Source organism: Amblyomma mixtum, chromosome 3, assembly GCF_055824585.1.
Source record: "Amblyomma mixtum isolate Tamu chromosome 3, ASM5582458v1, whole genome shotgun sequence".
In the NCBI taxonomy this organism is placed as follows: domain Eukaryota; kingdom Metazoa; phylum Arthropoda; class Arachnida; order Ixodida; family Ixodidae; genus Amblyomma; species Amblyomma mixtum.
This window is the reverse complement of record NC_143014.1, coordinates 120433733-120705640: the sequence shown is the minus strand read 5'-3', so window position 1 is coordinate 120705640 and position 271908 is coordinate 120433733. Positions and strand designations below refer to the sequence as shown.

Sequence of the window (271908 nt, the reverse complement as noted above, 5' to 3'; positions counted from 1 at the left end):
GCAATCTTGGCTCAACTAGCCCTTAAGAGCGGTCGCCGTAAAGCAACAGCAGCTGCAACAACGACGACATAAATAACAAAGAAAATGAGCTTTCAACTATTTACAGTGCGTATACCTTAGCCGTATATAGATCGGGTATATGCGGCCAGCTGAGCCGTTGGTTTGCCGTCACCTTCGCGGCCCTTCCAGTAGGAAACCCTGCTCCGTATGTCGCCAAACGATACCACGAAACTCTAATTTGACAAAAAAAAAAGAAAAAAAAAGTAACACAGTATATGCGGTTTAACGTCCCAAAGCCACTCAGGCTATGAGGGACGACGTAGGGGAGGCTTCCGGATAGTTTCTACCACCTGAGATTCCTTAACGTGCGCTGACATCGCACAGTACACGGGGCTCTAAAATTTCGCCTCCATCGAAATGCGACGGCCGTGGCTGGGATCGAACCCGCATCTTCCGGGACAGCAGCCGAGCACCGTAACGACTGAGCTACCGTGGCGGCTTTGAAACAGGGAGTTGAAGGAGAGCGACAACCTTGTCGCGAAGTGTTGCATCCCTATGTTCCTACTTTACCGCCATGGCGATTGGTGGCAATATGCAGGTCTTAACCTGTGAATCTGTTTTGCTTTGCCGTGTCTGAAGCAGCTGTATACTATTTTTCGGGCCTTTATTATTGACTCTGCATGCCATGCGGCTTTCCAGTGAGCGCGAACATTTTTTTTCTTCAAATGGAAGAAAATTGGTAAAAATACCTGATTAGCATTGCATAAAAGTTGGCTTCCCGAATGATGTTCGACAACCTGTTGCATCCATGATGAAAAGGAGAACCGAAACTTCCCTCGTGCATAATCAATTGTAGAAGAGAGAGAGTGTGAAAACTTCGCTCGTGTCCGTCGCCACGCGCCTGCAACGTGTAACGTGCACCATTCCGTTGAGTGTATGACACAGAGCGCGAGCCCTCGTGCGCACAGGCAGCGGAGCCCACCAAATGCCCAATGGGATATATAGGATGAGGGAAGTCGCGCTGTCGGTAGTGGGAGGGCATACGAGCGCCATCTGCGGCAGGTGCTGGCGAGAGAGACGAAGATGACAGAGCGCCAAGTCATCACCACTGCAGCCGGCGGCGGGCTCTTCCGCGCCCGCGTCGCGCGACCACCGCAAAGACAGCGCCGAGCAGTGCACAGATCTTCAGCCCCCGTATCGAGTTGCCGCCGGGACGAGCGCTTGCCGCATGAGTCGCGCGCTGCGTGTCGCCGCTTCGCACGTGTGTTCTTCGCAGTGACACGAGCGACGGCCCTTTTGGCTCCCCCTTGAAGCTCGTATCGTCCCGGCTCGTGTGAGGGAGCGCCACGGCGCTGATTTTCGTAAGGTCCCCTCCTTAGGTTGTCGTGGCGGCGAGCTACGCCTTGCGATTCGCGACGGCGAATTGGCTATTCACAGCACAGCGTTGAGTATGCGCTCTCGGACGCCACTGCGAGTGGCGCCTCCGCAATGCGCCTCTCCATAAACCGACATTGCTGTTTTTACGGCCGAATGCACACCGGAAGAATGGATGACGTAGTACATACGCGCTTGACAGTCAGCTAGCTCGCTTGACGTAAAATATCGCGTTGGCTTTCAAAAGGAACAACTGACATGGACGAGCGCACCGACTTTTCTGAGGTCGTTTCGTCATGTAAGACGGAACCTTCTGCAGCTAACATTTTTCATTTAGGTGGTAGGTCACAGTGACCGTGTAATAACTCGAACAAGGCGTTATTCGTACATGTAGCAGTCTGTAAAACTTGGCCTATTTTGACCGACCGACCGACCGACCGACCGACCGACCGACCGACCGACCGACCGACCGACCGACCGACCGACCGACCGACCGACCGACCGACCGACCGACCGACCGACCGACCGACCGACCGACCGACCGACCGACCGACCGACCGACCGACCGACCGACCGACTGACTGACTGACTGACTGACTGACTGACTGACTGACTGATTGACTGACTGACAACTTTGAAGTAACCATGCACTTAAACTATGCGTAAAACTAGGCATGCTAGTGTGTGCACCTGCGTTACCTGGGGCAACACGACGCAAGAGTAAGATATCCTATCTACACGGTGCGCTACAAATAAACGCACACACTTGCTTAATTTGGCGATAATTACTTCTTGTCGGACTAGAAGACGAAAGGAATATAAGAAGTACAGATTCGCTTACGTCACTGCACAGTACAAGTTGTTAATGTAGACTGTTCGACTGCCGTGCAGCGCCTCTATATGCTTTCATTCAGTTAACCGGCATTGCCTGCCTCTCTATCCTTTTACTGTCGTTACTGGCTCCCTCTTTGAAAACCTAAGATTTATTAGAAGCGCTCACAACACGACGGTGCGACTCAGCGAAATGTTCTTTTTGCATAAAGTAATCAAATTCAATTAGTTACCTCAGGATTTGATCGTCTGCTGAAGCCATGTGTTGCCGTTTGTGATTCAGATAGTGAGTTTATGCCGGCGTTGACAACAGCGACTGCCTCACCTAGATATGGTTTCAGGCAGCATAACTTATCTTTTTTTTTCATTTATTAAAAACAATTCTTGTGATGCAGTATGTTTTTCAGAAGGGTGCGGGGAGGGGCTAGTTGGCACGACATTATTAGAACAATAAAAAACTGTGCAAAACTGCGCTTGTCCCGTGTGCTTCTTCTGTCTCGTCCCGTCCTTTTTGCGCAGTTTTTTATTGTTCTTATAATGTTTTTTAGCTAAGATTATTATGGGGTCAATCCATCTCATGCCTAATGACCGATGTGGGGTGCTTGACTATCTCGCAGTAGTGTAAAAAAATTGGCGGTGGCTTAGCTATGCCATGATATAGAGCGGCCAAGTGCCAGGCGACGACTTCGGGGCCCGAAGAATTGATCTCCTCCTCACGATACCGCCGCAAAGCGGCGGCTGGAGTCTCCTTTTCGTCACCCATACGAAGCGATTGTGATACACCGAGCCGTATCACCTCAGCTTTTATACTCACAGCCGCACATACACAGTTTGTCCACACGACCCCACACGCGGCCGCGGCGGCGGCCGAGCTCTGACGTCATGCTCCGTGCACCTGTTGTCCTGTCTGGTTTCGCGCATGCGCACTATCGGCCTCCCAGGCTCACAGCGAAATTCTCGACTGGGTAGCGTAGTGTAGCTCTCGCTACAAAAAACTCATGTTCTTCTGTTCTCATGTTCTGTTCTTCGCACATGGATTTGAGAGCATCTAGCAAAAAAAAAGAGACAGCTTGATTATATTTCAAAATTTACGGCTTTACGCAAAACAAGGGGTTGGTAAAAAAAACTCTTAAAATCAAGTGTTTGCCACATGATTTCGATTTCTTTTTTTTTTCATATGTACACAAGTTTGGCTATGTGCAATGAGACACAAAGCTAAGTTTCATTTTATGATATTTATTTTATTACTGCAGAATATCTGTTCTTTTCAGAAATTTCTAAACAAATGTCCCGCGGCCCCCGTTTCTACGATTACTTTTCAGCGTTGGCAAGACGTCGTAATGCTCGAGCCCGGTATTTGGTCACATTCGCGACAGAAATTAATAAATACGCCGAAAATACCCCTAATGTTTCTTATACATAAATATACAGGGTGTTTCACCTAAGACTTTCTGCAATTTTTAAAAATAAGCTATTTGAATTAGATGCGCGCTTTTTCTGGCATAGCATTGTCAGTGGTGTAGTACATAATAATTCACCTAAGACGTGCTAACTAGCAGGCTTGTTAACCAATATTTAATAGTTAACTTTCAAACTATTACCGTTGGGCTCCTTAATTATTGAGAGGCATGCAGCCCACCGTAAGTAATGTCCATATCCGTTTTTAGAATTTCGAGAACGCGATGATCCTCGGCGCTGTGGCCCAACAAAGTTCGCCTAAATCGCGCCAAAATGCATGCGGTTTGAGAAGCTTGCAGGCAAAGCAACCTCTCCAGTGAAGCTAACTCGTCGAAATAGCCAAAAAAAGCTTGAGCCCCACATCTCCAACCCCCAACTTCATCTGAACAAAGGTTCCTGGCTATAAGCCACTGGGTCAGGACGTGTTTTCACACATGCACGAACCTGAAGAGCAGCCGCTCGTCCAATACGTAATAGCAGAGTCCTTCAATAACTTGAATACTCTGATAATAGACAGTTTCAGCTGTGCGCCAGCAAAAGCTTTGCGAACGCAACGGGCGCACCTTAGGCGCACTGCCGCCTCTCCTGGAAACGACAGTCTTAGTTGACAGTGGCTAGCGTAGCGCCCGATGAGCGTTTCATACTGTGGTGCAGTTTAGTGGCACCAAGTTAAAGCTCCTGAACTGTGCCGAATTTTTTTTTCTGTTTTATTGATGGTAGTAATAAATGCATTCAAAGACTTCGTTGTTTTTAAATGAGTAAACCTATTGAATCAAATGCATATGCAAATTCCAGACAAAGTTCGAGGACTACTTTGCCTGGTGTCGTTGCTATGACGACGGGGTACGCCATACATAGTTAGGCTTAACAATAAGAAATTCATCAATTTATATTTAAAAACAAACAAGGACCATTTCTCGTCTATATCATTACCATTGGAGGGGAGGGTCGTGCGCATGACTACAGGTTTTGGAAATTGAAAGCGAATGCAACCATTTAGACCCAGTTATCGCGTCGAAAAATGCAGCGGCGACGCAATATTTGCCCCGAAGCGGGCGGGGAGGGCGCCGCCATGTTGTCAACGCTAACCACGCAAGCATCCCAACGCAACGGCCGCTGGCCTGCGTAAGTCCGCAAGACTCGGGGCCCGCAAGCTCCTTGCGTAGGCTAAGCCTTTGCGGACGCACAACTAAAACTGTCGAATAAGTTCCCACCAAACAAGTGACTGCCTATCACAACTGGCTTTGCTTACTTTGCTCAGCGGCCTTAAGTTTTATTGCTTCATCATCCCTGATGACGAAATAACTAAGGAAGGTTAGAAACTAGACATATAGCTAAAGTCACGTCCAAAGTGTATACCCTCCATGTTGATTGCTACGCGCTCTTCAGTGAATAGGCTACGCAGTTAAGTTACATGCTCCATTCGCTTCATTCGAGATTCTGCAAAGATGCGCACAATGGACGTCTTCACGCCTGGTTGCGTGCGGAGAGCACCGCTAGCTCGCACCAGGTTGCATGCAAGCGTCAGCGGCAGGCGACGCGACAGACTACGTCAGCAGAGATGCGCATTTGCTCGAAGCCTAAGCTCCTGTCCCCTCAATCTGCTCGTAGTTCAAGCATGCTGTAAAGCATCTGTGCCATTTGCAGTTCTGCACTAGCCTTCGAAGAGAATTACTGGCGACCGACGGCCCGTGATCAACATACCATTCATCTCACCGTCCAGAACTGTCTGTAATACGCGATATAATCTATTATGATAGTTCTTCTTATCCGGCAAACAGAGCAAACAGGATGTTCAACATTAATTTTTTTAGACTATATCTCACCGCCTTAGCAAAAGTCGTGTCGAATCTATTTGAGGCTTAATCCGATCCAGCGGCGACGACCAAGCCCTTGCCCAGCTTGCCGAGGCGACGACATGCTCCACCACAATAGAGGGGGAGCGCAGCCGCGCAGGAACCCCAAAGTGGGAAACTGAAATGATCCGCTTCCGTGTCGGCGTTGCTTGTCAACAGCTTGGCAAGCGCCCAGCCCGTAGCTTTGTCTTCTCGCGAAAGTTAGCGTACATTGAGTTTCAACACTCGCGAGTTCTAGGGTAGCGCGAGCCGAACGGCCTCCATTCAGCCGTAGTCCCACGTGAGCAAGATACGGTGCGCACTCAACTTCGACTAGAGAACACAGCTCGCCACAAGGAAAGCCCCTGCGTTCATAAGGTGAACTTCAGCTCACAGGAGAAAATAGCATATGTTCCCCGTGTTTGCAAGAAATAGACCGGACTAATTCTGCATTTCCATTCCACTAAGCCCAAAAAATATGCCAGTCCACACCATCGCGTCAGCGAATGCTCTGTAGCGTATTGCGGACTCGCCTTCCAGCGCGGACACAACCACTGCGCCCGTCTGCGAGCAGTAGGCTCGGCGGTTCTTTTACATGAGTAACCAAAAAGTATACGAAAGGGAAATTCAGCTTGCCCTACTTTTTTGTCACCTTGCTTCTTTCTTACGCGGTACGCTTCGCCAAACGCCGATCAGTTCTCCACAGGGCGAGCTCCCCGGTGCCGCTGCGTTCGGAACGACAAGCTGATGCAGGGGCCGGAATCTCGCGAGGTTGGTTTCGGCTCGCGCGATTGGCCGGTGCGCCGCCTGCATGACGACAGCCGGCGCGCCGGCCAATCACGCGAGCTAAACCCCAAGCTAGAACCCGGCCCCTGGCAGATCTCATCTTTAACGCACACAACACGCTAAAGCAGGTTTCAAAGGTTTGAAATAGCCTTAAGAGACAATCGTGAACGCGAGGAAAGTTAAGGGCTTCGTGACTGCGGTAGCGAGGCCGTGGCACAATTTAAAAGTTAGCACGATGTAACTAAACACACGACGCTTGCCGCTCCTACGGCGGCGTCCGCGACGGCAAGGGAATAGCGCGTCAGCACTCGTCCTGTTCCTTTTTTAGCTACGTGTCAACGCTGCACCTTCAGCACGAACAATTTATGGAGCACAGGCAGCTTGAAACCACAAGGGGGAGGATGAAAGAAAGTTACCTAATTCCAACGCGCACCTTTTTTCGGGGAAAGTAAGTCTTAAAATCGAATGCGCGTTGGATTCGGGTAAAAACCGAAACTGCCCCATAGCTGCCCATCGTAATCGCCAATATACGATGTGGGACAGTGGGAGCTCATTAATTGATGGCAACCATGGGAGCACGTTTGCTCGTCGTTTTCTGCGTCGCAGGATCCTTTTTGAACCGGTGTGGTGCTTGTCATTTCTGTCAGCGAGCGTGGCACAAAAGAATTCACGGGACGAACCACCTCGCCTCGCTTTTGCTGCGTTTACGACGTGAATAGCAAGCTATAGTCGTCCGTAGCGAGACAGTGGTGTTCTCGGGCGGGCTCTCCGTTCGATATCGTTTTTGAGAATGGATGCTGCGGCCACGAAGAGCCGTCGTGTCCGCCACGAGAATAGCTTTAAGCGCAAAGTTACTCTGCACGCAGAACAGAGCGGCAATAGGCATACTGCCCGTCATTTTGGTGTGCCGGAGACTTGTGTTCGCGACTGGCGAAGCTTGGCTTGGAATTCCATCAGTTATGGTTGTGAAGGCATTCAAGAAATGCGGAATTTCTAATGTGTCATGGACGGCACTGAAGACGAGATGTTGTGGTCGGAGAGTGAGAACAAGCTGCCCGAGAGTGACAGTGAATGAAGTTCAGGTGAATAAACAGCCTGTTCTCTCCTGAAAATATAAAAACGGTTGCAAATTGTTTTCGTTCGCGGAAATCACATGCACGTTAGAAGCGGGGCTTGTTTTTTTTCGTCACCCAAATCGGGCGCGCGTTAGAATCGGGGCTTGAATTATTTTTATTTTTTTTGGTGCCGTAAATTGGGTGCGCGTTGGAATCGGGAGCGCGTTGGAATTGGGTAAATACCGTATATAATACTCGGGCTTTCCCGCCATTTTCGTGAGATGCGAGTTCTGTGCCCCAATCCATCTCCTTCGCACGCAACATCTACAATACAGTTAAAAGACCACCTTAGGTGACACAAAGCGGTAGAGAATGTTTTTTCACTCACCTGTCCAAAAAAGCGATCCAGTAAACAGCAACAAATCCACCGCAACACCGCTATTCACTCGGAAGCCATCTTACGAAGTGCAGCTCCGCATCAAATGGAGGACCGCAGAGTACTCGTCGTGCGGGAAATTTAAGCCCGTCGTACGATCGTTTTTTGGGCGGATTCCGCCAGCAAGCGGACCGCACTTTTCAGCCTCCGCCCGGGAGTGGGACGGAAAGGCGTTGTAAAATCTCTTGCGGACGAGCCGGATGGTTCGAGCGTTCCGATTGGCGCTCCCGGGATGATGATGATGAAGAAACTTTATTTCCGCCAAAAGAAGACCCGTGCCCCTCCGGGTCCGCACGCAGTCGTCCGGGGAGGGGCAGTGTTGCAGCTGGAAGACTAGCAACGATATAGTCGCGCAGCGTGCATCCCGTCTAATCGCGGTCGGCGGTACAGGCAGGTGTTTGTAGCGAAACACGCAGATATCTTGCGGTAGAAATTACCCTTATTAATTGCGGCGTATTCAAGACATATTCGTTGCGTCAACATTTCTTTTGCTGCGGGATTTTCGTCGAAGGTAAAATCGTGGTCGGCTGTGATAGGCACGGTTCTCGGTTCAGCCGACGCTGACGGCGGCGAACCAATTCGCTACAAAACTTTGCAACATCGAAGGCGAGTCTGATCACCTGAAGCGATGTCGTGGGAACCGATACATATTTTAACCATTTCTACCCAAGAACACGATCGTTGGAGACAAATCTAGTGTGCGGAAGAGTATTCGCAAGCGTTAGTTCCTTGATAGCGAAAAGGGCACGGCGAGGCTTGTCGACGGCCTGAGAGCAACATAGCGACATCAGGCACCGTCATGCAGGTTGTGCGGTTGAGGTTAATAGCATTTTTCTATGAATGGCCAAGTGTCCGATTCCAATCAAGTACTTCGACGATTCGTAACATGGTGAACAGTGACGATTGCGGTGGGCCGCCTTCACATTGGAGAGACGAAGTGGAGACGTAGGGGTTTTTTTTCGGAATGCTTCGCTGAGGACGCTGCATTGATATCACAGTTCATGACGTACTACACTGCGCCTTACGGAGGCCCTGTGAATCAGTGAAAAAAGAAAGCGCGTACAGAATGAAATGGCCGCTGTGTTTGCGCATTATTTATACGGGTCTGAATTCCGACTAATAAGGCCACATTTGTAGACTTAGTTGTGAACTGTGCATTGCTTCACGTATAAAAACCTGACAAAGCTACGTTAACAACACCAGCTGTCTGAATACCAGGCGAAAGACAGCTATCGCACTGGCCGGAGAAGTTGTAATTACCCAAACAGAGCTCCTTCTACTTGACCACGTGAAACAGTCGATTATGACACAAGGTAGCGTGGGATGGTTTTTTAATGCCCTTTTTTTCTTGGGACTCATTATAATTTTTTATTATTGAAACAGTTACGGGGTTCCACATGGACTTTTTACTTGTGTTCGCCACATCAAGGTCTGTGCCGACTAGGACAAGATAGTGATTTTATTCGCCTGAACGCGGCTACGATATTGCAATCTGTGTTCTTAATATTCAGTACCATGCCGTTACTTTACGGCTTACTGGCCTGTTGTTGAATAATGTCCAAGACAACAACACGTAAAATTAGAAATTATTTCATAAAGAAACATGCTCCTCATTATTCGATATTCGACACTATATACGAAGCCCGCTATTTGTATGCAAAATTGCATAAAAATGGCTAGTTTTCGCACACCTCTAGTAAAGAAAGAAAAGAAATCAAAGTGGTGCGCCAAGCAGCCGATTAAATTTTTTTTTTACTGAAAATATTTTGGCACGGTATTACTCCCACGCGCCAAAAGGGCGTTAATTTTTTTTCACGCAAATCCGAAATGGCAGAGCGCCATTCTGGCACGTTGGAGGTGGTACGTACAACTAATCTCAACCTGGTACCTTGAGATGGGTCATCTCAACCACGCCTGAAACGTGTGACCCATTTAACATTGTTCTTTCCTTATGCCACCCTGAAATCGTTTTTCTTGCGACCATCTGCGGTTCCTGAACGTGCACCGATATATCATACTACGGGCGTTCTTGTATTTCACCTCCGCCGAAATGGTTTCTCGGCGGCCGGAATCGAATCGGAATCAGTGCGGCTGTGGGAGAATGCCGTACACACTAGGTGATCGAGGCATATTTATGTGCCACCTTTATTGGCGCATATCTGTGAAGATAACTGATAGTTGTGAGCAGGACTTGAACGTCAAGAGAACAAGTGACCACACTGTTCATTCTTTCTCAGCATGAAAAGGAACGTTGGACTCCTACAAACCCTCTTATTCCTCGGAGACCAAGGCGAAAAAAAAAAAGCGAAGCATCCAGTGCACAAGAAGAACGGAATCATACAAGTGAGTAGTGGGGGTCAGTGTCCAAAACGCTTTTCGTGAGCTGCAGATAAAAGGCACAAGTAGCCAGCAGAAATGTGTCCGAAACATGCAGTGCAGTATGCTTCAGCGCTCCTTTACGCACAGGGGCATATAAGCAATCTTTGTTAAAGTTGTTCCCCGGATCTGGTACCAAAATAGGAAATAGCCAATGGCAAATAAAGAAAGGGATGGGTCCGGTAGAGAATCCTCATCAAGTACTGCGTCAAAATCGTTGCGATAGCCTGACCCAGGTATAAATATCTCTATTGCAGTTTCACGAAGTCAATGGCGGCTCAGCCAAAAGCTCAAAAATGCTTACACAACTTGGACAAACACACTGGGCGGTCCCATGAAATAACAGTCCTGGAAGTAAAATTTCTGTCCAAGAGTCACGCTTTGTGCCATACCTGTCTCACATGGCTTTTCATTTCCCTTGTTCCAGCACATTGCGTTTTCTTCGGCCTTCCGGTGTCATCAACGGCTATTACGTGTGCCACACGCCAGCAGCTACCGGTCGGTACGAGGCGGCGTTTAGCCAAAACTGTTGCCTCTTCTTTGTTTGTTTCTTTTTTTTTTGCGTCGCCCTTCCCTTCTCCTGCTCTGCCCAAACGTTTGTTTTAGGGACCCACTCGTTGCCCCCCCTCCCCGCACGGTGTGCATCGAGTCTTCTTCTCCGAGAAAAGAAACGGAGGGAAAAACGAAGCAACAACGGGACGATAGCTTTAATGCTGGAGGTGCCACTTCCGGTGCCACTTCCGGAAAGCCGCCGCCGGAATCGTCGTCTCCGACAGCGCTCGTCCAACTGTCATTCGTCTGCTCTCTAATGTAGTCAACGCATCGAGGGTGATTTATCATCTCTGCCCGCGCCAGGTTTTGAGCCGGACATTCGCGGAAGCGACGTCGCCTTCCATTCTCGCGCACCGTTTCAGCGGCCCTGGACGAGAGAGCTTCGCACTCCAGATGTTCTCCCTCCCCCTGGTCCCGACAGCCTCCTCTTCGGAGGAGGAGAATGGCACGCGGGGATGATTTATTCCCTGGCGGGCTTGGACGATATCGTTACGTTTTCTTCGTTCCTCTGTTGCAGCTTGGCACTTGTGAAGGGTCAAACGGCATTTGCCGATTTTCAGCTAGAGTGCCACAAATCATAAGTTATTCGAGTCAGTGATGTTCCATGCCGTGACCCGAAAATTCCCTAATTTAGACCTGAAAATCCCTATTTCAGGCCCTTTTTAGCTGCAGCAGCTTGAAACATTCGTCAATTTGAAAAACATGACAAAATATCGGTTTTTCAGGTTCCCTCAAAAAGGAAAAATTCCCCGAATGGAACATCACTGATTCTAGTACGCGTCTCTCGAGACCAGATGCTCAGAGCCAGGAAGAATCAACGAAAGTATAAGTCTCTCGATGAACAAGATTTGCGTCGCAAATTCTCTGCGCACTCCTTCGCTGATTCTTTTTTTCTAAGTTCTCCATTCTTCTCTTCCCAGGGCATAATTATAAAGACTGTTTAAAAGCAACAGCCCAGCAGTACGAATATTACCGTTCATAATATTGCGACTGCTGCTGTTATTGCGTTTTTTTTTTTCAGATGACCTTTGTGCATAAGTACAAGTGGGACTGCATCCTTTTTCTTCCAACAACAACAAAAAAATATTTCGCGCAAAGGCTGCAGTCTCAGCGGCCGCTATTTTTCCGCAGCCCAAAATCTGGATGGCAAATGCAATGCCAGATGGAAATACTCCCTGCGCCTTACAAAGCCAAGTATAGAGGGTGCGATAAAGGGTTGAACTTTGAGATCAAGCTTTGCAGCTGGCACGGAAGTGACGTCAGGTGGCGCATTAAGTATTCCGAGGCGAGCAGAGCACTGCAATCAGCGCGAGGAGCGGCCGGGACGGAAGCGCGCCGATGGCCCATGTGCCGGCGCCGCACGTGAGCTGCGCTTGCGAAAGGGCGGGCGGTGGGGAACGGAGGAGGGGGGGGGGATTGAGCCGCGGCGCCAGCAGCTTGGCGACCCGAGGCCCAGTCCGGGCCCACCCTCGCCCGAGGAGATTTCAGACGATCCGGCGGCGGGCAGGGACAGAAAACTCGCGGAACCGAAACCCAAGGTTCCATCGAAAAGCGGGCAGGCGAAATAAATAAAAGGCCTCTGCTCCCGCCACTAGTAGCAGGGGCGAATAAAATGGCGGGGACAAGCTTGGTGAGTCAAGACAAGCAAAGACAGACAGCGTAGGGGGCACGCCGCTATACGGCGAAATAAATATACGCGCCCCTCACCGGGGTACGAGCGGGCCTAAAAGTAGCCCGTCTCCCCCGTCCACCGGCCGGCGCCGGAAGCCCCTGGAAATGGCGCATCACACGCGGCGGCGAGGGGGTGGCACGCGCTCGGCACGCGCCGGGCTCGCGCGCGGGGGTCACGGTTGCGACCCCGCCGCAGGGCCCTCCTCGCCCGCCCAGCTTGGCCGACGCGGCCACGTGCCGATGGCCGATGGCGGCCGACTTCTAAGCGCTGGTGTCTGCGCCGCATGCCTAATCTGGCCGCGCACGACGACAGCGGCTGGGGCCCCGCGAACCACCCCGGCGCGTATGGCCGCCGACGTAGTGTTCCTCGAGGTCTTCTTCTTGCATCCTTTCCTAACGAGGCGAATGCCCGTGAACAGAACGACCGGCCGCGTGTTTCTTTTTTCTTCCGTTTTGGCCGCTTTCTGGCCTCTCGGCGAAACCCAGCTGCGGGCTGAAGGATTATGTCGGGGCTATTCGAGGCCCCCCTGACACGCCTCAGGGCACTGCCCTTGCAACGTGTTCGACGGCCGCGGCCCTTGGCTCGCCGCGCCAGTGCGGATGAGATATGTATCTCGACCATCAGTGGCTGCTTTCTGAGAAGGGAGGACCCGCCATAATAGGCACCGCTGCTGCGAACGTGAAAGTGGCGTAAAAAAAATGTTAGCTATAGTTACACATAGCACAGTCTCATTTGATTCTGTTGAAAACCTTGAAATTACGAAAGCAAGGGAATTGATAGGCGTTGTTCTCTACACACACGAGCCAACAGACAGATAAAAGGTTTTCTTGTCAGCGATGAGGCTTAAATTCGGTTCATTTATCCATCTACTAGCTTACGGGGCTTACGGCGAACGTTCCTGACTGACCACGCAGGAAAATAATGTAAACGGAAGGTAAAAAAGTCGCGGCTCTTATCTGGCTTCCCTTCTTTGTAAAAGCTCCCGATGGCACTTCCATCATAAATTTTTTTCGGGAAGAAATACGCACGTAAATATCCGGTTGGTAATAGAACATGTTAGCCCGAAGGACGTTAGTTTATTACGTCTTTTACTATAGTCGCTTGCAGCGAGAGACAGTTGGCTTATAGCCTAAAACAGAAACTTTTAGTTCGTCAGTTTGTATACCGTAGTATAAAAAAATAACTGTACAGTTATGGCGTAATTGTCAGCGGGGTACGTGTGTTCGGCAGATCTCTAATGTCTATCGTTACACGTTCGTGTGGGCATACCGTCACTAATAATTCGTACAAATAACTCGACCTTTACGCCCACGCTTTCTTTTTATCTTTGATGGTTTCAATCAAGTGAAAGCTGCCAGCAGAATGCTTTCCTTCCCCCTCTCGCCCAGGGAGAGCGCCCATTTCTTGGCCCACCTGGATCACGTGACCATACGCGACGCACTGCACTCTCTCCCCGGCGCACCTGGCAGCATTCCCATTGGTCGGCCGGCAAATCCTGCAGTTTTCTTCTGCGACATTCTGCGGCGGCAGCGTTTACTTCGGGGGAAAAAAGATGTAACCTACACAACCTGTGGTGCCGAAATAATAAAATGCCGTTCATATTCTTCATTAGTCTAGTTCCAAGTGGATTTGCAGGAACGTTAGCGTAGGATACTTGTGTCTTTTAATCTACGATGTCATCGGTATAGCGCGCTGCCTACTAGAACTCTAGAACTAAACAATATGTCAAAGTGACCTCCTTGTCTTAGTGGCAATTAGTCATGTCCTCTGGGAAGCTCAAAAGAACCTGGTGAAATTTTAAATCTCTCTCTGAAATATACTGAACCAAGGCGGGCGTGGGTTCGCACCCCAGGGATCCTAAATAGCTTGCCGCCAGTCGTTTCTATGTAGGTTAGTAGCGCCAGCCCGTCGAAAGCATTGGCCTTGGCATTGTTTAAGTTTCATTCTGTCCCCCTGGAAGTTGAGTGCGCTGAGTGGAAGTTGAGTGTGAACTTGAGTGCGAATGTGACGACGTCACTTTTCGGGCGTAGTTGACTTATCGGCGTGCATGGTATCGAGATTCGATATCGCAGGTGCCGTTGCAGACTTACACCTGCGTGCAATCTCAGTGCAATCGACCGGATCTAGCTACGTGGTCAGGAAATACGCGAATGACTCATGGAGGTCCGTGTTGATATCTCGAGGACACGATGAAACAGCAGATGACAGAACAGCACAGCGAAAAAAGTTGGAGGGGACTCTTAAGCTCCCCCTTAAGGCTATGACGCGGTTGCGTAATGGGTTAATCCCCACATAGGCAGAAGGTCATTCTCCATAGTTTGCCTTCATAGAGCCCTGGGATTTCTCATGCCCGTCCTGGCGCAGTGATGTAGCGGTTAAGGGATGCGCCACTGCCCTGCGATGGCAGGTGCTCCCAGCGATGGGCACTATGCGACCCAGATTGCTCTTCCCGAGCGACCAATCATTATAATTTAACTGCCACATGTCATGGTGGGCAGTGTGCTCACACTCCGGTGGGCAGGTTGTGATGAAGCCTCAAGGTCACGTGACATAGGTGGCCCAATTGCTTCCTAGGTTGGTCTCTGGGGACCACCTGCAAGAGCCATGCCCGTGATTTTCCGTTCACAACGTAAACGCCGACACTGGATATTCTGGTGAACAGGGCCTTTAACGCTTTTGCGTTAAAACTGCACAACTTAACGGGAAACGTGTACAACGTAAAAACTCTTTGAAGACCCTCGGCGGATCGTTTGAATACGTTAGCAGCCAAAAGTTCGTTTCGTTATGTGCGAGGTTGGCACACTAAAGTTCTTTTAATATATAAGTGGCATACTTAGGTGCGCTGTATCTGAGGTCAACATACTAAGTTTGTTGCATTCTAGTCCAGACACGAAAGTTCGCTATATCCGAGGTGGCATACCTATAGGCTCGGTATATTAGAGGTGACACACTAAGGTTCTTTATATTAGAGGTGGCACTAAGGTTTTGTTGTATCCGAGGTAGTATACTAATTTCGTTCGTAGCCTAGTGGACAGGTTTCCACCTGCTCACCATGACAGGTGGATCACCTGCCACTGGCTACTGACTGAGGCGGTCGCCATTTACGCTTGCACACACCCTTCTAATGCTAAGGCATTAATAAATGCGTATTGGGAAAACCTAACGAGTATCTCCGAGGCGTTCAGCAAGGTAGAACGTTGGGCCAGTTGGTACTGGACTTTTTCCATCGTCAAACAGCGCGCAAAAAGCACCGGGACACTAAGAAAGCGCTCTTGTCCGTGTCGTTCTTTCTAGTGTCCTGGTGTTTTTTGTGCGCTGTTTGACGATGGCTCCGAGGGGAAGGAGCCACAAGACGGCATGTCTTCCTTTTCCTAACAGGACGCATTTATTTATTTATTTATTTATTTATTTATTTATTTATTTATTTATTTATTACTAATACCTAAAAGATTCCGAGGGAGCAGGGTTTTATATGAGAGGTTGGCTAGACAGGGTCAACGTTTTTAGATCCCTTTCAGTTTGCAAGCTCCCCAGCGCCGCGCCCGAGAAAGCGGCCCCCGTCCGCTTCCACTCACCACGCGGCGCTGCTGTCGCTGTCGGCCCGGAGGCGCCGAAGCGCTCGCGCTTGGCAGTTGCTGTGACAGCCTGTTCTCATCCGCCATAATATTGGGAGCGAACACGTCGAACTCAAATTTGCTGTACTTTTGGAGCTGTCACGTTGAAACTTCAGCCTCATGGTTAAAGAAATGTTTCACCTGGCTAGTAAGGGTGAGATAAAGAGCAGGCTGATGCCAGTTCGCAAAAAAAACCAATCGTTTGCATTGCGCTTTATCGCATCACGTTTGCGACCTTTAGCGCTGATGATATGCGTATGTTGGAGTAGAGCTATCAATATTTCTTCGGGAGAATGCACGAAACATTAATGAAAGGATAAAACTAGCGATGTTCCGCTTCTAGATCAGTCACGAAATTCCGCGCTATATTATCAACGAAGCACCGCACATGCGAGCAGCATTTTGCACGTTCTTTAGAATTCCAATTTTAGAGAACACAAGTATAAATGCAGACACACTTAGCTGGATGCAGGGAGGGAATAACTATAGAAGAGCTTTTTATTTGCAATGATAGCACAGACAGGAGCAGCGTACTGCACTTTCATTTTTAGAATGTTAATTTCATTGAACACAGACAAGCATTAAATGCAGACACACTAAGTCGGAAGCACGGAGGGAACGGCTACTTGAAGGCGAGCTTTTTTATTTGCAATGACAATATTTCTCTGTTCTCTAGCCGACGGTTCACGTCTCTCGCCTAGAAGTGGATGCGTGTCACTATGACAAAATGCAGCACTTGGCATGTAAAAGTGGCCATATTCTCTGCACATCCAAGCCGAACAAGGTTTTGCAATTCAAGCTCGTCTAGCAGCTCCCAAGAAACGTCCCTTTCAAAAACGGGACCTTCCTTCAAAGAAATCGGGATTGCTTTGTTTACAATGTTCGTAAACTCGAGCATCTTTTTGGTGGGATGCTTTAAGCACCCTCGCTTGAAGCTTTTGTATACTGTAAGATAAGCGTCACTGCCAACAACTGGCACAGGACAGCTGATATCTTCCATGCTGATATCTGCTGGCTGCTCCAAATCAGGCGGCGGTGACCATGGCGTAGACGCGAAGGGCCACGCTGGTCGGGCAAACAGCGTGGCGAGCGCCACCGCACGGAAGGAAACGGAAAGGCGACAATCCGCGCACCGCAGCTTTCAAACTGAAAGGGATCTAAAAACGTTGGACAGGGTTAACTGAAAAGTTGTTCGATGGCGTAGTGAAGTGGCCGGAATGAGAGTGAAGGACGACGTTTGCGCGAAGATCGTTCCAGTCTATGGCTGTCCCAGCAATAAGGTGTACAGATGAGTCGTTGTTATGGCATGTGGCAGTGCGGCTGCTGTGGCTCGAGGTCCGATGAATTGCAGTAATGACTAGACTGCTGCGTTACAAGGCACGATATAATTTATGATACAAGCAGTGTATAGATATTTTGCGGTGCGCTTGTGGGCTTGTAAAATCAGCTTTAACTTTTAGATTAGTAACGCTTGTATTGCGGCAGTAGCCAGATGACAAATCTTGCTGCGTGGTTTTGAAACGATGCAATGGTAGCGATTACGTTATGATGATGATGCGGGTCCCATAACGCGAAGGTGTACTCCTGTTTAGGCCGTTACATGCGCTAGTTGCTTTACGACAGAATATGCCTGACCTAGGGTACGTGGAAGGAAGGGAAGCCATGGGTGCGATTCGCATCGTTAGCAACATTTATTTAGTAACACCGTGATACGAGGGGGCACCCAAAAGAAACCGGACTTATTTTTGTTTGAACTTATTTGTTCACATTTTAAGCACAGACCTTCAATCTCCTTCAAAGTATTCCCCACTTGCAATGATACGCTTGTCGAATCTTTCATTCCATTTTTCGAAACATTGTTTAAATTCATCTTTTGTGATGCTTGACAGTGCCTCCATCGTTTTTTTCTTCACCTCAGCAACATCAGCGAAACGCTTTCCATTCACATTTTTTTTTCATTCTTGGAAACAAAGAAAGTAGCACGGGGCAAGATCGGGAGAGTATGAGGGTTGAGGAATAGGGGTCGTGCCATTTTTGGTCCAAAATTGTCGTAGAGACAGGGCTGTGTGAGCAGGGGCATTGCCATGATGGAAAAACCAGTCACCCGACCGCCACAAATCTGGCCGCTTCCACCGCACACTGTTGCCCAATCTTTTCAAAACATCCAAGTAGAAAGCCTGGCTAACTGTCTGACCCTGCGGAACAAATTCTCAATGGACGACTCCTCTCACGTCGAAAAAACAAATCAGCATTGTTTTGAGGTTTGGTTTCACCTGACGAGCTTTCTTGAGGCGAGGTGAATTTGAAGTTTTCCATTGGCATGATTGTTGCTTTGATTCAGGATTCGATTCAGGAACACTTGAGTTTTCCCCATAGCATCGTCCTTGTACGTCTTTCTTAATATTTCAAGAGTTTCCATTCAACTTTTTCCGAGCAAAAATCAGAATTTCACCGGCGCACGCTATTCACGAAAATCAGCCATTGCAAAAACGACATTCACACAAAACAGTCGTCACTATAAAACTCTGCCTAAACTAGTCTGACCTCCTTCAACGACGGCACTCGGCTTACTGACTCTGGAATGTTCGTTCTATGCGCTCCTAGTGGCAAAACGCGGTACCATAGAAGCTTTGCCGACCAAAAAATTTAGTCTGGTTTCTTTTGGGTACCCCCTCGTATTTAGTTATAGTAGGATAGAACATAAAAAAAACAGCAGTTGTTAACACTGGGACATGGTCCGCGACGTCCTGTATTAGTCCGCTGGCCAGCTACAACAGTAAACGAAATTACTTGTTTAGTGTTCAACTATATTGAAGAAGCCGGGTATCAAAAATCAAGAAATCGTAATTTTTTTATTGGGGTTAGCCTCTTGGTTAGGTAACAAGAAAAGTATTGACTACGGACTAATTTTTTGTCGTGGAGAAATCCTGTGCGCCGCTCGTGAATGTGGGCAGAGCTTCTCTGCGGGCTTAGGTTGTATCCGACTATAGTAACATTTAGTAACAGTAGTCAGGCTGCTGACGATGATAATATGCTGCAACACACCGTGGCGAACCACACTCATAAAAGCTATGAGAATGACGCCTAAGCGGTGGCTCTAACCGGGTGGAAGCGCCAACAAATGAAAATCAGGTATGGTTGGAGCATACTGGAGGCTTCAGAGGAGTAATTAAATGTAACTTATTGTAGCGTAAAACGGCGACAATCCGACATCTTGTACCGCGGCAGGCGCCCGTGAAGCACAAGAACGAGCAGCGATCCAGCGGCGATGGTAACGGAGGGCACGTCGCTCACTGCCAGCATCACACAACTAACCAGAAGCAGACGAGAAACTAGGTGGCAGTGCTGACAGCGCAAAATGGTGTTTTTATAGTCCACTGGTGAATTGGAGAGTGCTGAGACCAAGACAGTCCACTTAAAAATGGTAGTTAAAGAGAGGAGAATTCTCTTTTATGCTCAATTATTCAGTAAAGAGAATAAAATAGGCAATTTACCACAATTTAGCTCTACACTCTTAACAAAACGCCCAAATAAGAGTAAATAGCCTGTGCTCTAGTGCACACCCAAAAGGAGGTTTCATTTACTCCATGTAAACAGAGTATATTATTTACCCCCTGTACAACGGAGTTGTTTAGAGTACAAGGAGCAAATTATTTTTACACACAGAAATGAAAAATAAAAATGGCTTCATCTTCATTCATTCCAATTCGGGCGCATTGTTACAGCATTGCCAGCGGCAGAAACAGGCAGGGACCCAGTTGGGCAGCTGCATGCGCTGCTCTAAAGTGATTGCGCACCACACGTTCTTTTCGCCGTCTGCAAGCCCATCGGCGGTGTTGGCGCAGGCGGCAGGAGCCGTCTGCGTGTCGTCTTCTTAAGCTTTGCGAGCTCGTTTGGTTGCCTGTTATCGTAGATAAAACCATGGAACATTAGAATCAAGAGCTTAGAGCTGAAAAAAGATCTAAGAGTAGTTTTCATGCCATGTATACCGCACTATAGTGGATTTAAAACCGGAGTAGAGTTGAAAGACCCGTGTACTGTGCAATGTCAGTGCACGTTAAAGAACCCCAGGTGGTCGAAATTATCCAGAGCCCTCCACTACAGCGTCCCTCATAGCCTAAGTCGATTTGGGACGTGAAATCCCATAAACTTGTTCAGTCCAGCTTTATTTACTTATTTCATCTTGCTCGCTTTTGTCATACTTATAGTCGCATGTCTGTTTTTTTTTTCTTCCTTCTACATTGTCGAGGCAGAACGACTGAGCGGCTGCTTTCTGCCTCCTGTCGCATGTCATCCGGGATGGTATATCTGGTTTGTAGACGCAGTGGTTTACATAAGTATTATCGGACCAGTTTAGGCGCTCGCCATAAAATGGAAACACGCATGCGTACTGCGGCAACAAACGTCCCTGCGGATGCCTTATCAGCGACATTTGTGCGCATCGCCAGAAAGATCCCGGCGCATCTTGAATACCGACGACAGCGTCCATCCAAGAGCAGGGCTCCAAACTGATAAGCGTCCCATAGACGTGAGGAGGGGCACGGATCCGCGATCACGTATATCAAGGCTTGGTGCGGACAGCTCGGGAGTGCAAGGGTGCCAGTGAAGTGTGTATCAACACTCATGGTTGCACCCGATAATGCAAGCTGGCCGCTTGAGTCACCTCTCGGTTCGCGTCGTGGTTACGAGAGTTCAAGTAAGCGTCAAGCTCAAAGCAGTGGTTTTTAGCTGTTGCTTCATATCTTTGCAGCAGCACTTTGCACCAGTCGTTTTGCACCAGCATGGGCAGTGGGCTCTTTCGTTCTTATTAAATGTTCAAGAAAAACGACACGAGAAGGTTTCAGAGTGATCTGCTCGTGCGCGAAATTGTTTCAGAAAGTTCGGAGGAGCTCGTTGCTTTCATTTCCTCCCCATTACCAGGAATTAGGGACAAGCGCTGATAGCTTCCTTCGCTACCACCACATGGCGCTTTGCTTTGAACATTCGGAAAAAGCTCGCTGAAATCCGTAGCGTGAGAAAGCGAATGAATGAGTGGCGGCAGAACAGAACGCGATAGGCCGGTATGCTTAGCGGCGCTGGCTTGGCGCTGTCCAGAATTCCTGTTAAAGTTCCTCTTATCAGGTCAAGAAAATACGGTAAGAAATATGGCCTGTCCGCTATCTGAGCCCCTGGCCTTCGTGCCTAAACTCGGAGAAGCTTCTCATTGGTCGCTATAGCTTGGTAGGTCCTCAGCCATAAATTTGCTATCAACGACCGCGATCCTGGGAGAAATCCCGGACTACATCTATGCTATATTTAGCTTTCATTTTTATTAGTACCATGTATTTTGTTGCAGGCACGTTCATCACAGACATTTTACCACAGTCGCACCGCTTGCGCAGTAAAACACTGAAGCGTTCGAAGCATACTGACTCGGGTTCAACGTGGGGGTTTGTGTGAGCAAATTTTTTTAAGGAAGTCCTTTACTACACCCTTGGCGAAGCGAGACCAGCAAACGCGGTAGGCGACAACGAAAGACGCAGGAAGCTTTCGCTGTGACCCTGGTTGCAGCGTTGTTTGCAGCAATGATATAGGCTAGGACATGAGCTGAGAAATAAAAGTTATCTCTCTCTCTTGCAGCAATGCACCGCCGCATGGTGACAATCCCGAGGAGACTGCGCCTAGTCTTGTGTGGTCGTACTATCACGAGCCCGCTCTTCTCTTATTCGCAGCTATAGTATTCCCTCATGTGTCGTCGAACGGCGAGGTGTAAGGAATGTGCAGCGAACAAGGACTTGCTGCGCGTCGACTTCTTTCTAAATAATTTCACGTGTTCCTTCTTTCCATCCCCGTCGCCACAACCACGGCCGCTAGATACAAAGCTCTAATACAAAGCGCTTTGCGCTTTGCATCAAGAGGCCGTGCCACAACTGTGGGAAGTGGATGTGCCGTGAACTAATAACAGGAGGTAGTATGAATTATAAAAGGTTTCGGCAACTCCACGGAATAGCCGTTTTCCGGAACCATGCATATTCCTGCCACAGAAGGCCACCGCCGCTTGATGTTGGGTTAACACACTGATAATAATTTACTACTTGAATTCATGAAATGACATTTGGGATTCCTCAAGGCTAAAAGGAAACTCATCATTAATGAAACTGAGGTATAGATAGATAGATAGATAGATAGATAGATAGATAGATAGATAGATAGATAGATAGATAGATAGATAGATAGATAGATAGATAGATAGATAGATAGATAGATAGATAGATAGATAGATAGATAGATAGATAGATAGATAGATAGATAGAACTTTTATCTATCTATCTATCTATCTATCTATCTATCTATCTATCTATCTATCTATCTATCTATCTATCTATCTATCTATCTATCTATCTATCTATCTATCTATCTATCTATCTATCTATCTATCTATCTATCTATCTATCTATCTATCTATCTATCTATCTATCTATCTCTCTATCTATCTATCTATCTATCTATCTATCTATCTATCTATCTATCTATCTATCTATCTATCTATCTATCTATCTATCTATCTATCTATCTATCTATCTATCTATCTATCTATCTATCTATCTATCTATCTATCTATACCTCAGTTTCATTAATGATTGTAGTACAGCTCGCAGGTTCAACGGTGCAAGCCGGTGTAGGTGGCAATAAGCAGACAAGTTCGGCGGCCTTTCGCAGTGCTCCGATACAAGATGACTGCCACGGTGACGTCGGTGAATACTCCCTATAACGCCTCCCAGATTTTTCCCAAAGAAAGTATCTAAATCAGCAGATAAACAGCTACTTCAGTTTTGCACCCATCAATCGTTCGGATATCGAAGGATGCCAGCGGGGAAGGGGGGGCACTCGGCCAGCGCCGCGAGGCGAGGAGTCATCATCGAGCGCGGATCCATTCAGCAGGCCCGGCACGCGCGCGCTGGCCGGGTCCGCTTTCTGCGGCTCCTGGAGACCGTCGTTTGTCGGCGCTGTCGGGACGCCGATCTGACAGGCCACCGAGAGAGGCACTCGTGGCTGTTTGCCTTCGGCTGTGTATACACAGCGTGTATCCGCTCGGCTCAGCGGCGAAGAGGGCCCACAGGAACCGCCAGCGATGGATGACCCGCGGCGGCATGCCTTTGCAGCGCGCTCTTGCGTCCCCTGTCGTCCTAGGCTTGGGCCTGCGTGCATGCATGGAGCGCTGGTGCACACTACTCGCGGCCATCAGCCAGCTACCAGAAACGGCGCCGGGCGGAACGTAGTTCTTTGTTTGCATTAGTATTAATAGAAAGCATGCGCCCCACCTGTGTCATTGGGAAGCGACAAAGCTTTGTCAAAAGTAACCAGGCTCCATGGTTTGCTTTTCACTCGTATAACAGAGCCCTCACGGCTTCCTTAAAGATCAAAAAGTTCTTTGAAGGTGAGAACAGCGGTTCTTCTTACCATACAGAGATTTAGAGCTTGGGGGTTGGCATAATAGCTTTAATATACGACTGATAAGAAAAACGTGCAGCCCGGTTACTTTTGACAAAGGCTGTACTTGTGTGACTCGTATGTGGAGTCATCATGTGTAAATTGGATTTTCCGTATAACTCGTGGGCATGGGCGGATTTAAGGGGGCGGCGCGAAGAGGGTCGACCGCTCCCCCCGAGCAAAAACGTATATGCAGAAAAAATAGCTGCCTTCATTTTGTCTTTTTTTTTTTAACGAGGAAAATCATTGCCTACGCGGTATACCATCCATCACCACAGCACCGCATTCGCCGAGAGTTGCCTGTAAATTCGGTTATGCTTTTTGGATTTGCCTATAGGTACGGGGCACTCGTCGTAACAAACGCACAGCATAAATGGGTTGGCATAGAGGTGGCTTCCGAGCAGCAAATAAATATCTATGATATATAGCGCAGCAAATGTTCTCTGTGCAACGACGTTTGTTTCTCCCTGTCCGCGGCATTCGCTGTCTCGCCATTTTTTGTTGCGATTTTAATGAATACATGTTAGAATACTCAGGGCATTCTTCGGCCTTAAATAATGTTTAAGCGTCGTAAATGCTTTAACGCACCCTTCTTTCAAGTACTGTTTTGATATAGCCAGGACAAATGACTGTTAAATAGTTTTAGCTCGTTCAGTTTCAAGGGCCTGCAAACCCCATCTGCCAGTTTCAGCTGATCTTGTAACTATTAAGGCATTTCTGACCAAGCTGGTGCCGAATGATTTTTGTAACGGGAACTTAAAATTATCCGTATACTCTGCCAGGTAGCGAAAATTTTCAGCCGATTTTCAGATAAGGACGATAAATGCATCTATGTTCAACATAGTCGTCAACTTTTCCGACATACTTGCCCGTCTGTATGCACGCTGTTTCAATTCCGTTGTCAGAAAAAAAAAAGGAACAAAGAGCTTTCGCGGCTGACCCGCCCCAGTGCTCCAATGGATTTCGCGTTCGGCTGCTGAGCTCAGGGTCGCGGGATCAAATCCCGGCCGCGGCGGCAGCATTTCGACGGAAACGGAATGCCAGCTTACCTGGTTTCGCTTGAGCTACGAGCCGAGAGTGCATCCCCGGTCGCTTCTTCTTCACCAGCCGTAAACCTTCGTTCTTGTAGGGCTCCCTTTAGAAGTTTGAACGGTTGGTAGTCCGGTGGGATGAGGTCAGGACGAGGCTCCAACACTTCTAAAAAGTTTTCTGGCTGGGTCAAAAGAATTGGGAAGTCGTGTGTGGACGTGAACTGCGGTGTAACTGACGACGCAAAACCCGTGGATATAGCAGTCCTCTATGTCTTGTTGGAAGTGCAAGTGGTACAGGCTTCAGGTATTCAGTTTGCACCATGCTGTAAGGTGCGTCCATGGACTAGTGTTCGTGTATGGCATCCACCGTGCGCCCTGAGCATCGTGCACACAAATACACTGTAGTATCAGTATAGGGATCAGCAGCACCATGAATCGAAGCATAAAATTTATTTAGCAAACACTAGACGTTAGCGACTCCTGGCCTGAAGAGACATGTGTTGCAATGTATCTGTCTTTGCTGGCATGGGCTTGGGCAGGACATGTAATGCGAAGGCAAGGTAACCACTGGTCCTTAAGGGTAACGGAGTGGATTCCAAGAGAAGGCAAACGTAGCAGGGGACGGCAGAAAGTTAGGTGGGCGGATGAGATTAGAAGTCTGCAAGGATACAGTGGCCGCAGCTGGCAAAGGACAGGGTTAAATGGAGAGACACGGGAGAGGCCTTTGCCCTGCAGTGGGTGTATTCAGGCTGATGATGATGATGATGATGATGTCCTTGCTGAACCATAGAAATGAAGTCAAGAGGAAATTTTTCTAGTTTTTAAACTTTTTTTCTTCATTCAGAAAGTGAGCTTTAGTTAATGCTTAAGCGACACTCAAAATTTCTCTTTGTGTAGTATTCTTCAAAGGTCACTTTAATATAAAAAGACCTTTGAAGAATATAAACAAAGGTCTGAGGGTACAAAAGAGAAATTCTAAACGTGGGGAAAAATTGCAGTAATGTGCTTAAGGTGCAAAGCTGGTTACCTTGAAGGAACGCTCAGGACAACGCGATCTAATTTTTGTCTTAGTATAAATCGATTTGGCCCTTTCTGGCTAGTTGATGTTTGTCCGGCAGCAAAAGACGCATTTATTGATAAGAAAATTGGATTTAAAAATTTTCCCGCCGCTGGATTAAAGCTCATGACTTCCGAGCCAACAAAAAAAAATTCGTGTTGAGGTGATTGGGGATGTACTATGTAGCCAAGCCTCATGGGTACGCGGGAAATAAAATTGCCTGAACACATCGCGCTTTGCTTTGCGGAAACGGCCGGTACTGGCAACACCTGTATTTCATTTTTTACGTTTGCAGCGACAGTAGCGTCCTAGTCATAAGAACAACGTAATCTATCGATGCAGTCCAACTGCAATTCGTTCTCAGCAACCTTTAGCAGAGCCGTGAAATTTATGCGAATTATAAAGGTTTTCATTGGTAATTTACCAACGTTGTGCAAATGTTCGGCAATTATAAATCATCTTCTTTATTTTTCTTGATTTATCGGGGCTTCGGTTAGCACAGGCGGCATGTGATTGTTTTTTCATCTACTTTCTAATCAATTACCTTTCAGGCAAATAATGTTTACGCTACTAATTTTTTCATTAACATCACAAATTAAAAAAAAAAACTGAAAATCTACTATGTGTCTTTGGTTTCAGTGAGTCTTTGCTTTCTTTATCTGTTCTTTACTGAAGAGATATTTTTACCAATTAGTCTTAAAAAAATGGAGAGCACACTTAAGCTCCGCCTTAAGAATATGACGCTACAGAGTTGATGGGTCAATGCCCATATATGCGGAATTGGTAATTCTAGTCTTTACATTCATGGATCCCTGGGAGTCCTCATACGACTCCTGGCGCAGTGGTGCGGCGGTTAAGCGATGCGCCTCTGCCCTGCGATGGCAGGTGCTGCCACCGGTGGGGTTTGTGCGAACCAGGTTGCTAATCATTAGCTTAACTGCCACCTGTCATGGTGGTCAGCCTGCTCACAATCCGGTGGGCAGGTTGTGATGACGCCGCAAGGTAACGAAACCTGGGTGGCTCACCTAGATTGTTTCTCCGGGGATGTTTCGCTCTCTATGCCGACGTCCGATTTTCAGCAGAACGGCAGCCTCTGACCAGCGCGGTGGCCCAGTCGTTTGAGCATCCGTCTCACATGCGGCGGAAGTGCGGGGTTCGACCCTCAGTGCCACCGAGTACCCACCGGTGATGCAATGGGTGCAAGCTTTCACCTGGCCTGGTGCTCGGCTTCTTTAGGGTGGAAAGCTTGGGAAATGGGTCTTTGACCCCACCTTGAGTAAAAAAACCTTGTGCCATGGCTCTCTTTGGCCACAGATCCCTTTGCGCCATAAAAAATTCATCATCAAAACAAAGTTTCATTGTTGGCTTATGTGACGTGTGTCGCCTCTTCTCAAGCCATGGTGTCTGGCATTTATTTTAGTGTACTTTTTTTGCCAGAAACGGGAATGATATGTATACCACTTGTGTTCCAACGTCCCGCAGGACTTACAGACGTCCCATGACGATAGACACCTTAATTGTTGCCGTTTCTTCGAAATTCTTCCATGCAGCGAGTTCCGTTGTGTCATACAGGCAGAGGATGGCGCCGCATCATCGTTGGTTGAATGAGGAGGGAAATGTCAGCCCTCAGTTCCTTGGCCCCATCGTCATTGGTCAACAACGAAGCCGTGGCATTAAAGGCGACACAAAAGTTTCCTGCGCAATATTTCATGAATATTCGTTTGTCGCATAAATATTGTTACGGGGCGGCAAGCCGAAATGGACGTGAACATATGGCATCTTATGTTACTAAAGACACACACACTTCCCATCGGAGTAACAATACTTGTCCAGGGACACTGGAAATTTTTTGAGAGAGAGGGCGAGACTTCGGGCTTGTTTTGTTATTTTTTATTTTATTGTTAAAACTATTATGCTTTGGTTTTTATTTGTTCTTATTTTGCAGTGGTCTAAAACATATTGTGAATCCGTATAAAACCTAAATTGAAATGTGCACCACTATACAGATGTACACACAAGGACTGATCTACTGCATTAAAATGAACGACATACGGTCTGTTTCAATTCTGCTAATCATGTTCATGAACTGAAGTCAGTCAGTCCGTCAGTCAGTCAGACAGACAGACAGACAGACAGACAGACAGACAGACAGACAGACAGACAGACAGACAGACAGACAGACAGACAGACAGACAGACAGACAGACAGACAGACAGACAGACAGACAGACAGACAGACAGACAGACAGACAGACAGACAGACAGACAGACAGACAGACAGACAGACAGACAGACAGACAGACAGACAGACAGACAGACAGACAGACAGACAGACACAGACAGACACAGACAGACACAGACAGACAGACACAGACACATACACAGACACAGACAGACAGACAGACAGACAGACAGACAGACAGACAGACAGACAGACAGACAGACAGACAGACAGACAGACAGACAGACAGACAGACAGTAACTTTTGTTTGGACATGATTGGTTTAGCTTACTACTTATGACTGGCTACGAAACCAACTAGCTCAGCCTCACTGTGTTTACATTAATATCCTCCTACAGTTGAAGCGTTTGTTAGAAATCTGGTCCAAGTGCCCGAAATTTTCTGAGTACTGCATCCCCATTCCCCCTCCTTCCGGCATTTTTCCCCATGCTACTTAAACACAACATCGTTATATTAAAATGTAAATCCAAAAATAAATGTGTCGGTTTATTGTCCAAAAGATTGATGTACTTTGTCGCGGCTACATAATAGGAAGCGGACGTTATTGTAGAAAAGTCACTCTTCTTCGCCATCGAACGACGTATGACATTCATTTTAATTGTGGCCATAGTTCATCCAATTGAACATAACTTTTCACGTTAGCCTTCATCGTTTGCATTGTTGCGAAAATATCGCGAAAATAAAAAGTACTTTTTTTTAAAGCGCCTCTGCGGACGGGCGCAAGTGCACATGCATGCGGTAGAAGTTTTGACAAATTCCATTAGTCTGCAGTTGCTGACTTTGTTGCAGAGCAGAAGCTTTTGTTGTTGTATATAATGTGAAAATATTGTAAATAGCCGCGATTTTTAGTGCGAGTGTTTTTTGTGTGAAAATAAATGCTCTTTACGAATTAAGTCCTCGGAGTCCTGTGTTTGGTTTATTGGGGTTTAACGTCCCGAAGCGACTCAGGCTATGAGGGACGCCGTAGTGAAGGGCTCCGGAAATTTCGACCACCTGGGGTTCTTTAACGTGCACTGACATCGCACAGTACACGGGCGTCTAGAATTTCGCCTCCATCGAAATTCGGCCGCCGCGGCCGGGATCGAACCCGCGTCTTTCGGGCCAGAAGCCGAGCGCCGTAACCACTGAGCCACCGCGGCGGGGTGGAGTCGTGTGTGCACTTGTGTGTTTATATATATATATATATATATATATATATATATATATATATAGAGAGAGAGAGAGAGAGAGAACAGCTAACCCTTCGGCATTTTTAAAGCAGAAAAATTACTAAAGTACTGTTTGGGCGCAGACTCTGTCTATTTTTTTTCCGGAGGCATATAACACCCCCCGAAAAATATACTGGTCTGGGGTGCAACAACCAAGCAAAATCAACTGAAGGTACTGCTGGCACAAAAACGAGAAAGGAGATTAATAGCGGATGTACCATGGTGTACTCATTAAGATCCCCACTTCATTCAGTTCAATATCACAAAGATCACAGAGTTGCTTTCCTTCAAGTTAACTTTTTTGTATAAAAATGCCGTTTCAACCAAGAATGAAGTTTTATTATCCGGTTTAAACCTTACTCGCTCTGTTCCTATCTACAATATACATCACCAAATCCCTTGGTGCGGACCTTTCTGCCGCACTACATATCGTGGCACGTTGCCACAGTATCCTCGAAAAGAATAACGTTATTCTAGAAGAGGCTTCAAGGAGTAAATTAAATACGTTACTTCACCTTTTTGACTGTCCAGAACAATCGCACCGTCCTTACATTAAATATGTACTTTTATTTTGTATGCAGTGTATGCGTGTTTCTTGTAAATGCGTCTTTTGAGTGTAGCACTGTGAAATGTTTTGTTATGATTTTATGAAATTGTACATTAGGAATTGCAGAAAGCCCTGTTAAACGCAGATATGTTGTGGCTATCTTTCTCTATTTTGTTTTTACTTTTTGTAGGTGCTTTCTACCAATGCTTTATGTGATCAGCTGCTGTGATTGTATAATCCAGCAGAGGGGCGTAGGGTGTATTTCAAGGTGCATGAACGCAGCTTTTTGCATTGCGTCCCCTCTCCTTTGCTATTCGTGTGAACTCTCGAGTCTTAATAAACGACTTCATTCATTCATTCAACATGACTGAAGGTGAAAGAATGATTTATTGACTGCAGGCCTGACGAGTGTGCTCCACCTTGCTCTGCTGCCCTCTTCATTGTTTTCTCCTGTGGCAGTATGACACACGCGATGGTTCTAAGAGAGCGCCATGAAACGTCATTGTACAGCCACACACGAAAACTAGACATGTAGTCTTGCAAACGTTTCTAGCCAGACCAGCGTATCCTCACTCCAGGGCAGTGTGGCTCCATCTATCGACGGGGGCGGAGAAAGGTTACCCCGTATGTCGACCGGCACGGAAATAAGGATGACGACGCTCGAGGTAGCAAAAGATGCAGAATCTTGGCATATCTTGGTGCTTTTACTTCGTATACTATTAGTGCGCCACCTTTTCTTAGCCAAATATACAGTAATCTTTCTCGGAAACAGTAGTATGATAGTGTCTCGATGCAACGCTCTATCGAGGCGCCCTAGGCCTACCCACCTGTCCCGCTTATTCCAATAAATTATACGCTAGCTTCTGCTTAAGTAAACATTCGCCAGCTGCCTAGCAGGCGTACAGCAGCCAAGCATAATGATATGCCACCGAATGACGAAGAATTTGAAAGACTGCACAATCGAAGCGCTGAACGGGAAGCTTTCCGTACAAAGTACACTGAAGACCTTTGCGCTTATCGGCAGGCTCAAGAAGACATAAGGCACCACTCAACTAAACTCAACCGACAACGGCGGCGTTTGTGCTAAGACGTTTGTGCAAAGCTGGTCATTAGTAAACCGCTAAAGAAAATGCGGCTCATGATTAGAGGCATCCGCAAGGAGCCGGAACAGCTGTCTGCATGGGCAGACGTCACTGAAATAACTTTCTAAAGAATTCTGCAAGCTCTCTGCCCGGAGGATTGGAAAACACGAACACTTCCCGCCAGTAATAGGGAAGCGCACCTGAAGTTTGCTCCCACTGCACCAGCGCCACTTCTCCCCTGCCGGTCATTTTGGCGTTCCTGTCCGGGCACGTCGCGGGCGGAGCGCATTGAGCCAGCAGCCTGTCGACTGGTACGCGCGTGCTGCTCGCGCCGCTGACACTATCTCTTTCATTGTGAGCACGTGCCGTCCTGCTCGCGGGCGCACAAAAGTGTTGTTGCCGCTCGCTGTGAATTCCGCGACGTTCTAAGAGTGGAGAAACTTGTTGTGTCTGGGGCTGTCAAAATAGTTCTCTGAACATCGACGGCCAAGGACTGCCCGTGGAGTTCTACAGATTTCCTGGACATGTCCTACATTCTTGGGGAAAAAAAATAATTTAATATTGGAAAATTGTAACGTACAGTAACGGAAATATTGAAGGTAATGGTCCACCCTTTGTATATGCAGCAAAATCTTAAATATTTTTCATCGCTCGTATCGAGCAGTTGACAATAGGAAAAACGCTAATACGAAAAAAAAATGCAAGCCTATCGATGGGCGATTGCTATAGTGAAATCTTCCAGTATATGAAAAAAAAATGCGTTCATACACTTGTTCCTACTAAAAAATGTTTTTGTCCGGAATTGTTGGGTATGAAGTGGATGAGAACGAGAAACGGCAGGCCTCGATAACTGCTGTGGGCAGGGTGAAGTAAGCTTTTTACTGTTGCTAAACACGTTTGGCATGTTGCACGCGTAATATTATTTCTGAGCAGTTTTGGCTGTAATTCACTAAGCATGCAGTGTTTAGTAAAGCTCGCGCTAACGAAACTCATTTCTTTTGCCATTTTTTATTTTGGAGACTGACCACAGCTAGCGGCACTATGCAGACGCGTGTGAGGCAAGGTCAGTGATCGCCTCAATGTTCCGACTTGTGACGCCTGGCTCAATTTTCGAAGCTGCTTTACATGTACAAAATTTCTAAAAACAAAAATAATCAAAATGTTTGCTTGCACATGAATGAGCGTTTGCATATGAGCGATGGCTCTGCAAATAAATTGTTTTGGGGATGCGCGTGCGCTGTAATCGGCATTAAAATAAATATACCAACCGCTTATCTTCGTTGTAGCGATTGACCAAACTAGAGCATTTTTTCTCTTTGCCGTACATAACAAGAAGCTGGTAGGCGCTTTTAGTGAGTGTTTTCGTTTTTCTCCTCTGCCTCGCGTGTCGCCTTAAGGCCACTTTATTTTAAGTTAAAATAAAAACTGTCTCCATTATTATTCAGTGAAACACGTAACAAAATCCTTATTATTTGGCCAACAAACCTGCATGCACCTAACTGCTCAGCCACCCATCGAAATTAAGCATCTTGCGAAGATGGCCGCGCCAAAAAAAAAATGGTATTTACCTCAAATACCTCGTCTTAAATGACCTCGTCATTTACTTGCGATACACATTTCGCCGTTACGGTAACGGCTTTTTCGTCAACAATCTGCTTCACGTAGTGGGCCTGATCCACTAGCAGTTCATTTTTCAAGTTTGCGCAGCGAAAAAAAAAATTACTGTCCACTATTTCTTTTAACCTACATCTCAGAGCGTACTGCCGCGACAGAAAGAAATGCGAACAGCGCAGTGCCTAGGCGCTCCGCTGTTGAATTTTATAATACACAAATACGCTAGAGACATCTGTGATACAATAAGGTACCACTCCAGCGTCTTTTTGTTACTACCGAGATAAAAACGCATTGAAGATAAATTCCGACTGCGCAGCGCGTGGGCGCCGTGCTGTCCGCATTTTTTTCTAGCGCCCCTGTACATTTTGCTAATCCTCTGAAGCTCGTCAGCGTTCAAGCACGAGGGAAAAAGCTCGCGTCTGCACAAAGAGATTTGCAGGCTGGCCAACACGTGCAAGGTACGTGTAGAACTGGCTTTTTTTCAGGAGAAAGCGCGCTGCTCGCGCAGCTACTCAATGGGAGGGAGACCGGTTTGCCCGGACAAAACTGCGGAGTCGCCCGGAGAGGGCGCTTTTCAGTGGCGTCCGCAGCGCCCCCCTGCGAAGCTGCGGTCCCCTATAAGCCTAGCCTTCTACATGTTGTTATGCAAGTTCTACATATGCCTTTCACGCTGAAACTGCTGTCCATACACAATGCAAACAATAAAGCACTCATCGCTAGAACCTGACGGGATGAGCTTATGAGGTTATCACACGGCTATCCCGCAAATCTCGCTTTAATTTTCTAGAATTACACATTTCTTCCTAGACAAACGGCGATGTTCAGTAGAGCTGAAGGTGGCAAAGATCGTCCAAGTTCTCAAATCTGGCAAGCAACCGATGTGCTACACATCTTTCAGGTCTATAGCCCTATTGAGCTCTGTAGGAAAGCTAACAGAAAATGTGGTTCATAATACAGTCGAGCCCTGATATATCGAACCCGGATATTGCGAATTTTTGGCTATATCGAACACACAGATCGTCACTTTGAATATCCTGACAGGTCTAAAAGTATAGAAAAGTCCCGCACTATATCGAACTCCAGTTTCGCCGGTCACTCAATGTATCGAACTCTGGGTCACTTCCCTGCAAGTGGCGTTTCTCCTAACGGCGCTCTTCAATTACTTTTTGCGCAAGGAGACGGGTCAGCTGCGCGGCCTTGGGCACCTGCTGGCTGTGCTAGCGCTGTGAAACCATATGACGAGATAAACATGTGCAATGCTTTAGCGTGGCCTTCGGTCTCTTATACTCATTTTCCACGCCGCATCGCTGTCATGCGGACCACACCTGGTATGCTTCGCTCACTTCGCTGCCCAAAGCTTTGCGGAAACCAACTGTACCTTAATTTTTAAGAGATATTATTCTGTTTATAGTGCACTGGTGACAGGATTAGTTATATTATTATAAGCAGTGACTAGTTCCAAACAACTGTCCTCTGCGGCTTCGATGCGAAACATGTCAGCTATAGCAACACCTAGCGAGTGGTGCGCTGCCATCACGCTGACAGGAGCACCTCGCTACAAGAAGCGCGTCACTAGTGGGTACACTGTACTCTAGCTTTCAGGTTACAGATTAGTGCATCTATGTGATGGCAGAAGTTGAAAAACATCTAACGATTTTCCAGATGGGTACGAGAACAGAGCGTGCTTAAAATTAAAAAAAAAACAGAAGCTCAGCACCAAAAAAACTAAAATCATGGGAACAGACAACGTCACTCTAAGGCTGATAGATGGGGAAGAAGTAGAAGCACTGTCTGATTTTTTTTATTCTTGAGATCAAAAATGACGATTGCAGAAGTCAAAATAAGAGGCGCTTGTTGCTTGTGGGAAGGCCTATGATAAACCTGTACAGCATACTGAAAAACATAAATAATACATTATCAGCGAAGTTTCATGTAGTAAAAGGTATATGGTCGCCCAGTTGAAAGCCGAATGAAGGCCGAGAGACAAAAGAACCAGTGCTTTTAAAATGTGGTGTTGGAAAAGACTCTAGAATCCTGGCCTCCAAAGAGACCAAGTCAGTCAATCCTAAATGAAATCAACTCTTTTGAAAGGTGAAATCCTGAAGCTGAAGCTCCAAGTACTTTGGCCGCATGACAAGCGCGCAGAATTTATTAGAAAAGAAAGATGGAAGGCAACAGGAGACTAGGAAGGCAGAGGCTGCGATGGACAGCAAGCTTCGGATCGCAAGCTTCTGAGCCTGGAGAGCTTTTAGTCAATGCGGTCGCGAAGAGTCGGACAGGACTGCGTGAACAAAATGAAACGCCAAAACAAACAAACAAAAAGAACGAACGAAGGCAGCTCTGCAAAACCTTTATAGCATGTTCAGAACATTTAATCCCCAACAAATCTCCCGTGACAATGTATCCTTGCATCACATGGCCCGCGTCGCTGATGCAGTTGAATTCCGATGGGTCCCAGCACACTGCGGCATTTCATTCATTTCAGTCAGTTTGTTTATTTGCACAAAGGAGGCTGAGAAAAATGACACTAAAATTTTGGGAAAAGAAAAGGCAGGTAAATCGACGGAAACGACCATTACCGGAATTATAAAAAGAAAAAAAAAATGCTTTACAAGGACTGGCGCATCGAAAATGGCAGAGATGTAAGCGTATGAACAACGAGATTTTGTGGAGCTCACCTACCCAAAAAACGCATTCCAACACTCCACTGACCCACAATTAAAAGCAGTTTCCATACCGACTACCTCGAAAATCTTTACTATACCGGCTTCGTCTGAATGCTGCCTTCACAAAGACAGTGCTGCCTTGGTCAAGCAGTCAGTCCGCACTGCAAGAACTGTAAATCAAGTGAAACTCTGGAACACTCTTTTGGAATGCCTGGCATATTAGCGGGCGTCCCAGCTGAAAGTAACAAAGATTAAAAAAAAAAAAGACGCAGTATCCTAAGAGAGTGAAACCAAATGGGCGCTGTTGAGGGTCGAATTGCCTATAGTGATCAGTGTTTTTTTTTCCGTTTTGGAAACTTAATTTACTGTCGATTATAATTTGGTATAAGCTTCTTTTAGCGCTTCCGACGGAAATTGGCCCAGGCAGCTTGTTTCACAGCAGTTGCTGGCATATTGAGTTGCGTCTTATTCTCACGTTTCACACGAGTAACCAGCCTGGATCTCGCAGATGAATGTGCAAATGTGACCGGCGTGTTTATCGCCGAACTTGTGGGCTGTCGTGAGAAATTATTAGGACACGTATAAATTCATCATAGGGTACTTCTAAAGCACCCCTCTTATTAGCGACATGAGCTATGGAAAATCTGTATATTGTTTCAGGAATGTAGAAATCAGGCACCAAACATCCTTCGCAAGTAATACATCGTGTACAAAGCCTATAACTCCGCGAATAACTTTCTTCGGGCACCGGTACGCTTTTCGTACCGCTTCGGCACCGTCTCCGCACCGAGTGCGTTCAGCCACGCCCTATGACACGCGGAAAAGACTATAAACACCGAGAAGTTCGCTCACGCGCTACCACGGACTACTTCGCTTTTCCTTACAGCGCCTCGCGACGATACGTGAGGCAGCGCCGCTCTGAAGGCGCATCGGTTAACCCATATAGTATGCGTCTGGCAGGCGTAGGGCTGGGACAGCCAAGATAAGTTTTGAGCAAATAAGAGCACGAGCACGGTAATTCACGGGACATGTATGTGCCTCCGTGAAATAGGATTAACCGCGACGTCACGGCAATGAGTTGACTCCATTGGCCGGAGGACCTCCTTTGAGGAATATCTGCCGCCACATGCTTGGCTTGTATCACGTATCTGTTTCTCCGCTCTGCAAGCCGCACAATGCACCAAAATGCCGTCGCAAACCGAAGGCGAGGAAACGAAACTGCTCTGCGAGACGGAGTACGTGGGTCACGCTGTGCGAGGCACAGTAGCGTACAGGCTGGCTCCGAAGCTTTTGTCTCTGTCATCCCTGTGGAATAAAATACGAAGATTCTTGATTATAACGAACGAATATTGTGTCGGCTGAAAGCGTTCAGCACAAACCGACCGCAGGCGTACACGCTTGGCGCAGCGTCGTTCGTTCCTCTAACCTTGAAGCCCCGTTTCTGTGTGCCCGCATCTCTTATGGAAGTGATCGAAAATGATACAGTCGGATACAACCAAACACTACTCAAGAACAAGCGGTGAATGCCGCTCAAATGAGGCCCTCGAGCTAATGGCATCGACCAGTCAGCGTGACGTCACTGTTAACCCACCTAAACCGTGGTTAAGTCGGTCGGTCGGTCGGTCGGTCGATCGGTCGGTTTATGGAGTTTAACGTCCCAAAGCGACTCAGGCTATGAAGGACGTTGTAGTGGTTGGTTCTGGGAATTTCGACGACCTAGGGTTCTTTAACGTGCACTGACACCGCACAGTACACGGGCCTCTTGCATTTCACCTTCATCAAAATCGACCGCCGCGGCCGGGATCGGACCCGCGTCTTTCAGGTCAGCAGCCGAGCACCATGCGTAAGCACTGAGCCACCAAGACGGCTACGTAGTTCAAGTGAATTCCCCAGCGGTGTTACGCTAGAGCGGGTGCAAGGTAACGGTAAGCACGACGTCAAGACTGCATGGACGGACTCCTTTGGGGGGCATTTGCCGCTTCGTTCTTGAGCTGTATCCAACTATAGCAGCATTCATGCTCGTTCGCATTCTTCGTCAACGCGTTCATTACCACTTGTCGGATGCGCTATGGCCCGACTCAGCTATAGGTGCCACAGCAGCAGCACCAGAGCGCAGAGCAGCAGCACTAGAGGCAACCGGACATCAACAGCCATCAACGCATTGGTTTTATATACAATGCCTAATCTCCGCACATGCGCTTTTGGAGCGTGCTGGCAGTCGATTCGATGAGGAAAGAGCGCGTTAACTGATGTAACAATTGTGCGAGATTTTGTTAAAAGTGAGCGCCATTTGAAAACGCCGCGACGATTGGCCGATTGGCCGCAAGTTGAAATAAACAGGAAATCTTGTAATTTGCGAATATTAAAAAAACAGGTCGATTAAGTCGAATAATAGAAATACGGTACGAATTGAATCGAATAGCAATCACAATGCGCAAACTATTAGAAATTTCGAATATTCCGCCCACCCCTACGAGAACCAGAAAGCCGCACCATACTGGGCAAAATGTATTGGCGTGCCTGGCCTTCGGCGCTGCTTCGCGCAATTTCGCCCAATTTAGCGCTTTTGGCGCTGCAAGGCGACGGAGATCGCGTTTGTATCAAAATGACCCAAATGGCGCAGCGGTCCCACCCCATGCAGGCTGCCTAAATTTTTCTGCTATCCAAGCATGCGACCGGTATATGGCAAGCATGATTAAGCAAGGAACTAAGCTCCTGCATGGCGTGCGCTTTGAGCCAAACGTCTAATGCAAAAAAGCGAGAGGTTTCGCAAGTTGCCACTTCGTACAGGCGAACGATACTTTACGAACAATTCTCAGTGTGAACAGAATTATTTTGGAGAGAAATAATACAACCGCCCCTGCTTTGGATTTTCCTCCACCACATAAGCCACCGGAAGGCCGTCTATCACATAGCTGCGAACGGCAGCTTATCTTGATCGAGCTCCTGCTTTTTCAAAATAATTTGTGCTTCTGTGGCCTTCAAGGCAACCTCGCCGTCCCAGGCGATGGCGGATGACCCGCCGCCTCTGCTGCCTTCTGTGGTTAGCAGTGTGAACCGCACAGATCAACCTGGATGCAGTATGGATCTCCCCTCAGAGCTCCCGGGGTCGTCTAGTTTCTCCGACTCGGATGACATGGAGTTCGACGGTGGCTACACCGAGATTGTGAGTCGGCGCCTGAAGAGGAAGCTTTCCAAAACCCCGACTGAGTGTGGGCCCAGTGTGCGTACGAAGCGGGCTAACAAGTCCATTGTGACCACGAAGATGCCTAACCAACACAGTGTGAGCAAGAAGACTGCTAACGAGGCCAATGTAAGTGAGCAATCTCTCACTTACACAATTTCATAGATGCCTGTTGAGGATTTAGAGAATCTCAACTCCATCAACAGGCAGACTTTGACTCTTCTTCTTGAACGACTGGTTCCGGGCCAAGTCAAAGAAGTGCGTATTAATGCAAGAAGGAATATCCTCTCTGTTGATGTCTCTAGCCAGGCCACCCTGGAGAAGTTGAAGACCGTGTCTGTCCTTGGCAACATACGAGTCCGCTCGTTCTTCGCTCATGGAATTAACACTACTGCTGGTGTGATTTCTGACGTGGACATAGAGATCAAGGATATGGACTTGGTGCAACTGCTATCAAGTTCTGTTCGCATAACTGACATCCACCGTTTCGGCCAATCACGGTGTGTCAAACTAGTGTTTGAGGGTACTACTTTACCATCCCATGTGAAAGTGGGTTTTGTGAGGCACCCAGTGCGTCCTTATGTGCCCCGACCGGTGCAGTGCCGAAAATGCCAGAAGATTGGACATGTAAGTGCTGCGTGTACGAGCACTAAAGCATGTCCGCGTTGTGGTGGCGTGCACGAGGGACCTACATGTGCGATTGAGCCTCCAGTTTGTGCCAACTGCAAAGGTCCTCATGAGGCAACGTCTAGGGAATGTCCGAAGGTGAAAACAGAGATGAAGATCTTGAAGAAAATGGTGAGAGACCATTCTACTCACCGGGAAGCAGCAATCGCGGTACGTCGCTCCAGGAGGAGGACACGAAACCGGCAGAAGAAATTGAGCTCAGTAAATGACGTGTCAATACATCAGGAGGACCGAGACCACTCTGCCGCGCAGAAGCCACCGCCTCCAGCTCCGCAAGAGCCAAGACTGTCAACCACCCAGGAGGACTCCGCAGAGTGGCCACCTCTACCATCGCGTACTGTAAGCTCTGTGACACGTCCGCCTGTGCGTCCGCCGGATGTGTCTACAACAGATGATCAAATCAGGGCGATGCTGAAACAGCTGATAGGCACCTTACGGCTGATAATTGCTGGAGTGGACACGCCAATTGCTAAGGCTGCTGTCCAAATTTTAGACGCTATTGAACCGGTGCTTGCCACCCTTTAATAGCAGTCAAAAATTATGGCTCTACCGTCGTCAGCACCCTCACTACAGGAGAGAATCTCTCGATCGGCAGTATTACAATGGAATGCTCGAGGTCTGCGAGGCCGCCTAGCAGATTTCAGGCAGAGGATTTTCAAGTACCGATTTCCAGTGCTTGTAATATGTGAGCCTAATATCACATCTCCTTTTCGACTGTCTGGTTATGAAAGTTTCCTCTCTGAAGCGGCTGGGCATTTGAGCAAGGTACTACTATGCGTCCGTCGTGACCTCACTTACATTCGGCATCAAATTCCTGGGGGCAGTAGCAACGAGTATGTTGCAATCACTGTGACTGAATGGGCGCACAATCTCTATTATAGGTGGCTACATACCACCAAGGGGTCGATTTGATGCCCTACGACTACAATCGCTACTCGACAGCGTTTCAGAGCCCCATATAATAGTAGGAGATTTCAATGCGCATCACCACGGCTGGGGAAGCGCCATTACGAACGTTCGAGGACGGGATATCGCCACGTTCATGGACAATGCAGGTCTTGTTTTGCTCAATGATGGCGCGCCGACATTTCTACGAGGGACTACCTACAGCAGCTGCCTGGACCTTGCATTTGTATCCAGGCGCCTCTCATCGTTCGCAACGTGGTGTGCTGATATTGAAACTTATGGAAGTGACCACACACCAACGTATGTGCAGCTACGGTGGTTTCACCGTCTTCCAAATGCCAAAATACGTTGCACCGACTGGAGTGCTTTCCGCATTGCTCTAGAAGAAACCTGTGGTAACCTCGCTGATCCAACAGATGTGGAACAGCGTATTATTTCGGCCATGCAAGATACAACGCGCAACATCTCAGCGCCCAATTCCACAGCTCCAGTGGATGTGATCTACGCGCAGCTTCGGGCGATTCGTCGGCGCGCAGAAAGAAAATACCGGAGGACAAAGGATGTCTCGGATCTCCGGGCCTCTCGACGTGCCCAGAAGCAAATACAGCGCTATTTGGAGAACCTAGGCAAACAACGGTGGCGGTCATTTTGCAGCAGATTGGATCCCCGCAAACCACTCTCCAAAATCTGGCACGTCGTTCGAGCACTGCCGACATTTCCCCAGCAGAAACACCCTTTCCGTGCATTGGCACTTTATGAAAGACGGCAAGAACTAGAGGTGGCAGAGGATTTCTGTTCGAGAATTGCCGGAAGCGCTTCTTCACCTCGGCAGCATCGATCTGCTCCCCCCCACGATGGACGATCGACTGGACATCCCCTTCACAATTCAAGAACTGAAAGCGGCTCTTTCTGCTTGTACACATCCTTCGTCCCCAGGACCTGATGGAATAACATACAATGCGCTTCGTCATCTAGGCCCACAGGTAATGGAAGCCCTCTTCACATTGTTCAACCACTCTTGGGCCTCTGCCACTGTTCCACAGCAGTGGAAAAGAAGCCGCATTGTGGCCTTGCTCAAACCAGGGAAATCGCCACTCGACTTAGCATCCTACAGACCAGTAGCTCTGGCAAGTTGTATTGGCAAGACGATGGAGCGTATGGTGCTAACCCGTCTAGAATGGTTCCTTGAAAAACGTGAACTGTACCCTTCCACAATGACGGGTTTCCGCAAAGGCCGGTCTGCCATCGACAGTGTAATTGATCTCGTGTCAACGGTAGAACATGAAAAACGCCGTCACAGGTTGACTGCTGCTCTTTTCCTCGACATCAAGGGCGCATTCGATAATGTTCAGCATGATGCAGTACTAAATGCACTCGATGAATGTGGCATAGGCGGACGTCAATTGGATTGCAAGCTATTTGACAAACCGGACAGTCTACACGGAGACTCTTGAAGGAGACACAGCAGATCATCATGTTGCTTGTGGTGTTCCTCAGGGAGGAGTGCTTAGTCCAACGTTGTTCAATCTCGTGCTCATTGGCCTTTTCAAACAACTGCCGAAGACTGTTTCGATATCCGCCTACGCAGACGATATTTGCATATGGACATCAAGTGTCACGCGTCCCCAAGTGCAAGCAAGATTGCAGCGTTCGGTTTCCATTACGTCTGCGTACTTGCGCCGTCAGGGGCTTGAACTTTCGCCAACTAAAAGCGTAGCATTGGCTTTCACACGCAAGTTAATGGCGTGGTATCCGGTCACAATCGACGGGCAAATTGTTCCATACGTAACACATCACAAATTCTTAGGTGTTACGATAGACCGTGACCTGTCTTGGACGAAGCACATTTCTGTGCTCAAGAAAAAGCTCGACAGCTTTGCAAGCATTGTGCGGTGTATGGCAGGAAAATGTTGGGGTCCCTCTGAGCGATCTTTACTACATGTGTACCAGGCGCTGGTAGTCGGTCTTCTCAGATACAGTGCACCCGTTCTCTCGGGAGTCAGACTATCAGGCCTGCATGTGCTTGAAAGCGCGCAGGCTCGTGCTTTAAGAGTATGCTTCGGTTTGCCATGTAAAACTTCTACATGGGGCACATTTTATGAGGCCCGAGCCTGCCCAGCACGAATTTATTTTCAACAGGAGCCACTTCGTGTGCATTTGCGGCATCTGACCAGGCATCGTCATCACCCCCTGACCAACATTAGTGCGGCGCGTCCAGATGCAGCCTTTTCCAGAGCCCTTAGGATGCAGCGCAATGCGGTGCCTTCGAACTACGCGCCACACCAGATTGCGGAGGTGCCACTTTGGGCAGTACCAAAACCATCTATACGGACAACAAACCCAGGGATAACAAAGAAGACGCACATTCCAACAGTCGGACTGAAACAGCTGGCGCTGTCATACATTACATCTATGTATACTAACACCCAGCATGTTTTCGTGGACGGATCCGTGACGACCACTTCTTCAGCTGCAGCGGTGATAGTGCCAGGAAATGCCTCATGTCACCGTTTCAGGCTCATGCACAAAACGTCCTCTACGGCAACCGAATTGGCAGCCATACGAGAAGCCGTCCTTTATATTGGTCACCAGCCAGCGCAGCAATGGACTATATTCTGCGACTCGAGATCGGCATTGCAGGTCGTACAAACTTATCTAAAACCAAGGGCATGCGAGCAGCTGGTTCAACAAATTGTGGTTTTGTTAGCCGAAGCTTTCCACCGCGGCCATATCATAAAGTTTCAATGGATACCGAGCCATTGCGGCTTAGCGGGAAACGAGCGTGCTGACGCCGAGGCTCGGATGGCACATAGTGATGGTGCTTTCATTGAGATAGCCTTTTCTAGATCAGACATTGGAGCCTTGTTGGCGCATTTAATGCAAGCGGCAATGCAGTCGCACTGGCATGATTCGAGTCATCAACAGGACCGCGTCTGTAAGCTTGACGCTGGCTCACGATTACATTTGCCATCTATGGTGGTGCGACGTCATGGGACTTTACTCCACCGGCTACGGCTTGGCGTTGCCTACACCAAACACTATCTTCACAAGATCGGCATCGAAAGTAACCCAAATTGCGCACAGTGCCACACTCCAGAGACTATTGGACACCTTCTTTGCGAGTGCCCGAACTATACTGCTGAAAGAACAACATTGGAGGCGACCGTGAAACGACTGAACTCTCTCCCTCTCTCTGAGGAAACTCTTCTGGACGCCAGGACGAGACGTTCTGATTGGTGCCGTGTGACAAAGGCCCCGCTCAACTTTTTGTGTGAAACAGGCCTGGATACTCGTCTGTGACCGCCTGTGCACAACCTACATGGTTAATGACATGTGTCGGTGTTTGTATTGCTGACACCAGTTTTATGAGTTTTATGTGCGTCTACTCACCGCGATGCGAGTGCCAGCCAGTGTGGTGTGTGTGGTGTGTGTGTGTGTAGACATCACCCGAGAAACTCATTGTATTATGCCATCATCAGCCTTCATTCGCACTTTCCTTTTCCTCCTCTTCCCTCTCCCCTGTGTGGAGTAGCAGGCCAGGGCCATGTTACCACCGGCCGACCTCTCCACCTTTCCCTGATTAAAATTCCTTTCTCTCTCTCTCTCTACTATATCGCACGATCATCCTTTGACAAACGTACCAGCCCTCAAAGGTCCCATATCCGAGACATTTGAGAAAACAATAAACAAAAAAATTAGCTGTGGTTCAACTACTGCTGAACCTGGCTAGAGAGCGAAAGATATGCCGTATCGGGCAACTATAAGCGGCTTGTACGTATATATGGTTTCGGTACTGCCCAAAGTGGCACCTCAGCAATCTGGTGTGGCATATAGTTCGAAGGCACCACATTGTACTGCATCCAGAGGGCTTTGGAAAGGGCTGAATGTGGACGCACAGCAGTGATATTGGGGTGATGACGATGCTTGGTCAGATGTCGTAAATGTACACGAAGTGGCTCTTGCTGAAAATAAATTCGTGCTGGGCAGGCGGGCCTCGTAAAATGTGCCCCATGTAGAACTTCTGCGTGTCAAACCCAAGCCACGGCCGGTCTCGACGCGCTCGCTCGCTCTCTCTTACGGCCTGCGCATAAGGGGCAGTTGCTACCCATCACCGCAGTTCTCCGGGGGCGCTGCGAGCCAACCCTCGCTAGAGTTACTGTTAACCCTCGCTACCCTCGCTAGCACATGAAGGCTCCCTAACCCTCGCAGCTCGTAGTTAGCCGCTGAAATGTACCCTCGAGGTAGCCTCGGCACGCGCTGGTTCGGATACTTTGCACATGTTGCTCAACGGCTGCTCCGAGCACTCAGCAAGAACTTGACAACCATATCTTATGCCGCCACCGCTATCGACACGCAAAGCAGGGAACTAGTAGATTGATCTCAAAACATTGAAGTTGGCATGCAGTGATGGCGCATATAGTATTAGCGGGTAGGGCTGTATCATTTGCGACTGAGAGGAATAAAAGTGAGGCAAGATATTTCACTGAGAAATCAGGGTTATGAAAAATTTATGTTCATCTTCAAGGCTTGCACACTCTGTCAGCGGTGGGGCAGCGCAGAAAAAAATGCTTTATCCTCTCGGCGCCTGCTCAGGCCGTAAGGAGAGAGCGAGAGAGCGCGCGTCGAGACCGGCCGTGCCCAAGCATATAGCCTGCGCGCTTTCAAGCGCACGCAGCCTGATAGTCTGACCCCTGAGAGAAAGGGGGCACTGTATCTGAGAAGACCGACTACCAGCGCCTGGTACACGTGAAGTAAAGATCGCTCAGAGGGACCCCAGGCTTTCCCTGTCATACACCGCACAATGCTTGCAAAGCTGTCGAGCTTTTTTCGAGCAAAGAAATGTGCCTCGTCCAGGACAGGTCACGGTCTATCGTAACACCAAAGAATTTGTGATGTGTTGCGTATTTTGTCCGCCTTGTGACCGGATACCACGCCATTAACTTCCGTGTGAAAGCCAAAATTACGTTTTTAGTTGGTGAAAGTTCAAGCAACTGACGGCACAAGTACGCAGACGTAATGGAAACCGAACGCTGCAACCTTGCTTTTACTTGGGGACGCGTGACACTTGATGTCCATATGCAAATATCGTCTGCGTAGGCGGATATCGAAACAGTGTTCGGTTGTATGAAAAGGCCGATAAGCACGAGATTAAACAACGTTGGACTGAGCACTCCTCCCTGAGGAACACCACGAGCAACATGATGATCTGCTGTGTCTCCTTCAAGAGTCTCCATATAGACTGTCCGATTGCCCAAATAGCTTGCTATCCAATTGTGCAGACATCCGCCTATTCCACATTCATCGAGAGCATTTAATACTGCATCGTGCTGAACATTATCGAATGCGCCCTTGATGTCTAGGAAAAGAGCAACAGTCAACATGTGACGGCGTTTTTCATGTTCCAGGGATAACAAAGAAGTCTCACATCCCAACAGTCGGTCTGAAACAGCTGGTGCTGTCATACATTTCATCTATGTATGGCGGCTCCCAGCATGTTTTTGCGGACGGATCCGTGACGACCACCTCTTCAGCTGCAGCGGTGATAGTGCCACGAAATGCCTTATGTCACCGTTTCAGGCTAATGCATAAAACGTCATCTACGGCAACTGAATTGGCAGCCATACGAAAGGCCGTCCGTATGGCGGCCCAATGGACCAGCGCACCAATGGACTATATTCTGCGACTCGAGATCGGCATTACAGGTCATACAAACTTGTGCTAAACCAAGGAGATGCGAGCAGCTGGTTCAACAAATTGTGTTTTTGTTAACCAAGGCTTTTCACCACGGCCATATCATAAAGCTTCAGTGGATACCGAGTCATTGCGGCATAGCGGGAAACGAGCGTGCTGATGCCGAGGCTCGGCTGGTACATGATGATGATGCTTTTATTGAAATAGCCTTTTCCATATCTCACATTGGAGCCTTGCTGGAGCATATAATGCAAGCCGCAATGCAGTTGCATTGGAACAAATCGAGCCATCAAAAGAACCGCATCTCTAAGTTTGACGCCGGCTCACGATTTCATCTGCCATCTAGGGTAATGCGACATCAGGGGACTTTATTCCACCGGTTACGGCTTATCGTTGCCTGCACCAAACACTATACCTTCACAAGATCGGAATAGAAACTAACCCAAATTGCGTACAGTGCCACACTCCAGAGACTATTGGACACTTTCTTTGCGAGAGCCCGAACTACACTGATAAGAGAAGAACATTGGAAGCGACCGTGAGACAACTGGACTATCGCCCTCTCTCTGAAGAAACTCTCTATGCGCCAGGGCGAAACGTGCTGATTTGTGGCGTGTGACGAGGGCCGTGCTCAAGTTTTTATGTGAAACAGGCCTGGATACCCGTCTGTAACCGCCTGTGAACTACCTACGGTTTACATTTACACGGTTTAAATTTGCGTCTTATGAATCCCCTACTCCAGTATGTGTTAATGATATGTGTTGGTGTGTGTGTTCAAGACATGAGCTTCAGGTACGTCTACTAACCGCGATGAGAGTGCCAGTGTGTGTGTGTGTGTGTGTGTGTGTGTGTGTGTGTGTGTGTGTGTGTGTGTGTGTGTGTGTGTGGACATCAACCATGAAACTCATTGTATTATGCCATCATCAACCTTCATTCACACTTTCCCTTTCACCCCTTCCCTTTCCCCAATGTGGAGTAGCAGACCAAGACTAGGGCCATATGTTACCACCGCCCGACCTCTCCTCCTTTTCCTCTCATTAATATTCATTTCTCTCTCTCTATAAGCAAACCCGCTGGGCTCCAAACTTTTGACAAAGGCTGTACGTTCCCCTTTAGTGATCAATTAAGCCAGAGAAAGCATTGAAAAGCTGATACCAGAGAAAGCACTGAAGGGACTGAAGGACTTGACGGCAATCACGCCACGACCATTTTCATTACCGCGCTCCGATACTACTACTACTGCTACCGCTGCTACTCTACCGCAGTTGCTCTAACTGCACCCAACCAACGTTTATAGACATACTTGGTACCAACTGTGACGTCAAGAGTCGACGTCACATCGTTTCGTCATTTTGACGTCACTGCCAATAACTTTTGACAGAATTTTGACAGAATTCTGTAATACGGTCCCTGTACTGCTACAATTACTGCCTGCTTAGTACCGCCATCTATAAAAATATTGCTTTAGTAAAACTTCACCAAGTCGTGATTTAACAAAATGTTGTCACAATAATAAATAAAATAATTATTATTTGTTGTTTAATAATAAATTTTGTTGACATAATTTTTATATTTTAAGAGCGCTACAACGGCATTTTATGGAAAGAATGGGCAGGGCTGGTCGTTATCTATGCCCATCCATACAAGCGGTAGTGTTTCGGTTCCCGTGTATTTCGATATTATGCGTCTTTCCCATTGTGATGTGAATCTTTTGAGGGTCCTCTATTTATTCGGTAGCTATGAAACCTTCTATTAGGATAGCAGATTACCGGCGAACATTTGTATCTTAGGCTAAGGTCACCGTATACATCGTTGATACACCCACCGTGGGATTGACCACTTATCATTTTCAGTAGACATTTCGAACTAAGCTTCTTCGCTGGCTGTATGAATAATGTACTGAAGCTAGTCCTGTTATGCCTTAAAAATGGTAAGTACTCTTGCAGTATCTACTGATGACGAGCGCCGTACTTGAGACCTAACGACTGTGAGCAGGCTTGAACCGTTCGGGAGTTTCGTTTTCGTGGTAACCTTGTGCCAAGTAGGCACTATATGCAAAATCTGTCGCTTGTGTTGTGCATTCTGTAATAAGAAGCTTCAGACCTTGTTTTGATCTGCGTGTTTTTCTGCTGATAGCGCCTAGCAACGGTAGTGGTGCTTACGACATGCGAGTTAGTGTAGCGGCCTTTTCTCGTGTTCCTGAAAGAGCGCTTCGATTATAACGCATGCCGAAAGTTGCTTCGGCACAAAGTGATTGCACATGAGGTGCCGTCGCTTACCCTGCAAACTTGGGCACGTTGAACACTGCAGAAGTTCGTCAGATGTGACGTGTGTTGTTTGCAATTGTGACCTTTGGAATGCATCATACTTAGCTTTGCCACATTTCAAGCTTTACATGTTGGTGAGAAAAAAAAGAAGGAAAGAAATGCTTGCTGTGTTAGACGGGCAGCAATCGTACTGCGTTCCGGAGTCATTTTATTATTTTTTTTGGAATGCATTTCATCCGGTGCAGTGTTCGCAGCCAGGGATAATGAAGGCGGCGATTGTTGAGTCAACGCACTGCAGGACGAGGATGTAGGTTCCTAAAGTTACGCGATTGTCGTATCACGTGTCTAGATCCGCGTGTGTTTCCTGTTGCGCTTTCGCAAACTTGAGTGCGATGCCAGAGCTGCCTATTATGCTTCTCCAATTACATGGGTTTAACAAGAAGGCTTGTTTTCTAGTATTCGTTATGAACATGAAGCGGCCTGTCAGTTTCTACTGGTCGCATGTAGCAAGGGTGGCCTGAAAGTTTATAATGTTTACAAAAGGGCAGGCCTTAATGTTCTGAAAAAGGTGCTAAAACTACTGTGTAAGCTTCTATGTCATTTTATCCTAGTTGTTAACATGTAGTTGTCAATTTATTATGAACTTAAATGATATTGCACTTGTTAGAATTAGTGCTCCAGTTTTTTTATGCTGAATATTTCTATCTTCAGAAAAGTCGCATTTAATAAGTGTGCCTTGTTAATGTGGTTTTCATGGGTTAGTACTGTCAGCTTCTCATAATTTGTACTCGAAGGTGGCCAAAATTTGTTCATATTGAGAGGAGCCTGGTTCATGTACAGTCGTCAGCACGCTTAACACGAACGCTCGATTGAGCGTCCTGCACAGATATTACAGCTCCTGAGAGCTGGGCGCTGAATCCCAGACCATGCTGATCGGTGTGTTTGCGGCGATTGGAGACAGCTTGTGCCCTGCTTCCAGCCTAAAATTGACTTAGACCCAGCGGCCGACCCCCAGCGCTTCTAAAGTCAGTGAAAGACGCACGCTCGAGCGTTCGTGTTAAGCGTGCTGACGGTGGTATTTGCTGTTGACTGGACCAAATTGTCTGATAGGAAGTGCAAGCTAAGGGAGATCAAATTAACGAGTCCACTGTATTTTGATGAACCAGAAAAAGTTTTTTTGAGCATAAAGTGCTTGCTCACTTAACAGGGCATTTTGGTTTGTTTGCTGCAGTGCAGCTCTCCCGTGTATCTTTCTGTATATAATGAGACAGTTTACTGAATGCAATCTTTAATTACCATTGTTCTTTTAATTTACCAATTGGACTGTGAGGAGTATTCTTGCCAAGTCTTACTGGGGCTGCTTGAAAATATTTTACGTTTCTGTGTGAGATGTGACCAGCTCGTTATTTTGCTTGATATTGAGCTGTTTATTCTTAAAACAGTCGTGTGAAATCAGATTTCTCATTCTTGTGGAAAGAGGCACATGTCAGGTGCTTTCCACAGGCCACATACGTGCTTTGTGCCTTTTGATGTTTTGGCCTTGTTCTTCACGTTTTGCTTGGCATGGCCTTCCAGTGGAGTAGTGCTATAACAGGCTTCCAAACTGTAAGAAATGTTTTTTTTGTGCGTGTACATAGTAGAAAGATATTACCCATATGCCAATACCAGCATTTCTTTGTTGACCAGCCATGACACATTACTTAGTTGCAGGCTTGTACACAATGCATTGATTTTCGCTGAAGGTACTTCAGATGTTAGTCCTGGGAGTAATTTAGTATTTTACGTTTGCTTTCAGTGCTCAATGTTTTGTCCTTGAATTTTTTTTAGAGCTAATCACTATTTAAGGTGTAAGGAATGGTGAGTGGAGTTGAGGATGTTAAATAAATGATTAAGCTATGTTTATAAACCAGCAGTTTTTTCTTGCTAGCAAGGGACTGATGTGCCCGGCCCTTGGGGCAGAGTGTAAAATGATGGAAAACTAGATCAGGTCGAGCTGGCCACATTTCACTGGAGGTTGCGGCCTAACCAAGCCTTTCTTCCTGCGCTGAGTCAGACGTTTAGAGAAAAATTAATTGGAGTGAGCATAGCCATCAGTGTTAACATGGCTTGTAGGTATTAATTTGCTTAGCTAGCATTTAGCACTGTGTCACTCATTACTAATGCTAGGTGTACTGTTGGATGTTGGTAGATCATGTTACCACTCTGTTCTCTCAAAGGTCAGGCTACTACATTGCTTCCTTCTGTAATTTGTAATAATAAATATGTGCTTTTTATTATGCTTGATGCTTTCTAGATTTAGTACAAGCACATTTAACTGCATTTTTGTATGAACTGTGTGGTGAGAACAAAGATGTAAAGTCACAGTGATTTTGGTTTCTGGCACCTATTTGCGTAAATAAATGACCATAGCTGTTTTGTGTAGGTGGTGCTCTTTTTGTTCTGACTGTTTTTCTGAGGTGCATCCTGATATTCTATTCACAGTCAATGGTGACTGTGAGGGGAATTGCTCATGAACAAGGAGAACAAGTCATGAAAAAGGCAATGTTACTTAGAAAATTTTCAAAATAGTGTTTGATTTCTGCATAGTGTTTGCATAAAAAATTTGCATTGCTTGCTTGGAAATTTGCTTATCTGAGTATACTGCAATCAGGTGTATGCTTTCAGTCCTCCTTAGCTTAATTTTAATGTTCACACATTTGAACTAAATGTTTGACTAGCCGTCATCTACTTATATCACTCCTATATTGGGTGTTTGTTGGAAGACTAAGTAATTTTTAAAAATAGGCTTTTTGCGATAAAATGATCTTGCACTGTCATAGCAAACACATTGGTAGACTTCATAAGACATACGAGATAAATTGATTCGTATGGTGCTTAATTAAAATGTGCTAAGTACTTTAAAAGTTTAGCAGTTAGGCACTTGGTTGCCATTGGAGAATTTTAGTGGCTATTAGGGCAGCCAGCATCAATTATTAGATGTGGAGAAATATTATTGCCTATAGCACTGTGGGGAAAGAAGTTTCCGCTGTTAAGATGCATAGGAGAGCCGTGCAGCAGCCACAAAAAGCACATAAGCACGCCCCCTTTTTCCCTTCGGCTCGAGTGGCACATCACATCCTGGCACTTGAGCCAGGCGGATTAAGCAAAAGCCTTACACGCCTCCGTTCCGAGCTGCGTCAGCCTGGCGGTGTGCCTAGGCCCATTCTACAGCCACCACGCACCTCTTCCATGCTTTACTTTGAAATGTTCTTGCGACAACATGGTATGTTACTGAAAACAATCAATCTTGGAAATAAGAATTTATCATAATTTAAGCACTGTAGCATATGAGCATGAGACATGGACAAGGATTGTGTTCCAACAGTACTATTGTGTGTATAAGCATATAGTGAAGTATGCACTGTGTATGGCTTTGCTTTTTTGTCTCAAGGGAGTCCACAAAAAAAAGGCCTTTAATATCGCATATTGGTGAATCATTTTGATACAGAAATTCTGCTAAGATTACACTGTACTAGGATGCACACGAAGAAAACCTAAAGCTACTGAAACCAAGGAAAGCATAGGGGAACGTTTCAGTTTTTTTTCTAGTTTGTAGTCTTTAAAGATAGGTAATTAGTACTGTAACCACTTTTAACCTCAAAGATAACTAGGGAGGTTAAACAGGGAATTCTATCACACGTTGTCTGTGGCACTTGAGGTATTAACATGATGCTCATGTGTCTGCTCGTACGGTCGAAGATGGCACTGGTAGACACTTTGAAGGTTAGGTTACATGCCGCGTAAATACCCTCTAACAGCTGCTGTAGACAGCTGCCATTTTAGCTCAGTTGGTAGAGCACTGCATGTGACATACGGAGGTCATGGGTTTGGATCCCACCAGTGGCATGTGGTTGTTATTTCTTCTGCTTTCTAATCAATTATCTTTCAGTTAAGAAGTGGTTACAGTACTAATTTCTCATTCATCAACACAACACAAAAAAGAAAAAAAATGAAATAGAAACATTTCCATATGCTTTCCTTGGTTTCAGTGGCTGTTGGCTTTATATGTGTCGTAAGGTGCAGACCTTAGGTTATTAATTATTTGTTAATCTCCCATGCACATCACCAACCAGGAAGATATATGACTCAACAAGTTTCTGGCCCAAGGTTCCCGCTAAGCCTTGTATACTTGTCGTTATAATCACAGCTCCATTGATGAGTTTCAAGACTATGCTTTGTACATGGACCTATTCATTTAAATAAGTACTCACGCTGTCTGGCATGCTGCTTATTTTAAATTCTGACATTTTATGTTAGTCTGTTTCCCTGAACTGCTGACTATTATTCTTACATATTTTCAGCATCCCCACTTAAAACAAGGAATGCTGCAGGTTGTCTGAGGAATTGAACATTGGATAAGTTTATTCGTTGTGGCACACATGAAGGGTATTTAGTTCAGCAAGACATGAAGGGTGTTGTAAAAAAATGGCTTTCTTTTATGATGGGTTACTGTGTCTGCAAACATGATATATATTTATTTATTTATTTATTCATTCAAAATACCCCCAAAGGCCCTCATTTGAGGGTATTACTTGGGGGGGGGGTAAGTACAAAGCATTGTTATAAGGTTAAAAATATTGCACTAAAATAAAATAGAAATCACAAAATATTAATCATAAATAGGCATCCACAGAAAGGGTCGCAACAATGCACATAGCAGCAAAATTTGAGAATAAATAACAGCACCGCTAGAAAAAGAACAAGACGACACTGGAAAAAGTACGCTGAAGTACAAAACAAAAAATATAAAATAAAAAGAAGACAAGGTGGAAGAAAGAATGCTGAAAAAAATACCTTTTTAGTTGTTGAAACATGAGTGAATAAGGTGTTGGAATTTATTTAGATCATATTCTGTGGCAATTTCTGATGGCAAAGCATTCTATTCGATTATTGTTCATGGTAAAAAAGAATAGGCATGATGGAATGACTGGCAGTTAATGCGTTTAACTTTGTACATGTGTCGCGGCCTCTTTTAAATTATGTTTGAGAAGTCCGAAAGTATGGTTAGCTTGATTGTTACTTGTGTTTTTTTTGCTATCTTACTTATTGTGTTTTTGAAGACCTGTTGCATCGGCCATTTCTCCTGCAGATTTTGATTGTTTTTGAGGGGGCCCCTGGCACAGCCCCGGTGCAAAGCAAGAGCGCCCAATGGCCACTGGAACGGAGTTTGAGACTGCGGACCTAGACTCCGTCATCAATGTCATTGGACTCACACCCAGTGATCCCCTTGACACCTTTGTTGGTACGTGAGCCTTCCATGCAACCCTGCAGCTAGTTGTGTGTTATCATTTGCTCTTGGGCCGTCGCAGTGGCTCAGTGGTTATGGGACTTGGCTGCTGACCTGAAAGACATGGGTTCGACCTCGGCCACAATGGTTGCATTTTAATGGAGGCAAAATGCTAGATGCTCATGTGCTGTGCGATGTCAGTGCACGTTAAAGAACCCCAGGTGGTCGAAATATATCCCGAACCTTCCACTATGGCATCCCTTATAGCCCGAGTCACTTTTGGACGATAAGCCCCATAAAACCAATCAGCTCTTGATGGGATATGGAGGTGAATTTCAGTTGAGGCTACATTTTGTGGAATAAGTTGCATAAGACACTCTTGGTGCATTCTGCCACACTTGAGAGCTTTAATTTATTTATCAAGTGCAGAAGCTCAAAAATTTCTTATGACTCCATTGGTTCCCGAATGAAATAAAAAGAGATCATGTGTCATTTTCATTTCCACCGTGTTGGCTTTACCAGCGTCAATGCCATTATCTCAACCCAAGTTGGGCTGAATAGGTGGCTTCTGTCAGAAGTATGGGCCAAATCTTAACCATCATGGGCATTACAGAGATGTCATTGTAAAGCTGAATGAATTTTTGTGATAAAAAAATGCATCTAAATTTCTGTAAAGGCTCAACAATGTGTGGATTTTCCTTTTGCGTCCTTTTAAACACAATGGGTTTGAGCCAAAACTTTTTCTTTTTTGCATTTTGCAAGGTTTTGCAAACCTTGTGCAAAATTAGTCATTCTTTTTAAAAATTTCCTGCCTACTGGGTTGCTTCTGAGGTGCTTCTGGGATGCAGTGCAGCTTGTATAGCATCCCCAGTACCAGATATCTACAGAGGGTGAATAGCAATTTCCTTCTCATACCATCGGAGCTTTGAAGTGGAAGAGATGTTACAAATTCCTTGCTACATGGCTCAGCAGCAAACCCCATGGCCCTGTCGAACTCTTGGAATTAATAGCACACATTTCTGCACAGCATGACCATGTTTTATTGTGAGGCATTTATGCTGCATGCGCCATATCATAGATCTAAGATTGTTGATGTCGTTACTGGTACTCTCCATACCAGAGATTTTATTACACGCTGCAATTGTCTTCAGGCTTTTTCTTTTCCATGCAACTTGGCCCCATTGACAATGTGCTTAAGATTGAGTGAGTGCACTTGTCTGAACTGTCTGAACTGTTAATAATTAGCCTTACTGGGGTTACAATGATCATGTTTTCAGTGAATGGCATTGTTTTCAGGAATAGCTGTTGTTCGGTATGCCTGTTAAGTTTTACTTGTTGTAGAAAAGAGGCATGGAGGAAATGTGCGAGAGAGTAGTGCATAGCAGCTCAACTCTTACAAATAGTCTGGCTTTCAAGAATTGTGGAAAATGTGCGTGCTACAACTCTTTGTGGTGCATTCCAGTTGGCGAACAGGAGCAGAGGCGTCAGGCAGGGAGGGGTAGAGCAGTAACATGCTGACGGAGGGAGTACTTGATCTTCCACTTGAACAGTGACTGTCCAGAACACAGTATGCCTCATGACCACGCTTGTTTTCCCACCATTCTTCATATGCGCTAGCTACAGCATGACCATCAACAACGTTTTTCAGGTCCGCGACTGCTGGAAGTGGCAATCGTGCACATGCATTTTGTCTCTTCGCCTATCTCCTCACCTTTTTCCTGTTGAAAGGCTAAACGTGAACCTGTGTACAAGATGCAATTCAAACTGCCAAGCTGAACTTCATACCCATCTGTAGGCCCATGCATGACGCTTCGCTGCTGTCATTGCTGGTATCACTGGCATTGGTCACCAGTGCATGAAGGAAGGAAAGAACTTCCTTCTTTCATGTGCCGGTAGAACAAAAGAAAAAAAAATAACTCAGATATGACAATATGGCATGACTTCCTCCACACTCCATTTTTCTCTAGGGAGCAGCCTGGACTGCTCTTGAGTGCTCTTGGTGCAGCGGAACTATACCTCCTCTGCCACTGAATGAGAGTGTTCCCTCTCCTGCTTGCCTGCTGGAAGGCGCCTGCTCTCGAGAGAACACTTTTGGAAGTGCGGTTAAGTGCTCCTGTTCGCCCACTGGAAGGAGTCATTAGTGTTGCGTGTTGCCAGTTTATAATGTTTCAGGTGGACACATTCTATTACCGTTACATAACACCTGAGCAGAAAGGCTAAGGGTTGTAAGCATGCCATGAATGGCGTTTTCCAGGGAGGCTGCAAGAAACTTGAGGAAATGACGTTCCTTATGTTTCCGTCCATTGTGCGAGAAGTCTGGATTAAGCTGTTACTGCTTTTGTTGCAGTGCTAAGAAGATTCCTTACATCCTTTCAAGAGGATGCAAGGTATCATTTGTGCTGTATTCAAAAATGTGAAGAAGTGCCCATAAGAAGCAATTACTAGTTTTCATTTGGCAGTGATTTGTGACATATGGCATTTCATTCACTTGCTACACCCTGGAAGAAGTTTTATAATTCTCGCAAAAGCTTCTGTATACAGGGTGTTTCACTTAAGTCTTTACTTAATTTTGAAAAATAGGCTTTTTGAGTTAGAAGAGCATTTTTTTCGGCATAGCATTGTCAGTGGTGTGGTAAATCAGGGTAGAGCTAACACTTGCTAACTAACAGTCTGGCTAACTGGTTAACTTTTTGACTATTACTGTTGGACTCCTCAATTATTCAGTAGTGTGTAGCCCACCGTAAGTAATATCCACATCAGTTTTTAGAATTTCTATAACATGGTTATCCTCATCGCTGTGGCCTAACAAATTTTGGATACATCGCACAAAAATACATGTGCTTTCAAGAAGCTTGCAGGCAAAGCAACCTCTCCCGTGCACTTAACTCGTCGAAATAGCCAAAATTTGTTGGGCTACAGTGCCAAGGGTAACCACATTTTCGAAATTCTAAAAATTGATATGGATATTACTGATGGTGAGCTACATGCCTCTGAGTAATTAAGGAACCTAGCAGTAAGTCTTAAAAAGTTAACTACTGAATATTAGTTGCATCTTAGCTGCATTCTGATGTAGCAGCAGAATACAGCTGCTCGTATAGCTGCAGCTGCCTTCCAATGGAGGTGGAATGCAAAATGGTGCCCGTGTGCTGTGGCGGTGTGATTGCACGTTAGAGATGCCCGAGTGGTTGAAGTTATACTGGAGCCCTCCACACTATGGAAACTCTTCCTCCCTTCTCTCATGGTGAGGTTGAGGTGTCCACTGAGTAGTGAGGCATTTACTACGCCTTTCATTTCCCCAAATCAAAAACCAATTTTTACACCTTTGGTCCACCAGGTTTGGAAAATTTATTACTGATGAGAGACACCTTACAGTGAGTGAAAATAATGGCATTGACATTCTCATGGATATTGCTACTCATAGCAAAGAATGCACAAGCATGAACAATCTCTTATTCATTCTTCTTTACAAACTATAGCCTCATTGCACATTACAAGACTGTCCTCTTATCAAGGTATATAGGGCTGATTTGGCATCCGAGACAAGCTGTTTGTTAATCTTGTTGAAACTTGCGTGTGATGAGAGTCGAAGGGTCAAAACTGTTGATAGCAGCGGGTCTGAAAGTAGCGAATAAAAACATATTCGTTTTGAAAGTGTTTAGACTGAGTACACAGTACACTGTTTAGCTATGCAGCACCCTTGAGGGAAGTGCAAATCACAGGGTTGTAAAAGTCGTGTGGTGTTCACTTCAAGTTAAACATGCACCCAATTTTAGTCAATGCAAGCCTTAAATAATCTGAATGGTAAAAGTTGCCAAAAAATTATGTCAAGTAAGAATAGCTGTTCTTTAATCCTTATTGCTCTTTTGGACTGGCGTTAGCTTTTCACAAATGTGGAGGCTGCAGACAAATCCGTGCCATAGCATGCTTCGTACCTACGGCATCTGAATGCAATTTGAAAATCCATGGAAGTAGGTGTAGAAGGTGGCACAGACATTTGAATGGTGCTTTCTTTGGGGCTTTCAGCATATTTCTATCTTAAAGGTTCGCCGCCGCGGTGGCTCAGCGATTATGGTGCTCGGCTGCTGACCCAAAAGACGCGGGTTCGATCCCGGCCGCGGCGGCTAGAATTTCTTTGGAGGAGAAATTCTAGAGGCTCATGTACTGTGCGATGTCAGTGCACGTTAAAGAACCCCAGGTGGTCGAAATTTCCGGAGCCCTCCACTACGGCGTCTCTCATAGCCTTAGTCGCTTTGGGACGTTAAACCCCATAAAACCATAAAAACCAAGCTTATGGGGATAAGGGAATAACTGGTCACCAGTGTGCATGCACAGAAATAAATTAGTAATAAAAAAAACCCCTGTGTCCCTTGGTTTCTGCGGCTGTTGGCTTCTCTCACATTTAGCCATTTAAAACTGTACATTCAAGCGATGCATCTTTTTTTATGTAAAGAATTAGGTGGGTAACCATTTATTTTTTTTTTTTCCTCTAATACAGGCATCCTCCAGCCAATGCTTTGCTTTCGCACAGGTGGATTGTTTGGAAAAGGGCACGCTGATCTCTGACTAAATTGTTAGCCTCTGACTGCACTGTGGCACTCATGTTTCAAAAATGTTGCTACAGTTACTGCGAGAGGTGGATTTATGTTGCTTGATGTTTGATTGAATCACAGACCCGTCAATGCAGCTGTGCAGTCTTGGACTGGGTGACACCTTTTCCAAACGTTTAACACTTGGGAAAGCTGATGGGCTGCCGGTGGTACCAAGGATTTAAAGTACCTCCTTCGTGCAAGGCAAAAATCCTTCCACCAGAGTATTGTTGGGGCACACCACATTGGCAGTGGGCAATTTTGTGTTTCTCCCATGCTGCAGAGATCTGGTACCAGGTGTTCCTGTGGGCACTGTTCTCGTCTGTCTTTGTTCACCTGGTGGCTGCAGTGGTGGCTTTCAGCATGCTGAGGAAGCAGCATATTGGCCGCTTCAGCCCGCTGGTCATCTTGCTCATGGGTCTAGTAGCACCTTTGACTGGAGGGGCCCTCACAAGTGAGCCTGTCCTCCTCCTCCTCTTTCCTGTGCAGAATTTGTGCCTTCACCTAGACCAGCCAGTTATGGAACCTCTGAATATTGCCTATTTCCTGGACTCCCTTTGACTTGTCCAAATGTACGGGCTCTTTAATAGGGACACTTCGATTACGCCTAAAAGTCTCTGCTCAATTAATTCAAATTGCATAGCAGTCTTACTTTAATGCTATGAAGAGACTTAAAGTTGTTGTTGTACATGAAGGACACTTTTGTGCAGTGTAGCTTGCAACAATTGTACATGCTTTTAACCAAACATGAACCGCGCTGTAATGATATCATCATTAATTTGATGCAAGAATGATACCCGAGTGGCATTTTTAGTATTCACTCACAGCTTCCCTATGTGTTGTTTATTTGTTAATTAACCAATCATTGAACCGGTAGCAATTAACATTTATTTAACATGGCTGCAGTCTCTTCATAGAGATTGCGGGCAGCCCATGATTATCACATACACTTCTTGAATCAATGGACAAAAATACAATTGAAACTTTCAATTTGTTTTTTGTTTTTGTGGGTCCATCCCTATCTCAGAAGCTACAGGACTTAAAGGGGGATGCGATTCTTGAGATTTGCAAAAAAATTGCAAAGACGTTGTCTTTTTGAAGAACAGCTTTTCATACTAAATGTGCTTCAAACTATTTCTTCGAAAAATATCTACGCTCGAAATGATCCCATAGTATGAAAAAAATGAATACATAGAGAGTCGTGCGGCTGAAAAACGAAGAGGCGAGCTTTGAAATGACGTTCTGCTTCACGCGATTGCAATTTCAAACTGTTCTCTAATCACCACCATTTTTCTGCCCTTTGAAAGCTCATTTCCCACCCTTTCGTTTGAAACCTCTCACAATGCCATCAAGTCAGCACAGCCAATGCTACAGGCATTTTCCTGTGACTCTATTTCTTGCGGCCCAATGAGTCCACACGGACTTCAAGCCTCTTTATCTCCATTCCTGATTTTACAGTCTCTGCCTTACAGACCTTTTCTCTGGTTCGCCTTGGGCAATAGAAATGAGCTTGATATTAATTTATTTGGGAAGAATAGAGCTATGCAGCGACGCCACTTTTACTGGTTTTTATATTGTCACGGCTTGACGTACAGGCCGGCGGCGAGAACGGGTGAAGACAGAGAGCACAGAACAAACAGGCAGGTCCGCCAGCAGCAACGTCGTCGTCGGCGCGCCGCAATCGCTACTCGTCTTTTTCTTCCACTCGCGACACTACCTCCCCCTATAAAGAAGCATCGTCCCGATGCTAACGGAAGCAAGAGCACACGAAGGAAAACCACACACGCGCCCAGCAACTCCTGCTGGCCAGTGTAAAAGGGAGTGGTAAAATCAGTTCGGGTCCAGGCGATCATCGCGCGTAATACGGTTTAAGCCGCACTACGTGCACTATTTCAGGGCGGGGTGAACGACGTGATGACGGTCGGGTTCCTTCGGGCAGCACCTCGTAATTAAGTTCACCGAGGCGGCGAACAACTGTATACGGGCCGAAGTAGCGCTTCATGAGTTTTTCGGAGAGACCTCGACGGCGCACCGGCGTCCACAACCAGACCTTGTCTCCAGGGTAAAAATGGACGTCGCGTCGACGGAGATTGTACCGACGAGCGTCGGCATGTTGTTGATGTTGGGTACGGAGTCTGGCGAGTTGCCGAGCTTCTTCTGCGCGCTCGCAGACTAGTCGGGCATCATCGGCGACGTCGACAGGTGGCTCGTGCGGTAGCATAGCGTCAAGCATCGTGGTGACCTGTCTTCCATGGACCAGCTGGAAAGGGGACATACCTGTCGTCTCCTGGACAGCGGTATTATAAGCGAATGTAACGTAGGGCAGTACCGCGTCCCAACTGCGGTGGGCGACATCCACGTACATGGCGATCATGTCGGCCATGGTCTTGTTCAGCCGCTCCGTCAGCCCATTCGTTTGCGGATGGTACGCAGTAGTTCGGCGGTGGCTGGTGCAGCTGAGACGGAGGATCCCCTGTGTGAGCTTGGCCAGAAACGCGGCACCCCGGTCAGTGATCAAAACGGCAGGGGCACCGTGACGGAGCACAATGCACTAAGTAAAGAATTGGGCTGCCTCAACAGCTGTCGCCGACGCAAGTGCTCGGGACTCCGCGTATCATGTTAGGTAGTCTGTCGCTATGATAACGTACCTGTTGCCCGACTGTGACGTTGGAAATGGACCAAGAAAATCCATTCCGACAGTGTGGAACGGAACAGGCGGTGGTTCGAGTGGTTGGAGAAGGCCAGCTGGTCGTATGGGCGGTGTTTTGCGCCTTTGACACTCTCGACAAGTTCTTATGTAGTGATGGACGTACTTAGGAAGTGTCGGCCAGTAGTACCATTCTCGAATACGTGAAATGAAAATGTCCGGCTGTAGCCAAGGTGACCAGCTGTAGGATCGTCATGGCAAGCTTGGGCGACCTCGGCGCGCAGGTCTTCCGGCACAACAAGGAGCCACGACCTCGGGCTGCTGTCGAAGTTCTGCTTGTACAATACACCATGCATTATCTTGAACGTCGGCAGTATGCGCTGAAAAATGCGAGGCACCGCAGCTTCGTGGCCTTCCAAGTGCGCCATCAGCTGATCAAGCTGAGGATCACTGCGTTGCCGAGCAGCCATATCTGCCATGTCCAATGCCCCAAGGAAGCCGTCCTCTTCGTCATTTTCGCCTCCCGGTGCCGGCTCCACGGGGGCTCGAGACAAGCAGTCAGCATCATGATGTTTGCGGCCGGACTTGTAGGTGATGGTGACGTCGTACTCCTGTAGCCGAAGGCTCCACCGAGCAAGGCGGCCTGCTGGATCCTTAATACTGGCGAGCCAGCACAGCGAATGGTGATCGGTGACGACACGAAAAGGGCGACCGTACAGATACGGCCGGAATTTGGTGATGGCCCAGATGACAGCGAGGCACTCTTTTTCAGTTGTCGAGTAATTGCCCTCCGCCTGCGAAAGAGCTCGGCTGGCATACGCAATAACCCTCTCAGCGCCGTCCTGGAATTGCACAAGCACTGCCCCAAGTCCTTTGTTGCTAGCGTCTGTGTGGAGTTCAGTGTTGGCGTCTTGATCAAAATGGCCTAGTATCGGGGATGTTGCAAGGGCGTGTTTTAATTGGCGGAACGCTGATTGCTGCTCCTCGGTCCACTCAAAGGCAACGTTATCCTTCGTCAGGCGGTAAAGTGGCGCCGCGATCTGGGCAAAGTTCCGTACGAAACGTCGGAAGTATGCGCAGAGACCAAGAAAGCTTCTGACGGTCTTCTTGTCCGACGGTGCAGGGAAGGATGCGACGGCAGCCGTTTTCTCGGGGTCTGGCTTCACACCCACTTGGCTGACGATGTGACCAAGGAACTTGAGTTCACTGTATGCGAACCGGCACTTCGAAGGCTTGAGCGTGAGTCCGGCGTTCAGAAGAGCTTGAAGAACCGCTTCAAGACGCACCAGATGGTCTGCGAAAGTGCTTGAGAAGATGACGTCATCCAGATACACGAGACATGTCTGTCACTTTAGACCGGCGAGCACAGTATCCATGACTCGTTGAAATGTCGCGGGCGCTGTACACAGGCCAAACGGCATCACCTTAAACTCTTAGAGGCCATCCGGGGTTATAAATGCAGTCTTTTCGCGGTCGCGCTCATCCACTTCAATTTGCCAGTATCCACTCTTCAAGTCGATGGACGAAAAATAGCGGGCATGACGAAGACGGTCTAGGGTGTCGTCGATGCGTGGTAGTGGATACACGTCCTTCTTGGTCACCTTGTTGAGTCGCCGGTAGTCGACGCAAAATCGTAGGGTCCCGTCTTTTTTCTTCACTAGTACTACAGGTGCGGACCACGGACTGTTGGATGGTTGGATGACGTCGTCCTTTATCATTTCGCGCACTTGCTCCTGTATGGTTTCCCTTTCCTTCAAGGAAACGCGGTACGGCGGCTGACGAATCGGGTGCGTTGCGGTGTCGACAATAATTCGATGCTTGGCGACGGGTGTCTGTCGAACTCGGGATGTCGTCGCGAAACAGTTATTGTACCGATGCAAAAGAGAGAGTAGTTCACGTGTTTGGGAAGGCTCAAGTTTGAGGTCGATATCCAGGGGCAACGTTGTAGGGTCTCGAGACTCGGGCGGGGCTGCCTCTGTAGGCAGCGCAACAGCTTCACGAACGCCGCTAAGTTCTTCCATTTGGGCTATAACTGACCCTTTTGTCAGGTGCTGCGGCTCGTTCCTGAAGTTGGTCACGAAGATGTTGGCACACCCTCGTTGAACATTTGCGACCCCTCGTGCAACACCAATGCCACGCGTAAGTAACATCTGGACACTGCCTTCCAGAACGCCTTCTCCACATGCTGTTGTATCGGCTCGGACCGGCAGGAAAACTGTTGACAACGGTGGCAAGTGGACATGGTTGGCATCAACTTTCATCGCAAAGCCTGTGGCCCGGGGCGGTACTGGCGATGAAGAACGTGCGCGGAGGGTCAACCTGTTCTGCTCTATGTCGATTACGGCGCCATATTCACGGAAAAAATCCATGCCCAGAATAACATCTTTAGAGCAATTCTCCAATATCACGAATGTGGTGGGGCACGTCTCACCATGGATCTCGACGCGGGCAGTGCACTTGCCAACAGGATTTACGATTGCATTAAATTTTAATTAGTTGCATTCCTAAATTACCAGCCAATCCGTTTTCTGCATTCTATTCATAGATTTTTTACCAATGTATTTTCACTGAGGCAGGCAAAAAAACAGTATCACCGCACAAAGTGCACCTGTTTGATTCAATTTTGTAAATACTTCAAATAATTTTTAAGCATTTTTGGCTGTTTCCTGCAATGAAGAGCCCCATTAAAAATTTACAAGACTGCTTATAACTCAAATAATTCTGGTATTCAAACTCTAATTGAATATTTGGACTCTGTATAAAAGAACACACTTAAAGAGTGATTTTAATAACCGTACCATAAATTAAAAATATAGTATTAAGACCCATGTCCCCCAGTAATCCTTCATAGGACAATGGGACACATGCGTCCCACTTTATTTTCCATACTGAAGAGCTCATGTAACAAGTGAAGGCGGGCTAGTTGGTGGTTGACAATGGAGTGCATATTGCAACCGCGCAAAACGACGCAGGACGAAGTGAGGAAAGCACAGGACAAGACTCGTCTTGTCCTGTGCTTTCCTCTCTTCGTCCTGCGTCGTTTTGCGCGGTTGAAATATGCACTCCATTGTCTAAAGAGCTCGTAAGAGACAGTGGGATGAAGGAGTCCCACTTATGCTGTTCTGCCATCTGTCGTAAGGTTTCAGTGCTTTATTTAAAAATAGTTTCAGCTGTGTCCACTACATAAGGTAGCAGTTGAGACCTTGAAACTTCGTTCTTTTCTTCGGGCGCATTGCAAGTTTTTGGCTATATTCGATCTGGCAAAAAAACAATAAAAATGCCCGGTGAGTGATTCTTTTTTTTTTGCATAGGGAGGATCAACTCTAGATCGCAATGTGCACCTGTTCCGAAGATTTGAGATGACAAGTAATAAGAAGAAATCACTTTTTTTACCGTGCTGAAAATAGTTGGATGTTTAACAACTGAATATCGAATGGTAATTTTCAAACACCATATGTAGAGCTTGTTTTTGGGCACCTGATCATCAATAGCCAACCATTCAGAGCCGCCAGCAGCAAGAAGCCCTTCCGAACATAGAGGGTAAAAAAAAATGGCCAAAAATAGTTGGCGCCTTGGGTGAAGTTCGGCTCATCGACAAATAGCATAACCCTGTGAAACTTTAACAAAGTCATAGATGCCAGTGGTGTTCCATGATGCGAAAAGTAGTGCGAACAAGTTCAACAACAAGCGAACAACTGCAAACAATTTCAAGTACAAACTCAGTGACGAAACCCATGTAGGTCAGTGGGACAAATACATCCTATTTTCTTTATCACCATTTAGTGGCAATGAAACAAATGCATCTCACTTTTTTTCTCTGAACTATTTGTACTAAAATAGTGAAATTTTCTGAGAACTATTTCTGTGCACCTCATCTGCTTGTGCAATCAAATTTTTCATCAATTTTACAAAAAAATATATGCTATCCCACCAATCTTGCATCTAGCATCCCTAAGAGCTTTGTTATGTTCAAAAATCTCTATGAATTAAGCAGCAGGTCTAGGTGACGTAAGCCTAAGTTTGATTTTAGAGGAGTTTGACGTTCTTGGTCCCATTTTGTGCTCCCTTTTCCAAATATCCAATCCAATGTTTTCAAATATCGGTGAGTACTGAAGACAAAAAAAGGTTATACCAGTATGTTTGGATGGTGATCGTGACAACCTCAGTAGTTAGGGGCCAGTATCTCTTCTTAGCATAATAACATTTTCGAAAAAGTTTTTGCAAACAGATTTAATAAGTTTACTGATAAATGCAGTATCCTCAGGGCATAGCAATATGGATTTAGGCCGTATCATTCAGCTTTTGCGGTATTGGCTGCGGATGTTTGTCTGTCCGAAGCCTAGAGCAGGTGGCCCATCTGCCATGGTAGGCACATGGCAACCTGCCCATCGGGTTGTGGGCAGCCTGCCAGTAGGCTTTATTGCCAACTATGCAAAACACTTTATGGCAAAACACTCTATGGCCATGAGTGGGTTTCGAACCCACGGCACCACAAACAGATCAGCTTTGCTGGCCACTGCATTAGAACACTACGTTATCCTGAACACCCTGCATATGTCCTCAGTTCGAATCCTTCTCGCAAGCTAGCCTCCAACTTGACTAGCACATGTAAGCGATATTCAGCGTGAAATTGTATGTCACCACCCCGAATGCTGTATGACAGATGGTTGCATCACAGCTTTGGTACGAATGTTGTCGGGAAAACTGCCACCATATTGAGGTCGGCCAGTGTGGAGTGTACATAGACGAACGATATGTATATGATTGTCTGAAGTGGCGGTACACGACTTGCTGTGTGCGTCATATGGCCACTTGATGACATCACCCTATTTTTCTTGCCATCGCTGGGATTTTCTGTACCGTCTGCGAGTACGCACTCTAATACCCCTGCTACACGGGCATTTCGAATGCCTTCCAACCGAATGTCATCTGACTCAACTGCCGAACTAATGCTGCTACACGAAGTTTTTCAATGGCATTCAGTTCAGATGACATTCGAGTCGACGAAGCTTCACGGAAACATTCCAGATTTGGGAATGCCTTCGAAACGCGAACACAGCCCGAACCGACCAATAGCCATCGCCGCTGCCGTCGCTGCGCTCCGCCCACAGCCGTGCTGCTGCTTTCGGCTCTGTGGCTGTTCATTTCGATACCCACTGCTCACTTTTTTCTGCTGTCCAGGAGTCCCTCGAGTCCGAATGTCATTCCAATTCTCAAATGTCATTCGGCTCGGATGTCATTGGAACGTTCCCGTGTAGCACAGGTATTACACACACACGCCGCTGGCTTATCTCGTAATGGGACTATAGTAATGCTATCGCATTAAAGTACAACTGCAGGGACCTTATGCAGCTTATGCAGGGTGTCCAAAATTAGACTTCACAGATTTAAAAAAATATCAAGAGCAGTACACAAAATTCATTTTGGTAAATAGGTGATGTGGCCAGGCGGCCACAAACAGTAAGAAAAATTGTCATTGTAGCCTGAGTAATTATCTAAAATTCATTAACTTTTATTCACTGCAATTAGCATGCATGTGTTTCCTGAAATTTTAGAGGCAGTGCCATTTAAAGACTATTCTATTTTGTACAATTTGGTAATGTGCTTGTGTCCCAAGATCTGTGTGTAAAATTTCAGGCCAAATCGTCATCATCATCAGCCTGACTACGCCCCCTGTAGGGCAAAGGCCTCTCCTATGTCTCTCCAATTAACCCTGTCCTTTGCCAACTGCGTCCACTATGTTGTAGCAAACTTCTTAATCTCATCCGCCCACCGAACTTTCTGCTGCCTCCTACTACATGGTTATCTTGATTTCACATTACATGCCCGGCCCAAGCCCATTGCTTCCTCCTGATTTAGACTAGGATGTCATTAACCCATGTTTGTTCCCTCACCCACTCCACCCGCTTTTGAACATTACACCTATCCTTTTTCTTTCCATAGCTCGCTGCGTTTTCCTTAACTTAAGCTGAACCCTTTTCGTTAGCCTCTACGTTTTTGCCTCATAGGTGAGTACCGGTAAGATACAGCTGTTGTTTACTTTTCTCTTGAGGGATGTTGGTAAACTTGCATTAGCATAGTATGTGCCCGCCCTTTAATACTGTATATGCCTCACCTGTCCTCCTAACTTCACTAATATCCACTAGTTCCTCAAACAGCACACTTAGGCTAGCCGCACTGGATAAGGTTCTAGCGTTAAACGTTGCGAGGTTCAGATTCTAATGGTGGCCTGTCCGATGCCAGTGATTCTGAGCACTCTCCGCTGCGTCACAGGTCTGGCCGTCACCTTGGCCAATTGCTCCGCAGCCGCTGGGTACTGAGGGCCGAGGGTTAATGGGTTTGTTCATAGAAGGTTGTGACCAAGTACTACACCTGGGTGGCCGAATCTTGCTCTGGTGAGGGAGTGCATTGTCGGTTCTGGTCACCGAGTTCAGGCCGCATCCCTCTCCTGGTTATGCAATTCCATCTACACGCTTAGTTTTTTTTTTAAACCCGGTGGAGAATTGCGCCACACTGGGATCCAAACCCCAGTTCTCTTGCATGCGAGCCGGATTGCTTTACCTCAACGCCATCACTGCAAAGCCAATCCATGTAACTAAGCACGTGAGATCGCAGTGCTCAGCATGAAGCTCCCCCCTGATGTGACGCAGCTGTTGCATATGGTGCTTCGCCTGGCAAGAATGTGGAGTTCCAGGTGCCAGTTATAAATTTTCACTCTTGGCCAACAGTGTGGTATTGCCACGCCTGACCACATGCGAAATCTAAAGTGGCACCATGTCTTATAATCCACTCTAGAAGTAATTGCTTAAGGAAACAGCACTCGCCCCACGCCGCCGGTACATTGATTCTTCGTTTTCCATACCCAAGAACACAAAGTTGTCCCTTCTGCCTGCAACTCCTCATTCTTGTCAGGTGGAGTGCCATATGTGGCAGTTTCATCACACTAGAGAGGAGGCTTATGCTGAGTGCCACAGTCTTGCATGTGTAATTACACTGTTGTGGCTGAAATTTTAGACATGCGTATCTCAGGACACAGGTGTGTTACTGAAATTTTACAAAATAGAATAGTCTTTGAATGCCATTGCTTCTAAATAGTCAGTATAAACAGGCACTAACTGCAGTGAATGAAAAGTTAATGAATTTCAGTTTATTAGGTTATGATTACAAATTTTCTCACTGTTTGGGTCCATCTGGCCGCATAACTCATTTACAATGATTTGTGTAGTGCTCTTGGTTTTTTTTTAATCTGTAATGCCTATTTTTGAACATCCTGTATTTTGTTTGCATGCCGTCCCTGGTCATTCTGGCTTTGATTTTCTGTGTTTGTTGACTGACCTTTTCTTACGTTCATGTTGAAGTACTGTTGAAAAATCTAGCTCATGTTGCTTTTGTTCATCTAGCTGGTATTTGTTAAGCCACCTACTTTTTCAGGCAGAACAAATAAAACAGGCACAGATATTTATATTTTTCCTGAACTCAATTGTTCAGCAACACGTTTTTTTTTTGCATGGGAATGTCTACATCTATAACATGGAACCCGATCAAACCCGATCATTTGTAGCATGAAAGAAAGAAGGGATAGGAGAAGATAATTTCACTTTTAAGATGCTGGTAATAATGGGTTCAATGTGCTAGTCCCAGGAGGCCCAAGAAAACCGGAGCAGCAAACCTAATTTCATTATGGCTTGCAACTGAAAAAACAGTAAGAAGCCGAATTTGCAGCTAGCAAGCAGTTCCACTCACTACTTGTTGGACGTCAGTTGCTTGCATGACAGGTTCGCATAAATTGCTTGCAGAAGAAAACAGTGTGCCCCATAGTAAAGGACGAAATTATAGAATAGGGTTATCCTATCGCTTATGGGGATAAGCCGCCGCGGTGGATCAGCGGTTATGGTACTCGGCTGCTGACCCAAAAGACGCGGGTTCGATCCCGGCCGCGGCGGCTAGAATTTCTTTGAAAGAGAAATTCTAGAGGCCCGTGTACTGTGCGATGTCAGTGCACGTTAAAGAACCCCAGGTGGTCGAAATTTCCGGAGCCCTCCACTACGGCGTGTCTCATAGCCTTAGTCGCTTTGGGACGTTAAACCCCATAAAACCATAAAAACCAAGCTTATGGGGATAAGGGAATAACTGGTCACCAGTGTGCATGCACAGAACCCAAAGGCCTTTTGTGTTTGAGTTGGTGGACGATGCTAACCCAAAACTGGTGCAATGCCGTGGCCCCCCAACGTTGGATAGGATCAGGCAACATAGTGCCGTCAGTTGAAGTGAGGGCTGCTCATCTTGCTACCAATTCGTCTTTGCTGCTTCACCATGTCTCACATTTGTGACACATGAATGGTGCAGGATGTTGTTTGCCTCAAAATGCCCGCACCGCATAAGTCTAGCAATCAAGCGCGACAAAATTTTAACATTTTCTATGGCCTTGTTCAGCTGCTAGGCTTGGAGAATAGACTCTGATTTCCATGGAGATAATGACGTTAGAAAGCACAGGATGCTTGAACAGGGTGGTATTTCTTACTATATAAGAGGGGTTACCAGCTAGTGAATTTTACACAATAAGTTGCTTTTATTATCTGTTAATGATTTTTGTTCATGTTGACATAAATGAAAGGGTAAATCAAATTTAAATTTTCAGTATTTACAATTTAGTCCTTCACTTTTCAGCCAAAATGGTGCTGCAAGCAGCTAAGGCCATACAGATGTGGCGGGCCCCCTATTCTAAAGTTGTTGCAAGTACACACCGCAAAGTGACCATACGCAGTTCGAACAGGGGCCTCTAAGCTTGTATTCCCTATTCTAAAGATCTCTAATGTGGCCAAAATAACACCAGCAGTCCTGAGCTCAAGTGCTTGAGAATATGTTTGTTTGTTTATGGGGTTTAACGTCCCAAAGCGACTAAGGCTATGAGAGACGCCGTAGTGGAGGGCTCCGGAAATTTCGACCACCTGGGGTTCTTTAAGTGCTTGAGAATAGTAGAATCTGTCTTTCGCTTCTTGGAAGTACTTTGATAAATGTTGTTGATGGCTTTGTTGTGTGTTGAAGTACACAAAAACACTCTTGACTTTGGTTAATTCAGAATGCGTGTATGGGAATTGGCAGTCATGGCCGTTTATACGACCCCCATTATTCACTTCACTTCACCTTATTACCTTAAAGGCCCCCGGGATTGGAGGTATTACATAATGGGCGGGTTACGTGTATAAAGCAGATTAAATAAACAAAGAAAATGCGTAAGGTACATAAATTATTCGCTGTTAAAAATAGTAGCTAAACAGTTCGTAAATGTTGATGGGTAGGTGATTGCGACGATGTCACATGGCAGGCTGTTCCAGTCCGTGGATGTGTGTGGAAAGAATGACGATGTGAATGTAGTGGTGCATGTACGTGGCCGGGCAACTTGAAGGGGATGACCAATACAGAGGGAAATGCATGCCGGCGGATTGATGTAGGGCGGATGACGAAGTGAACTGAAATGAAATTTGTGAAACAAGCACATACTAGTAATACGACGTCTACAAACCAGGGATGTTAAGCCTGCCTCTGCTTTTATTATTATTTATTTGAACATACTGCTAGCCTCACATTTGAGGCCGTTGCAGGAGTGGGACATCACATACACTAAAATAACACAGGTCAAGTAAGTGTAAACACAAAAGCGATCGTAGTCCAATAAGGCAATATGCAATATACAAAAGGTAACAGAAAATAGCAAAACAGGAGCAAGTAGCATATTTGAGGACTTCGGCATGGTAAAGAAAAAAAAACTAAACAAGAAAAAAAAACACAGTAACAAAAATGCAGACAAGTTTTTAGGGAGCAAGAAATGAAATGAATAGCGCGTATATATGAATCTTGCGGCTCGATTTTGTACTGATTCTAGGGAATTTGTTAGGTAATTTTGGTTAGGGCTTCCAATAGCAGACACGTATCTTAATTTATAACGGACTAGTGATTTCTATGTGACTCGAATTTTGTAACTCAAATTGTAACTTGTAACTCGAATTCTGGACAATTTTTCTGGGGTCCAGACTTTTTCAAAGGTGTTAATATGCAGACTAGCTGTCCGGATGATGGACAGAGCTGATATGTGAATATGCGTGGAGCTTATTGGAGCCCATGTATTTTTGTCCCGTTAATATGGATAGCGATGAGGACAAAATCTCGGCTGCATCTTTCAGATATTCCACCCTTTGTATTTTAAGTGTAGAGCACTAGTAATAGACAGTGTGAAAGTGCAAATGCTGTAGTGGTGGCCTTTTTGCACACATGTTTGGTTTCATGCTTTACAAGGGTAAGGTGCCTGGTTTACATGCATTCACTTTTGAGGCATTGCATGAATGGCTGCGAATAAAATTCTCTCTATGCATCTTGTGCTACATTATTACAGAGTGATTTGAACAGTTGTATTAGAAGATACTTCATTGCACCATGAGGTGCTGTCACAAGTCTTATGGACCACTAGGCACTTCAAACGTGCTTCAGCCTACACCGCACGGTTTCAAAGATCCTGGAGCTTCCAAGATTGCCCGATATGCACTTCATTGCCTGCCACTGCACACAGAAGCACTCCATAACCATAAACATTTTTTCATTCTTTGTTTTTTCTTCACAACTCATTACTACGGGTGGCTCGCTTTATGGACACTTTAGCTCGGACTTAAAGTGTCCATATTAATGAGGCGCAACTGTAGATGCAGTTGGTGACCCGGACTAGAGGTGGAATGACCAAGTATCTGCCACAGGCTATGAAAAAGGGGAAAGATTAAATGTAAAACTACTGGCGCTTGCAACTTGAATTTTTCTTTTATCACATTCTTGAAAAGTGTAAATGCACATTTACTTCTTTTGTCAGCATTGCACTCCTGCTACAAAACAAGAAAGTCAGTGCAACATTTTTGCCTCCTACACAGCTGCACCAAAACATTGATTATCATTCTGACTCCTGCAAATGCGACATCAAAAAAGGTGTAATTATTAAGGTCGAGTTTCGTCATCAAGTTATCAAGTTATGTTTTGATGAAATAATGAGCATCTGTTTTTCATTTTGGGCTGCTCTAGTTCATGCTGTGCTGTTACATTTTCCTGCCTTGCAATGCAGGTTACAATGCAGGTTTCATTTTTTTACAGAAACTTTAGCTAGGCTTTTGTCTTGGCAAATGCTGTTGTAGCAATTGTTAAGCATAAAATTGGGACAATTGAGGCATTGTGTTGAAGATGTTGTAGTCACAAGTTTCTTTCACAGCTGTCGTTACGTGTTTTTCATCCTCATTTAGCTGCAGAATTGATGCCACCTTTGTAATTTCCAATCAAACCCTGTTGGCTTGTAAACAAGAGAAGCCCCTTGTCTTCAGTGTATGCTTTTTGCACTGGGAGTCAGAGAAGAACATTCGATTGCATCTTGTGCATGCTAGTTGCCATCGTGCAAAACGAGTTGACTATTGATGAACAGTGAGTGACTGAGTAAATGGGGCTGGTGCACAGGTTTCAGCTTACATAGACACTCTTATTGGAGAGCTTGGCTGAGACGTATTAGCACACGTGTATATCTGATAACTGGATGCCTCCTGCACATGCACAGTAGTCCCACTTGACCCCACCCTTGCCACTGCACATGCACAGGAGGTGTCAGGTATTCCCGTACACATGTACGCAATACGTATCCGCTGTGCTAAAAATCTCTGTTGTTCACAAGATGCGCTATTTTGAATCACTTTTCAGTCTGACATGGCAAACTGCTTTGTCATACTAACTTTATTAAGGACAGTTCAGCTCTAACTTGCTGCTACATGTCATGAACTTTTCCTGTTCATTTTTGCTCAACATCCCCATTACATTATAGGATGTATTAAAATCTGACTGTCTAGATCTGTTGCCAAACTTTGTTGGTTGAGGCCTTGGGGTGCTTGGAAGAAAATCTTTTCTAAAACTGAAATATTTGATAGGCAAAGAAAGCAGTCAAAAATATGTGTGCCCCGTCGCGGTGGCTCGGTGGTTACGGCGCTCGGCTACTGACCCAAATGACGTGGGTTCAATCCCGGCCGTGGCGGCCGAATTTCGATGGAGGCGAAATTCTATAGGCCCGTGTACTGTGCGATGTCAGTGCATGTTAAAAAACCCCAGGTGGTCGAAATTTCCGGAGCCTCTCACTACGACGTCTCTCGTAGCCTGAGTTGCTTTGGGACGTTAAACCCCAATAAACCAAACCAAAAATATGTGCCTTTGTGAGAGAAGATCTTCATGGCAAGTGCAGCTATTTTTCAACAAAATTTAAAGCAGCTGCAGGTGTTTCAAGGCTCTTTCAGGTCTTGCGGTATCCAGCACGCTGAGATGCATTGCCAGCAAAACTTTCACTGCATGGAAATCGTGCCGCTACCAGGCTTCCCCTATGGAGGCAGTTACCATTGCATAGTGTGCATGCATATGCAGGGTCTGACATAGATAGTTGCAACGATGTCAGCCTGGTAAAAGTATCTTGAAACTTATATCAACCGTGAAAGGTTGCAGTTTGAAGCTTCTTATGAAGATGTGATTCTCTTCTTTTCATGCATGTGGAACTCTGTCGGGGATTTGCACACAGTTACAAGCACACAATGCATACATGCACGCATTTATGCGCACAAGGACACACGCAGTATCAGTGTATGTAGGTCTCTTCTTTGCTGGTTTCATATGGGTTTTTCACCCCAACCAGATTTCTTAAAAAACCTGATTTCTAACAAAAAAAAAATGCGCTTTGTAGTCTGCTTGTCACCAAAGCTCAAGGCAGAGCATGTAAGCTAGTCGTTGTACGGGGTTCTCACGCAATCATTATAATTTTTATGCTTTTTAATCCTTGCTATCCATGGCAGAAAATACACTTAGGATAAGTTTGAAAGTTATATTGCAGAAGTTCAGGCCGGAATGCAGGTATTACCACACTATTATTGACATCATTGTTTGAAGCTACCCACGCTAATGATGTCTTGCTCCAAGGCAGTTGTAAGTTCTTAATGACTGCTATGAAGTTAATTGTTTTTTACAGTGTACAAACAGAGGCAGATAATTGCAGCAGAGATGCAGCAGTGCACCAAATAGGATTGGTAATGTATGCAACAAAATAATTGTAAGAAATTAAGGATATCTTTTTTTCTTACAATTATTTTATAAAAATACAAAAATTACAAAAATCTTTTTTGGTAAACAGTTTTTTTGTGCAGTCTGCTGTTTCTAGATTGTTTATGAAAATATTGACCAAGAAATAGACCATTGTATGTCCTGCACAAAGTAAATATTGTCAATAGTGAATTAATTTGTCTACAAAAAAACACTGAAAAAGAAAATCATAATTATAGAAATATTTTTGATTCACCCAACTTGTACCTGAATCTGAGCCAAAAAAATAATGCCCGATTTTTACCACCGAATTCTGCTAAAGAAAGCTTTTGCAATCCTCGGTGGATTGTTTGAATGCATTTTAGAAGCCAAATGTTTGTTACATTCGAGGTTGACATTCTAAAGTTCGTTATATCCGAGTTGGCACACTTGCATTCATTATATCCGAGGTCAGCACAGCAAGTTCGTTACATCCGAGGACCTGACCCGAAAGGTTATATCTGGGGTGGCATATTAAGGTTCATTATATCTGAGGTAACACACAAAACCTTTTTACATTATTGAGGTGTCATACAAAGGTTCACTATATTCGAGGTAGTATGCTAAGTTCTTATAGGTAGTATAGTACTAAGCCTAAGCTCATTCATAGCTCACCGTGGCAGGCGGGCCAGCTACCACTGGGTACTGACTGAAGGTGGTCGCCATTTCCGCGTGCACAGACCCCTCTAATGCTGACGCATTAATAAAACTCGAAAACAAAGAGTTCTGTGTATATATCAGCCTTTTAGGCTCACCACTAATGAGAACAGCTATATGGTGACAGGTATACAGTGCAAAATTTGAGAATAGAACTTTGTAAATGTGTATGTCTTCAGCTGATTCCTTCATCCTGGTGGTATTTGGGTACATAATATTACATACATACATAGAAGTATATGTATGATGGCAAGAAAACGAAAAGAAGCATGAGTTTCTAGCAAGAATTTGCTAACATTTGCTTTATATTGCTTTGCCTTGAGTGTTGTAGTGCTCTATCTTAAAGTGGGTTATTAAATATACTCAATTCTGCCGGTGTGAGCAGTCGAGTTATCTCATTGCTCCATGCTGTTTTCAGTGGACCTCCCTGATCGATGCTCATTTGTGTGTTACATGCCCCCATGCAGGTGCAGTGATAGCTGGTGTGTACCGGGCAGCTCGGTTTCACATGATGCCCTTCTACGCACTGTTGTGGGGCTGTGGGCAGACAGTGTTTGCGGTCGTCATGTCCTACACCCGAGTCCTGGCTACCCTCTGACCTTATTGCCAGACAGCCAGCTGGAAATGCCAACCCTGGGTGCCAGTGTTGTGCAGTGCAGAGTAGACTGCTGCAGCATTTGCCCCTCATGCAGCCAATTCCTTGGCTCGGCTATGCAGCTCCACATTTTGCCTGACCAAAGCCTCGAGCTGCTTGCACTGTTATCTGTTTGCGTGTCCTCTTACAATTTGTGTTGTTCAAAGAAAGGGCTGTGTCACTGTTTGCGATTGCGAACTGACACAGCCCTGCGGCGGTTGATTCTTGGCGTGATGTTTTTGGTCGCTTGACCGTGGTGTTCTATTCATGGAATGTCACTTTTTACAGAACATTTTTTAACGAGCTAAAAGCAGTTTTTTTACTTTTGTTTTAGCGCATTAGCCCATATCTTGCCATGTCAAAGGCAGGGCTTGAGCACCTGCAAGAGTACGCAGCCAGAAAAATCTTGTGCAGGGGCTGGTGTGCAGTTTTAACTATGCCAGTTAAACTACATGTCATGATATAACCTTTGCTAACCATTCTAATGACCTGAATGCGATATTGGATGTGGACAGCTGTTCCTGTTGCTTGGTGCATTGTGGTTGACACTTTAGTGGGAACACTCTAGTGGGAACGCCACTCTAAAAGCTCATTCCCTTTACTAGAGAATGGCTTTATTAGTCAATTTTTTGTGAGCGTTTAGACGGACAGTATTACTTTGTACGGCCAGGTCTGCACCAACATGGTGTAATGCTACAGCAAACAATAGCAAAGGGTTGCTGGAGCATGAACTTGCCATGTTGGTGTCTGTGGCTGCATTCAGTGGAAGCACTTGTGGACTTAACTGCAGAGTCCACATGAGGCTTGTGTTAGTCTTATTCTTGCGACTGTGGATACAGAAAATATGAACCATTGCAAGATGTATTGCTGCTCATTTGTCCGTTATCCTTGCTGTCCATAGGTGCATCAGGGGTGGTAATCTCCCCGTGTCGCCTTTTGCGACAGGTTGCATTAGGGCGGGCCCTAAAAAAATGCGTACAGTTGCTCGAAGAAACGGAAAACGCCCTGGGTCAGTGGTGCTTTCATTCACTCCGAGAAGCGACAGTTTATCATTACTGATTCACTAGCAGCAGTAGTTTCGTATCTTTGATTAGTAGTTGTTAATTATAGGAGAGATGTTCATTTTTTATTTCAAGCAGCATAATGTACGTACTACAGTCAATGGGTATTTACAAAGCAAGACTGATGGTACTTATTTAAATTTATCATTTGTTTTATGAGTGCGATTGCGGTTTAAGCCGTGAAGAAAATGGCGCTTTTTATGTCAGTGTCTGAGACATATGAACGACAACACGAAGGTGTTTAATGTTCAGTTGTATGTTTGTAAAAGTCATCACATTGCTTTAAATCCTCTTTGGCTCGTACGGACACTGTCTCATGGTGGTAACGTGCATTAAAACGCCTTGAAAGGTCATGTAGCCGCTAGCGCAAACGCTGCCAAGGCCATCCCATCGCAGCGGGCAACGTCTGTTTTGTCGTCTGTTTACGCCGGTGCAAAGTCAGTTCGCATGGCGAGTGGCAGGCAAGCTCAGCAGACGGTAGCCGCAGTGCTGTGCTCTTCGGCAGCCGGTAATGCCGCCGAAAAGCTTCGTCGGTCAAGCCTAACGGGTCGCGATGTCCGCGGACACTGCACTCTTCTTTGCGGCTCAAAAACCAGGCAAGGAAAGAGGGATCCATGGAGCCTAGTATCAATTTCCTAGCCTGTCGCCCGCGCGAACCGCTTCAGCGCATTCTGTTGTTAGACAAAGCGTAGTAAACGGAGGCGACGTCACGATGACGTACTAGGAAGGCAGATCCGCTGTCGTCATGCCGCCGTCGCCGTGTCTCGAGCCAATCAGCGAAGAGCGAAGTGGACATGTCGCAACAGGCAACAGCGGGAGAATACTACCCCAGGTTCTCTCTTTTGACCATTAGATTTTTTACCATAATTTCATTTGTCTCTGGTGGATGAAAAGTGTTGATAGCTTTTGTCTGCATGATCTCCATCAATTTTTTTCATGACATTTTTTCTTTTGATAAAGCATTTTGTGATGGAAGTTTTAACTGCCGTTAAGAGGCATAAGGTCTTTGAATTGCAAAATGGTGGTGTGGTGCAGGGTGCATAAGAACAAAATATTATGTCTACTTTCACAAGTCCTGTTATATGTATGCTCACTGTCGTGCAAGAAAAAACAACTTTCTGGTCATTCTGGCCTCATAAATCTTTGTATAAAATGCTATAGAGGACATGGCTTTTGGGATTGTTCTGGCTTGTCTTGGAAATTGGCATTTCCTCAAGCATGTCACACGGCATAATGTTTTAAAGGGACACTAAAGTGAATTGCATGTTTTGGCTCTTGTGGACCGAGACTACATATGAGCTGCAGCCGTACTCCACTGCTTGGGTTCATTTTTGAAGTGCAGATAAAAGGTGCCTAGGAACTTCATCAGGCATCATTTTAACTATTGCCCATTGTCTGATATGTTCGTTTGGTCATGCCAAGTTGCTCTTTTTTTTACTTTGTCAGCCACCAATACTGCTAGCTAGGCAACAACACCAAGCTGAGTCAATTATACAACCTTGCTGGGTGCAGTGTTTTCATGCTGATGTCATAGATATATCATTAGTTGTGCTATGCTGGGGAGGTACAAACAGCCTCAGTGCATTTGCTCTCCTTGTGTTAATTGTTTGTCTGGTTGCAGGTAAAAAGTGAGCATGGCCTGGAGAGACTGAACTGCAGTATCTGGATGCAAATGAACAGCGCATGAAATTGTCTTTAGTGTCCTTTTAAAGTTCTCAGCAGTTTGTCACAGGGGTGAATGGTCTTATTTTCAAGGTTTTTATCTTTCCTATGCAAGATATATGTAAAAAAGAGTGGGAACCATGATGTGTCAGTGATAGGAAAGGCTGCATAATGGCAAGGTATAATTTTTGCAGTTACTGTGGTTGCCAGAAAATGGGTGTACAGGGCTGAACATTTGCAAGTTTGGCTGCAGCAACTTTGTGCTGCTAATGAAATACTGATCCCTCTGCCTCACTGAGTTTGATATCTGTTCAATGACAGCTTCACTCGTAGAATGTGTCCTTCTTTAGGTTCTGATAACATGTGAACATAGAGATAAAAATTAAATACTTGCTTGAGCAAATTCTAAGTTTACTAGTACGTAAGCTTACTATCTAATACAGACAAAACAATTACAAAAGCCATGTCCCATTCAGAGTCAATTTCTTTTTTTTTGGTGCTGTGCGAATTGACCAAAATTCAAAATCATTCTGAAGTTAATGTCTTAATCTTGGTGCAGAAGTGGCATTTGCGCTAAAAGTCTTATTTTAAGACAAGCAGCTTGATGTTTCTAATAATTTGTTGTTTGTTTCTCTGTCATTTGTAAAATATTTTGTAGCTCTGAATTAGTTACATGCAAGTATGAAAGGCTGTATTGCGCCTGCTAGCATGGTACATAACGACGTATTGTGCTGTGCACATGTGTTTAAAAGCTACTGTGATGAGTGACTCTTTCTGACTAGAATTTACTTTCGCAATCCTCCTTGCTAGGCATCTTTTTGTGTGTTCTTAAAAGTCATAGTGCAGTCAGTTGTAGCACACTGTCTTTACAAGCTTGTATGGGGCTGCTATGCCTTTTTATTCCCTGCTTTGGGGAAGTCTGCTATGTGTTTTGTCCTTTGTTCATGTTCCAAGTGAAGGCCTGTGCAGCTTCTGTAGTGACAGCAGCTGAAAACCGTGTGCTGCACTCTTTGCTTTTGTGCTTGTGGCTTGCATAGTAACTTAAGGGTTTACGGGTAACATGTGGAAAGAAGCCCAAAGTTAAAGGGAAGAAATGTAGTCGAGTATAACTTCAAAATCTTTTTCTAGGAAGTCATTTTATTTGTAGGGCCATCTTGGTTCTGTTTGTTTTTTACATCTTTCGGCGTAAATGAATTCAAAGTTGAGTTTTGTTGTGTGCATTTTTTTTAACCTCTGGCAGAAATTGTTGCCCAAGGCAAAATGTGGCTTTAGGAAAGGGATTGTTATGGGTGCCAATTATTTAATACTCAAAAGAAGTTGCAGTCATGTATTGAGGCAACAGTGGCTAGCACCAACTGCCATATCTCAAATTACATGCTTGTCTGTTTTTCACCAAGTGTCTGCCTTCCGTGTTAGAGGGCTGAGTACCATTGCAATAAGCATTTCAGCTCCTGTGTTTGTACCTTCAGACTGACCTGCATTAGGCTGTACTAAATTTACTGTCAGTGGTACTGAGTTCCTTTTGTGAGTAGTGTGGTTGAATATGGGACCTCGTGGGAATAGTTATTGTGGAAAGGGGCAGCACAGTCTTGATGCTATAGCACAAGACAATGTGAGCAGTGAACTACGAGGCAGAAGAGGTCACAAAGATTACTTGTATTAAAGTGTACAGTGCGTCTCTGTCTTGGGACAAGGCCGTTGTGTAAATATTGTACATAGCATTCATAGGCAGAGCTCTTCTACCAGGAACACCTAACTTGGTCAGGATGCTGTGTGAAATGTATTTGTTGTGAATATTGTAAATAGCTGTTATGAAGGTCAGTGGTGCCATGAGAAGCGATCTGTGACTCTGCAATGGATGGACAAGAAAATGGTACAGACTGCCGAGGCATCACGCTTTATTTTTGTCGAATAAAAGAACCCAAGAAGAGAAAAAGCTGAAAAAAAGAAACCTGTCGTCTCACTGCTGTGCAGAGTAAAAAATCTCGCAGTTTTGTCCTTGCTGTTCACTTCTTCCTCATTAGTCATCGTGAAGGTGAGGTCAATCTTTCTGTCCTTGACGTTGTAACCAAGCTGTCAGTATGGCTGGGTTCACTTTGCTAAACCAGTCGAACTGAAGCCAAAAGCCTTGCATTAGTTACCTGCAAGGAAAGCTTATGTGTGCATTGTGTGTCGCACTTGCGTAGAACACTCATGGAGCTCACTGCCCTGCAAACAAAGCTGCTGCTGTTATGTTCCATGGGGCAACATTTCCATGGAAGCTGTGCCATGGAGACCAATAAGACATGTAGACAAAAGCACTTAACCCAAAAACAATTAGCTGCTGTCTTGTTTAAGTTTTTTCTGTTTGTGTTGCACACTGAGAACTATACACTAAAGTGATGCCAGGTGTACCTCTGAAATTTTCATTATGTATAAATGGTGTACTACAGCAACCAGCCCTCATGGTGGCTCAGTGGTTATAGTGCTTAGCTGCTGACGCAAATGACGCGGGGTCGATCCGGTCGTGGCAGTCTCATTTCGGTGGAGGCGAAATGCTAGAGGCCAGTGTATCGCGTGTTGTCTGCTTGTCGGCACACATTAGAGAACCCTAGGTCGTCGAAATTCCCGGAGCCTTCCACTACAGCGTCACTCATAGCCTGAGTCTCTTTCAGATGTTAAACTTCGTAAAACCAAACCAAACTATAGCAACCAATGCTCTAAGTTTCATGAGAATTGTGGCAAAGATGGCTTTGAATGGCTGGTCAGTTCCAATTAATCCACCTTTAACAGTGGGAGCAGGACATGAAAGTGTAGTGCATTTTTGTTCTATCAAGAAGTTTGGAACTGACCTTTGATAATGTTGCTATTTAGGTAATTGGTTTGTAAAATTCACTGTGTTAAATACCATTCAACAGATGTCACTACTGCTGCAGTGATTGGAGTGTGACAGGCCTAGTGAACTTCCGCTGGAGTGCACATTGAGGAGGAGGAGGAGAAAACATTTATTGCAGCACTGTACTGAATTGGGAAAGGGAGGTGTGGATGGTCGTTGACCTGGGGGGCAGTCCCTATTCCGTGACGCCATTGGCCACCGCCGCTGCCCGTGCTCTCTGGACCAGGGCCCGTTGGGCCTCCAGATCCGAGCTGGACAGGGCCGCCTCCCAGCCCTCCCTAGTTGGCTGACTTATAACGGCTATATCTGTATTATACTGGCAGGCCCACACCATGTGGTATAGGTCAGCATACTGCCTGCAGAATTTGCACCTGCCCGTGAATGTCGGGTCCATGTATTTTAGTACGGCGGGATTTAAGAAATACCCGGTTTGGAGCTGTCTAAGGTTTGCACTCCTCGGTTCTGTCGAGACCCTTGGCGGGTCCCGGGAGTACCCTCCAGCAGAGGCGTAAATGGTTTGTAATATACGCGTAAGAGATTAGCGGAATCGGTATGATTGCTGCGGCAGAACCAGGGGATTGAGCGGAACCCGGGGGAAGGAACGCTCCGGCAGCCGCGTGAGCGGCGATCGTTTCCCTCAACCCCCTGGTGACCGGGCACCCATACTGTTTTTTACTCGTAGGCGAATCCAAGCTGCTCTCAAATGCCAATAGTATTCTGTGGGCAAGTGGCGCTATCCTACCCCGGACGTAATTTGGGCAGGCCTGCTGCGAGTCCGACATTATGCACGCTGCGTCGGAGTAGGTGGCGGCCAGTGCAATCGCCACTTCTTCCAACATTAGCGCGTCGCTACTTTTTACCGAGAGCCCATTCACCTGCTTTCTCTTGTGCACCACCGCAATGGTGCAGATGCCCTCCTCGGTTGGACCCGTTGCATCCACATATAGTATATGCGCCTCTTATTCCTGTAATAATTCTGAATAAATTTTGCCCTGGTTTCACGCCTCCTCTGATTATACTCCCAATTCATATTTTTGGGGAGTGGCTTAACAGACAAAGTATTTTTCCATGCCTCCGGGATGTCGACTCTTGTTCGGTGGTGGGGAGCAGCGCGAGATTGAGGTCCCGAAGGACTTGTCTGCCGGCTCTGGACACCGACAGCCTGGCAATTTCGCTTGTTCTGTGGGCCTCAGTCAGCTCCTCCACCGAATTGTGGACACCAAGTTGGAGCACGCGCTCAATGGTCGCTTTGCCAGGGAGTCCTAGCGCCTTTTTAACCGCCGCCCGAATCATCGCGTCGAGGTTCCCATGAGGGCAACGTTAAAAAGCAGCGGAGAGATTGTTCGCAGGTGGACTTTATTTTTTGCAAGGCCGTCGCATTGCTACCCCGGTTATTAATTTGTAATTGCAATCTCAGAAGCGTCTCCACCACTGGTATCTGGGTGTCGTTAACGTAAATTTGCATGTTCTTATCTAAGTTTTTATCCGTTTAATGTGTAGGAGTTCTGATTTGTTCGGAGCGCATTCCAGTACCACACTCCCGAGCTTAATCTTGCACTACCGAGGCGGTCTCTTGGAGGGCCCCCTCCATCTGCCCCGGGACGACCAGATTAATATGTCGTCTGCGTAGATGGCATGGCGTACACCATCCACGTAGGGAGCCTTCATTTGCTATGAAGGCTCCTTACATCCACGGCATTGAGCCTCTCGGGGAGGCCCATGAGGGCAACGTTAAAAATTTGGCTGTGGCTTAGCTAAGGTTAAGCCTGGATATCTCGAAGCGAAAAGCTGCGGCAAGGCAGAGGAGGAGCCGCGCGTGTAGTGAATACGGTGCTGTCTTAGAAGGTTGCTTTAGAGACATGTACTGTGGCGTGCATTCCTCTCGGGTGTGCACCAAGATACGAGAGACAGGCATTTGCTTTCCTTAAAAGCAATTTTCATTTCATTTTCCTTAAGGCCCTTACGGCGCGGTTGAAGGTATCCACCGAGATATGAGAGAGACAGGCGTCGTTTCCTTTCCTTAAAACCAATTTTCATTTTCCTTCCCTTACGGCGCGGTTCGGGTGTCCACCGTGACGTCACGCAGTTCGCGCATGCGCACCTGTGGCTTTTTCTGATGACGGGGCTCACGCTAGCCTTGGTGTTGACTAGCCTAGTGAAGCTTTTCGCTTCAAAAGCAGCGGAGAGATGACTGCTCCTTGAGGCGTCCCTCGGGTTCCCATCTTGATGGGCCCGAATTTTTCATTGCCAAGTCTGATATAAGCTTTCCTATTCTCTAAAAAGTTTTGTACATATCTGAATGTTTTCGAATTCTCGAGAATTTTGCTATGTTTAACGTTGTCAAAAGCCGCGGCTTCAGGTCAAGGGCCAAAATAGCCCTGTCCGCCGGATTCCCGAAGGGGGGGGGGAGGATGACTTCGAATCCCTATTGATTTGGAGCAGCACGTCCTGCGCTGACAAATGTGGCCGGAAGCCGAGCATGGAGTGCGGCAGTAGCTCATGCTGTTCCAAATAATTGGAGAGCCTTTGCCTCACTGCCGCCTCCATGAGCTTAATTGCGCAGGACGTGAGAGATATTGGTCTCAAATTTTCTATGTTTATCTTTTTACTGGCCTTGGGGATGAATAATTTGTTGCGTGGTAAGCTGCCGCACATGGGCGATCTTGGTCTCGCAAGGCAAACTTAGGTTTTAGCTTGCACGACGGCGAGACTGCAGCTTTCGCCGCCATGTTGGCGTACCGGTAGGTACCGGTAGCTTGGTGAAAATAGTTTTTTTTTAACTCCGCCTCGAAGTAGCGGCTTCTAGACCTGCTCGTGTATCGTGAGTGCGATGCCTAATTAACAGCTTTGGCTGCACTGCATGGTTACGGTAGAAAGGAGTATGCTGAGGGGGATGGTATATGCTTGTAATTTTTTATTATTGCATGAAATTTTCAAGGAATTTTTATTTCGGGACAGCTTGCGTTGTCGGTACATGTATCATTTTCTTCACCTCTCCTTCCCCAGCCCTGTCCTATTGGCCACTGTGTGCTCCATGGATGCCTGTCTCCTAAGTTCTACTGCCTCTTTTAATCTCCGCCCTCCACCAGCTTGAAGGTTTTTCGCTGCCTCTCCAGTGGTTGTTTTAACTTTCCCATTTATTTTCCGATCAAGTCAGCAAATTCACAGCCGCATCCTTCTGTTGGCGATTCTGCAACTTCTTTCTTCACTAATTCCACAATGCCCACCACTTCTTCAAAAAGCTTCTGTCATTATTTCGTTATATGTGCGTTGCCTCAGTAGATGGTAGTCCGTTTAGGGTCACTCCCTAAGCTGTATCGACCCTTTTTATCTGTTTACATTTTCCTTGCCTTTTGATAAATATATTCGGTGAAAATGCTGTAGTCGGTGCTTGACTGTCAGTTTCCCATTTCCTCGTTGCCTGCCCCTCACACTTGCCTTCCCTATTAAGTACGAATCATATGTTGCTCATGCAGTTCTAATAGCAGTGTGCAGTTGTAGACCGTGTGCCCATATCAGGATGATCTGCCCATTCTTTTTAACTCTTCTGTCCTGGCTTAAGCAGCTGACAAACTCTTTATTGCTCTATCTTTGCTCCCTGCTTGTCCAGAAAAAAACTCCTCCTATCCACCTGCTCTCTCCCGCAATTGTGCATTGGATTGATAAATGTTCTTAACGCGCTTCTTTTACCTGCAGCCAATTTGTGCCGTGTTGAGAAAGTACGTCTATTCCTCCCACTTTCCTGGCCCTGTGCTTCTGCTACACCCACCCTAGAGGTGATTCTTTTATTATGGCATTTCCTTGATATTTCGAAAGTGTGTTTCCGTAAAAGCGTAAGTACCAGTTTCCACTTTGATCTCTGTTTAGAATGGCTTCTGCTGCCCTGCATATATTTGTAGCTAAGAATGAAATTGGGACTTTTTCTCTTTTTTTTCGTTCTTTAGGCGCTCATGTAAGGTTCTTTACCGGTTTTGGTTTGCCGTCCTGCACTGCGGGGGATTCGCTATCCTCACTGTATTTATTTCACATTGCTCAACTCACGAAAAAAAGCCGCCACTCTTCTCGCGAGCAGCCATTCCATCGACTGCCCAAGCTGTCGTTGGAAATGGATTCCGTCGCGTGCGAAAACATATCCTTATGACCATAGGTCAGCACAGTCACTCATGAGTGCACTCATATCGCCTCACTCGCACTCACGTCTGTGTGTGGTCACGAGTGTGAGTGTGAGTGAGTGGTTGCGAGTGTGGTGGACGTGAGTGTTAGTGCTAGTCAGTGGATGTCAGCATGGGTGGCCATGAGTGTGAGTGAGTCTAAGAGTACGAGTGAGTGGATGTGAGTGTGGGTAGTGGTGAGTGGACATGATTGATAAGTGCATGTGAGTGGCCATCAATGAGTGGTTGTGAGTGGCAATGAGTGGATGTGAGTGGTGGGTGGACGCGACAGCAAAGTCAGTCGCGTCAATTGTTTCGCGACGACGATACCCGCTTAGCTATTTTCATGTTTTTAACAGCTGAGGCCTGAGGGAAGTAAATATTCACTAGTGAGGGCGCTCGAGGCAGCATAAGGCATCATGCCAGTGTCTTTGGACAACCGAAGCGAAGGATTCCACTGGCACGGGAACGGCAATCTTTTTTTGCTTTTGTAGTTCACCATTGGCACGGGTGCAGGCTCTTCGCCGAGGCAATGAGCCGCTACGATTTTTGTGAGATCCTTTAGCGAATTTCGCATTGCCAGTCCTGAAAATATAGATGTCTCTCGCCACGCTCCCCGCACGGTTCGATCTCGTATACACAGAGTTGCAATGCTTTCTGCTGAAACAACGACTGTCCGCTTCTCGGCAATAACTACCGTAAGATGGAATCTCGAGTGCTGCAGTGGACTCTGGTTTTTTCTGTGCCCAGGTGTGCGCATTACAGAGTACTGCTCTGGCCGTAATTTGTTGATTAGGCTGGACCCGCGCGAAAACCTGAGCTACTTAGCCAGTTCTTGTACTGCACAAGCCCGGCTCAAGCCCGGAAACGACGCGAAAACCAAGTGCGCTTTTCCGTAACGCCAGGGATTTTTGTTTGTATCACGCACTTGAAGGAGCCCAGCATCGCGAATCAAGCATGTGGTTTTTATTTTTTTGTATGCATAGCATCAGACACGGTGATGCCTTTGATTCCCAAGGAGATATCCAAAATGGTAATGTTTTATGTTTTAATTTGCACCACAAATGATTGTTTCATGCCGATGGTGATAGTGAAGTTCGCGGTGCTGTGCATTGTTTGCCGCGTCCGGGTTCGCGATAAAGGAATGTCCACTGAGTTTTTTTTTTCTACCCTCCGCACAACCGCAGAGAAGGGGGTGAGTCACTCTCGCTACCCAGTGGGATAAGGGGAGCCGGAGAGCAGAGGATTCCAAGAATACGGGAAAGGTCGAACCCCCTCCGGAATCCTCCGGGAATGTATATATCTAGGTCGCATCCCACTGTGCACATTATTGCGGCACAGTGGGATGCGTTCGTGTGCACGTTCTTGCGGCATCCGCGTCGTGTCGCGTGGCTTTTGTCCCATGTCTATGGCGGCGCGCGTTGACAGCTTGAGGCGCAGTCAACACGGCACTGCCGCGCTAGATGCAGGCATGAAGACGGTTTGTAAGTGACAGCATTGAACAGATGGGCCTTGAGGTGACTTTCCTCGAACCTGGGTTTTCCAGAGGTTGAAATAACCAGCACCGTGGGAAAGCTGGAATGTTCGCGAAGCTCGCGGGAAGAAGGGAGAATCCTCCGAAATCTTGATGGTGGAATGTGCACGTGGGGACATGAGGTTTAAAACCAGCTGTTTCGGCGGGACCGAGAGCTGGTTTCGTCCCGTAAAACTACGAGTCAGTCAAATGTAAATAAGTTTTCTTATAGTTTAGAAGAACTCCTATTTGGGCTAGATGGTTCATTGTACTCGAAAATGGAAAAACAGTAGCGCCGAAAAACACACACACACAGTTCAAGAACGACGTAGGACAAGCGCTCGTAGGAAGAGCGCTTGTCCTACGTCGTTCTTGAACTGTGTGTATGTGTTTTTCAGCGCTACTGTTTTTTCCATTTTCGAGTATAAGTTTTCTTGTTGCTTGTATCTTAATTTCTTTGTTGTATTCATTGTTAATAAAAAGTTAGCCTCACCAGAAGTATCCTCTAGCAACGTGATTGAGCAATATCGAACCCGCAAGATATCAAGCATCCTTAAATAATCATCATCAACACAATTACATTTACAATATTGAGAGGGAAATTCAACTGTGATGAAACGTTGCGGCGATTTTCGGCGTGGATATGAGGTGGCAACCAAATTGGCTGCACTCTCTTTGGTTGGACGTACAGTTCGAACTTAATTTTTATGTACTCAGGAAAGGGATATAAAATAGAATGTCTGTGAGTATTGTCACCGTTTCGGTCGAGAAAAAAACAACTACAAAAAAAAAGCAGTACCAGCGAATGAAAGCTAATAAAAATCAAACTAGGGCGACAGTTTTCGTTTCACCTAAAATTTTGGTGCAAGCAAGTGCTGCTGTTCGAACTGCCAATGCCGAGAAGGCAGCGAAGAAAAAAACCTCCGATGGACGCCTCAGCCAAAAATCTGACCAGAAGAGAACAGAAAAGGCGGAAGGGGGGCCAGGAGCTTTTCATAAACAGGTCGAAGGGTGCCGGCATATCCGACACTGGGCTGTGCTCGTAGAACAGGAAAGAGTTGAAAATGAAGCTCCCCCACGCTCTCTCGGAGTCCAATTTTTTTTTGTGTGTGGTGATGAAAAGGCTTCCGCCAGCATCATGTACGCGGAGCTACGCTGAGCAGCTGGGGGCTGCCCTGGCAAGTCAACAACTGCATGCAAGCTTCCGCTGTATGTAAGCAAGGCGTGGTTCTGATTTGTGGCCCCTGATCATTGACACTGGGCGAGTGAAATCGAAATGAGCTTGTGAAATGCGATTTTGTTTGTTTTTCATATTTTCAGTACAGTAAGTGGATTAACTTCTGTTTGCACGCACCGATTTCAGCAATCCTACCGCACTGATATCTGGAAAGCATGAGGTATCCTTTAAACCGGATACTACGATTTCCTCGAACTTCTGAATAGCTCTTTTTCCCAATAAAGGGGTGTCTTTTCAGAAGGGCATAGGCTGCAAAATGTCTCACAAGTTAGCTGCATACGCATGCTTCCGCGAACGACGTTGGAGAATAATCTGGTGAAATTAAGCAGCCCCTATTGTCATGCGGATGCGCACGTGGCCTCCGCACGCTCTGGCCTCATAAACACCGCTCTGGTTTGTAAAACCTTCATCAGACAGGGATTGTGTCCAATGCAGAAAAAGTACTGCACTGCAGACATGCCCACAGATCGGTCACACATAGTAAGCTTAGGAGGTTTTGTAAATGGATTGATAATGGCAACTCCCCCTAGCATCATTACGCGGGCAGATCCTCTACCTGCGGCCCATTCCAGCCATTTCCCTTTCCGTGAGGAAATCACTCGATCGTTTGAAAAACACGCTCCATTTCCCATGCCGCGAAAAGTCGACTGCAATGTGTTCATGCTGAGTCACGGACACGTCATTGTCAAAGAAGAGCAAATATTGGTAATTAGACACCATCCGGGACTATTGTCAAGGCAAACTCATTATTGTTACTTAGACACCGTCATATAGGTGCGCACACAAGGGAGGGGGGTGTGCCCTCCTTAATCGCCAAGTCTGCCCCATACATTTACTCTGTCGGACCTGTTCCGTCATTGTTTACAGTGCATTGCAATGGCCAAGCAGGTTTTTTAGACCCATGAAGTTGTATTCCAAGAACTGTTGACTTTGAGGCACTCTTTTCGGGTTCCTTTTTGCAGTGACAGTAACCAAAAAACAAATCTGTCACATTTTCTGGGGTCTAGAGAGAATGGAAATTACTCCGGAAGCGCGATGTTACATTGATGCTCCAGCGACGCAGTGACTGCCTTCCGCTGCCGGTACTCACGTGGTGAACAAGGAAGGAGAAAACCTCAGGGTGCTTGCGAACGTTTCAAAAGAGTACTCTCTTTGTCTGGGTGAAGACAAGACCTCTTTTTGAAACGCTGGCAAGCACTCTGAGGCTTCACCCCTCCCTTGTTCATCCATCCCTGTCCACCCATTGCCCTCGACTTACCTGGCATAGTGCAGACCTCAGACTGCACGCCGCGAGAGGTTGCCATGAGGTCCTTTCCTCCCTTTGCTGTTTGCTGTTCGATACTTCGAACTTCTGCTCAGTACGTCATTCAACCCACCGGCTACCACTATTGGGTTTCTTCCCTGTTTCGTCACCTCCAACTTCTGTTTCGACTCTTGTATCACATCCTTCAACGTGTGGCCTGGAAACATGCCCACCTGCACTCTTTTATCCTGCTTTGCCCTTTCAGAAATTGGTGCCTTGCTACTGCCCATGTTCGAGTTACCAGCGATTATGACCTTGGCTTCCCATATCCCCTCTGTCGCGACTAGAACCTCTGCGCTCTAGTGCACCTTATTTCGCTGCACTAACTCCGCCGGGTTGCTTCTGTCCTCCTCCTCGCGCAGCACATGAGTGTGTGATATATTTCTTTATGGCCCATACTCACGTGCTCAACATTGAGCGGTGCCGCTGACCTTTATGCCGCTCATAACTTATCTTCCATCACCTTCCGCCTCTCCCTATCCTACTGCAGTTGTTTTCTAGCTCCTCGACCCGGGACATGAGCTTGCTGCCACCTGCTAGCATTCTAGCTACCCTGGCGCCGATTACGTGCACCCGACACAGGAACAATTAAGTCTCCTGCTTGTGCCTCTTCCTAGGTTTCGAATCTTGTCCCCGCTCATTTGTACCAGTGTTCGCACTCTTGGCACTGTTATGGCCGTCAGGTTTATGGCCGTCAGGTGACGACAACACTCGATGCCATGCTGCGCATGAAGACGACCACCCAAATGACAACGTTGCATCCTTCTTACAACGCGCCGAAGCTGCACGCTAACTCGCACTCGCACGGCCTCGCATTCAGGACCAAGAGGGCCAGGACGCGCAACGCTACAACCTACGAAGGCGGCTTGTAGAATACCTCCCGGGTGATCTTGTCTGGGTTTGGTCCCCAATCCGACGACGCGGCCTAAGTGAAAAGCTCTTGCGCCGCTATTTCGGTCCTTACCGAATTGTGCAACAGCCCTGAATTATGAAGTCGTCCCTCACGAGACTCAACAATCTCGACGCCACCCCCGCTCCGAGGTGGTCCACGTGGTTCTCCAGAAGCCCTACTACGAAAGGGCGCACTAACTCTTCTCGAGCCCAATCCTGCGTTCGTAATGGCATCGGGTCGGTGCCTTCGGAGGAGGGGGCTAATGACGCCAGCGCTCGTGCAGACGAAAGCGCCTTTGAAGAAGAGGAGGAAGTGTGTGTGTGAAAGTGTTCTGGAAGCGCACGTCCTTGGCTACGCCGCTGTTGACCCTCGGCCGCTTATTACCAACGTGACAATATAACTTGCCAGCGATGCTATTGTTCCTTAAAAGTTCGACAATGTTTTGTGAAAGCATTGAAAGATGAGTGTAGTGCATCTTCATTGGCATATATTTGGGTGATGCAGGGAACGCTAAACGAGACGTGTATTGAAGCATACATACAATGTCGCAAATGTCAACTTTGCATGTATTTTTCTGCTGCATAAATTGCGGCCACAGCAAGCATGATTTTATAACCTAGGCACTTTTTTTTAAAAGACCGGTTTTTGGTCTTTCCAGAAATGTATATCTTCAGCATCTGTCATGCCAATATCAGCACAGTCTCAATCTTCCTCAAGCATGCTGCCTTGCATAAAAATATTAGCCAGTTCAACATCAAGCGCCCATATCAGCATTGCTGCACGATGTTCCGCAAGATGGGCTCACTTTATAGCCACTTAGCCCGTGAGCATAAGAGAATAAGGGATTTGGGGGAACCCGCTGGCATTGCTGTTGCAACACAGAAGGTTGACCTTGTTTGCACTGTGGATAATTGCATTCAAGTTTGCAAGGATTACAAGTCGATTGTAGCCCATTTAAGGTAGCACATTCTTCAAGGCATGAAAGTGAAGTGCCCTTTTCCCAGATGCCGAAGAACATACAAGAACAAATCATCCTTTTCCTCGCATATTTCTTGTTTGCATGGGCGAAACATTCAATGCATGTCGCTTCCTCTTGCACAAACGTCGAGCCTTCCATCAGCTGCAGTTGCACACGACATGTGTCTCAGTTGTACTTGCCAACAGTAGAAATGGCGTCAGCCATCCCAGTCAAAAAAAACCATTGGAACCAATTGGATTTCCAATGGGTTCCAATTGGACGAGTTCAGTTTCCAGTTGGTTCCAATTGGAATGGTGTTCCAATTGGATGGTCCAAATGGACTAACCAATTGAACCATTTGGGTTTCCAATTGGTTCCAATCGGAATGGTGTTCCAATTGGATGGTCCAAATGGACTAACCAATTGAACCATTTGGGTTTCCAATTGGTGAGCCCAATTGGTCTTACCCATTGCATCAATTGGTCCGCCGAACTGCACCCAATTTATCCAATGAATGTTTGCATGTTTGACGAAAAAGGTAGAACTAATATGGTACTTACAATAACAGCTATCAACAGCTTATCCTAATAAATTGTACTCATCACCTATGCCACCACTGGAGCTGAAATTAAATTAAATATCTGCGCTCAGTGGGCAAGCGCCACCGGCCCCAGCATGAGAGCCTAATAAACTGGGTATATAAGTTGGAGTAGAAGTGTGTTCTCTGGATGTACATATTGAGCTAATGTATGCTACTAGTGCCTGAATGTGCAGTGTTGCTTGTGTGTGATGCATGTGTGTCTGTTGGCTTTGATTTCCATAAAAGCATGTTAATTTCAATTCCGTAGAAAAATGTTGATTGGTACTAGGCACAGTGTCTCCTTGCAGTCCTCGTATATCAGTTTTTCTTTTGCACATTTTAATATGTTAAGTTGTAGAAATATTCATCCAAGATCCTAGAGCATATTATTCAAACATTTAGCTACCTTTCTCAATGAACGTAGCATATTTGTGAATATTTTCTGGGTCAAATAACTGCCTGGCCTAATGGGTCCAATTGGCTAGTCCAGTTGGATCCAATTGGTCGGGGGCTAAAAACACAACTGGAACCAATTGGTTCCAATTGGGAAATCCAATTGGAAGCAATGGGAATGTCCATTTAGTTCCAATTGGAATGTCCAATTGGTTCCAATGGTTTTTTTTTGACTGGGATATAGAAGGGGAGATATTAGATGGTCAAGCAGCTTGCTCCGAAGACGACGCAGGAAGCAGTAAGAAGGGTGTGAAGGAAGCATTTGCAAACTTGTACATCAGGCTACTCTCTGAATGTCATGGCCTTCGTGCACTGTCCAGATTATTGCAGAAACTATACATGATATTCAGAGTGCTAATCTCTGTGCAACTGCCTCCTGTTTGAAAGACAAACTCAAGAGGGCAGGTGTAGGTGACGAGGAAATTAACAAGATTGGGGATGATGTCGTTAAAGCAGATATAACCTCTAATCTGCACAAGGCACCTGATGGAACGGTTCGTTCCCAACATAGTCGCGCATCATATTTTGAGGAAGAACTGCACTATGTAGCGCCAGTTGCAATGAACCTAGGCAAGAACAGAAAGGGGAGCAGTGCAGCCTTTCACTATGTGCCTTTGCTAAAAACCATTGAAGCTATGCTAGAGAACAATTCTGTAAGAGCAGAATGTGACAATCCACTACCTGCCACAAATGGTGCACTGGCGGATTTCACCGATGGCTCGGCTTTTCAGAATAATTCTCTTTTTCGTGACCACCCTGAAGCTCTAAAAATAATACTTTTTCAAGATGCATTTGAAGTTGTTAACCCCCTTGGGTCTGCAAAAAAGAAGCACAAATTGTTGGCTGTTTATTTTTTGCTCGGCAACCTTTATCCTTGAAGACGGTGTTCAATGGAAACCATCAAGCTTTTCTTACTCTGCAAAGAAGGCGACTTTGTGTACTTTTTCACCACTGCTAGATGATTTGAAGGAGTTGGAAGCTGGACAGTTCTGCACTGAAAAAGTAGTCTGTCTGATTGGAACAGTGGTTGCAATTCTTGGTGATAACGTGGGTAATCATGGAGTAGGCAGATTTGTCGAAAACTTCAGCACAGCACAGCACATTTGTCGATATTGTCTGGCGGGAAGGGACAACCTTTTTTCGGCAGCAGCTCTGTCAGGCGTCTGAGATACGGACAAAAGCCAGTTATGAAAGTTCTCTTCAGACGTTGCACTAAGAACATGGGTGCTGAAAATGGGATAAAGTTCGACTCATTATTCAATGAGCTTAAGTACGAGGTCTGTTAGAAAAGTATCCGACTTTATTTTTTTTTTTTGCGAACACCTGATGGATATGAATCAAGCGCGCTTGCATCAGCCGACCTTGAACCTTCGTGCGCATGCACGAATTTTTTCCCGCCTGCCGATAGCGTCAGTCGCTGGGACGCAGCGTTTTAGTGAGGTAGTGCGCAGTGCTCTCGTCGGTTTTTATTGCAAGGAAAATGGCGGATTTACAGGAGCAGTGCTGCTGCATCAAATTTTGCCAGAAACTGGGCGACAGCCAAGTGGAATCCATTCGGAATATTCAGACGGCTTTCGGTGACGATGCTATGAGCAGCACACAGATTAAGCAGGGGTACAATTGGTTTAAAGACGGCCGCACATCGGTGGAGAGAGAGCCACGCTCCGGTCGGCCATCAACATGCCGAAATGGCCAGGTCATTGCCGAAGTGAACGCTGTGGTGATGTGGGACCGTCGTGTGACTATCCGAGAAATTGCGGAAGAGGTGGACATCAGCAATTTTTCTGCACATTCCATTATCACCGAAGATTTGGCCATGGAGAGAGTTGCGGCGAAATCCGTGCAGCTGCTCATGGTGGAGCAAGATCAGCTTCGTGTTGAAGTCTCACAGGACATGCTGGATTCTACAAACAGTGATCCCGACTTCATCAACACCATAATCACTGGTGACGAGTCTTGGGTGTACGGGTACAACCCGGAAACCGAATCCCAGTAGTCACAGTGGAAGCAGTCCACGTCACCAAGACCAAAGAAGGCCCGCCAAGTGCGCAGCAATGTCAAAGTGATGCTGACTGCTTTCTTTGACTCCCTCTGTGTGGCACACCAAGAGTACGCACCCCACAGGGTAAAAAAAAAAAAAATGACCAAAGAGTACTGCAGGGATGTTCTCCGTCGCCCTATGTGGTGTGTGCGGAGCAAGAGACCGGAGTTGAAGTCAACAGGAAATTGGCGCATCCATCACGACAATGCTCCTGCACATTCCTCGCACTTGATTCAGACTTTTTTGGCGAAAAACCAGGCTCCTGTAGTTCAACAGACTCCTTACTCTCCTGATATGGCCCCCTGCGACTTCTGGCTGTTTCCTAAAATCAAGAGGCCATTGAAAAGAGCGCGATTTCAAACAAGAGAGGACATTATGGCTGCAACGACAGCTGAGCTAAACTCCATTCCGAAAGGGGCCTTTTCGAAATACTTCCAACAGTGACCGCTGGGAGATGTGTGTGGAGTCCCAAGGGGACTACTTTGAAGGTGATTAGGTTTACAACACTCGAGTTATGCCAGTTTTTTTTCTTCAGCCAAAGGTCGGATACTTTTCTAATAGACCTCGTATTTTCACGTCTGTGCCCCTGGCCTTCCACCATCTTTAACGCATGATCTCTTTGAAGGTGTTGTTTCTTTAGACCTTGCTTTGTATCTAAGCCATTTGGTTACTGTATGCAAATGGGTTTCAGTGAAAGATTTGAACCAACGAATATCCCGCTTCCCATTTCAATACAGTGACCTGAACGACAGATCATGTGAATTTCATTTAAAAAAGACACTCAGTGGTCACGCCGTCCAAAACTGGAACATGCTGCACTTTGTTCCATTGTTTTTTTTTTGGAAACGTAGAGTCCACAGAGAACGAAGTATGGCAACAGGTTTTACTCCTTTCCGATATAGTGCAGCTCATTACAGCGCCTACAATTACCCGTGCTATGGTGATGAGACTTGAAGACGTTATTGAAGACTACATAACAGGCAGAGCAGCTCACTTTCCTGACATTCCCATGAAGCCAAAGCACCACTACTTGCTACACTATCCTTATCTAGTGCTGCAGTTTGGACCTCTTGTCAAAATGTGGACGTTACGTTGTGAAAACAAACACAGCTACTTTAGAAAGTGTGCAAGAAGTTGTCAGAATTATAAGAATCTTACACTCGCGTTGTCTACACGCCATCAGCTCTTCGAAGCATATAAAGGTTCTGATGCTTTCGATAATGCATCTGCATATGTGCCTGAACTTTATGATCCCGAAGTAAGAAGCCTTATAAGTGGGGCTTTTTTCGGTCAAGAGGTCATATTCACAGCCTTCCAAGCTACTATTCGGAGTGTTTTGTATAGGACGAAAATGGTTGTCTTAATTTCCCGAAATGAAGGTGTACTCGTCTTTGGTGAAGTTGTGCTCATTCTTTCCCAATGCAAAGAACATTTTTTTCCTTTTGAAAACTCTCAGGACATCTTATGAGCATGCAATGATGTATTTCAATATTTTGAGCACCGACGGTCCAATGAGGTGTATCAATGTGAATTCTTTCCTGAGCTATGTGCCACTATTTCCGTACAAGCCTGCATGCAGCAAATATGCCGTTTTCGTTCTGAAACATGCTCCACTGGATGCACTTTAATTTGAGCCTCTACTGTCACTCCACATTGATTAGTCTTTCCATCTCTGTTCGTTTTTTACTGGCAGGTTAATGGCAATGGACCTGGAAAGGCTTATTGCTGAATGGATGCCCACTTCGGGCGAAGAAGACGTCGATCAACTGGCTGCAAAACTGCGGGAATGTGGTGTGCAGTGCTTAGAGCATCTTCAGTACATCGAAGAGAATGACTTGGTGTTTCTCAACCCTGTGAACAGGAGAATTCTGCTCCAGAGGAGGAAGGCAATAACGTCTGCCCCACAAGCTCCAAGTTCATCAATGGACAATGAAGCTTGCAGTGCTGCTGTTCCGGAAAAAATGATGATTCCATGGAATGCGCTTCCAGCCCAGCTGATCAAGTCGTGCGAAGAAGGTAAAAGGCCACAAAAGCAAGATTTAAATGAAATGGTAAGAATCATGAGCAGCAAGATACTTGAGATCACACCGAAACCTGGACGGAAAGTACTAAGAAGTGTCGCAAGTGAAATTATTGGGAGATGCCCGAACAGCTTTCAGGATTCGCTTAACGAAACAGTGATCGCAAGTGGATTAGAAAGCTTACTCTGGAAATTGGAAAATTGTATCAATAACAAAAAAGAGAGCAAGCTGCAGGCGCACTCGTTCTCCAAGTCCAGATGACTTGGAAGGAATACAACCGAAGAAGACAAACGTGCAGAGAGACTCGTATGGATGCGTGTCTTGGGCGCCCAAGTTACCTGATGGTGAAACTGCTGAACGGCAGGAAAAAAGAAAGCTTCCTTACTGGAGCAGTTCGCCGCCGCAGTGGCTCAGTGGTTATGGTGCTCGACTGCTGACCCAAAAGACGCGGGTTCGATCCTGGCCGCGGCGGCTGGAATTTCTTTGGAGGAGAAATTCTAGAGGCCCTTGTACTGTGCGATGTCAGTGCACGTTAAAGAACCCCAGGTGGTCGAAATTTCCGGAGCCCTTCACTACGGCGTCTCATAGCCTTAGCCGCTTTGGGACGTTAAACCCCATACACCATAAACCTTACTGGAGCAGTTCAGGCTTTCATTTCGCAATGAAATGCTTATCACTCGGCTGATGTCGGAAACCTACGCTTCACAGCGACTGCTGATCAAGATATCAAGAAGCGTAATAGATATCAAACAAAACTGGCCATTTCTGTTTGAAGAGCGGCATCCGAATTCTCACGCCAGCGTCCTACTGGGCTTTAATATGTCAGACGCTTTCGACAAGAGCCTGCAAACTGTTGGAAAGCAACTTTTTTGGTATGCTCACAGCCAGGTAAAAAGGGAAAACGCCAAAAAGTGCTTGAATGCAATAGAGGCATGCAAGACCGAGAGAAGTTCGGCTGCAGCTGAATATGAAGGCACCCCGCTGTTGTTACTTGCTTTACTGGATGAAGAGGAAGACCTCTGCTACAAAGTTTTGGAGGTAAGCGTTATGATTAGTTGAGCTCTTGCATAAATGTTTGCAGTAACAAGCCTCTATTAATTGTAATAATAAAGCCACAAAGATGAATGTCATAACAGTTCTTTTGGTACTGCCATCCACGTTATTCAGCCGGGCCGCTCGACTTTTCTGAGTGTCATAATCAAAGTATGTTCGCATTTTGAGCCGCTTTTTTCTAGTCGACAGTGGATGTTGTTACGGAACTTCAGTAGCTAGAGAAGTAACAGATTAAAATTGTGCAGTAAACTACGTGATGTTTTCCAGTTTTTAGGCTTTCTCAGTGCTTCTATTCAGGCATTAACTTCCATATTAACAATGTCTACCTACATTGTGCGTTTACCATAAATTTAAATCAGCTGTTATGCAGGCTACTGCTGTTAACACATACTATGCCCTTACCATCAAGGAGATGGCTGCCGATGATGACCTGGGAGACCTACCCTGCTCGCCATTCATCTGTGCTAAAGGTAGTGCTGTTAATTTGTATAATGACAGTCACGTCATAACAGTACTATATTTGTGCAGGATGCAGCTTTCTCACTGTGGCGTCCTTTACCATCACCATTGACGGCCAGCCAGTTTTTGAGGCGTCCACTCCAGCGAAGGCCTTCAAGATGATGTTCGTGTCTCACTTTGCCTTCAACATTGAATACCAATTCGGTACGAGCCGGACCATGGACTTCAACCAAAGGTAAGAACAGGCTCTGTTCTTTTGTCAATAGCTTTTTGGGGTACTTTAGCTAAAGTGAAGCATCTATTTTGTAGAACTGTGTGCTTCTTCCCAGCAACAATTCACTGAGCTGAAGAAGAGTGCGCCATAAAGAGCAACATTCTTGTGGCCGGCCAAACGTAGGCTGATATTATTTGACTGCATTTAGCTTTATTTTGACTTTGGGGAAGAAAAGGGACTCCTTTTACCAACATGATTTCCGGTTCCAGAGAGCCAAGTATTGTTCGTGCAGAACCATATTTTACATTACAACAAATACCTTCCTTTTCTCTTGCCAAGGAATGCTTGTTTGAAGAACAACTCTGTCCTGCTTACCTGAGCCGCCCTCCTAAAATGTTAGGTAAAATATGAATTATTGTTCAAACACGTTTGTGAGAAAAATAATGTTTGAAAAATGGCCAGATAATAGCGTCATGTTGATGGCACATTGAAAGCCTGATATTTAACCACAGGTTAAAGTGGTTTGGGAAATGGTGAAACTGCAGATTGGGCTGAGAACCAAAGCACTGAAATTATTTTAAAGTGATTGTGTTTTGAAATACCAGTGAGGTGAATAATTTCTTTTTAAATCGTTCTAAAGTGAACTGAAGTTATTATGCGCTCTTGACTAGTTTTAAAGTTAACGAGGGAGCTAAAGGAAAGTCTTAGGCTGGCAGCTGACGTTTCAAAGGACGACTTTCAAGGTGAAAGTCTTGTATGCCCCATTAGGAAAATAACCCAGCGTCCATGTCGGCTAACAGAAGTGGTCTAGAAAAGATCAGATTGGCCAGGCAGGTCTGTCCCATGTTATCCCCCCTGAGACCACTCAGCAACCGGTGCCAAACTGGAAAGGGCGAAATTCCCAGGAAGCTCCGCGTACACAAAGGAATTAATGTGAGCTGAAAAGAAAATGTTTAATTCAGAGAGGGTGGGAATCGAACGCTGGACCTTCGGATTGCAAATCGGGCACGCTACCCTCAGGCCACGAAGGCTTGTGGACCCAGTGAATGCACGATGCATTTAGTATACTGTGACCGTTAGAGATAAAAGACAAAACAGGAAAAAACAAAAGGTAAAATTAAAGGAATAAAAATCAAAGAAATCAAATACAGATATAAAAAATAAAGCAGATCAAACAAACAAAACCCTAAAAGAGATAATATATGGTTTCGTCTTAACAGCATGTAAACAAGTTTAAGGGCCCTTTATAATTTTTATGTTTAAAGGGAAGCTGAAACGGTTTTTTGAGAATTCAAGGTTATTCAAGAATTCGAATCTATCTAGCTTCTAGATAAACCATGCAATGTATTTTTTCACTAGCATTTAAAATGGTGACATAATCGTCGATTAAAACCGTGACGATGTTTAGGCTTCTCCTCACTACGTTGGAGGAGTGTGAGGAAACTCGGCAGTGACGTCATTGTTGCCGAAATTTCGATGTCCGCTACTTACGTCTGCATGCTGCTGTACGTCGTCAGATGGCGCCAAACAATGCATTGTGAGCTTCACCTTCGATGGCGTCGGTTTTCTTCCATGGAATGACCGTTTCTTTGCTGGAAACGTTGTCCCGTCATACGTGACGTCATTATCGGGGCCTCTGCCCGTCGCTGTGCACTTCAAAGCCTGAACGCCGAAGACCACTTTATTCGGCGATTACGCCACCATTTCAAATGTTAGAGCAAAACGATTTCGCAGGCTTTACCTGCACATTTCGCACATTCGGCAGCCTTAAACTCATCGAATTCGAAAACCGCTTCACTTGCTCTTTAAGTTCAGTCTTCCATCCTGACCCCTGCATATTTCGCGTGTTTGGTAATTTTGTCTTTCCACCTCTTCCCTCTGTGGATATAATGTTTCAAAGAGGCGTGGCAGTGAAGGCCGCTGAATGCAGCAGAAAACCTGTCTCAAAATTAAAGTTGTATGATATAATTGTGGTCTTGTAAGTAAAGCCAAAACTGATTTGTTTTCCAGGGCCATCGCTGGAATAAACCCTGCCAGGGGCACGAAAACTGAGAAAACAGAGAAGAAACAGCACTCTCTGACCAAAGGTCGCCGCACTCACTAGGGCACTTGCCAAGAATGACTTTTAGTAACATTTTATTAGTTCGCTTGCTGAATAAGACATTTAGCTGCATTTTAATCAACCACGAATGGAAATATGGCACTCTAAACACTATGGCACTCTAAGATGTCTCCACAAAAAAACAATGATGGTAACGGGTTTCTACGCCGCAAGGGCATCTTTGACTAATGAGCGCCGAACACTAGGCAATCGGTCATCCCTGGTCAGACGGTACAAAGCACATTTGAGTTCTTAAAGGCAGTAATGACCTACAAAAGGATTTGTTCCTGAGCAATTTGGTCGTTCTAGATGCAAACTTCGTACACAGCCTCGTGACCTGTCTTTACTGTGTGGCGTTCATTTGCTGGCTGTAGTTTTATTGCATCAATATTGGCCTAGCATGGTCCAAGGTGAATTGAGGGTCCGCTACAAGAACAATGTAAACTAAGCAAAGCGAGAGTTGTACCACCAATTTATTTGTTCTCTGCAGCAAGTATGTGATCAGTAAATCAGTTTTGTGGACATCAAAGAAGGTACAGAAAACAACAACTGATATTTCCAGCTTTTTCATTGAATGTATCTGTGAAACACCAAAAAGATAATTCCAACACTGCAGGAAAAATATATATGGAGAATAGAAAATGATATATATTTTCTGCATTTTTATTTATTTATTTTATTTATTTAAAAATACTGCAGGCCAGCTTTGGTCCAAGCAGGAGGGGCATGAGAAAACACAAATCACAACACCACGTGAAAAAATTTCATGTGACACACAGCAAAAATGGCACTTAAAAGATGAACATAGCAACGACAAAAAGAAATACATGCTGTTCCTTTTTAGTGAAGTAAAAATGTTTTTAGCGCCTGTCCTACGTCAGGAGAGTTAAAAATCGATTCAGGGAGTGCGTTCCAATCTGTTGTTGTTTGAGGGAAGAAACTGTGCTTAAATGAGTTTGTTTTAGCGAAAAGAGGCTGTAAGGAGTGCTCTCTAGTATGGCGGGTCCTTCGAGAAGTGGAGTGCTTGATGAATGAAGGGGGAGAAATGCTCAGCTTGCCTGAGATAATTTTATGAAAAAGAAATACGGTTAAGTTTTCTGCGCGTACGAAGCAACGGAATGCTATTGTCTTTCATGAGCTGTGTTGGGGAGGCACACCTTCTATATTTATTAAAAATGAAACGTGCTGCCTTCTTCTGGATGAGCTCTAGTTGAAGATATCTTTGTTGGTGTGCGAGTCCCAAATTTATTTCTTTTTTTTTCTTTCTTTATTTTCACATCAGATATACAAAACGTTTGGAAAAACTGCTGGGACAATAGCCGAAGATAGTATAGGCCCAATGTACACATTTGTTATAACAGCAACAGAAGATACCAACATGAAACTCGGTCATAAATGATTAGTGAACAAAGTAACAGCGAGCAACATTCAACAGCAGACATAAAAATATTAACAAACATAACCCTCAATCTTCGAAAAGTAGAAGCGCTTAACTGAAAACAGGAAATTGTTAGCCATTTTAATTTCAAGTGGTACACTATTCCATACTTTCGCCCCGCAATATTGAATTAGGCGCTGACCGTAGGCGTTTCGGGTTACAGGGTAATTAAAATTAATATTGCTTGCATTTCTAGTACTCCTATTAGGCAATATAAAAATATTAATTGAAAGCGGGTAATTATTTTGTATAATGTTATTTACTACCATCGCGATTCTCATTTCATATAACAAAGGAAACTGCAAAATCTGTAACCTATTGAACAAAGGAGCACTAGACTGATACCTGTCCGAGTATGTTGTTATTCGCAGTGCTCTTTTCTGCAAAGAGATAACTTGATGAACGTAAGATCTGTATGTACTAGCCCATGACTCGCAGCAGTACGTCAAATGACAATGAAAAAGAGAAAAATAAATGATCTTCAGCACAGATATGTCCAGCAACCCCTTTGTTCTGTGTAGAAGGTAACAAGCTGAAGCAAGCTTGGAGCACAGGGTATCAATATGTTTGTGCCAATTAAGGTTCGTATCTAAGGTTACGCCGAGGTATTTAATGATGTCAACTTGCTCAATTAAAACGTTATCGAGGCAAATATGTAATCGTGTATCTGTGATATGTTTGGGCCTTGACCTAAACAGGATGTACTTTGTTTTCACAGCATTTAATGTCAATTTATTAGCCTTAAACCATGCAGAGATGTTACTTAACTCGCGTGTCTTAGTCTCAATTTCAGTTAGAGTTTTGCCTGTAAAAACTATTGCAGTGCCATCAGCGTACATCACCGTTTTTGAATTCTGCATACAGAGAAGAAAATCGTTAACATAAATATAAAACAGCACAGGGCCTACAGGCAGCATGCCTGTAACCATGCCTGAAGAGTATTCAGGTTTGGATCTGACAAAAGTTTTGTAAGCCAAAAGCTTAATACTTCTAGGAGTATGTTTTAATTTACGTCTCAAGAAACAAAGCTGAGAGAAAGCGGCTGAATAGATCTCAGAAATATGAGTGCCCCACGTTAATTGGTTGTTAAGAGTAATTCCTAGATATTTGAATTTAATTGAATTGAAATTTATTTCCTTTCTTTTCAACAGAAAGAGGGAGCCGGGGCAAAAGGCCAATTGGCCTGACGAGGTCCCGGCACCTGAAGCAGGGGCAGCGGTGCGCAGCACATACCATAGATATGCAAGCATGACAACATCGCGGCAACAAAATACAAAGAATTGGTGATATTATGTACACAAAACGAGATGGAGAAGCACTGTATTAGAAAGTGTGGCCACGGTATATAACACACAGGAGATATAATCTACGGGTGTCCCAGCTAACTTGGACCCAAAGCTAAGCGTTCTTCAGAACTGAAATCGCGTGGATGTTATTGAGGTTTATCTAAATTTACAGTACCATTTTATCGCTCCTCCTATTTGAATAATTAGTCGAGATAAATAAATTAACTTTTTAAATATAGCTTGAAACGTTCAGGCGTCAATAGGAAGGTTGTGGAGCTCCACAAATATCGTCCAACCCAGGCACTTCCAACGAGATAGACCTAGCGTGGCCACTTTTATTCGGGAAAAACGAAAGCCCGCGGAGTTTAAAATATACCACGTGACAGCACGCTCTGTGCGCCCGGATGCGCCGCGATTACAGCGCTCTCATCCGTGCTTCGTTAGAAACATCACCCGCTTCGGACCTTTCGTGCTGCCCAAGACAGGGCTTCGCGATGTGCTTGGTTCCAAGATAAGCGCCAGTGGGTACGGGCGGCAGCGGAAAGAAAGCGCGGCTCCTGTTTTTCAGCGTAATTCACACGACGTTATCAGGCTTGTTAAATGCGTCTCTGCTTGTTGGGATCTTGCTCCCAAATTCAAACTCATGAGATTGTCATCGTTCTTCCGCATGCATTCTGCTAACGTGAGTGTGCAGTTATTGCCCTTAGAAACGGGAGCCGCGCTTTCTTTCAACTCCCGCCCGAACTCACTGGCGCTTATCTTGGAACCAAGCACATCGCGAAGCCCTGTCTTGTGCAGCACGAAAGGGCCGAAGCGGGTGATGTTTCTTACAAAGCACGGATGAGAGCGCTGTAATCGCGGCGCATCCGGGCGCACGGAGCGCTCTGTCACGTGGTATTTTTTAAACTCCGCGGGCTTTCGTTTTTCCCGAATAAAAACGGCCACGCTAAGTCTGTCTCGTTGGAAGTGCCTGAGTTGGACGATATTTGTGGAGCTCCACAACTTTCCTATTGACGCCTGAACGTTTCAAGCTATATTTAAAAAGTTAATTTATTTATCTCGACTAATTATTCAAATAGGAGAACCAAAAAAATGCTACTGTAACTTTGGATAAACCTCAACATCCACGCGATTTCAGTTCTGAAGAACGCTTAGTTTCTTTATAAACCTTGGTCCAAGTTAGCTGGGACATCCTGTATATAAATGCAATGGCATAAGAAAAATGCAAGTAAAGAAGCACTGCATGCATTACAGGCAATGTCAATAGAACACACACATAAATTTGTTCATACAAAATTTATTCACACAAACATAAATTTGTTATTTCACACAAAGTATTTACAGTGCTGTTGGGGTATAAACTGTTGTTTTCTGTACAAAAATTTACTTATATACAACAAGTTGAGGGCACAACTGGAACTGGCAAACATTAAGGGAGGCCCCTACTCGGCAAGATGCGTTATACAGGGTCTGTTCTGAAAGTAGTAGGACTGGTTTTTTCCTGGGCGAACGGGCGGAAGAGAGGTGGTCTGCGCGTGCAGGATCGTTGAAGGGGGATATTGGGAATGCTGGGGAAAATCGGCAGTAGGCTCTCGGCCGTTGAAGAGAGGAGGTCGCTTGTACTGTGAACCCCTGTCGAAACGCCTCGTCACGCAGAATCGTCGAGCGTTTACTGGATCAGCGTTACGCGATCAAATTTTGAATATATCTTGGTAAAACGGGCAAAGAGACTCACAACATGATTAAGGAGGCCTACGGTGACGCTTCCATGGGTAGATCAGGTGTTTTTTGAGTGGCACAAGCTTTTCCGAGAAGGTAAGGAAAGAGTGGAGGAATACGACCGCTCCAGACGCCCTTCGACCAGCAAGAACAACGAAAATGTGTAGCGAGTGAAACATTTACTTAACAGTGATCGTAGAATGAGTATCAGAGTGATTGCTGATGACTTGAGCATTCCTCAAACTCAAGTTTTTGAGATCGTGACAGAAAACTTATCCATGAATCCGTGCTTATCCGTGCGCGAAGTTGGTGCCGAGAGTGTTGTCAGAGGAGGAAAAGGCCAACCGGTAGGATCTTCTTCATCATGTGAATGAGGACCCCGATTTTTTATCCAGCACAAGGCGGCAACGCTGCCTCAGCCCCCCCTACAGCCTCTACTTGGCCCCGCCAGACTTTTTTCTATTCCCGAGAATAAAATCGACGCTCGAGGGGAAACATCACGGGTCGGTAGAGGTGGTTCAACAGGCCGTGACGAGGGAGCTAAACAGCATTCCGATCCAGGCGTTCCTGGAGGCGTACGAAAACTGTAAAACTCATTGGCAGCAGCGTGTAGGTGCGGAAGGGTGCTACCTTGAAAAATTTTAATCGTTTGTACTATTCTCTTGAATAAATTTTGTTTAAAAAAATGAGTCCTACTACTTTCAGAACAGACCATGTATATATGCATAGATGCATTATATATAGCAACAGTCCATACCCCAACAGTTTATAGTCCCTTCTCGCTCGTCTCTCCTGTCGTCGGCGGCTTCGTTCATGGCGCTGGACCTCTGTGGCGCTGGACCCCTGTGGCGCTGCCTCCGCTGCTCCTCCAGCAGAGCTAGGCCCTACTCGCGAGGTCCAGGCTTTTGGGCGTAATTGTGCGAAAGAAAGAAGAAAGTCCGTCGTCAGTTTGCCACCCTCGTAAACGCATGCAACTTTTCGCATAAACCAAGCCTGAGCTGGGGCTATAGCCGAGGTTTTATTTTTTAAATTATATTCCATGTGTTTCAAATTATTTAATACGGATTTTTCCTTGATAAGGCGTGAGAGATATGACAATGCAGTTTGCGCAGGTGGATTCTACAGCATGGCGCACATTATGTACCTGATACATAGCAGTAATGAAAAGAGGAATTAACTAAATTTAACTAATCCAGTGAGGCTAGCCTAGCAGTGTTGTTGAAGGAACGAGTAGGTATGAAATGGGATGTCATAGGGCTTAGTGAGGTTAGGAGGACGGATGAGGCGTACACAGTACTAAGGGGCGGGAACGTACTGGGCTAATGACAGTTTACCGATATCCCTCAAGAGAAAAGTATACAACAGCTGTGTCTTACCGGTACTCGCCTATGGGGCAGAAAAGTGGAGGCTAACGAAAAGTGTTCAGCATAAGATAAGGGCAACTCAGCGAGCTATGGAAAGAAAAATTATAGGTGTAACGTTAAAAGACTGGAAGCGGGCAGTGAGGAAGCAAACACGGGTTAACGACATCCTTGTCGAAATCAAAAGGAAGAAATGTGCTTGTGCAGGGCATATAATGCGAAGGCAAGATAACCGCTGGTCCTTAAAGGTAACCGAGCTGATTCCTAAGAAGGCAAGAGTAGCAGTGGGCGGCAGAAAGTTAGGTGGGCGGATGAGATTAAGAAGTTTGCGGGGATACGGTGGCCGCAACTTGCAAAGGACAGGGTTAATTGGAGAGACATGGCAGAGACCTTTGTCCTGCAGTGAGCGTAGTCAGGCTGATGACGATGATGAACTGCACAACTTTTTAAATTTTATTTTAGGGATCGAAATTATATGGCGAAATTGAAGGCTTGCAAGATTAAAGTTGAGCTCAGTTTTGAAATTTTCTTAATCAGCAGTGTGGTTCAAAATACCGAACTTCAAAAATACGCATTTTAAAGCTTGTTGAGATGACTTTCATGCATTACAAATTTATTAAATGTCGTCGTTCGCATTTCTTATGCAGCGAATAAAGAAGCCGTTTGTGCATTTTTGGACGTAAAATCAGTTAAAGCAATTTCCGCGACAAAACAACGCGCAGCGACACCATTTTATACATACGCGAGGCAGAAAGCGAGCTTTAAAATGCGTATTTTTGACGTTCAATATTTCGAACGTACCACATTGGCGATTAAGAAAGTTTCAAAAATGTGTTCACCATCGATCTTGCCAGCTTTAAATTTCACCATATAATCTTGGCTCCTGAAATCAAAAATAAAAAACTGATTATTTATAAATTTATTAAATTAATTCTATAACTAGAGAGCTGTATCAGGTACATAACGTCCGCGATGCTGTAGAATTGACCTGCACAAACCGCATTGTCGTATCTCTCACGTCGTTTCAAAGAAAATCTGTATTGTTTTTTTAATAATAATAATAATAATAATAATAATAATAATAATAATAATAATAATAATAATAATAATAATAATAATACTTTATTCAAAACATGCCAAAGCCACAATTGGGCTTGTAGGGCGCCGTCCAGCAGCAGCAACAACCTATGCTACTGTCGCACTTAGTTTTTGTTGAGAAATTACAATATGTATTCACAATTCTTCAAACTTGGCAATGGCATCACGTAGCTGATTGCGAGTGTTCAAGTGAAAAAGATAATCAAGTTAGACTGAAACCAATCATACAGCTTATTAGCGTCATGTTGAAGTTCCTGGAGTGCACATGAAAAATCGGCATTAGTGGAGATGAGCTTATTGAATATATATGGTACATAGTATGATCTTATGGATTCGCACTCTAGGGACAACAAATCGAAGAATTTTTCGCATTGGGACTGTTTTAACATTTTCCAACTTAAAATCACATTTCCAGAAATACCGCAGTACAGTAATTTATTTGAACAAGGTGTCAAAGGAAGGCAGACCAGAGGATAGGAATAAACTTTGTGATTTGTTGAGTGTTGAATATATGACACTTGTAGCCATGTTTTTAAGAATAAGATTTATCCTTGTTTTCAATTTAACAAAACAGTTAAAGAAACAGCACATGCCATACCTAAGCAGAGCATATCCCAGAGAGTGGTCCATTAAATGTCTAATGGCAAATGGCAGGTAGGCTTTCAGAGCATACAACAAGCATGCCATGCCTTCAAGTTTCTTGCTCAGGTATGCCAGGTGTGTATTCCACGACAAATCGCCGTCTATGTATATACCGAGATATTTTACATTGGAAACACAGATAATGGGGTAGCAAGAACGCGATGTGCAGCTGGAGTTGAGCAATAAAACAGATCCATCATTGGGGACAAGTTCTTGTGGAGACTAGCTGAGTTTTCAGGGGTTAATTTCAATCAAGTTAGACTGGAACCAATCATACAGCTTAGAAGCGTCATGTTGAAATTCCCTGGGTGCACATGAAAAATCGGCATTAGTTGAGATGACCAGGGTGTCGTCCGCGTATTGATAAATCTGTGACGAAGTTTAACACCGGGAAGGTTTTTAACATAAATGTTAAATAAGAGAGGTGGTAAGATGGATCCATGCGGAAAACAGAGCTTGAAACACCCGGTATATGAAACTTCGAATGTTTACTTGTGTGATAGAGTAGTTCTGTACAAAAAAATTATTAAATATTTGCCTGCCGATTGCTGTTCTTTACCAGGAATTCGGGACAGAGGTCTAGTTCGCTTGTTTTGCCACAACGTGGCACATAAGGCAATAACTAACGGCTGTATTTCTTTTTTTTTTCCGGAAAAAATAAAAGTACCGAGCAGTAGCGAAGGTTCAATCTACGATCCTCTTTGTCTGCGTTGTGTAGCGTTAGGCCATTCAGCTACGCCGCGTCTATTTGCGCGTGGACGCATTGGCGTACAGCGCTTCAGCATGAGATGGGGCGACTGAATTGTGAGAATGTAAATTTTGGGGAATTTTTCTGTTTGTTTCGACAAACACAGCAAATGATATTGGAAACCACAGTCTCTGTTTAATCTGAAGCCGCTGGAAGAGAGCCATTGGGGCTATGAATTCTTCAAAGACCGTGTTTTTGTCGCCCAAAAAGGGCTCTAAATTTGTATCGTTTCCATTACGCCCATTACTTAAAATTTGAATTGTTTTGGGACAAACGTTAGGTGAGACAGCGAGATGCCGTTGACGTGTGCGGGAGGCCATCTGTAACATAAATCACGGCGAGAAACCATGTCCGTTATCTGTACAATTAGTCATACCAAAAAAAACCGACTCCGCCCATTGGACAGCTATAGGCCGCAATGCTTAGCGGTGCTAGCTGTAGGTGCCGTCCCAAATTCCTGATAACGACAATGACAACAGGCTTTTAACGCGACAGCGTTCCTGTTCAGCGGAGAACTCTGCGGCGCCGGAGAAAATGCGGATTGGTCGAAAAGGTAGTGACGTCACACGTGGAGCGGCGATTTGAGAAGTGATTAAAACATCACATAAATTGTGACGGTCAGGTCGCAAGACGACTCAAGCGTCATTATGACATGCAAGAATCCAAATTAAGTGCACTGGAAAGAAAATAAGATGAGGTGGGAATCGGACCCGCGCCCCTTGGATCCCTAGTCGGACACGCTAACCCCAGGCCACCGAGGCATGTTTGTTCGACTTGTTTAAAGGGAGGCCTTGCATGTCTTGTCCGGCAGTCTTCGAAGTGACATGCAATGACGACCACCCCTGGCAGCTGAAGGAAGTCATATTGACGCTCCCGTGTCATACATAAGGCGGAGATTAAGGGGAAAATACGGCTTTCAGCAGGAAAGAAAAAAAGAATTCTTTCTTGATGTATTTGCGTGAAAATTTTTTAGCCTAGTAGAAATACTTTTATGACAACCCTGGCGAAATTTCACTGTTGTATCTCCATAAGATTTTTTTTTTCTAAAATATACGGGGTGTTTCTCAGCGGTTATGGTGCTCGGCTGCTGACCCGAAAGACGCGGGTTCGATCCCGGCCGCGGCGGCTGGAATTTCTTTGGAGGAGAAATTCTAGAGGCCCGTGTACTGTGCGATGTCAGTGCACGTTAAAAAAACCCCAGGTGGTCGAAATTTCCGGAGCCCTCCACTACGGCGTCTCTCATAGCCTCAGTCGCTTTGGGACGTTAAACCCCATAAACCAAACCAAACCAAACCATTTAAAAAAAAAAGTGGATCACCGGACCTGGGCGAAACCAACTACATATTGTTTCTAGTCATGTGGCGCTCCTCAGTGTATTTTTTAATTCCACTTAATTAATTAGCTCAGCTTAATTATGCATTTTTTTTGTTATTCACTTTACGGCAACGTGCGTTTCATTAGTTGGTGAGGGGGTTAAAAAAGGACCGATCCAGTTTTTTGTGGCAACGTACCTCCTACGTGGTCCTTTTTTTCCGGAATTTAAAGAAAGCCCGCGAAATATGAAAAAAAAAAACACCACGTGACTGCGCTCATGCGCTACCATATTCCAGCGCTCCCAACCGTGTTTCGAGCGAACGAAACGTGCGCGCTGACCGTGCTCAAGTGAGCGGCCGCCTCGCGGTTCGACAAAAAAAAAAAAAAAAACGGAGTCTACCGTGAAATACGCGACTTCACTGCTTTTCCTTCGTTCTTTGTTTTGGCTCAATAGTTCCGTCTGAATTGATAGTCAATGGCCTGCTTATTATCGCAGATCACGGCGCGCGCTTTCCATGTTCAGGAAGAATGTGCTGAGAGCAGAGTCGGCCGCTCACGTCGGGACGGTGAGCACGCACGCTTCGCTCACACAATACAGTAGCGCGAAAGCGCAATCACGTGTTTTTTTTTTTCATATTTCAGGGGATTTCTTTAAATGCTGGAAAAAAAAGGACCAAGTAGAAGAAACTTTGATACAAAAAACTGGATGGGCCGTTTTATAATCCCCTCTACAACGTAACGAAACGCACGTGACTCTAAAGTGAATATTAAAGATTTTCGATAAATAATCTAAGCTATTTAACTAATTAAGCGGAATTTTAAAGATACTCTGAGGAGCGCCACACGACAGGAAACAATATGTATTTGGTTTCACCCAACTCCGATGCGCCACTTTTTTTAAATTCGTGGTTCAAGTTACGTGAAACACCCTATATATGTTTCCTCTGAATATCGTGAAAATGCTGCAGAGTTAAGAAAATGCGGCAGAACGCTGGTTCAACATTCATTGCGTTCCTACTGGCATGAAGACACTCGTAATTTTTTTTTTTCGCAAAGCACAAATTTTGATTTTCAGTTTTTACGATGCAGTGTCCGCTGACTTACCTAGACTGAGAAGAAAATTTTATTCAACAAATTTAAAATTCACAAATTTGAAAAACAGTCTCGACCTGCACTGTGGTCCTAGGAGTGCAACAAAATAGACGGGGTCGGGATAGATAAAACAGTCGTGAAGAAATCTCCTCCGCAAGGTGAATATCTAGGCAGGAAAGCATAATTCGGAGAAAAACTCCCATTGCCAGAGTGTTTCCCCGCAATGCACAACCGCCAAGGCTCACAAAACAATTTTTGAAGTACTTCTCGGTCGATGTCAGCGATGAAACTTCGGGACAGCTTAAAAAACGAGGTATACATTGAGCGTACACAACAATTTGAAAAAAAAAAAATCGTTTTTTAATGCATTTTTGGATGTCAAAGCCGCGTTGGCTGCGTCGGGCGCGCCCCTCCTTAAGTGTCCCCCGAAGTTTTGTTTCTGTTCCCATTGGCTCGCCAATCGTGCGTGAAATACTTTGTTGCATATGTCTGTTCTATCCCTAAGTCCGTTCTACAGGTTTGTGGGGATGCAGAAACTAATCCAGGCTCTTCTGAAAAATACACTGGAGTAGACACTTAAGCTCCGCCTTAAGGGTATGACGCCTAATGGTTTAATGCCCACACGGGCGGAATTAGCCATTCTCTTTTTTTTTTTTTTGCAATCATGTATTTCTAAGAGTCCTCATACTCCTCCTGGCGCAGTGGAGCAGCGGTCAAGCGATGTGTGCTACCACCGGTGAGGATTGTGCCACTCAGGTTGCTCTTCCCGCGCAGCCAATCATTTTAGGTGTCATGCTGGTCAGTTTGCTCACAACCCGGTGGGCAGCGTGTGATGACTCGTCACGTGACCTAGGTGGCCCGCCGACGTTGCTTCTCCGAGGATTTTTCGCTCACAGCGCGGACGCCACCGACGCAGATGAGGACGCTGGATTTTCTACAAAGCGGTAGCCTTAATGATATCGTGTAAGAATGCTGGCAGAGCTACTTGCTTGTCAGACCACAATGAGACAGTCATTCGAGATATACAGACCACTCAGAAAGACATTGCAAATAAAACAACTTATTTAACCGAGTGTTTTGGTGGCGTTGAGTGCCAGACAAATAAATTCAGCCTATTGAAGCGAAGGACGCGAAATGTATTCACATTCCCCACCTTCACGCATTCTGCATCTCGGGATCTCCAAAGCCAAGCTCACCACTTTGCCATTCGGAATGATCTGCTCTACCGTATACCTCTCGGTGGGCGCAAATAGCTCCTGGTCATTGCTAGTCGCCTCCGCTCTGGCATCTTCGCAGGTTTCCACGCTGACCCACAGTGTGCTAGCGCATGCCGGTGTATGGAAAACATATGCACGTCGGCGTCGGCGGTACTTCGACGTGGCATGTACCGCTTTGTGCGTCAGTATGCCCGATCTTGCTCAGCCTGCCACCGCTGGAAGACACCACCTCGCCGTTCCATCTCTCCGACGCAGCTGCTGATATTGTAGTGAGCTTGCACAAACGCCGGTGGCGCTATGTATTCTGGGTAATCCGCCATCTTGCCGTCCCAGACAGCAGTCGACGCCGCACAGGCAGGCTGCAGTGAACTGTCCGAGAGCCGCTTCGTCTTCGACAGTCAACCAAACAAACACGGGGTTGCTCGTGTGCCACCCTGACGCGCATGGAAGATGTCAGCAGTTTCTGTTCCCGATTGTTGTGTGCAGCTGTGCCCAAAAGATCGGGCGCGCTACGAGGAAAAGGCAAAGCAATGCAGCGTGGACCCATTCACACTACGAGCCGACGAGTGCACTATGGATCACTATGGATTTGGACACGTGGCCGCCCGTCGACGTCATCCGCAGTCATGAATTTTTAGTTAAGGACAACTTAAGGACAAGGAAGCTTTGGAAGGCCATAGTATTCTCACCAGTGGATGCGTGTGCAAGCCATGCATCAAAACGGTCACAGCCGAGACCGTGGTCCCCAAAAGACAGGCAAGGATACTATTGACTGAGATACAAATCCCTTTGGTTGCCTTTGCGATTTAAGCCCAGGTGAACCACTCACAAAGTCTGAACAAGCAGCTCGTGTGCGTGTGGGTCCTCGCGAAAGAGACGGCGACATTTCCTCTACACACTGTATCTGCATGGACGGCAACGGCGAAGCCTGCTTGCATGTTGCTACCTTGCTGTTTTATGTAGAGTACGGCTTGCACACACGTCAATAACAGTCGTTCATAGACAGCACTAACACTGGCTGCTGGCCAGCGATGGGATCGTGCTTTGCAACAATGATAGCGCGCCTGATCTGCCTTCTCGCACTCGTGCAGGCGTATCTTCGGTATCCTGAAGATCCCGCAGTCTGCCCGTCCTTTCTTAATTTCTGCGCTTTGCTTTGGGTTCGGCTGTTAAAGCTCATGACACAACAGTACACCATCATGCCAGCACCGTTTGCACGCACTACACGACCGTATAAACTTGGCTGCGTTGCACGTGCGGAGGCTGCGTCGACTGCAGCTGCCTAGGATGACAAGATGGCGGTCTACCCAGAATGCATAGCGTCGCCAGCGTTCATGCAAACTCCCTATACCCTCTCCGGCCATTCTAACGCGTTTGGATCGATGTTTACGGCCCCCTTCCAACGGCTGGTGCAGGTCATCCTTGGGTAATCGTACTCATGCGTTACTATACGTCTCTGCATGAAGATGTTGCACCCTTCATCCACCATCACCCCATTCTACGGGCACGGGGCTCACAAAGACTAAGGACTGCAAGCTGGGCTATAGTTTGTTCGTTGATCTACTCAAGCTCCCAAAGAAGTTCTAAGTGATAGCGACTGCGTATTGTTTTCGGACGCAGCGTTATTCATCGCGCCGCCACAGCACACTACCCCACACCAAAGGTTTAGCTAAGCGTTTCAATCGCACCCTCAGTGACATACTAGCCATGTATGTTGACTGCCACGAATTGCCACCTACGCCATAATAACGCTACGCAAGCTGGCACGGCGTTCTCGCCCTTCTTCCTACTATCTTGTATCATGGACATTATTATTCCTGCCACCCCAACAGCTCCGTTCTACCTAACAGACCCACACTCTTAGCTCTAGGTATACGTTGTACCAGCCCCGGTCTATCCTCGAAACTTCCGTCCCAGTATATATATAACAGATCCTACCGAGTCATTTAACCTACTTAGCAGGTCAATTACATCATCGAGCCGCTCACCTCCTCATCGGATCTGCGGCGTCGCGGGCGCGAAATTGCCCACGTCGAGCGCCTAAAGCCATATAACGACCCCGAAGTTTTGCGTTCTCCCTGAGTCACCAGGATGGCTCCTTTTTCGCCGGAGGTTTTTCGTTGCAGCAGACCCGCGCGACTCCAGCCCGGGCCTCCGCCGAAGAGGAGAGGGACGATCGTTCGCGGTGCGCGAGACCCGCTTGCTGGACCATGGGTGTGCCATCGCTTCAGAGGCAACAACAGCTTGTTGCATGGCAAAGCATTGCGAATGAGAGTTCCTCGATGTCCTTCTGAGTGCATTTGCAGCCAACTGAGTTCCTGAGGAGGCACAATTAAAAGCAGAGAGAGAAAGAGAAGCTGGTTGAGGCCTCCTGTATGGCCGGTCTGTGTCAACGCGCCTTCGCCGATATAAAGAGTTCTTTTAGCAGATTTTTTTATAACTTGACGGCATGTCTCGCCCATTGTCAGTAGCGCATCTGATACAACTAACTGACGCCCGTCTGCTGCGGAAAAAAAAATAAAGAAGTGGTTTAACGCTGTATGGAATATGGTTGGGAGCAGCGCTTGTATGTCTCATAATAAGCGTATGTCCGTTTATGGTCCCGACCACTTACCGCCGTCTTTTTTTTTTTTTTTCAATCGAGCCTTTAGAATTCAGTCATATATGATTTGCAGGCGACAATAAGTGTACCGTCCGCTTGAAACACCAGTGAACAGTGAACCTAATTAAGTGTTCACACTGTCCTTTACGACGGTGCTGTAGCCGCCACACGCAATCCTGCACTCACTTGGGAGTCCCCAACCGTGAGTAGCAGCTACTGCTCTTGGGACTGGTCGACGAGCTGGGCCCTCACCTGTCTGACGAGGCTATTAAAAGCCTGGTCTATGATGCTGCTCACAGTCCTGACGAAGTCGGCCACGACATTGTTGGTGTCGGCTCCTTCGATGACCGACAACTGCCGGCGCCGCACGCACACGATGGGCACTGTGTGCGTGCGGTGGCTTCTCCGGGACCGCAGTTGCACGGAGAGCATACCTTCGTCGGTGGCGGGCAGACGGTAGCCGTACTGCGCAGTGTAAACGTCAATTTGCTTGTGAGATATGCGCTCTGAACTCTTTCGTGAATGGCAATGGTACACTGGAGGTCGCACGGTTGTACATTGCAGGCATGAGCGGCCAGGAACGGAAACTTACGCTCGAATTATTTACACAAAGGCAATTGCATGTCCTGGTTGGTTGACACCACTTTCGGATACCTTCTGAGGCTTCGTTCTGAGACTACGGAGGGCAGGACCTCCTCGAGTAAAACAGCAGAAAACTTGGAGGCTTTACCCGTTATAACTTTATTTTTCATACTTTAAAATGGTCGCTAGGCACACGTCTCTCATTCTTCCTTTGCTTGAAAATGTCACGTAAATGGTCTTTCTTTTATGTATTTGCTTCCTTCACTTCCTTACTGCAAAAGAGCTGACCAGCTTTTTTTTTTTTGCCTGGCCACTTTTCTCCTCTATCAAACCTAGTCAAGCTTTTTTTTTCTCATCGTTTTTCTTTATTGTGAAGTCTCTGTACTAGGAGATTTGCGAGAATATTGGTACCCGCTCATTGAGGCGCTTTTAGTCTTAAAGCACGCAGAAGAGAGGTTTCTGCACGTTTAGCAAATTAACGGGGCGATGGATCTGAGAGGGATTTGCCTAACGTAAACACATCGCGCCAATCCCTTGGAACATGTTTTGAGCAGTGCAGGGATACACCACTCATGACGGATCGTGGCACTGGTTCGCAAAAGAAAAATGTTAACTGCTTGCCCTCATAATATCGTCAGCTGAAATTGAGTTTTTATCTCCCGCAAGTGCCGCGCGTTGCGATGACCGGCTGACGAGTTTCTTTTTTCTTATTGTTATGAGTGGGCGTGCTGCAGCTGAGCGTTTCTCCGCGTGCCAGTGCTCTCCTCACGAGCAGGGTCAGAGAGAGTTGCTTACGTTGGCCCTCCAGTACTGTCGAACACTCCGCCAGTTTCGGAAGCGGTCGTACTGGAGCCTGGACACCGCCACCGCTTCGGCCTCTTCCGTGCTGTAATAAAAGCAGCCACGGCATTTTTGGAAAATAACAACTTTTGACAAGCCGCGTTCTGTGAAACGTGAAATGAGCTGCGCCTAATTTATCAGCGGAACCATGCTCCTGACGTGGCTTCCACCTTAGGTGCGAGAAAAACTGTTAACACCCCTTACAAGAATGAATTTTGAGCTTCAGTCGACGCCTTGTTGAGCTCTTGATGAATCAACTATAAACCAACATTAACCTATTGTATGTTGAGCCTACTCAACATGTGCTAAAAATTTCTGCTGAAAGTAGTCAACACATTAATTGTTGAGTAATTTCTGTTGAATTTACATTGAATCGAGTCTCATGGCAGCCGCGTCTATGCCTAACTAAATGAAATAAGTTCGACATGCGTCGTGTGAACAGAACCTTATCACATTATACATTTAAGAACGCATGCAGCACCTGTTAAGACTCTCGTACCCTGCTCAGTCATTTTCTTTCATAGAAAAAAGTGCTAGTGGTGATATATGCTCTTTCAGGCATACCTACTTCAGCGGATTCGTATGTGCGCTCAGAAAAAAGGGGCGCTTAATTAGTGCTTTATTTCTGTTGTTTATGAATGAATCAAGGTCTTCAACTAACAGAACGTCGCATGTGAACTTGATTACTTCTACTACACATAAAATAAATAAATATTAATAGTAACAATAGACATAACTTCGCTGATCAGCAGGCCACAACCTGCGCAGATCTGGACACCACTGTGTAGGACTATATAAGGGTTAATGTGAGATCGCGCTAAAGATGGAAAAGCTATGAACTCTTGGTCACTCCGTGCTATAGCTTCGTGTGCAATACTGTTTCATTATCTTCATTCGATGGTTGTATAAGGCGGTGTGATTGTGCGTATGTGTGGAGCACTACACGACTGGAGATGTGAGTTCACCAGCCTGCTCGTTAGCACGTCTTATCTGCATATATATATATATCTGACTCTAAGACAAGAACGTAGAAAACTACAGCCTCAAGACAAACTTTTCACCGCATTCGCGCACTCCACCGACTGAGCTGTGCACAAAATTACGTGACGCACGTATATATACATATACCTGTGTTTGTGCATATTTGTGGAGCACTACACGACTGGGGATGTGATTTCACCAGCCTGCTCGTTAGCACGTCTTATCTGCATACTGGCGTACTACACTGCTGACAATACTAAGCCGAAAAAAGGGGCCTTCTAACTCAAAAAGCATATTTTTAAAATTGTCTAAAGTCTTAGGTGAAACACCCGCTATAAAGGGGCATTTGTTGCATGCGTCGCCAGAACTGGCGCAACCGACTGAATGTGTATTGTTTTCAAAAGAAGAAAAATACGTGTAATAACGTCATGAGGTAATTATTTAGCGACTACTCTGAGGAACAAAAATTACTCCGGCAGTCTTCCTATACGAGAGTCGAGTTAGTAGCTCCAATGTGACTGACAAACGTGCCTCCTGTTAGAAGAGTTACTAGAAAGGTGTCGTTTGGACTTGATGGAGTAGGAGGATACTTTGCAGATCAAACCAGAGTAAACAGAGAAGACTAGACAAGAGGTTCTCAAACTTTTTTGCCCCATTAAACTCCCTTCTCACATATCTAATTCCAAGACAAGAACGTAGAAAACTACAGTCTCAAGACAAACTTTCCACCGCATTCGCGTGCTCCACCGACTGAGCTGTGCACAAAATTACGTGACGATTCGCCCGACTTTCACTGGCTATCTGCCAGCAGTCCTCCGTTGCGTTACCTCTGGGAGAAAGTGTGTGGACAATGGCAACAGTACGAATACAAGTACTGAGAGAGGGAGAGAGGCAACTTTATTGAAGCGCCAGTCAATCAACGCCAGGAGATAAGTCCACCTCCCCCGTCACCCCTAGCCGTCGGCTGGAATCACTTAGGACACAGCAGCAGCAAGGGCTTTACCGATGATGTCCTGCTGGACGTTAGGGTCCGGGATGCAGAGCAGAGCCTCGCAGGATTCTAGAGTGCGCGAGCTATCGTACTTAGTCGGACATGCCCACCTCATGTGGACCAGAGTTTCTGCCTCGTCGCAAAATTTGCACTTTGACCTGTAGACTACAGGATGCCACAGCTGTAGACGGGAAAAACTCCCGTCTGTAATTTTCTCCACATAATCTCCTCTTTCTTATTGAGCATTCTGTCTGTTGGCGGATAAATTTGCCGATTAGGGCCTGCAATACAGTATGATTTCCTGACATGCGCGTATAACCACTCTGCTGTTTATATAGTTTCGGTGACTTGGGAGGCTCCAGGGGTTGACCGGTAAGTGAGACCTCGGGCGACCGAATGAGCCTCCTCGTTTTCTCTAAGTCCCTGGTGAGTGACAACTGATAGCCCAGCAAAGAAAACCTTACTTCAGTACTTTTAGGATCCTCCATTACGAATCAGGAAAGGGGGACCCCAGAAGTACTGAAGTAAAATTTTTTTTGCTGGGCTATCAGTTGTCACTAGCACTACTTTCTGCCTGTCTCATCTGTGAATGTTTTTATGTTGCTCTACGTTATTGACCAAGAGAATAAATGTAGCTGGCGCTGTCATCATTTCAACCGCGTTTGGGCAAGAGCGAAAGCTAAGATTCGTTCAGTACACCCTGCGGAGCAAGCAGCGCGCGTGGCGTCTGGTGTACGCCCATGGCATAGATAGAAAAGGGGAATCGCTTAGCGGGTGGCAACTAAGCTCGAATTCCTTTAGGGAGTCAACCAGCCGTTCTTCCCAACGACAGTCATCGTGAAGCGGGAGGGTCGTGCATCGCCTGCTTGTGGCAGCCGCGCGACAGTGGCGAATCGAGAAATTTTATGGGCAGCCGAAAGGGAAAGTCAGTGGAGGCAAGATGAGGCGCGTTACTCCCATCGAGTTAACATAGAGCATAAAACGAGGGCCGCGCTCCGATGCACTCTGATTACACATTGCCTCTAACCTTGCTGGCAGACATTATGGTAACGCCTTTATACGGCGTACCGCTCTTACGCGCATCAAATGCTGGCCGTACTGGTGTGGCAAAAACTATTCGTTCATATCCCCAGGATCTGGCCCATATGGCCACTATTCCCATTAAATAGACAGCACAGCTTCGAAGGGCAAAAATGTCATAATAAAAAAACATTTTGACTGTTGCTGAAGCGTCGTTAATCTCCGCGAACATTGCTGGCACTACCATCCACGGTGACGCCGCAGAGCACAGCGCACAGCCTACTCTCCGCGCTCTACCCTCCTGCCCTCCCTCTGATGGCTCAGAACCTTCGATGAGAGTGCAAGGGTCGCGGAAATAAGCTAAGCATGTCTCTTGCGTTAAACGATGACCGCCGAAATAAATCAATGTCAAAAATTAATCATTATTGTGAGGGAGGTGGGCTGAGGTTATGTGTTAAGAAAGGCGCGGCGGCTCACCCCGAGTGGGCATCATCTAGACATCGCCATGAGGGAATGGATGAAGACAGTGAGCAAGGGGAAGGGACTACGAGAAAGCGAAACATAAAAAAAAACAATCGAACGTGCGGCCACAATGCCCCTAGTCATTTGTGAGGAGCGTCGACCGATGCCGAATTGTTGGTACCAGTTACAAATTCAATTGCAGCGCGTTTCGACTCCGGATCCCAACCACGGCTCGAGAAAGCGTCGGCGCTTGCACTGCGCAACGTCGACTCGTGTACGGAGGCCATCCTGGAAGACGATATCATACCGTGGGAGAATGCAGCACGGCACGTTGTTGGTGGGCACGCATATCTCCCTCTGGAGCCTTGAGGTGGCATCTTGTCCCGGAAGAAGGTCTTCAAGCTGCGAGCGCAGATACGCGTCCGCAATGACTGTCGTGGCTCGGGCTGATATGGAACCACATTATACTGTTTCACTAACAGCGAAATACGTGACGCATGATTTTTCTTTTTTTCTTTTTTGCAACAATTAACTTCATTTCACTTGGTCTTGATGTTTGTCGCGACCGAAAGCAACAGCAGGTGGAGTAGTGAACGACCAATCACAGGCAAGGCCGGTATGGTCGCTGCCAAACTGTGCGATGCCATCGCGTCGAGTCCGACCAAGTGACAGAGACCATGCTCTGCCAGTTGGTCACGCGACCCAGCTTCTTTCCCGAGTCGGGATTAGCGCCTATAAAGCTCATCAGGCATATCGTTGTCGTTCATTCTTTTGTGTCGGCGCCTGTCCACCAATGCGGCATGGGCGTGGGGCGGGTCTATGCAAGTAGGTGACATCACGGGCGTTTTCGCCGCGACGTCACCACCAGCAGCGAGAAATGGCACAGGACCAAATGGAACAAAAAAGAACGAAATGGAAACGCTACAAAATACGGCCTCAGGGTTATTTTTGACAATGGCGCTAATAGAAAAATGCGTCGTCCTTTCCTTTCTTACGTCACACAGCCATATCGCTCCGAAGCAGTGGTATGACACTTCGAAGCCACTTCTTAAAGCACCGGTGCCCTTACTTATAAGTAGCTCCCATCGTTTTCAGCTAAAGCCTGGTTTTACCCGGTTCTTCCACTCCGAGCGTATTTCTTTTTCTACCCCACAATACTCTTCTAAACAATGTATCTTCGCGGTGTACAAAGCTGAAGATATCGAACGAAAATTAGCAGACATCTCGTGTTTATTCCAGAGGGGTGTTTTAGTTAACTGATGATTTTAAACCCATTTTAGCCCTTGTAATTCATGACCCCGCTTATTTTGAGGCCAAGGACGAAAAGCACAGACGATAGCAAGCCTGTCTATAGGGCGCTCGAGCTCTACGAAGCAAGTGAATCAAAATTTCTAAGCATGTACCTGATTTCAGTGACACGAAAAATTTTTTATGAATATGTATACCACGTGACCCAGATTTCAACTCTACTTCAGTGACACTGCTTGCACTTAAGCGAAGCGGCGCAGGCATGCGAGAGACGAAAGCCCGAGCATCGTGCCCGTATGGGAGCAGCTGCTTGTTATACACGTATTTCACTTTCTTTGTTCCGCAGCACACCGCTCTAGGCAAGACTGCTCGTGAGTCTACGTTTCAGAAAGGAAATGCTAAAACACGGGTTTTGATCAGACGTCTTACTGGTGTCATTGTATCATACGCCACGCATGCTAACGACGTCCTATTAGAAGGATTTTGTCGTGGTTCGCCGGTCATTTGATATATCGAGCGACACGCCCCTGCAAGAGGCGCTTCTCCTAACGGATCTATTCGTGGTGGCCCTGGGCACCTGCTGACAGAAAACGCGGGACGGAGAGAAAATAAGATTTAGGTCTCTTGTACTCACTTTCCACATCTCATCGCTGCCCTGCAGTGAAGCGAACCTTATTAATCAAAGCGGCCCTAGCCGGGTGTGCTTCGTTGCCGAAGGCGCTGCGGGAACCAACAGTACCTTTAATGATAGTTTTCTATTTACGGATTAGACATCTTATGATATGCGCCGGCTAGTTTGAAAGCATCATCCGCTGCGGCTTCAATGCGAAGCAGGTCAGGCCTAGTGACTCCCAGCGAGCTGTGCGCTGCCAGCGCGGGCACACGGCTACAAGGAGCGCGTCGCTAGCGTGCGTGCAATGTAGTCTTGCTTCTAGGCTGCAGATAAGATCGCCATTTTTATACATCAAATCGAATGCGATGCATACGTTTTATACACCGAAAGAGATCCCCCTTTGAGTTCGATAAATCCGGGTTCGACAGTAGTAGGATACAACTTACAGAGTAAACTAAACCTACAGGAGTAAACTAAAGTAGCATTTTAATGTTGAACTATAATAAATAAACAACTCAAAGGCGTCAAATTCCGTGTAAGTGGCACGACAGCTTTAAACATGTCATATGGACTGCATGAAGTATTGGTTGTTTAAAATTATTCATTACAGATATTTTTTGTTCAAAATGCATGAGTGATACGACAATGCGGTTTGTGCAGGTGGATTCTACAGCATGAGAGAAATTGTGTACTTGACAGAGTTCTATAAAAAACAATTAGTGAACTAAATCTAGCCAATGAACTTTTTATTCTTGGTTTTAGGGGGCAAAATTATGTTGCGAAATTGAAGGCCTTCAACATCGAAGGCGAACCCAGGTTTTAACTTTCTTAACCGGCGATGTGGTTCGAAGCTTGTTGAGTTGGCTTTCCTGCTTAGCATATTAAAGCGAAAGGTTTACTACGGCATGTTCCGCCAGTTTCGCCGCCCGCGTCGCTTTGACCGAGATGTGGGCTGCATGTGTTATTAGCGCTGACAACGTTGTGGCAGACAGGCGGCACTGCAGCAATAGGCCGCAGTGTTCATTGCGTGAGCAAATTGTAGCGATCAACCATTAATTTAACTGCCACCTGCCAGGGTGGCAGGGTGGGCGCGCTGCCTATCCACTGTCCGGAACGCACTCAACGTTACAGACGCGAAGCCGCGTATAGCTGCTTGGCGTAGTTTAACAGTAGTTAAACCGCAGCTAATTTTCTTTAATGATGTCGCTGTGCGTGTTATCGTCGCGGAAACCACATTCACTATTTTTACATCGTAAAAAAGACTAACGGCGTTCTTATCTGCTGCATTAAAAATGCGAGCGACGGCATTTTATATCTGTGCAACGTAGGAAAGTCAACTCAACGAGCTTTGAAGTGCATATTCTTGACATTCAGTATTTCGAACCACATTGCCAGTTTAGGGAATTTAAAAACTAAGCTCGCCTTAGATTTTGACGGCCTCCAATTTCACAAAATAATGTTGCCCCTAAAATAAAAATAAAAGAGTTCATCAGTTAAATTTAGGTACTTTGTTAAGTGTAGGTAAATTTAGGTGCTGTTTTACTGCATACACTGTACCAGAAATTGTTCTCTTGTGTTGTGCAAATGATCGCTTTCATGTGTTGCTGCTCCTGAGTATTATTGAATGATTATATCATATCCGTGATCTGTAACCTACTTTCTTTTTTTGCTGCGTGCCTGCTACCTTTTTATACTGCGCGTATCTTATCTGGTGCCGAAGGACCAGTCACCAGTCAGGCGACTTGTACGTCACCCCTTGCCTCGGTTCCAGGGCAAGCAGCTGTATTTGCCGAAATTTCAAATAATTCATCATTTAATTACAGAACTATATCAGGTACACAACACCCGCTATGCTATAGGATCCACGTGCGCAAACCGCATTGTCATATCTCTCATGGCTTTCCAAAGAAATATCTCTATTGAATGATTTGAAACACATGCTATAGGAAATGCTCAACTAACAATCAAGGCGGAAAGCTGGGCTAGTTGGTGGGTCATCGTTAATTAAAAGACTAGCGCATGAAACTAGGACAACTGGGTCCTGTCTCCTTTTATGTCTTTGTCCTAGTTTTATGCGCTAGTCTTTTAATTAACTAACAACCAAGTGGAAAATGCACCTCAAAGAAGGCCCTCCGAGCAGTGGAGTCGAGTAGCTGCCAAACACCTGCTAGCGTGTACCTGCTGGCGAGCATTGCCTTAGCAGGTGCAGTGCGGTTTGCCGTTATGCCATGACATAGTTCGACGCCATTGGTTGCCCCTTATAAAAATGGTCTGTAGACAGTCCATAGACTGCTTGTAGACTCTATTGCCTTCCTATAGATATTTTTTGTCAATTCATAGTCTATAGACAAATCCTAGAGAACAGTATATAGGCCGTACAAATGCTATAGATTATCTATAGACGTGTACAGACTGTCTATAGCATTTGTACTGCCTATAGACTGTTCTCTAGGATTTGTCTATGTAGAGTCTATAGACTTTGTAGACAGAAGTCTATAGACTAAAAATTTTTTTGTAAGGGCATGCACCGGCTCCTTCAGGGGGCATTGTATGTTGCTACGTGAAAGCACACTGGGTGAAACGCTCATGCGCTTGACTCCGTGTGCATGCAGAGCGACGCCTGTTCTCTCAAGTGTCGAGCGCAGGGAACGTCGAACGAGAGCGAAAGGAGCGGCCTTACCGTCAGCGGTGGCTGTTTGATGTAGTGGCCCGACACCGACAGCCTGATCTCCCGGTCCGTGCAGAAAATCTGCCATTCTTCGGGCGGAAGAGAGCGAGAACAATTAAGACCACACAGACTGCTGGCTCAAGACATATATGCGCGACTGGGATTACTTGTTCTTTTTTTCTAACTTATACTTAAAGAAATGTGTGCCACATGCCATGACATGCAGGGTATTCCCTGGAAGAAAATAGGCAATTTTCTTAACTGGCTTTTTGAGATAAAATGGTGATTCTATCGTGATCATAGCGACGGCATAGGCGGACGTCATAAAACGTGTCACAGAACTTGATTACTAGGGTAATACACTAAAATATGCTAATTAACTTTTTATTTTAGCAGCTAGGAGACTGGCTGCAATAGCCGCCGCGGTGGCTCAGTGATTATGGTGCTCGGCTGCTGACCCGAAGGACGCGGATTCGATCCGGCCGCGGCGGCTGGAATTTCTTTGGAGGAGAAATTCTAGAGGCCCGTGTACTGTGCGATGTCAGTGCACGTTAAAGAACCCCAGGTGGCCGAAATTTCCGGAGCCCTCCACTACGGCGTCTCTCATAGCCTTAGTCGCTTTGGGACGTTGAACAGCATAAAAACAAGCAAGCTTGGTTGCAATTACAATTGCAGCGGGACATCAGGGCAGCCTACGTCACTTATTAGATGTGTAAAAATGCAATGGCGGCTGCGAAGCTCGCATAGTCCCGCCTAGGGAGTGACGTAGCTCGGCAATTACATTCCTGCGCATTTAATAATTCATATTGGATGAACTCATGGCCCGCTATAATTTTCTAATTGCAAACAAGAACCTAAGTGGCAAAGTTTAAAAGTTAATCAATAGAGGTTAGTTAACTACAGCAGGAATTGACTTATTCCACGCGTTTTATTATGTCCGCCAATGCCGTCGCTATGATCGCGAAACAATCACCACTTTGCCTCAAAAAACCCGTTTCTTCCCGAGAAAACCCTGCATATAGACCACGGGATGTCACAGACTAGCTTTATAAGCGCTGAACAATGTTGGAAAGCCAGGACTGTAATTACTGGTAGCTCTGCAGAACACGTCCTGCGTCAGGAAATGGTCACCTGAAAGAGAAAGGGAAGCAAAGCATGAATATTACAAATGACACCTACCGCAGGAGTTTTTTGACGTGCTGCGTTTCTCTCAGGGTGTCGAACCGGAATTTTTTCGGGTTAGGTTGGGGTTCAGGTACACGTCTTTCGGGTTCGGGTTCGGTTTCGGCTCCGGAGACACATTCCGCTCCGGTTCGTGACCGGTTCGACCCGGCCCGAACCGGTTCAAACGGGTTCAAAAGGGTTCGCAAAAGAAACAAACTTTGGGTGGTTTTTCTACTGCACTTTTTAATACTCTTTTGTTTCACATTCCGTTCTCTTATAAAAGTTAAATATTCATAAAGTAGTCTGCCTATTCTTTTTTTGCAGTGAGATGCGATGGGGCCCACCTGATGGTACAGACCGCAGCAAAACGTTTATAATGAGTGACCGACAATTACTGCAGGATGGGAAACATATAATTGTGATTATTTTCATTGGCACACAACCGACTAAAGTTGTCACGTGATGCGACAGCTTTCATGCTGTCACAGCTGTCACGTGATGCGCTGTGTAGGAATTTCCGCCAAGTGGTCGTTGCCAGTCGGCCTTGTAAACTGCCACTGCACCGCGCATCACCAAGGTGAAACACCAAATGCCATAGAAATGTCCCTTTGAGTAATGCAGCCATGATTAAAAGTAACCACTGCATTCACCCTGGATATGTTGAGCGTCTCAATGCAAATAAGCGCATTTTGCATCATGCGCGCTCCCAAACAAAAGTGCGGGATACTCATTTGCGTTTTTTTTTCTTCCCATGGAGGCATTTCTTCTTTCTCAAGCAGTGTATAGCCGAGATCAGACAGCAACTTTATTTCATGTGTGTGTGTTGCTGACAGCGAGAGTTTTAAAGAACAAGAATTCATAGTAGAGTCTATAACTAGGCGCCACACAGACGCTGGGCCCTGCCCTGGGCGGCGCTGCCAGAATTCAACAGCATGGTGGTAAACATGGGCTGCCTAGTCAGATTCAATGCTTCTAGCACAAATTATTCGGCGTTAGTAATTGCAGAAACTGTTAAATTCGAGGCTCAGAGCCAAAAAGATATCTATACTGTTCGTGAAACCGCATCGAATCAAATCGAGTAAGTGTACTTCAGGGAAGTCGCATAGCGTCTAGAGATAAATTTTGCCCAAAACAAAACGCTAGGCACCTTTTACCTGGTTCCAGATGAGCAGTAATCATCATTCTAAGACTGAAGAAAATCAGCGTACCTGTTTTATAATTTTTTTCAACATAGAATAAATCTAAATGTACCTACATACATTAACTCTAGAATAACTCTATATCGCACATGTGTGCAAAATGGAGCATGGTTCGCGACCGCCTATGTTTATAAAAATCTCATTTTCTGTATAAAAAAGTTGTTCTCACACAAGTGAGACAGTGGATCTTGTTCAGAAAAAGCGGCAATTTCGTATGATAAAACAACAAAAAAATCCAATTAAAAATTTTAGCTTACCCTGTTTCTTTAAAATTTCACATAAATTTAATTTTTTCCTTCCATTTTAGTTCCTCCCACAATGTTCCATTATAGGACCTTCCTCGTGTTAATCTTTTGATTAATGCAAGAATAGTATTATACAAATAATTAGTACCAGTGTCGGACGTTGGATGAAGAAAGCAGCGCAATCCATGCCGGAAGGATATCTTTTTTTTTGTTCGGACGTCTTTTCCGAGCAGGAAACAATTGGGTTACTTTTTATTGCAGATTTTTTCCTGAGATTTCTTTTAGTAATCAGTTGGTTTACACACAGGGAGACCCCGTGAACAGCTTAAAACATTCCTAACTGTGCGAAACTTCAAAACAAAAAGAAAAGCTGATGAGGACCACATTGTTCGAGAGTTCGACGTTTCCTATAGAAATATTCTTAATCAGGTGGCTAGTTGTCCCAGATTTATTAACTGGCACTTTAGTTATCACAGCCATGTGTTGAGTGGCAAGGGGGATAGAATCCATGCTCAAGGTGATGACAGGTTGGTTTCTCAGGCGGCGAATGAGTCCTTTCCTGAAGTTCTGGAGCGTGAGGAAATGCGGCCCTTTTTCCTCACAAAATCAAAGCCGAGCGCACACGCGACACGCAGGGAGCTCGGTGCAAATAGGATATTCGCTGACGACGTGCTACAGCAATTGTGGCGCAGGCATCCAATAAACCCATTTCCGTTGTATCACCACATCCAGATTCGTTTCCCTCCGTTGCTATCAGAAATGAAGACACGCAGGAAGCCTTGAGTATTCTCTTTCTCGCACAGAGCGTCGATGCTAAAAAAAAAAATGTGCAATCGTGGTGCAATTGCGCAGGCAGTTTTAATTGGGCGTCTTGGGCGCCTAAATACATCATCAGCGACCGCTGCTTTTGCACAAAAGTTCTTGCGTTCTCCTGTACTCTCTCCCGTTTTTCGTCAGGAGAAAATAACTTAATTTCTTCGCGCTTCACAGCTTTAGAGAAAAACATTTCCTTCATTTCAAAAACCGGAATTGCACCATCTTTTCATGGCTACCTCGTTTAGAGATACAAAATATTGCTTTTCCACTGCAAGGGCTTTCAGAATACTCATCCCTATGCCTGCAAACATCTTGACCTTTTAATATTCGCACGCCTGTTGTCTATTTTGATTGCACACCCTTTTTGCCGTTTTTTTTTTGCCGTTTTGTTTCGGCTGCGGAGGGCTTAACTACCACACTGGCAGGTATATTTTTTCTAGTTTATTTTGTAAGATGGACGGGCACTCTCTCAAATACACCCTATTTACTGCAAGCTTTGGCGGGTGGCAGGAGACTCATGCGTGGGAAATCTGTACCCCAGCTCTTGCGAGGCTCGAAACTCCAAAAGACGCTGCACAAAGGGAGGTCGGGAGAGGACAGCTCTGATAGGTGTGTCGAAAGGCGCTGAAAAAAATACCCTCCGTCACGTCTTCTGGTGCGGGTCATTGCCGCATTTGCCGGACAACAGGACTGTCTCGCTCCTGCGGCCGCGACGTGATGCGACCGTCGTCTTGCTGCGCGCCATGAGTACCTGCATAGGCGCGCCCTATACCTTCTCCTGGAACAAACTTGAGGCTAGGACAACTCTGTGAAGCATTATCAACCAGGTACCGTCGAGATCACCCGCTGTTGTTCCGTTTGTAGTCCAACAGTGGCTTTGTTGGACTACAAACGGAGCTCATATTCGTTGCTAAAATAGTCGTCGCAGTATTCGTGAAGTTCCAGCAGCCGCTTAAACATGGCACTTGTCGAGGTCCAGCGAGTTGAGCAATTTAATATCGGTTCCTTCAAATTTAACTTGTGACGAAGGGACAGCACCGCTGGCGTAGGCACCACAGGACATCACCTTTGTAGACTGTCTTCGGTTTACCCATCATCAGTGACTCGAATACCTTTGAAAAAAAAAATTATTTTTTTCGACGCCGTAACTAATAAGGGCGGACACTATAGCTCACCAAACAGAGTTTGTGATTTAATACTCCCGTCATCAATTCCACTCAGTTCCTTGCTCCACCCAGCATTCACACTTGAACACCGGAGTTTAACTCCTGGCAAAATTTAACCTGCCAAAGGAAACTAAAGAAGCGTGCATCCCTATAGGGACAAAAAAAATAGAATACGAAGTGGGAAGTCGACTCAAGGAGTTATCTTCCAGCTATAGGTTCAGATACAACTCAGGAACGGAGAGCCGAATTGCTGCCCGAGGCGGCTTTCCCACCATAAGCGTCGATTAACACTGTGACGGCTCGGTCGAACAAATTGCATCTGCTGGCGTCACACTCGTATATGGCTGTCATGCAAGGGCAATGTGACTCATTACGACGCCGTCGAACAGTAGGGAAGCGAAATTGATTTGCGTGACATTTTTTGGAGCGGATTTATCATTTCGTTTTTTATTTGCACATGAACCATAAGCCATAAACCATAAACCATGGGTTTGTGGTTTAGGGGGGTTTAATGTTCCAAAGCGTCTCTGACTATGAGGGACGCCGTAGTGGAGGGCTCCGGAAATTTCGACCACCTGAGGTTCTCTAACGTGCACTGACATCGCTCAAGTACATGGGCCTCTAGAATTTCGCCTCCATCGAAATTCGGCCGCCACGGCCTAGACCGAACCCGCGTCTTTCGGGTCGGCAGCCGAGCGCCGTAACCACTGAGCCACCGCAGCGGCGCAGAGTGTAATATTTATTTACTTATTTATTCAACTTCCGGATTAGACGCTGTGATTTCGCTGCCTAGGAGAGCATTCAAATGCTGCGACTTTCTCCATGGGCGGCGTCATTGTGCAGCGCAGAGGGCACCCGTGTTCGCGATGAAACGATAGCCCAACATCGAGGATTAGTGCGATGCGTGAGGCAATATATTTTCCTTTGTTCTTTTCATTTTTTTTGCGAGAGACAATTTTGCTAAATGGTTCTAATGTTTGCGGTGTGCAGTGGTGCTTTTGAAATGAGCCAGAACAGCGCGTTACACGCAGTGGTTAAAAAAGAAGAAAGCAATCTTGGTAAGTTGGCAGCAAACGTGGGCCGGAACCTTGCCCGAACCGGTTCGGAACGGTTCCTCCGATTCGTTCCGGTTCAGGTTCAGTACCAAGATGGCGGAAAAAATTTGGGTTTGGTTCGGCTCCGGTTCCGGTTCGACACCCTGGTTTCTCTATCTCGTTTGCACGAAGCGCGGTCGAGAGCGGCCGCTCCCTACTTTACTCCGGCCACGTTTCCCCCCCCCCCCCCCCCCCCACACACACACACACACTTTGAAAAAAAAATACAGTGCCACGATGTTCTGTTATCTTAAATGGTGTTTAAAACTGAAGTCTGAACCTCTTGGCCATTTGTGTATAGCGGAGTTCAGTCACTAAAACCCTGTTCCATCCCGCACAATAATATTTCGGTGGTTTTAAGAATTTCGAAGAGGCGGAGCTCCATTGAAAGGCAAGGAGTTGAGCGCGCGTCAGGCGACCGCAGCTAGGCAGGAAAACGTCGCCGCTGTTGAAGAAACTTCGAACGCGAAAGCGGTTCGGTAACATTTAAGGAGATTGACTAACAAGAAAACAAACAAATAAACAAATGCCGCACAATATATCGTGTTTCCGGCAATAAAACAATTTGTCGAGAGCAATTTCAAGTCGAATTTCAGGGCCGAGGGCAACTGTGTTTTAGAAATTCTAAAAACAGATATAGCTATTACCAATAGTAAGGTACAAATTTCTAATTGCAACCAAGTGCCCGTCTGTAGTTGCTAAAAAGTTAATTATTAAAATTCAGCTAACCAGCCGAGTTAACGTGGTTCACCCGTTTCCCGCCAGCACTGGTGTTACTTTGCCGAAAAAGCCGTCTGTTTACCTCAAAAAGCTTATTTTTAACGATTGAACTTTAACTTGCCGACATTCAAAAATTAGACCTAGGAAACTCATTTTTTAATTCTTTTTTCAGAATACAATATTCTTCGAAATTTTAGGTTTCGCATACTTATGAAGACAGTGGAAAATATCGCAAGTATACAAATTATTACCTTAAAGTCATTCAATTATTACTGGTAAAAGGACATACTTTTAGTCTTAGAGCCGAGAGTTTGTAAAGTTGGCATGAACAAAACGTAACAAAAGCAGTCACAAATAGTAGCTAATTTCGTGAATGAAAAAGAACTAAAACCTGTCACTTTCACTTCACTTTGCACTCAGGTCAGATTATGACGAAGCATTTGTAAACAGAATGACTGAGGATGTAAGTTCACGACGAAGGCGCTCTTGAGTGGAGTGTGTCGAAACCGCCGAACGGGTATATCATGAGCCGCGGTAGGACTACTGTGCAGGCTCCCCACCAATGTGAGCCCTTAGAAAGAGAAAAAAATATTGTCGGTAAATGCATGTGATGCGACAAATCTGTGTTTGCAGTTTTCGTAGTACGCTTCGCTTTTACATAGAAAGCCTTCCCATCTCGTCTTTGAATTCGATTTCGAGGTCACTTTTTCGCTCCGCTGCTGCGTGGGCTTCTGGAGAATGGAGGTACACTGTAAACAGAAAGGAGTAGAAAGGGCCTGAGCTGCACTCTAGAGCATTCCTTTTCGCAAAACGGAGTGCGCTAGAAGACAGCTTACTCCATTTTTATCCCCATACAGGAGTATTCGGGTTCAGAGCGTAGTGCTAAATGTATCTAACGATACTCAGATATATGTGCTTCATGGCGTGTCTGAGCTTATTTGCGTGGAGCCACATTTATGATGTACGCATCATGTTTGGTTTGTCGGAAACCCGTCTGGACAGGGAAGGACATGAAGATAAAGGGGAAACACCGAGCACTGCAGAAGTGCTTGACATTTCGGCTGCCACGCTGAAGCCGGCTCCTGTGCCGGCTTGAACAAGGCTCCCGTTCGGAAACATCACACATTACTTTAAAGGTCGGTGTTTCCCCATCTTTTTCACCCGCATAATGTTCACGGTGTGTTTCTTAGAAAAAAAAAAAAGAAGCTCCTCTAAGGCGGACAACCTTCAGTAAATCCGCTCGCACAGCAACACGATGCTAGCATGTGCCAAAAAATTCGAAGGAACACAGGCAAACTCGTCATGTAAATGAGTCGTACAACGTTGCTGAGGTGATAGAGCTCAACGTAGAACCGAGCCACAGCCGCGCGCCCTATACTTGCCCATAGTGGGCGTACTTTCTCCTCATTTATACACCCCTTTTCCCATTCGGAGTAAGTGGCGCTGAGCAGTTGAGCTAAGATAATTCAGTTATAATAAGGGAGTAATTACTCATTGACATCCACCCGAGCGCAGCCATACGGCTACAAAGGAAATGTTTAGGGGAATCCCCCAAGGTGGAGTAGATTTGTAATAGGGGAGTATTAAGGGAGTAATTTGACCAACACAGTTCCCACTTCGAGTTATTGATCAATTCGCTCTCACCCTACAATAAGCTTACCGTCCCGGTTAGCTCAATTGGTAGAGCGACTGCTAAGGTGAAGCAGTGGTCCCGGGTTCAAACCTCGGACCGGGGCGAATTTTTCTTTAACTACAAAGTTTCTGAGAAAGCTGTATAGCTTTCCTTTGTAGCCGTATGGCTGCGCTCGGGTGGATGTCAATGAGTAATTACTCCCTTATTATAAATCTACTCCACCTTGGGGGATTCCGCTAAACATTTGACCGCAATTCGGTTAATTTTCAAATTGTGATGGTGCAAATCGCAATCCTAGTTGTACGCATCAAACCTGCAGCTATCCTTCAATGGAAAGCTCGATTAACTCGCGTCGTATTAGATGCACTCATGATCAACAACAGCAAAGTTCTTCAGAAAGTCTAAGAGCGACCGTGCATCCTTATGAGCACCAATGCACGTCATGAAGCTGCAACACCCCTGCACCTGTACATTCGCAAAGGACATAGTTCTAAGATGATAGTACGGCTGCACTGATGTTGATAGAAGAGAGCTGTAAATCCCCCTCTTCCTGGCTTCGCTTTACGGAGATAGAATTCCTCGAGAAGCTCCAAAGAGAAGTTTTGCTGGTGGCAAGTTAAAATAACTTCAAGCATGAGTGTTCGCTCAGCGCACTTGAAAACCCTGCAAGTTTCGTTCCTATTGGTGGTATAATGAAATAGCCATCGCTGTTTGAAAATGAATACTTAAGATGTGCCTTCTAGTACAATGAGTTCTGCGGGAAGCGCATAAATGTGGTGTTTGGCTCGCGCGTTGAGCGGGCAGGCAGCCTTTTGTACTGTGCCTGTCATATATCTTGCCTCTCACGCTCGCCTCGCCTGTCTCGCGTTCTCAGTCCAGAAGTGACGCTCAAATAAACTGGTTGACTTTATATCGCGGTGGGTCATAAAACAATAACTGCAGAAAAGAGCTGAAACTGCCATTTTAACTCCTCCATTCTGAAAAAAAAAATGCACCATGTTTGGCCGCTAGAAATATTCGAAAACTGTGCACAATTTCATCAGGTCGGCATGTTCGAAGTGCCTTTGATTGCAGTTTGAAAACGATGCCCGTTTTGCGATGCTCATTTTGCGATACCACCACCGCCTAGAATTACTGGAGATTTTACTGCCTTGGCAGTATAGCCCTCATTCGGCGAAAATGCCGCTGTCTGCGTGTACGAAGCCTCAGCCCACCAGCCAACCACCTACACGCTTACTGCGCGCCGCTACGGCGCATGCGGAGGTCGCACTGAGGGCGCCAGGTAACGCTGGGTACTGACCAGCTTTAAGGCTCATTCACACTTGCGAGTCGCAAAGGGCGTGCGACTCGCAGTCGCTTGCGACCGAGCAGCAGCTCGACAACACCGTTGTTCACACTTGCAAGCGCGACCAGCGGGTCGCCTTCTCGTTAGATTCTCGTTTGAAGCGAAAACTCTCGGGAATGACGTTGTTCGCGCGCTTTCGAGAGTTTCGCCTGTTTTGGCCGCGCCTCCTGTACTCGCGCTCGATAGTCTAAACTGCTATTCGCAATGTAATACAACTACCCGAGCGAAGATTAGGTTGTCGTGATGGTTTTGATGTGCACCGAGGTCGTACAAGCGTCACGATGACAGAGGCGCGCTTCTCTGTAGGGCCGGCCTACCAGCCTGCAGTATTCCGGCCGCCGCGGCTTCACAAAAATGCGCAAATATTGCATATTGTTCGCGTTCATACCAAGCCCTTGGGTACAGGAATGTAAAAAATGAATCATTTTTGAAGATCGCTGGCCAGTACCGAGTTGCTGGTAGAAGGGATAACAGCGACAAAAGCAAATTTCTTCCCGGAGCCGCTTTGCTGCTGCTGCTCCATGCGGCTCGACTGTTGTCTGCTAGCTCCGCTGCTGAAGGCGTCGCGGAAGGCGAGCATGTCTTGATATTATTATGATAGAAGGTTCACAATAAAGTGGTTACGAAAGCACCATCTTAATTACTAGCGCTGGCCAGGATCCGAAGCGCCCTCAGTTGCGACATCGATATGAAACCGGCTAGGCTTAGCGACGACTACGGCAGCCCGCTGGGAGCAGCGCAGGTCGTCGCCCGGCGCGCCCGCGAGCGGTGTCGTTGCCGGAAGCTTGGCTCGCTCGCTGATTGGTTCAGAGGTTTGCGACTCGCAGTCGCGAGGCTGAAAAATCGAGCACCGAGCGACTGGCCCGCGACTGTCGCTTTTCGACCAGGGCGACCGTTTGCGACTGTCGCTTTTCGACCAAAACAGTCGCGCGACCTCTGCGACTCGCAAGTGTGAACGGGCCTTTAGAGTTGTAGAGTAGCTATAGCTAGCTGCGGGCACGCCTGCCTTATTGAGACCATCTGCACCGCATGCGTCAGGGTGGCGGTACGCAAAATACTAAAAGTCTATGGAATATTAAGGTGGGGGTAACGTAATTCTAATGCATAATTTGAGACAGGTCGTCGGCAGATTTCGTAAGGACTGTTCAGCTTTCCTCGAAGAGTGCACGCACCAAAAGAATTACGAGCGTTTTTTAAAGCTGTCAAGAATTCAATAGTAAAATAATCAGGACTTGTAAAGCTTCAAAGCAGTCGGCAAAAAGGTGCAACTATCACACCCAGTGCATGAATGTGGCAGCCATCTTCGTACCCCTTCTGCGCGCATGCAAAGGTGCGAGTTACGGATGCAAAAATTACGGGGGCGCTTAATTAACATTATGCCATGACAGTGCAATAGCAGGAGGTTTTTTCTAGTGTTTAATTGCTTCTTAGTTATCATTTTCATCTTTGTTGCGTCAGTCTTAACCGTTTTCTTTTTTGCTGACATATTCTTAGTCATTATTCGTCACCAATTTTTCCAAGTTACAGTTGAGGGTTCTTCCCATGGCAGCCACCTTACGGCCTTCACTCCTCTCCCCTACCAGTGGGTAAGGAGAGTTCTTCCCGTGGCAGCCACCTTCTGGCCCTCACTCCTCTCCCCTACAAATGGGGAGGGAGAGTTCTTCCCATGGCAGTCAACTTACGGCCTTTTGCTCACCCCTACCAGTCGGGAGGGAGAGTTCTTCCCATGGCAGCCACCTTACAGCCTCTCACTGCCCTCCCCTACCAGTGGGGAGGGAGAGTTCTTCCCATGGCAGCCACCTTGCGGCCTTTCACTCCGCTCCCCTACAAGTGGGGAGGGAGAGTTCTTCCCATGGCAGCCACCTTCCAGCCTCACACTCCTCTCTCCTACAAGTGGGGAAGAGAGTTTTTCCCATGGCAGCCACCTTGCGGCCTTTCACAACTCTCCCCTACAAGTGGGGAGGGAGACTTCTTCCCATGGCAGCCACTTTCCGGCCTCACACTCCTCTCCTCTACAAGTGAAGAAGAGTTTTTCCCATGGCAGCCACCTTGCGGCCTCGCACTCCTCTTCCCTACAAGTGGGGAAGAGAGTTTTTCCCATGGCAGCCACCTTGCGGCCTTTCACTCCTCTCCCCTACAAGTGGGGAGGGAGAGTTCTTCCCATGGCAGCCACCTTCCGGCCTCACACTCCTCTCCCCTACAAGTGGGGAAGAGAGTTCTCCCCATGAAAGCCAACTTACGGCCTCTCACTCCTCTCCCCTACAAGTTGGTAGGGAGACTTCTTCCCATGGCAGCCACCTTCCGGCCTCACACTCCTCTCCCCTACAAGTGGGGAAGAGAGTTCTTCCCATGGCAGCCACCTTGCGGCCTTTCACTCCACTCCCCTACAAGTGGGGAGGGAGAGTTCTTCCCATGGCAGCCACCTTCCAGCCTCACACTCCTCTCCCCTACAAGTGGGGAAGAGAGTTTTTCCCATGGCAGCCACCTTGCGGCCTCGCACTCCTCTTCCCTACAAGTGGGGAAGAGAGTTTTTCCCATGGCAGCCACCTTGCGGCCTTTCACTCCTCTCCCCTACAAGTGGGGAGGGAGAGTTCTTCCCATGGCAGCCACCTTCCGGCCTCACACTCCTCTCCCCTACAAGTGGGGAAGAGAGTTCTCCCCATGAAAGCCAACTTACGGCCTCTCACTCCTCTCCCCTACAAGTTGGTAGGGAGACTTCTTCCCATGGCAGCCACCTTCCGGCCTCACACTCCTCTCCCCTACAAGTGGGGAAGAGAGTTCTTCCCATGGCAGCCACCTTGCGGCCTTTCACTCCACTCCCCTACAAGTGGGGAGGGAGAGTTCTTCCCATGGCAGCCACCTTCCAGCCTCACACTCCTCTCCCCTACAAGTGGGGAAGAGAGTTTTTCCCATGGCAGCCACCTTGCGGCCTCGCACTCCTCTTCCCTACAAGTGGGGAAGAGAGTTTTTCCCATGGCAGCCACCTTGCGGCCTTTCACTCCTCTCCCCTACAAGTGGGGAGGGAGAGTTCTTCCCATGGCAGCCACCTTCCGGCCTCACACTCCTCTCCCCTACAAGTGGGGAAGAGAGTTCTCCCCATGAAAGCCAACTTACGGCCTCTCACTCCTCTCCCCTACAAGTTGGTAGGGAGACTTCTTCCCATGGCAGCCACCTTCCGGCCTCACACTCCTCTCCCCTACAAGTGGGGAAGAGAGTTCTTCCCATGGCAGCCACCTTGCGGCCTTTCACTCCACTCCCCTACAAGTGGGGAGGGAGAGTTCTTCCCATGGCAGCCACCTTCCAGCCTCACACTCCTCTCCCCTACAAGTGGGGAAGAGAGTTTTTCCCATGGCAGCCACCTTGCGGTCTTTCACTCCTCTCCCCTACAAGTGGGGAGGGAGACTTCTTCCCATGGCAGCCACTTTCCGGCCTCACACTCCTCTCCCCTACAAGTGAAGAAGAGTTTTTCCCATGGCAGCCACCTTGCGGCCTCACACTCCTCTTCCCTACAAGTGGGGAAGAGAGTTATTCCCATGGCAGCCACCTTGCGGCCTTTCACTCCTCTCCCCTACGGGGGGGAGAGTTCTTCCCATGGCAGCCACCTTCCGGCCTCACACTCCTCTCCCCTACAAGTGGGGAAGCGAGTTTTTCCCATGGCAGCCACCTTGCGGCCTTTCACTCCTCTCCCCTACAAGTGGGGAGGGAGAGTTCTTCCCATGGCAGCCACCTTCCGGTCTCACACTCCTCTCCCCTAAAAGTGGGGAAGAGAGTTTTTCCCAAGGCAGCCACCTTGCGGCCTTTCACTCCTCTCCCCTACAAGTGGGGAGGGAGAGTTCTTCCCATGGCAGCCACCTTCCGGCCTCACACTCCTCTCCCCTACAAGTGGGGAAGAGTTTTTCCCATCGCAGCCACCTTGCGGCCTTCAGAAGAGTGCGGTGAGGGGCTAGTTGGTATGACATTATGAGAACAAAAATAACTGCGCAAAAGAACGGGACAAGAGAAAGAGAACCACACGGGACAAACGCAGACTGACAACTGATTTATTCCACCAACTCCTCTTTCCTTCAGCAGCAAAGCGCATGCGCACCAACCCCAAAAACAAACAAAAGCCACGCTCATCTTGTGGAATCAAGGAACTCGAACTCCTTGCGGTACAGGTGTACTGATGCATCGCTAACACACTTATCAGGCCCTAATCTCGCGATTTCGAAGGCCTCGATAATTTCCCATTCTTTCTTATCCCTCGAGCGTCCGATAATCTTAGTCCTATCGAAAAGCGGATTACAATTTTTGTCATCAGGCCTGCAAGTGTGACAATGCTTAGGCAGATGCTGCCCCCTTGAATCATCTAAGGAATTTGCATGCTCTAATAAACTAATGTTGACGCAGCGGCCAGTTTGCCCTATGTAGAACGTACCACAACTCAGGGGAATGTGATAAATTACATTGCATGTACACTGTACGAAGTTATTCCTGTGGTTAATGCCACACACGACCTTCTTTTGCTTATCTTTTCTCGCCAAATTGCACAAACGCGACAACTTGCAAGGTGCAGAAATAATGACCTCAACGCCGAATTTTCCGGCGACCCTCTTCAGGCCGTGCGAGACCCTGTGAACATAGGGCATAACTTCATACTTCCGCCTCTCCTGTGCATCCGCCCCCCGAGGTTTTGAGTTTGGGCGGAAGGACTTCAACAGGGACTCAGCGACAGCCTGAAGAAGGGCCAGCGGAAAACCAGCAGACCTAAGGCGATCAGCCTGAGCCTCAAAGCTAACCGGAACCTTATGTGGACAGGACTTGGCTAATGAAGCCCTGAGGCAAGTTGATATAATACCCCTCTCGACCAGCTTCGAATGGCACGAGTTAAAGGGCAGGAGTGCCTTTTTCGACCTAGGCATGTACGCCCAGCAGAGGTGGTCAGGATCATTAAAAAATAATTTTGCAAACAAGAGTTTTCAGGAAGTTCAATGGTAAAATTAAAACTCGGGAAGGCTGACTTAAAAGATGCTAAAACATCCAACGCCACCTGGGCCAAGTCGTCGTTTTGGTCAATATTTAAAAGGATTATTAGACCATTAGATTATTAGAGCATGCAAATTCCTTAGATGATTCAAGGGGGCAGCATCTGCCGAAGCATTGTCACACTTGCAAGCATGATGACAAAAATTGTAATCCGCTTTTCGATAGGACTAAGATTATCGGACGCTCGAGGGATAAGAAAGAACGGGAAATTATCAAGGCCTTCGAAATCGCGAGATTGAGGCTGACAAGTGTGTTAGCGATGCATCAGTACACCTGTACCGCAAGGAGTTCGAGTTCCTTGATTCCACGAGACGAGCGTGGCTTTTGTTTGTTTTTGGGGTTGGTGCGCATGCGCTTTGCTGCTGAAGGAAAGAGGAGTTGGTGGAATAAATCAGTTGTCAGTCTGCGTTTGTCCCGTGTGGTTCTCTTTCTCTTGTTCCGTCCTTTTGCGCAGTTATTTTTGTTCTCATATTGCGGCCTTTGACTCCTTTCCCCTACAAGTGGGGAGGGAGAGATCTTCCCATGGCAGCCACGTTTGGGCCTCTCACTCCTCTCCCCTACAAGTGTGGAGGGAGGGATCTTCCCATGGCAGCCCCCTTCGGGCCTCTCACTCCTCTCCCCTACAAGTGGGGAGGGTGAGTTCTTCTCATGACAGCCACCTTGGGGCCTCTCACTCCTCTCCCCTACAAGTGCGGAGGGTGAGTTCTTCCCATGGCAGCCACCTTCCGGCCTCTCACTCCTCTTCCCTACAAGTGGGGAGGGTGAGTTCTTCTCATGACAGCCACCTTCGGGCCTCTCACTCTTCTCCCCTACAAGTGGGGAGGGTGAGTTCTTCCCATGGCAGCCACCTTCCGGCCTCTCACTCCTCTTCCCTACAAGTGGGGAGGGTGAGTTCTTCTCATGACAGCCACCTTCGGGCCTCTCACTCCTCTCCCCTACAAGTGGGGAGGGTGAGTTCTCATGACAGCCACCTTCGGGCCTCTCACTCCTCTCCCCTACAAGTGGGGAGGGTGAGTTCTTCCCATGGCAGCCACCTTCCGGCCTCTCACTCCTCTCCCCTACAAGTGGGAAGGGTGAGTTCTTCCCATGGCAGCCACCTTCGGGCCTCTCACTCCTCTCCCCTACAAGTGGGGAGGGTGAGTTCTTCTCATGACAGCCACGTTTGGGCCTCTCACTCATCTCCCCTACAAGTGTGGAGGGAGGGATCTTCCCATGGCAGCCACCTTCGGGCCTCTCGCTCCTCTCCCCTACAAGTGGGGAGGGTGAGTTCTTCTCATGACAGCCACCTTCGGGCCTCTCTCTTCTCTCCTACAAGTGGGGAGGCTGAGTTCTTCCCATGGCAGCCACCTTCCGGCCTCTCACTCCTCTTCCCTACAAGTGCGGAGGGAGATTTCTCTTTGCCACCTGCCAAACGTGGCATGTGGCTGCTTTTTTTTTCAGAATGGCGCTTCTAATGCTAACGCATTAAAAAAGCGCGAAAATTTCTTTCCATTGTAGGGCGAAGCTAGCACGAGGTGTTTCTTAGCCTGCTAAAGATGCAAGTTTAATATTGTTACCGGCGCAAAACTTTTTCTGAAGGCCGGATCACGCAAGGCGTACCAGGCGTACTGAGTCAGTTCCCAATAGCGTCCAACCAATCCAACTTCCACCACGTTCGCACTTCTACTCCTTCGTCTAAGCTCGACCGTGGCATTTGGCCCCGGCGCAGACGAAGCCCGCCGGGCGAGTTATGTTGTGTCCCGAGAGTGGCATGGCTTCAGACGAGAGACATGTGAGAGTTCAGTTTTCGCGGAAAGTTTACCAGTTGCAGTGAGGCGCGCAATCTGATATGTGATAATTCTGGACACAACCACGTAGGGTCACTGTAGTGGGCCAGTAGCTTTTGGTGCAATCCGCGGCGCCTGACTGGGCGTCAAAGCCAGACAATATCGTCCGGAGCGTAGACAATGTGCCGGCGGCTGTCGTAGCTGTCCTTGAAGCGCTCTTCAGATTCAACGGATCGCAGGTGGGCAATCCGACGAGCTTCTTCAGCTAAAGACAGCGTGTCGGCGATACACAGGTTGTCACTGGTAGAAAATGGGAGCATGGTGTACAGAGTGTAGCGAGGCGGGTGAGCGTACAAGAGGTAGAATTCATGATGAAGTTAGCGCCAAAAACGAGGACCAAAGAGGTAGAATGGACTGCATTCGTCTGTTTCATGAGTGGCGGTATTGAAGGTGTATGTGATGAAGGGCAGTATTGTGTCCCAGCTCTTATGGTCAGTGTGCACATACATGGCAAGTATGTTAATAAGTGTTCTGTTTATGCGTTCCGTCAAACAGTTGGTCTGTGGGTGATATGGCGTTGAGTGCCTGTAGGTAACCGCGCACGAACGTAGCAGCTCTTCAATGATATCGGCCGTGAATTGGCGGCCGTGGCCACTGATTACCACTCGCGGTGGCCCATGCCGTAAGAGGACAGAGTTCAGAAGAAATAGCGACACTTGATGACCGGTTGCCGATGGTTGAGCAGCCGTTCCACAATAACGTGTAAGGTAGTCCGCACATACCACGATCCAACGATTGCCATTTGTAGGTTTGGGAAAAGGTCCAAACAGATCAATTCCAACCTGCTCGAACGGACTGCTGGGAGGCGTCACATGGTGAAGTAGGCCAGGTGGAGCGAAGGTAAGGAGTTTGTGGCGCTGACACCGTGCGTGCAACTGGCCACATATTATTCTGTCGTGGTACGCATTTTCGTCCAGTAAAGCCGATCTTGAGCGTGATGGAGCGTGCGAGTCGATCCCAGATGTCCGTAGGCAGGGTCGTCATGCATAACACACAAAATGGAGGAGCACAGAGCTGTTGAAACAACGAGCAGGTATCGTGGGCCCGCAAGGGAATAGTTCTTTTTCTATATCAGACCGTCGCGGTTGCGCGCGGAGGCAAAGAGTGGTTGTAGAGTCGGATCTTCGCGCTGCTCAGTTTTAAACACCTGAATGTCAGGAAACTCTGGAACGATAGCTGAAATGTAATGGTCGAAACTGTCAGTGTTACAATCGGTTGAGGGAAGCGGCATTCGCGAAAGAAAGTCTGCATTGGCGTGTCGCCGCTCGCTCTTGAATACGACATTGAAGTCACACTCCTGTAGACGTAGCTAGGGGCCAGCGCGCGTGGTAACTGCATGGATCTCGGAGACTGACGAGCCAATAAAGGATCAGTCACAATGATGAATGGGTGGCCATACAGGTACCATCAAAACCTCTGCACGGCGAAGATCACAGCAAGGTATTCTTGTTCCTTAACAGTACACTGTAGTTGCGCTCTGGCTTGCTGAGGGAGCGGCTCGCGTATGCAACAACGTGCTCCTGATCATCGTGGCGTTGAACCAGAACAGCCGGTGCCAACACCACTAGCATCAGTATAAACTTCTGTTGGTGCGGTGGGCTCGAAATGCCAATGCCGGAGGACGGGATGAGAGGTCAAGAGGAACTTCAGCTGGCGGCAGGAGGCATCGCACTCGGGAGTCCGTTCAAACGAAGCTCCTTCATGGAGAAGGATAGGCAATGTCGGCAAAGCAGTGAATAAAACGCCGGAAATAAGAACATAGCCCCAAGAAACTACGAACCCCTTTGACTGTCCATGCATCGTGCTTGAAATAACTCCATAGCTGCTGTTTCTGAGAATCTGGCCTCAAGCCCTGCCCGATGGCCGAGCACCAACGCTTGACACTCGACAAAGCGGCACTTCTTCGAATTGAGGACCAGGCCGGCTTCATGTAAGCAGTCAACACACGAGCTAAGCGGTCGTTATTCTCGTCGAACGTTTTACCGAAAATGCCAACGTCATCAAGATAACATAGACAAATGTCCCATTTCATGCCACGCAATACCGTGTCCATAAATCTAGAAATTCGCAGGGGCATTGAAAAGTCCAAACAGCATCACATTAAATTCAAAGCGTAAAGGTACAGTAAAGGTGCGGCCAGAATAATACGGAGCACGCGAAAGGCGTCCAAGCTAGCAGAAACTGCATCTAAGCGCCACCTGTCAGCACAACAAAGACACCCCCGGCTATCCGCGCGCAACGAGAGTGCCTGCCGCCGAGCCCCCCTCTTTGCTGCAACCCTGCCGTTATCCCTGTTCGAAAGATGCTAAGCTGGTTCGGTCAACACCGCCAGGTGCTGCCTTCATCCAGGCGTGCTCACTTCAGCCTCGGTGTCACGCGCCGTCGACTAAACTGCAAGGCGGTGGCCGCGCGGACTGAAGGGCCGAGATAACACGTAATGCCAAAACGGCCGTCTTGCGCCCGTTTACAGCGCGCGCCGCTCCTCGATGCGAGAAACGGGGCGCTGTCAGCAGGGTATCAGTCGATCATAGAGCAAGGGATTGCATGCTATATGCTGTGATGTTGATAGCCCTGCGGAAAAAGTGGGTCCGTGCTACCGGCGCCATCACGCCGCGTCCAAATTAAGATAGTTCCTGTCGCCACTGCTAGGCAGCGCGCATAAGCACGTTTCCTCTGCCCCGCAACCCTTCCTGTGCTCCGTATTACTCTGGCCGCACCTGTACATCCAGCGTTATAAACGCAGTTTTTTCTTTGTCTGCCGGATGCACCGGAATCTGCCGGTAACCTGATCGCAGATCTACACAGGAAAAGTAATAAAATTGGCAGTGCCTTAGCTCTGCTATGCCAGGATATAAGTCGCGTGAGGTGAGGGCGAGGCGTCCACATCTTGGTGGACACCTGAACCAGAGGGAAGGCGCATAACTGTCCTCTGGGAACAGTGGACACCTCAACCATGCTTTAAGCTAAGTGGCGGTAGTGACAGGTGCGCGTTGCATGCGTTGGAATTGATAGCGTTGTGCCAGAAACGCGGCGCTGAAGCCATAGGCCGTCGGCATTGACTGTGTTCATTGGCGTTGGCGTTATCAACGTTTTACACTCCGATCATTTTAAGGAAAGGAAGGAGAGCGCGCGCGGTGAGGCACGCCAGCTGTGCGTAGTGACGTCACTTGCTCCTCGCGCATGCGCAGTACGGCCGTGCAAGAGCACGCGAAACGGCGAGACTGTGGGCAATGCAGCTCACGCAACAATATATGGCAACGCGCAGATGTTGCTTTCGCAATCCTCCAGGTTTGGGCCTGTGAGCACTCCTCAGATGAAGCTTTTAGTTTCAACAAACCTTGCAACAGTATAGCGGCTGGGGTACAAGTTCTCTATGCATGAGTCTCCTGCCACCCGCTAAAGCTGACAGTACAAAGGGTCTATATTAAAAGAGTGCTCTTCCAGCTTACAAAATAAACTTGGAAAAAAAAATATACCTGCTAGTGAGGTAGCCAAGCCCTCCAGAGAGAAAAAAAGAACGGCAGAAAAGGTATAAAAGGGTGTGCAATCGAACTAGACGAAAGGCGTGCGAATGATAAAAGGTCAAGAGCTTAGCAGGCATAGGAATGAGTATTCTGCACGCCGTTGGAGTGGAAGAGCAATAGTTTGTAAGTATCTCTGAAAGAGGTAGCCTGGTATAAGACAGTGCAATACCAGTTTTTGAAAAGAAGGAAATGTCATTCTCTAAAGCTATGAAGAGCGATGAAATTACGTAATTTTTTACAGAGAAAAATCGGGACAGAGTAAATGAGTGCGCAAGAACCTTCGTGCAAAAGCAACGTTCGCTAATTTTGTATTTAGGCACCCATGGCGCCAAATTAAAACTGCCTGCGCAAGTGTACCACGGTATGCACAATTTTTAGCGTCGGAGCTTGGTGCAAGCAAAAGAATAAACGCCTGCTACGTGTCTTTATTCTTGTTAGCGACGGAGGGAAACGAAACTGGATGTGATACAACGGAATACAGGGTCTGTTCTGAAAGTAGTAGGACTGGTTTTTTCCTGGGCGAACGGGCGGACGAGAGGTGGTCTGCGCGTGCAAGATCGTTGAAGGGGGATATTGGGAATGCTGGGAAAAATCGGTAGTCGGCTCTCGGCCGTTGATGAGAGGAGGTCGCTTGTACTATTAACCCCTGTTGAAACGTCTCGTCACGAAGAATCATCGAACGTTTACTGGATCAGCGATACGCGATCAAATTTTAAGTAAATCTTGGTAAAACGGGCAAAGGGACTCACAACATGATTAAGGAGGCCTACGGTGACGCTTCCATGGGTAGATCAAGTGTTTTTTGAGTGGCACAAGCTGTTCCGAGAAGGTAAGGAAAGAGTGGAGGAAGACGACCGCTCCAGACGCCCTTCGACCAGCAAGACCAACGAAAATGTGTAGCGAGTGAAACATTTACTTAACAGTGATCGTAGAATGAGTATCAGAATGATTGCTGATGACTTCAGCATTCCTCAAACCCAAGTTTTTGAGATCGTTACAGAAAACTTATCCATGAGGAAAGCGTGCGCGAAGTTGGTGCCGGGAGTGTTGTTAGAGGAGGAAAAGGCCAACTGGTAGGATCTTCTTCATCATGTGAGTGAGGACCCCGATTTTTTGCCCAGAACAAGGCGGCAACGCTGCCTCAGCCCCCTACAGTCTCGACTTGGCCCGGCCAGACTTTTTTCTATTCCCGAGAATAAAATCGACGCTCAAGGGGAAACATCACGGATCGGTAGAGGTGGTTCAACAGGCCGTGACGAGGGAGTTAAAAAGCATTGCGGTCCAGGCGTTCCTGGAGGCGTACGAAAACTGTGAAACTCATTGGCAGCAGCGTGTAGGTACGGAAGGGTGCTACCTTGAAAAATTGTTATCGTTTGTACTATTCTGTTGAATAAATTTTGTTTAAAAAAATTAGTCCTACTACTTTCAGAACAGACCATGTAGGTTGATTGGATTCCTGCGCAGCAGTTACTGTAGCACGCCGTCACCGAATATTCTATTTGCACCGATCTCCCTGCAGAGGCGGTCCCAGAGATTGGTTTCAGAAGGGGCGGACAGACTTCCTATAAAAAAAACGAAAGAAAATACAAACAACGATTTTTTATTTCAATTTTATTCGTACAGCAATTTTTGTGCGCTTTGTTGTTCAAAAATAAACGGCGAACGACAAAGATGTTATACCATAACTCATGCTTTGAATGTTAACAGCTACGAAAGCAATATTCATTTCGATACCGGGGGAAAACAGGTTGTCGGCTCAGATATCCCACCACGACGTGTCCAGGAAGGTCAAAGCACCTGCCGAGAATTTCACGAGCGGGGTTAGCAGCCTTCATTACTCAGCTCGCGAAAAAGGCTTTGTTCTGCCCTCGGTCCCCTCCAACAAGGTGGCTGGTCGGCGCTCCTTGTGAAGTCAACAAAAGGGATGATCCCCTAGCTGGCGTCGCTATGTCCCATGGTGGGATAAAGACATGAACGGGTGGCTACTTGCCGCCCCGACGAGGTTTCTGGCCACCGCAACCTCAGGTGAATGGCACCGCCACCGCTGTCGTCGCCGCGCCGGGCGCCAAGGCAAGACAACGATGGGGACACGGCAGGACCACGATACCTCTACAATCACTATGAATTGTACTCGTATAACTACCAACTAGTAGAACCTAGAATTTTGTGAATAAGACTGCCGCTGACACCGTGAACGTACAAAGTAGGGCATACTTGACGCATCACAGGCGAAAAAGCTTTTCAGTCCTTCGTAAAAAATCACATATCACCCTATGAAAGCCGGAAAACAGACGTTCAGGAAGACGTGCGAAAGCCTCCACCCCACCCCCCACCCTCCCACCCCTAGGACCGCCACTGGCTCCCTGCGTCTCTCGTGCGTTCGGTTTTGATTTTGTGAGGAAAAAAGGGCCGCATTTCGTCACGCTCCAGAACTTCAGGAATGACATATTCGCCGCTTGAGAAACCAGCCTGGCACCGCCTTGAGCATGGCTTTCTCTCCCTTGTCACTAAACGCATGAATGTGTTAACTAACATACTAATTAATAAATCTGGGACAACTAGCCACCTGATTAAGAATATTTTATAGGAAGCGACGTCCAACTCGCGAACAGCTTGGTCGTCAATTTTTTTTTCTTTTGTAGCGAGAGCTGCACTACGCCAGCCGCTTCGCCAGGTCAGCGTGGTTGCGCGCTGAGCCGTGGCACCACGCTCCGCCAGCTGTGCGCATGCGCGGAATGACGTCAGAACACGCAGCTGGTTGCGCGCCGCGCGCCTCGCCGCGGCGCCGACGGCGGAGCAGACGCCGCCCGCCTCGTCACTTGTGCGCATGTGCGAAGTGACGTCAGAGCACGCTGCTGGTGTGCGCCCCGCGCGCTTCGCCGCGTTGGTAGAGGTCAGTTCCGAGAGTGATAAGTCTTCTCCCTCTACTACAATGGCTTCCATGCCGCCGTCGAGGCGCCGACACGCCGGTGCTCCGAGCGCGAAGCTGCGTCTCTAGCGGCGTTCGGTATCGGTAGCTGCTGCGTCGCGAGGCTTAGCCACTTAGCGCAGCGCTGTGAGCAAAAGATATGGACTTGCCTATTGATGTGGTAGTCCAAACCGGGAAAGGTTGGTATCGGCAGGATTCTGACGAGAAGCGGAGGCTGATAATACTAGCTTCAGAGAGCTGGGATGAGGTAATCCGGGCGTAAAGGATAAGGTTTGCGGAGCGCATGTGAAGTGCGTCCGCTCACACGGCCTCCGAACGCTGCGTCGTGTGTCTTAGCGAAACCTAAGCGTAGCCAGGGGTATGTACCTGTCGCTACTCTACTAGGTTTAACCAGAGCTAAACCACAGCCAATTTTTTTAATTTAAAGCGTCGCATATTTAGTAATTATTAAAGCTGATTACTGGGTCTCCCTGTGTGTAAGCCTATTTATCATTCAAATCGATCTCAGAAAAAAAACATCCGCTATAAAAAAGTAACCCTTGTTTCCTGCTCGGAAAGGACATGGGAACAAATAAATAACATCTTTCCTGCACGGATTGCGCTGTTTTCTTGAACCAGCTTCCTACATTAGTACTAATTATTCATCTAATACTCGTCTTGTATTAATCCAAAGGTTTTCGTGAGGAACTGTCCCATAAAAGAATATCGTTGGAGCAACTAAAATGAAAGGAAAAATTTTAATTCATGCAAAACTGTAAGGACACAGGGTAAGCTAAAATTTTTTTAGTTGGATTTTTTGGTTTTTCAGCATAAGAAATTGCCGGTTTTTTTCTGAAAAAGATCCACTGTCTCACTGGTGTGAGAACAATTTTTTTATACAAAAAATTACACATTTATAAACATAGGTGGTTGAGAACCGTGCCCCATTTTCACATATGTGCGATACGGAGGTCTTCTATGTTGAAAAAAAAAACCCAGAAAACAGGTACACTGATTTTCTTCAGTCCCAGAATAATTATAACTGCTCACCTGGCACCAGCTAAAATATACCTATCATTTTGTTTTGGGCAAAATTTATCTCTAGACGCTATGCGACCACCCTGAAGTGCACATACTCGATTTGATTCGGTGCGATTTCACGAGCAGTATAGATTTCTTTTTGCTTCTGGGCCCAGAATTGAACAGCTTCTGCAATGACTAACACCGAAGAATTTGTGCTAGAAGCATTGAATGTGCATTGAATACTATGCTTACCATCATGCTGTAGAATTCTGGCAGTGCCGCCCAGGGCAGGGCCCAGCGTCTGTGTGGCGGCTAGCTAGAGCCTACTACGAATTCTTGTTCTTTAAAACTCTCGCTCTCAGTAGCACACACAGACGAGATGAAGGTGCTTACTGATCGCAGCTATACACTGGTTGGGGAGAAAAAAGAAAGGCCTCCATGGGAAAAAAGAAGACGCAAATGAGTATCCAGCAGTTGTGTTTGGGAGCGTGCTACAAAACGCGCTTATTTGCATTTAGACGCTGAAAATATCTAGGATAAATGTAGTGGTTACTTTTAATCATGGATGCATTACCCAAAGGGACATTGTTCTGCCATTTGGTGTTTCACCTAAATGATGCACGGTGCAGTGGCAGTTTACAAGGCCGACTAGCAACGACCACTTCGCGGAAAGTTTTATACAGCAGATCACAAAAACGGCTCAGAAAGAAAGGCAGCAAGTAAATGAAAAAAGTAATAACTTTTGGGATGACTGGCTGGCTGATGGCTATTGAAATATATAAAGGTACATTTGTTGAGGACAATTTTGAAATGGAACTCTTTTTTTTCACTTAAAGCCAATTATCTCAAAACAAATTTCGCAGCATTTTACACTTTCTCTCAGGAACCGGAAGCTCTAGAATAATTATTTTTGCCTAGTATATAAGAAAGACAAGGGAAAGTCTACTGACCCAAAATTATGTAAATTAATGCAGGGAATTTTGTTTCACAGGATCTTTATTGTCGATTTTGGCTGAAAGATCGCTAGGATCCAGTATAAAACGAGCCAAAAATGTAAAGAGCTATTACACATTTATTCTGGTTCAGCAAAGAGTAATAAAAAGCTAATTACAATGATACCAGTCTCACTTGCTGGCGCATGACAGCTTTGGTCTGTTATGTGCCAATGAAAATAATCACAATTATATGTTTGCCACCACGCTATAATTGTCGGTCACTCATTACAAACGGTGTGCTGCGGTCTGTACAGTCAAGCTGGCCCCGTCACATCTGTTTGGAAAAAACAATAGACAGACTATTTTATGAATATTTGATTTTTATATTAGACTGCAACGAGAAATAAAACGCAGTATTTTTTTTAAGTGCCGTAAAAAAGCACCTTAAGTTTTTTTGTTTTTTTTTTTCGAACCCGTTTGAACCAGTTCCGGCCGGGTCGAACCGGTTCGAACCGGAACGGAAGATATCTCAGGAGCCGAACCCGAAAGGCGTCAATCCGAACCCGAACCAAACCCGAAAAAATTCCGGTTCGACACCCTGGATATGGGGGTCGCCGTGTCGCAGCAGCCGGGTCGCAGCAGCCGCGTGACTGGCTGCACAACGGCGCCAGCCGCATAGTATATAAATAGGGGCGCACCTTGCACGCAGTAGGGGCCCATGTTGTACCACCTGTGGAGGACGAGGCGGCAGTCAATGGTGTAACCAAGGGCCGCGGTGAAGGCTTTTACTGTCACTTCTTCCACCCTGACGATGACAAGGCCTGTCTCACTCAGTAACTGACTGAAAAAGGGGTCCTCCAGATGGCATACCTGCGACGGGGCGGGCACCCTCCGTGAGTATGCGATTCCTTCGCACAGTCACGGCGCATGCCAAACCAGTGCGCAGCAGCTCGCGCCGAGGAGTAGCGACTGCAGCATGACTCTTCTTGCAAGTAAGGCACAGGTATCAGCGCGTCGCCAAAGCTGCGGTGACAAGGTGCATGCAATACAAGCGGCAACTGCAGGTGCATTCTGCGCGTGGCAAACAGCTGTCCAGTCAGCATTTGTCTGCCTCCTGGTTAACTGAGGTTTTAATCAGTGTAGCAGGTCTGCAACGCATTTAGGACACTTTTATCCGCGACCACCCGGCGGCACAGGCAAGCGATATGAAAAATAGCGCCTAATCTGCGCTCGATTGCACTCAGTTTATTGTTGCATGTAGTTGAGGGGGGGATTTAAAGAAAAATATACAAGCTGATTTTTCTTCTAACTTTACATATTTTTATTTTAAAAGCAGTGTCAAATACGTCTCTTCGGTCGGTGCAGATGGATTTACAGCAACGTGGATATTATGTACGCGATAGCAGTCATCTAAAAGACGATTAACTAACTAAAATCAACTAATCAACTTTTTAATTTTGGCTTTAGGGCGCAAGATTATATTGACAGGCTGAAGGCGGTCCGCACCGAGGGAGAGCCGCTTTTAAATTTTCTGAACCGGCATCGTGGTACGAAATATCGAATTGTATCGAACGTCAAGAACACCCCTTTTAAAGCTTGTTGAGCTGGCTTTGCCGCTTCGCTGCAGAGTGTATTAACGACAAAATCACTGTAACTTCTTCTACATAATAACATACACGAACTGCGTCTATATTTTCTGCGTAGTCGAGACCGCATATATCGAACCCGAATATTTCGAATTATTGGCTGCATCGAACACAGATATTATCTCCTTGAAAAATCGCTCAGCTTCGACCCTTAGAACTGCGCGCCGCGCCACAACAGGTAGCGCTCATCCCGAAGGCACTCTCGATCCCTTTTAAAGTGCAGAGACGGGTCGACAGAATGGCCTGACGGTACCACCAGCGCTATGAAAACACGCGATGATCTGAACGCAGGGGCGTAGCAAGGGGGGGGGGGGGGGGGGGGGGGTGCTCATGGTGCTTCAGCCCCCCCCCCCCCCCCCGAAATTTTTTCGAATTGACACGCACCGCTGACCAAAACAATCACCGGCGCCGGAAGACATTCGGGATTTTGTCACATACAATGTCTTTTTCAGACTAGAAAAGACATTTTGGCGCGAACATTGCTAACTCGGGTCGGATTTCGTGACAACGCCTATGCACCTGGAGTCACGTAACGCAAACATCAGTTAGCATCATGATCAAAATTACCATGCGAATACGAAAATTTTGAGGACATCCATTACCGATCTTGACTGACCTTGCTTATTGTAAGCCCTGCCCACGCGGCGTTTCCCAACATACACACTTGGATATTGGTTATTCCAACTTGCGGCATCATTCGTGGCTTTCGTTTGTCCTTCTCTTTCCTTTTTATCTAACTGCTCAAAGAAATATCCTTCTGTAATTATTGGTGCAGAATAATTGTCGCCGTGCAGGCAGTTAAAAAAAACGTACTTTCGTATTAATTTCTTCATTGTTCCTCTATTATTCTAACATATGGTGCTGTCGCGACCGCAGCATGGCCCAAGTACATATCGGGACTTCTGCTATCATAGTTTTGTACTTGCCTAGAGCGTCTGTCTTTCCGTGTGTAAAGTTTACGATCTGTGATTGCGCAAGATGGTTATTTGCCTTATTTGACGCATTATATAGAGTGACTCTTGCTTAGATACGTAGCTTTAATGGAGACATACGTGTATTTAAATATCTTGTTGTGAGGTTTTGTGTATACATACAGTGACTTTGTTTCCGTTGACACTTTTTTGTCCTTTATCAAGTTGTATCTTCACATTTCTAATAATAATGCGCCCTTCTAACGCATATTTTGCAGAACTCCTAGTTGTTGCGACTAAAATTTCGGTGCAATTACTCGCAATACATGACCGGTGACAGCTGCTGCGCAGTAGACTGGAACGAAGGACAGCGTCGTTGAGATTTTTTCCTGGCCGTTGCATATGTACAAAAATGTGAAGGTTCTTGAACGAAAAAGATTCATTAAAATATTTGTCCTCTATATTTGCTAATTCCATGGCCTTTACGTTTTTCATATCAGGGGCATGCACTGCTTTGCTGTTTTCGGACGGATATTTTATTTATTTATTTAATACTGCGGAGTCGCTTGACTCCAAGCGGGAGTGAGCACAGATACAAGTAAAAAACAAGATATGCACGAGCGTCATGAAAGAACAAACAGATGATGCGAAAAAAGAAGCCAAAAAGACAAGGGCTTCACATACAAAAGGCTCTCAAATTATCAACAAACGTTTCTACATTGGGGCTGTTCACTACACACTTCGGCAATTCATTCCACTCTGTAATCGATTTGACAAAAAATGAGTGTTTAACTGTATTAGAGTATGCACGAAATGTTGCAGCTTTTTTCCATGGTTGTAACGCGTACTTGCTCGTGAAAAAGGAGTAATGGGTGTTTATTCTAATCAGATTATTATATATTAGGTACAAAAATTTCTACCTTGTTTCAGTGTGTCTTGTCTGAAGAGATTCTAGGCCAATAAAATTGATCATAGTTCTAGACTTCGTGTGATATTTTCTTTACTTATTAAATACGCAAAAGCAAGGAAGTATTGGCACCAGTTATGTCTGGCACGGTTTTTACGACATACGAATACATTCTTTTATTTAAAAAAATAAATATTTCACTTGTCCAGACAGGGCGTAGTGTTATCTAATACATAATGACATTGCCAATATGGCACTGCAGTTATTATTCTTGCGTTTGATCCCTCCACAAATTCTATGAGGAGGCCTCGCTGCAACCTAAGCTTCCCCCCCCCCCCCCCCCCCCCCCCCCCCCCCCCGCCAAAAAAAGAAATAAAAAATTCTGGCTACGCCACTGTGTGAACGTATAGAGTGTACTTTCGGAGGGTGATCTTCGGTCCATTGTACAGTCGAAGCCGGACACATCGAACTCAAAGGGAATCGCAAGATAGTTCGATATACCAGTAACTCAATATAAAAAATGACAAGGTTATCTGTAACCGAGCACGCCTCTTGCAGCGACGCTTGGCCTGCCGGCGTGGTGGCCAACGCGCCACGGCCTAACCTGCTTCGCATCGAAGCAGCAGCGGACGGTACTGTCGAACTAGCCACAGCTTATCATAAGGTGTCTAATCCTGTTGCCACTACACTATAGAATAGTGGCTCATTACAATTAACGCGATATATAGTTGTTTTCCGCAAGCGTCAGGCAAGGGCAAGTACATGACAGCGATGTGGCGTGGAAAGTGAGTGCAAGGCCACCCTCAAGCACACCCCACGTTGACCTTCTCATGTGGTTCCACAGCGGTAGTGCTGCCAGCAAGTGTCCAAGGCCGCGTCTCCGCGCGCGAAAAGTGGTTGAAGAGCGCCGTTAAGACAAGCGCCACTTGCAGAGGGGTGGCACGCAGTTCTATATATCGAACAGCCGGCTCAATTACAGCTCGATATACTGCGAGACGTTCCTATATTTTTACGCGGAATTTTGAAGGGAATAGTCCGTGTTCTATGTAGCCAATAATTCGAAATATCCGGATTCCGGCTCGACTGTAGGTACTCATTTTCCGCGTTGCATGGCTTTTACGCGGTAACGCCATCCTAACTAAAGCCTACATCCTTATGCCAAAAGGTCGGAGGATTCACTACAGTCGGGTGCAACTCAAGAAGGCAGCGGCTTTGCCCCGTCAGAGGGGACCCCCTTCCAGCCAATGGCGTCGGCCGATCCTCATGACCCTGCTAGGGTGACAATGCAGGGAGCGGCTCCACGGTAGTCCCCGACCATGGAGGGAGGGGACGGGGATCAGCATGGTTCCTCGATAGACAGCTGCTCGCTCAGGCGGTGCCAAAAGGAGCACCTCCATTAAGTTCTTTTGCACAGTTAAGAGCGATTCTACAGCACTTTCTGGTTATGTTGATGTTTGTTCGACGGCATGCGAGACATTATTTACTGCTCAGAAATGTGAATTGGAAAATATAATTTTTTTTTTCGTTACATCGAGTCCGCCATGTTGCGAGACGGAAAATGACTCCGTGATAAGCGTTTTGAAGTTAATGGCGGTGAAACCAGGCCACAGGAACGCGCGAGAAAAAAAAAAATTCTCGGCGTCATCGCAGTCTGTGTACCTTTTCTAGCTAATAAAAGCTCCATTTTAAGTGAAACTGTCCTCTTTTTCATTAGGATGCGGTAGTATATCTGTCTTCAGTCTCTGCAACGTGACTGCGGTACACATACCTTCAGCGATCGTGCGCCCATTTGATCGCGTGAAATGTGGAGGCAACTGCAGTCGCAATGAATTTTAATTCTTATTGCACGTTCATTCTCACCACTAGAGTATACGTATACTCTAGTGGTGATTAGATAAGATTTGCTAGGGAATTAATTTCAAGCCAATCGGCGTCGCCGTTGGCGCAGGATGGCCTAACTGAAAATTATCGCGCTCATTTGCTCTCGAGCCTTTAAAGGTGACTTTAAACAATACCAAAGTGCAAGGCAGAAAACACTGAACTAGGGCAGCTTTTTTTTTTGGGGGGGGGGGGGGGGGGGGGAGCGCGCCCAGCAAATGATAGCATCGTAGTTTAGCTAACACTTATTTGAGACTGATTCTTAATATTTCAACAATGCATGAAATACTTATTTGAGCTTTCGCGTTTTTTTTTCTAACTTACGTGCAATTCGGACTCACCTGCATAATTGCCATGATGAGCCGGTATGGCTCCGTTGTAGGAGTAGCAAGGAGGTGCCGATCTTTCTCAATCAGTTCCCTTCAGTGAAAAAAGAAGTCAAAATACATTGTCACTGTGTGTCTCAGTACTTCTGCATCGCGCTGTCACATCGTCGTCATTGTCTCATGGTGTACACTTCACTCAAGATTGGAAAATAAAATTTTTTTTCCGTTACATTTGATTTGATTTATTGGTGTTTAACGTCCCAAAGTGACTCAGGCTATGAGGGACGCCGTAGTGAGGGGCTCCAGAAATGTCGACCACCTGGGGTTCTTTAACGTGCACTGACATCGCACAGCACACGGGCCTCTAGAATTTCGCCTCCATCGAAATTCGACCGCCGCGGCCGGGATCGAACCCGCGCCTTTCGGGCCAGCAGCCGAGTGCCTTAACCACTGAGCCACCGCGGCGGGTAATAAAACCGAGTAGGAAATTGTTCGAGTTGGAGAATTGAACCAGGGTCTCCGGAGTGCGAGACGAGCACGCTGACCACTCCGCCATGCTAGCTCGCTGGGCTCTCCTAATGTCAACGTGCAAAGACGGATTTGATTACAAATTTATCTTCCCGAACATACAGGGCGTTTCAGTGAAGCCCGCTGGTAATTAAAAAAAAAGTTTTTTTTTTGTATAAATATGTCTCTTGAGCCATATATAGTACACCTGTGGTGACGGACATCTGCAAAACAATTGAGTCATGTTAACTGGATTCCAATACGTAAATTTTGTACTATTCCAGTTATTCGTCTAGTTGTAATTAGAGATATATAGCTACTACAATAGCGTGTTCAGAATTTTCAAATCGCGATTATGTTCAACGCTGTGGCGCAGTGAATCGTGGCCATCCCGCGCACCGTCGAAAACCGCATGGAGCGGACACATGGGTGACTCCTGGAGGGGCTGTTAGGGGGGGAGGAGTGGTTTCCATTTGAAGTATGTATTTCTAGGACTTGTTCTTCCCAGAAATTGGGCTCTGCGTGGTTTTCCTATGCAAAACTTCTCGCTTGCAGGACGCGATCCCGCCTCCTTTAAAGGGACACTAGAGGAAAGTACCAAAATACGCAAGACAGATAGATTATTTCTCGGGATCACTACCGGCGTTTTTTGTTCCTCCGAAAAAGAGTCAGAATTGCGCCATTGCCATGGCGCATTTGCAGTGAGTGGAGCTCTCCGAGTAATCGGAGGCTCCACTTCGAGAGAGCGGTCGGAAAACGGCAAGTACAGGCCGCCTCAGCCCTCCCACTATACCCCATCCCCACCGAATGGCAGGTGATCTCTGCTACATCGCGTGCGGCTACGCCTCGTTGCGCACGCGTACGGTAGAAATAGACTCCGTGGGAGCGAAAGGAACTGCGTGGGGCAGACGTAGACTGCAAAGCAAACTGCTGATCGCGCTCACGCACGTTTATATCGACGACGCGAGCAGGTGGTCTTCGATGCGTTATGTGGGGCTGTGGTTTCGTGAAGTGCACACATAAGCTTGGAGGTATCCTCAAAAGCACGCGAACAGCAGTCGCGCTCTAACGTATTTCATCTGAGTGGAAAATAGGACGCGCTCTGCTCATCAGACGGCACGCTGCGCTGTCGATTATAGCGCGCACTACGCAGTCGATTGACTTTGCTGTGGTCGTTGTGATTTCTACGTTCGCGAATTGCTTCCTGTGAGCTGTAAGCGGAAAATTATCAGGTACGTTCCGCCCAGCTGTAAAGTCTTCGGCCTGATGGCTATAGCCGTCGGCAGGGAATGCACGCTTAAACTTAACGCACGGCAGCTGGTTGTGTTTTTCTCCCTAAATAATGAATTTAGCTGCATATCGTAGCACCCGAATGAAAGGCGCTAAAATCTGACCTTGTGCCGGCACCTCAGGCACTGCGTGCATGACAGCCCGCGCTGGAAACTCTTATTTAATTGACTAAATGAGAGTTGATGGTGAACACATGTGGTATTTGTCAGGTATTTTTCAGCTTGTCTCTTCATATCCGACTTTCCACTGCGCAGAAAACATGCACTCGCATCTCGCGCCTCACCCGTTAACAACGCGCATGTACGCACGTCTGCATGAGCGCGAACTTAAAAAAAAAAATCTCTGGGGACGCCTAAGACACCTTAAAGGTACTTTGGAAGGAGCTCTAATAAAGTTGCAGTATGCCTGGGATGTTAAAAGACACCGCTTCACGAATATCCTCAGGCAAGAGTTTTTTCAATGCGCTTCGGAGAAGCTCAGTTATCTGTAGTCAAAATTTGAATTTCAGCGTCTCCGCGCCTTTTCCACTCCTCTCGTCACTTTTTGCATGCTGAAAGGTACCTTTCAGCAAAGTTTAAAGCCATATTTAAAAAGTTAATTTATTTATTTCAACTAATTATTCAAATAGGACGAGCGAAAAAATGGTGCTGCAACTTTAGATAAACCCTAACAGCATCCACGCGATTTCAGTTCTGAAGAACGCTTAGGTTTTTTTTTTAAATCCTGGTCCAGGTTAGCTGGGACACCCTGTACCCCCCCCCCCACACACACACACGCACGCACGCACGCACGCACGCACGCACGCACGCACGCACGCACGCACACACACACACACACACACACACACACACACACACACACACACACACACACACACACACACACACTGCCGCCGCGGTGGCTCAGCGGTTATGGTGCTCGGCTGCTGACCCAAAAGACGCGGGTTCGATCCCGGCCGCGGCGGCTAGAATTTCTTTGGAGGAGAAATCCTAGAGGCCCGTGTACTGTGCGATGTCAGTGCACGTTAAAGAACCCCAGGTGGTCGAAATTTCCGGAGCCCTCCACTACGGCGTCTCTCATAGCCTTAGTCGCTTTGGGACGTTAAACCCCACAAACCAACCCCCCCCCCCACACACACACGCACGCGCACACACACACACACACACACACACACGCACGCACGCGCACGCACACACGCGCGCGCACACACACACACACACGCACGCGCACGCACACACACACACGCGCGCGCACACACACACACACACACACACACACACACACACACACACACACACACACACACACACACACACACAGAGGATGTCCCAGCTAACTTGGACCAAGATTTTCAAAAACCAAGCGTTCTTCAGAAATGAAATTGCGTGGATGTTGTTAAAGTTCATGTAAAGTTACAGTACCATTCTTCTGCTCGACCTACTCGAATAATTAGTCGAGATAAATTAATTAATTTTTTTAAATATAGCTTGAAACATTCAGGCGTCAATAGGAAAGTTGTGGAGGTCCACAATATTGTCCAACCCAAACACTTCCAACGAGATAGACTTAGCATGGTCGTTTTTATTCGGGAAAAACGAATCACCGCGGAGTTTAAAAAATACCACGTGAAAGCGCACTCCATGTGCCCGAATGCCCCGCAATTACAGCGCCCCCATTCGTGCTTTGTGAAAAACATCGCTCGCTTCTCTCCTTTCGTGCTGCCCACGATATGCCTTCGAAGCCGCCCGGTCCCAAGGGATCTTGGCCGTCTGACAAGGACGGGATGGCGAGGCGGCCGTCCTGATTATCTAAGTTTGTCTAAGTCTAAGTGTAAGCTGCGCGTAGCGCTTGGTTCCAAGATAAGCACCAGTTGGTTTGAGCGGCAATTGCAAGAAAGCGCGGCTCGAGGTTTGTGCGGGCTGAAGAAGCGCTTTTTTGGAGCGCCGTCGCCAGCCGCTGCCGGTAATGTCAGAGCCAAGCAAAGGTTGAAGCCCTGTCTCGTAAGCGAAGCGAAGGCACGGCGCGGGCGATGTTTTTACAAGCATGGATGAGGACGCTTGAATTGCTGCGCACTCCCAAAGCATCGCCGGGTGGCGCTGCTGCGCCTGCTGCTTTCACCACGCTTCTTTGCACGCGCGCTTTCTTGCACGTGCACGCGCCCGCGCTGTCGCGATGTGTCGCCTGCATTGCGGCTCCAAGAAGATCGTTCAGACTGACGCGCAGTTCCGCAATGCAAACTTAATTAAAGGGGGAAACTGATTAGTCGCGTCTACTAGCTGTGTGGAGCAGACGATCGACGACGAGGAGGCCCATTTGACTGTAAAATCCGTTTCTCGAGTGAGTAATAATGTCGTACTGTATGACATGCAACAATAGGTAAGTCCACTGTATAATTATATGCTCGAAATATGCGAAGTACTATCAGCTCCGCGTAATAAAGCGAGACACGTTGATCGTTGTTGTCAGTTGTTGCATGCGATGCGCAGGGCGATCCACTTATTACTTGCGAGTCGAAAGGACATGCGACCAGGCAACAGTTAGTCAACATTCTACTCCACCTTGGGGGATTCCCCTAAACATTTGACCACCATTGTTCACACTTGCAAGTGCGACCTGCCGGTCGCCTTCTCGCTTGAAGCGAAAACTCTCCGGAATAACATAGCTTGCGCGCTTTCGAGAATTTTGTATGCTTTGACCGCGTCTCCTGCACTCGCACTCGGTGCGATTCGAAATGCACTACGGCGACCAGGAGGATGTCGTGACGGTATTGATGTATGTACACCGCAGTCGTACAAGCGTCATGGTGACAGCGGCAGCGGCGCGCTTCTCAGGGCCGGCCTGTTTTGCTTGCCGCCGCCGTCAGAAAAACACGCTAATATTTGCTCGCGTCATACCAAGCCCTGGAGTACAGCAACGTCAAAAATGGATCATTTTTGAGGATCGTTGGCCAATACCGTGTTGCTGGTCTGCGATACAAGCATATTTCTTTCCCAAATCGGCTTTGCTGATGCCCGTGCGGCTCGCCTGTTGTCACCAGGCTCCGCTGTTAAAGGCATCACGGAAATCGATCACGTCTTTGTTTAATTATGTGACGAGGAACACAGTAAAACGGTGACGCAAGTAGCACCTTTATTACAGCGCTGGCCTTTTCCGAAGTGCCCTCAGCTGCAACATCGATGCGAAATGGTTAGGCTTAGCGACGACTACGGCAGCAAGGGAGCAGCGCAGTTCGTCGCCCGGCGTGTCCGCGGGCGACGTCGTTGCCGAAAGCTCGACTGTCCGCGGGCGGCGTCATTGCCAAAAGCTCGACTGTCTCACCGATTGGTTCAGCGGCTTGCGACTCGCAGTCGCAAGGCTGGAAAATCGAGCAGCGAGCGGTTTGCCTGCGCGTCGTCTGCCACTTTTTTCGTGCACGGTAGGGACAGACTCACTGGCTCTGCGACGAGCGCGGCCGCATACTCGCGTGTTCGCGGTAAGAGTGGATCACCCTGTCCATACGCGTTGGTTTTTACATTACGGTCTTCGTACTACCTCCTTTTTGCTTCGCCGAGACCGCGTCTATCAGCGCGAAGATTGCGCCCCGCGTGACTCTCCCGTCGCACGTGCACACAAAGCTATAGCAGGGCGTCTGCTCCGGCGGCGACCCGAGTTTCCGCGGCTCGCCGCTGCGGCGCTGGCGTCGCGCTCCCAAACTTTAGCTTGGGTTTGTGCCTTCAGCGTGGCGCGGCGGTAGTTACCATTGATATTTAGCTTGACCTCTGTTGTGACGTCACACCCGCTGCGAAAAACCAGGGCACCAGCTCGCGCCTTCACTGTGGAGCGACGGTAGCCACCAACAGCGGTGAGCCTCGCGCTCCTCCGCTAGGGGCGCTACAGCCGGAGTGACGTCACACCAGCTGTTAAAAACCAGGGCCTCAGTTCGCGCCGTCAGTGTGGAGCGGCGGTAGCTACCAACGGCGGATCTGCCGTACCGTCTACGATGCCGTCTACTGCCAAGCTTAAGGAGAAGGCGGCTCGCCAGTGTGAAAACGGGAAGAAACAACGAGCTACGGAGACAAGAAGAACGACTTTCCAGACGACGTGCTCAATATGGAGCTCGGCGACTACGTACAAACTCTGAAGAAGATTCGGGTGTAACGAATGGCTAACTTTGATAACATAAAAGAGCACCACCAAGACACACCACCAGCCAACCTTATAGGCGCAGCCAGGGGAAATTGCTTTCGCAATTACCGGGCTTAACCAAGCTAAGCCTCAGCCAATTTTTTAAACTCCACAGGCTTTTGTTTTTCCTGAATAACAACGACCACGCTCAGTGTACTTCGTTGGAAGTGCCTGGTTTGGACAACATTTGTGGAACTCCACAGCTTTCCTATTGGCGCTTGAACGTTTCAAGCTATATTTAAAAAATTAATTAATTTATCTCGACTAATTATTCAAGTAGGTCGAGCGAAAAAATGGTACTCTAACTTTAGATAAACCCGAACAACGTCCACGCAATTTCAGTTCTGAGGTTTCCTATGTACAATTTCTTGCGGGGGGGACCATCTACGTGCAGGTGCGACAGGCTCTTGCATGCCTCTCCACAGCGCTGCTGCTGTAGCTCTCTAGGCGATAATTCCATGCATACCCAACAATTCTGGACAAAAGCATATTTGAGCTGGAAACCGTTTATGAACGCAATTTTTTCATATAATGACTTCGCTATAATAATAAATTTATTCGCAGATCACCCGACGGCAGTCCTGCATTTTTTTCTATATACTTTTTTGTATAATCAAGATAATCAAAACTTTAAAAGATTTTGCTGCATATTAGAATGGGCGACTGCCTTCAATATTTCCATAAGAGTAACTTACAATTTTCCAAATTTTTTTCCGAGCATGTTGAACACAGATAAACTTAACAACCAAGCAGCGAATGCGTCTAAAAGGATGGTTCGGTTTGGTTTATGGGGTTTAACGTCCCAAAGCGACTAAGGCTATGAGAGACGCCGTAGTGGAGGGCTCCGGAAATTTCGACCACCTGGGGTTCTTTAACGTGCACCGACATCGCACAGTACACGGGCGTCTAAAAGGAGGACCTCCAAATGGTGCCGACCAGTTGTGGAGACCTTGCTGTTAATGCCCTGGCACCTGAAAGCTCACCAAAATCGAAATGGTCTTTTAATCATTCATTAGCTAAATTGTTGTATACCCCAGTCAGTTACTAGGCCATTAAAACATTTCGATTTCGACACGAAATGGGCCCGCCATTTTGCTCAGATGAGGTCGGAAAAATAAACATCCCAAATGCCCAAAAGACGCAATACTCACCTGCATTTCAGCCAGTGCATCTTGGCTCCGTCAATTCCGGTATAATACGCTCCTACATACACCAATGTAACAAGTTTAATACTTGCTGTACAGGGATTTGAAAAAAGCGTATCCATAGTTCTCTCCGCCATTTTGTTGTTGTTGTTCACCTTCTAGAATGGCACATACCCACACAAGTTTCTGCGCTGCTTTCAGCAATCGTCTGCTTCCACATTCTTGATACAAGTGTCATTAAAAAAAAACGTTTTATAAATTGATTGTAAAACATTTTATTCGTCTTATATGCTTATAAATTGATTGTAAAACATTTTATTCGCCGGAAAGGGCTTGGTAAGAGGTCGCTATAAATATAGCCAGCGCGTTGTCAAATTCAAACACGCCGCTTTAGCGGCGTTCGAATGTAAGTACGTTTATTTGAGTGTTCGTTTTTATCGCGATGTTGAGTTGTAAACTCTTTCCTTAGCAAATAATATTTTTGTAACGGTTACGTAACTGAATCAAGCAATAAAAATTAAAAAAATTCAAGTACGTTTTCTGAAATTTTGTTCGCCCGATTGTGGCGCCACTTGCATGAAACACCTGTGTGCACTCTGCGCCCCCTGCTCACCCAGCGCAGCCGAGCCAGCTGTGCTGGATGTCGAAGTGCGCTTGGCCGGTGCAGAGGGGCTCTCGGGAAAGGGTGCCGAGACGCGTGCATACGCTGCAATTAGTGACTTGTTCTTGTCAGTCCGCTTTGCTATTTTTTTTTAAGTATAGCATATTGAAATTCGACCAATTTCACCATGGCTCTCGAAGATCAGTCGTCGGCAGAGCTTTCCAAGGGGTGAGTTTCTACGCTCTTAGTAATGAATGACAATTGCTATTTGCGCGGTTCGCCTGCCGTGAGGTGTTTGAGGTGGAAGTTGCCTAGCTCTGTTAATTTATTTCACGGCAGCCAAAAGAGAAGTAGCATATTTGTTTACTTGTTAACTTTTTTTTCTCTTTTTTTTTTGTACAGAGGCGAGGCGGAATGAATTCAGGGTACTTTCGCAGTCTCTTAGGGGAAAGGCCCGAGTGATTGAGCTTTCAAGGCCGGTTTCGTAATCCCTTAGATAGGTTTTTCCGGCGAACAAAATGACGTCTCGTGTTTATTTAGCGGCATTCTCTGTTGGAGTTGAAGTGAACGGCACGGTCAGTAGATATTGATTTCGTCTCGCCGGATGTCATTCTTGTTAATGTTCCAAGCCGACTGATGTATCTTCGTACGCAGTGGTTATCAGCAGGTATTTCGTTCATTTCAACTGCATTACGTGTGATCAGGTGTGTCGTTTCCGGTGGTTGACAAGTTGGGAACATACACTTGTCTGTAATCGCTATGGTTGAGTTTTCGTTTTATCAGGCACAACTTATCTAATATTTTTTTTTTTTCACTTCATTTCTACGAATATACTCAGCGTTTTGTCAGTGGCATGAATGAAGTGATGTCAGGAGCAGCTGTGGTCAGTAACATGAATGAAGCGTTAGACTGCTTGTGTGTGTGATGTGTGTATGAATACACTGCAACTGGCGCACCCTTCATATTCACGAGGCGAAACATTTGGATGTACTTTGAACGAGTTGTTGCACGTTTTTGCGGCTCACCTGCTTGTAATCCTTGCGCCAAGAATGCAGAGCCAGGAAAATGCTTGCGAAAATGCGCGCTAGTGTTGTGTCATTGGGCAGTGCAGTCCTCAAACTCCTATGTTTGCCTATTATTTAATTTTTTTAAAATATGTGAGGTCGTGCACTTGTTTCACCATAAGGTTATCTTGCTTCGTGGTGCACACACAGCACAGATGGTTTTTGTTAACATACTGCTTGAGTTGGTTTCTTGTGTTACAGCTGATGCCTGAAACGTTGCTCATTGAGGATACCAAATTTGAATCTGCAATAAAGCCAAAAACAGTAATGGTCCACTTCATGAAATGAAATTATTTCCACTGCACTGAAACTTCTTCTTGAGTGCAGGAGATCAGTCTTTCACCTAAGCTTCTCACAGTTTTTTTCCTCTGTTGGTTCAGTTATTTTTAACTTTAATGTACGCTTCAGGCAGTTTGTCTTTTTCATTGATCATGACTCTGGGGTGCACATTATGTGTTGCCGATAGACCTTTTCACAGCTCTTGAGGAATGTGTTTTTTGGAGTATGAGGACACTGGGTAAGCATATGTGGCCGTATTGCGCCAAAATACATGTCCTCTCAAGAAGCTTGCAGGCAAAGCCCCCGCAGGGGCATCCGCTACATGCATGTTGGTGAGTTGCGACACCATGGGTTCCTGAGCATCCGCAGGGACATCCCCGTCACGACGGACCCGCGCTTAGCCGTGCGTGGCTCAGCCATGCCAGGGGAAAAGGAGATCCTGGTGGTTGAGCGGATGCTGAGTGTTTGGACCTTTAACGCTCACTCTCCTTTTTTGGGGAAGCGAACACTGACTCTAGGGGCCAAATAATCGAAGCTTTTATCCCCACAAATAATGTATGTCTTTTAAACAAAGAAAAGGCCATATACTGCTCCCTAACCTTGGGGAAAATGAGCTGTTTAGATTTGTCTTTTAGTTCAGTCTGTTTTTAATGATTTTTAATGGGACGTCATCGACAAACCATATGGTAGCGATCACCTCCCCGTACTAACCAGTTTAACATCTCTGCCAGAAGTTATTCAAACAAAACCGTGGCATTGGAAGCTTCATTTAGCAGACTGACTTCTTTTTAGAGCAAAAGCCACTTCAGAATATAGTTTTAGAAAATGTCACCATCGATCAGATAAATGAAAAGTTCACGAATTGTATCATAACTGCCGCACACACAGCTATTCCTCAGTCTTCAGGGTGCGACAAAATCACAAAGTGTGGTGGGCAAAAGACTGCAAGGAAGCAAAAAAACAACAAAATAGAGCTTGGGGTAAATTTCGCAGTTACCGGGATCAGGAGGAGCTCATAAACTTTAAAAAGGCAAAAGCTAAAGCTCGGTACGTCCGTGGCAGTGCCGAGAAAGCATCATGGCTGAGTTGTCTCATCTATAAACAGTCAAATCATATCTAAAAATATGTGGGAGCAGGTTTGAAAATTAAATGGCAACTTCTCACTGTTGACAGTTCCTCTTTTGACAACACCTGGCACACAAACAAGCATAAGGAAACAGGCAGACATTTTGGGGGAACACTTTGCTGCAGTTTCCAGTTTGTCACACTATACACAGTCATTTCTGAAATATAAAAACATAGCTGAAAAACAAAGACCTCCTACAAGTGTAGGTACAAACCAACAATACAACAATTTATTTACCCTCCAGGAAATCAATACAGTACTGTCTGCCGGCAAAAAAACTGCTCCAGGACCCGACCAGATACACTATGAAATGCTTGCCCATCTTTCCCAGCCTGCCATAGAGGCACTCTTGAATTTATTTAACAGAATATTGATAGAAGGAAGAATACCTGAGGAATGGGAAAGAGCCGTCATAGTGCCATTCCTGAAACCAGTAAAATCACCAACTTCCCCTAGTAGCTATAGGCCAGTAGCCCTTACAAGCTGTCTCGTCAAATTTTGGAAAGTGTCCTCAATATGAGACGAACTTTTGTCCTTGCATCCCGTGAACTTCTTGACATCCATCAGTGTGATTTTAAAAAGGTATGCTCAACAACTGACCGTCTAGTTTGCCTCGAAAACACAATCAGAGAACCTTTTATATGCAAACAGCACTGTCTTGCAGTCTTCTTCGATATGGAGAAAGCGTATGATACAACCTGGAGGTTTGGGATCCTCTGTGACCTAGGGGACCTAGGCATCCGCGATAGGATGTTGAACTACCTGGATGACATCCTTTCCAACTGTTCTTTTCTAGTACAACTGTGCTCAACCCTCTCAAGGAACTTCATATATACCTCAAGGCTGTATATTAAGCACGACCTTATTTATTGTAAAAATGAATTCTATAACTAAAATAATCCCCCATCATGTATTCTGTCTACGTTGATGATCTTCAAATAGCCTGCACATCCTCAAACGTAGTAACACGTGAAAGACAAATACAACTGACAGTAAACAAACTAACGACATGGGCAGATAAAAATGGTTTCAGGTTTTCCATGCAAAAGTCAGTAGCTATTCTCTTCTCGCTTAGAAGAGGTCTGCACACTGATGCCAGCCTTTTCTTGAACAAGGTCACATTACAGTAAAAGACGAGCACAAATTTTTAGGAATAGCTTTTGATGAAAAACTTACATTCCTGCCACACAAACACCCTCAAAAAGAAACCTTCTCGATCCCTGAATATACTAAAAATACTCTCAAGAAACCTCTGGGGCTCTCATAGGACATCTCTTACAAATTTATCGCTCTGTAGTACGCTCTTAGTTATGGATGCATAGTTTATGGGTCAGCGAGACCATCGTACCTTAAATGACTGGATCCAGTACATAATTTAGGTTTATGCCTTTCTGCTGGTGCATACAGGACGTCGCCTATAAACAGTCTGTATGTAGAAACCAACAAACCATGACTTACAGACAGAAGAGCCATGCTCACATGCTCGTACATTCAAAAAATCCGTTCACTGCAGAAGCATCTGTGTTACCCCATCGCTACAACATGCCCATCTAGAAAGAACACCCTTTAACAACAAACCGCGAGCTATCCGGCCACTGCTCTTGTGATTTCAAGAGATGTGCCAAAACCTCGGCGTACTGGACACATTGCTAAGCATTGCTCGGAGACGAAATCCACTGCCGCCATGGTACAATTTTCCTGCAACTCTTGCACAGTTCCACAAAAAACAAATTCCACAACAAGCTATAATACAAGAATTTGGTACACTTGAGGAAAAGTACAGTACTTTCGCAGCTGTTAATACAGATGGTTCAAAAACAGAAGATTATGTTGGAAGCGCAGTGGTACAAGGGAATTTTAATAAAACAGTAAGACTTCCAAAGTGTGCATCCATCTCCACTGCCGACTGTTGCGCCATCTGTGTAGCACTAGAAAAAATATTAAGCGAGAATGTCACAAACAGTATTATTTGCACAAACTCTCTGAGTGTGCTTGCAGCCCTTCACTCTGGAAATGCGATCACTCTGATGTTTGGCGACATTATACACAACATAACAGCCATAGCTCAAGGACGAAACATAGGGCTCTGCTGGGTACCATGTCATGTCGGCATAAAAGGCAACAAAAGAGCAGATTTGTGCGCTGCTTAAGCTCGTGGCAAGCAAATTAGAAATGTAAATATGCCATATAAAGATTGCATGAACTTGGTACATCTTAAAGCAAGACAAAAACGCAATCCACTTGGAACAATCCGCTTGAAGTCATGTGTCCGCCAGGAACATTTCAAGGAAGTGATTATCTGCCATCTCCATATAGGTCACACACACCTTACACACAACTTTCTGCTGATGAAATAAGACGAACCGGTTTGTACATGTGGAGATGAACTTACAGTAAATCATTTTATTTTCATGCTTGAAACTTGAAAAGCGAAGGAAAAAATGCTTTTCTTCGTTTTATAATCAATGCATCCCTTTTCAAACCCCAGCGCTGCTTTTAGGCGATAATGCAATTGTGGACATGTCATGTGTGTTTAGATATTTAACAGAAGCAGGTTTTCTTAAAAAATTGTAAATCATGATCCAGCGCATCATGTGATTCACCTCAGCCATTTTCTCATTCCTGAGAAAAAGGCTGAGGTTTTTATTTGATTGGTTGGGAGCCTTGAGGTGTTTGCCCAGCCAAGGATAGCCGCTGAGGCTACCTGACCTTCTTTAAGGTTCTTATCATTAGCCAGTTCTAAATTTCTTTTACTGTCTTATTCCTAGGTAGTACTAACTTTTTAGGCCCTCTACACAACTGATCACATTCCACATTTTTTTTTAAATTCCGTAGGAAACTTTTCCTACACCTTGTGCCTGGCACATGATGGCCTTAGCTGCCTATGTCACATTAAACACAACACAACGCTTGCAGGCAAAGCAATGCCTCCAGTGCACGTAACTCATCGAAATATCTAAAAAATGTTTGGCCACAGCACCGAGGGTACCTGTGTTTTCGAAATTCTAAAAACTGATATGTATATTACTTGAGTTGGGCTACACGCCTCTCAGAAAGTAAGGAGTCTAACGGTATTAGTTAAAAAGTTTACTAAGTATTAGTTAACCAGTCTACTGGTTAGCACATCTTAGCTGTAGGCTCATGTGCTACACTGTGGTGGATAGTGCTATGCTGAAAAAAAAGCTCTTCTAACTCAAAAAGCCTGTTTTTAAAAATTCCAGAACATTTTAGGTGAAACACCCGGTACATGGGTGGGTTCAGGTAAGGACCGTAATTTAGGTCCCATAGCAGTTTTTTATTTTGAATGAAATTTTTATATGTGATAGGCAAATGTGCCTTCACAAAAGAATGGTACTTAGTTTTTCAAGAAACGCTGTAGCTTTGGAAAAAAAATTATATCACCAGAAGTGGAAGTAGCTGCTTTTGCAATTTTGCAAATCGCAAGTTTAGATCTCCAAAGAAAGAAAAATAGAATCTTGTGCAACCTGAATATTTTTTCACAATTATATGCAAACATTTCCGTTGGAAACAGCGCAAAAACATTTTTTGGCTCTCAAAATTTCACAGCAAAAAAATTTGCAAGCATTGTCACAAAAGTAATGCATTCTAAGAAGGGCAGTTTTTAGAACAGCAATGGGACAAGAAGTGGTTAGAACTTCAAGCTGAAATTTTTTGTGAGTGTTAATCAGCCCTTCCTGCTATTGTTGTACAGAATTTGTACTTCTGGGCCAGCCCAATTTTTTTTAATTGGGCTCTGAAATCATTTGGACATCTAAAATTTCGGAAAATGGCAAACTTTGACTGGGCTTTAAAAAACTATTGTCACCAATTTTCTTTAAAGTTTCCTTGAAAGACCTTTGCTACCTGGCAATTCTAGATCAACAAAAAAAAATGTGCTGCATTATGATTTTAAATCGAAAAATTAAAGGTCCTGTATACTGTGCGATGGCAGTGCGCATTAAAAAACCCCAGATAGTCGAGCCCTTCAGTACGGTGTTCCTCATAGCCTAAGTCGCTTTGGGACGTTAAACCTCATAAACCAAATGCATTGTAACGGCCTTTATTGACAGTTGTGAAGGCCGGTTAGAGCGGGCAAGGACAGGTCCGGTCCCAGAACAGTTCTCGCTCTCGTCTCGCGCCACGTGTCGGCTCTGCTGCTCCGACGCCTGATCATCTTCCTCTATACATTTGGCCCCGGAGGAAAAAGAGCCATCCGGGCGATTTAGGGGGTCAACACGACGCAAGGGTCTTAGTGCGGCTTCAAACGCGAAACGTGGACGGTCTCGCGCCCACGTCGTTGGAGATCGGGTGATGGCGTCACGGGCTCAACTATATAAGTGATGGGAGAAGTGCGCTCGAGGATGCGGTAGAGTCCGTGGTAGTTTGGCAGCAGCTTGCTAGAGAGACCTGGTGCAGCAGAAGGCACACGGAGCCAAACAAGGCATTGCGTCTGAAAAGTGTCGGTGCCATGGGAGTGGTCGAAGCGGTATTTCTGGCACCCTTGGTTGTCGGACGTGAATGACCGGGTGAGCTGGCGGCACTCTCAGCGTGTCTGGAGGCTTCAGATACGGTTGTGGATTCCGACGAATCAGGATGATAAGGAAGAATAGTGTCGAGCGGCGAGGATGGTTCACGGCCGTACAGAAGGAAGAATGGTGAGAAACCAGTAGTGCTCTGCGTAGCGGTGTTGTAGGCATATGTGACGAAGGGGAGGACGACGTCCCAGTTGGAATGGTCGGCTGCCACGTACATTGACAGCATGTCACCTAATGTTCGATTGAAAGGTTCAGTCAAGGCGTTCGTCTGGGGATGATAGGCAGTAGTGGTGCGGTGAGTGATGTTGCATTGCTGCAGGAGAGATGAAACGACGTCTGACAAAAACACCCGCCCACGATTGCTCAACAGTTAATGCAGTGCGCCGTGCTGAAGTATGAAATGGTGCAAGAGGAAGGCTGCAACATTCCGCGCTGTAGCAGCTGGGAGGGCGGCTGTTTTGGCGTACCGTGTCAGGTGGTCTACAGTGACGATGACCCAGCGGTTTCCTGCAGCAGTGTAGGGAAGTGGTCCATGCAGGTCAATGCCAACTCGGTCAAATGGCCTAGATGGGCAAGGCAAAGGCTGCATAGGGCCGTTCGAATGATGAGGACTGAGCTTGCGGCGCTTGCAATCGGGGCAGGAACAGACGAATTTTCGAACGTAGTTGTACATGCCGCTCCAGTAATAGCAGAGGCGAAGCCGGTTGTAGGTCTTGAAAGCACCGCCGTGACCCGCTTTCAGGTCGCTATGAAAGCCTGCGCATATTTCGGAGTGTAAATGTCCAGGGATCACTAGGAGCCATTTGCGGCCATCAGGGAGATAATTTCGGCAGTACAAAATCCCATCATGAATAGTGAAGTGGGCAGCCTGACGGCGGATTGCATGCGGCACCGACACGACAGAACGGTCTGAAAGATAGCGTACAAGAGAAGTGATCCAAGGGTCCTTGGACTGCTCGTTGGGCATATCGTCCAATGAAAAGGGAGCGCAGTCGATGGCGGGGGGAGAGGCATATTCATTGGCTAGAGGTGAACGAGACAAAGCGTCGGCGTCGTTATGCTTCCTGCCAGAGCGATAGATCACACGAATATCGTACTTTTGCAGGCGTAAGGCCCATCGGGCGAGGCGGCCATTTGGGTCTTTTAGGGAGGACAGCCAACATAGGGAATGATGGTCCTTGACGACCTTGAAAGGCCGGCCGTATACGTAAGGCCGAAATTTCCCGATCGCCCAAACGATTGCCAAGCACTCTTTTTCAGTGACTGAGTAGTTTTGCTCTGGTTTCATCAGGGTGCGGCTCGCGTATGCAACAACATACTCCGCATACCCCGGTTTCCGTTAAGCAAGAACAGCACCGATACCAACGCCACTGGCATCTGTGTGGATTTCAGTTGGAGAAGCAGGGTCAAAGTGGCGCAGTATGGGTGGAGAGGTAAGTAGACGGTGCAATGTAATGAACGCTTCTTCACAGGCAGGACTCCAGCTTGATAGGTCGCTACTGCCACGAAGAAGGGAAGTCAGAGGTGCGATGATAGAAGCGAAATTTCGGATAATGCGTCGAAAGTAAGAGCGTAAGCCGATGAAACTGCGAAGTTCCTTCATTGTAGAGGGCTTCGGGAACTCGGAGACAGCACGAAGCTTTGCTGGGTCAGGAAGGACACCCTGTTTTGACACGACGTGGCCCAAAATCGTCAACTGGAGAGTGACGAAGCAACATTTCTTTAAATTGAGTTGAAGCCCGGCTGCTGCGAGGCATCTCAAGACGTGCTCCAGGCGAACGAGGTGTGTCTGGAAATCTGGGGAGAAAACAACGATATCGTCCAAGTAACATAAGCAGGTTTTCCATTTCAGCCCGCGCAGTATGGTGTCCATCATTCGCTCTTCAGTGTCCATCATTCGGCTGGTTGGCGTTGGCAGGCATGGGGGTAGTGATGGTCCGGTTACGTTGCTCCAGGACGGAATCCCGCACCTCCACCAAGATGTAACGGCCTTTATTGACAGTTGTGAAGGCTGGTTAGAGCGGCCAAGGACAGGTCCGGTCCCAGAACAGTTCACGCTCTCGTCTCGCACCGTGCGTCGGCTCTGCTGCTTCAGCTGCCGATCGTCGTCTTCTCGTCTCGTGCCTCGCGTCAGTTTTGCTGCTCCAACGGCTGATCATCTTCCTCATTACAGTATAAAATAAAAGGCCTAATGCACACAATATTTCTTTCAGTAACTATTTCTGGATATTGTCTGGTAAAAAGAGTAAAAGTCACGAATTCAACTTCGAACTGAATGCATAAGATTGCATTTTAGTATATTAGCTTGATATACTGTTGATATATTAGCATGATATACTTATATATAGCCTGTTTTTATTGTGTTCAGCATTGAAAAGTCCCCTATTTTGCGTAATCTCTCCAGGTCTAGCTAATTCCAGCAGAAAACATAATTTGTCCTTCCTAACTTGAATGTTGTAATGTTAGTTTCTTGTTTAGTTATTGTTAGTATTGCATAATTAAATCATTTCTTAATTTTTTAATGAGTTAAGGTGTTTAATGAATGCTGTTGTTGCGGCTCATAACAGAACAGCCTGTATCACAACTTCTACAGCATCTTTCAAAGGCACGCTGTAGAAGGTGCTCATGAAATGAAGTGACAGTCTTTGACTGCAAGATGTTCTCATACATGTACCTTCTTCGTAGATAAGAGTAGGGCAGAATGACATAGCATTGCTTAGTGGGCAACTCAGAAGGGTTTTGAACGCTTTGAGTTGATGATGGCATTACATTCCTTGCAGTCCCTAACAAATTGTATTTAAAAATACCAAGTAAAGTGATATTAAAGCAAAAACTGAAACCAAAAGTTAGCCGCCTCATTGGAGGTGGTGCTTCATGTAATGCAGGGATGTTACAAATGTTATTTGAAATACACCTGTATGCACACTGAATGAATGAAACAGCTACTGTAAACAATCTAAAGTGACTGAATAGTAGTCTGAAAGTTTTTATTCAGCAAGCAGGGGGGGGTTCAGGTAAAAATGTATGGGTAATATTTGTGATGTCACAAAACCATTGTTAAATGCAGAACTTGAGCTGAGGTCCTGAAAATGGCAAACTTTGAAATCAATTAGCATAGAAATGAAGCACTGCATGGTTGCCGAACTTGGCGGCAGTGATTAACATGGAGATGAGAGTCTACAGGAAAGTTTTATGAAAGTTCATGACCCTCAGAAAATTGCCAAAGTTCGCTTTTAAGCCATTCACCAAATGTCGTCAGGTTGCTAAGATGTGAAAACAATGTGAAGACGGGACATGAGGACACTAACATTTACATCCATCCTATGAATGTCTATCTAGTCTTCATGCTGTTTTAGTATGTGCTGTTGTTTAACCTGCCAGTCTGCAAAAAGGCATTATTTTATGTCTGCATAGTACTCTTAAGGATCAAGGTTTGTTTCTCAAGCATTCAGTGACTATGGGTGTGTGTATGAAGACATCAACTTAGGGCAGTGTAAAATTTCACTACCTGCGGCCCTTTAATGTGCACTGAAAATCTTAATACTCTGGCACTTTTGCATTTCACCTCCATTGAAATTGGGTTGCTGAAGCAAGAATCAACCCCTTGATTCTGTCTGGATAATCACAGCTTTACTGCTCCAAAGAAATGCCGTAGCCACAGGTACACTGCAATGAGCAAATCAACTTAAAAAGGGTGTCGGAAAGCTGTTGGTTCCTTTTTCTTCATTTCAACATTTTCACTCTTGGCACTTTGTCTTGTGTCACCTTTGTTGTGTCCTTCACTTTAGTGAAATTTTTGGGTAAGTGTAATATATTTTGTGTCCCGTCATCAGAGTTCCTTTAGAGAGGGTTTCATAACTTGTGGAAGCCTGCCGTGTGTACATAAATTTTTAAACCTATATTGTAAACAACTTTGGGCAAATGCTGGTATTGTTTTCTTGGGATGGCGTTGCGCACACGAAAAAACATACACAGGAAAGAGCAGAAGACAGATAGAGCGCTGGTATTGTTAGTGTGCTCAAATAATCAGTAACTGAAAATGTACCAAAAAGGGATGTCTATAACCTTTCTATTTGTTGTGTTCTTTGAAAAGCTCATATTGTGGAATTGTTCCTTCAGAAGTTTCGTACAGTTATTAGAGTGACAAAGTTGCAAGTTTTATAGAACTGTGTTGGCTGGCCTTCACTGACATTGACATACTGCCTCACAGTGTCAGCTGCACAGGTGACTTTCTCATGATATTGGCGTGATGTGTTGTAACCTAAGGCTTTTTGTGTTCACGTGTTAGCCCATGAGTAAGTCGTCCAGGTGGACTAAGGAGTGGGCAGTGTTGAAATTGCACCCTATGTGGGCATGCGATTGAGGTTTTCCTGGCTGATGTGACCCATGAAGCGGGTCCTTCATTGTGTGGGTTAGGAGATGTGCAGCTCTCATCCTCCCAATGCTGCAGATGGGGTAGAAAAGCCCAGAAAACCCTGCAAAAATTACCTCATCTGAAGATTTAAGATGGATTTATTCATTATTTATGGGAGCACTTTCTGTATAAAAATAAAGAAACTGCCGTCCAGGATAACAATGGGCATCACTGCTAGGCGGCACCTCCTGTTGGCACACAATGCTCTTTCCTTGGCTTGCCGACCACTTTCTTGGTAGATGTACCAAAATTATTTTTCAGCTAAAGATTACCGCTGAGCCATTTCGAGTCAGCCTAGGGCCATGGGAGTTGGCACAAAACTTGTCTTCTACTACACAGGTGGTGATGAGAGCCACACACTTCTGCCATTGTTTTTTTGTGCAGCTATGAGATCCCCTTTGGTAGAAATGCTTGATGGTCTCCCTATTAACTTGCTTGGCATAGCCACGAACAGTGCCTCTGAGATATAGCTTTGCATATGAAAAGAGATGGAAAACAGATTGTGCAAGGTCAATGTAATGAGGATGGTAATAATTTTGTAGCCATAGGAGGCACGCTTCCATCCATGCTGCTTGCAAGTGGGGAACAGGAACATTATCTTGGAAGATAGCCCTATCCAGCACATTGCATAGGCTGAGACTTAATTGTCATTCCTTATGACATCGCCCCGTAGTGATAATTTTAGTGAGACAAAAGCCTAATAGATTTTCCTTATTGCACTGCCTTTTGGAAATGAAGTTTTTATCGTCATGGCTCACTGGTTCCAAAAGACTGTGAGCTCCAGGACATGAACTGGGTGTTAATTATGCTTTTTTGTGGATGGTCCAGCTTTCGTTCTGTGAACTCTGCTCTAGTGTAAGTCGTGAGGAGTGGCATGTGGCTTAAAGGGGCACTGAGGATAGCTTGATGTAATTATTGTTCTCTTTGTTAATTTATTCTCTTGCTCTTTCTTGCTGTGTTGGCATTTGACCGGCAGCAAAATACGCATTAATTGGAGAGAAAATTAGGTTTAAAAATCTTCCCGCCGGTCAATTCAGACTTGTGATGCCTTTGTCAACAAGGGCGGGTTGGTACTGTTTTGTAGCAACTGGCCAGGAAATGTAGCCTCTGGGGTCCGAGCCAAAAAATTGGCATTGATGCATGCATTTCATTTGTGAGATCGCCTGTAGTGGCAACACCTGTATTTAATTTTCGGTATATTCTGTCTTATAAAAGCTCAGTTTTCGGTGAAAGTGGTCTTTTTGTGGTTAGAGCATGGTACCCTCTCAGTACAAGCAGACTTCTATTTGTCCTCAGTGTATCTTTAAATGGACTTTCGACTGACCAGAACGCGTCATGGGATTATGGTGGAAGTTAAAAAATCTTGTCTCATACTGGAAAAAAAACCGAGCACTGTAATGTAAATGAAATAATTGTTTATAATCTGAACTTGGCATTGAAAGTTGCACAAAACAAGCTGATGCAGCATTTCAAGGTAAAGCTTTGCCATTAGCGTGTATCTTACCACATGACCACATCTCGGTAAGATACAGCTCACATGCTGTTTAATACATATTTTTTTTTTTCAGAAGTGTTCATTATATTTGATTCTTCATCATCATCTTTTATTACCCTTAATGGTACCGTATGGACATTACATAAAGGGGGGGGGGGGGGAATAAAAGCGTGTCCAGCAGCCATACATACATGACCTTTGCACTGGCTTCAGTTCATTGTTTGATGAAAAATGATGATCCCTGCACATCCCTGATGAAGTGATGAAGTGCGTCAAGGTGTTGCAAGATAGTGATTTGTTACACGCATGTGACTGGCTTGTTCTGTGAAGTGTAGTATTTCTTCCTCTCACAATTGCAGTGACCATTACTGTGATGGTCTCTGCCTCTAATCTAGTCGTTGGGACTTTGAAATATGCAGGTTATAACTTACTTCTGATAATCAGTGTTTAGGGGCAAAGTGTGATTTGGTCTGTTTGTCCAATAGCATTGCTACTGTCAACTTGCATGTGAGCCTTATTGCTTGTTTTCTTTTTTTCTGATTTAGGGCAAATATTTTTCAGTGTATTGTGGCTCATTGCCCTGTCGGTTGTACTGTTATGTGTAAACATACTAGGTTGACTTCTTGTTTGCCGACCTGTGGCCTATCCTTCTCAGCCACAGAGGGTGCTGTAAAGAAAACTTCCTCTTTCCTTTGAAATGTGCCACCATAAGTGCAATACTTTGGTTTCAGCTCTGCTTTGCATAGTATATGAGGAATTTGATATTAGTTGATCATACTGCTCAATAGCTCTGTAGTTATTTCAGAGTTACAGGGCTCCGTTTATCTTGAGAATCTAGTTGTCTCTGTTCCAGCATTTCATTCTGCACTGACACAAGTGACCATATACAACCAATATCAGCTCATTTCTGCACGTCACAGAAAAAGATGGGTCACTGATATTTCTTGCTTGAGAGGCACACTTTTCGACATTTCACTCTTTTGGCAATAAGTTCACCAGGTACTTTGCAAACAAGCTGCAGAACTGCATTCCTAGCCTGTCAGGCAAGCTAGTCATTGATGAGTCCTCCTTAGAATGCATTCCACATGTGTGCATGTTATGTAGCAGTTGATAGAGAAGGAGCACCATGTGATTCTTGTGTGTGTGTGTGGGGTGCACAGGTTGCGCCTGCTGAAGCACACATGCCTGCTGGCGGACACCTTGTTGAGCAGCTTGATTGACCTTGTTCCCAGTTGGATCTCCAGCTACATCCGATGGTGCCCCACTTCAGCAGAGCACCTTGAAGAGGCCGAGCAAAAGCTACTTTCCTGTGAGTTGCTGCGCTTGCTTGAAGCATTCATTACCTGAGTGGAGCTGTCACTTGCTTTCTTTCTTTTTTATTGCAGATGATGTGTTCCTGCAGGAAAATTTGGTTTGCTTTTTAAAGGTGTATGATGTAATTCCACGCAGATCGGTACTCTATTTTAGCTGACCCCCCCCAGAAATGCAGCCATAACTATAACTAAAGGTTTTGAAGCGAAAGCTTTACTACGGGACCTCATGCTTCGATCGCCCGTTCCTAGTTTTGAACTTCAGCTGAATTAGAGGTCAAAGCAAGAAAAAGAGAGAAATTGAACCAATATCCATGACTGGGAGTTGAACCTGTGGCTGCGTGAACAGATCTCCTTTAAGGGCCGCTCAGCGAGACCACCAGGCTATCGCTTCAGCCAACACGCCTCGTGTTAAACTGCACCCCACTCTCGCGCTGTGTTGGAGGCTCATTGAGGCCAGTTCAAATGCACTGGCTATAAAAACCCTTTTGGCATTCCACATTTTACACATGTCCACAAAGGTTTTCTTAATGTGGAAATTACAAAAAATCTTTATTGCTTGGTACCCCATCGTGGTGGCTTAGTGGTTAGGGCGTTGGGCTGCTGAGCCCGAGGATGCAGATTCGATTCTGGCCGTGGCGACCACATTCTGGTGGTGAAACGCAAAGCGCCCATGTACTGTCTCATTAACCCTTACATGCCTAGCGTCCTACATGTAGGGCACCGCTGTTCTATGAAGTAACTCTAAAAGTTTATTGTGTAAAAGTTTACACCCACTAGCGTAGGTTCAAGAGGGTATAAAATATTCCTGTGCAAGGGTTGTGTTGTGTGTGTTCAGTTTTGGTCATTGTGTGCATTCAGAAAGATCCTCCACCTTCTGTGGACGGTATTTTTTGGATCCGACCACATTGACTACATTGTGATTCTTTAAGAAAAACAAACAATCCTTGCGCATTGTTATAAGAAAATTATCGTGTGTGGTGGTTTTCTTAAGTGAAGTGAACATTTTATGTAAAAAATATTAAAATTTTTTCAAGTTCCTGAAGTTTCGGCATATATGAATTAAAGGAACCAACCCAGGTGGTTGCAGTTAATTTGGAACCCTCCGCTACGGCATCCCTCATAACCCATGTCACTTTGAGATATTCATCATCAGCCTGACTACACCCACTGCAGGGCAAAGGCCTCTCCCATGTCTCTCCAATTAACCCTGTCCTTTGTCAGTTGTCGCTACTGTATCCCCGCAAACTTCTTAATCTCATCCGCCCACCTAACTTTCTGCCGTCCCTTGCTACGTTTGCCTTCTCTTGGAATCCACTCCGTTACACTTAAGGACCAGCGGTTATCTTGCCTTCGCATTACATGCCCTGCCCAAGCCCATTTGTTCAACTTGATTTCAACTGGGATATTAAACCTCATATACCAAACCTTAATTTCTTAGCAGTTTAAGCATGCAACCATGAAGTTAAGGCTGCCCCACCGCGGTGACTCAGTGGTTATGGCACTTGGCTGCTGACCCGAAAGACGCGGATTTGATCCCGGCCGCGGTGGTTGAATTTCGATAGAGGCGAAATTCTAGAGGCCCGTGTACTGTGCGATGTCAGTGCACGTTGAAGAGCCCCAGGCGGTCGAAATTTCCGAAGCCCTTCACTACGGTATCCCTCATAGCCTGAGTTGCTTTGGGACGTTAACTCTTTCCTGTCCGCGGGGAAAATGGTGGTTTTCAGGTCATATCATTAATATTTTTTTTTCTTTAACAACACTTGCTTGGTACAGGAGTGTATGGTACCGAATTGTAGAGGAGGAAATTCTCTTCACATTGTTATTAGTCACAGTCAACATGTTAATTGAGTAAGAGATGAAAAAAAAAATTATCAGAAAGAAAATTGTAGTTACAAAGAAAAAACACACAAAAACATCAAAGTTTCGTCACAAAAGTAAAACATAAAAAAATTTCAAAATATAAATTTTTTACAGCAGGGATCGATGCAACATTGCAGCAAATTTTAGTTTGCTGCGAACAGTTTTAGCTGGGCTAGGAAAGGAAACAGTAGTCCTAGTGACTATCGTGCCACCGCGCGAAACAGTTCCTTGTTGCCGTGAAGCAGTAGTTGGCCGCACATGTCTCACAGAAAACATTTGTTTTTTCTTCCACCTATTTTTCCTCGTAGCACAATTTGCAGCTCCGGTACTTTGCATTTTCTGCGGCTTGTGCTGCAGCCCCTGAGGTGAATCACGAGGCGGAAACAGAGGGTGAACATTGGGGTCCTCAGAATGTGGCTCATCAAATCCGAGGAGTTGCTCGATCAATTCAAGCCTGAACGCGAACTGATCAAATCTTGATATCCTCGACAATTCTGGCGCTTCGGGATGCTCCTGGCGATGCGCGTCAAAAAGTATGAAGCTGTTGACGACCGCGCCGCCGAGCGCCGTGCGACACTCCGGCGTGCAACGGCGGTCGACCCCTGGCTGTCTTTGAGCCGAAAACACGACTCTCTGCGCTGCCAGCGGCAAGTAATCCCGCCCGAAAGACGTTGACACCCTGCAGATAAGAGTTATGACCTTCAGAACACTCTGATCTTTTCCGATAAGCGCGCAGCAAAAGCGGAACATTTCGGGGGAGAAAGCGAAACTTACCGAGGCATGGCTGTTAACGTTCCGGGTCGGTCTGACGCAGTTTCGCTGTCGGTGCTGAAGTCTGAAGAGCCGAAGTCGTCTTCTGAATCCTCACTGCTGCTGTTCTCATCCAAAAACGAACTCTCAGGAGCATCAATTTCTGTGGAAACGCGCGGTTTTGGCGCAGCAGCAGCGCGCGACGTCAACGCCATGGTGGAAACAAGGAGCGCCGATCAGCTGACTCCGGAGCGGCTTCAAAAATCACCGCTTGGCGGAAAAAGTCAAACCAAAAGCGAAACTGAAAGAAGAGTTCCTTTATTTCACACTGGATGGCGCAAGTTGTCCAGGAACGCTTCAAAAAGCAGGAAAATACGAACTTGAAACCTTCGATAGCGGGCTATCGATGGGAATAGGCGCGGAGAGGAAAGAGTTAAACCCCCATACACCATACACCATACCACCACGAAGTTAAGGGTGTGTTGTGCACTCCCCTGTGCGGTCTGCACAGCGCATTCTTCAATACCAGGCAGCACTTCCTGGCTTCAACTTTTGGTGGCTTCCATATTTTGGAAACCTTTGTGGGCACCTGTGCATATCAGATGATTCATGTGGTGCTTGCATTGCCGGGGTTAATGTTAAGCCTGAATTTTCTGCGCTTGCTTCAGAGTATTTTAGCTAGAAAGAATGTGTTGCCTTTTGGCTGTTTGGGTGGGACCAATCATGACACAGGTAGACTTGTATACTGGAATGTCACCTGCTTGGTTTGCCTTAGTAGGGTCTTTATGGTGTTGTGCCGGTGGGAAAATGTTTTTACAACAGGAGCCGGTAGCCTCGAGACTGAAAAAGGAAAAGCACTGTGCACGAGCGAATGTTTATGAACGTTCTGTCTAATATTTGCTTCATGAAAAGCATTAGATGCATAACAACTTGTTTATTTATAAAAAAACTTAAATTTTATGATGCACTTTGTAAAGAGAACACATTATTGCTATTACTGGCTGAACGCAGTCTTGTTATTTTCCTAAAAGCATAGTGCAATTAATCTCAAGCAGGTTTCTCCTAGTGTCACATCTGTTACATCTGAGAGGTCATGATGGAAAAGAATTTTATTTGTGGCGGGCTGTGATGAGCAGCAGGACATGTTCACCAGTATCGGCTGAGCCATATCTAAACAAAGGTTTCTCTCATTGATCTCCAATTAACCCTGTCCTGTGCCAGCTGCAGCCACCTTATGCCCAAAAATGGCCATTATCTGTTCTTTTCACATCGTGCCTTGGTGGTGGTACTGCTCATGTCCATTTTCTCTTCCTAATTTCAACTATTATTTATTTATTTATACATACTGCAGCGCAATTTATATGCGCTATGGCAGGAGTGGGAAAACACAAAATGCAGCAAAATGTACAAAGTGAGAAATACAAAAGGTTAAAATCACAAATGAAATATCAAACAAGAAAGGAACTGTTAACAACAGGGTAAGAATACACAGCTATTATGCGTCTTCAACGGCAGTTACAAAGTTTTGAAATGGACGAGAACGAATGGACCCAGGTAAAGAACTCCAGGCTTCTATTGAACGGGGAAAAAAACTGAATTTGAAAAAATTAGCATGCGCAAAATACGGTATCAAATTAAGCTCGTGATGACTTCTTGTAGATGATAATGGTGCAAAGTTAATGTTGTGGTTAGTTGAGAGCCTTACTGAGGAATTGACATTGAGTAAGAATTTTAATGATTCAGTGTGGCGACGGGCAGACAGCGTGGTTAAATTCAATGAGAGAAGTGTAGAAGAGGGTGAGAAATCGCGATCATAACGATGACATATAAAACGAACAGCTTTCTTTTGGACTGCTTCTAACATGTTAATTTCAAATTGCTTGTACGGGTTCCACACTACAGCTACGTAATCAAGAACAGGGCGGATTAGAGATTTATACAACAGTAGATTTGTGTCTTTTGGTGAATTGGGTAGCGTGCGTCGTAGATAACCTAGTTTTTTTAGTGCTTTATTGCATACGTAATCAATGTGTTTAGACCAAGACATGTACCAGACATGACCAAGACATGATGCCATTAAATCATGCTTGCTTGCGAACTAACTCTGCTTTCTTCCTGTTTCTTAATGTCACCCATATTTTCGTTTCCATAGCTCACTGTGTGGAAAGGACTGGCTTGCTTCACTGGACTTCAGGAATCAGCGCACAAAAATCAGCGCACAAAGAGATGGGGCACAAGAACAAGGACAGGATGTAGTGCTCTGTCCTGTCATCCTTCTTGTTCTTGTGCCCCATTTCTTTGTGTGCTGGTTCTTGTAGACATGAAAAATAACCAACCAACCCAACAGCAAGTGTTACTTCCCTTGCTGCATATCGCATGTGATTGCACAGTAATATGAAAAAAAAAAAATGCAGCTAGTGGGTGTTCCTTGTAAGAAGTAATAAAGGCAAGGATCGAAATCTCTTTGAATGCACTGTGCAAACAACTGTAAATACAGAGATCAGCAGATCTTGTGTTAAAATGAAGCATCTGTTTGTGGTTCATACAGATGTGAAACTACCCATCCGCTCCATGTTTGTGGGTGTTGACTCAATCCTGGGCTGCAAGGGTGAACACCAGGTCCGCACTCTTCAGCTGGGCCCTGGTGGGAGTGCAGCTGCACATGAGGAACGGGTGCCGTTGGTGCTGGTGCATGGCTTTGCCTCAGGTGTGGCCCTCTGGCTGCTTAACCTGGACCACTTGGCACAGGACCGCACCACGTACTGTTTCGACTTGTTGGGCTTTGGCCGTAGCTCTCGACCACGCCTCTCGAGAGACCCTCTGGAGGCTGAATACCAGTTTGTGCAGAGTAAGCACACCTTTGGCAACCTTGCCTTCTTGTAGTGTCAGGTGGCCTTCGTGAAGGAATCCTCCATATCAAAAGTTTGGTCTCTGCATTCGTACAAAGCCTAAGTTTGTTCGTGCTCATCATCATGTTCATGTTCATGCTCATTAGTGGCTGGGCTCTCTCACTATTAAATTTTAATGGTGGCATGTGTGTGGCAACCTATAAGAAAATTAATAATGATGCAAAAATGTACTGCACTGCATTTGCACTTGTGTACTAAATCACATCTGCCTAAATCACATTTGCCTTTTTCATTTAACAGCATATACTTAATTCTGGTGTAGTGCAACTATTACTGCGCAGATCTTTAAATGCCCAAATGCCTTGGTATTTGCCTTGCCTGCTAACAAGATCAGGATCAACACTTGCTAATGTGATTGAAAACGGTTGACCAGCTACAGTGCGTCAGTGGCTTTGGCGTTCAGCTGCTATTCCCTAGGTCTTGGGTTCGATCCTGGCCACAGTGGTCATATTTCAATGGAGGCAAAATACAAAAATGCTCGTGTGCTCTTCGATGTCGGTGCATGTTGAAGAACTCCAAGTGATCTATAGAGCTGCCTCAGTAGTTTAGTGGTTATGGTGCTCGACTGCTGACCCGAAAAACGTGGGTTCAATCTTGGCTGCGGCGGTAAAATTTCGATGGAGGCTAAATTTGAGAGGCCCGTGTACTGTGCGATGTCAGTGCATGTTAAAGAACCCCAGGTGGTCAAAATTTCTGGAGCCCTTCACTATGGCGTCCCCCATAGCCTGAGTCGCTTTAGGTAACCCCATAAACCAAACCATCCAGGTGATCTGCCTTAATCCAGAGCCCTCCACTACAGTGCCCCTCGCAGCCCTATTGCTTTGGGGTGTTAACTTTAAAAATGTGTTGAGTAGAAGCTATACTTATGTATAGACTAATGGCAGCCAACAACTGATCAGACAACCACAAATCTTCCTGTTTTTGCTCAGCAGGCTTATTTCAAATTTACGGATATTGAAGGGACGCCAGTGCGTGCACCATGCTGAGTGCTGAGTATGGGGAACGTCTTAAGGATTTCTCTGATCTGTCTTCTTTCTGGTCTTGCAAGAGTCATAGTGTGGTAAAACTGTGGTGCACACATGAATGTCTTACAGTGATCTGGGCATTGAACAGGAGTGTATTTAAAGGAACCTCCCCTCCTAAGCAGGAAAATTTCTACACAGAAACTGCATTGACCTCAATTTTGTGACAAAAAAAAAAGTTTAAGATATGCACTGTGCACATTGAACCCCCTGCCACACCCTCCAGGAGTTGCCCATAAAGCTGTTCCTGACCTTGAAGCTATACAAAGGGATAGCCGTGCTCCCTGGGGTATTCCTTCAAGCACCTGCCTGTTCTTTTAACATGCATGGCATCACAAGTCAGCGCTATCTTTCATAATTTATTTTGTTGTTGTTTTGAGGGAGGACACAGCTTTCAGCACCAACTTTCTTACCTTTTCATGAGTTCTGATTAAGCTTTTTATGCATATTAGTAATGCTTTCAAATATAGGTGCACAAAATTTCAGTATTATATCCGAGAACTTTTTATACAAATTTTTTCCTACACCTTGTGAAATGCCTGCAGGCTAGTCAAATGGTGGTAGAAGACTGGTTCAATGTTCACTGCATTTCTGAATGCATGCGACGCGTGATGATATTCTTAGATTTTTTTTTCGTAGCACATTTTTAAAAAATTTTTTTACAAAGCTTTGTATAGACTAGTCTGAACTGTCAACAAGATGCCACACCAAAAGTGTACAATTGATCAGAATGAAAAGCAAGAATGTCGTAGCATGAAACGGAGTTCAGTAAGTGCAACAAAAGATATGAGGTCAGAATAGACAAAAGATTCATGAAGATTTCTGCTGCATAAGGTGAGCATTTAATTAGAAAATCGTAACGAAGAAAAACAACTATTTTTCAAGGATTTCCCTGATAGGCAGTGCCATTGCAGTGCAAGTAACAGTTTTCGTAAGTGTACTTACCAGTGGATTTCAGGAGTGAAACTTCAGGACAGCATAGAAAACAAGGCCAGCGAGCGGATAAAATAATAATAAAAAAAATTGGGGCCCTTTATTGTGGTTTGAAAGCCACGTCCCCCCTTAAGTTCTTGTCGTCTACTTATCAATTTGGTCTTTTGCAAGCCATGAGTAGAAACGTTTAATTATTCACTAAAAATTGACATGGGTAGCTAAATAAAGCATTTGTGAAACTGAATATGTAGTGGTGTCATTGCCTTGTGATGTTTGAGGCAGTTGCAAACTCTTCTTCTCTAGCAGTGCAGTGCAATGTCCCTGTTTTCTGTTCCCAGGCATTGAAGAGTGGCGAGCTCAGGTGGGCCTTGACCGCTTTGTGTTGCTGGGACACAGCATGGGTGGCTTCCTGGCTGCTTCGTACGCGTTGCGCTTTCCCGAGCGTGTGGCCCACCTTGTCCTTGCTGACCCATGGGGTTTTCCTGAAAGAAACACTCCACGGCCGGCACTGCAGCTGCCAAGTTGGGTCCGCGTGGTCTCTACCTTGCTCAGCCCTTTCAATCCTTTGGCAGCTGTGCGGATTGTAGGACCGTGGGGTCAGTTTGCAGTTTCTCCGGAGCTCTCATTCTCTTCTTGATTGGTGCAAAATAGAGCAAGGTGAAAGGCCTGACTCAGTGTAGTGTGGTACACAGCACCTTTCTTGCCTACATTGTGAATGTTATAGAGGTGATAACGTTGGGATGACTTCTTGGAGATATGGTTGTGGGAGGACCTTGTATCAAGCTAGCCTTTTTTTTCATTGATAGTATAGAAGTAAGGCTGAGAGAGGATGTGCTGGAGTTGGCTAATGTTAATGTGTAATGCAGATTTCAAAGTGTGTTCATCCTCACACTCATCTCAGATCTTACACTCAGATCTGTCAACTGGAATCATTGCTGCTTGCAGAAGGACTAAAACAAAGAAAAAAAAATGACCCAGTTTAAGTAGTAGCTAAAAGTGTTTTTGCTAAATGGATCTCCAGACAAATGAGTGACAGTGGTGAGGCTAAGGATGCAAATAAATAAAAAAATTTGATGGCAGTTGAAGTTTTTCAAACGGTAATGCGTGAGCATTACTTTTTAAAAATGTTTTTGTTCACTTTTGATGATTCATTTTATCATTAATTATCACATAAATCATTAGTTATTGTACCAACCAACCATACTCATTAATTACTGCTTGATAACTAGCCATTAACATGTTCAATAATTACACATTAATTAAGATCAGTCATTATAAATTATCACACCAAGTGAGCACATCTTTCATTAAATCCTTGTTTGCCGTTACAATCTTTTCATTACAATTAACCATTCACATTTCCTCTTTTCCACTCCTTACACTATATCCAATACCTAGATCTGGCTTTGGATGACACCAGATGGTCGAGAATTTTCACAGTGGCAGTTCTAATGCTCACGAATTAATAAATGCATGCCTGTGCCTGTTCAAGTCATTGCCATGCCTGTTCATATCGTTCAGTTTGAACAATGGCCCGAAATCACCCATTCTCAGCAATCCAGGCCACTTCTGGCCAAATATTGCTATTCAGTATGTTGCAGAGGAACTGTACTTGTTTCTGAATCGTTTTTTTTTTTTTGTCGGCCTTATGAGCGAGTTTTTTTTTTTTTTCAACTTTGCACGAAACCTGCTAACACGGAGCGATGGCGGCAAGAATGGGGCCTGAGGTGGCGTACTCGTCTTGCAACTGACTCTGCTCAGCAATGACAGTGTTCTCACGATTTTGCAACATAGACACGACTTAGTAGGATTTTGCAACATAGACACATGACTTAGTAGTTGCAAGTGACAGCTTTTTGCAAAAAGACGGCTTCCATTTGCCTTATTTTACTTCAAACAGAGATGATCGCTCTGCCCAGCCTGGCCTATTGACAGGTGCTCATCTGTAGCTTTCTTCTGTCGTTGCCAAGGGGATTCACTGCTTTCTGGGCCTCTATGAATGTACCGGGCATGTTCTGAACGATCCCAGGCCACCACCAGTATAGTCGACACAGCTTTCTACAAGACAGCCCGGGGTCGACTTTGGCACTGCACTGCAGATTAGCTGATAGCTTGTGCTCAAGCAATAATTTTTTTTTTTTTTGCTGGCTGGAAAGTTTAGAATGAAGAGTTCTGCAAATTTGGGTAGCTGCTTCTGACATAGTAGCACAAAAAACTTATGTTCTATATCTTTTATTCTTCTATTTTCTGACTGGGTTTATTTAATGTTTTTGTGAATTTTTTTTATGATTTGCTGAAATTTTTTCACTTGGTTTTTTCTTTTGTAAGCAATATATATATATATATATATATATATATAGTTTTTTCTTTCTGTTATTGAAAAGAAAGTTTTATTAGCTATACTACGATGTTCTGCATCATGGGACATTGAAAATTCTTGGGTGGCCTCGGTTATGCAGTGGCTGCATTTTGTTGGATATAAAATGCAAGAACACCCTGGGAATGAGACTCTGGGGAATGTTAAAGAGCCCAAGGTGGTCAAAATTATCTACTGTCCTCATCTGTGGTGTGCCTTATATCCTGCGATCCAGCTCTGGGATGTTAAAAATTCACCAACATCCATCCTTCACATACACACATGCCTTTACGCACCCATCAATATGCAGTGTTTAATTGTGTAGTTCATATATGTATATGCAGTGCATAGAGCACTACATCGATGCTAAAAAATCCTACTAGCATGTGCTTGTCTTGTCTAATTTTTGTTGTTAACTCTGTTAGTGAAAAGCACTGCCTTGAGTGCATGCAGTCTCTCTGCATGGTGTGCAACAATGGAATTTTCTTGATTGAAATAGGGATAAACAGGTTTTCATGGCCCCAGTTGTAGTATGTCAAGGGATTACTGCTTTTCTGTAAGGTTCAGAGCACCGATCTTGCATGTTTGGCATCTGTGGCTTAACGCAGTGTTATGGGCTAACCTTTCCCGCTATCTTTCCTTTTTTTCTTTGCCCACCAGGTCCACGGCTGGTAGAAAAAATCAGGCCGGATATCGGAAAGAAGTATGGACACATAGTGAATGATGATCAAGCAGTCCCACATTACATATACCACTGCAATGCTCAAACACCCAGGTTAGTGGCTCCTTAGTTGTGGTGATTTTTGTCAGAACTTCCACCTGCATAGTCGAGCTTCTACATGGACATTGTCTGAAAATTCCAGCTCTCCGCAAATGATATGTGGAGTTCTTTTATCCTTGATTTGCTTCTTTATGTCTGCTAACTTCATTAGATCTTTGCACATCAATTTTCTGTTTTAATTTTATTCCAGAAATGTGTTAAATAACTTAATTTAAATTAATTTAAAAACCTTTCACTCCCTTCTCCCCCTTGATGTGTTTGGTAGTTTGTTTGGTAACCTTTTTATGACATTGTTGCGAGGAGGTCTTGTTGTGAGAAGTTTATCGTTAACTACATGAAAGTTAATACTGGAAACGTGTCTGGTATGATTACATTGGTCTTGGCGTTATATTAAATGCGAAATATGTTGTGACACCTGGGCTTGGCATCATATGATTATGGGTTGGACTTTTCAGTTTTTATTTTTTAAGAATTTGATGGTTTTTCAGTGTTTATTTAAGAATGCAATTTTGTTGTTTTTCATTTTCTGGCTATCTGTGTGACATGCCTGTGCACTTAATACTCGCATGTAGTTTATCTTAGTTCATTTATCAAGAACAGTCAGCTTATATACGAGTAATTACAAAGAAATGGTTGTCTTTAGAGTAGTAGTTACAGTATAAAATACTATCACTTAAAGTGAACAGTGTAGAATTTAAGTGATCTGGCAGTAAGACCAAAATGTATGGTTTGGTTTGGTTTATTGGGGTTTAACGTCCGAAAGCAACTGAGGCTATAGCCTCTTATTTTTAAGAACGGTTGTGCAAGAACCGAAATGAACAAGAAAAGAACAGTTGAAAGCAACAGGGGAGTAACACACACATACAATTTCTTACTTGGGCTAGTAAAATCAGGCCTTTCTGCCAAGTTGCCTTCATGTCAGAATAGCTTCATCTGATAGTGATAAGTGCAAGTTTATTTTTTGCTTGCAAACACATCGCTCACTCCTTCAATCCTTCACTCACTGCACAAACTGCGAAAGTAGCAAACGCGTCATAAGGGCAAAGTTGAGGCTTGGAAAAAAAGAGAAAGTGACTACAGTCTAAATACAGAAACCAGAAAATCATGTTAACCATTATGACATAGATGAGGAGCACGCTTATGAAGCAAGTTGCATCATGGGTGAGATGTCACCACAACCAGCATGATGACTTCTCGCACAGGCTTTGTCACTTGGAGCAGTGGCCTACAGCAGAGGACCAAATGAATGGAAAATGAAATGTATCGTTTGGAAATGCAGCTCCAGGACTATTTGTCCCAAAGTTCCTGCTTTCTCATCGCGCTCCTAGCTTGCGCACTGTTGATTCTCTCTCTTGACCGATTCTAACTTGTGTTCAGTAGCCTGCAAGCTATGGCATACTTTGTAAGAATACTGATGTTTTTCAGTTACAGCTGAATTAAAAAAAAAAAATTAAGTTGATGCATGTTTATTATAGTTTTTTTTTTCCAGTTTAAACTGGAAACTCTAACCCCTACATACAATAAAGAGCTCCTTCAGTAGGTTGCCACTTTGCCACATATGTGGCCACATTGTTTGCTTAGCTTTGTATGAATGTTGCAGATAGCACAGTGTAGTGGCTTAAGCTGTTCAGCTTGCCGTGCGATGTAACAAGCATCTCTCAAAATATTTTCATGTGAATATTCTTGGGTGAGATTTGTTGTGCTGTGATAGTTGGAGGGAATTGAGCTTCACATGCAGCGAAAGTGCAGGTAATTATTATTAGCTGAAAATGAGTGAGGGCTCATTTGTTTAGGCCTGGAGATGTTATAGTGAAAAATAAAAATGGAGTTAAGAAAGATATCTACTAGGAGGCTGTGGTAGCTTGTCAGTATATTACTTTTCACAAGTTTTTGGTCTTAACTTCATATTCAAAGAAAAGCTAAACAGAATGCAGCCAATAGGATAAGAATTTTGTGGGCTAATGATTGCCCTGTTCATGTGGTTTGTTGTTTTTCCTGTCTTATGGCTGGTTGTTGTTTCTTTTATCTGCACTGACCATCACAGTGTTGTGCATTGCTGTAGCAAGTTTTCATGTAACTTTCAGTGGGGAATCGGCGTTTAAAGCCATGATGACACAGTATGGGTGGGCCCGACATCCGATGATTAGCCGTATTGGAGAGCTGCATCAAGGTGTGCCTATGACATTCATCTATGGCTCAAGGTCAGTGACAACCTTGATTATGGCCACGTTTTGTAATGCTAGCTGGCCCCCTTTTTTTTTTCTGTCATAACATTTGACTTCCTTGCATGAAAAGGTGAAAACTGCAAGGTGACTGCTGCTGGGATTTGTAATGAGTGGCATCAGAGAATGCAGTCTCCACATGCACTGTATATCTGCATAGTAGGAGGGATATTTGCTGGAGCATATCTTTAGCATACCTGGATGTACAGCTTTTGTTTTGAACATTCATTGCTGGAGGGGAAGAGTGTCCCCCCTTAAGGAAGGCTTTGCTCGTCTTGCTTGTGCACCTCCCGCACTTTTCCGACGGTGTAGTAATGCATTTTGTTTACTTTTTTCGTGTCTTAGTAATTTAGTCCACAAATGCCACAGCAGGTTTGCATGTCAGTCCTTAGGTTTTATTTTTTTTATTTCACTGAATGACATGTGCCAGCAAAAAAATGCATGGTTTTCACTGAATCTGAGGTAGAAATAAGTGCAAATTTCTGGAATTGAGTCTGATTGTGTCTAGATTTGGTTGTAGGTAGCTTTGTGAATTGAGGTGGGATAGCTAGGCTAGCTTGTGTCATGTTTAACAGTCTAACATTATTGTAGTGAAAATACGATTGTTGTATCCAATATTTATCTTAGAAGTAGGGGCTGAAATTCGTGTGAATAAATATGCAGGCGAGCCCAAGCAAAGGGCACCCAAATATAGAGAGCACAAAGTACAAAAAGCACTATATTTCTGAATTGGTCTTTGCCCCACCTCCTGCTAACCAGACACGTTCGGCGTGGCACTCTGTGGCCAAGCTGCACCTGCACCATTAAAATCTCATCATTGGCATCAAAAATGGATTACTGTATGGTGCAAAATTATATACACGCCTAGCCTCGTGGTGACTGTCGGGTACCATCCAAAATGAGGGAGGCTGGTCAAGCAATTTATTGGAAACTGTCATGTCATGCGAAGTTATCCCGAAGGCAGAGACGTTCATATGATGATGTCATCTGGCGCACAACTGATTGCATTGATGGTTTGGCTGACCATTCGGAGAAACACTGCACATGCACACGTGCATTGGCCTCGCTTGGCCTGCTTTTTCACTTGTTTTGCTGCCAATAGCGTTCCAAAATTCTACCATACCTTCATTGATTGTGAGGTTATTGTGTTTATAGTAAACTGATAACAAGGTTAGATGTTTCATAAGTGGTGGCTAATTCCAGAGAGCTTTTCTGCTGTGTCTTCAGTCCGATGCGTTGGAGTATAAGCGTCTGCCAGTGTGGATGTAAAGGGTCGATGAAAAGAAATGCGAATAGAGTGGAGCCTACGTGCTCCACTGTTCGCATTTCTTTTCGTCACACTTTTACTTCGGGGGTAGCAAAAAGGCACTATAGAGTCGTCCATGATGCATTCTAGGGAGACTTGAACGTATTTTTCTTACCACCCAGGTAAAAGTGCGATGGAAAGAAATTCGATCAGTGGAACGCATAGGCTCCATGTTGTTCGCATTTCTTTTCATCGCGATTGTACTCTAGTCTTTCTTTGTAGAGAACAAAACTAGCGTAAATGTTGGCCATCTATGTTGACTTGCTTTGAACTTTTCCCCATTATTAGTAATAACTGCGCAAAAACAGCACGACAGGAAAAGGACAATGGTTTTTGTTATTCCTATGCTATTCTTCTCCTGGTGCAGAACGTGAACCAACCAGCTGCAGTCTACATCACAGCTTTTCTTGAGTGGTGACGATTTTGTCATGAGCAGGGTCACTGGCTGTGTCTTGTCATATTTTTTTAAGAAATAGTGATACCTAAAGTGTGGTGGAACAAAATATTTGTGGCTTGGAACTTTTTTTAATGTGCTACATGGATGATACAATGCAAAGCACACATAGCACAAAGGTATTAAAATGGCGTAAAAGAAAGCAGTAGAGTTGTTATCACACGCAGCTGGCCCACTTATGCCACGTAATTTCATGACATCATACTTGGCACATCACTTTGACTGATGCCACACAAAATATGAATTTGTTTATTCCACTGCTGGCTCTTTGGCTAAACAAACAGCATTATGTGCCACACAGGCAGGGTTGTAGTTGTGAGGGGCTTAATTGTTTATTTAAACTTCAGAAATGAAATGCTTGGAAGTTTATTGTCCTTTTAAGCTCTAACTGAATTCAGCATCAGATTTTATGCCTTACTATAATCTGTTCTGTTGGTGAGCAAAAAAAGATTCCAACATTGTCATGGTCTTTAGCTGTTCCCTGAACTACCATGCAATGCTAAAGTGTTGTTTGATGACATGGTTCTGTGTGCATTTAAGGGCACTGCAAAACTGCCTCTATGGCTTATACATTAGCTGCACTTGATAACCGTAAAAATCTCTTAATTTTATGCAGCATTGATACGTGCAGCCTTGATCAAAAGTCCTCAGGCCACGTGTAGGACTTATTGGTGAGTCATGTAGTGGGGCTCTTGCAGCACCATTGAAGCTCCAAAGCCCCTGAGGGGTGGTGATGAGAGTCCTTCGTTCTCTCAAGAGATTTGGAGCTTCACGGCTATCATAAGTGCCCTCACTACACTGTTCACGAGCAAGCTGTGTGTGTGGCCTAAGCACTTTTGACCAAGGCTGCACATCTAGTCTAGCATAGCTGTAGCATACCAAGGCTATAACAACGGCAACCAAAGCACTGCATGTACTGCATGCAACATGGAAAAGTCATGACTTTGGATCCCATTACAGCACGCGATTCTCTTGTCTTTTGCTTTCTGCGAATTACCTTCTGTATAAAACAATGACGTTGTTAGTTTCTTGTTCTGGTCAACATCACCACCAAAAAAAGGGATAACATTCCTCTATGCTTTCCATGGCTTTATTCATAGTTTGTCAAAGTTGCTTAGAAGAGAAGGAAAAGGAGCCACCATAGTGGCTCAGTGATTGGGGTGCTCTGCTGCTAATGCGAAAGATACGAGTTCGATCCCAGTCGCGGCGATCACATTTCGGTGGAGGCGAAATGTTAGAGGCCCATGTGCTGTGCAATATCAGTGCACGTTAAAGAACCTCAGGTGGTCGAAATTATCCGGAGCCCTCCACTATGGCGTCCCTCATAACCTGAGTTGCTTTGGGACGTTAAATCCTATAAACCATAGAAGGAAAAGGGTTATCACCGTCCATGCAAATTTCCTAAAGAGTACTTCATCCACCAGTGGGAATGCCAGGAAATGTACGCTTCATGTTTGGCTTGGCTTTTGTTAGATGGAAAATGTGTATGCTGCTGCAGAATCATAGCTGTGCTGTAGTGCTTTCCACTGTGGGCTGATTAAAATCTTGTAATTGGTCATTTTCACTAAAATTAACACTAGTGAATTTTAGGTATTAGGCTCGTATGGAAACTATCAGGGCATCTCCTGGAGGTTTGCCTGAAGAAAAATTGTTACAAATGAATCAGCATTTTCTGCCAAACACTAGCCAAGTCAAATGCATAGCGTGCATTCTCCGGCACTCTTGCGCCTACCGACGGTGGATGAATGACTGCAGCACCTCATTTCTCTCCGATGATTTTGAGGAACTGTCTGGTTTCAGGGACTCTTGGGCTTCTTTTTATATAGTTTAAAGGATTGAGGCACCAAATATTGAGACTATAAAAAGCTTGTTGATTATGGGCTTCCTCTGTACGTAAGGTCACCCGCGGCCAAGTATTAGATGCGACCAACGCTTAAGATCAATGCTGATCAATGAGACGCCCGGCATACAACAAATGCAGCCATTTTAATTATCGCAACTGCGCGCCAAACATACTTCAAGATCATGGAGGAAGGAAAGAACTCAGGAGAGGCGGTAATGTCACATTTTTGAAGCCGCTCCCCCTGCTCCTCCCCCCCCCCCCCCCCCTACTTGGTTGCTGGCTCGGTGCGCCTGCGCATGTGCAGCAGACAGTGTAGCAGACGACGCCGCTGGGCCTGGCATTACCATTGGCTGCGCCGTTGGCCAAAGACTCCCAGTAGTCTTGCGAAAGCGCGTGACCTCCGGCACACTTTTTGGCGGGCAGCTCAGATAGCGAGGACCTCTCCTGAGCTTTCCGTCTTCCATGTTCTAGATCATCATCATCATCATCAACCTGACTACGCCCACTGCAGGGCAAAGGCCTCACCAATGTCTCTCCAATTAACCCTGTTCTTTGTCAGTTGCAGCCACTGTATCCCCGCAAACTTCTTAATCTCATCCGCCCACCTAATTTTCTGCCGCCCCCTGCTACGCTTGCCTTCTCTTGGAATCCACTCCGTTACCCTTAAGGACCACCGGTTATCTTGCCTTCGCATTACATGCCCTGCCCAATCCCATTTCTTCCTCTTGATTTCAACTAGGATGTCATTAACCCGTGTTTGTTCCCTCACCCACTCCGCCGCTTCCGATCGCTTAACGTTACACCTGTCATTTTTCTTTCCATAGCTCGCTGCGTTGTCCTTAACTTTAGCTGAACCCTCTTTGTTAGCCTCCTCGTTTCTGCCCCATAGGTGAATACCGGTAAGATACAGCTGTTGTATACTTTTCTCTTGTGGGATATAGGTAAACTGCCATTCATTATCTGAGAGAACCTGCCATATGCGCTCCACCCCATTCTTATTCTTCTAGTTATTTCCCTCTCATGATTCGGATCAGCTTCACTACCTGCCCTAAATAGACATATTCCCTTACTACTTTCAGCACCTCACTACAAATTGTGAACTGCGGTTCCCTTGCTAGACTGTTGAACATTACTTTGGTTTTCTGCATGGTAATTTTAGACTCACCATTCTGCTTTGCCTGTCTAACTCATTGATCATGCTTTGCAGTTCATGTCCTGAGTGACTTATCAAGGCAATGTCATCAGCGAATCTCAAATTACTTAGGTATTCTTCATTAACTCTTATCCCCAACTATTCCCAATTCAGGCCCCGGAATACCTCCTGTAAACAGACGGTGAATAGCATTGGCGAGATCGTGTCTCCCTGCCTGACACCTTTCCTTATTGGAATTTTATTGCTTACTTTATGGAGAACTATGGTAGCTGTGCAATCTTTATAAATATCCTCCAATATTTTCACATAACACTCTTCTACACCCTCATTCCGCAATGCCTGCACGACAGCTGATGTTTCCACTGAGTCAAATGCTTGCTCGTAATCAATGAATGCTATATATAGGGGCTGGTTATATTCTGTGCATTTCTGTATCACCTGATTAATAACGTGAATATGGTCTTTTGTCGAGTATCCTTTACAAAAGCCTGCCTGATCATTTGGTTGATTGAAGTCCAAGGTTGTCCTGACCCTATTAGCGATTACCTTAGTAAATACCTTGTAGGCAACAGACAATAAGCTTATCAGTCTGTAATTCGTCAAGTCCTTGATGTCTCCTTTCTTATGAATTAAGATAATGTTAGCGTTTTTCCAAGCTCTAGGTATGCTCGAGGTCACAAGGCATTTGCATATACAGGGTGGCTGGTTTTTCTAGCACAATCTCTCCTCCATCCTTCAACAAATCTGCTGTTATCTTATCCTCACCAGCTGCTTTCCCCCCTTGCATTGCTCCTAAGGCTTTCTTTACTTCCTCCTTCATTACTGGCGGGATATCCCATTGCTGTGCTCTACTGCCTCTCTCAGTAGCATTCTGATTACAATCGCTACTGTATAGATTTGTGTAAAACTCTTCGGCTACTTTAACTATCTTATCCATATTGCTAATGACGTTGCCCTCTTTGTCTCTTATCGCATACATCTGGTTTTTACCTGTGCCTAGTTTTCTCTTCACTGCTTTTAGGCTACCTCCGCTCTTTAGGCTAAGCCTCAGCACGAGGCCCAGAGACCCAGCGTCGTGAAAAGTGCGGCCGAAAAAGGCCAGTGCCCCAGAAAAGGGAGCTGGCGAGTGGAAACTTTGGTAAAAGCAGTTACAATGAACAGTTACAGCAGTTACAGAAATGCCGGTCCTATGTGGCCAACAACATGGCTGTGAAGCAATCCCCAGGCTGGCGCTCGCATTCGGTGATTGTTGTGGGGTTATCGCACCGCGTAAACAGGTAAACATACAACCAGCACAAAAGAGAAGCGATTGTTTAACCTAAGTAGAATGGAGCTTGCAATCCATGCCAAACGAACACCAATTGCTGCCTGTATATACAGATGCAGATCTGTCTAAACAAAAGTAGCGCTGAGGTGCAGTCATCATCATGGGCGTATTCCTTTGGGAGTTACGCACTCATGCGGTAAATGCTGAATCCTGTACAATTATTTTGAAGCATTCTTTTAGCGAATACATGAAGTGTTTGCTATACAAGCAGCAGAAAAAAGCGGGCAGCAGATATCGTAATCAACAGCCACGGTACCCTGAGCAGTCTTGTAGTGTGGTTGCGCGGGCGGAGTGAAGTTAAGACAGCGACGGGTATTGGTTGGCACGAACAGTGAGACATCGTGTCGCTGTAATATGACCAGGGGATCGGCTGACTGATGAGCTTTCAGCCGCGGGCCATCGACTCAGACGTTCACCAAGCATTGGCGTAGTGTGGCAAAGCGAAATACAATGCAGAAACCACTTTGGCCTATGCAGTATGCCGACTGAGATTGGCCCAAGCAAGCCGCTTGGTTTCAGAACTCGGTCTCATCTCTTGCTCGCTTGGCTTTTCTCGTCATATGGCAGTGTCGACAAAGTTTGCTGGCATTTCAAAAGGTGCTGGTATGCAGTATGCGTACGAGAACAGACGACGCAGCAGTCCATGTGTCGCAACTTTTGGGGCCCATATGACCAGGGTTGGGGCTCTTTTCTGATCATGAAATCACAGCACACCTCAGCACTCAGAAGCCGAAACCTAAATCGCTCAGTACAAATAATGCAATAATAAATAATATACTACCGCACATACATGAATCGCGGAGCGTGTATCGCGGATCCTGGAGCAGTACGCAGTGTTTGAAACAAAGAAAATTTTTTGAATTTGAAAGAAAGAATGAATGCCAGCGAAAAATTTGGTGTCTCCACCCCTTTAACAAGTTGCTCACTATCTTGCCCCTATTAAGCTCAATATTGTAACACTATGCTACTTGAGTTTTCAATTTGTATGCTTGTATTTTCTTTGTGTGTGCTTTTAGGTCTTGGGTTGACAAACAGCCTGGCATTCGTGTACAGCGGCTTAGGTCAGATAGTGAAGTGGATGTTGAGGTGAGTCTTAAACCATTTTATTTTTACTTTTAATTTTTCTTTGTTGTGTGTAATAGTGATGGGCTCAGGCATCTGCATCATGTGGTAGTGTTCTGTGTCGTACATTTTTATGTAGGAGCATTCATAGATGCTTGTCTTGCCTCTCCTTGTAGGCAGTGTTGTTATCATAAATTTCTTAAAAAGTGCTGAGATCTCAACTAATCTCAGAGGTAGATGAAAGTGAGGGAGACCTCATACAGGTAGAAAATATGGTCATCAAGGACTGGTGTTTCATACACATCAAAACTTTATTGGCCATTGTGTACAAAATCTGAGTTTTCACCAAACTTCGTGGTGGTACGCCTGAGGCATTCTTAGTGCTTCACTGCTCTCTGCAGTAAAGAAGAGTATCTCTTTCTCTTTTTCTGTCCAATGCTTCCATCTGTAGCAGTGATAGCTTGCAGTAATAGCTTTACCACTCAGTTCGGCAACTGCACTGGCCATCAACCTAGTTGCCTGCATAGATGGCACATGACATTTGCATTGGTCTCTTTATATTGTGCTATTTTAGGGTAGAAGGTAGAGCGATTTGAGCACATGAATGCTTTCTTGGACTGCCTGACATTGAGTCATGCCAAAATTCATGAATGGTGCTGTCTGTGTAAAGAGTGTGGACCAGAGTAGTTAGTTTTCCTTGCTGCACTAGCATTTAGTGAAAAGTTTTAAGCACAGAATAACTTGTCATGTAGCATGAGCTAAAAGATGCCTATTTTTGCATAGTGTGTGCTTGCTTTAACCAATATGTTACCAGTAGTGGTAGTATTATCATTAGTACTTCCATATACTTGTGTACAAACCACATTCTCAGTGTGATCAGTGAAATAACCATTCTTCATAGGAGGCTGTATTGAAAAAACTCAGTGCATGTTGTGAACCTGGTAGGCAGTAATTAATGAAGGAAACACTAAAGAAGGGTTCTTGGTGCTGTCTGTAATCAGAGAAAAGTGCCAGTGTTTTACACTGGATCTGTGAAGTCTTGGTACTCTGCTTTTATAGTTGGCTGTTGTCATTCAGGACTTTTCTGAGGTGGGAAATTCCATGCCAAACACAGCAGACCTTGTGCTTCACCTCCAGCGATTTCTTCCAGAAAATTTATGGTTCTTTAATTTCCCGCAATATTTAAAAAAAAAACATTTTCCGGTCATGTGATAGCCGTGAATTTTCTAGACGAGTGAAAAATTACGTCTCAGTGCAGAATTTATGAAACATTAGTTATTTTTCTTTCATACTGCGGCTAAATGTACGTTGGATGGACACAGTCGACTCTTATTAAAGGTACGGCGGACATCATTGTAGGCCCATATGGCTATAGTCACGTCCATAGTATTCCCATCATGCTGCTTGCTGTTACTTTTTGCGGAGCTGTGAACATAAGTTCATTCACCCATTCTTGCATCTCCGCACTTCCACAAATGACACAGATTGACGTCTTTGCGCCTGATGGACTACAGCGACCACCGCTGTTTGTTGCATGCAAGCGACTGCAGCAGGTAACGCGACATAGGAACATTCGGTGCCTTCGCTCGCACTCAATAAACAGTCTCGAAATCTGTCACCTCGGTGTGCTCGTAATTTAAGGAAGCTATCACAAGGATTTGTGCTATGTGCGATTTTCCACCGACTTCTGAAGCGCAGGGATACGTACCGGGGACTGGGGATTGAGCGCCCGTACCCGTCATAGCACGTGCTATGAGGATTACGTGACTAGGCAAGCACTGAGCCCGCAGCTTTCTTATGAAAGTTTGTGTACATAGAGTTTAAATCTTGGCATGAGCTTGGCATGGCATGGCATGAGCCGGCTTGGCATGAGCCGAATGGCCCGCACTCAGCTGTTGCCACACACAAGCGGAGGAGGGGCGTGCTCTCAACTTCGAGTGGAGAAAACGGCTCGCTGTATGGAAAGCCTCAAAGTTCGTGGAGCAAACTTCGGCACACTGCAGAAAATCCCATATGTGAGTCATGTTAGCAGGGAAATAGCCAGGAGTAATATTTTCCAGTTCACACGCTGCAGCTGAATGACCGAAGACGTGGTCATGCACGTATAGCAGCATAAGCAGTTCGCTTGTCTTCGCGAAGCGTTTGGAAGTTGAACGCCACTGTTACGTTCTACCTGCCAAAGGCCAGCAGCTATGTGATGAAAACCAGGTCGATTCGCAGAGCAAAAAGACAGCCCTTTATTTCCAGCTCGAAAATATATAGAGAAGAAAAAGAGAGAAAGAGGGACCGTTGACGCATGTGCGGAGAGGTGCATGTGGCCCCGATTGTGTTATCTACAGCATTCCTTTCTCCTAGTAGCCGTAGTGCTCCACTGGCTTTCTGGTTCTTGTGGACCGACGTAGCTCAGGAACAGGCCCTTCGGGAAGGTTGTGAGCCTCGTATTTCAGTGCTCCGAAGGTTGTAGGAAGCGATTCTTCAGGACTCGATATTTCTCTGCTTCAGTCTGTGTCTGACGAGCGTGTTTGGATCTGGTTGACATGGTGTCTAATGACTCCATCCTCAGTAGCCACAGTGACTAGATGGGCACCACTTGTCGATTTCACTTTGCCTGGTGTCCACTTTTCTCCTATGCCGTAGTTGCGCACATAGACGGCATCTCCTGGCACGAAGTACCAACTGGTGGAATCAGCCGCCGGATTCTTGGGCATTTCGTGGCTCCTAGGAGGAAAACACATATCTAGTCTCGTATGCAGACGGTATCCAAGAAGTTCGGACGGTGAAAACCCTGAAGCCTATGGTGAATTTCTGTATTTACAAAGAATTCTCGCCTGAGCAGTTGCCAACTCCACCCTAGGCATTCTCTTCAAGCCCTTCTTGATAGTTCTCACAGCCCATTCTGCAAGACCGTTGCTTTGAGGGTGATAAGGCGGGGTACGACGAATATGGTCAATTCCATTTTTCTGCACAAATACAGCAAACTCTGACCCGGTAAAGGGCGTACCATTATCCGTAACTATGGTGTGGGGCAATCCAAACCTGCTAAACAAGGTTCGCACGCAATCGGCAGTGGCGTTAGCGGTTGCTCGAGAGACTGGAATGGCTTCTATCCAATTGCTGTGAGTGTCGACGATTACCAACAGCATCTTGTTTGCAGTAGGCCCTGCGTAGTTGGCAGACAGCCGTGACCACCTCTCTCACGAAATCGGCCAGCTGACGGGGTTCCGTGCAGGTGGCATGGGCAAAGCCTGCACACAGCTTCGACAGTCTGAGACCATTCTACCAATGTCTTGATCTAGACCGGGCCATCAAAAACTAGCCCTCGCCCTTGTCTTCATCGTAGATGCACTCTGATGAGATTTGGCAGTATCTTCAACAGTTTCTCTCGCGCCGCACTTGGTATCACCACACGATGGCCCCAGTACAACAGCCCCTTCTCCACAGACAACTCATGTCGCCTTTTCCAGAATTCCGCCATTTCCCTGCTGTCACCTTCTATGACGGAGGGCCATCGGCAGTCACGTACCTGCATATCGCTTGCAAAAACCCGTCAGCTGCTGCGAGTGCTTGAATCTGTAACAGCGGCGCTGATGACGAAGAGGAAGCTTGGCGCGCGACCTCACTTGCGCAGGATAGAACAGTCTCTGCAACCGGACTGGCCAGCGGTGTCAACAGCCCGCTCCGCCGGCATCAGCCGCGGCTACTGGGCCTCCTTCAATAAATGTCGATCACCTTCCATAAATCTCTTGGTGGGAAACGGCTGGCTGGTCCCATTCGTCCATGATAAGCACCATTTCTGGCAGATCTTTGGTTTCCGCTTGCGGCTCCTGCAGTGATTGAGGCAAGCGGCTTAGAGCGTCAGAAATTAGCATCTGTTTGCCAGATTTACAGATAAGCTTGTACTTGTATGCCCCGAGCAAAAGTGCCCAGCACTGCATTCGGGCAGCAGTCATGACAGAAGTTTGACAGTCCTGTCTGAGAAGACCGAACAAGGGGTGGTGGTCTGTTACAAATGTGAACTCACGTCCCAACAGGTAATCGCGGAACCGTGTTGCGCCAAATACCAGGGCTAAAGCTTCTCCCTCAATTTTGGAGTATTTTCTCTTAGCTGAGGTGAGCGTCCGTGATCGGAAACCAATTGGCCTGTCTTCTTTATTTATTCGGTGAAAAAGGGCAGCACCGACACCGTAAGGCATTTCAACGTCAATTCCAGCTACGGATTAAAGTATGTTAGCACTGGAGCTGAACACAAAGCTTCCTTGGCCTTCTGAAATGCCGTGTCTTCTTTTTCTTGCCAAACCCATTTTGCACCTTTTTCAAGAAGGCTGTAAAAGGGTGGAAGCATAGTGGAAAGGTTTGGCAAAAACTTAGTGTAAAATGTAACCATTCCCAAAAAAGGACTGCAACTCGGCAACATTTCGCGGTAAAGGGGCTAGCCTGATTTCATCCACGTGCTTCTCGAGTGGGTGTAGCCCCTCAGCATCAATAAGATAGCCAAGATACGTCACTGATTGTTCACCAAACTTGCACTTGTTAGAATGAAGTTTGATACTGTTCTCGCAGAAACGCTGTAGCACCGCTTGCAGGTTTAAGTTCTGAGCCTCGCTGCTCTTGGCGATCAGGACATCGTCTAGATAAGCCCGAGTCCCTTTTAGTCCTTGCATCACCGATTCAATTTTCCATTGGAATATCGCTGGAGCTGATGTGGTACCAAACGGTAACCTGTTGTAGCAAAAGAGCTCCTTTTGTGTGTTTATCACCACTAATTTCCGCAAGTCTTCACCTAGCTCGATCTGACTGTAAGCATCGCGAAGGTCTAAAACACTGAATTTATTTCCTGCTGAAGTGCAAGAATGTCGTCTATGAGAGGCAAGGGGTACTGCTCAACATTGCACACAGGGTTTACCATAACCTTGAGGTCCCCACAAACGCGCACTGTTCCGTCCTTCTTCAAAACTGGCACGATGGACGTTGCCCATTTGAAATGAGGGACTGGAGATATTATACCAGCTGAGACTAATCTGTCAAGCTCCTAGACACTTTATCACGAAGTGCAAAAGGAGTTTTCCTTGCCTTGAAGAACTTGGGGTTTGCTCCGGCCATGATGTGCAGTCGAGCTGGCGGGCCTTTCATGAGACTAGCGCCCTCAGTGAAAAGGTCGGAGTGTTGCTGGAGCAGCGTTGGCACGTCCTCCAAAGCTTGTTCTGACACGGGAGCCTTCGAATAGACACTCAGCACCTGAATGTGTTCGTCTGTTAATTTTTTCAGCAGGTCCCAACCGCAAAGACTGGGGCCATTGCAGTCTAAAACAGTCAGACTGCACTGCACTGTTGTACCTTTGTAAGAAACTGGCATTGACAGTGCACCGAGAAGCGGTAACTTTCCCAGATAGCATGAACGCTGTACTTCCGACTTTTGTAGCTGCGGCCATCGATGAGAGTGCGATTTGTAAATGCTCTTGGGAATGACGCAAACAGGGGAGCCGGTATCGATGTCCATCATTATTTCGGTGCCATTCCACGCAAATGATTTTCTGATGGGGGCTATGAGAGAGCGCGGAGTGGTCAAGGACCAGATTTGTGACGTGTTGCTATCACTCTCATCGGTTTCTATCATCTCTGCCGTTACTGCTAGAATTCTGCTTGTTTCATTTGCCACACACATTTTAGGTAAATGCCCTGGCCATGCACACTTGCAACATTTGCGCTTGATTAGTCGGCAAGCCTCGGTCTTATGACCATGCTTATCGCAACATTTGCATTGTTACACGTCCAGCGACTTTGTGCGCAACTCGTATTGACCAGAGAGCTTTAGCAATCTCGCTTGTTCTTGGTCTGTAACAATACCTTGCGGATCGCGTTCAGCGCTCTCTGCGGTAAGGGCAAGGCTTCTTCAGGATTCGGATTTTTCTTTGCTAGCAGCTGCTTCTGCACGTTCTTGGAGCGGACGTTGCACACAATACGGTCCCTTTTCCATTCTGTCGAGCACAGGTCCAAAATTGCAATTGTGTGCCAACTGCCGTATTACCACTATGAATGCATGTACAGATTCCCCTTCTTGCTGGCAGTGATGGAAGAACTTGAAACTTTCAGAAACTTAATTTGGTACCGGGTCGTAGTAGCTGTTCAACGTCTGCACAACTTCTTTGTAAGTCAGGGCGCTAGGCTTTCGTGGTGCTACCTTCCCGTTCAAAATTTCTATTGTCCTTGTTCCAAGCGCAGCTACCAGCAGGGCTCTCTTCTTAGCATCGTCCTCCGCATCATTCGCTTAGAAAAAGGCTTCAACCTTGACTAGGTACGCCTGCCACTTATCTTTTTCGTCTTCAAATTCCGGTAGCCTGTGTGCCATGGCTGGTGGTGGGCTCCTTCTGCTTGGCTGTCATGCTTGGGCGTATATGCTGGCTTCCTTGCTGCAGCAGAATCCTTGTCGCCAAAGACCGGCAGCTACGTGTGAAAGCCAGGCCGATTCACAGAGCAAAAAGACATCCCTTTATTTCCAGCTCGGAAATATATATAGAGAAAAGAGAAAGAGAGAAAGAAGGAAAGAGGGACCATCGATGCATGTGCGGAGAGGCGCATGTGGCCCTGATTGTGTTGTCTGCAGCAGCCACATTTGCGCCTTTTGAGGAGCTGCAATTAGAGAAGTTCAGCCGTTCTTATATTTCCAGCTGTTGCTCATTCGATGCGGCAGTGACAAAGTTACATCGTCTGCTCGACCGTCGTGACTAAAGCCACTGCACACCGTGATTATGTCCAGCACTCCCAGCACTCCCAAAAATCGTGCAGATTGGTGTCTTCGTATGTGCGCCTGGTTGCGCATGGCAAGCACCGTAATCACTCATGCATATGCAAGCGGGTGGCAGCAGCTTGCGATGTACGTCAGCAGAGGTGTGTGTATTCGCTCGGTACCTTAGCAATCCGGCTTACTAAACAGTCTCATAATCTGTCATCTCGTTCTGCTCGTAACTGACTCGCGCTAAGCTCAAACCCTTGGGGGTTTAAACTCGATGTGTGCAAACTTTGACATCCTTTTTAAGCTGCGAACAGGGTGCTTTCCTGGTCTTCCCCCCAAAAATGTTGGTGTTTGTCCGGAGGTGGCTCGTACATGCTTCCAACTTTACGGCTCCTCCTCCGTGTATTGTGGTAGTGCACTTCTTTGCCTCAGCAGGCGCATCGGCCTGGTCGCCGCTGTGCCGCTGTAGGCATCAAACAAATTCCACACACTATTGCTTTTTCATTGTGAAGCAGAATTTTAAATGTGAAAGATGAACATCCAGTCTGGCAATAAAGAAGAGCTAGTATGATATTTCTTGCATATTATAGATGGGTGCAAATTTGCAGTGAGAGCTATCATCACCGGTGTACCAGCCTCAGATATTCTACAGGGTTGTTTCATGTAAGGTTGAACACAGGGTGGCTGGTCGACCTCTTAAATTTATTTGAAGCACGCAAAATTATTAATGACGGAGAAATGGAGTTCCGCACTTAAGTGCGCCGCTGTTTTAGCCAACTTTGGTTATGAATAACATAAAATATATTAAAGTTAGGTACCTGAAAATTGTTTTAGTAAATATATAAATGTTTTTGTAAAATTTGTCAAAATCTGCACAAAGAAGTTTTTGCATCTAGTTTGCAGCTTGTTATATCAAAAACGGCTTGTAGCATAGTAGCAGTAATTGTGCATCATAATCTATGCAAATAGACCTATCAAACTGCTGATGTTCATATTTGTGTGTCTTTTCTATAAAGGGATATGATGGCGCTAACTTCAAGAAAACACAGAACAATGAAAACTTCTGACGACAGTTAAGAAAAGCTCCATTTTTTATATTTTTTTAATTTTGTCCACATGCTCTCCTTTATATTAAATTTTGTAGTGATTAAAAACATGTTCCATAATTTTGTTTGTGTAGTACCTACGGCCCTTCCAATGAGACCCTTGCTCAAGGTTGAGCACACCATGCAGGTCTGAAGAGCCTATCTTTGTGAACAGGTTTTCAATTTTGGTAGGATATTGTATGTAGTCATTTATATCTCGACGAGTCAGATAGCTATGAGAGCTACTGTAGTGAAGGACGTAGGATTATTTTTCACCGCTGGCGGTTCACTGGTGCACTGCGGCATCGCACAGCACATGGACATTTTTGGCATTTCGCCTCCACCAAAACGCAGTCAGGATTCGATGTGCAGCTTAGAATGCACACAAAGAGGTTAAAGTAAAAAAAGTAAGCAGCATATTTCAAATAATTTTTAGTGAAATGAATAATTCGAAAAGGTTATGCGGACCTCCTTTATTACAAACAATTTGTTTCTGGGCTGCAGTCGTTTATTCGACTGATTCGACAATGCACAATATCTTCACTCCTGTACAGTTAGTTTCTTCCACACAGACCCAGCTGTGCGTGCCACGTACAATTCAGAGGATGTTTCTGTTGGTGACTTGGATAGGTGCTACGCTTGCGAAGATTGAATGCCATGGAAGGCACACATTCTCATCCTCTTCCTTTTTTTTTAACTCGTGGAAGGCAGCAACTTCTTTTATGTCCAGATGTATTAGATGCACACCTTTCAGTTTCTTATGGCGCTCGACTGCTGACCCAAAAGGAGCGGGTTTGATCCCAGCCGTGGCGGTCGAATTTCTATGGAGGCAAAATGCTAGGGGCCCGTGTACTGTGCGATGTCAGTGCACGTTAAAGAACCCCAGGTGGTGGAAATTTCCAGAGTCCTTCACTACGGCGTTCCTCATGCCAGAGTTGCTTTGGGACAAACTACCATAAACCATAAACTTGACACTGAAGAAATGGTTAGCTACCTTGGTGTTGCTATTAGGCATCAGGAACACAGTTAAAAGTGCAGCTTTCTGTACTTAGAGAAAGGAACTGATATGGCACCCCTGCAGTTGTGGAATTATAGAATGAGAGAGAGCTCATTAGTTTGAGTTCTAGAAACGTTATCCCAATTTGAGAAAAGTGAAATGAAAGATTGCTAGTGTTTTGAGGTCTTGGTGCACATTAAATAATGCCAGGTCATTGATATCATTCTGATGTCCTTCACAACCATGTGCCTTAAGGCTTTAGTGTAACTTTGGCTTGTAAAACTACGTTATCAATGACTTTTTGATTAGTGTGCCCAAAGATTGAGACCCCTTTGAAGTTTGGGTATAGTTAACTTGTAGGTAGGAGCAACAGCTTAAGGCTAGCTGGATGTGAACTGTGTTATTTGGGGCACTACAGGAAAAAAATCTTTTATTATAAAACTCTCGTGTTTAATTTTATAAAGGATTTATTACCATATAAACAACTGTAAGGTCCGCGCCCGTGTACGGGCTGCACCCTGTTTTCCTGAAGGAAATACTAAAAAAGAAATGATCAGTGTAAGGGGCGCACCCAAACTTTCCACGATTCACGAAATGCACGCGCTGTGGCCTCTGCAATCAGCTCCGGCGCGAGTTTCCCGCACTGGAAGGAGAGCTGCTCAGCTATGTGATGGAAGTGCGGAACAACGGCTACGTGTGGACAGCAGACGTGCTGTGAGACTTCTTGTGGGATGAGCGTGCACCAGAGCACAGCGCCAGCTCAGAGTCGGAAGTCTCTGCAAGTGACGATTGAACGCAGAATAAGTGCCGTCATTCCCTGATTAGTGTGTTATTACTTTAAAGGGACTGTGAAACAAATTAATTGAGATTACGTAAAGATAGGCAATCCATCACTCGTCACTCCAGCGAAAGAATTTTCGAGCTAGCATGAATAACAACGAAGTTATAGACGATTAAAAATCACGCTCCTCCTCTCCCCCCTCAACTCATACACGCGGAGCACCAAGAAAAAATAAAGAAAACAGCTCCGGGACTGGGCTCCGCCCATGAATACGTCATTCGCTGACGTTCGGTTTACGACTTCCGGTTGTCGCACTCCCGAGGAGCAGCGTGCGTCGGCAGCGTCTCTCCGGTCTCGGCGCTTTCTTTGCTCCCGAACTCCCGGCAGAAAGAGGCGGCAGAGGTAAATTGAAAACATATGCGTGAAGGCAATGCCCTGGCCCGCGCTTGCCCGAGGGGGTCGCGCGGCGCCTCGAGCAGACGATTTTGACCGCTACCGGAAGTGTGCCCGTGACGTCGTAGCTGCCGCGGCTCGAGCGAATGACAGCGTGTGGTGGCCTACCGACGTCATGGGACTAGTGACGTCTGTTTTCCCGGTTTTGGTTTCAAAATCGCTCCCTACGAAGACACCAAACGGCCCGCGAATTTTAAAAAACGCGATTTTTAAAAAGCCGTAATAAATTGCCGGCTCAGTTCCGAAGACTCATACTTGGTGTCAGTGCTTCTGAGCATAACTTCTAACATTTACAAGCGGCTTTTAATTCTTTTCATGGTCCCTTTAAAAATTAGTTTTTTTTTCGCGCATCGTGCGTGTAGGCCGCACCTTGAAAATTGACCCTCGAATCTTAAAAAAAGCACGGCTCTTACATGCATTTGTACAGTATATTGTAAAAATTAAAGGGGAAGTTGTATATAAATAGAAAGCAATTTTTACATTGTAGTCAGTTTGTCACTTGTTTGAGGTAGAAATCTTTGCTTGTTTGAATATCTTGTGCTTTCTGGTGTGTAGTAAAATCTTGACAAATCGATATCAGTTAAGATTGAAATCGCAGGTTATTTGTAGGGTTTCTGCTGGCCCAAAATTTGTATTGTAAATTTTAGTGGATAGGACTGGCTCAGTTAATTCAGAGACCTGGTGTGCTGTGTGGGAATGCCCGAGCTGGACTGGTAATGCAGCATCTCACCGCTTATAATAGGTATGTGAGCCCACATTAAGTAGCTTCAAACTCTTAATGCTTCATGCACGGAAAACGGTGGCATCCAACAGTATCGTCACGCATTGCAAAGTGACCAGCTGTAGTTCACTGGTGCCTTACACACCATTCGGTGGTGTTAGGCATGCTGAGACTGCACTGACAGGGCATAGTTTGTTTCATGCACATCGCACATTGCACCAAACTGGTCAGTACAGAATATACCTCGCCACGCCTGGATTGGCTGGACAGACTGCACGCACACTCTTCTTGTTGCCCCTTTTTTAGCTGACAGCTGTCCTTCTGCACATGTGCACGTGCCGAGAATATTGATGCATAAATGCGCTGGCAAATGGCGCTTTGCCATAGTAATCGAATTGCATCGAAAGAGATGCGTGACCATGTTCTGTGGGCATCGATCCGATGCGACCAAATTTCGGGTGATCAGCAACGAAGCAGCGATCACGAGTCCAACAACTGAGCACCCGCTGTAAGAGAAGTTAGTCACTAAATGTTGACCACAGCTTTATTAAGTACAGTAGTAGCAGCTCTAAAAAGCTGCATGTGGGTGAGCAGTGTTTCGTGTTTTTTGATTTTGGATAATTGAAAAGCCTTCTTGATTAGATTATTTTAAGCGGTCCAGCAGGCATCGAATTAACACATATATGCTGCGTCTCCAGAAATTTGAAAAAAAATTGAAATATTTGTCAACATAAAGTGTTTACTTCACTTCACAATTCAGAATCATCCTTTTAATGACGGAAATATTTCTCTCAACACTGACTTTTCTGTCGTCCTACGATGTAGGATACTAGGCGAATTCTCTACCTGTGAAGAGTCATAAAGCTTTAGACATTTGACATCGGCTTTAAAATCACATTTCTCATTATGCGCGGTGGTTTTCATAAGACAATGTGCAAAACTTATTTGTTTTTCTTGCAGAATTACAGTGTGGTCAGTGGGATCGAATTTAATAAACACACGCACAAAACTAACTCACTCAACACAACCCTTGCACGGGAGAAGTTTAGGGCCTCTTCAACCTGCACTGTTGGGCGCAAACTTTTACACAACAAACTTTTAGAGTTACCACACATAAAAGCAGAGAACCCTCCGCAGTGGCTCAGTGGTTACGGCGCTCGGCTGCAGACCCGAAAGACGCGGGTTCGATCCCTGCCGCGGCGGTCGAATTTCTTTGGAGGTGAAATTCTAGAGGCCCGTGTACTGTGCGATGTCAGTGCACGTTAAAGAACCCCAGGGGGGCGACATTTCCGGAGCAGTTCACTGAGGCTTCGGGACGTTAAACCCCAATGAACCAAAACAAAAAAGCAGTGTCCTCCATCTAGGACACTAGACATATCAGTTAATGAAGGTCTACGAGCCAACTCCACATACCGTGTTCGGCATATGCTTAGCCACGATCGCTTGGGTGCTGTGATGCAGACTGTGTGAAACAGAGAGAGAGGTTCATACACAATTAATTTGTCACTAATGTGACACAACGCCACAAGGGTAATGGACTGGTGTCGAAGTGAGTGGCCCTGCAGGCTACCATTTTTTCCGGAACTGGCAGCATATGACTGGCACCATCAGGGTTGGTGAATTATTTCTCTGACTTGGGGCTTTGGTGAAGCACAAACCCAAATCGCAATGTTATTCGGGTTCTGTGCATATGTGCTAATGACCTGAAATTTCTTTGAGCCCATAAAGCAATTGGGCCTCTGGTCATTTTGCGACTGTTGTCTTTTGTCTGTTTTGAAAAGTCATTTTTTTATGTGATGTTGGCTAACTTTGAGCATTTTCTCTCTTTGCTGTACATTTACTTGCAGATTATTGAAGGCGCAGGGCATCACATATTTGCTGACAAACCTGATCAATTTAATGAGATTGTTATGAAGATCTGCCGTGGTGCAGACGCAGCTGAGAAAACAATTCAGTCCATGGTTGCTGCAAAGGAACAAGAAGAGCGTGAGCAAAGGCAAATGTTGCCCCAGCTTGCTCACTGAGACGAGGCCTGCTGTAAAACACTGTCTTGCCCTGTTTTGGCCACTCAGGAAAGGAGTCTACGTGAAGAGCTGCAGACAACAGTGTTCAATATTTTGAACTGTAGCAAAGCTCAGAGCTGCGTCATCGCTTCGTTTTATTTTTTCTTAGTTCATAAGTTTCTCAGGAAGCCTAATGCAGGGTGAGAAGGATGTGAGAAATGATTCTAGACTGAATTTTTTCAAGTGTTACTGAGGAGGTCGGAACAGGAGGAAAGCATTTTGCATGCATGTTATGTAGTTTTGTGGAAAGTAAAGTTTCTAGTGAGGGTAAGGACTTTTATAGTTAAGCAGTATGAAAGGCCGTATCCTTTGGCCTGCTTTGGAACCTGGACGCTGCAGCTCGAGACAGGAGATTGATACGAAGGAAAATGGCTGTGCTTGGCCTTTATCAAATGTGCATGGGAGTGCCTGCAAGGTTGCATTTTGTGCATCTGGCATGACACTTCCACTGTACTATCTTTGGTACATCAATCTGCTTTTGCTCTGTTGCTGTTGCATTGTTGTTATATTTCTTCCCTTGAATGCAGAGTTATGGAAACAGTATTTTTTCGTGAGATTAGTCATTCCCGTGATATCTTTCTGTTCCGGTGAGGCATTTGTGGCTGAATCTCTGCTTCTGTGGGGTTAAACTGTCCTGTCCTGAAGGCTGATTGGCATGCCAGAGGCTGAGCACACTGCCACCTCGTCTTATGTCCCTAATGGAGTCTTGTAAAACATAAAGGTTGCCTTTATATAGGTTGCTCTTACTTTGAACCATGGTGGGCAAAAGTGCAGAAGAAACACAACAGGAAACTATTAATGTAGTGAACAAAAAACAGTTTAATGTAGATATGTAATGTAAACACAAAGGCACAGAGTTTAATGTATCGAACAAGTGTATTTTGTTTCTTCTTTGCATCATTGTTTTATGCTTTTACCATTGTTGCAAAAGTTTTGTTCTTTATATAGATAGCTAGTCTCTTTTGTTGCAAGTTACTGAAAGTAATAAGTACACTACCATGCATTATTTCTCATGCAAAGAATGGTCTGGTGCTAGTAGCAGCAACCAAGTCTGTTTTGTACTAGCGAACTTTCTATTTAGACATTTTGTGAGTGACAAACTCTGGTACAGGCTGTCGTAAATGCAAACTTTGTGGATTTGTTTTCATAGTTATAGACTCTAGAAATGTTTTCTTACTTCTAGGGATATGTTTGTGTTTGCTATACTTGTAAAATGTGGGGAGTAGCCCGGTGAGCATTGTCCACAACATTCCCAGGAGGTTCAAAGGATAGAGTGCGTCAACTTAGTTGCTTCTAATTAGGAGTGAAACTTCTGGCTAGTACAGACCTGTTGTGGTACTCATAAACCTCTTTTACTTAATAACTGATGCACGGCTGCTGTATGCTGTACAGAGTTTGCATGGGTGGTGGAGAAACGAAAAAAAAAAGAAGAGCACTTTGTAGCATTCGAAGAGAAGTGACGATGCCATCATGTAATGAAAAGTGAATGTTGGCATGCATGTACATTGGAATGCACTAGGTCTGTAAGCAAGTAAAGCTACTGCTGCTTTTTTCGGTATTGCCCAATCTAACATTTCAGTGCTGCCTGATGTTCAGTCTTTGTCAAAAGTAACCAGGCTACACATTTTTTCTTCATAGTTGTATATTAAAGTTATTATGTCAGCCCTCAAGCTCTAAATCTGTGTATGGTAAGTAGAACCCCTGTTCTCTCCTTCAAAGAACTTTTTGATCTTTAGGGAAGCCATGAGGGCTCTGTTATACAAATGGGAAGCAAACCATGGAACCTGGTTACTTTTGACAAAGACTGTACATGTCATGTCTTGGTATTGCGCAGGTGATATCAATATGCAGCATTCTTCTGGTTACGTTGCTTGATCAAAGCCACTGGCAATTTTGCTAGCGAATACATTTGTGCTCACTAAATTTTGTAGGTCAGCTCTTGTTTAGTGCTGCTTGTCATGTATATGGTGTGATTTAGTGTTCGCATTGCCTCAAATAACAAATCTGTTGAATTTGTCTAGGGCTGTACAAAACCACAGAAGCCTGAGGTATTTTTTTTTTTATTGCTGGCATTATTTTTGGCCCAGGAATAATGCTTGCGCTAAGAAGCTGGGTGTTTTTTAATTGGTCATTATTCCATTTCTCAAGATGCTGCCATTGCTCATCATATGTCAGTGGCAAATTCTCTTTACCAATAGGGGATTGATCTTGGCTATTTGTTACTCATTGATTTTGGTCATTTTTGATTCGGAACAAATGGACAGGAGAATGGTGACTCAAAACAAAGGCAATAAATAAGGGAATGCGAATAGTACTTCTTCAAAATCAAATCAAATACAAATACTGTCACTAAAAGCTAATCAAATATGAATAGATTATGTTTACAAATATCCACTACAAGTCCGAATATTGATACAAAAGTAAAAATTGTGTGAAACAACAATGCGCTAGAGGCATTGAGGCAGTGCTGCAGTGCAGTGCTGTAACTTGCGTAGTTACAGCTATAGCTGTCAAAAAGGCTCAAATCTGAGAAAATTTCCTTTTGCTACTAATGACGGCAGCGAATTATATAGTGCGAAATCTGGGGAGATAGGAAGGGCGAGAGCTATGGCGACTGAGATTGGGCATCCAATGGGGGTTTGCTAATCCTGCCTGAGCCCTGTTGTGGCGTCCAAACTTGGGGGTCATGTTTAAGGTCGCGACTCAAATGGACCACGTCATGGCACTGAACCCCTCATCCCGCACAGACTGATGTGGCAGCATCCTGTGCGGCATCGGAGTAGGCCCTCGTTTTGGAACAGCTACTGAAAAAAATTGCGCTGTACTTTCCTTGACCTTCATGCTAGTTATTCAAAAAGTGTTTGAAAACTTGAGAACGTATTCAGTTCGATTCGAATAATTTTGAAATACACTGTTTGATTTGTTTGACAAATCGAATTCGAGAATATTCGATTCGCTATTCAAAATTTATAAATATTCGCACACCCCTAAAAAACAAGTGCGTTTTGTGATTTTTGGGCATTACATAGTTGATTGCAGTCTCTTTGTGATGATGTGACCTAGTGCAGAAGCCTGACATTCTTTGCATCCTTGTTTACTTTTGTCTGTGCTTAATGCTTAGTGTTTCATGCTTGATTGTATGTGTAGAGCCTCACTGTAGTAAAGTTGACCAAAGGGGCAAAATTCTGCTAGGATCTGATTTGATGAGCCTCTTCTTTTACTTTTTGTTTTAAGGTCGTTGTAGTTAATTATAAAGGTCCCATTTATGAAATTTTGTAAAACTGGGCTTAGTCATTTTCTATGTATAAAATAAAATGTCCTTGTTGCTGCTGTAGCAGAGAAGCAAGGCTATTATTTTTTTATTCGTCTTTTAGTTAACAGCAGCTTTGGAGCAAATATTAGATTTGAAGTGGCAATTTCACTTGATATTTTTGTGTATGTGTGTGCATAGCAGCACAAAAATGCTTGATATTGTTGCTTTTCAAAATTCTGCTAGTGTCATTGTCACTTAATAAGGATTAACATTGGTTCTGGAAAAATGAGAGTACTCAATTACCCTGACATTTGGCACTGTGACATATTGCTAGTAGTTGCGACTACATGCATCTTGTCGAATCACATAGATGGCTACTAATCGACTAATACCGTATTTACTCGTGTAAGGGCCGCCCCGTGTCAGGGCTGCACCCCCAACTTGGCCGCCGGCAATTCGAAACAAAAAAGTGAGCCAAAAACTGTTTCATGCACTCATAATTTTGGCCGCGTAAAAGTCGCTATGACCACGAACGCGTCGTCCCGCACGCTGTGCTCGGCCTGGAACCCCGCACACGCAGTCCGTCATCGGCACTAGCTCGCTCGGCGTTCGCACCAGAAAGGATTGACAAAACGTTATGCTGTGCAAAAGCCAGGATGGGGTGCAGGCGTGTTGGGTGTGCCTCACTGTGCAAGAAAACGCGAGTGGCGCGTTTTTGGGCGGTGACGCGCCGCTCCAAGCCCTCACAAGCGCCACACCTTAGGTGGATCTTAACTTAGGATCACGTGAAATTTGCCAGTAAAGTAATACAGGGATCAAGCAACCGCTAGCAACCTGTCTTACTGCGGGTGGTAATCGTGCAGATCGCGCAGGCACAATCCACACTTTTAATGCATTGTGTATTCGAAGGATTCGTCGCGCCTGTGCTAATTCGTCATAAAAATGGGTATCGCCGCGTAAAAAATGGGGGACATGTAATCGGGGCTGTGCTGTAGCAGAAATTTTTAGCGGAAAAACGCCAGTTCCGTTTAAGGGCTGCACCCCGTGAGAACCGCGGAAAATAAGTGCGGCCCTTACATGAGTATATACACTACATATGCTGACTGTGTGAGACGCCCTTGCTTAAATTCTCTGATTCGGCTTGCAGGCCTTTTGTGAAAAAAGAATTACTGTAGTTGTGCTAGATTGGAAGCTAGATTTCTTTTTACTCTGTGGCTCCAAAGCTGGAGCTCTTTATTTATGGGTCTCTCATTTTGGAGTAAAACCCCCCTTTTTTTTTACTTGTGTACCCGAAAAGTTTTTAGACACCAGACTAAACCTGATTTGTTGCTGAAAACTGCAATCCCCAAATGTATTATTGTACCACAGATAGGTGAACTGAGGCAGTGTGCAAAAACAGGTAACCTAAACTCATTTAAAAGTCTGTGCAGGCACAGTTGGCTAATAAGCCATCACCGCCCTCATATAAGCCTAGTTTAGCCCTTATTGTGCATGGTAAGGATTTTCTTGTGATTGAAGGCAAGCACATCCTGGTAAGAGGGAATTACCAGAGCATCGGTTGATGTCATTAACGTAATGCTCCCTTTTGCAGACACTGCTCTCCATCTTTCTGCATTCTAAATGGCAAATCTGACATTGAAAAAACGCTTTCAGAGTTATTTTGTAGGTCTTGAATTTGCATGGAAATGCCAGTGATCCAGATGACTGTGTAAGTGGAGAAAAGTTTATTTATTTATTTATTCAAGATATTATCGGTCCAGTCAGGACCAAGATAGGAATGGTGTAACAAGATTAATGCAGACAACAAAAGGGTGAACATAGTAACAAAACACAAGTGCCATTCATTCGGTACGAAGTTTAAACACTTCTGTAATAGGACTGAACTGTTCATGATAGACAAACAAACAAACAAGCAAGCAAGAAACCTGGAAACAAGCAAACATGGAAGCAAGGAAAAGGGGAAATGTGGGTTTGTAGACATCTACTTGGGTAATATTTGTTTTACAGCTTTTTTTATTTTGTAAAATTAAATTTTTTAAAGTTCCACTAGAAAACAAGTGCTCACACCTAAATAAATACATGCATTTCATGGTTCTGAAATGCCACTGTGATGCTTTGCAAACCTATTGTCATAGATGTTTGACTGGGACCCAGCATGTTCATTGTGAGGCTGAAAAAAATTCAGTTTAAAGGTTAAAAAGGCTCGTAGCATGGCAAGATATATATTTGTATTGTGCACTAGTATGCATGAATGCCTGGAGAAGTTTAAGGGAAAAAGTCATTTAACCAATTATGAGGAGAAAATAGCACCAACATAATCATTTAACAGTATTGCTGCTGTAAGATGGGAATCTTGGTGTGTTGGTGGTACTATATCTTGGAACTGAACAGAGCAAAAGACAGAACAGACGAAAAGGCAAACGTGGGACTAGCTCTTGTCCTGTGTCTGCTTTTTCCTTTGTTCTGTCTTTTGCACTCTTCCATTCCATTATGAAGTGTTATTGCCATTTGAAGCATTGACTTGTTTTGTGGCTGACTGATTTTACATGCTTGATTAAAAAGGCAGGTAGGAATGCGTACACTTCTGTAGATCTGGGGCCATGAAGTGTTTTGCCATTTTAAAACTCTGTAGTTTACTACAGTGAGGTCTACTGTGCATATTTTTGGCATGTGGGCACAAAGAGCACTGTGTGTGTAGTTATGAAGTCATGTGCAGTTTTTTTTCATGTCTTCAGTTATTAAATAGTCTAACCTGGGTCATAAATTATAGCAACTACTATGTGGTTTCGAAGTACTGGTCTTCACCAGATTTACTTGTCAGTAGTGGCTATGAAAAGTATATGGGCATTATATTTTCAGACAGCATTGTTCCTACTGAAGTGCAATGCCTGTCCATGTTCTGTATTTTAATAAAAATGCTGAGACCACATGATTGTATTTGTGCTTAGGCCACCAACTGAAGATTGGTAGGGGGTGGTTTGAGAAGCTTACAAATGTATCAAATGACCAGTTACATGTCCTAACTACAGGAATTCATATCTGGCTTAAGTAAACATGCTCCTACTATGTAACAAACTTTTGATGTTGCATCTGGCCATACAACCAAACCCTGGCTTTTGACAGAATTGCATGGTGCTGGAATGCGGAACAGCCTGTAGTCATTTTAGCACTATGTGTCAGTTTATTTTAGACGAATTAGCTACATGAGGACTGCAAAAGCTATGGTTTGAAAGTTTAGGCTGCTGTGTGTCGAGGCTGGACTCAATCAGTTGAGATGTTGCAACTGATAGCTGAATAGTTCATTGCTATGATTGCAGCCCTCTGGTGTTTTTCAATGCCCATCATGGCCAAAGGCGAACGCAAAGCAAGGAAGCAGGCAAGAATATCTGCTTTTGAATTTTGCAGTAGCCAAGGCAAAATTCTCTGTATGGGTAGGTTGAGTGTCGGTATCTTTAGATATTTTTTTATTGCACGGCCATGAATAATATGCCCTCTACCGTTCTTGTCTTTTAAGCAGCATGCAATTGTTTTATTTAGTAGCAAGTACATGCTGAACTTCGCTTGAGAAGAGGCAGAACAAAACATGACTTGTTACATCCTTACAGTTTGGTTATTCTAAGGCTGCTTTCATACAGACATCCTTAGAAAAACCCACCATCTGAGTTGTGATGGCAAGCGTTGGCCAGAAAACGGCAATATTTTTGGCCAGTGGAGTAGGATACGTGTTGCTGTGTTGTAAAAAGCACACCGTACATGGTTGTGCATCGGTTGTTTGTGGCATATGAGGTGGCCAAAATTTACTGCGCCACAGAACCGAGCGTAATCAGATTTTTGACTTTGTCTAAATTATAATGGCTGTCAGCGGCCAGCTACCAATTTCTAGAACCTAATAGTTAAAAATTCATAGTAGTAGAGGTTGTGATATTGTACGGTACATGGGGTTTAACATCCCAAATCTACTTTGCCTATGAGAGACTACAGTAAAGCACAAAACCAGCTTCTCAGGTAGCACCTAAACATTACAGCAATATTACTTTTTTGTTGTCAGACAAAATATCGCTGATCTATAGTGCAACAAAAGGCAAGGGGCAGTAAACCAGATGGACATGCAAAATGAACTAACCAGCCCCAGTTTCGACGTTGAAATATTGTTCTTACCGACCTTTCTTTGTTCTTTCTAGCATAGTGAAATGTTACAGATAAGCATTGGAATAACCTTGCTGTTACCTCAAGCATTTAAATGCATAAATGCAACATTCTCTAAAATGGTAAAGTAACCTTGCCAGAAGATGCAGGCCCTTGAACTGTAAAGGTACGCAGCGTATGCTTTGCAAGGACCAAAAACTAGGGTAATACTTGAACTCTACGATACACCACAACCAATACACGCAACTCGCTCACCTCCGAACGAGCACCATGGAGACAAGATTATACTATAGCTACTATTGAATTGTGTCCGATCTGTGACAGAGGTGACTGGGTAATAACTAAAGTTTCTAACAAAAATCATTGGGCTGTGCATGTAATCTATTGCAGGAACAAACAATTTTTTTTGCCCTGCTAGTTGAACTTAAGAACAGTGAGAAAGTTCTGGGACACAGTCCTTGAAATGTATTTGACTCGGGCTGTGAGGGGACGACATAGTGGAGGGCTTCGGATAATTTCGACTACCTAGGGTTCTTTAATGTGTGCTGACATCGCACAGTACACGGGCCCCTAGCAGTTTTCCTCCATTGAAATGCGACCGCCGCGGCCAGAACTGAACCCATGTCTTTTGGGTCTGCAGCTGAGCACCATAACCACTGAGCCACGGTGGCGGCTATTTGTAGTGTTTTATAGTTATCATCTTGCGCCTAATGGCGCATTCCATTGGCAGAACAGGAACACTCAAGAGCATTCCAAAAGTGCTCTTTCAAAAGTAGCTGCGTTCCAGTAGGCAAACAGGAACAGGAGCAATGTCATCCAATGGCACGACAGAATCAGTTTGGCGACGTCGAAAGCAGTCAAGAGCAGTGGAGCTGCTCCCGCGCGAAAGGTGGAGTGCGAAGGAAGTCACGTGACGCAAACGCGTCATATGTTTTTTTGGTCGTGTTTTCGTCGATTTGGCTGGACTTGCGTGCGAGAGCAATGGCGGCTAAGGACCGAAGTTCGCGTGATAACCGGCGCGAATTTGTCGCCGCGAAGACACGAATGTCTCGTCATCGATGTTAAGCCTCTGCCGTTGAGTGAACGCGAAATGGCGTCCAGCGTCTCAAGCTGGACGACAATAGCAGTGTGTTCCAACCGTGTCGCGCGCGAAGCATTGCACTCGCGTCGCATTATTCTTTGGTACTTTTTGGACAAGACGGCAGCAGCCAGTCAGCGAAGTTGGGAGAAAAGGGTTCGGAGAGAAAGGGTGACTAAGAATGTGAAAGCTACGATGCGTAATGTCTAAAGAGGTTATTTTTGCACCAACATGCGCGCTTTTTTGCCGGTCATGGCAGGGAACTTCAAACACGTCTACTCTGACCGCCGTACCGGCCTGACATTGCAAGCGCGTTCACCGCACAGGATGCTGGGGAGGTAAACAATCTGGTCACGTTATACACCTTCGCCCTCGCGCCTAATCTGAGAGAGCACAGAACGTTTTAATGGGAGAACACTCAGTTGCACTCTCGCTGTGCTACTGCTCTTCTCCTGACTGCTCGTTGCCTCTGCTCCTGTTCTGCCAATGGAATGCGCCATAATTCCCAAGCCGAAGAGCTGTCGTCTCCCGCGCGCGCAGCAATCACGCCATCCGTGGCGCTTCGACGCCGGCGCCCTCCCTTGTTAGTTAAAGGGTCCCTGAAAAGGGTGTTAGAGGTTGGCTATAAAATGCTTGCATTAAGTAGAGTACAGGACATCGAGCGTTCATGCAGCGCACATGACCTCAAAAGCAAGCCGATAATTCACGATACAATTTTAAAAACTCCCCCTTCCGCGCCTCGCGGCGACCAGCGGAGCCGAGCTTTAGCCCGAATCCGCACGCATTTCGTCATATAGCGCTCTTTACGTCGGCAGCGGAATGCCATCATTGGTTCGCCGCGCCAGCGCCGTCGACGCCGAACCAGTTTAGGAGGCGTTGGCTCCGCCCCCTGGGGAATTCTCGCGTGCGTCGGCGGTCGGCAGAGGGGCCGAGTGCGTGGAGCCGGCGGACCGACATTTCAGCGTGCAAAAAGTGACGAGAGGAGGGGGAAAGGCGCGAAGACGCGGAAATTCAAATTTTGACTACAAATAACTCGGCTTCCACAAAACACGTCAAAAAAATGTTTGCTACAGGATGTTTGTGACGCTGCGTCCTTTAGCATCCTAGGCATATCGCATCTTTGTTGAGACCTCCTTTCATAGCCCCTTTAATGTAAGTCGTAACCAAGCTCAAGAGGTTACATCGCGGGGAAGCCAACCACAGGGGACCAGCAGGGCAGGTCCCCACATTCTTTGTCGACCCTTTCCGCTTGCTTAATGTGAATGTTTAGTGTGGTTTCAATATACCCTTTGCAAAGCTTCAGGCAACTCTGTACTACAGTCTGGCAGCACTGTGCACCTGCCACATAGCGCTAAACAGACACCGGGAGACAAACAGGACGGGCGCCCGTCCTGTTTGTCTCCCTGTGTCCGTATCTGTTTAGCGCTATGTGGCAAGTGAACCGTCACCAACTCGCCCAAGCTTCCACACTGTGCACCGTCCGCCATAGTACAGTAAACTATTCTAGTACACTCTAGCCATGGTGAATGGTTGATGTGCGGATCGTTCCTCTGTCAGTGCTGTCACCTGCTTTATAGGTGTGTTTACGTTCGTGTGTTCTGCCGCAGCTGGTCCACCGTCAATGTTTTAATCACGTGTATCAAACGCCTGCGCACTTTCGCGATTCAACATGCCCACTCATTGCTGCGTTCCGATGTGTAACAAATACGGTTATGTCGACAAGGGCGGATGAAAGGTACGTACTACATGCGTGTCTAGCGTTGCTGCTTGTCGGTTTAAAGCTCTCGAGTAGACAGTTTTACGTAACTCCCGTGTGTGTTACGGAATTTCACCGAGTTTTCAGTTTCAGTCGGCAGAAATCTGTTCACACTCCACTGCAAATTAAGATACGAACGGCAAGGCGCGCGCGACATATCCGGGTGCCACGATTTGCTGTTGCGTTTTGTTGTCATGTTCTCACAACGTTTACGGAGTCTATACCCAGATCATTTTAGATTAGAGCAAACTAAACACCATAGGCTGAGCGTGAGCCCAGCTCGATTCCATGCTCGCCCAGTTTACCAAGGTGTGAGGTCTGCGGAGACTCTACTGGTCCGCGGCGCTGTTCTTCCCGCGTCGCCTTACTATATAATGGAAATTCAGAAGTATTTTCGTCAACCCCCTTTTATTACTATTAGTATTAGTATCGACGTGGAAAGGCGGATACAACGTACAAAGGCTTATCACATATTCGACCGTCCTTTGCTAATTTCTTTGGCTACATTAGCCAACCAAATGTGGACTGTTTGTGCATTATACAACTCTTAAGAGCCCCTGCTGAGGGAAGTTGATAAGACAGATGAAAGTTGAAAATTTATTATATTTTCTGGATTTGAAATAAGCATGTTGGCACTCTGTGTTGCAGAGGTTTGAAAGCACTTCAGCTTTGCGAATCCCTCTCCAAATAGGGCATCAGTGTATCAAAGTAAAAGCTGTTCAGCACGCATGCCCTCGCACTCCTTTTGGTCGAACCTTATTCTATCGACAAGAATAAAGTCATTACTACAGACGTCAAAATCGCCCCAGCTTAGCCCAGGTATGGCTCTTTGGCCGATGATCTGAGCATAATAATTGTGCTCTCTCTTCAGCATTGGGCCCCGGGAGTCATTTCTGCGCAGAAACTGTGTGTCGCGAGTTCATTCCCCTTGAAATCTCGCAGAGAATAGGAGAATTCGACCTCAAGTGCCCCGTGGGACGACTCGATGGCATCAAATTCAGTCCTGCCCGGCGAAGCACCGAGCCACGGTAATGCCGGATTCACAAGCAGTCCACAACTGTTGTTTGTTACGTCGTGCCCCATGGACCTCATGACTTCTTCGTAGCGCTTTGCTGCCATGGCCTCGTTGACGATTCCATACCTGCATGTAACAGAGTTGGCCATGTGCAGAACAAAATATGCTCTCCAGAAGGGCCGGTTGTCTTAAGCAGGATGCTAATGTTAGTTCTGTCAGTCTTATAGGGTTTCAGCACTTCCATGGCATGCAGTAATACGCAGCACTGTACTCTTCCACGGACCTAATTCTAATTGTCACAACTACTGCATCTTTGTAAGCCAAATTTACTTGCACAACCTATTTACATGTTGCGGGAGTATAGTGTTGAAAGAAACTCATTCACAAAAAGTTAATTTTTTTTTACATACCTAATTGCGGCACCTTTGATAGGTCTTTGCAACTTGTTATGCCATGGAGACCTTTCGAACTCCAGTCCTTTCTGCTCAGTACCGCACCAAAGTTTGATGCCGTAAGCCGGTGGCTTCGTTGCCTCTTCCATGTCGCACTCCTCGCCTGCTTTCGAGCATTCTTTTCAAGCACCAATGATGCCTCCTGTGTTGTGCACACCTACTGCAAAGTACATGAAATAGGACATAACAGCTACAATGAATCTGCTGCGATTTATATCATGCAAATACATGAAATAAAAATGCGTGTATGGGATTGAGAGCAGTGTTGCAGCTTTTTGGCTCGCGGTTCTTTGATGCCTACTTTTACTGGAAAATAATTAAACACTGTGTGCAACTGAAACCGCTTGTACAGTTCTCTCTGCAAATCCTGTTTCACGTGCCTATAACACAAGACTTCTATATCTTGCTTCAAAATTCACTTAGAAATTGTGTGCATGCACAACCACTTCCACGTGCAAAAAATGGGGGGGGGGGGGGGAAGGAGAGAGGGGAACAGACGTCAATATGGTGCAGACATAGACTGAAAGGATAAATCTTGGTAATACATTGTTTGCAATGCTGAAAGCAAAATTACCTCCAGAAATTTATTTGTTTTCAGGTGGGCTGGTGGTGTGCAAGTACTGCAGCCCGCAAAAAACTGGAGCAGGTGTGAGTTGCGCATTATCGAACTCGGCACAGGAGATGCCTGCCACATGACTCGTAAATCGATGTGGCTGGTGTGGCTGCTGGTAGGCCAATGGTGATGATGTTGGGTCCAAACGGCATTTTTTTAAAGGCTGCCCTGGTGTTGCCAGCAACACCTTTGCAAATTTGTTTCCAGGTGATAATGCCAGCAACCTACGGGGGTGCCACCTGCACTCCTTTGGTCTGGCAAATTTTGGAAGGCAATGCGGGTCCCCTGCGCACTTCAGGACGCAGTGCGCCGCAAGGTGCGGCGTCTTTGGCCATCTTGGCCTCGGGTGCGTTCTCCTGTGTCGCCGTTGTGGGGACCCCCATGCAGCAGTTCCTCTTGAATCAAGCCGTCGTACTCGGAGGCGACATCGAGGCCTGCTCCCCCGCAGAACACTGAGTTCAGAAGCCACTACAGGACGGTGAGCCCTGCACCGACGCTTACCGCGCGGCCGTCCCACTGTCTGTTCCACGCGCCCGACTGCTGCTTCCTCCGAACAATGCTGTATGGAAGAACCAGCCCCAGCTTCCGGCACGTCTATAAAAGAGTCCAGCGCGCAACAGGACAGGGTGCGCGATGAAACACCTGCTCCGTCCATCAGCGTCCCTGCTCCTTCGGACCATAGCCTCCTGGCCAAACCTGTCCGGCTGGAAACGGATGCCGCCAGCCGCTGGATGGATGGATGGATGGATGGATGGATGGATGGATGGATGGATGGATGGACGGACGGACGGACGGACGGACGGACGGACGGACGGACGGACGGACGGACGGACGGACGGACGGACGGACGGATGGATGGATGGAAGCGCCCCCTTTGAAACGGGGTGGTGGCAATTGCCACCATGCTCAGCTTTTCTTACATTATTTTTGTTCAACTGTGTTGTTAATTCTCGTTAAGATTCGCCATCTTCTTTCACTATGGCTTCCTACACATCTAACCTTATGTCACATCTCTGCTTTTCACCCACCAATCCTCCAATCGCCTTTTGCTAACTTCCACTGCAGATTTATTTACATGACCATTTTTATCTTTAAACCATAGGGCCTCAGGAAGGGTGACCGTGCCTGCATCGACATCCGGATGGATACCATCACATTTGAGTATGAGATGTTCAATTGGTTCCCTAGATCTACCACACACTGCACATGTGTCATCATCTTATCTATCATGCAAATACATGAAATTAAAATGCGTGTATGAGATTGAGAGCTGGCTGGCTGCGCCACCTCGCGGAGAAAGCCGGCAGACCAACGTTTCCAGCCGACGGCGCTTTCCTAGCGTTTGAGCAGGCACTCCCAAGTATGGAGGAGGCTGTGTTCAGACTAGGGTGTCTAGTTCAGACGGTCAGTCTGCTGCGTCCCTGGAAAGCCCTGGCGTATCGGATGATGCGGTCGGCGGGACGCTCATGGACCCTGCCGTCATCTCCGGAGAGCGCAACGCTCCGTTGTTCAGCGGTGACGCCTGTGCTGCTATGATGCCTGTTGACGACGACAGCTGTCATCCGCTTCTTCGCACAGCCTCGTTCTTAATGCGAAAGCATTACATGGCTATGTTGACGCCGGAAGTGTCCGCAAAATGTGTGGCCGGAAGTTGGTCCCCTGTGACGCCACTGGGGTCCTCGTTCACCAATTCTGATAGTGACAGTTGGTGATAGAGATATGATGATAGTTAGCGTTATTGATAGTTGGTGATGGCGATGATAATGATAGTGATAGTCGCTAATAGCGATGGTGATGATAGTGGTGATGATAGTAATGTTGATGATAACGATAACAAAAAAAGGTCGTAGGATCGAGTCCCGCAAATGTCGTGGGTTCGAATCCCGTGAAGGTGGTGAGTTCGAGTCCGCAAATGTCTGTTCGAGGCTCGCGAAGGTCGTGGGTTCGAGTCCCGTGAAGGTCGTGGTTCGAGTCCGGCAATGACCATGGATTCGAGCCTAGTGAAGCTCTTGGGAAATGAAAAAGGAAGCGAAATAGAGAGGAAAGGGAAAGGCTTTCGCATTTCCGCTCTTAAACAGACTTATGTGCAGCCCCGTAATTTTTGACGAGGAAGACGTCACACCCGGGCAGAAGCCAAAGTCGTCTCCGGGCATCGTCTCCGTGCCGTCGCCGTCCTCTTCCTCTTCGCCAAGGATTACTGTGGACACCTCAAACACAACGTCATCGGGCAATCAGGATGGGGAGATGGTCGCTTCGAGTGCGAACTTGAAGAGGCCTCATGCGTCTACGGCGGACTCGGACTCATCAGCTGGTTGGCCCAGGAAGCCTCGTGTCTCTTCGGTACAACCATTCGAAATAAGTGACACAGCCTTGCGCCGTTTGCGGCGCGCTTTGATTTGCCCTAACACTGCGTCTTCCATTTTAATTTTGAAATGGATGCCATCAGCATAGCTCTGTAAACCTGTGCGGGTTTCGTGGCGTTTTAAAGCAGGCAGAGGTGGTCGCGTTCGCCCGTAGTTCAGGTTGAGATATATCCTCTGCTTGCTGGAAACAATTTTTTTCAATCTTACTGCTATATTGGACTTCAAGCCCGCTTTAACGTGGATGCCTTCTTTTCGTGCACCAGCGCGCGCTCTAGCGGAGTTGTAGTGTTGGTTCTGAATCGCATGCTTATGAGCAATCATCACGCGCTGTACGACGCGTTTGGACGCGTGCTGGCGTTTGATTTCACTCTTCACCTTCGAATTCTTTGTATCTATGATCCTTCCCAGTCCAATTCGGTCAATGCCTTTTTTAATGATCTGGATGTTTATGTTTTGGGCGGGCGACAAGTCGTGGTGCTGGGCCATTTCAACTCTATGCTCGGCACAGTCACTGACGGGCAGGGCCCCGACAGGGGTAGCCATGTTGGAATGCACACGCGCTTCGCCGCCTTGTCAAGCAGTTTGCACTCACTGATGTCTTTGAGCTAATTTATGGTGGCGTATCTATGCATGGCCTTGGCGGCGTGGCGCATCATCAAGCCGGCTGGACAACGATTATGTTCCATCGATCCCGGTTAATAGGGTGTGTGCGGCTGACGATCTTATGCTCTCCCGGGGGCCTCGCCGGTGTTCATTTTCGACCACCGTCCCTTTGCACTGACACTTGTGGTTCCCGCGTCTGTTATGTCTCCTCGGAGGCCGTGGCGTTTGGGTGCCCGTGTCCTTCACGACGCTGGCACGAGGGAGGCGCTTTCTCAGGCCTTGAGGAATTCAGCGATTGTTGCCCAGCCTCGTGACTGGGACCGTTTGAAGGAGCAGTGGCGTCCACACTGTGCCGCGTCCGGTCGCGCCCTGTGGGTTCGTGTGTCGGCCCACGGCGGAAGCTACTGGAGTTCTGGACAGCGGAGCCCACCCACAATCCGCTTCGGTCTCCTCTTGTGTAATGTTTAGTATCTCTCTCTCTCTCTCTCCGGTTTAAAGTCAGTGGCTTTAGACATCGCGCTTATCAGGTATTTCTGATGACTTCTGATTTGAGTTTCTGATGCAATGCTGATTTAAATTGGTCAGAGCTTCTGATTAAGCTGTCATGCATTTGTTTTGTCGAGATTCTTATTGATTTGTGATGTTTACATGTTAATGTCATGATGCATTTCATCATGGTTCATGATGCGTTCAAATTATGTATTGTTAAAAAATTAAATGTCTTGAATGCCTTCTTTTTCTAACGTTTTTTTTTGCCTCCTCACTTTACGTATAACAGGCGGGATCGTCAGTGGAAAATAAAAGAAATTAATTGTCCAACCGACGCCTTTTATGACTCATTTTCTCCGTGTGTATATATATATATATATATATATATATATATATATATATATATATATATATATATATATATATATATATATATATATATATATATAGCACAATAAGGTAAAACGTACTTGGTTGCTAGTTTAAAATAAGATGCGAAATTGAGAAACGCTTCGTTTATTGGGAGTCGACGTTTCGGACAGAGCCTGTCCTTTTTCAAGACTGAGGTTACATGGTTCTTGCTTCTCTTCTTAAAGGGTCTCCATCTGTACACGTGTTCGACACCTGAGCCAAAACAAGCCGACGCTGCAGATGGAAGAACGGCTCAGGGAAGAGAAAAAAAAAGACAAAAATTAACAAAAAATACACAAACGGGACAGGGGGTGGGGAGGGTAAATGTCGTCGCCCGCCACCCACGTATGCGGTCGCGGGGAGAAAAGAAAAAAGGAAAAAAGGGGAGGAAAAAAAAAAGGAAGAGCGGGAGGGGAATATGGACAGAGAACCGAGTCCTAACACAGCGGACAGCTAGCAAAGTGTATAGAGACAAACAGTGGCCGACGCACAGCATAGATTTGAGATGCACTCAAATGTTGTCCACTTAAACGAGTAAACAAGATACAATGGAGCAAAAGAACGGGGAAAGAAAAAAAAAAAGGAAAGACTTCCGCCATGTGCAACTTCTTTGGCAGGATGAGTCAAGGCGGGCAGAGTGGAATTTAACGAGACACACGTGGAGTGTACCTGCACACACCCACACAGGCAACAAAAAAAGGAAAAGAAAAGGCCGGAAACGGAGGCGACTTTGGGGAAGAATCGTCGCGTGGGGCCACTATGAATGGCGGGGGTGCTTAAGTTCTTTGACGGCGCCGCTCTCGTCAAGATGGTCGAACGGGGGAAGGTAAGAACGCTGTGGGCGATGAGGCCATCGGTGTAAGCGTATGGGAGAAAGCTTGCGAGGCCTGTCAGGCCGGAACTCCAAGGTCAGTACTGGATTTGAGGGGGCGTATTGAAGACAAAGCGCCCAGGTTCTCATTAATGCCTTGGGCAATTGTTCCAAACTTATAAATAAAGTACGACTCGCGTTGCTCCCGCTCCCGGGTGTTGTTGAACCCACCCTGTAAGACTGTTAATTTAAGTGCTTCAAATGGGTGTTTTTGTCATTAATGTGTTTTGACAAGGGGAGGTTAGGTAGAGATAGGGCATGAGCGCGGTGGTTATTAAAGCGAAATCGTAGAGGGTTAACCGTCTGCCCAATGTACTGCATACTGCACACACCACATTCTAGGAGGTAGATAACGTTGGAGGAGTCACAATTAAAGTCGCCATTGATTTTCCATTTAAAGCCTGAGGCTGTGCTTATCGCACAGCTGGTTGTTTGCATATGTTTGCAGACGTGGCATCTACTTTTGGCGCAGGGTCGGCAACCCAACCCAAGGTGGTTATGTGTTTTTGAGTGTACGAGAATGTTTTGAATGTTTTTCGGTCGTCTGTAGACTACGTGAGGGGGAGTAGTGAAAATTTTTGCGAGGCGCTCGCTTTGTTCGAGAATGTTGAAATGTTTTTTAAGGATTTTGTTTACGTTGGGGGGATTACCTGTGTAGGTGAGTACCAAGTTTGCCCGGTGATCTGTTTCTTCGCTGCGTCGACGTCCATCTAGTATTTCATCTCGGTTGAGTTTAGATGCCCTTTCAATTGCATCGTCGACAATGGCGGGGGGATATCTTTGCTTGGTGAGGACCTCTCGCATGCGATTGGAATTTCTCTCGAAGTCTTGATCTTGTGAACAGATTCTTTTAAATCGGTGTGCCTGAGAGTATGGAATACTTGTTATGGAGTGGCGAGGATGACAACTTTGAAAGTGTAAGTATTGTTGACGGTCCGTCGGTTTTCTATATACGCTGGTGTTAAGTGAGCCTTCCGTTACCGAAATCTCGACATCTAGGAAGTTAATTGAGGTGTGGGAGTACGCGTGAGTGAATGATATGTTGGGGTGGACAAGGTTGAATTGCTCAATAAAATGTAGGAGTTCTTGCTCTGTGTCAGTCCAAATTAGAAAAATGTCATCCAAATAGCGTTTGTATAGGATGGGCTTGATGAGAGAATCTTGCAAGAATTTAGATTCAATACTATGCATGAAGATGTTGGCGTAGGCGGGGGCCATCCTTGTACCCATGGCTGTGCCATTAATTTGTAAGTAGTGTTGATCGTTGAATTCAAAGTTGTTGTATTCGAGTACGATTTTCGCAAGTATTTCTAGAACACGTGTGGCAGGAGACTCCTCTTTTCTATCTTGTCTGTACGCTTCGGTCAGAGATCTGATGCCATCGGAATGAGGAATATTAGTGTAGAGTGAGATTACATCTAATGTTACCAGAAAGGCACCTTCCGGAAGTTTAAGACCCTCTATTTCGCGAAGGAAATGGTTTGTGTCTCGTATGTAGGATGGGTGTGTTGTTGGAATATGCCTGATTAGTGTGTCAATGTAACTGGAAATTGGTTCTGTAATCGTGCCAATGCCAGATACTATAGGGCGGCCAGGATTATCCTTTTTGTGGATTTTCGGTAGTAAGTAAAATCGACCTGGCGACGGGTGTGGTGCGAGGAGGGCTTTAGATAACCTTAGGGTTATGTCCCCTTTTTGCGCAAGCTGATCCAGAGTCTCTGCTATATATTGTTGGTATTGTGGAGTTGGGTCTTTTTCAAGAAGCTGGTAGAAGCAAGTGTTAGAGAGTTGTCTCAAGCCTTCCTCAATGTATGCTTCACTATCCATTACTACTATACCGCCTCCTTTATCTGCTGGCTTTATGGTTATATCTGTCCGTCTGCTGAGAGCCTTCAATGCATCCCGTTCTTTTTTGGACAGGTTCGGTCTCCCTGGAGTGTGGCTTTTGTAAGCGTTAATTATGTCGTTCTGGACCGCATTAATATACATATCCAAGTGTTTGTCTCTTCCCATGGTAGGAGTCTAGTGTTGGTTTGTAACGCAGAATTCTCTGCTGTCTGCACTAAGTTGGGGCCTGTCACAAAAGTATTCTTTCAGTCGCAACATTCGTGCAAAATTGTCCAAATCTTTTAAAACTGAGAATTCATTGTATTTACTTGTGGTGGGGCAGAACGTAAGACCTCGAGAAAGAACTGATTTCTCGTCAATTGTTAGGGCGCTGGATGATAGATTAATAATGCTATCCTGGAAACCGGACCCAGAGCTTGTAGCAACGGGTTTATCATTAGTGGCTGCTCCCGTTCCAGAGCGTTCTGCTTGTGTTGTCGGTATTAATGTCGTTTGTGTCGTTGCGTTGAATTTGTTGTTGGGGCTTGCCGTAACAATGGGGTGATTATTAGTAGCTACCTCCGTTTCGGATTCTTCGCGTTCAGCTGGGTTTGTCCACGCGAGGTGTGGAATCCCGTCCCTAATGAATTTTTTGCGTTTTATCTCGCGTACCTCGCGGGTTCTCTTTTCCTCAAAGAGCGTAAGTTCGGCGGCCTCAGGCGCGGTTAGGGGAATGTGTTGACGAGCACGACTCTCTTCTTTTTTCAGAGCCCCCAAGACCCTCTCAAAATGTGTTAACACGTTTTGGCGGGCTAGTTGGTTAAGCATCTTGAATAAACAGCGCGAACGAAGACGAGCACAAAAGACAAGAAAATGGACGACACAGCGCTGTGTCGTCCATTTTCTTGTCTTTTGTGCTCGTCTTCGTTCGCGCTGTTTATTCAAGACTCTCAAAATGGCCAATCGTAACTCCAAGCAAATCCAAAGAGGCAGATTCTAGTACACGATTCCAATTATCCTTTTAAGCGTGTGTGTGTATGAATGACAAATCAGTGTCGTTTCGAGCTCTGTTGTTGAGATGCAAAACGGCTTGAACGGTTGCCATTTTTGCAACTACTCGTAAGTTATTTTTGTGCCATTATATGTTTTTTTGTTTTTTTGTCGACCTCATGCAAAGATGTATTCTTCGCCCTGCAATAATGCCTTTGGACGCCATAGGGACTTTAAATATCTAAATTACCATCACAGAGAAATTCTGCAGTAATGTGCTCTCTTAAACGTGCACTCAAATATCTGCGAAAGAATTGCATGTGCAACTTTCGCTGAAACATTGAACAGTCCAGGACCAGACTGGCCAGTTATTAGGGCAAAAAGCTTCCTCCATGACTCTTTGAAGAGAGCAAGTAGTTAGAGATGGAGAAAATAGGGCACAACGATGCTGTGCAAATACATGCCACACCGATATACTCACATGATCCTAACTTCTCCATAGGTCGGGGTCATGCTTATATATAGGTAAATAAAACGCCTCCCAATAGGCATTAGTGACGAGTTGTTAATAAACCGCATTTATAAAAAAATTGTCATATATTCATTCTATGGCAAGTACAAACAAGAAATTTAACTGCAAATTTAACTGCATTACTGCACGAGCAACTCAAATTGAAGCTGGCCAAAATATAATCCTTAACGAAATGAAAGGTGTTAAAGAAAGGCAGGATGCTACCGATAAAGAAGTCAAGCAGGTGACGTTGAGAGTAGCAGCCCTTGAAACAACACCTTCACTTGACAGGCTGGATTCTCTTGTAGTTGACAATGCCATACGAGACATTTCTTCCCAGCTTTCTAATATTTACTCAAGATGTGATGATGCTGAAAATAGATTGCGCCGAAATAACTTGCTTTTCTTTGGCATCGACGATGTGGAAGACGAAAGCTGGGCAGATTCCGAAGGGAAAGTCGTTGCATTTTCTTCAGCGAACCTAGATTTATCAATGACTGCTTCACAATTCGAAAGGGTTCATAGATTAGGCAAATTCAAAACATATAGGCACAGACCAATCATAGCCAAGATGACCTTCTTTAAAGACAAGCAGAACATCCTTTCAAATTGGCACAAATTGAAAGACTCCAGTTTTGCAATCCGTGAGGATTTTTCCGCTAGAACTCGTGGAGCTAGAAGCAAGTTGGCCAAATTTGCAAAATCACTATCAAAGTCTTATAAACTGGCATTTGATAGACTTCGAATGGACAAACAAACATATGCGTATGACCGCGCCACTGATTCGGTCTTATTAGTATCACCATAGCTAGGCAATGCAACGAGCTTGCGTGATTATCCTCAGTCCACGTCATGCTCCCCGGCTCCCACGCTGTCCCTTTCATTTTCTAATATCCGAAGCTTGATGCCTAAACGTGATCACCTCTGTTCTTTTATACAAGACAGTGAATCTTATATAGTCGCTTTAACTGAGACTTGGTTGCACGCCGGTATCTAAGATAATGGAATCGTTCCAGACGCCCATGCTTACAATATCTGCAGACATGACCGTGCAGATAAAAGAGGAGGTTGGGTGCTTCTTGCTATTAAAACAACGTTACCATCCACTGCTATCAACTCCAACTCTGACCTCGAAATAGTATGGGCTACCTGCAAAACTATATCTTAAAATTTACTCTTTGGGGTGTGTTACCGTCCGCCTGATTGCGGGACTTCTTTCATTCGTGATCTTCGGTCAAGCATTTTTGCCGCTGTTGAACATGGTTCACCTAGTAACATTTACTTGTTGGGTGATTTTAATTTTCCTGAAATAGATTGGGCTTCTTTGTCTTCAACTAGTCATGCTGCAACAGAATTCATCAACCTAACACTAGATTTCAACTTATTTCAAGTGATTAGCCAGAATACGCGTGGTTCTAATATACCTGATTTAGCTCTAGCCGCTGCTCCCGATACCATAGGGCCGGTAATGTATATTGACGGATTTAGCGATCATAAGATGTTGCAGTTTGATATCCTAGTTCCGAGCTTGTTCGCAGGTATTACAACTAAAAAAATTAGCGATTATACTAAAGCACGATATGCTGAAATTAACATGGAACTCGCCACATTTTTCAATGAGGTGTTTTTCCCGCTAAGAAACGAACGATCTACCGAAGAAAACTGGTTACTCTTCAAACACAAACTATCTGCACTGATAGAGAAACATGTTCCTCTCATTACAATAGCTAATGACATAACAAATCCATGGTTCAACAAGACTCTGTGTCGATTACGAAATAGAAAGGAGCACCTATGCAGAAAAGCTAAATCTGCTCCTTCTTCGACCACGTTGGAAAGATATAAACGGTGTTTGAAAGCGTACTGTTCTGCTGTTACCGCTGCCAAAAACAAATACTTCACTCGTGATCTGCCGTCGCTATTGCAGACTAATCCTAAGAGGCTTTGGCAAACTATATCTCTTGAAAATAAACATGACCTCATACAACTACACAATATTGATGGCTTGCCGCTAGCTGAAACTGAATGTACAACCGCGTTCAACAGATTTTTGCATCAGTGTTTACTAAGGAAGATCATTCCAGTGTGCCAATTGTTCCAGAGTCTGACTACCCATTCATGGAGCCCATCTTCATTAGTGCTGAGGGTACTGCATCACTAATTAGAAACCTAAAGTTATCTTCATCTGCCGGAGTGGACAACATTAACTCGAGGATTCTTAAAAACACCATTTCAATTTCCAGCCAGATTTTGTGCCATATATTTCAGCAATCGTTGTCCTCCGGAGAACTGCCCACTGACTGGAAAATAGCCAAGGTCATTCCTGTCTTCCAAATGGGTAACAAAAACTCTCCTGATAACAATCGGCCTATTTCGTTAACATGCATATGCAGTAAATTACTTGAGCATATTGGCGTTTCTCACATTTGCAACCATCTGGAACGAAATGACTTCTTTTCATATCAACATGGTTTTAGGAAAGGCTACTCGTGTAGGAAAGGCTACCCAGATATTTGAATTTACTACTGACCTGCATTTCAACATGGATGATAACCAGCAAACAGATTTCATTTTTTTTAGATTTCTCAAAAGCACTTGACAGAGTTGCACATGGCCGGCTGTTTACAAAATTATCTCTCCCACATTACATTGGCTTCGAAGCTTTCTCTCATTACGTCAGCAATTCACAGTTGTCAACGGCTCTTCCTCACCACTATGTGACGTAACCTCAGGCGTACCGCAGGGAAGCGTACTTGGACCCTTAATTTTTCTAATTTACATTAATGACCTTCCCACTAATATTTCATCCCGCTTACATCTTTTTGCAGATGACTGTGTTGTTTACCGTCAGATCACCTCCGAGACTCACCACCTGACCCTTCAAAATTATCTTGACACTACTGTTGATTGGTGTAAAAACTGGCACATGATTCTTAACCCTAATAAATGTAAATCAATGACTTTTAGCCGCAAGCATGTTATTTCTAACTTCATATACTCTATAAACAATACATTCCTATCAACGGTTATGTCGTACAAATACCTCAGAATTCAGTTCACGCCAAATCTTTCATGGTCTCCTCATATTTCTACAGTCTGCAACAAGGCATCGAGGACGTTAGGTTTCATATGCAGGAACCTTCATAATTCACCTAGCTTCGTTCGAAAACTTGCATGCTTTGCATTTGTTCGCCCACAGTTGGAATTCGTCTCACCTGTATGATCTCCCAATCAAAAATATCTCATAGAAATGCTCAAGCCCATTCAAAGCAGAGCTGCCCGGTAGATTTTTAGCAATTATAGTCCCCTCGCAAGTGCCTCCCATCTTAAAAACTTCAATGACATACAGACGCTTGAAATTCGTCGCTCCGTCTCACTTCTGTGTTTATTCCATATCTGTTCACACCCGTCCTTCGTTGGGGATTCTGGAATCACCTTTCCGTTCTTCACAACGCTTACATAATAAACTCAGCTTCAACCGGATATATGGAAAGACCCCGTCATTTAATTCTTCTGCATTACCTAGAGCAATTAGGCTCTGGAATGTTCTTCCTGACAACATTATCTCTTTCACTGATCCTGCAGAGATTAAAAAACATCTATGTATACATTTATTGCCCTAGTAATGTTCGAAATGTACCACAGTTTCACTTGCTCTTAACGTTGTTTTCTGATTTACCACTATTTCTGTTGCCCCTGGTTACCTTTATTTTTCACATGTTCGTGTTTCGCTCCTTTTTTCTTTCTGTTTTCGTGTTGGGCGTTATTTTAACTCCGTTTTGTATCAACTTCGTGTTCCTTTCGTGTATTTGCCTTGTACCGCCTCAGTTGTACCGCTATTATGATTTTTTACTTCCGCATATTCCTTTTTCGATATGCCCCCCTCACCCAATGCTTTTCGGGGACTGTGAGGTACAAATAAATAAATAAATAAATAAATAAATAAATAAATAAATAAATAAATAAATAAATAATGCTTTGCCCAGTGCTCAATTTCTTTCCGTGTTGCACCAATTTTTCAACACTATAGTCAATGTTCTATAAACTAAGCCTAAGTTACTCAGCGAAACGTTAATAAACGGACACTATAGGAAATATTCACTGAGGCCGCGCTACCAGATGGCGAGAGCGTCGTCGTGACAAGCGCGCCATGTTGGCGGTCGTTTCACGCCAGCTCGCGCAGTGTTGCGGTACGCCGTGAGGTACCCGGCCTGAATTGTTAGTGATCTGTAACATCTTTGGACGTTGTTAAATGCAACAACGTCCACTCTCTTTGTCGAATGCATATTGTACATGAAGTGTGCAGCAGAATTCTGTGCCAACCGAGCTGCCTGCCGCAACTCGGCAGCAAAATTGGCCGGCTGCACTGCACGCAAGAATGTACACGACTTGTAGCTTTTAATATCAGTTGTTAACTGTCAGCTACTGATGCAGGACACATCGTGGATAAACAGCATATGAATAATTACCCAAATTCCAAAACTGGCGTCAAAGGAACTTTTATTCCAGCGGCTGTAGTCAGGGAACTGCTGAAGTTTCACAAACGGTGTTTCAGCAGAAAGGCAAAGCGTCATATGCCCTATTTATGCGACAGAACGGTCGAACAAATACTGTCATGCGCTTGGAACACGAATGGCAAACATAGCGAAAATATGTTTTGCAGTTTTGATTGTAGCACCGTAGCGCTGCTTCGAATGTACAAGACCTGGAATCTAGGCTGGTTCGCAGCAACGTGATGTGCAGCGATTCCGCTAGATTCAGCAGCGACAGGTGACTTTCAGCAGATATAGACGACAAGTTAAGCTAGCTAAACGAACAGACACGTTTAATTACTCACCTATCCAAAAACGGCAATCCGGCCGCATTTGCACCCTCTCATAGATTCGTACGCTTTAATTCCTTGGCCTGTCGGTAAACTTAAGCCATGCAAAAGGCGGGCCTCGATATCGGTGAGTTCAACGCGCGGCAGCAGCCCTGTGCGTCGCACACCCCGCCGGCGACTCCGCGTTCCTACAGGGGTCGACGTTTTCACAAAGTGGAACCTTTTCAGCGTGCCCGCTCTTTTCTGTTTCGCGCAGTTCACGGAATACCCACTCAGTCACACGGTGTTGATGATCAGACAGAAATTATGTGCGGAGGGACGCGATATACACTTACACTTCACACAACTGGATGCGGCGACCGCGCGCTCGACCACCAACATGGCGAATGCCGCGCCGGCCGCTAGCGCCCCTTGCGGATGACGTCACCATAGTGCCTCCTATAGTAGGATGCAACTTAAAAAGAAAACAGAAGTTGATAACCATAGGCCATTGTCTGCGGCGCCCTATATTCACAAATGGAAGTGAATAAACGCAGCTTTTTAATTTTTGAGTGCATTAAAGAGGCCAGAACCATCCAAATTCTTCGTATTTTTCGTCTAGCGATTATCTTCTTGATTAGATAGCAAGAAAAGCTTCAACAACGGACTATTTTTTTTTTTTTTGCAACGGAGGAACTCCGTGCGGCGGCCCTGAATATGTGAGGGGAGCTTCACTGCAGACTTAAGTTGTATTCAGTCTTAACGCTGATTTCATGCATTGAGGGGAGATGCTACTCAATGTCTCCATGCATCTAGACTTGTGCGGAAAAACTAAGTTTTTTTTTCCTACAGAAAAGTTAATCAAAACTCATCGAGAATTTGTGGCGTCAGTCTGGTGCAAAAAAGTTAATGCAAAAATTAATACAGAACTTATGATGCTGGTTGGATGCAAAAACACAACAGATGTTGGCTTTAGATTAGTTTCTGAAGACTCCATGATCGTATCATAGTGATATCAGAAATTCAATATCCATTTTAGTGTTTAGAGGCGTGGCTCGTACTCCTGCAACACCACTTGACGTCGCACACAAAACCTTGGGGGACTTTATAACCTCCTTCTTAAAAAGAAAATGCAGCAGCATTTAGGCTGCGTCCTATGATGTCTGCAATGAGTGTGTAATGTACTTTTTGCGATTTTTCAGCCAAACTCTGGTTGGAACTGGTTCTATTGCCTCTATATGGTATGCATGAATTGTCATCATCTACAGGGAGATGTTTTTTCAACTTTTACAGGTTTTTCTTTAAAAAAAAACATACATCGGTGCGGTCTGCTGAGCTGGATTGTACAGCAAGGCGGACATTACGTACCTCATATGGATCAGCAATTAGACGATTAGCTTAATTAACTAATCAACTTTTTGTTGTTGATTTTAGGAGGCAAGGTTATATCGCACAATTGATGTCCGTCAACATCTAAGGTGAGCTGTGTTTTTAAATTTTCTTAATCGGCAATGTGTTTCGAAATATCGAACGTCAAAAATACACATTTGAAAGCTCGCTGAATTGGCTTTCTTGCATTGCATATTTATAAAATGGCGTCTCTAGCACTTCTTATGCATCAAATACTGGCGCAGTGGGTGCATTTGATGATGCTGAACAAGCTAACTCGATTCTGGCAGTGATGCCATACGCATCGAAGCAATTTTATAATTAAGTAATGCATGAAAGCCAACTCAACAAGCTTTGAAAATTGGTTTTTGAGGATAGGAAATGCAGTATCTGTCTCACATATCTCGGCGGACACCTGAACCGCGCCGTAAGGGAAGGGACGAAGGTGGGAGTGGAAGAAGAAAGAAAGAAGTGCCGTAGTGGAGGTCTCCGGGGACCCTGAGGATCTTTAACGTGCACTGACATCGCACAGCTCACGGGCGCCTTTTGCATTTCGCACCCATTGAAACGCGACCGCCGCGGCCGGGTTCGAACCCGGGTACTCTGGCCCAGTAGCCGAGAGCCCTAACCACTGAGCCGCCGCGGCGGGTTCAACAAGCTTTCAAATGCGTATTTCTGACTTTTGATATTTGGAACCCCATTGCCGATTAAGACAACATAAAAACAGGGCTCACCTTCGATTTTGATCAATTTCGAAATATAACCTTCCCCTAAAATCAAAAATGAAAAGTTTATTAGTTTTTAGTGTACTAATCGTCTAATTATTGATGCATGTGAGGTACATAATGTCCTCCTTGCTGTACAATCCAGCTCAACAGACCGCACTGACGCATCTCTCATAGTTCATAATACAAAATGTGTAAAGGTTAAAAAAAGCAGCCTGTAGAGTGTTGGAGTACCGTCCACTAGATTATCAAATCGAATTATACTAACCCGACCGACAAATCCTCCTAAAATTAATCACCAACTAATCCCAATGATCCACCTTGACTCATTTTGGGGGTCCTTTGGAATTTTTGGGGGTGGTCCAACTTCTAAATTTTAAGGGTCCTCAGGTTTTTCAAACTTGGCGGTGCACTATGGTAAAGCAGCAAGTTCAGCTTAATAGTGACGGCTCATGACAGATGGTGATGGCGCATGCATCCTGTCTTTTACGTTGTTGCCTGTCTTTTTTAGCGCACTAATGTTCTTTCCGTGAAGGTGCCCTATGATTGGTCCACTAGAGGTCACGTGGAGTTGATGACGTCACGACCCTCTCAATCGCATTCATTGATGCCGGGGAGTTCTCATATATCTACGTCCGCAGTGGTGCATCGGTTAAGAGCTGCGCCACTGCACCGTCAGGTGGCTGTTTCAAACACAGCCGCCAGTGGGGCTTGTTAAACCCAGGTATCCTTCCCTAGATACCGCAAAAACAGGATTCACACGGGGGACTTCGAGAAGGAAGGGAGTTCATGACGTCACTGCTCAGCGAAGCCCCCGCTCCCGCATTCACGCGGGAGGCGAAGTCTGAGAGGGATATCACTGTTGCCAGACGACAGACGTTCGGTGCGCGCTGATGACAGCGCGGGCTTCCGCTTGGTCTTCTTGTATGACTCACAGGGCGCAGCCCCCACCCTAAACCCCACCCAGGCGCGCGAAGAAATGACCGCCAACAGAGCGAGCGTTGGTGCCGGCTGAGCAAAAGGCCCCTTCATCCCCGAGGAGGCCTGACGCACCCGCGCGGCGCCTGAAGGCGTCAGGTTTTGATGACGTGTACACAACTCCCCGTTCGAGGGGGGTGGATGCCCGCCACCATGGATGCCGCCTGCCCGAGCAACGCCATTGTGAGCAGGCGGCAGCTACCTTCAATTTATTTGAATTAATTTCATTGCTACGAGCCACGGGGGACAGGTAGCTCACAAACCGGTGGGCAGGTTGCCACCTGCCATGGTGGTCAGGTTGTGATGACGTCACAAGGTCACAAGGCCTACAAATCTTTCGGAATATGAAATTTGGCAGTGCTGTCTGACTGGTTCCTTTGAGGTCGTGTGACTCTGATGACGTAATCAGGGTAGCGTGACCCCAATTGACCAATCGGGCAATTCAGTTTTGAAGAAACTGGGAACGCCATGACGACAGCCTAAATGTTATCGCATTAAAACAACGCCCGTCCTTTCTTACAGTGCATCCAACAATGAACCAAAGAAGGGCGATAGTACCAGCCATCTTCAGAACACGTGTACTTCATCTTCCAGCAAGAGAGCACTGCGGGATGTACAGGTGTGGACAAAAGTGAACGGATCTCGCAGTTACATTTTCCACGCGTTGCCTAATTTATATTGGCAGCTATGTTGTGTGCATCAGATGACACATGTGCGTTTTAACGAGACAGCGTTAAGGCTCCAACGTACAGAAAATCCGGCGTCATCGGTGTCGGCGTCGTAGACGTTGTGAGCGAAAAATTCCCGGAGAAAGAACCATTTGGGCTACCTAGGTCACGTGACCTCTGTGACGTCTCACAACCCGCCAACCAGATTGTAAGCAAACTGACCACAGTTGCAGGTGACAGTTAAATCAATTACTGGTCGCTGGGGAAGAGCAGCCTGGGTCGCACAAGCGCCATTAGCGGCAGCACATGCCATCGCAGGACAGGGGCACATCCCTTAACCGCTGCACAACTTCTCCAGGTGTGGTATGAGGACTTCAGGGACCTATGAATATACAGTCTAGAATGACTATTTCCGCATATATGGGCATCAATTAACCCATTAAGCTATCGCGCCCATATCCTCCAGTTTTTCTCATGAACAAACATTGCTTCTTATTTCCGATAGAGAAAGAGTAATTGCCCTTAGAAAAGTGTGGTCCGTTTACTTATGTCCATATCTCTTAGTATATGTTACGCAGCATATTCCTGTCTAATCAAATTTCTGAAACACACACGCACACGCACACACACAAGAAACGGAGAGATGCAGCGTGAACTGATAACCTTTGCGCCCAGCGCCCGGCGGTTCGCTACCAGTGAAGACCCGAGAGGCGGGCAGTAAAGTTGACTGGCTGATGGGGTCAGGATATGGAGTGACGCGTATAGAAAGCGAACCGGGCTGGCGCGGCGCAACAGGCATGCCGTCAGAGTCTGCCGGGAGTTATGTGCAACGAATTTCTTTTAGAATATTTCACCCGTATGCTTACGCACACACCTCACCTTCACATTTGTCTACCGGTTCTTTCTATTGACAAGGAAAACGTGTTTTTCCTCATGGGAGCTGGCTCTTACGCCCATGTGACTGTCTCAATCTATTCGCCCTAGCGCCAAAAGGAAAAACGGAGCCTGCTCCGTTCGCGCTTACACTCACATTGCAATCCGCACCTGTACAGGTATGTAAACTTGAAAAGAGATCTTTGGCCTTCCTGTCGTCAGTCAGCAGCTCTTCAGGCCTAGAGAGATCGTAACGTGATCCCAATTAGAAAAACCGAGTAATCAGTCACAGCAGACAGTTTTCAGAACCTTTGTTGCGATAAATCGCCACATAGCTTCTGGAATCTTCGGCCCATCTCTCTTTCCTGTCATGCGTACAAGCTAGCGGAACGTATGGTGCTGGCGAGAATGCGATGGGGGCTACCTAGAAAACAGATCGAGCTTTCCGCCACCGCCACAAGGGCTTCAGATCAAAACCGTCTTCGTAGGGTACCACGTACTGTTGTTGTATGAAGGCATTATTTCCCGGCCGTCCAACATACAATTTTGAAAAATTGGTTTTTAGGAAAGGAAAGGAGCAGTAACTGCCTCATGTCTTGGTGGACACCTCTACCGCGCCGTGGGGAAAGGGGAAGGGCAGAGTGAGTCGCAGAAAGGAAGAGAGAAAGGGGCGCCCTAGTGGAAGGTTCCAAAAAAATTTCGACCACCTGAGGTTCCTTAACATGCGCTGACATCGCACCTTGAAGTTTCGTCTCCGTCGAGATGCGGTCACCGCGGCCGTTATTATATCTTCGGAGAGCGTTGGAAGTGGACGTCTGCGAGGCTATCCATGGCCTTCTTTATGTTCTGCAGACCCAAGTCCACTAAATCGCTAGAGCAGCGCGGATGTACAATGTTACTACAGCGCTACGACGGGGGGGGGGGGGAGGGAATTGTGTTGCAGTGTGGGAACAACGAGTAGCATTTTACGGGATATCAGAAACTGCGTAAGAAAGCGCGTGTCAGCGCGAAAAAAACATCGTCGCCATCTGCGTCAGACGGGGCATGCGCTTACAATCACAAAAAAATAATTGCCTGAACAAACATGATTTGGAGGCTTATTTCAGGTAGACACTGGTTGCTTGTTATGGATTTTGCCACTATAACTCTTATTTTGTCGAAGACTCTGTGCGTGCATAGTAAAAGCCTCAGCACCAATGAAGTCCTTTTTGTTGCCACTTATCTTGTTCGGGAAAAAGAAGAAAGAGAGACCCCGACTGAGGAAGTCCTACCAATCTCGAATTGCAACCGATTGCCTAACTGTGACGGTTAAAAGTCTAATTACCAGAAATTAGCTACGCGGCGAACTTGTTAAATTTATTCACCTGTTTTTAATGACCACCAAAACATGTATTATTGTGCCGCAAAAGCCGCCTTCATGCCTGAAAATGCCTATTTATAAAAATTCTGGTTCACCTTCGCTGAAACACGTGGTATTGCTCCTAATGGGGCTTCTGAATATGCTGTTTGCGACGTGCACATCCCAACTAGGTTTTGAAATGAGTGACATAAGACCACCGTAACAACTTTACCAACGCCATATTCAGGGACTTCTCATCAGCTTCTGAGGTGGTTTGTCACTAAAAAACTGCTATGTACAAGTTAGACGTCAGTCTAAATAATTTTCAGCTGGTTACATGAACTTCGGATTACCTCTCACATCGCTCTACATTTGTAAGCTCAGCTCTGCGCCTCTGTATACGGCGATCCGTCAGGAATACGCCTATGGCTCTATAATTGTTTCTTTGCTTTATTTGCTATGCAGTAATGACTGAACCTCCAAGACGCATCTCCACTCTCCGGCGATTGTGTCTGCTGCTTCGGATGACCATCATGCACCTTATTTTATACCGTGATGAACATCAATTTGAGCGGAACTGCTATAATGTCGTTTACTGACAGCCCATAAAGTTCATGTTTTTGATTATTATATAAAACTTCATCACTGCAGAGGTTATTTCGTAGCTAATATATTGCCGCGAATCTTTGTAGTGTTTGTCTATTCTTCTGAGCTGCCGGCACGCCGCTTTTTCGCTTTGTTTGTGATGCAAAACGCAACCAGATTTATCTCGATTGATCGCATCCAGGTAAAGCCGATTCTACGTTCTTCCAGAACGTTGTAGTAACTCTGCACGTTTTGTCTCGAAAGTTCGCTATCAGCTTTAAGTTGAGCACGGCCGAAAGTGGCGGGCATTCTGTTGGACGACCGCCGAGCACGCTTGTGCTACGATGGGCGCAAATCAGCCCAAATAAAGAATTTTGTTTAGCCGCCATTTTCGATTTCTGCTCTCCGGATTACAGTCACCACTACGTGACAATATTCGCGTCACCTCTGCGAACCCGTCATCCTGTAAACATATCCACTACATTAGTGCTAAAGCACTTATAAAGTTGAGTTACGGCACACACTGTGCGGAGCTTCTGAAGACACCAATTTAGTAATGCATAAACTACTCACTCGGCGTCCTATTACAGAATAGGCTTCAGTCGTTTGGAATCCTTATAAATGGCGTGAAATCAGCGGAACTCAGTCTGCACAGTGGAAAACTATTAAATACATCTGCCGACGCTACGACTATTGTTTTGATCTTAATCTGCCCTGTTCTCTACATATTTTATTCTTGCTCTCTACGCGCCGGCAAACTTAAGGCTTCCGTACTATATTTTTGACTCATCCACTCATTGTATGAATGTTCACTCGTCCTGCCGTCTTTTAGTTGGTAATTTCTGCTCATTTTCAAAAGTATCGGCAAAAAAAAAGCTTTCATACTTCTTAATATCTTGCCTGTTTTTGCACGCACTAAAGTGTTTAACTCATTAGCGTTAAAGGCCCCGCTCAGCAGAAAAACCGGCATCGGCATCGTTGTGACTGGAACGTCCTGGTTGGTCGAGAGGCAGTGACGTAAAAAGGCAGTTTCGCGGAAAAGAAAAAAAGGTGGTCGAGCAGAGTTGAACCGTTATCCTTTGGGTCGGGAGTTGGACACGCTACTTCTATTGCACTAAAAAAAAATTAATTACATGGAAGTAAAATAAGACTGATAGGCTGACTTAACCATGTCGCATCCGGGAAAACCGTCATACATAGCCGCACCAGCTTCCTGCTATCACTCTGCCCACACATCACAATTCCGGGAGACACACGCATACATTGAGGAATGGTATCCATGAAGGAGGTCGATCTTGCGCAGCATATACCCCACGCACAAAAGCTCATTGCTGTCTGAACAGAGACTTCAATGAACGTGGCTGCTCTGCGTGACGATCTATCATGCAGCTCTCCCACATGCTAAGCAGTCTCATGAGCTCAAAAAGATGACATGGAACCTTAGAACCTTACGTTGTAGGAAAAAAATTTATCGTATAGGGCGTGATCTGGATGTTCTTTCTTGAGTGTCCGCTGAAGATTGTCCCTGGAACGGAGAAACGGAGTATGTAAACTCGGTGTCCCAAAATATTATGTTCACATGAGTTCTCGAGATTCGCCGGCAGCTTCAAGGGATAACTTCCGTGCTCCTTCTTATTGGAAGGAGCGCGGAAAGCGATTCTGGGAGGGAAGTTCACACCGCCACCCTCTCTCAAGGCACAAAAGCAGGTATCGATAACTGGTCATAGAGGACGGGGCAGTGTCGTAGCTTAATTTTATCGCGACCATTTCAAGTGTGGGAGAGAAGGCAGGCTGAAGGAACGAAGAGGTGAAAAAGGCACTGAAGAGGGGACGATGAGAGGTTCGGCCAGGCGGAAGGCATGGAAGCCAACGAGGAGGTGGCAAGGAGGGTGAGGGCAACCGCTACTCCTTGGCTTCTCAGCCTTTTCCCATGCACATTTCTGAGTTTGTTTGGGCTGTTGGCTAAAGCATTACCATGTTTATGAAGCAAAATGGCACACATGAGATCTCCTGGTTGGATCCCTACCATCACACATACGCAACCCATTCTATACTATGATAGGCTAAAGATATTAGCCTATTGCACAAGAGAAATTGAACCTGTAGGCATATATAAATGCAATAAACAAAAAATGGCAAAGTTTTAACGTAGTTAAGCCGAGTAGACGTGCTAAAGCATGTGTTTAGACTGATTGGCTCATGGTTTCGCTTTGCTGGGTCGTCGGAAGGTCTGGCGACTGACTCAACTTAAGCGCTGATCGAGGTTAAGCTGATCTGTTTCGCGCCGCAGATGGAGGTTGATGAAGACGACGATGCGCAATGCACAGTGCGAGAGTGTGTTGCAGTTTAACACGAGGCGTGAGCAGCTGTGGCGAACTTTGGAATGTTTGATTCCTGGGAATTTGGGGACGTGCGGGGGTATGGTCGGTTCATATTACACATCCTGGTGTTTTGCGGCATTCACATACACAGATTTGCCTTTTCGGTACTGTTTACATGTAATAAAGAAAAAAACTGCGGTAATAGCATAGTGTTCTCGTGCACTATAGCCAACGAAGCTGATCTTTTCGCGCCGCCGCGGGTTCGAATTGCAGTCGCGATAATATTTATTTATTTATGCTATGCTCTTGGCATGGCTTTCGCACTAAAAATCACACATCCACATACAGAAATTTCAGACTACAGAAAAATAAATACAAGCATTCATGCAACAATAATCTATAAACAACAATTCAGAGATAAGCAACAAAATAAAAACTGCAACAATAAACACCAGCTAAACTAGGCTGCGGCTTAGTTAAAACATCCAATGAGAGCCATGATCTCAATAAATCCCCCCCCCCCCTCCTTCTTCTCCGTCTTCTTTGTAGGAAATTGTACTGCAAATTTCATGTGCTTCCTCAGATTTTAAATCAAGAATCCAACAACGTTGCGCGGTGCCGTCGAGATAGGGTTGAATGGGCCTTCGCCCTTGCACTCGCTCATCGATGTGACCTCGGGCGCCACTTCAATAGCGAGTTTAGTGCTCCCAGCGAATCCACGTGGAAAAGAAGCAAACAAAAAGGTTGCGACATGAGATCGCTAACGACTAGGATTGCCGCGCGTACAGATTATCTCTTTGCATCTCACCGCGCGCCGACAAGGACTTCAATCGCGATGGAAAATGCTGATCAACGAAGGACCTTATCTGAGGCCGTGGCCGGGATATTCTCTTCGCACGTCCTTGCTCTGGTCATTGTTGGCAAGGCAGACAAGAGCGGTGGTTCTAGTTGCGATGACGAGGCGACAGTAAAGATTGCGGTAACTGTGTCACTGGAGTAGCGGAACTCCTGCGCCTGTGAAACGCGTTTAATTTAGAGCGATTGTTTACCGTTCGCTGCTCGTTCGCGACGGTCAGAAGTACCTTAAAACTGACCAGATGCGAAATGAGCAGGAAAGAACAAGGGAAGCTTCCACCCCATTTGTCAGTAGAGCATTCATACACAGTGCTTCGGCGTGCATGCATGGTTCGATACAGATCTCTGGAATGCTCTAGCTGCAAACCGTGCGTTATATATGCATTCAACACTTTGTAAGAGGTTGTTTCGGGCTCACAGCTTGTCGTATGTGTCACCGCTGCACTCCGCTGCGTATATCATTCGCGCGTTGCATATAAGCGCGTTGTATGTAACGCTTGTAGGTTCCGATAACCAGGACAGATAGGCTGTGGGTTCCTCGTGTTGGAAACTTTTTTGAGACGATAGACTCATAGCGGAAAGGGAGAACTGCGACGTGAGCTGCTGAGCGCTGTTGCGTGTTCATGCTGCAGAGAACGGTAAGTATGCCACGCCACTAAGATATTGCGGCAGTGCATCACTATCAGCATATAGCGAAAAGTAAGACAACTAGTCCATCATCTACATATACCGGCAAAGCAAGCCTCAAGATAGAGAGACAGCCTCCTAGTACGCCACGAGGCTGTTGAGTTTTTTTTGACCGCTGGGTTGAAACGCGGGGACAAGGCCGTATGCACCTTTGAGGTGGTGCGCGATATGATTGTTGTGAGCAGTTTGTGAACAACTGCCACAATCGTTTAGTATTGTTCTTGTGAGAATGGGGTTGTAAAACGGTCGAAAAGATTGCTGAGGCTGCTGACCATTTTCCGGAGGCTCAGCGACAGAATAACCTTGCGGCTTTTAAAGACCAGAATGAGCAGATTTCAATGAAACTTACGGACACGGTTCCTAATTACAAGTCGCAAATTTGATGCTTCATCTTCGAGAAGGTCGGACACAGGTCTTCGGATTGCCGTACGACGCCGAAGCCCCTATACTGCACATTCTGCCGCAAGTCTGGACACGACATACAATCATGCCGGCGCAGAGGTTGAAGTGACCGGGAGACATCCACATGTTTCATGTCAGCCCAAGGTTTTTGCCTTGAACAACAGCCGGAAAGTTAGTGTTTAGGTGTCCGAGTGGCAGATTCCGTTTGCAGACCCACTCCGCTGGTTGCCAGTATGCCGGTGGAGCATGGGGAAGTGTTTGGACAAAGAGTTTCAGTGTTGCGGGACACTGGCAGTAACAGCATCCTGGTGCGCCAGGCCCTCGTTCCCGCCGCAGCGTACACTGGCAGAAGAGCGACTTTGCTTTTGGCGGATGGTTCCACCATCGAAGCTCCTGAGGCGGAGGGGATCTTCACATCACCGTACTTTAGAGGCACGGCCATTGCAAGCTGCCTACCGGTGCCTTTATATGATGTAATAATTGGCAATGCCCCGGGTGCACGCGTTCCATTCTCGAATGATTCAACTGATGGTTCAACACTCTTGGCGGACCAGTGAACCACTTGTGCCACAGCTGGGCAGGCCAACGCTCCTTGCGCAGTTGTGGCGGCGAAAGCTTCGGGGCCAACCCTGGATCCCTCTCAGAGCGCGCTCCAAGTGTCTCGACCGGTGTCCTGCAAGCAACAAGAAGAGGACACTGGCTTAGACATGTGTCGTAAAAAACTGAGGAAAACCTTTTCCGGGAAAACACAGACCGCCCACACCTTCCATCTGGTTGACGGCGTGTTGTTCCGGACATATCAAGTGTGCCATGGAAAAAACGATTGAACAGCGGTTGTTCCGAGGAATTTGCGCCCTCAGGTCCTTGTGCAGGCGCATGAGAGTGCACTTGCCGGCCATCAGGGTTTCAGGAAAACTACGGCAAGAGTACTAGGTGACTTTTACTGGCCAGGGGTAGAAGTCGACATCAAGAGATTCGTTAAGTCATGCGATGCATGACAGCGGACTGCCCGGAAAGAAGCTGAGCAACGCTCCACTACCGCGTATGCCTATCATTTCCACACCTTTTGAGCGGGTGGCTGTAGACATTGTTGGGCCTTTAACTGCCATCTCCTCTAGAGGGAACCGGTACATTCGTACGTTGCTGGATTTTGCCGCCAGGTTTCCCGATGTGGTAGCCCTACCTGCCATCGACACAGCCACTGTGGCGGAAGGCCTTCTCGAAATGTTCTCCCGCATTTGGTTCCCGCTGGAGGTGCTCGCGGTCGAGCTTCGTGCTTCACGTCTAGGCTTATGCGGGAAGTGAACTATGTGCTAGCTATTAAACACTTAAGTTCGACACCATACCATGCCGTGTGCAACGGACTGGTGGAGTGGTTTAATGGGACCTTGAAGGGTATGCTACGAAAGTTGTGCCAAGAACACCCCAAGGCATGGGACCGTTATCTTGCTCCACTGCTCTTTGTGTATAGAGAGGCACCATAAGCTAGCCTGGGGCTTTCCCCGTTTAAGCTTACATACGGTCGCCAAGTCCGGGGGCCAGTCACCATTCTAAGAGCTCTGGACGGCTGGAAAACTGTCTGCACCGTCAGAACAACGTATGGCTATGTGCTTGATTTTAGAGAGCGTCTAGAAGGCACGCTGCAGCTTGCACACCGAGATTTGATGAGGGCACAGAGGTCGCAAAAGATGTACTAAGACAGGCGTGCCTCTGGTAGGAAACTGAAGGTTGGTGACCGAGCGCTGATCCTTCTACCCGCATCCCATGACAAAATCATCATGCATTGGAAATGACCTCTTGTGGTCACAGGCAAAAAGAAGTCGATTACTGGCTTGACATGGGCACCAACAAGAAGATATTCCACATAAATATGCTGAAACGCTACGAAGAGCGCCAGCCAGTGAATGCCCTCCAAGCGTCATCGTTCGTGGTAGTTGAGGAAGTGGAGGCAGAAACCCCACTGCCAACCTTCAGTGCAGATCCCGGTCCTGGTATTGGAGCTATCAAGCGAGCTGATAGTTTGAATGAGCCGCAGCTATAGCCGCACTACAGACCTTACTGGAGGGTCACGGCGACATTGTTTTCAGAGGTTCCGGGCCATACTAATTTAGTTTTGGAATTAACGAAGACTGCGCCCATCAACACACTGCAGTACCCATTACCATTTGCTCTGCGTGAGATTGTCGAGAAGGAGGTTTCAGACATGTTGAAGCTTGGCGTTATCGAACGCTACCATTCCCCTTACAACTCTCCGCTTGTCTTATAGTGAAGAAACCTGACAAAACGTATCTTGCATGCATTGAATTTCGTCGGATTAACAGCGTACTGGTGGACGACGGCGAGCCCATTCCAAGGTCTGATGACATGTTTGCCGAGGTCCGCACCAAGACGTTTTTTTTTTCAAAACTAGATCTCACCAAAAGGTATTGGCAAGTGCCACTCAGTAGCGCGTCCTGGCCTGTTACTGCATTTTACACCCAATCGGGCTACTATCAATTCGCCTTGATACCTTTTGGGATCAAGACCGCGTCCGCAATTTTTACTCGTCTTATGAGAAGCCTTCTGGGAGGTCTACCTAATGTGGTTCATTACATAGATGACGTCCTAGTTTATGCCTCAACGTGGGAGGAGCACTTGAATACTCTCCGAGAATTGTTCAGGCGCATCAGACAGGCAGGCCTCACATTAAAACCGCAGAAATGGGAGCTTGGTATGAGCCGCGTGGTCTTCTTAGGACATTTGTTGGGTGAGGATGTGAATCACCCAGTAGAGTCGATTGTCGCTAAATTGAAACAGGCAGCTAAACCCGAAACTAAGAAGCGGTCAGGTCTTTTTTCGGTTTGGCTAGGTACTACCAGGACCTAATTCCTCACTACGCCGCCAAGGCCCAGCCTATGGTTGAACTTACTCGCAAAGCAGAGAGTAACCATGTGCGTCGGACTCCCGAGCGTGAAAAGGCATACGAAACGCTGAAACAACCTCTCGCAACCCGACCAGCTGTTCGGGCGCCTGATTTTGCAGAGGAGAGTTCTTTCTCCGTATCGATGCCTCTGGGAAGGGTTTAGGTGCAGAACTTTTGCAAGAACACAGCGGTACCCTCCATCCAATATCATATGCCAGCAGGCAGCTTCTTCAGCGCGAAACACACTATTCCGCCATCGAACGGGAATGTTGTGCATTAGTCGAGGCACTCGGCAAATTTCACATTTTCTTGTATGGTCGCACCTTTACTAACCAGACAGACCACCAGCCCCTTTAGTACTTGACGCAGGCGAAACACTTAAATAGCCGCGTGCTCCGATGAGTCTGGTGTTACAGGAATATTCTTTCCGATTTGAACGCATCAAAGGCTGTGATAATGTTGGTGCCGATTATTTAAACCGGTCCTGACCCTGTGAGGACTCTGTCGCCTTAACGTTCTTTTGACTGGTACGGTTGACAGCTCGCCTTGGTTGCGTCTGTCCATTTGTTGTATGCGCGGGAAACACTGTCAACAGCCAGTGATCGGTGGTGCGCGTGTGAGAGATCAGTGTGGTGTGGTGCAGTGCTCCGAACAGTGCTTGGTGCAAAAGATTTTTTTTTTCGGGAAAAAAAATTCTCAAAAAGAAAAAAAAAACTTCTGCTGCCGTGGAACAAGGTCCGGACACCCTTGCCGTGCACGGGTGTCCGGACCTGGGCGGCCGTCTCCGCCCTGACGTGCACAGGCTTGTGCATCAACGTAGCCACTCCTGCGAGAGCTCCGCGCCCGGTTTCCTGCCGCTGCAAGGTGTAGTGCCGGAGCCCACATTTCGCTGGCGGCCGGCGCTCAAAGCAGGCCCAGACTTTCTCGGACAAGTCGCGACATGCAGCGTGACTCATCCCGCCGCCGCGGCGCCGACACGGACCCTTCCTCCTCTCCTCCTCTCCGTCGGTGCGAACTCCTCCGACGCTCGCCGGTTCTCGACCATTGGTCTAATTTGAACGGTGGCCAGTGATTGGAGGATTTGAACGGCTGGCTGCCGTAACCGTTACCAGCGGCTATAAAAACGGAGCCGCGCTGAACCCGAGCAGCAGACGGCAGGGTTGCCAGGTTTGGCTACTTTGCGCCAAATTGGCTACTTTTAGGACCGCTTGGCGACAAAAATTTGAACTTGGCTACTTGGCTACTTTTCGGCTACTTTTGAAATCGAAGTTAGGGTTGTAATGGACCTCTTTTTCTGCCAATGATCCATGCATCTTTGCTTGAGTGCGTGAGAATGCCTTACGCGAACACCATTATTCTGCGGTGCCAGTCTTTTCGTTGAAATTTTGCCTGTAATCATGTCGTAGACTTAAAATACTCCTCGCTCCTGTGTTCACTGGCTCCTGCGTTCTCCCAAGCGAGATTCCGGCTCCGCTATGCAATGCTGATATGTAGGTTTCCTTAGAACCAGCAATAAGAAATGTCCCATCTCCATTCACTCAATGCGCTGCAGCTAAATAAGGATGTGAATTGCTACTTAGCTGATATACCTTGTTTCCTCAGTTGGATACTGGTTCAAAGCGCGTTGATCGGCCACACATGCTAGCCCGACTTACAATTGGATGATGCTGAGAATTACAGTCTCGGTTAAAATTTTTCAGGGCAAATACGGTTTCCTTTTAGCCGATTACTGGGGAACGGGGAAGAGCAAAAAGGCTTTGAAACGCGATGACGAAGGCTCTTCGTATCGTACAGCGATATCCCGAGAGCCATGAGTTCCCCAGTATACGGCTGAAATGGAAGCCATGTGACCTGAAAAAATTTGACCCAGGCTATGCTTTCTATGCCTTCAGAACATATGAACTGCATGTGGCGATCAGTCTATTTGCAATATAAGCTGAAAAAAGATCACAGGAGAAAAACGGAAAAAGAAATAGGCGCATCAAATCAAACCCTTGTTTATGGAGCAGTGAAGAAATTTCATGCAAAAAACAATGCCAGGCATGCCATATATATATATATATATATATATATATATATATATAGGAATTAAAATTGCCATGGCTGTGGCTTAGGAACACCAATTATTTCTCCTCTGAAAAGAAGAAAAACTGTTCTGATTACTTTTCCCACACTTTCACTTCAGAAATTCCTCGCGCGTTTCCGTGCTCCTGTCCCATGGTGTTCATGTATTTCTTTTCATTTGATTTGCGATGCTTTTGTAATTCAGAGTTATTCGCATTCACAATTACCCTGCGTCCTACACGAATTATATATTTCTTGCGCCCTTTATGCTTCTTGTGACGCTTTTCTGCAACCTTGGCGCTACTTTTGGCTACTTTTGACACTTCGGCAGCTGGTTGGCTACTTTTTTGGCTACTTTTCAGCTTTTTGTGGCTACTTTTAAAATTTAGGACCTGGCAACCCTGGCAGACGGGCAGCAGAAGAGCCATCACGCCGGAGCTACGCTCGCCGCCGGGGCCGCTCTTCTTCTTTGTGCTAGCCCGTGGTGCTCTTGGCCCTTGTATCATGTAAAAGCCCTTGTACATACTGTACATAAAAGTATCTTTGACTCACCGTTGCCTCGACCGTTTCCTGGCTCGGACTCCCAGTCCCAACAGTGGTGGCAGCGGTGGGATGCCAAAACCCAACAGTGGTAACAGCGGTGGGATGCCCCAGTCCCAACAGTGGTGGCAGCGGTGGGATGCCAAAGGCCCAACAGTGGATGGCAGCTGCGGGATCGACCGGCGTCAGCTACCTCGGCGCGGTGAGTGCCTGATGTTTTCCCCTCAATTCGCCAGACTGCTCTAGCACACGTGATTGTAGTTTAGAGTAGAGCTGTGTGTTGCACTGGAGAGAGCTTTGCTGTTTCGAGCCAAGTCGGAGCGCTTTGAAACGAAAGCTGGTGCAGAGGGAGTAAACGAGGCGTTTTGGAAAGAATTACTTGCGCGTGTCATGCTAGTAGCGCTATAGTAGTGAACGGCAAGGGAATTCTAAGAAAAGGGCAAACTACAAGAGGCTATTGTGCGCGATGGAGAACTTCAAAGTGAAGGAACTCATCGAAATTTGTGAAGAGTTGGGCATTGATTTGGGCCCCGCAAAAAGAAAGCATGCGATTCTTGAGATCATGCGAAAGGAGAATGTAACGGCTGAGGAAGCCAATCAGGCCTGGGAAGAGATCACGGAACGCCGTGAGCACGAAGAGGCAGCAAAACAGAAGCAACTTGAGCGCGAAGAGGCAGAAAAACAGTGGCAGCTTCAAATAAAACGGCGTGCTCGCGCTAAGAAACTGATGGACCTGGAGCTTGAAGCGCATGAGACCGATTTCGAGAGATATAAAACATTGTCCGTTCTGCATGAGACCAACGGTCAGCAGCTGAGAGACAGGCCGCGGCCCTTCGTGATCGCCGAAGATATGGCGAAATATTTGGCGGATTTCGAGCGCGTCTGCGAGAGAAAGCGCGTTGAGCGGAATGGTTGGGCACAGAAGTTGGTAGCCCTGCTTTCCAGTGAAGCGTATGACGTTGTCAAGCGCCTGTTGGACGGCGGCTTGGCGGACTACGATGAGCTGAAAAGCTTCTTACTGGCGAGATATAACGTGTCACCGCTGGACCTTCGCCAAAGGTACCTGCGAGAGAATAGCACCCCATCGTTTAACGATTTTCCGTACCAGTTTAAAGCCGACATTTTAGAGTGGCTCGAAAATGCCGAAGGGTCGGATGATCGTGACACAGAGGTAGAATGCGTCGCTGTAGAGCAGCCCTGCCAGTGCGGCACAGAGGAACGTAGTCCGTACTTGGCAGATGTAACTGCTGCTGTAACAGTGGGAATTGCCCCGCATTCGCCAACCGAGGAAACCTCTCTACCATCGGATAACGTAGTCACAGCATCGGACGATGCAGTTACAGAGGTCTCGCCCATTGAAATTGTGGCGGAGTTACCGGAAAGCGGATCTCCTAGCGTGTCGAAAGCAGGAGAAGTCGCTGAACAGGGCAGAGAGGACGTCCGTCTGGACAGTAATGAAAACGCTTGCGCCGACGCAAGCGAAGTAGATGAGGACGGCACACCGTGTTGTGCAGCGCGTTCGGCAGAGATGCAGAAACCCGACGCTTACGATCAACGGAAGCGGACGCATGTAGAGTTTGCGGACGCTGAGTTGTGCGCTAGTGTTTGCAGCGAGCGATGCGAAACGAGTCCCGTGCTTTCGCACTGCTCTGAGCTTTGCGACTTCCCAGAAAGCAGCTGCAGTAGCGGGAACACCGCGACTGAGTGCAGAGCCGACCCTCATCCGAAATTGGCTGAAACGCGTCAGGAGCATGACGAGAGCTGCGTGTCAGCAGTAATGTCAGTAGAAAACACTGGTTCGTCCGCGCCTGTAGAAGCTAAGGTGCTGGACGACAGTGGAGTACAGAACCTCCCAGACGACATGGGAGCTGTAGACGTCGTTCCATCCGAGAAAGATGAAGAAGAATGTGCGCTCAGAGGCTCTGAGGAGGAAGTGCACAATTTGGAGGAGGCTAGCAAATGCACTAAAGACAGACGTGAGCCAGGTAGCGCACGTGAATCGGCTGACAATCAAAGTGATAATGTCAGAAAGCAGAAACCTAGGGGACGGACGCAGAATGTGCTTCCACAGGCGAAAATGAAAGGAAAGCTCACGATAGAAAGCTGCAACCGGAAGAAAAGGAACCGCCAGTTCAGGAATGTGAGCTATCGCCACAAGGTGATAGCCAAACAAGACAAACAGTGCTGTCGTCGAAAGGAGAGGAAAGGCAAGCATAAGACAGAAAGCTGCAACCGGAAGGAAAGTAACAGCCATTTCCGAAAAGAGAGCTATCACAACAAGGTGATAGACAAGCAGTGCTGCCGCCGAAAGGACAGTAAAGGCAAGCTCAAGAGAGAGAGCTGTCACCGAAAGACGGTGAATGGCAGGCAAAAGAAAGAGTGGTGCCGCCGAGAGATGAAAGGCAGGCATAAGAAAGACGGGCGCTGCCGAAAAGAGAGAAATGGCAAGCGCGCGGAGACGGGTTGCCACCATCGGAAGCGCCAACGTCGCCGGCAAAATGACTCTAGTAAAGTCAGTCACGTTGTTAGCCCTGAAACTAGAGTTGGAATCAGAGCTAAAGAAATGTGCGCGGCATCACTATCGCGCAAAGCGAAGCGCATAATTGTGCCGAGGTTCATGGATCTGGGCAGTAGAATAAACTGCAAAAAGAAAGCATACAAGCATTCACGCGAGAAAGAGTATCTTGGGAGGAAACCGAGATACAAGAGAGCGCTGCCCGTGAGGCGAAAAATTAAGGAGCGGGATAAGTGTGAATCTTGCCGCCAGCACAGAGAGAGCGAGACGCGCAAAGGCGCGTGTTCTCAGGACGGCTCTCTCTTTCCGCTGCAGTCACGGGAGAAACCGCGCGCCCACAGAAAGCGGCACGCGCGCGCAGGGAAAACGCGAGTACGGCTCAAAGAGTGAAAGATTGTACGAGGCCGCAGTGACAGGGGCAAGAAAATTTGCAAGAAACCATCTAAGCGCCCGGCCAAGCGCGGTTATCGCGATGAAAAGCCGCGTGTCAGGATAACGCTATTCGGTAGGCGTGAAATCAAAAGGCCGTGTAGATACGAACCTCACATTCAGCGGAGAGGCAAAAAGGTGCGCGAGAAATTGAAGACTCGTGAGTCTCACTTGCCACGAAGAACAAAGAGAAGGAACGAAAGGTCCCACCGGAAGCTTTGCGCAATCGCAGTTGAACGCCGCAACTGGCGCGCGAAGCGCAAAGAAAAGGACAAGTCGCAAGTCAGTGAAAGCGAATCTTTCTCGTTTTGTACCGCCCGTAGAAACTGGAAAGACAAGTACAGAGAGAAAGAAAAGCGCGTCTACCGTGAAAGAGGCAGAGACGTTAGCTACCACGGTAGTAGAGAGAGAGAGAAAAGCGCAGCTACAGCGAAAGAGGCAGAGTCATTAGCTTCCGCTGTGCCGGTTGTAGTTTAACCGAGCTAAACGCTGGCGTAGACGCACTAAGCCGTGCGTTCTAAGCAAGGCTGCCTTCGCCTCCTCGTGACCTACATTTTGTCTCTTCGCGAACGGTTGTCAAGTTCGCTCGTAAATCGGGGCAAAATTGATGTCCTCATTTGTGGCCTCAGCTAAGTGTTTCCTGGCCGAGTGATCTCAAGAGAGCGAATTTATTTTGCATTCGTTTCATTCCGAGTGTTTCCTGTGTTTGACACTGTGTTTGAGTTAATTACTTTCAAGTTCTCGTATCCCACATGCGTCTCTTGTTGAAGAGGGAGCGAAAAGGGGACAAAACTATTGCTAGCGGAGATTTTATGACCTTTAAGTTTGGCGTTTTGACGGGTGACGGAGGGCACTTGCTCGTGTTGGGTGTTGCCTGTTGTCGGTCGGTTCTTGGCAACATGCAGAACGATCAACGGCCGATGCTGAAAAGCAAACTCTTTCGAAGGACCGAGCGAAGCTGTTCCAGTCACCTGGGCGACAAAGCTGCGGAGCAGTGATCCTGTCCTGACGAGCGGGACCTGTTCACGGAAAGGAGCCTGGAGCTACCTGCGGCTGAACACCGGACGAGAACTTGGAGGAGCCTGGCGTACGAGCGCGCCCCGCATCCGAGCCACGCGGAAGTAGCTCGTCTTCGTGGCGCATTGTCTGGCGGCGGTGGTGCTGTAGTGCCGGAGCCCACATTTCGCTGGCGGGCCTGTCTAAACCAGCGCTGCGCGCCCGCCGGCGCTCAAAGCAGGCCCAGACTTTCTCGGACAAGTCGCGACATGCAGCGTGACTCATCCCGCTACCGCGGCGCCGACACGGACCCTTCCTCCTCTCCTCCTCTCCGTCGGCGCGAACTCCTCCGACGCTCGCCGGTTCTCGACCATTGGTCTAATTTGAACGGTGGCCAGTGATTGGAGGATTTGAACGGCTGGCTGCCGTAACCGTTACCAGCGGCTATAAAAACGGAGCCGCGCTGAACCCGAGCAGCAGACGGGCAGCAGAAGAGCCATCACGCCGGAGCTACGCTCGCCGCCGGGGCCGCTCTTCTTCTTTGTGCTAGCCCGTGGTGCTCTTGGCCCTTGTATCATGTAAAAGCCAGATTTTATGACCTTTAAGTTTGGCGTTTTGACGGGTGACGGAGGGCACTTGCTCGTGTTGGGTGTTGCCTGTTGTCGGTCGGTTCTTGGCAACATGCAGAACGATCAACGGCCGATGCTGAAAAGCAAACTCTTTCGAAGGACCGAGCGAAGCTGTTCCAGTCACCTGGGCGACAAAGCTGCGGAGCAGTGATCCTGTCCTGACGAGCGGGACCTGTTCACGGAAAGGAGCCTGGAGCTACCTGCGGCTGAACACCGGACGAGAACTTGGAGGAGCCTGGCGTACGAGCGCGCCCCGCATCCGAGCCACGCGGAAGTAGCTCGTCTTCGTGGCGCATTGTCTGGCGGCGGTGGTGCTGTAGTGCCGGAGCCCACATTTCGCTGGCGGGCCTGTCTAAACCAGCGCTGCGCGCCCGCCGGCGCTCAAAGCAGGCCCAGACTTTCTCGGACAAGTCGCGACATGCAGCGTGACTCATCCCGCTACCGCGGCGCCGACACGGACCCTTCCTCCTCTCCTCCTCTCCGTCGGCGCGAACTCCTCCGACGCTCGCCGGTTCTCGACCATTGGTCTAATTTGAACGGTGGCCAGTGATTGGAGGATTTGAACGGCTGGCTGCCGTAACCGTTACCAGCGGCTATAAAAACGGAGCCGCGCTGAACCCGAGCAGCAGACGGGCAGCAGAAGAGCCATCACGCCGGAGCTACGCTCGCCGCCGGGGCCGCTCTTCTTCTTTGTGCTAGCCCGTGGTGCTCTTGGCCCTTGTATCATGTAAAAGCCCTTGTACATACTGTACATAAAAGTATCTTTGACTCACCGTTGCCTCGACCGTTTCCTGGCTCGGACTCCCAGTCCCAACAGTGGTGGCAGCGGTGGGATGCCAAAACCCAACAGTGGTAACAGCGGTGGGATGCCCCAGACCCAACAAAGGTCAGGCCTGCGGCGGTACTTAGCCCCGCTGCCTCTCTAGCAAGGACAGCTACATCCCCCGCCCGAACTGCTCATCGATCATCGGCTGCACAGTACTCTGCTTAATATTAACTGGTTCATTTTAATTAGAACTATTTTTCTTCTCACATGCTCACATGCTCGATCTGGGACAGTTTTCTTGATCCTCCGGGGCCCCACCTCGACGGACGTTCGAAACTGCTTGGGAATCTTTTCCCCTCACAATAATATATAAAAAATGCTTATTGCTGTTTATGAAATCATTTTTTTGTGATGTCATTTCACAACTACTATTTTTACAAGAACACTGCACCACAATAGTTGTTGGAACACTCTAAATGCTCTATTTTAAACAAACAGCATGATTTGGAACAGCAAATTGTGTCGTGAAAGCTGCCTGCCTTATAAATAATCACACATAGTCATACACGAACCTTCAGCTCCATTGCCATTTTCATCAGTTTTCCCGGGTCCTGGCGTTTCGTCCAGTTCGCTGGGTAGCTCATCTTTTTTTAAAAAAGAAAAGACATGCCAATAAAAATCACTCCTGCGAACCTAAACGGTAAGCCTCTTTTTCCCTGGCAGGTTTCCCACCTTCGGGTAATGACAGTTCAATTGGCGTGCAAGGGGTTGTCGCAACGGTTCGACGGCGCTTAAGGCGTTTAGAGCGTCTTTGGTGACATGCGGCACTGTCTGTCACCGTACCCCAAGTGTTGGCTTGGCACCCAGTCCGGGTTACACTTGTCAAAAAGTTCTGAGGGTGCTCCTGCATAACAAAAAAGATCGCTTTCAAAGAACTAGACATACAGCAAAACTCTCCCTCATTATTGCACCGTTTTATTGCCTCTTGGGTGAAACTGCTCTACCAGAGTCAAAATGGGCGCGGTGAGCATGTGTAAAATGCGACGTGGCAGTGACACGCAAACGTTAGTGTGATGCTTAGGCGCGATTATCGAACAAGGCAGCACAAAATCGTAATGAAAAGCCTACTTAAACACGATATGTGCGTGAAGTGTCATCCTCGCCTGAAATAAAATGCCTTAAGAACACTTTGTACTTCTCCAAGTCGTCGTCAAGGTCTTTCCTGTTTATCCGGGTCACCGATTCGCTCCGTCGCCTTTCTGACAACGCTCGTGTTTTTTCGCACTCATTCAAACACAACTTGGGGATCTTAAAAAATAGAGGGTCTGGCGCATTGCTCTTTAGCTTCTCCTGCTTCGTCTGCGACCGATTATTTCAGCCGAATACTGCACAAAACACCATAGCGAAAGAATTTCGGCGGTGCACTGCCTCGATCGCCTCAGCCACGCGCGCGCCCAGTACAATATGGAGTCCGGCCCCGCAGTGCCCTTCGCCTGTGACGTCGGTGAATACTCCCTATACAGGGTGGCAAGTTCTAGCTTTTCTAGCACCATCTCCCGATCGTCCTTCAGCAGATCTGCCCTTACCTGACCCTCACCAGCCGCTTTCCCCTTCTCATTGCTTGTAAGGCTTTCTTTTCTTTACTTCCTCTTTCTTACTGGCGGGATGCGGAATTTTTCCACATGCCTCCTTTCGTAATTATTTTGCTGAATATTTCGGCTACTGTACAGATCTCTGTAGAATTTCTCAGCTGCCGTGACTATCTTATTCTTCCCGCTAACGACAACTCTCCTTGTCTCTTCGTGCATACAACTGGGTTTTTCCTATGCCAAATTTTCTCTTGGCCGCTTTTAGGCTACTCCCACTGAAGCTTGGTAGATTCTCTCCAAATTATACTTCTTTATGTCGGCTGCGTACCTTACGCTTACTCATTAGCTCTGGCAGTTTCTATCAGTTCTATTCTATCTATGGGCTTAGGGGCTCTCGTGCCTTGGCGTTTCTTAATCAGATCTCTCGTCTTCTGAAAGAGCTTGCCAATCTTTGGTTTAGCTACCCAGCCCCCTACTTCTACTGTGCACTCCGTAATGCTATTTCTGAGATTATCATTCATCGCTTGAACACTAAGGTTGTCATTCTCGGTTAAAGCGGAATAAATACCTGTTCTGCAGCGAGATCACCTTCAAATCTAGGGTAATTCGAGCAATAATCCTATCGTCACTACTTCTCACTTTGCTGAGCTCTTCTACATGCTGTACGATTCCAAGATGAGCGCATAATATTACAAGTCTAATTCGTTTTTATTCACGCCATTTGGGCTCTCCGAAGCCCAGTTACGATTCTACCGTTTGCGGAAGAAGGTATTCATGATCGATAAACTATTTTGTTCTGCGACCGCTACTAGTAACTTCCTCTGCTACTACTAGAGCCTATGCCATTGTCCCCCACTGCTTGGTCTCCTGCCTGCTCCTTGCCTACCTCTGCATTGAAATCGTTATCAGTACGGTTCAATGTCTTTACCAAACCTCTCGACTTCCTCGTCATTATGACTAGGCATGGGTGCGTAGGCCTGTATGACCTTGAGTTTGGTTTGGTTTATGGTTTACGGCAGTGTGACGTCCCAAAGCGACTCAGGCTATGAGGGACGTCGTAGTGAAGGTCTCTGGAAATTTCGACCACCTGGGGTTCATTAACGTGCACTGACATCCATAGTACACGGGACTCTAGAATTTCACCTCTATCGAAATTCGAGCGCCACGACCCGGTAACCTTGAGTTTGTACCTCTTGTTTAGCTTAAATACGTTAACTGCCACCCTCTTGCTAATTCTGTTGAATTCTTCTATGTTGCCAGCCATATCCTTGCAGAGCAGGAACCCCACATCTCCTATGTCCGCTAAACCATTACGGCAGTCCTTTAGCAGTGTATATGCTCCACCAGTCCACCTGAATTTACTAAGCCCTATGACTTTTTTTTTCCAACTTAGACGGCTGACACCTGTTGACTACGGCTTGCAACGTATATCTCAAGCTGCAGAGAGAGTTTTCTTCACATCGATTCATGCCATATGGCAAATCATAAGGCACTTCGACTGGGCGCTAAAGCAACAGAGCGCAAATAAAGGGCGATCCCTAAGGCATTTGCACCTCTGCACTGCCTTTCGCTGCTACCCGGCTTTCAAAATACAGGAATAGAAACACCGGATTTGGGAATTCGAGATTTTGCTCTCATCGCTTTCCATATTAATGCGACAGAAATACATTGGCCCCAGTAGGCTCTGGGCATTTACATTCTGTCCTTTGTTAGGACAGCTAGTCTTCCCTATTAACGAGGCGTAAATACATTGAAAAAGTTTTATGCCCCGAAAAATTGTCCATAATTCGAGTAGCCCATATTTACTGGGGTCGTATTAATTCCATTGCATTAGTGGCAACACTGAAACAGTTTGACTGTAGTTCATAAAAATGAAGCGGACAGCTTTCCTTCCTTCAGATCGACTGGTATATCTTATGGCGCAATAAGCAGAGTTTTTGCGTAAGGCAGAGGAACAAGTGTTAGAAATGTGTTTTCCAGCTTAAGTTGCTGGTTAACGACACTCTGAGATGTTTATATTCTTTTACTTTAGTGATTTGCTCTGAAACAAGAAAAAAAAGATTTAAATGTTTAAGTTTTTTTGTAATGTGAAGCAAGAGTATCTCTTCAGAGCCTACTTTCATATCCCACTTATTACTCCATGTAAGAATACTGTTAAGGGCCGTATAAAGTACTGCTGGATCATAAGCTGACCGTATCTCACTCAAGAGAATACAGTCATCCGCATACGTGTGAAACTGCACATCGACAATGTCGTTGCAATGTTTCAGAAATAGCAGCGGCCTAACTTAATATTCGCTTGCTCCTCGAACATCACTGTTAGGCTAGCCGCACTGGATAAGGTTCTAGCGTTAAATGTTGCCAGATCCAGTTTCCAATGGAGGCCTGTCCGGAGTCAGAGATTCTTAGCACACTCCGCTGCGTTCCAGGTCTGACCGCCGCCTTGGTCAGTTGCTCCGTAGCCGTTGGGGCTGAAGAAGGCCCGGGGTTGATTGGTGTATTAGCATAATCAAAACCTAGCAACCACAGTGGTCTGTTAATATGGCCACTGTGTAGTAAGAGTAAACACGACGATCGACATAAACACTGCCACAGCTTTCCTTCCTGCCAACGTATTCACCACAGAAGTTCCATGCCACGATCGAAAACCGTAACAGATTGCGTGAGTAGCGACAGCAACACCATAGGGCAAACAAATGCATAACAATTTGTCCCTAATTAAACGACGAATTGATTGGATCCAAAATAAGTTAACTTTTTCATTGTTTTCAGCATCTGGCTTTGCATGGAACGTATATCAAGGACTTCCTTTGTGCAGATAATGTTCGTGGTTAGATAAACCCTCTCAAATGATACTAGATGATTTTTAGCTTTTCTGGCTATTGTCAGAATTGTGCATTATTCACTGGTGCTGCAGTGAACGAATATTGTTTCTATCGTTACCTGTTGGGTGTGTCGGCATAATAAGTGAAAGGGCGCGCGAATAAAAGAGAAGCGAATGGAACAGAAAACAGTCGGAAATTTTTTTTTTGCGTTTCTTTTTCCAGCAAAAGTCGAAGAAAGTCCATGGAGCTGAACAACACAGCAAAAAAAGGATCAAGGATGGCGGGAACGTCTCTGCTATTTGTTCTATGCAAATAAGGTTAAAAGTTCATTTTAAGATAATTGAACATTTCTTCTGCGGCTAGATATTTAACCGTTTGCCAGGAAGCTAGCTCACGCTTGCACCATTTACCAACGTAGCTGTTGCGTGCCAAATAGTCCTCGTGCAGAAATTCTTAGCTGCTAGAATCAAGCACCTACTACAAAGTGATTCCGAACTCATGAATTGCGTTGTATCGCAACCATAAAATTACCGTTACCGCCGAATGGAACGCAAGCCACTCGCAGGTCCCATGTAGCTATAACAAGCACACCGGACCGCCGTGCGCGAATATTTTACCACAAGTATATAGCCTGCCCGTGGTGCGACCTCTCAGCTGTCATCGCCGCTCTCAGAACCAGACGCCCTCGTGAAGGTGGACATATCCGGTTCGAAACCTCGACCTCATGAGGGCGTCTTCACCTGCCTTAGCCTCACGCTTTGACTTGAGGATGAGGGAAGACAGACGCGATACTGGAGGGGATGAGATGAGGATGAGGGAGGGGAACGTGCACGAGATGAAGGTGAGGGTGAGGCAGAAAATTCTTATCCATCCATTCACCTGCATCATGTCTGAAGAAAACCTGAAGAAAAAAGCGAATCGTTTCTTTTTCTGATCTCCAACTCATTGAACAAGTACCAACAGTATTCATCTAATACGTTTTTGCGGGCTAGTTGGTTATGAAGCACCATGAAAATAACAGCGCAATCTGTGACACACACAGTAAGACGAAGATGGAACTAACGCAGCGCTGAACAACAATTGAAGGTTTGCTTCCCGATATCGAGCATAAATACACAGATGACGTGAAAGTGGTTCAGAGCACACGCGCCGAGAACAAAAAAAAAATCAGGATAAGGGCAATACAGTCATTAAGCTTCGCCAGAAGTGAAAGCTCCTTATCTACGCGTAGTAGTGCAATTGAAGGGGCGTTCGATTGTTTCTCTCCTTCATCTGTCACGATTTCTTGTAACCACTGCGGTATCCCTATACCGGGGGCACAAACTGTTTTTTCTGCTTTTGTTTCTTCACAATTTCTGCTGTGAATGCCGAGGTGACCAGATTTAGCTCGTTACACTTTGTAACGGTGTTATTTTAATCTTTCGTTATGACACTGTCTAGTCTGCCCTGTATATTGCCCACAGCAAGACAGCGAAATAACGCACAATGTCAACGGAATGTCGCGGAAATGAACCTTCAGTTAGCGCTGTGTTCGTCTCATTTTTCGTCCTGCTGTGTGAGTTTCAGACTAGGCTGTTCGTTTGGTGATACCAACAGTAGCCGCAGGGATCGTGCTGCAAGTGAATAAGTGAAAAATTATTTATTCATCGGCAAAAAGGTTGGGATTAGTGGGTAGCCAGTTGTGCCAGATGGCGGCCAGTTGATGGCTGGTGGAGACCTCTTCGGCTCGCTTCGTAGCCTTCACTTATGTGGTCGGGTCCGAGCTAAGCAGCACCCCCCCCCCTCCCCTCTAGCCTGTAAAGAAAGGAACAAAAGGAATTAGATTTTACTGCACTTCTTCCCAGGCTTTAAGTGAGGAAGAAGCCACGAAATCTGAAGGAGGGTGTCCTCCAGGACCCAGATCAGATCTATCTCCCTAATGTGTGCGTCGGGTTGAAATTGTTCTAGAATTCTGAGGGCAGTGAATGAAACTGTGCCCCTCGCAATGTTACGTATCGCTGATTTGGAGTCGCTGGGGATTACGTCAGCGTCTGTGTTGGAAATGGCCATGGCTATGGCGGCTTCTCCCGCGGTTTCGGAGTTTTTGGGGCGTACTGTGGCCGCTGCGACCAATTTAGCGGGTGCGTCCACAAACACACACAAAAAAAGTATTGTGCGAAGCAAACCTTTACCTTCTGGTTATGTGGGGCGCAAACCTTGGCGTAGCGGGAAGAATTTCTTTTTTGGGAGTTTAAAAGTTCTTCAAAATGTATTAAACTGTTACACTTGGCGCAGCTTACCCATTTTCCTTGTCGAAATGAAAGACCGCTAAACATTTTTGCTGCCAGCAAGGAGGAGCAGCGCGAGTTCTGAAAAGCATTTGGGATAATGTACCGGGGAACGGAATGCCTCTGGGTACTGACATGGAACGCAGCATCGCCAGGTCCTTACAAATTGTTCACGTTACTCAACCCGAGCCTCTAGAGTAATTTCGCGCCGACATGTCCACGAACATTTTACGTGGCGTGCCAAATGGACCCCTCATTTTTTTATTGTTATTTCTTTTGTTCGGCACAAGAAAAGAAAACGTACTTCAGTAGAGTTAGTTCTTGGGCTAGTTCGTATACTTGATTTACACTCATAGTTTTTCAGCGCAACGGCACACGGCCAAAGAAGCAGGAAGAGAAGAAGGACGAACACAGCGCTGACTGTCAACTGTTTATTTAAAGACGCACACACAGCTTAAATACACTCAGACCAGCGCAGGCGCACACCGTGCAAGGTAAACAGGAAAAAACTCATTTCACATCTTTATCGCAAAAACTTTGATAGGAACATCTTTTCCGCAGCGTACAGATGAACTGAAGTATCGCTGACACATTCTGACCCTGCTCTCTTAATATAAAATGCCTCTATAGTTTCACGGGTTGTTTTTGATTTGCTTGGGCTCAGAATCCTCACTCCCGAAAACACCGGTGTACAATCCTTGCAAGTAGCGCAGTGCTCGACAAGGTTAGCACCTTCCCCATTCCTTAGGTCTCTTGCGTGCTCCCTGAATCCTCACTCCCGAAAACACCGGTGTACAATTCTTGCAAGTAGCGCAGTGCTCGACAAGGTTAGCACCTTCCCCATTCCTTAGGTCTCTTGCGTGCTCCCTGAATGGGGAAGGTGCTAACCTTGTCGAGCACTGCGCTACTTGCAAGGATTGTACACCGGCGTTTTCGGGAGGAGGATTCTGAGCACAAGCAAATCAAAAACAACCCGTGAAACTATAGAGGCATATTATATTTAGAGAGCAGGGTCAGAATGTGTCAGCGATACTTCAGTTCATCTGTACGCTGCGGAAAAGATGTTCCTATCAAAGTTTTTGCGATAAAGATGTGAAATGAGTTTTTTCCTGTTTACCTTGCCCGGTGTGCGCCTGCGCTGGCCTGAGTGTCCCTAAATAAACAGTTGACAGTCAGCGCTGTGTTCGTCCTTCTTCTCTTCCTGCTTCTTTGGCCGTGTGCCGTTGCGCTGAAAAACTATGAGAAAAGGAAACCGTCGGCAGCAGCATTCTATCTCTTTTTCTAGCAGCATTCTATATCCCATATGGTGGCAAAAGGCGACTAATTTTCGCAGCAGGAACAACAAATCAGGCATTCTTTTCAGTCTGTATAACCTGGAATTACCGTAATGCCCTTGTATGCGGAGTGCCGCAGGAAGTAGTTCAAGGCCCGTATCAACCAACTGGTATCGTCGGATTGGCCTCTACTCCCATATGTGCAGTTAGTACGGCCCCCCTTAGTATGGACGTCTCAAATTATGGACGTTTTTTTCTACGAAGCAAACATCTTTAATATATTTACGCCTCTTTAATATGGAAACTAGCTGTCTGGTCAATGTACGGGGTGAAAATGCACGGAGCCTATTGGAACCTATGTATTTTTGTCGCGTTAATATGGACAACGATGGGCACAAAATCTCGACTGCCCCAGCCAGATCGTTTCTTTCCTGTATGATGAGTGCAGGACACGAAAATGGAACGCTGTTGGAAAGTGCAAATGCTATAGCGATGGCTTTTTTCGTATGGTTTCAGGCTTTACAATTTCAAGATTCCCGCTCACGTGCCTTGCCATTTGTCGTACTGCATGAATAGTTGAGAAGAAAACTCTCTTTGCAGACTGTACTACATTTAAAGCCGTATACAGCAGCTGTCTGCCGACTGAGTACGTATATGTACTACCAAGTTGTGGAATGTGAACAGTCGTGGTAGTAGGAGACACGTCGTCACATGTGTCATAGAATGCTAAACTGCACCAGATTGTTTTGAAGATTATGGCGACTTTAGGGTAATGGTCTTGAAGCTCCCAAGATTTTGCCTAATTTTCACTGCAATGCCTACCACTTTGCAGCAGGCACGTAGCCAGAATTTATTATTTGGGAGGGCCCAAGGCAATTTATTGTACCCCGGAAGGAGACGGGGGTGCATGCTTAACAGCGAACAGCTGGAGGGGGTTAAGCTAGATTTCGCTGGAGGAGTGCTCTGCCCCCCCCCCCCCCCCCCCCCCTTTTGAATACGTGCCTGCTTTGGAGATAAGCAGACCTAGCAGGGCCTTTTTTCTTCGTGACTCGTTATTACGGGCGGCTCGCTTTATGGACAGTTTTGCGTGGGAACCAAGGTGTCTGGTTTTATGGGGTTTAACGTCCCAAAGCGACTCAAGCTATGAGGGACACCGTAGTGAAGGGCCCCAGAAATTTCGACCACCTGGGGGTTCTTTAACGTGCACGGACATCGCACAGTACACGGGCCTCTAGAATTTCGCCTCCATCGAAATTCGACCGCCGCGGCCGGGATCGAACCCGCGTCTTTCGGGTCATCAGCCGAACACCTTAACCACTGAGGCACCGCGGCGGCTCAAGGTGTCTTTATTAACGAGGCACAACTGTATAAGTTTTATCAATTCGCACAAGCTTGGCACCATCAGTTTACAATTCTGTTGCCAAAATAGCGTGAGGACTTGCATAATACTTTTGTTGCTTAGATCTTTGCGTATGCCAACACTGAAATAGAGTCTGGAATGTTTAAACGGCTTAAAATGAGGGTGAGTGCGAGGAATGGCTGTCAGACTTTATGAAATGATTTTGAGGATGCAGGAAAGACAAGGAAATAAAGGTGAGGATGAGGGCGCAAAAGCCATAACGCGGGCATTTGCATGCCTCTAGTCAAAAACAACAACCTTCGCCCTTAAAATGGTGGCTGCTGCGATTGCGTAAATTCACGCCGAAAATCATGGCCACGAACCTACACCATTATACGGTCGTGAAGAACAAAGGAAACCCTGATTTTGCTTTTACATCCGACGCAAGAGCATACCGCCTGGCACGCAAACCACAGAAGGCACGTCCAACTAACTTCCTTGTCTACCAGACACAAGAACCTACCTCTCACTGCCCTGCCTACAAGGTATGTCCGAAAAAAATGTTAGTGAGTCGATCAAAAATTATTGATCAGATCGATACAACACATTAAACGGTTTCAAATAGGCTCCTACTGCGTCATTACATCGCTTCCAGAGAGATTTCCAGGCATTGAAGGCGTTAAGATAGGCCTCCTCCGGAATGTCCTTTAGATCTCTGGTGCAAGCCTCTTTGACTCTGTCAACTGTCCCGAAATGGCGTCCTTTCAAGGGAATTTTCAAGCGCGGAAACAAAAGAAGTCTTGGGGTGCCATATCAGGACTCTACGGCGGCTGGGCAGCTTTTGGCACCTTTGAATCGGCCAGGAAGAGGGTCACGAGGAAGGCGGTGGTGGCTGGCGCGTTGTCATGGGCAAGTTTGCAATCGCCCACGATGTCAGGCTGGCCGCGGTGAACGCTTCGTTTGAGTGTCTTGAGCCCTCCCACTTAGAATTTGGCGTTGTTGGTTGTGCCATGAGCTACAAACTCATGGTGGACGAGCCCCCTGATGTCAAAGAACACAATGAGTATAGTCTTGACCTTTGACTCCCATATTCTGGCCTTCTTGGGGCGAGGGGACGCCGAGGTGAGCCACTCGGCACTTCGCTGTTTCTCATTCTGCATGTTTCGCTGCTGCATGTTTCGGGGTCGTATAGGTATTCAGACACTCAAGACTCGTCACCTGTGATGGCATTTTCTAAAAAGTAGGGGTAAATTTCTCTCAAGTCCCGAGTTTGGTCGCACGCTTCAACTCGGTGCGACTTTCGGCCATCCGTTAACGCTTTGGGCACAGTCTTTGCGCACAGTTTTCGCATCTGCAAATTATTTGTCAAAATCTCTTGAACGGCACTTTTTGGAATGTTTAGTGTCTGTGTAATGGACTAAACGGACACTCAAAAGATGGCCTGAGGTCAAAGGATCTCTTACACGCTTCATATTTTCGTCAGTGTTGATCGTCGACGGCCGTCCAGCGCGGGCTTCATCGCTGAAATCTTCACTTCCTCCTAAAAAGGCGTTGTATCACCGGTGGACATGACGTTCCGACTACCACTTATCACCAAATGCCGTATTTACCACAGGAAAAGTTTCCACTGCGGACGTGCCGACTTTTACACAAGACATTTTCGAAATACTTTCTTCCAACGAGCGCTGCATTACTGCTTGCACGGAAGATGGAAACGAGCTTCACCGGAAAGCCTGTCCGTACTCTCCAAATGGTCGCAGACGAATGAGCGACCGCTCGTGCATAAGCGTAACTTCCCCCTCCACCAATCCAAACCGATCCTAGCGCACTGCGACGTATAGTCGCTTCACGGTATATTTGCTGACATTATTTTTCGGACACACCCTGTATAAGATTGAAATGAAACCACTCACACACCATCTTCTCTGGTAATGCCCATGCATTCAAGACCTGCCGTCAAAAGCGCAAAAGGATAGCGTCAGTATGCGAAGAGAGGACAGTTCAAGCAGTAGACGCTTGGAAATGTTCAACGACCGAGAAAATCATGCAGGAATGCACCGAATGATACTATGCCGGCTTGCCAGATCTTCCTGTTCTTTTCCCCTTCACCCTTGTTTCATACCAGTCTACTCGTCGTCTTTCTCATCCCCGCAGCATTTCTTGTTCAGGCCAATTAACCATTCATTTCATTCATACAGAATATAATTAAAATAAAAATGACATCATCTTTATATATTGTTATTATTATTATTATTATTATTATTATTATTATTATTATTGCAGTTTGAATTCACACTTGGCGGTAACACACGGAGGCAATTTCTAGCGAAGCAAAAGCGCGGAAACTTTTGCTCATCTGTCTCTTCAAACGGCACGATTCTGGCATGGAAATCAACTGCGGTCAAAATAATGCCGGAGTACACTTTATAACCCGCGCATACATCACACCGGTGAATACTTCCTCACAAACTCCTGTTTCGAGTATGCGTGTTGCGATATATGTACACCGGGCCTTGCCATCTTGCGACCATAAAGAGCACTTATTCCACATGAGCTGTTCACTATGGAGAGGGCCAAGAGTTGGCAAATGTCTTTGATAATTAGCTTCGCAGGTATCCACGAACCTGGTAAATCTATTCCACCGCACGTTTTTTTTTGTACCTTGAGGTGAACAAACCGATGTGTTCGTCTTGCTGAAGGCGGAAACGCACCACACATTTAGCCCTGCATATTTTTTCCCTAGAAGAAATGAAAAAAAGTAGGGGCCCTTGCCGTACCCTCAAAACAAGGTGTGCAGGGTGTTGGAAGTGGGGGCCAATCCCTCCGCTGGAACCAGTGTTAAGAGCGGGGCCGCAATCCCACCCGCTGGAACCAGAGTTGAAGACGGAGGGGTCCTGGAGATGACTAACTCGTTTAGCCCCGCAGGTACCGGCTCCGAATGACGATGTCGGACTGCGTTATCGAGGAAACTGTACAGAAGGGTTTATTCTACATATTTACAGATGAGAATCGAATCGAATGCAATGCAATGCAATGCTCCGATCACACAACAACATCCCGTTAAATACGGTTCGCGTTCCCTAGATCCCTGACTGGGGAACTTGGTCCGAATAACGTTGTCCAATCGGATGGGCCATTGATGACGCTGGCGGTACCACCCACGGCACGGGGCGGTGCTGAAGCTCTCGCTCTCTCACAGCTCGGGGGATGAGAAGGGGAAGACAGTCATCAAACACAGATGCGTCACCTTGACCACTGCCGCAAGTATTCTGTGCGTTGCCTCCGTGGGAAAGCAGAATCCCGCAGTCTTCTCGCAGGTGGTTGAACCTTCTCGAACTCCCCCGCCGGATGGCCGAAGCACGAGACCCCTTCGACACAGCGTCTTTCAATTAGCAGCCTCGCTCAGCGTGACCTTGCGTAGCATCATCCCGTTCGGTGACCCGAAGGCCGACTCGGCCAACGTATACCGCTGCTTCCGCCGTGCTTCATGTGCATCTCTGCTTCCAGCGTTGTTGCTGCTGTCCCAAGTTCCCGCCGCATCTTTGCCTAACGACGACACTCGTCTGACAGTAATTTCTCCCAGGTCCGTGGGACACAGCCTCCTTCGATCGGTTCGGTGATTTGGAGTGCAACAGCCCCGGCCGTCGTCGTCTATGCTTCTGCCGCCGGCGCCAGGCCTCGTCATATCCCTTGCTTTGCGATGAGACACACCCGGCTCTCAGGACCACGTTGTCCACTCTTAACAGCTCGTCCGCGGCCCGAAAAATCTCGAATGGCCAGCGTTCACGACCGCTGGGCAGGAAGAGATGAGGTCGGAGTCGGGTGGAAGGGCTGGTTTCCAGAAATGGCATCCAAGCTCGAACATTCAACAAAGAATGGCATCAGTGGACTGTTCCACGAGACAGGGCACTGACCCACAAGCAAGCGCTCGGAATTTGCCAAAGACCCACCAGGCTTCCCACAATGACAACAAAGGTTTACTAAAACTTGATTGAATTTTGGCGTAATTTTGGTGCCGAGAAAGCGCAAAATATCCCGATTGAAATCGCCAAAGACGGACTGCTTGGACCAAGGTTAAAAACAAAAACCCACACACAGTAGGTGGTCCTACCAAGTACTCCTGTCTACAACAATCGGCTGAATCCATCAGCATTTCCGTGCGGTTTTCCGTTCCTGAAACGCATCGAGAAATTCTGTTTTTAGAGAGCAGGACTCCGTCTAAGCAAGCGACCATTTTTGGGGGGACAAAACTGTCATAAGCATGTTTGAGACGATGGTCAGTCTCAAATATGAACTTTGCGCCGTTCAAGTAACTCTGGTAACCCGACAACATCTGTGCCGCCTAAACCAAACGCGCGCTCTTTGTCTAAAGCGCTTAACGCTTCTCTACATGTCAGCCTGCGGCTGACGTACTGAACATGGTGCTATTCGTGGCCGTCGCCAACTTGACTTAATATAGCACCCAGTTCTCTATCACTGGCGTCACACTGAGCTTCTTTAACAAAATAAGTGGCCCGAATCAAAGGTCTGGACACGAGCGCTTCCCCCAGACGAGTTTTCTCTTCGGTCATTTCAGTGTACGTCAGTGAGGCTCCCTTTTCGTAAGGTGTCAGTCAATCAAGGGATCAACGCTCCGCCTACGCGACGCTAAGCGTAGTTCTACTCGAGCTGCACTCCTGTGAGTGCCCTTATCTCTTGGTAGCATGGGAAATCAACACCTGTGATTTCTAACTCAGTGACGCCATAGCCTTTGTCTAAGGTAAGGAAAAAAAACAGTAACCTCCGATCAACTTGTTTTAATTGAAAAGTAGCCTTTCCCTGCCTGATTTCATAAACACACACAGAGAAAAAAAAAGAGGAATAAAAAAAAAAGAAACAGCTACTTCGAATCGCCACGCGGGGGGGAAAGCTGACTCCCCGCCGCCGAGTTGAAAGGATTAGTCTTTCAGACGCGCCCGCCGGGGTCGCGCTTTGACTGATTGTACTGCGGTCAACTCGTGACAAAAGGCTGCAGAAAAAAACGATCCCCTACTCTCAGTGTCGTTTCCGCGCCCCCTCGAGGCTCTCCGAAAACCTTGGCCGCTCCTACAATGTCGATAACCGACTCTGGCTCTGGACAACGAGCAGTGACCAGCGCGAGAAGGTACCTCTTTCTCTCGCCCCACGCAGGAAGCTCGGCTACCCTTTCGGCATGCGCGCTTCCTAGAATGCGGTGCCAAATGTGAAGGACGATTCCTTTTCAAGTGCGCCCGCCGAACACGCCTGCATGTGTCGTCTCGGTTTTTCGACGCCTGCGTTCGCATGCGCCGAGTGCCGCGCAACCTTGCGCCTTCTGATCTCTTGGGCCGCTTTGCCTTTTTTCTAACTGGCTTTTTGTCCGGACGGCGCGGTCTAGGCTTTCTTACAGGCCGATGCCCCTTGAAGCACTTTGCGCCTGTTTTGCTTGGAAGACGTGCTCTCCCCTTTTCTTTACTGCGGTCAGCCTTTGACTCGACTCGCGTGCCGCCTGACCAGTAACTGCAAGCGTACGTTTACGAGGCGCAACGCGGGAAGGCTTCGCCTTTCCTTCCACCGCATTTCTTTCTTTCGCCCCTGTCTGCGCAACCGAATTTAGGGCTTTGAATTTGATCCGTTTCCTCTTGGTTCTTGCCCTTTTTCTTTTTCTGCGCCTAGACTGTACCGCATGCGTCTCCTGATCATACCTAGCTATCTCTAGTTTTTCAGTCGCACTTTGGAAATTTTCCTCAAATTCCAAACTGGCCTCTGTGCCTTCGCAGCAGAGTGCCAGCTCCACGCAGCTGACAGACGGACATGAACCTGCCCCCGAGATCCCTAGCTCATTCCCTCGGGAGTTGTCCTCTCCAGCTTGCCTGTCGCTCTGCGCGCCATTCTCTGCACTGCAGTGCTCAGCTACAACTGAGCCCGCCTGGCTGTCGCTCTGCGCGCCATTGTCTACATTGCAGTGCTCAGCTACAACTGAGCCCGCCTGGCTGTCGCTCTGCGCGCCATTGTCTACATTGCAGTGCTCAGCCACAACTGAGACCGCCTGGCTGTCGCTCTGCGCGCCATTCCCTGAACTGCAGTGCTCAGCTACAACTGAGCCCGCCTGGCTGTCGCTCTGCGCGCCATTCTCTCTACTGCAGTGCTCAGCCACAACTGAGCCCGCCTGGCTGTCGCTCTGCGCGCCATTCTCTACTCTGCAGTGCTCAGCTACAACTGAGCCCGCCTGGCTGTCATTTTGCTCGGCAGTCTCGCCTTCTGCTTGCGCCAGCATTGCCAAGGTAGCCTCTCCGGAGCCTTTGTCACTGAAGCCACTGTGACATCCCAACTCGCTCTTACCGCGGTTGTTACTCTCAAAGGGGGTTTCCGCTGTTTCTACCTCGAAACCTTTTCCGATATTAAAATCTCCCTTTTCGCGGTCCTGCCGGTTTGACGCCTGTATCGACTCTACTGAAAGGGTCGCGCTCGTAACAGTCCCGACAAAGTTGTCCGTTGCCACTCCTGCCTCACCTGGAGGAGAATCCTCGCACTCGTGTCGTTGAGACGCTATCTCGGAATGCTCTTTCTTAGCATTACGTCCAACTACACTGGACACGGTCTCGGATTCTGCGGCATTCCTTGGACTACCGCACCGGTTGAACGCGTTCTCTGCCACTTCCCTCGTGGTGTCGCGATTTACCAACGCGGCTACGGTCACAGACTTTTCGGGTCTTATCTGCGGACCTATTTCATAAGCATCGCTTGCTCTTTCAGGACTTCCGGCTCTCACACTACCGCCCTTTCTTCGTATTTCGTTTTGAAGTTCTAATATCTTTAGTTTCCTTGTTTCAATTTCAACCTTCCACTTTTGCCGTTGCCGTTCCTTCTCTTTTTCCCACTCCCGATCAGCTTCCTCTTTACGCGCTTTTTCCTCTGTGCGCGCTTTTTCTTTACGGGCTTTTTCCTCCTGTATCAAGTTCCATGTAACTGCTAGGTGATCGTTATCCTTGACGTGTTTAAGAATGAATTCGCCCAATTCAATTTTGGTTAGTTTGCTCGGCACTTCAACCGACAGTTCCTCGCATATCAACAGCAAGTCCGACTTGTACAACCTCATTAGGTCCATGACAACGCTTTCTCCGCTTTGGCTCTGCTAACACAACAATGCCTTGAGAATAACCCCTCTCAAATGACAAAGCCCTGATTCCCAGTCAAGATTATTCTCTGAATCTTAAAGCCTGGCGAATCCCTTAGCAAAAGCCAAAACGCTCACCCGTGGAGAAAGCACGATGTCGCACGGTCCATCCCAGCTGCTGCCAACCAGTGTTGGAAGTGGGGGCCAATCCCTCCGCTGGAACCAGTGTTAAGAGCGGGGCCGCAATCCCACCCGCTGGAACCAGAGTTGAAGACGGAGGGGTCCTGGAGATGACTAACTCGTTTAGCCCCGCAGGTACCGGCTCCGAATGACGATGTCGGACTGCGTTATCGAGGAAACTGTACAGAAGGGTTTATTCTACATATTTACAGATGAGAATCGAATCGAATGCAATGCAATGCAATGCTCCGATCACACAACAACATCCCGTTAAATACGGTTCGCGTTCCCTAGATCCCTGACTGGGGAACTTGGTCCGAATAACGTTGTCCAATCGGATGGGCCATTGATGACGCTGGCGGTACCACCCACGGCACGGGGCGGTGC

General features: G+C 46.3%; 6 protein-coding genes across 12 annotated transcripts; 4 read left to right on the top strand and 2 right to left on the bottom strand.

Annotated features, from left to right (window-relative positions):
• The first annotated feature begins 38254 nt into the window (after positions 1-38254).
• LOC149351629 (uncharacterized) lies at positions 38255-40505 on the top strand. Its single transcript, XM_089575623.1, has one exon. The coding sequence runs from the start codon at positions 38255-38257 to the stop codon at positions 39299-39301; it is 1047 nt and encodes a 348-aa protein (XP_089431749.1). The 3' UTR covers positions 39302-40505.
• A 6496-nt stretch (positions 40506-47001) lies between these two features.
• Positions 47002-74786, top strand: LOC149351628 (transmembrane protein 170A). Of its 3 annotated transcripts, XM_089580948.1 has the most exons (5): positions 47002-47303; positions 50122-50178; positions 52769-52921; positions 57776-57946; positions 74398-74786. In XM_089580948.1, the coding sequence occupies exons 3-5, from the start codon at positions 52828-52830 to the stop codon at positions 74526-74528; spliced, it is 396 nt and encodes a 131-aa protein (XP_089437074.1). In that variant the 5' UTR covers positions 47002-47303; positions 50122-50178; positions 52769-52827; the 3' UTR covers positions 74529-74786. The 3 variants fall into 3 exon arrangements, with proteins under 3 accessions (XP_089437074.1, XP_089437072.1, XP_089437073.1); XM_089580946.1 differs by lacking the exon at positions 50122-50178; XM_089580947.1 differs by lacking the exons at positions 47002-47303; positions 50122-50178 and having other exon boundaries at positions 50189-52921.
• Positions 74787-95779: 20993 nt separating this feature from the next.
• Positions 95780-100754, top strand: LOC149351627 (uncharacterized). The gene is made up of 4 exons (XM_089577067.1): positions 95780-96349; positions 96774-96834; positions 96893-97058; positions 99048-100754. Exons 1-4 carry the CDS (start codon positions 95978-95980, stop codon positions 99139-99141), a joined length of 693 nt encoding a protein of 230 aa, XP_089433193.1. The 5' UTR covers positions 95780-95977; the 3' UTR covers positions 99142-100754.
• Positions 100755-103035: 2281 nt separating this feature from the next.
• Positions 103036-160599, bottom strand: LOC149351626 (uncharacterized). 2 transcript variants are annotated; one of them, XM_089580945.1, is made up of 9 exons: positions 160464-160599; positions 153367-153445; positions 148382-148553; positions 124150-124191; positions 123073-123149; positions 118839-118933; positions 115033-115123; positions 113908-114120; positions 103036-104483 (listed from the first exon to the last, which is right to left on the bottom strand). In XM_089580945.1, the coding sequence occupies exons 1-9, from the start codon at positions 160592-160594 to the stop codon at positions 104466-104468; spliced, it is 918 nt and encodes a 305-aa protein (XP_089437071.1). In that variant the 5' UTR covers positions 160595-160599; the 3' UTR covers positions 103036-104465. The 2 variants fall into 2 exon arrangements, with proteins under 2 accessions (XP_089437071.1, XP_089437070.1); XM_089580944.1 differs by lacking the exon at positions 103036-104483 and having other exon boundaries at positions 113663-114120.
• Positions 160600-161066: 467 nt separating this feature from the next.
• LOC149351625 ((Lyso)-N-acylphosphatidylethanolamine lipase-like) lies at positions 161067-214273 on the top strand. Of its 4 annotated transcripts, none has more exons than XM_089580941.1 (8): positions 161067-161286; positions 175204-175280; positions 180443-180742; positions 183097-183354; positions 185775-185889; positions 187980-188096; positions 195217-195286; positions 207876-214273. In XM_089580941.1, exons 1-8 carry the CDS (start codon positions 161246-161248, stop codon positions 208050-208052), a joined length of 1155 nt encoding a protein of 384 aa, XP_089437067.1. In that variant the 5' UTR covers positions 161067-161245; the 3' UTR covers positions 208053-214273. The 4 variants fall into 4 exon arrangements, with proteins under 4 accessions (XP_089437067.1, XP_089437066.1, XP_089437068.1 ...); XM_089580940.1 differs by having other exon boundaries at positions 175132-175280; XM_089580942.1 differs by lacking the exon at positions 207876-214273 and adding an exon at positions 203008-207869 and having other exon boundaries at positions 175132-175280.
• Positions 214274-219060: 4787 nt separating this feature from the next.
• LOC149351624 (uncharacterized) lies at positions 219061-221127 on the bottom strand. The gene is made up of 3 exons (XM_089577066.1): positions 220366-221127; positions 219750-219951; positions 219061-219465 (listed from the first exon to the last, which is right to left on the bottom strand). Exons 2-3 carry the CDS (start codon positions 219878-219880, stop codon positions 219192-219194), a joined length of 405 nt encoding a protein of 134 aa, XP_089433192.1. The 5' UTR covers positions 219881-219951; positions 220366-221127; the 3' UTR covers positions 219061-219191.
• Between the last annotated feature and the right edge of the window lie 50781 nt (positions 221128-271908).

Excerpts from the sequence above, each read along its gene's own strand:
- LOC149351629 (XM_089575623.1), top strand. The coding sequence starts at position 38,255 with ATGCCTGTTGAGGATTTAGAGAATCTCAACTCCATCAACAGGCAGACT.
- LOC149351628 (XM_089580946.1), top strand. The coding sequence starts at position 52,828 with ATGGCCACTGGAACGGAGTTTGAGACTGCGGACCTAGACTCCGTCATC. Across the intron at positions 52,922-57,775 it reads TCCCCTTGACACCTTTGTTG|AGATCTGGTACCAGGTGTTC; the intron begins GTACGTGAGCCT and ends CCCATGCTGCAG. Across the intron at positions 57,947-74,397 it reads GACTGGAGGGGCCCTCACAA|GTGCAGTGATAGCTGGTGTG; the intron begins GTGAGCCTGTCC and ends GCCCCCATGCAG.
- LOC149351627 (XM_089577067.1), top strand. The coding sequence starts at position 95,978 with ATGCTTATCACTCGGCTGATGTCGGAAACCTACGCTTCACAGCGACTG. Across the intron at positions 96,350-96,773 it reads TCTGCTACAAAGTTTTGGAG|GAGATGGCTGCCGATGATGA; the intron begins GTAAGCGTTATG and ends CTTACCATCAAG. Across the intron at positions 97,059-99,047 it reads ACCATGGACTTCAACCAAAG|GGCCATCGCTGGAATAAACC; the intron begins GTAAGAACAGGC and ends TTTGTTTTCCAG.
- LOC149351626 (XM_089580944.1), bottom strand. The coding sequence starts at position 160,594 with ATGGCGGAGAGAACTATGGATACGCTTTTTTCAAATCCCTGTACAGCA. Across the intron at positions 118,934-123,072 it reads TCAAACAGCCACCGCTGACG|CTTGAAGACCTTCTTCCGGG; the intron begins GTAAGGCCGCTC and ends CTGCGCTCGCAG. Across the intron at positions 114,121-115,032 it reads GACAGTACTGGAGGGCCAAC|TACGGCTACCGTCTGCCCGC; the intron begins GTAAGCAACTCT and ends TACACTGCGCAG.
- LOC149351625 (XM_089580940.1), top strand. The coding sequence starts at position 161,246 with ATGGCTCTCGAAGATCAGTCGTCGGCAGAGCTTTCCAAGGG. Across the intron at positions 185,890-187,979 it reads TGCAATGCTCAAACACCCAG|TGGGGAATCGGCGTTTAAAG; the intron begins GTTAGTGGCTCC and ends TGTAACTTTCAG. Across the intron at positions 188,097-195,216 it reads ACATTCATCTATGGCTCAAG|GTCTTGGGTTGACAAACAGC; the intron begins GTCAGTGACAAC and ends GTGTGCTTTTAG.
- LOC149351624 (XM_089577066.1), bottom strand. The coding sequence starts at position 219,880 with ATGGAAGAGGCAACGAAGCCACCGGCTTACGGCATCAAACTTTGGTGC. Across the intron at positions 219,466-219,749 it reads ATCAAAGGTGCCGCAATTAG|GTATGGAATCGTCAACGAGG; the intron begins GTATGTAAAAAA and ends TGTTACATGCAG.